Genomic DNA, 288,358 nt, shown 5'->3' with positions numbered 1-288,358 from the left:
AATAAGCATTTTCTTGGTTTTCGCACTATAACTTTAGTTTAAGTGAATAGAAATCTATGAAATTTTGACACAAGGTTTATGACCACAAAAGAAAGGTTGGGATTGATTTTGGGAGTTTTGGTTCCAACAGTTTAGGAATAAGGGGCCAAAAAAGGGCCCAAATAACCATTATTCTTGGTTTTCGTACAATAACTTTAGTATAAGTAAATAGAAATCAGTGAAATTTAAACACAAGGTTCATGACTACAAAAGGAAGGTTGGGATTGATTTTGGGAGTTGAGGTCCCAACAGTTTAGGAATTAGGGGCCAAAAAGGGCCCAAATAAGCATTATTCTTGGTTTTCGCACCATAACTTAAGTATAAGTAAATAGAAATCTATGAAATTTAAACACAAGGTTTATGACCATAAAAGGAAGGTTGGGTTTGATTTTGGGAGTTTTGGTCCCAACAGTTTAGGAATAAGGGGCCCAAAGGGTCCAAAATTGAACTTTGTTTGATTTCATCAAAAATTGAATAATTGGGGTTCTTTGATATGCTAAATCTAACTGTGTATGTAGATTCTTAATTTTTGGTCCCGTTTTCAAATTGGTCTACATTAAGGTCCAAAGGGTCCAAAATTAAACTTAGTTTGATTTTAACAAAAATTGAATCCTTGGGGTTCTTTAATATGTTGAATCTAAAAATGTACTTAGATTTTTTATTATTGGCCCAGTTTTCAAGTTGGTCCAAAATTAAACTTAATGTTTGATTTCATCAAAAATTGAATAATTGGGGTTCTTTGATATGCCAAATCTAACTGTGTATGTAGATTCTTAATTTTTGGTCCCGTTTTCAAATTGGTCTACATTAAAGTCCAAGTTGGTCCAAAATTAAACTAAATTTGATTTTAACAAAAATTGAATTCTTGGGCTTTTTTGATATGCTGAATCTAAACATGTACTTAGATTTTTGTTTATGGGCCCAGTTTTCAAGTTGGTTCAAATCAGGATCCAAAATTATTATATTAAGTATTGTGCAATAGCAAGAAATTTTCAATTGCACAGTATACAGCAATAGCAAGAAATCTTCAATTGCACAGTTTTGTGCAATAGCAAGAAATTTTCAATTGCTCAGTATTGCGCAATAGCAAGAAATCTTCAATTGCACAGTACTGTGCAATAGCAAATATTTTCAATCGCACAGTATTGCGCAATAGCCAGAAATATCTAATTGCACAATATTGTGCAATAGCAAGAAACTTTCAATTGATTGGAGTTATCTTTCTTTGTCCAGAATAGTAGTTGAGTCAACTTAAATCATTGTTTTATACAATATACAATGTATATTCACTTTTACTACCAACTGATAAATTAAAACAATCTTTACTATTCAGTGATAACAAGCACCTTTTGTTACATTTTAATATTTTATGATGTATTTAAATGAGAAGTTATTGTTGCAAACTCCATTAGAAATTTGAATTGAGATCAGTTTTGGAAAAAGGGAAAGGAAGATGTGAAAAAAAATGGGGGGGGGGGGGGGGGGGGGGGGGTTAAATTTTTCTCATTTCAGATTTCATAAATAAAAAGAAAATTTCTTTAAACATTTTTTTGAGAGGATTAATATTCAACAGCATAGTGAATTGCTCAAAGGCAAAAAAAAAAAAAAAAATTAAGTTCATTAGACCACATTCATTCTGTGTCAGAAACCTATGCTGTGTCAACTATTTAATCACAATCCAAATTTAGAGCTGAATCCAGCTTGAATGTTGTGTCCGTACTTGCCCCAACCGTTCAGGGTTCAACCTCTGCGGTCGTATAAAGCTGTGCCCTGCGGAGCATCTGGTTATATTTTTTTAAAAAATATTTACGCTAAATCAAAATGTCAAGTGCAATAATTTCCAAAAGTTTTCCTACAAGTTTTAATAAGAGCTCATTTCCTTAAGTTTAATACTTATACTTGATACTTTTTTGTTGTTCTATGCTAGAGGGGACACTGGCATTCATGAACCATAACAAGACAAGTGCTGTCCATTCTCACAGTTTGACAATTTAAAAATAACATACATGTTATATTATCTCCTTTAGAGGAAGCAGTGAGATACATTGCTGCATAGAAAGCCTTCAGGGGATACTTATACATTTGATCTTATGATGACCTCTACATAAAGCAATAGTATTATTTTTTTGTAATTCATAGAAATAATGATTGTTCTTTGAACAAGGTATGAGAAAAAGTCCCAATCTCAGCTGTGAATAAGGAAGTTAAGAAAGAACAGTACAATGACCATCAATATATATGACATTAATATGTCAATCACTCTGAAAGTTACAGGCTTTTAACCTTTCACAGAAAACAATGAACTTGGATCAAGTTGCTCTTACCCAGTCTTGTACAAAATGTATTTATGGTATCAGTTTTCAGATAATAGTATTTCACATTGGGAAATGATTGTAATACTTCCAGAAATCATCATGATAAAGATGTACATCGACCTAATAAATACTTATTTGATAGATAATTGTCACCAATAAACCAAGAATAGAATAATGCTTTATTAAATTTGTGTGCACTACTCTAGCTTAATTCTCTTTGTACAAACCAATAATTTTTTGTTTGTTTTATAGAAAAGAAAATCTATTGATTTTGCAATTTAATGTGCTATATATACATTTATATGATGTTCTTCAGATTCAATATCTGACCTATATAAATCTTCAGTCTTTTAAAATTTGTCTAGCTACCTTTCTGCTAAGGATGCATAGGTTTTTTTACTTTAAATTATGATGGTCTTACCCCTAACGTGATGTTGTAAAGGAATGCTTCTTACTGTTCAGGATGTATTGAATTTGTCTTGTTATTTCTTGGCTTAGATACTAAAGATGCATAGGTTTTTGTACTCTACTTTTTTTATAATTAATGTTCTATAAACTCTTAAGTGATGTTGAAAATGTATGTTTCTTACTGTCCAAGTGTTTAAAATTTGCAACAGCCTGCGTACAATTGAAGGTCCGAAGAGTCCATGGGGTTTTCTTTTAGGGACTATGATCAAATTGGTAGAAAAATCTGCCCAGTGCATTGAATTCACAACTTACATTGTTTTATAAATCTTGGTTAAAATGGAATGGCTTGGAAATTTGAGACAAATTACATTAATAATTAATTGTACCAAAAAATATAATCATAATAAGTGGTATGATCTTACTTATATTAATTTGTAACTTCATGTCATTGATTTTATGTATGTTGATTTATATAAATTGTCCTTGTATGACTTTGTTAATGTATAATTTATTAATTAATAAGAAACAATGAACATGTATATGTATCATGGAATGATGGAATGAAATTAGTCTAATAGTTTATGACAACAGGTATTGTCTTTGAAATTGAAACAATTTAATGTTATATATATTTGGTCTCAAGTGGCATATATATATATATTCTTAAAATTTCTATTAAAAAATCATAGTCTAGATTAAAGTTTTCTGACAAAGAAGTTTGACTGCATTAAAATTCCAATGCTGTACAGAAAAATCAGGTTATTATTGGTGGCTTTTAAATTTGCTTTTTTTAATAGAACTAATGTTTGCAGGGGAAGTAATTCAGCCACATGTAAAACAATTAACAGTACTCTTTTTGAATTGTTCAACGGTCAATTTGGGATAGTAGAAGGTCATAAACGCATTTACAGAGTACTGGTATCAGGAACACTGTCAGTGACTGTCTTTAGTTGTATATTTGTGATTTACTCTATAATGGAATAAAACATTTCAGATCTTGGAAAACCTTAGATTGAGTGTTGCAATGTATTCACATCTTTTCTTAACTGGCCGATTTGAAGAGATACACACTGTTTTGTATGAATTATAGTGTACTGGATGTTAAGACCATATAAAGACCTCTAAGATGTCACAATTTGGTTTTCTTTCTGCCAAAATTTGGTGCTTATAATGATGGATACATGTATTTACACTAGAAGATTTGGCAAAATAATATTTCAATTTTGGTGAAATGAATATGTGAGATTATAAACCTGTATTTTATATACAAGACAAAACTTATATCAGTATTTTGACATTGATGTTAAAGTAAAGAGGTAGAAATAAATTGTCATGCTTGGCCTACATTGAAATGTTAAATAGTATCACAAATATTCATAAACATGTCAGATAAAAGTGAGAGATAGGTAAAGGTATATAGGTATTTATATCACTGGTGAAATTGTCCAACTGAGTGTATATTATAGATATAACAGAAATACAAGTATATATTATGATATTTACCATTTGCAATGGATAAAGGAATGATTTTTTTCTTCTTGAAATGTTAAATTTCCTCTTAGATTAAGTGGTTAATAAGGTGGCCGTAACGATTGAATTGTAGTTTGATCTTCATTTAAAAATGATTATATATAATAACTATAAAGATTTTCTTAACCCTTTCCTCCATAGTGACACCTTTTGACGCCACCCCCTTTACTCCATAATGACGCCTTTTGACGCCTGTGTAGTACCTCAGTTGAAATACTTTGACTACAAAGTGTCTGCTTCAGACTATATAAAGTTTGTATCCAATATGAAGAGGATATTCAAAAGAATATCTGACTTGAATTTATTTGATGAAATATTTGTTTTTTACAATTTGTTTATACTTTAAAGCATATTTTTAGCATTTTATTGAAAAATCCCATGCGAATCAAGTATGCAAAAAAAAAAAAATGTCAGGAGGAAAGGGTTAAAGAAATAGTCTGCAGATCATGTGATAAAATATATAATACAATATACCAAGGAATAAAGGAATGTTTTTTTCCTTCTTGAATTGTTAAATTTCCTCTTAAAACTGATGGTTATTTAAAAGGTGGCGATAAAGTAAAGTTGTATTTTATCTTCATTTAAAAGTAATAAATATGACACATATGTGGTATTTAGTAAACTGTTCTTTAATGAAACAAAATACTACAGATCATGAAAAATATTATTCCCATGAAATCCTTAATGACAATAGTACAAGATAACCTAAACTATAAAATATATGTCAGTACTAGTATGTCAATTGTCTGCATCTTGTACACAGAAGAGTGGGGTCTTATTAATTTAGATTATTTCCCCCAGACTGGCAGTAGTGCTTTATTCTCACCTGTTTTACCCTTATCAATGTGGCATAATGTCAGAAATCAAATATCAGCAGAAAAAAACTGTCTGCATGTTGTCAGATAAAAAAATTGAGGGAGCATTTCAAAACATACAATGAAAAAATCAGTTAACAACTATTATCTTGATTACCTATTTATAGTAATTTGATATGATTAACCCTTCAGGGCGAACTATATGATGATTAAATTAATTATTAAGTCAAGTTGTTTTCTGCCATTATGTGATGGTATGAGAAAAGTATTCAACAATTGCTGTAGTACATCCATTGTCTCATGTCCATTAAAAATATACAACTTTGGTGCATTCATCTCTTTTTCTAAAAAGCTTTTATTCTGTTTAAAAAAATAAGTACATAATACTGGAGGTACAAAGTATATATATATACATTCATTATTTGTATATTAAATTGGGTAACACAACGATTATTGAATCAGGAACTCTTTACGTTTTCCGGGTACCAAGTCAAAATCATTCAAAAAGCTTCCATACCCTCTTCTTAAAGTTACGTTGACTCAAAGAAGTATTTCTCAGCCTTCCAGGCTGCATTGTCTTCTGCTTTAAAATTTGTTTTTGAATATCTTACAAGAAGGAATTATTTGTGGATTTATTAACATCTAGCTATGGAAAAAATGAAATTATCATGAGATACATCATCAAGATTATAGATGAGAAAAAATATGTTCCCAAGAGGACAATCTGAAGAAACCATAAGTTGAAAAAAGTCTGAGAACATCATAACCTAAAGTACATAAGATGAAGAGAAAAACAAAAAATCCACAGGACACTAGATTGAGCAAACACCAAAACAAATATCCACAAAACACTACACAGAACACAATAGATTGAACAAACACCAAAACAAAAATCTACAAAACACTACACAGAACACAAAAGATTGAGCAAACACCAAAACAAAAATCTACAAAACACTTCACAGAACACAATAGATTGAGCAAACACCAAAACAAAAATCTACAAAGTACTAAATAGAGCACAAGAAAATGAGCAACACAAAAAAAAAATCCAGAAAACACAATACAGAACACTTAAATTTGAGCAACAAGACAAATAATGGGCGAAACATAACACAGAACACAACAGATCGTGCAACTCTAACAAAAGTTATGAAAACACTACACAGAACACAACAGATTGTGCAACTCCAATAAAAGTTATGAAAACACTAGACATAACACGACAGATTGTGCAACTCCAATAAAAGTTATGAAAACACTACACAGAACACAACAGATTGTGCAACACCAATAAAAGTTATGAAAACACTAGACATAACACGACAGATTGTGCAACTCCAATAAAAGTTATGAAAACACTACACAGAACACAACAGATTGTGCAACTCCAATAAAAGTTATGAAAACACTAGACATAACACGACAGATTGTGCAACTCCAATAAAAGTTATGAAAACACTACACAGAACACAACAGATTGTGCAACACCAATAAAAGTTATGAAAACACTACACAGAACACAACAGATTGTGCAACTCCAATAAAAGTTATGAAAACACTAGACATAACACGACAGATTGTGCAACTCCAATAAAAGTTATGAAAACACTACACAGAACACAACAGATTGTGCAATACAAACAAAAATACAGAAAACGCTAGACATAACACAACAGATTGTGCAACTCCAATAAAAGTTATGAAAACACTACACAGAACACAACAGATTGTGCAACTCCAATAAAAGTTATGAAAACACTAGACATAACACGACAGATTGTGCAACTCCAATAAAAGTTATGAAAACACTACACAGAACACAACAGATTGTGCAATACAAACAAAAATACAGAAAACACTACACAGAACGTCACTAATTAAAAACCCAAACAAAAATCCAAAGAACACAAAAGAGTAATATATTAAATGGACACTATAATATTATGTTGAATTTTTGGTTATATTATGTTGTTTGGTTTCTGTCTTATTGACCCAAGTTTGATTTCAACCCAAAGTTTTGTTTTATTCATCTACTAGAATACTGTTAATGAAAAACTTATCTTAGTCTGAGGTGAAAGTTTCACAACCTAACTGATACTGATCAGATACTGATACATTATACTATCAGAATTGATCAGAATCATCAGACATAAAGACTTGCCCTGCTGTGTTGTGATGTAAAATGTTTTATTTATGGAGCAAAAAAGTAAATAAATTGTTCTACAGGTAAATACAGGTCCCTGCCAGGCACTGATTAATATTTTATGATCGTAGATTTTTTGTGAGAATTATTTAAGATATTCGAGCAAAAACTGTGTTATGATAATTTTCTAAGATGAAGATGGTTGGAAAAGTACAAATATGAAATGTAATAAATATTGTTAGTTTTTGGCTTAATATACAAGATAATTTAGAACACATTCTGGTTTCTGATAAAAGTACATAACAGCAAAAAGATTTGGTTCTAACAAAGAGTTTTTTTTTTGCCGTATTTATTCTGCTGAAAACTTTGTAATTTAAATATTTTACCAAAGCCAGTATAATCCTTAGTTATAGTTAATGATAGGATATTTCTCATATTGTCATTTAAAATCAAAGAATATAGGCTGTATACTTCCTGATTGTCCTTAATGAACTTTCTAATTCCTAAATACTGTGGATACATTATTATTCGTTGGATACCATTTTTTCGTGGGTAAAGGGTAAATTAAATGTTCAATGAGTGACAAATTTTGTATGCAACTTCTGCAAAACCATGAAATTAGATATCCACGAACATGTGAGTTTCCTTTAATCCACGTCAATTGGTACCCATGAAAATGAGTGAATCCACGACAATTGGTACCCATGAAAATGAGTGAATCCACAACAGAAGAACTGTTCAAATAGAAATTGCATGTATACATATCATGGAGTTTGCATTTTCACATATTTTATATATGTAGAAATTTCAAATTTTTATTTCTTATATTTTATTTTATTTTTCAGTATATTGGTTCGTTTTCTGTGTCAGGAAGTGATCAAAATGCCAGGACGGAGTTTGTACAAAAAGAAATGGAGAAAATGAGGGTAGGATTTAAACAAATATTATAAAACCCCCCCCAAAAAATAAGCCCAAAAAAAGTCATGTATAAATTTATTTCACATAAACAAAACTGTAACAATGCACACACATATATGTATACACAAATACATAAAGAGTCCGTTACAATCACACATGAAAAAAAGTTTCCTATCTCGGATAGTACCAGTGTTTTCTTTATACCAATGAAAAAAAAATCATTGAGATTGTTTTACTCACCCCCTTATTCATGGTGTATAGATTTAAAAAAAAAATGATTGCACAAGTTAGACTAAGATGTTAGAGTTTGTGATAAGTTCAGTTCAATGAAGTTATGTGAGAAGGAGAGAGGACGAAAAACGATAATTACACATAAAATGTTACCGACTTTTCTGTGAATGGGTGTTAATTAGTTGAGATTGAGTCTGTCACAGAGGGAGATTTTGTCCTAATTACATACCCGAGTAAGAACGGAAACACCCGAGGTGTCATAAAATGACCAGATATACAATTATTGACATGTTAAAAAGATTTTTGTGAAATTTTTTATTAAGTAATTAAAAATTAAAATTTTATGTTGAAAGTAAACTTATAACCAATAGAAATGAAACAAATATCCGTCGTATTGCCGTCAATGTTTATTTATCAACAGAAAGTCACTTTTTCGTTTGTTCCCGATAAATTTCTCTATGTTTCAATACTCTAGTTCAGGGAAACAATGCGCATGTGCAAGATCGATCGTGATTTTGCGTTATCGACTAATTAGTTACGAGATTTGATAAACTGGGGGCATTATCAGTTTATTGATTTATCAGATCGGCATCATTATTACTGTAGTCAGAATAATGAATACTTTATTTTCACATGCTATGGCAAACGAAAATATATACAACATATGACAAACAAAAGGCAGCAGAGAACAGAAGTTACAGAGTATACAATAATATTATGACATTATATGTGATCTAATTTTCCAAGCGGCTGCATTTGAATAAATGCATAGTTTTACTGTCAGAGATTTAGAACAACTTGTGCCGATTTGGCCAAGAATAGTAGAATAAATATAAAATTCTATACGCACAGATCTATACGTTGGACATGATAAAACAAAATGATATTCGTCCTCCAAAACATTCATATTGCAACATATACAAATTCTATTTTCTCTTTGAGTATTCAGATAACGACAACTTCAACATTTAATCTAAGTGTGCCGCTACGCAATTTTGTTAATATAGATACATTACAATGAAAATCTAAGTATCTTTCAAAACCAAATACTACTTTATATCGTTTATAAATACAAAGTTTGTTACATTCTTCTAATGCTGAAGATTCCACTGACATATTAAAACAGACTATTTTGACCATTATGTTAATTAATCTTAATTACAAAGGGAGCGGTTTGATATATGTCACCTGACTTTGAGTGTAACCTTAACGCAAAAATGGACAGATTCATGCTGTGATGTTCACTTAGCAGATCGTCTGTATATTCAAGAAGGTACAGGTGCTATTTCATTACCATATCTGAGGAGCTGATCTTAGGTCATAAAGATAAAAGTCAATCAACACCTTGGCCATATGGTATCATAAAGTGTTACCTTAAACTATTAATCTCACCAGGCGACAGTTAGAGACAATTAATTATCGACTCCGATATTAAGAATTGAACGATGGACACTTAGGGCGTGAATTTTTCTTGCTACCTGATTGGAAGATATTACGAGAGACGTGAATAATCAAAATTTATTGATTGGTTAGGACAATCCAAACCTAGTAATATACCCTTAATAATCGTAATCATTTTCTGACAGTTAGGTACCATTAAAATTTATGTTCAAAATGCTAGCCCTGATTGCATGCGTGTATTTACATAAATTTTTTGTGCTTAATTCAAATGTATCGGATATTGACAATTTTTGAAAGGAGGGGGATACGGGTCGTTCAGCATTTTATTTTGATATATTGTGAAGCATACATAATATTGTATACAGAATATCTAGTTAATTTCAATGAGATTTATTAAGATCTTAAACAGAAAAAAAAATTCTTTATATTTTTTTGTTGTATCCTCAGAAAGTAAATTTTCACACATATATATGTATATATATATAGTTTGGCATTTGATACATCAAAATCGTTGTCAAACATAATGGAATTTCGGGAATTTGGGAGCTTCTTTATGTCCAAAATACAGTATCCAGGGCAAAATTTTGCAAATATTTATTTACATTTTTCCGTATTTTAATACTACATTTGTACTAGATGGACATCATTTTTCCTGAACAGTTAATTTCATGTTTTGTCTGAGGTTAAAGATTTTCGTGCAGTCATCAATAACTGTTTTGTTTAATCGTCCAGTTGCAAGTTAAATGCATATCCATGCAGGTCAAGATCATGATAATGATAAATGAATGTTGAAACTATTTTGTACTACATTAATTGCGCTGGAATTTCACTCGTTTGTTCAAAATGCAACAGTCAGAGTAAATATATATATCTTATAAGTGGGTGCGGCTTTTTTGCTAAGATTTTAATTCCATATGACGATCTGTAGCTGTTTGATTTTATGGGAACTTATTTTATTATGGTTTGAACAAGGAACGTATATATAGGTTTAACGGTCAGATTATTTATATAATATTGAAAACTTTAACATTTATGAAGCCATGATGTTTATTTTTTATTGAATACATCGCATAATATCATTCATTACGACAATGTGTTATGACCAGCAACAAATTTTCAAAAAGCTCCGTCTTACATGACAATCATACGGTTTAGGTTGTTTATCTCTTTTCCCGAAAAAAAACTAAAGACTAGAGAATATATTATGTCGTGTCACCATTGTATGATATACTGTTTTGGCAATTAATGCCATTACGCCAGCATGTTTCTGGAAATTATTCTCAATCGACAAAAATTATATTTCTGCACATAAACTTCTTCAAAGTTCTTAACAGCTTCCAGGGACTTGAAGGACCTTGTTCCTTCTTTATCAAACATTTCATTTTGGCTATTTGCAAGCAGCAATTTCAAATTTCTTTTCCAATTTTCTCCCGTAATTTTTAAACACTATGTCCCGAAATTTTTCAAAATATTATTTATTTTACTTTATTACACATAAACATAAACAAACAAAGAACAGATGACACTCAACGACTTCACAGGTAAACGGGAAAGCGGCAGGCGTCCTAATAATTGCCTATTAAACACCGAATATTGATGTGTACCATATATGACTTTGCCCCCAGTTCAACCAAATCTCGCATATTCTCGCATGAATTTTAATTAAATGCTTGACTCACTCAGAATTCTAGGTCGCGAACAAGCTTTCCCTGAACTAGAGTATTCACGGGGGGTCTCTTCCTATATAAAGGTATATACATATGTGCTGCTGGAATGGGTCCCTTTTTTGATCCGTCAAATATATCAATGGGGTGCAATTTTACCGAGGAAATATATCAATAGGTAGGAATTGACCGATTGTGATATATCAATGGGTCATAAATTTCAGTTTGTTGTGCAACGATAAATATATGAATGGGTTATGATTTCGCTGTGAAATATATGTATAGGTAGGGATTTCACAATTATTCAATATATGAATGGGGGGTGTTTTTAAAATCCCAGCTGCACACCTGTACCCAAAATCCCATGTTGAGACCCCCCGTGAGAGTATTGCAAATATTCCTTCCGGTCGTTACCGGTCACCGTAACTAAAGTACTTTGCATATTCGTATATTTTCTATGATTATTACCTGCCAATTTTCATAAACAGAAATTGGAAGGTGAGCGAAAATCTTTGTTTAAAGTGTTGTAGTGTTGAATAAAAATCGCACGCTAACTTTCCTTTAAACCCTCATAACTTTGTCATTTCTTTGTCTTTTTTCACCTTAGAGAGACGATTGATTTTGAAATTGTGCGTCAAATCTTTTTCCATATCATAAACACCTATACGCTGCATTGTTACCAAAAATACACCTGAACTTTAATGACCCAGTCACTGATAACAATCAATTGACATATTTGATTTATCTAATAGTTCCAACTGCTCGCGGTAACAGCCCGGTACATCAGAGGGCCATGTCAAGTGGGTGATAAACATGTTGGTTTCTTTATATTTTTATCATTTTTCTCTGATCGAACTGCTGTCCTGCGGATGCTAATTTTGTATCAAGCAGAGTGTTCACTCTCCTTCTCATATAACCTCCTTGATCAGTTGAAGGAAACCGAGTGGCACCTCTAATTTCCACCCTAAGTCATTATAAGTATATATTGAATTAATAACTTTTGCAAATTAAGTGAACATGTTCTTGTAAAGGTTGGTTTAAGGAGAAGCAGGCATGAATGATTTAAAGTTTATGATATTTAATTATTTTGTATGCAGTTGTATAAGCATTACCACAACTTTAGTAACAAACAGGCAAGACACATCTCTGTGTCAACAGTTTATTAATCATTATTGTTCATGTTGATTGGATTTTATCTTAATTTAGGTCTGTAGCCAGAAGGTATAGACTTAACATCATTGCTACATGTATCAATTAAAGGTATAGGTACATGAACACGACAGTGATGGGTAGTTTATATTTTAATAAAAGTGATAATGTCATATATATATATATACTATAGACAAAATATTTTAAAATACAATATAATATATAACAATATTTTTAGAACAAAATTTAAAGTTATTTTATAATTACATTTTATTTTTTAGCAACCAGATAAAAGTAAGAACATCATGTTGGTGATATCATTGACTGGAGTGAAAGTCTGTAGCAGTAATGGGGAGGTAACTCTATTTTATTTTCTCTTAACTTGTTGACACAATTTTGTAACATTTATTACATTTAGAAAATGAGAACCAATGAGTTCCGTGATCATTCCATGTGTTGTATTAACCAAGCAAGAGATTTTTCTCTTAACTTGGTATACATTTTACAAATTGCCACCAACACACTCCATTCTTTCTGTAAATCACTTTGCCATTTCAACCTCTTTGTATTCTTAGATTTATCTTTATCAGTTGTTTCAACAGTCGTATAAATTAAAATGTAAAGTGAATTTTGATCTTCTCTTGTAAGTGTCTTTGTTTTAGATTAAATAAGATTAATTTTTAAGTAAGTCTTACATTTTTAAGCTTAAAAGTTAATTTTTAAGTAAGTCTTACATTTTTAAGCTTAAAAGTAATTGAAAGAATTATATTCGATTTATAACTTTTTGAGTTATTGTGAATTAAAGCCCCCCCCTCTTTCTGGGAAGAATATGATTACTTATATAGGGAATAGTTAGAGCATGACTGGAGTGAGCCCCTCTTAGGCAGTCAGTGGGCCCCTACTTATAAAAATTTCGGGATCCACCACTGATAATGAGACATGGACCAACACTTACTGTTGTATAAGGTATACTAGTACAGCAAGCCTGTGGTATGTACAAGATTATATCAGTACTTGAGACCACTCGACACAGACAAGTGATGGTATTTACTTCTATATATAAGTTGACAATTGTGTGTTCTACAGTGATATGCTGGTTTTCCTGTAGATAAAATCTGAATTAAAACTAGAAATAACTACTGGTTATTGTAGGTAAGATTAAGATTACCAGAGTTAAGAAGTTCATGCAAGATTTTCTTCTCTGTTAACTAGATAAACCTGTTATATATAATGTTGAACTCTAATGTAATCAAATAACAATAGAAACTGTTTTAGATTATAGACAATCAGTTATGTTTTATAGTTTGTTAAGGGCAAAATAGTTTTGTTTTTTTGTGATATGCAAACCATACACTTGTTTAGACAGAAATTTGATATGAATGGAAAATATGGAGTTGTCTTAACCCAAGGTCTTAACTTTGAAAGAAGTAAAAATAAAAAAAAGCTTTTTTCAAGAATTACATCCCCACTTTAAAAAATTCTGAGTGGTGCACTCAGAATTTTTTAAAGTGGGGATGTAATTCTTGAAAAAAGCTTTTTTTATTTTTTACTGATTGCCCTTACAAAATTTAAAATTATTTATGGTTTCAAGGTCAAAGTTTAAATATTTGATCTGATTTGTCATCAGGTCATGTTAGGTATATTGAGTTTATCTGATGTCATGGTAAGTGTAAAGAGGTTATCTGATGTCATGGTTAGTGTAAAGAGGTTATCTGATGTCACAACAAGTCAGATGAGGACAAGTGTATTTACTGATAGGTGGTAAAAAAGTACTTTTTTAAAGAACATAATTTTTAAGTCTAACTTACAAATGTATGTAATCAATGAGAAAAAATGATATACTTGCCAATGAGACAACTCAATCTGAGTCGCAATGTGTAAAAAGTAAACCGTTATAGGACAATTTAGTTAAGCTTTTAACACAGTCTCAGCTTACATGGAACAGCAACATATAAGGTCCCCAAAATGACTATTGTAAAACAATTCAAGCACGAAAACCACAATGATCTCAGTGGCGGATCCAGAACTTTTCCTAAGGGGGGCCCACTGACTGACCTAAGGGGGGCCCGCTCCAGTCATGCTTCAATGATTCCCTATATAATCAACAAAATTTTTCCCACTAAAGGGGGGGGCTGGGCCCCCCAGGGCCCCCCTGGATCCGCCTATAGATCTAATCTATAAAAAAAAACGAGTAAGTAGAAACACTTATGCACCAGGAAAGTTTTGTTTTGCCCATACTGTAAACCAATAAGTTTTTGAAAATGGAAGAATAGCACAAATGTAAATAATCACCAATATGTAAAAATGGGACTTAACTTACGGTATTAAAATACATCAAGCAAATTAAAATCGTGGAATTAAGTTGATGTGATGTGAGCTAGTAAACTCCAAATAAAGTATCTGCCAAAATAAGTTGATTTATATCAAAGAAGATTTCATGTGCTCCTTATAGTTTCATCTTTTTTTTTAAAGGTTTGTATATATTTGTGATAAAGTTTAATTTTCTTGTTTTACAGAGTGTGTATATGGCTCATGCTCTGAAGAGAATTTCTTACGCTACCTGTGAACCTGAGTTTCGTCAGTTCTCCTTCCTTGCCAGAGAACCCAAGGGACACATCGACAGCCAGTTTTGTCATGTATTTATGACAAAAACTCCAGATGAGGTTAGAAAAAATATTATTACTTTACATTTGATAACTAAAATTGAATGTGTCAAAGAGAAAACAACCCGACCAAAGAGCACAAAACAGCCGAAGGCCACCAATAGGTCTTCTTTAGTTCAGAAGCCAGAGACGGACTTCAGCTAGTCCCTTAACAAAAAAATGTACTAGTTCAGTGAAAATGGAAGTCATACTTACCTAAACAACATATAAATGAACTTAAATTAAAAATCTTAACATGCTTAGATTTCTTGAGATGAATCAGTTCCAAAACCTTGACAGTGTTTGCACATTTATGGACACTTTGTAAATAACCATATTTAGATGATTGAGGGTGCAAATTATTTGCTAGTCCACTTTGGACATTAAAATCTCAGTAAAACTTTCACATAATCTTTATACCTAATTATGGTGTTGTACATAATCAGTAGCATTATTTTAATTTTTCCATAGTAGAAGATCGTAGAACATATCTTTTTCATATTTATATCTGAACAAAATGAGGAGGAATGAATTAGTAAACTCGGTTCACAGTTTCACCTTTCAATAAAATATTATTTGTTAACAATGTATTTTTGAAATGGAGAAATACATTAACCTGCCAAAATATAGTTGTTTTAGGACTTAATTGGATTAATTATAACATAAGATTAATGCTTATGCAAGTGTTGCATTAATGTATATGTATTTAATTATACATGATATATAATGGAACTAAGTACAGACGGTATTTATATCAAAGGTTTGACAAGACTAACAAGAATGTCATTAACTTCCTGTCTGACATCTCACCTGTCAGTTACCTGTAATTACCTCACACAAAACTTGTACCTATTTCTGTAAATTGTTTTTTTTTTTAAATTCATATGGATGGATGTATTATGTAACGTGCAGGTATGTCTATTTTATGATAAAAGCTTTAGTGTTATTAGAGTAATCCAAACTTAAGATTATTATTACCCATTGGGACATTATGTAATCACTTTATTAAACAATTTCATTTATTTCCACTCTGCATATCTGAAATTTGTAATGTTTCATTTCAATTTATGTAATAAATTCTGCCCAAATTCATGTTTTCCTTATTAACATCCTTTTATTTGATTTTAATAACCCTCATGCACAAAGATGGAGGAGGGGGTGGATGAATGGGTCCCTGCACATTGAAGTCACATTACTTTAGGCTTATGCTGAATTATTCTGTTGGCTTTTAAATTCACATCTGAAAATGTAGCAGGGGCCGATCCAGCCATTTTTAAAATGGAGTGGTTCCCAAACCAGGAGAAAAGGGGGAAGAGGGGTTTTGGTTAAACTATATTTCCCCATTTAAATGCATAGATCTTTAAAAAAAAAAAAAGGTGGGTTCCAACCCGGAACCCCCCCCCCCCCCTGGTTCCACCACTGGGTAGGAGCTTTATTTTTCATTTTGGAGAAGGAGGAGATACACAATGTTGATGATAATTATTGTGTTTTGCATTTTGGGAATATGTCCTGAAAAAAAAAAGAGTTTGGAGTTACAAGAAGGTGTGTTTGAATTGATTTGATTTTAAGGGATTTATTATTAATTTTACATGTAGATACATATAGGTTATAATAAAGTTAATTGGAGCTAGCAATTGTAATAAAGTTAATTGGAGCTAGCAATTGTAATAAAGTTAATTGGAGCTAGCAATTGTAATAAAGTTAATTGGAGCTAGCAATTGTAATAAAGTTAATTGGAGCTAGCAATTGTAATAAAGTTAATTGGAGCTAGCAATTGTCCAATACCTTTGGTGTAGCCAGTTATCACATTAATGTTAAAGTTACACAAATATTTTTGAAAATTTTGAGAATATTATGAGACATAATTTTCAAATCTTTTTTATAATTTATTTTTGATAGATATATTTTGATATTGGTTCTGTAATCTTTAAAACACTTGACTTTGTCGACTTAAATTAAGATAGTAAGGAGTGAACTTAATGCCTTTTAATATTTTGACAGAGATAATTGTATCTCAATTATTGCACTATCTCAGTACTAAAGACATATATGGTATAATATATCATTCATAAATTCAAGCTATGAATGAGAATGTGGATAATCATTAGATTTATAGTGTGTTAAGATAGTCACCTAGACTATACGAGACAGGTACGCCCAGGTGAGATGTCGTTCATCATAGGTATCATACTCTAGTACGTACAATTAGTCCTTATATCACCATTACGGGTGGAACAATACAACTATTATAAGATACTTACAATAGAAAGTTATACTGTAAGGGAGGACCTGAGAGACTATTTATATTTATTAGTGGGTAATATGATCTGATATCAAATGTAAGTGATTGCAATTGTTGAAATGAACTTTAAGTACTACACAAGATGTACAATCTGATGAATAAATGTAAGAAAAATTGGTTAAAGATTAAACTTTCAAAAAAAATTTCATTGTATTAACTGAGGATTAGTAGATGAGGTTGAAAAATGAGTTTATGATTGATTAGGTCTATCTTTGATCATATCCATGTCAGAGATGGGTCTGATTACTTTCAATGTAATTGATTAAATTACAATTACTTTGTCATTTGTACGATTAAATTAAATTAATGATTACATCATTTCTGAAGGGGTCTGATTAAATTAATGATTACATTGGCAAAGTAATCATGATTACATCTGATTACAATGAATTTAAAAAAAAACATTTTGTATGATGTGAATGAATAAATATTTATTGTATCTTGCGCATTTTTAGAATCGATTTTGTTTGATATATTATAAAATGATGACTTCAAACCTCATCTATTTAATAAACCACAAAAGTTCACTAAATTCATACATGAACATTGTGTCACTTATGACCCATTACACTTTATCATCATTGATCTCTGATTGTTTTTGACTTCAATTGAAAAAACTTTTATAAAGAGTTTGCTGTTTACCTTCTGACCTCTTCCAGACTGTATATAATGTATTTCAAGTCGCTGTTTGAGGTAGTTAAAATATGGATGAAATAAAGTTATCAGTTAAAAACAATTAAAATTTTAATATAATTGTGTAATAAAATTGTAAACATAAATAAGTACTAATATCATTGCATGTTACATGTCCAGTCTAAATACATACAAAATTTTGCTTATTTTAAACAAAATATTTGTCCAACTTTTAATTTAGTTTGTGCTAATTAGATAAATTTCCACATGTCTGATTAATCTCTTTATCACATGTATTGTCATACAGCTGTACTCAATAGGTAATTGCATTAAAAGCAAACCTTAATTGGTTTCTTACCTGTCAATTCAAAATTGACAAAATCACAATATTAACATGATTAACAAAAGACTATAATTCAGAGTTAAAGAAAAGTATTACTTTTAAAATATAACAGTTCAAATATGTATATAAATGTACATCTTTAAATTATGAATACATGTACAATGTCTTTCACTAAGGCCAGAGATATATAATTGTATAATGTCTCTTCTTAGGCTAATGATGACTTTTTAATAATGTAACAGTTTACTTTTTTACTGAAGTATACAAATCAATTAACATGATTTATAAAGTAAACCAAACTATTTAAAGTTGTTAAATATTTCTTAGAAGTTAGATAAGAATAACAAAAAGTTTCATTTATTGACCATAAACACAGTTTAAAATTTTTTCATTGTAATCAGAATGTAATCCAAAAGTAATCAGGATTACAGGGTATTTTGAAAAGTAATTGATTAAATTAAATTACATGTAATCAGATTTTGGGCTGATTAATGATTACAATGATTACTTGAAAAATTGTAATCAATTACAGCTGATTAACGATTACAATTACAATTACCCCAAGTCTGATCCATGTATGCATTTTATCTATTGGTTGTCTCTAACTGAATGGTAAAGCATTATTTATCAAATCGTGATTTTATATTATTCAAAGGGTTTCATCATTTTGGTCTTTTCCAATGAATTAGGACTCGAATGAAAGATTTTTGTTTTTGGACTGAATTGATGAAATGTGTTTGTGTCATTGAACTCAAGATAGAGCAACATAAAGTAGGATGAATTAATTTTGTAATTTATTGGGTCATATCACTTCTAGTTTCCAAGCCTTAAGGTAGGTTCAGTTATTTGTGTATAGTACAGAAATTGTATTTTGGGTCACTTCACATCATGCTAATGATGGTATAATTGTAAAATAAATGATTTAAATAATTTGTTGGGTCATTTGACATGGTGTATTTAGTCAGATGTTTTTGGCCCGAAGGTTCTGTAATTTGATGTAATGGACCATGTATTTACTACCTGGTTTACAAATTCCATGGATAAATAGTAATATTAGACAGGAATTATCATAGCTTGTGAAATTGTAGGTATTTATTGACACTGTATAATAATTCAAAACCTTGAAAAGAGGATGTGTTAAGTTATCGTTGTGTCCATTTCACAAAACCTTTAGGTTTAGTGAGGGATTCAAATACTTCACAGTAAGAGTTCCTATATTTGTGATCATTCAGTGGGTTGTTTGCGATAATGGATAATTGTAGAATGATATAGAATCAAAATGGCATATGAAAATGTAGGTATTTTTTTTGGCAGGTACTTGACAGTGAAAAGTGTTTAATGTTCATTGCATCTATAGCGAAATGTTTACATATAGAAATATAGAGATATTGGAATGAAATTATTGGAATTTGTGGTAATGTAGGCATGTAATGAACGATTCAGAATTTACCTTGCTCACATTTTGTGTGAAACCTCATATGTGATAAATGGTAATGAAACTGGATGATTCTTTCCCTTATCAACACATATGATTCTCACATCTTTTTTTTATGTGTTTATTGGATTAAATGTATTGTCAGCAATTTTATAGTGTGTTAAAATCTTCATGGAATCTTATTGATGGAATTGAAGAAAAAGTGTCAATAAACTTTCCATTGTATCAACTTTGTGTGGCTTGAGAAAAGATATATTTCATCAATAGTGTACTTGTGGTCATAAATATATTGAGCAAGTTTATTGTACCCAGACTTAGAAATCAACCAATCAAAAGAACCACAGTTCTGGGCTAATGGTCATAAAACTTTACTCAGTACATAGAACAAAACGTTTGTACATGAAACACCAAATCCAATAATTTGATGGGTTGATTTCTGAGTCTTTAATTAGTATTATAATCATGCTAGAAAAGTTTAAAACCTCAATCCCATACTTTTTAGCTGGATGTGTGAATTAGCTTTAAATCACCCACGTAATAGTCATTTATTTCATAAAGTGCATTCATTATTGCTGCAAACCATTGATTTATGGTCAAGGTGGTTACATGTTTGATGACAATGTGTAATAACATCCTTGGGTCAACACTAAATGATTATTTATAAAGCCATGAATTGACCAAATATTTGTCACTTATTTTGTGGCATTCATGAATTTCTTCAGGCAAAAGGAATTGATTTTTTTTAATTTGATCAGTGGGTCTTGTAAGCAAAATATTGAGTTGTGGTATACCATATGACCATACTTGAGGTATAGTCTTTCACCTTTGATATACATGAGGAAGTTATGTAGTCCAAGTACACACAAGTATGTAATGATATTTTTGGTAGGAAGTTTGTCATTTGAAAAAGCAGATTAAAAGGAAGATGCATATTTGTGTCGTTGAGAAAAGTATGACACAAAATCCAATGACTTTAATCAAAAGATACACTTGATTTAAAAAAGTCAAACAGACTTTAGATTTTATTCAATATATATACCAAAATTTACAAATTTTAAGAGGAATAAAGTAGGTTGCTTATAGACTCCTTTGTTTTCTTGGAAAGTGATGCTTAAAATAGTAATGTGGAAAGGTTATAAGTGTGCCTGAAGTATTACTTAGTGTGAACTGGAAAGGGCAATGTCAAAAAGGAATAAAATATAATTGAAGAAATTATTGTTATTTTTCATTTCATTTAAGAGATAAGAGAAGTTCTTTGAAATAACTTGTTAACTTGACAAAATAAACTGAAACATTTCTCTGTTCTATGAAAATATAAATTCTTTCTAAATATTTCAAAGCAGTAAAATCAAATGAAATGAACATTGATAATAAATTACAAAAGCATTTATTTATAAGTGTACCTGATGAACAAAGTCATAAAGGCTTGTCTTAACAGCTGATAGTTAGATTGATTTTACATTTTGTATCTATAACTGATTTGTTTGAATGGTGGTACATCTCCTCCAGTGCAGTGAATACATGTTAATCATAAAATATAAATAGTTCTACGGATCAATGAAAAGTATAAAAAGTACGATTTAGATGTTCACTTTGAGAAACTGAATTAATATTCATTGGACTATCCTAACTTAAGACTGTTTTACCTTGAGAAATATCGGTAGAAGTTCAGCTGGTATTAATAGGGAACATCTCAATAATGTTAATACATGTACATGTATATGTTAATATAAAGTTAGTAAACATTAACAATTGGATTACAGCAATTGATTTTACCTTAAAAAACAAAGAGATTGTAAGAAACTAAGATGTAATTCAAGGACAACCTTTTTTATCAAAATCCTTTGTCAGATTTAAATTTTACTGAAGTATCATAGTTATCTTTTTAATACTAGAGAGGGTTTCAGATGGAGAAAAGTGATGTAAAAGCTAAAGAAATGTTTGTCTGCCCATATGTTGGTCATAAGAGACCCCAAGGACATCTTTTAACTGATGAACATGTTATTATAGGATTAAACATATTGTGTCTAGGGCATAATTGGTGGGTAAACTTGACCTGAATTCTAGAAATTTTAAACAATCATATTTATAAATGTGCAGGATTATGTGCTTAAAACTTATAGCAGATTTTTATCTCTGCCACAATCAACCAATTTATATTGACATATAATATTCCAAATTGTACCCTGCACAGGAGAAATCTACCATCTATTTATGCACACATGATTGCTTCAGAATGGGGATAGATGAAGGGCTGTTTCAGGTGGACAGTGTTAAGATTATGTATCAATGCAATTCTTTTGAGTGAAGAATATCTTTTTTTTGCCCAACTTCTATTTTGTGATCCACTCACTGATCACCGAAAGTGGTAGTGTGAGGGGGGCATCCCTGTTTTATGAACACCTACATTCTTGTTGTTTATATCTTTCACCAATAAATTGATATATATCAGTATATGATTATATTAATTATTATTAATTCAATGTTTTAGTTGACAATATGTGAGCTGTCTATCTAAAAAGGCATATAATAAATGATAAAGATGCTAATATAAATTGTGACCGTGGATTCTTGACATGTTTTTAATGGTTGTATATTTTATAACTTTTATAACTCTTAATTGCTATGTAATTGTATTGCCTGATTATATAAGCTCAAGCCAAGGTTGATGATGTTGATTTTTTTTTTAATTAACAAAAAATTAACATTCTTCTAATACCCACCTGCAATATATTAGACTAAATGAAAAACTCTTAATACATATAGCTGACTTAGCATATAGCCACAAGTACACCCCTACAGGTGTATATTTCATAGTCTATGGATTAATTACATTCCTCCCTCTATTCTGTCTGATCCACCATAATAACTCTCAGCATGACACAGTATGCACAGAATTTTTTTGACATATAATAATGTTTTCCATATATCATATGTCATTTATCATACCCTGTTTTACCTGTAAAGGTTTACCTGCACAGGAAGTTACAGGTGAAATTAATTGTAAACTTGTAACATTTTTGGAGGATTTTACTTTTTCAAATTTTGCTGGTGAGTCTTTATTAAAATTCTATCAAATATATGCAATACACTGTCAAACATTCAAAGTCAATGTTTACATTTGTTTAATTGTTAGTAAATATTATAATATTGATAATTGGTTGTTGTTTGTTTAACTTCCAGTGGCAAATATTTCATGCATATTCAGGACCAAAACAAATTCACAATACATACAACAGGTAGGTCCTGTGATAGTGGCCATCCAGGATGAAGGTTGGTGAAATTAGGACTGCAATGAGAAAGTGAGGGTATATGTTGTCATTGTTGTGGATAGGGACAGAAATGTTACCTTACAACCCGGCGACTTGATTGACCCCTCAAAGAGTTGTTGCAAAGTTTCTTACAGTGCATAGACCATGGCACCTTTCTTTACAGTAGACATTGGGACAGTAGACATTGAATTTAATGTCCCCATTAGGACCAGACATCATTGTATATTTGTACATACTGCACAGTACACTAGACATGATCCCACTTTGACAAGGGTCTAACTGTAGGTCAGAAGAAGACCTTACTGACCATATCTTTTCCGCCAGTCACCCTCAATAAAGGGAGATAAATGCATTCAGACAATGGATTGAAGATTAACATACATTGTAGAACGATTAAGATTCTATAAGCGATCGAAATACAAAAATAAACAGTTTTAAAAATTAAAATGAACAGCTTGATCTCTATGACAGTGATTTGTCCTACAAATATGTTTATATAGGAAAGGTTGATTAGGCAATGAATTATAATTTATATCTAATATTTATTTAAAGATTAATCGAGGTATGATGTTTTATCCAGGTTTATAGAAATTATTCATTTATTTTTGAAAAGAGAAAGAGTAAATATTAGATTATAAAGGTCTATTTTTGTAAATGATAAAGTGTTATTTGAATGGAATTTGGAATTTGATAAGGAGGAAATAGGAATAAGGAAAAAGGTAGGTTCTGATAACACTGCCAAGTAGATATTCCACATAATGTTTTAATGTGTACATATATGGTACTTGTATATATTAGATAATACAACACAGAATTTGATCTACTATTACTGCTATGTTAATGAGAATCTTTGAAATGAACTTTTTTAAATTGTAATACATATGTTTCATCTATAAAAGGCTCATCATAAAAAGGCCAAATGAATTTTTAAGTCAAGTGTTATTAATTCTATTAGATCTCACAAAACATATTTAACCCTGCCGCATTTTTGCACCTTTCCCAAGTTGGGAGCCTCTGGCATTTGTTAGTCTTGTATGTTTTTTTAATTTTAGTTCATTTATATTTTGGAGTTGAAGTGTCACAGACATCCATTTAGGCATTTTCACTAGAGAAGTACACAATTTTATTTAGGGGCCAGCTTCAGAGGACCACCTCTGGGTGCGGAATTTTCTTGCTAGGTGGTCTTTGGCTGTTATCTGCTCTTTGGTCAGGTTGTTGTCTGTTTGACATATTCCCCATTTCCCTTCTCAATTTGATTACTGTCTTTTTAAGTATATTATCAGGAACATGGTCAGGATTTTTAAAAGGGAGCAAGTAATTCCCAATAATAGAAGACGGTAAGTGGCAAGATCATCTTGGAAGATTTTATACTTTATATATATATATATATATATATATATTTTATATATATACAACTAGTCTAAACATCAACCCAACAATGTTAGATCTGTAAATTTGCTTTCGCAAATTTTTGATTCTTCCCTATATATATATATATAGTAAAAACCTATGATATATTTATATAAAAAAATTGCAATCAAGAGGGTTGTGGGGTTGCCTTCTATTGAGGCATTGCATCCCCACTGATTACATTTTAGATATTTTTAGGCAATTTTCTTTTCTTTCAAGCAATTCAAGCATTAATAAATTACTATAATAAACAAATTAACGAAACATTGTTATTTCAAATAAAAGGAATCTTCAGAATTAGTCTGTTATGTAACATATGAGAGATAAATCAATTCATTATACTGTAATGTAAATTAACAACCAAAGAAATGTATCAGTTTCTTGCAATCCTTTAATAATTAGCAGAAATATATATGAATTGTGTTGTGGTGGGTGCTGGCATATTAACAAGGAAAGATTTACAACTGCAAACTTGTAACTTATTCCCTGTTGATGAAGATATTCACTTTGAAAAGTTTTATATAAATATATTTTCTCCAGATCAGGAAATTGAAATTTGATTAGGAACTGACTGAGGGAATACCCACACAGCCTGATTGCTTGATGCATAAAGCCAAATATTATAAGCCAACATATATACAGTCTATCTTCTCATTTTAACACTTAACCATGGAATTGTTTTACAAGATATGTTGTACATCCAAGGAATGTTTAGTAATTAAAAGTTAAGTGTTTCCTAATGTGAAATCTTTTGTCTTTAAATGACTTAAGAATCAATTAAACAGAGCGTTGAATCAATTATATCAGTTCAAATTTCATTTAGTTGTAAGATCAATATGAGACACATGTCATTAGGTTAGGGGAAAACAGATTTAATTGTCTCTTCACATGCACATCATGTAAAACTAATTGGTAGGGGTCTTCTCAGAACCTGTAGAAATGTATATGATTATCATGCACACTTAGTGCATAGGTTAGTTAGTTTGGGGTGTTACAACCTTCACAATAACTCAATGCTTTTAGTCGGTTGATAACATGTGACTCAATTAGAAACTTATGTTATTTAGTAATTATATATACTACAGGGAATTTTGTTCCTATTTTATTTATTTAAAAAAAAGTATATAAGAGAAAGAATTAAATACTTTGTTTAAAGTTTTATTTAAAGTTCACGGGCAGCGACTCTGATTGTCTAGTGTATGTGGTAGCAAGAAGATTGTGTTTGGTCATGGTCACAATAACAAATGAAGGAGAAAAGTGCTTTTTATTATTTTTATTACATGTAACTTCTGTATACCATTGTATTGACAAAGGTTTATCAGAATATAGATATATAATAATTAAACAAATGTAGGAGAAAGGTATGGAGAGAGGACTTAATTAAGTTAATTGTGGAGTTAGGATTGTTACGTCATCCAATCAAAAGTTTCAAAACACTTATGTAATGTGGCTGGCTTGATAGTTTTCAATTTACCAGCCTGTATCAATACTTTTGAGACGAACGAAATATGGTGCATTGAAGACCACATTCTATAAAATTGAGAATGGAAATGGGCAATGGGTCAAATAGACAACAACCTGGCCAAAGAACAGAAAACATCTGAAGGCCATCAATTGGTCTTCAACACCAAGAGAAAATCCTACACCCTGAGGCTGGCTTCAGATGGCCTCTAAACAAAATGTGTACTAGTTCAATGAAAATGTACGACACATTCCCCATTTCCATTCATACAACCTATCAATACACATTTCAAGAAATATATAAATGACGTAAACACACAGATATTCAAGTTGTGATATAATGTTTATGTGTGAAACCATAGTTCTAATGCATTCATTTTGTATCAATGGTGCGGATTGAATGACAGCAAGGGCAAAATCCGCTATCTATCTATCAATCTGTAACTTAATTAAAAAGCCAACATTTTGAATTGCAGAATGTTTTGACATATTAATTCTCCATTTCCTTTTATTAAATTTTAGGAAAGAAAACTTAGATAAGAGTTATCTTCCTTTGTTCATAGTTGTGGTTTAACCAATGCTTATTATTGTTTTCCAATTCAATGTTTTTAGTTTTGACTGCAAATTAATGTAATCTTTAGGCCGCTTCACTGCTCAGAAAAGTTAATTTTATTTGATTTTAAATTTTACATACATATATATTTTCAGGCAGAAGAACTAAACACTTTGATTGGTAATGCATTTAAAATGGCATATGCACAACAGAGAGTTAAACAACCAACATTTAACGAACTGATAGAGAAACAGCTTGTCGAACAGAAACAGAAATATCAAGAATACCAGGAGCATGCTCAGAAGATGTTTCAACAACGACTGCAGGAGATAGCAACACCCACACCATTCTCTGAGAAAGCTCAACAACACATGGAAATGAGGCGGCAGTCAAGTAGTGAAGATACAGTGGATAATAGGGACATAATCTCAGGAAAAAATAATAAATTATGGGTAGGTTTTAAAAAAAAAAAGGGAAAATAAGTATCTTGTATGAATAAGAGAGGAGATGTTGGAGAATACATTAATGAAACAGCAAGGTCATCTGGACTTGTGGTCATAAAACATTTGAGCACAATTATTGTCCTCACACTCATCAATCAATCAATCAAAATACTGGATTTTGTGTTTCTAGCACATATTTTGCACTCTGAGTACTGAGTAAAATTTTATGACTGAGGGCCCTGGTGGTCTGAGTAAAATTTTATGACTGAGGGCCCTGGTGGTCTGAGTAAAATTTTATTACTGAGGGCCCTGGTGGTCTGAGTAAAATTTTATGACGAAGGGCCCTGGTGGTCTGAGTAAAGTTTTATGACTGAGGGTCCTGGTGGTCTGAGTAAAGTTTTATGACTGAGGGCCCTGGTGGTCTGAGTAAAGTTTTATGACTGAGGGCCCTGGTGGTCTGAGTAAAGTTTTATGACTGACGGCCCTGGTGGTCTGAGTAAAGTTTAATGACTGAGGGCCCTGGTGGTCTGAGTAAAGTTTTATGACTGAGATCCCTGGTGGTCTGAGTAAAGTTTAATGACTGAGGGCCCTGGTGGTGAGTAAAGTTTTATGACTGAGGACCCTGGTGGTCTGAGTAAAGTTTTATGACTCAGTGCCCTGGTGGTCTACATTCAGTCTTCAACAATGAATTTTGCTTCTATTCTATATGTCAGGCTCTTCATCATTTACATTTATAAGTTAGATAAAGAAAAGCATCTAAGATACATTGTAACGTAGAACAGATTAAAATTATACAGCAATGGAATAGTAGAAAGTCATGTTAGCCTTACACTTGAAGGAAATATACTTATAGTCTAGGTATGAATATTTGAATTATTCATTGATGTATCAATATCAAATTCAACCCACAAAAATAGTCCTGCTAGACAACAAGAATGTATCAATATCAAATTCAACCCACAAAAATAGTCCTGCTAGACAACAAGAATGTATCGATATCAAATTCAACCCACAAAAATAGTCCTGCTAGACAACAAGAATGTATCGATATCAAATTCAACCCACAAAAATAGTCCTGCTAGACAACAAGAATGTATCAATATCAAATTCAACTCACAAAAATAGTCCTGCTAGACAACAAGAATGTATCAATATCAAATTCAACTCACAAAAATAGTCCTGCTAGACAACAAGAATGTATCAATATCAAATTCAACCCACAAAAATAGTCCTGCTAGACAACAAGAATGTATCAATATCAAATTCAATCCACAAAAATAGTCCTGCTAGACAACAAGAATGTATCAATATCAAATTCAACCCACAAAAATAGTCCTGCTAGACAACAAGAATGTATCAATATCAAATTCAACCCACAAAAATAGTCCTGCTAGACAACAAGAACACTTGACGTACGTAAACTTCTTTATTTATAGAAATCATAAGATATCTGTGTACATGTATGCTTTGGAATTACGTGTAATTTGATCAAGGAACAAAACAAAATGTAGGGAGAAATACATTGGGACTATTAAAATGAGAATCTGTGGTATAATTGAGTATGAGAAAACTCACCACCAGAGACTAGCCTGTTTTATACAATTTAGAAATTTAGAGTTGAAGCAGGTTTGTGTCCTGAATGAAAAATCTTTTCAGGAACATAGCTAAACCTAAAGTGGTGTATGCACTGACTTGTCATAAGGGGGAGGTAACACTTCATTATAATAATCATATCAGTATTATAAAAAACATATCATAGGAGATTGAGGTTGCATTTATATTTATTGGGATAGCAATTTTTACATTTTTATAATTTTTTTTAGTTATTAAACAGATGATTACATTAATAATAAGTTTTGTAGTGGACAAATATTGTTTCCAGTCCTGATATTTATACAGGACTGCATAAATAAGTCAGCATATCTGCTCTTTCTATACTGACAGGCATGGGAATATTTTGGGAATTATGTTTATATTATCTTCAAGTTGTTAAAATACTTATGTTAACTTATGGAACAATGTTAAATGTTGAGTTATCCCCCTTTTATCAGTCTATTTAAATTACTTAATAAATATTTAATAAATATGACGTCTGCCAGTGTCTGCATGTTCCAACTGTTGAGTCTAAATTGTCTGCATTCTTTTATTGTTATTATAAATCTATTAGCAAAAAATCGGTAAATTAAAACAAATTATGAAGAATAAAGAAATACAGAAATAGATCTTTAATGTGTATTTACACTTTGTCAACCGAAAGCTAAATTTGTAACAATACACATTCTTAACATTCTATTTGTCACTTTAGAATTATAATGAGTTTACAATTGTTGGTCATTAGATAGATCCGGTATTTCCTGTACTGTTTGAAGTACAATATTTAATAAGTTTTTGATGATACATAATGGTCCTCTTTGTAAAAACCCACATGCTTTTAAGTAAATACAGTTTAGTGGCATGTAAGTCTTTTATTTGTGTCTATTGTGAAATTTTCAAATGTCTGATATTACATGTCAGAAAAAGGTTCATATAGATTTTGTAATTAACACAGCTCTTCATTGTTTTAGCTTTCCTACAATTTAATTTGGAATTTACGGATTTTTTTTGCAAATTCCTTAATTGTGCATGATAATAAGGATGTAATTTAGAATATGTCTAACTGTTTGTTCTTATGACATGCAATGTATGCTTCTAAGAATGCTATGAGTTAACATTGTTAATATTGCCACAAGGACCATATAGACCTTTCAAAATGTTTTGAAAGTTCTCATCTCAGCAACTGTTAGACTGTTAGTTGACCTGCTCTCTATAAATAAACTAAAATTAAAAACTAAAAGATAAGGAAAATTATTTTGATTCAGCAGAATCAAATATGAAACACAAGCTCAAAACTTGATGTGAGAAAAAAACAAAAATTTTGGAAAATTAAAGCTTGTAAATAAATTACCTGGATTATCTCTCTTGGAACATTTTCTAATTACTTACAAATTTTGTCATGTAGAAGTTGAGGAATATTCTATATAAGATATTTTAGCAGATATGATATGATTTTTTATCCTGCTTAATTTACAGTCTACAACGAACCGGTACCCTACACAGGTATTATATATATATAACAGTATTCTGGTTCTATTGTACTATAAGGAGTTCCCACTTAAGATTAGGGTGATTTGTAGAGTTTTGAATATCTTATTTAGTAGATGATATTTTTTAAAAATAGGGTATTAGTTTTCAAATATGGGTGCTGACTCTAGAATAAACTGCACTTCACTACTGAATCTGCTTTCATATGATTAATAAACCTGAAAATTTACTTTTTATATGAAGTTTAATATGTTAAGTCTACAAATGTTTGTTTAATTTAGATATATTTTATGAATTATTTTTCCTTTGAAAATAAGCATTTCCAAGGCTGTAAAATAATATTTTAGCTTTCCAAGTATAATAACATGATTTTCTATTTTGCGATTATATGGATCACTTAAATCTCGGGACATGCATGAACCAGTTCTGAAAATTATTCTGTCAAAAATGGTCAATACAAGTAGTATCAGAATACTTAATATTTCTGCTGTATAATGCTTAACTAATAACACTATATCTTTGAATCAGCACAACATCTTTCCAAAAATGTAAATACAGTAACACATTTGTCTGTGACTTTATATATATATACATCCAAAAGTTATATGATTATTTCTATTCTATAATTCTCCCAGACATGCCCCTAGATTGAAAAAAAAATTAAACTGATGAACAAATGTTTGGCTCACCTTAAATAGGTTATATGAGGGTGACTGATGGCCTTTTTAAAAAGAGCTATGTGCCCTTGGAAATATTAAATTTATGGAAATGGCCTCGTTAGCACTCTCAAGGGTACAATTCTGTCATGTTTTTATAAAACATATACTATAGGTTAATATCAGCAAATCTCTTGAAAGCTCTTTAATGGTGGACGATCAACTTATCTTTCGTTAATAAACCTGTTTAAAATATTTGAGCAATGTTATACTGTATACAATAAAAAAGTTATTGTCCCTAGATAGATAAAATATGTGCAATGCAAGGGACATGGAAACCCTGTTATTTTATTTCTGTTTTGTTTATAAAATCTGGGATATTAAGTTTTTTCAGGAATTTAAGAAATCTTGTATAAAAATCTTTCTCATTTTCAGCTATATAATATATGATAAATTTTACTTGTTAGATTTTTTGTTAAAATACTGTTGCTTGTTTTAAATGCTTGCCTGAAAAAGCTGCATGGTAATGTATAGAATGCTTATATTGTAATCAAACATCTTTCAAAACAAAAAAGTTATTTTCAATGCTTACATGTATAGCTAACTCATTGTCAAAAAATCTCTGGTTAATTCCACCATTCCTGTATGAGTGAATTCAGTCAGCGCTGCAAACCAAATTACCTTAATTAAAAAATCTGAAACATTGTCAGCATGATCTATGGATGTCCTTTATTGCTCTCTCTTTCTAACAGAAGTCCTCATACTTTTTCTGAACTACACTTGAGTGATACCTTTACCTTGATGCACAACCTAATGTTGTATGCAAAACCATTTACAAATGTTTGCATTATGTATTTATTTCTAAACAAATATCTACAGCTAACCTTTATATGCATGGTGAGTGAATGCTCAAAGATGATTATAAAATAATATTAGTTGGTGCAGTTGACCAACATTGCTTTTATAATGAGGTATTGTGGCGCCTTGAAAATGTTGATATTAATGACAATGAAAAAGGTTTCACCGTTGTATTTATTTCATTAAAATCTCGACAGTATTAATCCTGAGTTGTTACAAAAATTTCATTTTTTGTTGTCAGTCACCATTTTTGATTACCAGTGAATCTTGTAAAATCCAAGTTGTCTCCCTTTATTTGATTTTGTTAGTGATTTGACTTCACCATGAGTTTAAATTTAACCAAATTCCTTGACAACTTAAATCGTCATGTCACCCGCTAGATTATTGCCTGATATTATTATTTTTTTTAGAAATATTAATATTATTGTATATTTTGTATTAATACCTTCCTTTTACAACACTTTCCTGTCATTTTACAGGCCAAACATCAAGTTGACAGAGTAAAACATAGATCCCCGGGACTAGATCATCCTCAGGACCAACAATCAGGCCCAGCCCCCACCACATCTCCACCACCAAGGCCACTATCAGATGCACCATCATCAAACTTGTCACGGCCTCAGTCAGAAATTTTCGTTAATTCTACACCTACCGGAAGACCTCAATCTGAAGCTTTTATAAATTCAACACCAACTGGAAGGCCTCAATCAGAGGCATATACCAATTCATCACCAACTGGAAGACCTCAGTCGGAGGCATATACAAATTCAACGCCAACTGGACGGCCACAATCTGAGGCCTACCCAAATAATTCACGATATATTAATCAAAGTGGACCAAAACGTAACATTACACCACAGACATCACCTATACATCAAAATACCACATCAAGTAAAAGGAGCTCGTATGCTAACACGAATAATTCCAGGTCCCCACCACATCAAAGGATCTGTTCACCAGGGAGAGTTTCAAATGGTCAGAGTGAACGAACTATGAAAAGCTCACCCGTTCACAAGAGAGTATGTTCACCAAGGAGGAATTCTCCGACTAGATCTACAGGATCTGTTCGTAGTTCATATGATAATGTTAGTACTTCATCACGATCTCAGACTGCAAACTCCCGAAATTCACCGGTGGATACATTAGCTCAGTTACGGTTTGACAAATCAAATAATTCCAATAAAGGGAAAGGTTCCCCGGTGACAGCTCTAAAGGAAGCCATTGATCGTGGCTTTTTAAATGACGGTCATGCTATTGCCCGTGATATTGCCCAATCACATGGAATCTGTATACAGGATCCTAATGGATATCTACAACCAAAGAACAGTAAAGAAGAAGATAAGGTAATTAATGATACAGAAGTAATAGCTGTTGAAAATATTTCTATATATTTGTTGGTTGTTATTAATGACATGCAGTAAAATGTGAGACATTGCCATTTTGTGCTGACATTGCATTTATCAATCATTTTTGAGGAAAAATTGCATTTTTAATGGATATTGGATTTCCTGGTTTGGCCAAACTTTGCATACGAGCCTAAAAGATTAGTACTTCTGTCACACATTATTTTTGTACTAAATTTAATATTCCAAACCATCTATATTATGTTGATTTCTATTACAGTTTATTAATGTGTATATATATAATCTTTCTTCATACTTCGTTGAACATTTAAATTACCAGAGACATCCATGCAATTTGTTGTAACAATGAATGACATTGAATCCATATTATAGAAATACTAGATTATTTATTATAATCAAAATGAAGATATGAGATATGATTGCTAATGAGACTTCAAATGATGAAGATATAAGTAATTACAGGTCACAATACAGCATTCAACATATTGTCAGCTTTGAAAGACTCTAACATGAAAAGTGTTAAACAAGAAAACAAGAAAACAAGAAAACTAACTGCCTGAATTATAACAATACAATTTGCTATGAAATAAACATGCATCAACAAAAACCACTGATCTACAAGCTCCTGATGTTGGACAGGCACATTGGGGAGGAGGTGGTTGTATTAAACCTGTTTGTGAGCAGTACATTCTGATATTACATCCAGTTATGGAAAATTAGAATTTAACCTCCACTCTGCCATTTCCAATTTTCAATACTATATTCCTCTTTTTTTTTCTATATTTGTATTGTAGTTACTAGTATAATTATCCACATGCTAAAAGAAAAGGTTAAATTATTTTTTGGCAAAAATTGTGAATTGTGAAATTTGTGGTATATGGGAGATAACTCAAATTGTCCTCTGTCAAAAGATACATGTATAAAAAATTGAAGTCTAAGCTTCTTTTTTTAATAAGTATATTTCATTTAGAAACATTCTGTACAATAACTTTCTGAATATTACTTTGACATTTTCAGAATCTAAATAGCAACAGTCCAAATCATATGTAATTATATAACAACTGATGTATTCAACTTATGCTATAGAACACATTTGTAAATAACTATATTGGCAATAATATTGCTATCTTTAATTAAAAGTCACTGTAGAAAAATTACTTTTGCATCTTCTTAGACATATTGTATGTTTCTATGCTGACTTCTTCTTTGAAAATCTATAAAACATCAAGTTAATGCTACTCCCACTCTTTCCTATTTATCTTCTTTGTAACATATTTTAGAAGACTGTGTAAATCAATATATGTCAACAATAGGAACCTGTCATTAGAAACTGATCTAAAACAATGCTTCATAACTCAATTACAATATCTGTAGATGTTTAAAAGGAGATTTGATGTATACTTCAATGAGACATCAACCCTATGGTACGGAAAACTTGTAAGGAAAGTCTGACGAAGATATATGTCCAAAACCTAATTCCCTGAAAGGCAAAACAATAAGAAATGGCATGTACTTTCTGGGTTCCTGACCTGGGTAAACTTGAACAGGCATTATATCGCACATATCATGAAAGATGCCATTTCAATAGTCTTTTTTTACAATTTTTCAATCATTGTTCCTATGAGCTAGACTTTCTTCATTCATTTCCAGTGATCTACATTTAGAAACTATTTAATTTTAGCTAATGGCCATATTACTGAAATGGAATTATAAAGTGATCCATAACTTGTTGTTATCACGTTATATCTTTGACATTCTACATTACCTCTCCCCATACCTACTGTTTAAAGTCCTGCCTTTGTGGTACTGTTATAGCTGTATGTTTAGTTCAGGGCCATTTACCATCACTTAAAGGTCTCATTTACTCAATCTAATGGCTTTAAAAAGAAATTAATTTTATCAAACTATTTTGACATTAAGGCATTCTTTGGCTTCTGTGAAACATAGATGTAAAAAATGTTATTAAAGGTTCAGGAATTTTATAAATATATTTGAATCATGGACAAAATAAATAAATCTTATTGTATAACTGTTTTAATGCCTTTGAATCTGGCATTTTTTAACAATCTATTGGATTAAAAACACAAATTGGAAGGGACTGATTCCTTAGACATGTTAGATGAGGATTCATTTTGGTTTCCATATTTAAAACAAATATATATACAAACACTAATAACATTTATTTTTGTCAGAGGGAGGATCATGGATTAGGAAGTTTATGTTTCCATATATTTTAAAACATGGGACTGTATTCATTCAAAAGATAAAGAGCATTTCTGTCCAACAGAAAATAATCACAAGTTCATTATTCAAAATCTTATATATGAGAAAAAGTACAAGAATGAAAATTTTAAAGTTTAGTAACAAAAAGAAAAACACACTGTTGTTATTGATAATAAGTACATGGCTGTGAGAGGAACATTGAGTGTCTGGTATTTTGTAATAACAGGGTATAGATGTTGGTCATTTGTGTCCTGTCAATGTTCACATTCAGGAGATGTATAGGTTGTGTCAGATTTACATATAATGACTGGGGGTAAAAACTATGTGTCATACATGGTCAGAAAAGTCTAAAAAAAGGCATGACTTTGTTCGTATTATTAGAATCAGTATCGTTCAAGCAGTAAACAAACTAACTAAAAAGTTCTGAAAATGTAGTGATAAGTGATGTACATGTAGCTCCACTCCACAGAAAAACCACTCATGAAGACAAATGGAAGTCAGTTCAGCCTGAAAGACCTTTATTTGTTGCAAAAACTGATATCCTATTTCATTTATAAAGTAGCTAGTATTTATCATCTGAAGTAATCAAATTTGAATGATCAAAGCAGTTTTTCTAACACTTTCTAATAATAAATCTCATAAGACAATTGTAATAGCTGCATAGTAATGACATTGTACAGTTTTGCTTAAATACTTTTTTAGTTTAGAAAACATTGGGCCGATGGCAATTGAAATTTGATTACACAAAAAACAACAAGTTAAGAATTCACTTCTAATGAGTCAATGCAAGAGATTTGTGATTAACACAATTATGAGATTTTTTTTTATAACATATTTGACATACTGGAGGTGTATTGTTTGTATATTTAACAAAGGTGGAAGTGCATTCATGTTAAAATTACAATTTTTATGGGGTTATTAAACCAAAATATGTAATAAATATGTTAACATGTTATATTCTAGATGAATTTTAAATGTTAATATAGAAAACATTTGCTGAATTCACGGAGTTGAAATTAATCAAATCAATTTGTTATATTGTATTGTAAAACTGCATGGTCTATATATATTTTCTAAGAAATGTTGAGTCCATCTTTGAGTCCAAATAAATTTTGGATTGCAATAGAAACCATACATCAATATAACTTCTGAATAAAGTTTTTATTTGTGTTTGACAGGCAAATCCCAACCTGGTGAACCGTCCTTTACCTGCCATCCCTAAAGAAACCGGTGTACAGAATGGTCATACTGGAAAGACTAAGAACTGGACAAGTCTGGACGATGATGCTCTAACTCCTCAACACAGGGTACAAATGAGAAGGGATAATCTAAGAGATTCTCCTAGACGACGTCAACCTCGACCACACAGTGAAGTTTTTGCTGATCATAAATTTGTGGACCTTGATGGACCTGGTTGTTATATGTATGGTTCAAGGTCACAAGTTCATCAGCAAGTTGCAAGGTCAAGATCAAGTGAAGGTCAGCAACAGAAACTGCAGAACTATGGTCTACAGCTACAGATGCAGTATCAATCTGGTCCCTTGTCTAGTCAAATGAAGTACCAGAATGGAGGTGAAAGTTCATATGAGTATGCTGACGAAGGTGCCATGTGTGATAAAAACCGTCCAGGGTAAGTCGTAAGGCAATTGTGACCTTGAACTTAAGCATGATATGGTTGCATTTGTCCTTCAGTATGTCTAAGTGAAGAAGTTTTATAAGTCTATAAAATATAAATTAATTGCAGTGTCTGTCCTTTTAACTTTTGATATACACAGAAAGAGGCAACAAGTTTCCGTTAAATTTATGGATATCTTTTGTGAATTCTGGACTTTATTTGTATTGTTAAAAATGGTGTTTGACCTTCAGATTTAGTTTGATTCTTCCTGTTGTTATATTGCTGTATCTATGACATCTCATGTATTGCTATAAAGAATAGAATTTTCAAGTTGTCTGACTTAATATTAATTTGATCTCTGGTATATTAGGTGTATATATATAAGTTGAAGAGAGATAGGGTTATAATATGAATAATTGATTTAACTATTTTAATTCTGCTTAATGTGATACCTTTTTAATTGATTTCTGAGTATGAAATATTGACTTATTTCAATCTTTAGAAAATGTGATAGATTTTGAATACGTTAAATGTCAAATGTTATCTTTAGAAAAGATAATTTGGAAGTTTTAGTGTTATGTATTTGTAATTATTTCTCTAGTCCTAGTCACTACAGCTGTATGGTTATCAACTAGGTAAGAGAAATGAGATCAAGTTGGAATTTAAATGGCATCACTTTCAATATTCTCCAGTTATGTCCCTTTATAAAAGCAAAAAAAGGCTGATTTTGGCATATATTTACAGAGGGACATCTTTGTCCAATGAACACCTTCTTTCATTGGGAAACTAAAATAGCACACTTTGAGAACTTTAAAGGTGTTTCTGAAATACCAGTATGTCTTGTGGACTTTTCCACTTCAAATAATTTTGGATTATATATTTTAGTCTTTTCAAATACTGCTGCATAGGGTATTTCTGAAGTGGATGACTCATTTAGTAAAATTTTAATCCATTATGGGTAGTAAAAGATTCAATTAGTGGTTCAATTTCAGATTTTAATGCCGATTTTGTAAGTTAGATTGAAAAATAAAACTCAAATATTTGTAAATGGGTAATTTGTTCTCGCTAAGTAAACGATAACAAAACGAGTGGTTTTAGCAATAATTAAATCTAATTGTGAGGTGATAAATATTTTATTTACAGTGTAATCAGAGAGTTGTAGTATTGAAAGAACAAATTTTCTGCCTTTATGTTACACACTGAGACTTGAGAATTAAAACCCATTAAGTGGCAAATTTGATCAGAGTTTTGTAAATACTTCATTATTATAATTACAAGTGGTATATAGTTTTCATTATTTGACATGAATGTGACATTGTGGTAATATAACTAGGTCTGGTATGGTAGGTCTATCTTGACCACAAACGTAATACATTTAGGATGTCGTCTTTTTAAACAGGATTGATCTAATATAACTATGTTAAGTTTACAAGATACTTGACTGTTCCCACCCAATTGACAATCTTTTACCAAGTAAAACGTCAAATTCAAAAGATTTTTGATTATTTTAAAATATTCCTATTTCCCTCAAAGTTTATTCTAAGAATGTATAGTTATATTAAAGAACTATGATATTCATTGGTTTTCCCTTGTTGCATCGATATCTTTCCAAGTATTACATTTATTTATTCAATATTAAAAATTCCTTATTATGTATTCAATTGTTTTGCCTGTTGAATTGATATCTATCTCAATATATATTACATTAATGAATTCCTTATGCAAGCCCTTTTGCTACACACCATTATAAAGGACTGCTACCATTGGATATTTACTTAAATGTACAAAGTTAAAATGGATTTCATGTATATGGGCACCAGACAATGCTTTAACTGTTAGATCATGAATATTGGCATTGTAAGATAGTAGTTGTTCAACCTTTCCTTCCTCATCATTAAGTCTTCATTTTCTGGTTTACCCTATCTTTAGAAGTTCCATCCTTGGGTCTTGATTATTCCCCCCTCAGACTATTTCCATTATTTAGTTTGGCCTTGCTTTAAGCTCCAAGTGTGATACTTATATTTATTTTGATAAACTTTAAATGAACTATAGAAGTATAGGTATTATGACCCCTACCTATATTTAACTCAAATATCTAAGACATTTTCTCTGATAAATTTCTAAATTAAATTTTCTGACATCTGACTGACAGGTGATCTGTATATATCCTGATATAAATCATAATTAAAAAGTACACAGGCCTACATCTGTCATGGATGGTGTACAGTGATTCAACGGGTGGTACTAAAATAAGTCATGTAGACCTTAGAACATTTATCTAATGTTACAATTTTGTTATATAACAATTTTCAACATTGAGAAATGTATTAAATTTCACATTTGAAAGTCCAATACCCAGTTTTTAACTGGGTTTTATGAAGGAAAATCCAGTTATTACTCTAGTGAAATTCAGCGGGTGGACTGATTGACGACTGTTAATAGTTTCTTAGGGTGTAATGAGAGTTTTTTTGCAGTGTTTATGAAAGATATACTTAGTAATTTGGATAAGTCTGCAATATGCTGTGTCTGGCATAGTATAATGGCAAATAATTACAATGACCTTCAGATAACACATGTATTATGCTAGGATTGTACCCATAAGATAGACACTATTGTTTCATTTCTAATTATTATACCTGTATAATACCTGGACAATAGGTAGGCAGGTGAACTACAATATATTCTAAGTCCTTCATAACACCAACAATGGACCAATTTTCATAAATTAACGAAAGATATTACTTTTCTACTAAGCGAACAATGAAGTAATTTTCATAAATTGGTAGAAAATGTTGATTTTATTGTTCAAATTTCTGTGTCAAATACCACAGTGGGTTAGTCATCTCAATGGACAATAAATTCCCTTGTGTCAAAATCAGAAAAACTGTAAAAGATAGACCATCAGAGAGGCAACCTGCGGACATGTCAAAATTCTATTCCGCTGACCAAGGATCAGTGTTACAAGCTATAAAGGTGGTGTTCAGTAGTCAATATTAAAACCATTCATTGTCCTTAAATCATTGTCCGCCAATGTAACATAAAGTGGGTAGTTACGAAATTTCAGTAAATATTGGTTTTCGACTCAACATCTTATACCCAGGGGGTTATTATAGCTATCCATTATGAGGTAATCTTTGTAATTAAATGGTCCCACCCCCAGGGTAGATGATGTGTATTAAAAACAAATTTTGTATCTTGTTACACCCTTCAGAAATATATTAAAAAAAGAACAATAATCATAAGGTGTGAGAAGGTAAATTTGAACAGGAAATAATAATTACTATCATTAGTAGTTGTGTATAATTAAAGTGGAAACATTAGCATTTGATAATTACCGGAAGTTCCTTAGATGATCTGAATGTTGTAACAGTTGAAAAAAAATGCTGCTTTTATATTATAAAATCATACTTTCTTTAAAAATACTACAAGTAGACCGTTAGGACGATGTCATAAGCCCTACATGTATCTTTCCAATAAAAAATGGACTTTTAAAACATAAAAGATTATTTTCTATTGTTAATTAGACTTAATAAAAAAAATCGACATCCATTTTGAAATTTTAATAAAATACCTAACTTTCTAGATTTATCAATGCACTTCATTTCAACTTATTCTGTAAGTTAAGTAACTGTTCTACATTATAGTTTCCTTGGTTAGAAATAAAATAGTGAGTTTCTGTCATCCCAATCAGAAATGATAGTCTTACATAATGACTTTCGGATAGATTCTCTATAAAAATAATTTTATACAGAAAACTATTACAGAAAATACATCCAGAGAGATATTAACTATTGGTTATGCATTTAAATTATCTGGAAAACATCATAAATGCTATAAAAACAGTTTGGAATGTCAATCAGTAGATTGGCTCTGAGGAAACACAGATAGATCTGCAGGAAGTTACTGTATGTATATAGCAACAACATCATTATGACATATACAACATAACTTTAATTTTATAGGGTGCAATGATAAATGATATAGCAATATACTGCAAAGAAAAGTTTCAAAAGTATTGATGTCAGCAAAAAAAAATTAGACAGATTTTCAAGCTTAGCTGTAATGATTAAAGGTTAATTGAATGAATATTTTGGAGAAGTAGCCTTAATTATACAAATATTGCACAAGCTGTCTACTGTGGAAAAATTCACCAATTTTCCTGCTTTTCATTGGTTGCTGCCTGCCAAAGTCATGTTTTTGTTTTTCTATCTTGAATCAATTTTGTTTAAAGTCTCAATGAATATTTGGTCTTGGATGAACATTTGTCTTAAAAAAAAATAGCATGATACCACATCATCCTTATGCTCAGAACTCACATAATGGACAAATAAATTCAAAATGAAATAAAATTGAAGTTTATTATATAGATAAGACTGTTGGTTTTCCTATGTGAAGGTTTTACACTGGTCATTTTTGGGGCCCTTAATAGCTTGCTGTTCTGTGTGAGCCAAGTCTATGTGTTAAAGACGGCGTACCTTGACCTATAATGGTTTTTCTTTAACAAATTATTACTTGGATGGAGAGTTGTCTCATTGGCACTCATACTATATCTTCTTATACCTATATATTGACTGACAATTTGAATATAAACACATAATATGGAAGATTTGAGAATCATTACTCTTTAACAGTTATTATTTCTTTCAAAGAAAGAATGTGTGTGTTGGTATTATTCCTTAAATTAACTCTACTGTATGTCTGTTACAGCTGATAGTAACAGGATTTCAAAGCAAGATCAACATTGTTAAGTAAGCATAAAATTGGTAAATAATATGAGCCTTCTATAATGATTGTGTTGGCTACAAAGACAATGTTTATTTATTGTAGTCTTGTAACAAACATAAAATGTTGAATTAATGCCCGTTTGAAAGCTTTTGTTCCTTGTCATTTTGTACTTCAAATGCAGCAGAATTCTCTGGTTAGTTTATTTAAGCATTTATCAAGCAGGGGAATGTTGAAAGTTAAAAAAAGAATAAGTTTTATGTTGCTGTAAATATAAAAAAGAAGATGTGGTATTATTGCCAATGAGACAACTATCCACAAAAGACCAAAATGACACAGACATTAACAACTATAGGTCACCGTACAGCCTTCAACAATGAGCAAAGCCCATAACACATAGTCAGCTATAAAAGGCCCCGATAAGACGATGTAAAACAATTCAAACGAGAAAACTAACGGCCTTATTTATGTAAAAAAAGAACGAAAAACAAATATGTAACACATAGACAAACGACAACCACTGAATTACAGGCTCCTGTAAGTCAGTCTTAATAAAGATTGATATTTTAATGCAAAATGTATTGCCTGAAAGTTAAAAAAAATAATTCTTTGATTATTGATTGTCAGTGTTACACACCACTTGCAGCCACCTGGCTTTGGTGGAGTAAGCCCCTATTCCTTGAGAGAACAACCTGTCTTTAGTGGAGTAAGCCCCTGTTCCTTGAGAGAACCACCTGGCTTTGGTGGAGTAAGCCCCTGTTCCTTGAGAGAACAACCTGTCTTTGGTGGAGTAAGCCCCTGTTCCCTGAGAGAGAACCACCAGCCACCTGTCTTTGGTGGAGTAAGCCCCTGTTCCTTGAGAGAACCACCTGTCTTTGGTGGAGTAAGCCCCTGTTCCTTGAGAGAACCCCACCTGGCTTTGGTGGAGTAAGCCCCTATTCCTTGAGAGAACCACCTGTCTTTGGTGGAGTAAGCCCCTATTCCTTGAGAGAGAACCACCTGTCTTTGGTGGAGTAAGCCCCTGTTCCTTGAGAGAACCACCTGGCTTTGGTGGAGTAAGCCCCTGTTCCTTGAGAGAACAACCTGTCTTTGGTGGAGTAAGCCCCTGTTCCTTGAGAGAACAACCTGTCTTTGGTGGAGTAAGCCCCTATTCCTTGAGAGAACAACCTGTCTTTGGTGGAGTAAGCCCCTGTTCCTTGAGAGAACCCCACCTGGCTTTGGTGGAGTATTAGCCCCTATTCCTTGAGAGAACCACCTACAGTTAGCAGGAAAACTAGCAATCCTTGTCAATCAAAATTACTGTCATATGCTGCCATGGAATAGTTATAAACTTCCATAGGAGGGGCACTAAAAATAAAGATTTTGCAGGGAAAGGCAATTATAGGAATTATTAAAATAGAAGCCAGTACAGCAAAACAGGACCTACCACAAACCTCTCAGAGAAAATTTCCATTCTCAATTTTACAAACAAAAAAACAGTGAAAATGAAAATATTAATTTCACACCCTTCATTATTTACAATTGATTGAGTCAAAAAGCAAAAAAATAGGAATTTCATTTCTGATGTTTTTCTTTGTAAACAAGCTGAAATTATTTTTTTGCTTTAGCTGTTAGTCATGTATTTTGTAAGATCAAACAATTTTCTGTCAGGCTTATTACCTTTACTTTGAAAACATGCAAATTACAAATCAATTATGCAACATAAGTTTCCCTGCAGAAGTTACAAAGTTTGTAGAAATTTAATCTAAAATCAATTTATATAGCTATTCCTTATGTTACAAAAAATACACCTTTGTACCTATTGTTCATTATTTGCATAAAATCTTGATAATTTTTGCTAAAATTGTTGATTATTTATGAGTGGTGTAATATTTCACGTACTTGTTCATAAATGGCATAATAATTACAATGATTTATGTGGATCTGGGGTAGCATTTTATGTATTATATGAGTTGGAAGTTTTGCTGTGATGTGACGTTATAAACTAATATAAATATTGTTACATGATTTGACAGGAGGGGGTACCTGCTGATTTCAAGTATTAATAAAAAATATCCCAGGGATTCAAATACAAATATATAATGTTATTAACAGAGATACACCCTGCATGTTTCAAAATTTCCTATCATCTTGTTTGGGTTGGATGATTCTATCCCCATTCCAAAGGAGGATATATAAAAAAGAAGATGTGGTATGATTGCCAATGAGACAACCAAAATGACACAGACATTAACAATACTGGTTTAAATCAGATCATTCTTGTGTCTTCTATTTGTCCCATACAATTTTGATCTCAGGAACTCAACAAGCATAAATCAGAGCTTCTTGAAGTTTTGTATCAAGCTTCATACATGTAAGCATGCTTGTTTCCCTGTAATGAGTTTAACATCCATCATCAACTTCCTGTTTACTAAATAAATTAAAGCATTAATATAGGTCGCAGTTTAACTTGTTTGAAAAATAGTTTGTTTCTATAAAATTGAGAAATAGTAGGTAACTTTGTGTTAAATTTTAAACTCCGATATCTTAAACTGATTGAAAACTTAAGTTAAGAAAGTGATAACCTCAATCTTTTCTTTTGCAATTATAAAGCATGTAAAATCTTGATATTATAAAAGATTATTATGCACTGAAGATTCAATCACTTTTGATATTTAGCTTGCATGTTTAAAACGTTATTGAACTCAATATGTGTGTATACCGTAATATTGTTATTTACAATATGTGTTGCTATCATAATGCAGTGTTTGTATGTCCTTTCTGGGGCCCTAGTTGTTAATAAAAAAAAAAGTTATTAATATTAATTATATCATGCCTGGACAAATATTTCCAGTGGAATTCTAGCCATACATGAAAAAATATTTTAGAGCAATTAAAGAATCAGTTGACAATAGGAAATAATTATTACTAATGGTCCTTAGGGATACTCTGCATGTATAATGGAAATTTAATTCTTTAATTGATAATTAATGAGTCTCATTCATACTTATAATTACCAGAACTAAATACATACACTAGACAATTTGATCTATTCTCTTGTGCCTGTCTGTGTTGTATAGTTAGGATTGAACCCTATGGCATACCTGTCTTTTAAGGATTGGGTCTTACTGTACAATTTCTAATGTTGCTGAAAAATACATAAAAAGTGAATTAAGCAGAACTGATTGGTCAGATAATGAAATAAGAGAACATAACTTAATTGACATTATAACTTATTATCACACCTGAGGTATACCACATCAAAGACAAATGAGTCAGTGACGAGGTTTACCTGTGACCAGGTTAAATTGTCACCCAACAGTAAACGTCACATTTCAATAAATGAAGAATGTGAATTATGTGTCTATCCATGTGTACTATGGCATGTGTGGTTTAACCTATCGTTGATATATCGTAGTTTTGTGTTTTTAAAAAAACATCAACAAAATCTCGTGATTTAAAAAAAAAGAATTGTATACATTATTGGACATTAATTAGCTGGAAGATTTTTGACTTTAATTGACATTTAATTAGAAAAGGACTTGATTAGTTTTGTGATACTTGGTAAATATTAATTGGGGATTTACCTGGAAGTCGTAAATAAAACAAACAACAAATTCTGTCATCAAAGTCAAGCAAACAGGACAAAATATATAAAATTGTGAAATTAGAAACCATCATAAGAATCAAAGGATTGCCTGGTATTAATAATGTGGAAATAAAAATCGTTTTTTCATCGTTTGTGAATTGAGAAATCAATCTGTATAAGTTACGTGGAAGGAATGTTATCATTTTATGTTGATCTGCTGTGTTTTTTACCCACAGACAATAAACTGCAATACCTGTCTAAAGAAACTCAATTATAACTCGGATATCATTTAAAATCTTGCAACACCAAGGACAATTGTTGTTTGTTTTTAATTACTGTTTTGTTAATTATTAGTGATTACATTCAAACTTGTGAATCGTGTAACGGCAAAAAAAACAGTTTTAAACTTTCTGTTAATAACAAATTTGTAATTGGAGAGCTTGTTTAAAGCATTATGATAGGACAGAGTGACCGAGGGGTCCCTGATGGATCAGCCTACCCGTCAGATCATTTTGAAGATCCATCGTTAACATCATGTTTGCTGAATAACATGCACAAAAATAACTATTATTATGATATGAGTATATTCTATCGATGGTATGAACGAAAAAGGAAAAATAAGTGGATTAACCAAATGAAGTAAGTAAACTATTCTTTTTTTAGGTTGAGGGTAGGGGAGGGGAGGAGGATTCTGTCATTTTATACATAACTTTGTTCATATCAGAAATGTATGTTCTTTAGAGCATTATAAGAAACCAAGATAAATCGCTTGAAGAAATTACCTTCTCATTTTTGGGTCTGAATTTTTTAATTTTTTTTTTAAATTGCTGCACAACAGTACAATAGTACAAATTGTCTGATGTAAACAGACTGCTTCAACATACCTATTAGTGCTAAAAGTATAAGTAACGTTAAACACCAATCAATCAATCAACCAATCAATCAATCAATCAATCAATCAATCAATTACACTGGTAGATTAAGAGATTTTGTACTTTGTAAGAAATTTGAATTTTAATACACAAGTTATGTACTGTTTTAATATTGAAAGACAAAATGACTCATATCGAAGGTTGATGCAAAGTTTATAAGACTTCAACAGACAGACAGATAGCCCATGTTTTGTGTAGGTACAGGTTACAGATCTGACATAACACTGACCAACTTACCCATTTAGACCTTACATACAAATCAGAAATGACCCGTATTTTAGGATATCTGTAACTGTTTATAGAGCAGTTGTTTTTATACTATGTTGTATTTATGTTGTATTTATTGTTTTGTATAGTTTGTTCTTATGTTGTACTTTCAAATAGTTTAAACATATTTATTTATAGTATGTTGTACTTTCAAATAGTTTAAACATATTTATTTATAGTATGTTGTACTTTCAAATAGTTTAAACATATTTATTTATAGTGGATTGGGAAACAAGTTTTGCAACTTATATTAATACCTTTCGACTTTGCGGGTACGAGTGCTGCCTTGTAGCGGCATTTAAGCCTACTCTATTTCGAAATCTACAAGGGTGTCTTTTATGTGCAAGAGATATGGCTCTCTCTTAACACGGATCAGCCATTTATCACCCCCTTCCGATGGACTATCATCGTTTCCTCAAGACCATACTCGCAAATGGTGTCAAGGGAGAGCCGAAAGTTCAGTCCCTGAAATTTTCATCCTGGACAGGAATCAAACCAGGAATCTTTGTGTTAGTAGTCCGATGCACTAATCACTACACCACGGCTCTCATGTACTTTCCAAGTTTGGTGCCTTCAAATATGTCTAACCCTGTCACATTCTTCATATGCCTATCCCAAGTCAGGATAATAAGTTCAGTGGTTGTGTTGTTTGTTCATGTCTGTCATATTTTTTTTTCATATCTTGTTTTGTTATAAATTAGGTTGAAAGTTTTCTTAATTTGAATTGTTTTATATTTTCAATGATTTCTCATTGTTGAAGGTCGTTATGGGTTGCCCATAATTGCTGATATCCACTTCGTTTGAACTGTGGTGGATTTTTCAATCTGAGGGTATAGGTAGAAAGTTGAAACATGGAAGGAACCATAACTTATTTTGATTTTAGGTGGTACCTAACACCTCGACTAATATTAAATTGGCTTGTTTAATTGTCACAAAATTTTGACAAAATGCTTTACTTTGACCCTTGGACAAGAATTATAAAAAAAAATCAACTGTTGTTACTGTGTTATATATAATTACTGTTGTTGCATCAAAATTAAGGCATTGACTGTTGGATGGCAAAAGTTCCAGTTTTAAATACTTGAGATTTCCCCATCAGATTTAAATGTGACATAAGAATGTGAGTTATCTGTTAAACCAATGTTAAGTAACCCATTACATAAAAGTTATCATTATTTCCTACCCTATCAAAGGTAATTGCAGGTAAAATTACTCTGCAAGATGGTTATTGTTTTAACCTTACAAATATTTTCATGAAATACATATGTATATCGTGCAGTCATAATTTCATTAACATTGTACGGAACCAGATACAATTGTCTGAATTCCTACATGTATCGTCTAATATATCACCAATCATATATCATAACCTCTGCAAGATTTATATCGCCGAATAAAAGTAAAAGAAAGTCCTTCACATGTCAAAATAGGAAACAAAAGACTGGGTTTATATTTCAATGCAGAAGATAAATTTATACCTTTTATAGACGTTGTGTAATATTTTTTGGTCCCATAGTGGTGTATCTATGCAACTCTTTCAAGTGTGGAATATGTATAAATTATGATTACATAACCCAACTTGTCTTTCTTCTTTGACGATGTTTTGTGAATAACTTATTTCTCAGTAACACTTCAACGATTCACTTTTATTCACTTTTTATGAGATTAAATTAATTCAAGGTGTTGCAATGCATGTATATATAGTAGTTTGATTTATATGTGAAAGTTTTATCCGATCGGTGGAAAAAAAATAATTCTTCAGCTTATTTACATGGCTATGTGCAGATGAAATACATTTTGTTTTTAATAATTCTAAAATATTTGTTGTGTAAAGAAAAGTATTTTGATATGCATTCATGTATAAGATTGTTATAAATGGAAAGGCTGCGAGGGAATTATATCCTAAGGAATTATACATATACAGAGATGAAGAGAAAAACAAGGGTTAAGTACAGGTAATTTGTTAATACAGGCTTTTTTTACGTCTTGACAGACAGGGTTAAAGGGAGATAATTTTAAGGATGGATATAAACTTTTGATTTGTCAATATTCTGACAGAATAAGTTAAAATTGTAGGATATAAAGCTCCTCCAGAACAGTAAAACAATATTTCTTGTTGAAATTGCTCTAGGTCCAAATTTTTTAACCTCTAAATGTCTTAGTGATATTTTTATCTTTGGGATGCTAGCCGTCCTGAGATATGGACTTGACCACATAATATCATACAAACCTTGTTGTCTAAGTCAGAAAATAGATCCAGACACAAAATATATGTTCTTCTTCGAATTATCTTAACACTAGTCATTTTTTGGGGCTCTTTATAGCTTGCTTTTGGGATGTGAGCCATTTTAGCTTTGTGTTGAAGTACTTTGACCTATAAGGGTTTACCGGTACTTTTACAAATTTTGACTTGGATGGAGAGTTACATTGAGTCTCATTCAGAGACTTGAACATACCACATCTTTTTATATCCATATATAATGACAATGCTGTTTATGTCATAAGTTATAACATTATAAGATTTATATATAAATGTTTCTACTTTGAAAACTAATAGCTAAACATAAGTATATCCTTGGATACCATTTGTACTTTGTCACTATCTGAAGCCATTAGAATTGAAAAAAATATTACGACATTATCATTATATACCATATCTACAAACAAATGGGTAATGATTTGGAAAACCTAACAATTTTTTCTTTGAATGTTTGTAATTTTATGTCCATAAAACCATCATACTTCCTGTTCAGAATAATAAATGTGGTTTGTTTTTTATTTTTAACCGGATTTTTGTGACAAAAATGTCGGTTATTGATTTGGGGATGTACGGCGGGTGGGCGGTCGGGCTGTCGGGCGGGCGGGCGGGCGGCAATCAAATGTTGTCCGTGCATTAACTCATGAACCGTTCAACCAAAGCTTTTAAAATTTTAATATGTTATTCCTGACAACTATACGAAGGTCAAGTTCAATAATGGCGATTTTGACTTTTACCGTTCAGGAGTTATGGTTCTTGAAAGATTGAAAAATGGAGTTGTCCGTGCATTTACGCATGAACTGTTCTACCAAAGCTTCCCAAATTTTAATATGTTGTTACTAAATGAAAGAATGGAGGTCAAGTTCAATAATGATGAATTTGACTTTTACCGTTCAGGAGTTATGGTTCTTGAAAGATTGAAAAATGGAGTTTCCAGTCGTGTCCGTGCATTTATGCATTAACTGTTCTACCAAAGCTTCCGAAATTTTAATATGCTGTTACTGATGACAAAATGGAGGTCAAGTTCAATAATGACGATTTTGACTTTTACCGTTCAGGAGTTATGGTTCTTGAAAGATTGAAAAATGGTTTTTCCCGTCGTGTCCGTGCATTTTCTCATGAACCATTCAACCAAAGCTTTTGAAATTTTAATATGTTGTTACTGATGACAAAATAGAGGTCAAGTTCAATAATGACGATTTTGACTTTTACCGTTCAGGAGTTATGGTTCTTGAAAGATCGTAAAATGGCGTTTCCATTCAGGTTGTTGCATTTACTCATGAACCATTCAATCTAAGCTTTTCAAATTTTAATATGTTGATACTGATGACAAAATGGAGGTCAAATTTGATATTGACGATTTTCACTTTCACCATTCATCAGTAATGGTTCTTGTGATATTGCCAGGACACAAATAAATGTTAATAAATCCGGTTTGCTGTCGTTGTGACAGCCTCTTGTTAAACATAGAACCATAGAATTGTTTGACTTGAAGGTAAATTTGGTTTCGACTTGTTCTTTGAGATTTAATTACAGATGATTTTAATCAAAATGATGAACTTTTATATTAAAACTTGAGTCTGTTTTTAAATGCTTTCACTAAAAGTCATTAGTTTTGAGCTATAGTCAGATGATGACATTCCTCCCTCACTTGTTATTTTATGCACTTTTTTATCTTGAGATACCTGAACGATCAAAGTGTTTTCACCTGAATTATTCTGCTTTTTATCTAACTTTATATAACTTTATATAAAAGATATATGATTTATTGTATAGAAGATGAGTATACAGTATTTAGACTTGTAATTTTTGAATTTGTCAGTAGTATTTCTTGAAATATGTTTTAAATAGTGGCCGCTGGACATAAACAGGCAATAATCAGTAAATCAATTAATCAGAAAAAGTTGATGAAAAAGTTCAATATATATTAATTCTATATACATGTAGTTTGGGTTGCAGTATGATTTAATGTTTATGAGTAGTTTTGTCATTTTTTTCAATCATGGGTGTTTTATTCCAGGTTCTTTGAATTTTTGAACAAATGTGTGAGTTTACTTGTTATTCCATCGGTAGCAAAAAAGTGGTTCTTAACATGAATTTGGATTCAGAAAATTTCTATGTTTTAATACATACAGGGGAATAGAAATCCTGTAATATGTATACATAGTAATAGAAAGAACTGCATTAATGATCAGCTTCATTCTAAACTTTGAATTTTTCAAATCTTAAAGGGTTTTAATTTTAAACAAACACAGTTATTGTGAAATAAACTATACAATTTATTTCATAAGATTTTATAGAGGTTTTGGGTACATTTAACTATATAATTTGTAGTGTTTGAATTGTAGACAATCTTGTTATATGTTACAATAAAATTTAAATGTAACAGAGTGACCAGACCACTTACCCAAAGGATAAAACATAATCCTTTTGTCCACACTAGTGTGACTCATTCTCAGTGTAAATATATAGTCAGTTGGGAGGGAAAGCAAAGTGGTTCAGATGCTCCACTAGTAGCACGATTTCAGTCTGAAACGGTCATTTTGGTCTGATCGTATCTTAATTGACTGGATTTACCGCTAGAGGAAAACGTCAAGATTTGTCAGATCGTTCAGTCTCCATTCGGATCGATAGTCTCATTAGGTAAATTAGTCCCGTTAAGGCATGTCAAGATATTTAAGACTGTATCTTCTAGCGAGCTGTTTAGATCCGTTAAGACCGTGTCAGACCAAAACAGACCATGGATACAAACTGACGTCAAGATGTTGTCAGACCGTGTCCAGTCGTGTTCAGATTTTAATAATTTGGACACAAAACGAGTGAAACTTTCCCATTATTTATCAGGGGTTGCTCCCCTTTCAAGAATAAAATAAAACTGTGAAAGAAGACGATTTTTTTAACTGAAAGTCTACCACGTCCCCTTAATCATGTTATTTAAATAAAACAAATATTCAATTTTAATTCTAACTTCTTCCTATTTAATTATTTAACACTGTTTTATAATTATATAAATTAAAAATGTAGCTCAAAGTCATACTGCTGCACAAATCGCCGCGAATTGACTAAAAAAAATCAACAGATTGCCGAAATAATATTTGATTATTGAATATAAGCACCTGAACCTTTGTATTTAATGGTTTACAAGTGATTGCAATACGTTTTATATGCAATTACAGACTGCCGTACGTGGTGAAGAATTTGTCATTCATTTTTACACCCTTATTTAATAATAACGGATGTCGGCCGTGAACACTTGAAAACGTGATCTTAATATGTTAAATTAAATTTAAGATGTAACTATTTTTAAATATTGTAAATGAATGCATTATCATTTATCTTTTATGTTACCTATATAAATTGCATTTGAGTAAATTTGAGGCAGGGAAAAAAATATATAGATATAACTCTGTCTTTTATCGTTTTCTGTTTATTGTCATGACATTGTCCGTTAACTTTATTTTTGCCAGACTCATGCGTTTGACTTTCCATCTTTATTTTTTAATGTGTCTATAATTCGAGAGCCTTTTGTAAAAAAAACTACATACCAGAAGCCTTCGTTAAAAAATAAAGTTTGAATATTATAGCAGAAAAAGGCTTATAAATTCATTCAAATTTATATTTGAAATAGGATAAATAATCAAGAAAATGTTTATAAATATGTCAGACACTGTACTTAAAGTACATTTAAAGACCAGGTTACATATATATTACATGCATACAGCATAATAAAGCTGGTTTAATTTGAATGACTATCCATTAGGGACATTTTTCGACGATTATTAATCAAATCTGACAAGTTTAATTAAAAACGGAAAATAATTCTTCGCCCGTAAACGATTTAACGTTACCGTACCCTCTTTATTTTTGTTGCATTCATGTCGCATGTGTGTCGGCAGTGTCAGCGCTTCTAATAGCTAACTTATTTTACATAAAATCGTTGACATGGTAGAAGGAAACTATAGTACAATATAAGCTGAGCTGGAAATTGCAATTGGTGAGTAGAAATGAATATTTTAATACTTGTCTATCAGAATAATCATTGATCATGGATCATCACCCAAGAATTTGAAGGAAAAATGTTCACATTTGTTAAATTTGTGCATACAGGTATGAATCGACGTTCCAATACTCCACACTCTTGGATAGTAGCCTGTTCTAAGGCAAAGTAAGAATTTGGGCTTGTTAAAAAATTGTTCCTGTCATTGGACCCCCCCCCCCCTTTTTCATGTTTTTTGGAAGATCAATGCATGATTTAAAAAGTTACATATAAACTAGTATGGTTTAAACCTCCTTTTAAAAATGGCGGGATCCACCCCTGTTTATTGCCTAACATGCATTGACATGTGGGGTATTCACAATGGTATGGTTGTGCGGGATGGCCTATACAACAGTTACAAGACCTAAACCCCTGATCGAGTAATCCTATATATTGTATGTTAATGTATTAATAACTGTCACGTCCTAAATTTGCATGAAATATTTGTCACTTTTTTTTATTAACCAATAACCAACCAATCTTCACATGTTACGATGTAGTCCGAGACAAGCTTGTCTGGCAAAGCAGCCGTTTGGACGTCAGAGTAATCTCAGACTAGTTACGACGATGATATACCTATTTATATAGCCACTGGTGGGTGATGTACAATAATTATAATTTGTCACATATGTGTTATGAATACCTTCAACATGTTCAAGGCTTGGGTTTATATATATGCAATAACCTCAAAATTGCCCGGGGCAAAAAAAAGAGTATATTGATATTGTGCCCTGACATGCCTGATTCCAAATGATGAGACGACATTGCGTCCTTAACAACAATTTTTAACACTTTTCATCTTTTGTGATAAGAAATTTAAGATTTTACCGGGTATGATTCATTATTTTGTTATAAATGATTTGTTATGCTCTAAATTTTGTAGAACTTAAATATATGTTATAACAAGAAAAAGAAATTATGTTGAAATTTTTATTTTTATCTTTTGTATATTAATTATTATTCACTGTCATGACTGTCATGACTAAATAAAAATTAGATCCCACGCATGCGCGGCATAGTTACTGTAAATAAGTGCCGAACACGTTATTATCAGTATGTTGATGGATTATAAAGAAGAAGAATCTTATAAATACTATTTGCTTTGTCACCATGTCACGTTGGTAGTAATATTCAACAAATTCTATTTTAAAATAAAAAAGTATTATAAATTGATCACAACAAGTATAGTGCTATACAATGCTATAGCCTCTATTAGACAGTAACCCTTCAATAAAGTATACACCTAAGAAAACATTGATGTAGAAAGAGAGAACATTTTGTTTTAGAAATAGAACCTCAAAAAAGGGTTTTATTCTTCTTCTCATAAGGGACTTATCAATTAAATTGTATAAGTCATAAATTCATTTCTTTACATCATTAAACTTTGTTGTCAAGCAAATTATGATTGCTAGTTTTTCTTGTAGATAAATTATACAAGTTTATATATAATAAATACTTTATTCTTAATGTATGTTTTTTTTGTAGATAAGATATCACATTGGTTTGAGCATGATTCCCAGCCAGATTATGAAGCGGCATATATCATGTATATCAATGTATATATAGGAAATATATAGTGTCACTAAGTTACTCTCATATGGTACCTCATTTGTACCTGTAGCTATAAATTGTGAAATGGTGGATTCATTCATAATTTTGTGTTACTTATTGGTTTGGAAATAACGTTGATAGAGCTAACAGCATTATGTCATGATGTACAGTTGATGGGATGATCTGATTGGACAAAAAGAGAATTGTGAATTGAACAAATAGCAAACTTACAATTCATAGAAAAAATGTAGGAAATACAATGTACTACATTACTTGGTGACAGAGCATACCTTTGATATATATATATATATATATTTGAAATAAGTAATATTAACAATTTGAAATAAAGAGAATTTAAAGTTTTCTAGGAATATTAGTAGTGCATCATATCTTAATTCCATGATTATCTTGGATAGTTATATCATTAAGAATAGAAAATTGGAATAATGGAAATTTCTAGTTTCAGTGAATATCAATCATTGTCAATACTAAACGTGCAGCATCATGATCATACATCATCTGATTCACCTTGGATAATTATTCATTTGAAATAAGAATTTGGATATAATAAGAGTTTCTATGCTGCCATTGCTATTGTTGGCTACATGTACCACCAGGGAGTGTTAAACCTCCTTTACTTTCCATGAGGGTCTGTCACGGTCCATCACTATTGGTTAGTGTCATATATATGCATGATGGTGGAAGTTTTTACCAACCTAGACAAGCTTTAGTTTACAGCCCTGGCATGGTTGTTGGTTAGAGTCGAATGACAGCTTGCTGTATAGTTATAATAGTCTGAATGTATCTACATGTATTTTAATAATCTTCTAAATTACTGTACGTGTTCATTCTGAAACTGGCATTTTATAATAGTAGTCAAACATATTAAACAATACATGTACTTCAAAGTATCATTTTATTTTGTCTCGCCTTACACAAAAGTCATGAAAGTTGGTTGTATACAAGAAATTTGTATTACAGTCTTGGGGTGATGATGTAAGCTATTTTATAGAGCTTTACATTTTAAAAGCTAAAAGAGCTGGATGTTTCTTGTCTTGTATTCAGATGCTAGTAGGTAATTAATATGTTATGATGTTTCAGTTTGCCATTATATGTACATTGCACCTGACCCCATTTTCATGGTTCAATGACTGCATGTAAAATATACTGTTACTTAATCAATGAAATGCTCTTTTATACTGTATATTTTATATATGTAATTGGATACATTTTCTTGTATATGAGTATCTTGAAAGATCTACTTGTCTATCAGGTTGGGTTGACCTGACCTTGACCTTCATGGATAATTTAAGTGATTAAGGTTATTTCAGTTTGATACAATGTTAACATGGTTAGGTTTGTTTCTCAGTTTATACTTCTTAATCATGCTAATAAAATTGACACTGGAAATGGGGAATGTGCCAAAAAAGACAACAACCCAACTTCAGAGCAGACAATAGCCGAAGGTCATCAATGTTTCTCATAAGCTATAAGCTACATTGTACATGTATAGGATCACTACTTTTGGCATAATTATGGAATAAATGTAAGTTGTACATGTTTGACATTTTTGAATGGCTTATTTCATCTGACAATGACACCATTTTCATGGTTTTTATGTTGAGTCTTTTTCTCTGTTTCTATGGTTACTATACACGTTTAACCATAAATTTGGGGTATGGAAGAACTGTGAAATTCAAAAATTCATGAAATTCATGAAATTATCTGTCCTATATCTGTCCGGCATGGTTATTTTGACTGGACTTCATTTTAATGGATTATTGATAATGTAAAGTTTATGTGATACTTATAGACTAGTAAAATTTTCTTATTTCAGAATTTCAATAAAAAGATCATGAATAAGTCCACATTTAAAAGAATGTCTGTTTCCCATCCCAGGGGGCTTATTTTTTACCTGGGTGTGGGGAGGGGAAACAAACAATTTTTATTTTGGCCTAAGGAGATATGGTGAGACGACTATCAACCATTTAAACCATGTAGACCAAGTGATTTACTTGTTAGTCACTATATAATAGGTCACTGCACACCCTTCAACAATGACCAAAGACTAAAACTTTATAATGAGCACCCTATAAAAGGTTCAGCCTGTAATGAGGCATCTGACACAGTTAATGTAAAATATTCAGACGAAAAACCCAACAGTGATGACAATTTGATTTATTATACCATACCCTCCCCCCCTCCCTTGAAGTTAAATGTCTAATCCCTTGGTGTACTAATATGAATAGTATTTTACTGGAAATGTTTCGGAAAATAGATATTGATGCTAACGTAAATATTTTATCCAATAAAAAGACAGGAAATAAGTCGGTGAACCAAAAAGTTCAAATCTAATTGAAAATTAAAGTGCCCATGAACTCACTGATCATGCACGAGTGATTCTATTCATAAAAAGTGTCCGTGTAACAATTAAGAAGAGTCTGTGTATCTTTGAAAAAGAGTCTGTGTAACACCCCTTAATGTACTGTTTTTCTATAGCTCTGCAAGGGGGGGGGGGGGGTCAAAGTCGTTCAAAGGTCACTGTACGGCCTTTAACAATGAGCAAAATCCATACAGCGTTCTAGTACGGCATACGTTTTACCTCAGCGAACTCACTGTCTTGGTGATGTATCAATCATTTGCTTCAGGTCGATCCATTTCGCATCTCGTCATGAATATGCGTGATATATTTGCCACTGGACATTAAGGGAGCAATCAATTTATCAGTTTCATTTAGTGATGCATGCTAATTATATATAGTTCTCAAATGATAATTGTCTAAAACTGTTTCCATTTTTGTGTATTTTATTTTTTAGCGTAAATTTTAGAATTTCTTTCCGAATCTTTCTCTTTGCATTTATTTGTTTGTAAACATTTAATAAAGTAGTCCATGTCAGGGGTTAGATTGTATACAGCCAATCTAGGACCAGGGCAGTAGAACAGAAAACAGTCTCCATTGTATACATACATATGCATTTATGTTGAAGCGTAAAACAACGACATGTAGTTGAGCTCGTTTTGGTGAAACAATTACTGTCAAATCTTTATATATATATATCTGGTAAAGTTGTCATAAAAGTAAAAACGGACGAAAAAGTTGGCAACAATTTATAATAAGACTAAACTTATTTTGGCTGTTTCGTTTCTTCTAAAGTGTTAAATTCAAGTTGACAACCATGCGACTGGCTTACTTGGAGATTCAGGTGACCTTTTTCGTTTTTTAGAAATTTCAATCAAAGTTCGTATATCCCTTCAACGATTTATTCAATTTTTTTAACGTATAGATAGCGCGAAACTCTCACTACACCATGCATAGACTATTTTTTTCGACCAAATGCGGCTGCTTATTTATACAACCGAACAACCAAACGTCCGCACCCAATTTTAGCAAAGATATACTGTCGAACGGGAGATGTGAATATGTCTATACCCAATCAATCATTTGGTTTTGAAAACAATTTTAAAGGTATACATTAATACGACATCAACCCAACGACACATATCAATCAAAACATTAAGAGTCAACACACAGATTTTTGTTATAGAAAGAAACCTATACAGAATAAAAAGCCTAAACCGCAACAAGACTAAATAATACGGGAGCAGTGATTTTTTTAAGACAAAAATGCAAGTGTTCCGTAGAAATATTTCACGTACCATTTTTTTTTATTTCGATCGTTGAAAATTATAGCAGGTGTGATATAAATCAGTAGATTCAGGCCAAAACTATAATATGGAAATATAATATGAAAATTAAGCCTGCTTTGTACTAGACCGACACACTGAGATGGATTTTTAACGTGTAAGTTCACAAGCTAACAGTTCGAAAGAAAGAAAAAAACTCTTTGTTAGACCCGTTTGGGATTCGGACTAAAGTCCTCTCGCTGTTGAGGTGAACTTATTCTCACGAGACCAACCAGGAGAGAGGTCGCATAGTCATACCATGGAAGTATTATATTGACGTCAATATAATACTTCCATGGTCATACCAAAAACTCGAGCATAATAAACAATACAGTTTAACAGAATTATCACCGTTACTAATGCGATTTTAAAGTCATGATCTTATCTAAATTAGATACCGTTATGTGATGTTGGTATCTACACGTATGCATAGAGATGGCCGACATCAGAGTAGATTGAGAGGACCATCGCTCTCTGCAAATTGAAAACTCTTCCTCAATGATGTTAGTGGTCCCACTGTAGCGAGCTGTTGCAAGGCTAAATTTCTATCCTTATTAAATCTTCTCTCATTATTCAGTGGTTACCGTATTTCAAGTTTACTTTTAATCTTACTGTCGAACGACTATTTGAAGTGCTTCCTATTATATTTAAAACTTGTGTTCTCGTTATGAACACGAATGAAATATTTGCCACTGGAGGTGACTGAGGCAAACAACAATGAATCACCATCACTAAAATATAAGTATTTGTTCTCACAAAATACTTTGTAATTAATTAGAAGAATGATGACAATTTCTCATCTATTCACGTTTTGATCGAGCCGCTTTAACCTCAAATCTTGCTGCATTGTTTTACATTTAGGCTACTAGTATTAAATACTATTATATTCATTGAAGTTTACATGCGTAGTTTTTTTTTATTCAAAAGAATAAATTAATATTTATAAATAAATTGGACTGAACAAACAACACTAATTATTTCGCATTTGCATGTAACGCAGTTTAGAAAAATAAAAGATTGGATTTTTTTTTAGATTAGCACACATGCAACGCATCCCCACTTAGGAGTCCTCCAAAAAGGTAAAATTTACCTGTAAGGGAACATGTATGTCTGGTGTATGTATATCACTCGTTCCATCTACAATATACGGAAATAACACGACCGGGTATTGTAAAGCTTTGAGGGACTTTTAATGTCAAATTCATATCCCTGGGCGAAGAAATTACCAAGTTTGGAAAACACCGTGTGTACACTGACTTATAAAAGTGTGTATGTCTTTCATGCTGTCTAGTCTGAGAATAAAAGTTTGAGCAGTTTTTGAAGGTAAAAAATAAAGGTTTAATATTATTGCAAAAGTCTGTGAATAATTGAAAATAGGACGTCCCGGAAAACACAAGTCGCTATATTAAATGCTTGTAAATCTCTGTTACATGTGGTGCGCTTCTATTTAAATACCTTTCTGTTAATTAAGAAAGTGTAAAAACAGTTATTGAAATCCGGCTGAAAAAGGGGAAAACGAATAGTGACTATCTAACTTATTTTTCAAATATCGAATACACAAATAAATCTCTAACCATCCACGCTTACAATTTGTTTTTACTGACAGGTGTCTGCTGGCATTCGATTGGATATCAGTTTTATGTAGGCGTAACAATTCATCCCATTTATCCAATCAGCTGTCTTGTGTGCGATCTCATACGGTTCACATGGTCTAGTTTGGGCACCGGACGTTTGCGCTTTTTTACCTGTAAATCGATAGGACATTTGCGCTTCAAATAGTATGGACATTTGCGCTTTAAATTTTGATTCACCTGTATTAAATTGACCGGACATTTGTGCTTTTTACCTATATAGCCGGCTTCATGTATTTTTAATCATTCTTTACATAAATAAATCCAATTCATATTTGTCATTAGTTAGTTCAAATTAACATGTAGTCTTATGCACGGAGTTTAAAGTTATAAAGATTAGTAATGGGAAAAAATGTATATGTCATGATGGATTTTTATATCGTTTTGATTAAACCCTCAAAAGTGAGGACATTTCATGGAGATGTACCTTGAAAAATTGTAATATAGTATTAGAACGGACAATGGAACTATTTATACTTTGAGTCAGAAAAATGAACATTATAAAAAATAATTCGTGCTGGATTGAAATATGTAAGAAAGATGTTGATGAAGATTCTTTGCTTCCTAAGAATTTACAGCCTGTATCAAAAGTTATGTACAGAATAAGAAGAAAATCCCTAAGTCAAGAGAAGATGTTCATACTCTCTTTGAAGGATATCCCTTACAGACCTCAAAATCCCCCCCAAAAAACTCTTCCAGGTCAAATCTGTCGGTCTAAATCCGGATAACACAGGATGGAAGTCTTAAACACCAAGTATTACAAAAGCGCAAATGTCCTCTGTAAAAAGCGCAAATGTTCTTTTTTAAAAAGCGCAAATGTCCTGTAATTTGAAGCGCAAGTGTCCAATATAAAAAGCGCAAATGTCCTATGAAAAAGCGCAAACGTCCCGCGCCGTCTAGTTTTTTATAATGATAGCGATAAAAATTATTCGTGCAGAATATACATACACTATAAAACAAAAATATCCTGTCCAAAAATGACTTACGAGACACCATATTAACCAAATAACTATTTAAAAAATTAGACAGCATACATGTAAAATATTATCATTCATAAGAATTACTATTTAAAAGGGAAATATTATACTATTAGTATCATGGTCCCAGCATTTTAACAAATTTATCAAAACAGGACGTTGTTGCAATGGTGTGACTAGGACTTTACGGTGCGTCTAAAAATAACCTAGGCCGCCTCGGTGCACTATAAGCTCTCGAAACTGCACTAAGACCATGATGGAACACTATAGCGAACTTTCTATACTAATGAAATGTCCATGTGTGGAAAAAAGATCTTACTATACACTGTACGGACATTTAGACTTATTCACTAGCTGTGATATACAGTAGAAGATTTAGCAAGGATACAAAAATTACGATATTAATAACGCTAAAAATTAAAAGGAAAGTGTACGCTATGTCGCCCGGAATCCGACACTGACCTAGCAAATTACGACATAATTAAACCATTAGCAACTTTGTAAAAAAATATATAGAAAAAATGTCTTTTCTTTTCCTTAAACTGGGAATATTATGATAATCAGATAAAGGTAATGTCTGTCAAAAAACGTATTTTACGAAATAATTGAAATCGGATTTAGATTAGATTTGTGATCGTTGGAATTTAAATAATCTATCTCTTTATAATTACCTTTTTTAATCAAACGGAACACATACTATAGGAGATGTGGGATATGTTTCAATTTTACAGCAACCAAACGACAAAAAAAATCATAAATGAATGAAGAGCGCATGTTTAGTCTTCAACAAGAAACAGGTGTCTACACAAAAGGTCTGACAGCGTGAAAGACCAAAACCACACTATTATAAGTCATGGTATTCGAAAGCAGGAGATTAGTACTCTATCAGACAAAACTGCAATCACGTTTACCAAATACTTAACCAACGCACCACAAACTAATACCTGCACCAAGTTAACGTATAATTGTGATATGAAGAGATGGCAGATACCCACAACCAACTTGGAACCACCACCAGACAGAAGGACAAATAAGCATTTAGAGGGCTGGCACCCCATATGGAATTTACTGACCCCATATATACCGTATTAGGTCACTAGCACACTGTGTCACTAATAATATTCAGTATGGTGATGCAGCATCTTACATCCTCTAACTTGGAAACTTGATGAACATTGAACATTCATATGTGTATATCAGTGCCTTGTACTTGTATGATATTTGTCTGTATTTATTCATTAAAATATAAATCTCTAATAAGACTTTATTTACAAAATATAACACATGAGTAAAAAAAAAAAACACTTTCAGAAAAAAAAAGAGTAACTATAAAAAGTGCGACCCCAAAAATTAAAAAAAATATCTTTCCTTTAAAAAGTATTTCATGGTAGAATTTGACATCAAAATGGGTTAAAATAACAAATATCAACTTATTGCAATACTAACAAAACTTAACTTAATTACTTTGTTTACAGAAGCTCCCATTTCACTTTAGTTAATTCTTGTGTACCTAAAAATTTGTACTAAGGCAAACTGGGATTAATTATATATATATATTTTGACAACTAAGGCGAAATGAGAATAAGCCGTTCACACAGTGTTTTCACAAACCGGTAATTTCTTCGCCCAGGGATATGAATTTGACATTAAAAGTCCCTCAATAGCTTTACAATACCCGGCCGTGTCATTGCCGTATATTGTAGATGGAACTAGTAATATATGTTCTAGACCGTATGAGTATTTGGGCCGTACGCGTACGGTCTGGACCGTATGCGTACTTTTTCAAAATACTCATACGGTCGGACCGTACGCGTACGGTCTGACTAATATTAAGAAGTTGTCAAAGTTAATTAGATCCATATAACTGATCAATATAACTTAACTCTCAAATAGATATAAAAAAAGTTTATTTTATAATTGAAAAAAAACAAACTATATATTTTAATGATTTAAAAAATTCACGCTAAGTGAATCTGTTAATCTCTTGTATTTTAAAACATGTCGATCACTCAGTAAAATAATTGAATTATGATCACTAAAATTGAAAATATCGGAAGTAAATATAATGTGGGAGGACAATTGTTTTAGAATATTTAGCAACTTTACCAAAAAATATTTTTGCTAAGGAACATACAGAACTGCAAAAATGTAAATGAAAAAATATTAGTACGTTACTTGTGGTAGCAAGTGTAACATTGGTTGAGAGTACCAAAATTAGGATTAAGATATACAATTAAACAAATATTTTATTTCAGTTGTTCATTTGTTCATTTTATCCGTGTAATTGTAATAATATTAAATTAGTAAATCTGAAAATAAAGATTGTGATTAATGTTAATTTTTTGAAATTTAACCCATATGATCTAATAACATGTATGGTCAGCTCGTACTGGACCATACGCGTATACTCATACGGTCCGACCGTACGCGTATGGTCGGACCGTACGAGTATACGTATACGGTCCGGACCGTACGCGTACGGTCCAAATACTCATATGAACATATACACAATGAATTTCATACACCAGATATACAAATACAGGTGAATTTTACCTTTTTGGAGGACTCCGAAGAGGTGGTGCATTGCATGTGCGCTAAGTTTGAAAAAAAATCCAATCTTTTATTTGGGGTACGTCTGAATACCGCTAATGATCTCCTGAGTGCACTCAGGACATACAATGTGCACTCAGGATCCTTCATATTCATCGTATTTGCAGGATGGATGCATATATTTGGTACACGCTGCTTATCTAAGAGTTAAATTTTGGTAGAATTTGAAATCGAACTAAGATAGATTTGTTAATTCTTTTGAAAAAATGACACCAATTACTGAGCCGTGAATTATCCAACCAAGCAGGAAAGTCCCTGAATCAACAAAATTGATCGGATTATCTTATTTTTGTTTATGAATTGTGTTGTTAGTACTGGTCCGGGAACACAATTATCCCCCTTCAATTTTCGTTGTCAATTTTCGTTCACAAATATAGTTCCCTTTAATTTCAGTATATTTTTTCTTAATTTTTTTTTTGCCTTTGCTGATTTATGCGGTATTTACAAATAAATGGTTTTATAAATATAATTTACAGCATGATCTAATACATCTATGCAACATACATTTAGGCGAGTCTTCAAAAAAATAGTTCATTTCACTATTAAGGCAGCAACCATTTGATTTTCTTGGGGGGGGGGGGATTTTTTTTCCAAACATTTTTTTGGCGACAAATTTTTTTTCTTTCAATATTAGCATTACATATAGTGTCAGCTGAGGGTAAAACAACCATTTTTTTTCTCAGAGTCAAAAACAAATTATTTTTTTTCCAAAACTCGAAACAAACTTTTTTTTCCAAAAAAAAAACATAGCCCCCCCCCCCCTTTCCACCCCCAGAAAATCAAATGGTTGCTGCCTAAAGCTACCGTTTAATCTATCTTTGAATTCAATTAAAAACAAGTTCACATTTTTTTTAACCCTAATGTAACCGTATGTTAAAGCGTTGTCATCCGCTTTTTAATTCATTTTAATAAATTGTTTATCAAAATTGAAGTGCATGAGTATTATTAACGTCTGGGATGAGTGTGAGATTTCTCTGTTGATGGGAATAAACAAAATTTAGCTGAATTTGTATTATTCAAATTAATGAAAAGGCAAGCTAGTGTGTGTTTAAAATGATATTGTTGGAATGGATTTATAACATTAAAAATGTGTGTAACCGATTTTAGGTTGACTTGGACTGCGAATTTGAAAATAATTTATTTGTGAAATCACATTCTTTAAGATGACATATTTTGTAAGTACGTTAACCTTTTATTCTAATTATAGTATCTTTGAAATGCATTTTATAGCTGACTATGCGGTATGTGCTTTGCTCATTGTTGACGGCCGTACGGTGACATATAGTTGTTAATGTCTGTGTAATTTTGGTCTCTTGTGGACAGTTGTCTCATTCGCAATCATACCACATCTTCTCTTGTATATTTATATAGCTGTTACTTACAACTGTCATGTGTACATGTTCCAGGCTCGTGCCGCTGAAAGAGGTCCCTTTTCAAGTTTGAAAATAGGTGAATAGGTCGGGAAAACTATCAGAAATATATATGATAAAAAAAACAGTAAAGTTCCCACTACTTTTTTGGTAAACTTTCTTGCTATTCCCGAATGTGTTTTTGTGATTTATGCAATTTTATTCATGGACTAGCTAGCATAAAGAATTACATGTACTTTAAATGTATAAAATAAATTTTTTCTACAATGATATATAATTAGGAATGGAAATTAAAAGCCTAATTCAAAAACATAAAAAGGATTTTTTTATTTGTATCTTTAAATATCCTCGAAAATAACTGCGTTTGAAAGCTTCTTTTAATATAATTTACACGTATATCGAAATGTGTTCATACCAATTGTCCCGCTTAATACCGAACCCGCGTAACCTTAAAAATTAAAACATTACACAATCAAAACATTACAATTTTGTTTATTACAGATATATTTTATCATATCCACGGTTGAATGCACAATATCCCCACCAAGAGAACCGTCTACGGTTAGAGGTGGGACGACAGCCTAGATGTCGTGTGCAAAAATAATAATCACTTGGTACGGTTTCAGCTTGCGTATTGTAATTTTAAATAGTATAGATCGATTCGTGTTTTAAAATCAAACAAACGCTACTGCTTGCACTGATGATCAAAAATTACTTTTAATGTATTTGTTACATGTTATTGGTATTAAATTGTATATTTTGAAGATCATATTCCGTAATGTTATGCCCTGAATTCTATTCGATGTCTATAAAGCAAATAAAATCTATTTGTACTCGTAACAAGAAGGAGAAAAGATTGGGCTGCCTCTCTTCAATTTTGTCCAGTTACCAAAGTAAAATCAAAATTAAATTCTCCGACAATGCACATGTTGATATATTGTATATGTCATTCCAACACTTACACTTGTTCTTTTATTTGTGTGGCAAATTTAATGACCATTTTAATTCAAAGCTTGGATTTGCATCCTTCATTCTCCAGTACGTTTGAATTTCTACATACATCCAGTCAGTAATTAAAGTTGTGTGTTAAACGTCAATACGAAAGCAAACAATCCATAGTAAAAAAAGATATTTAGAGGGCACATATGTATCTTTCGTCTGACAGCACGTATACACCACAGTTATCGTAAATTATATAAACATATAAAAAAAAATCGTTTTTTTTTTTTTTTTTTAAGACAAAAAAGAGAAAAGAACTGATAAGTGCGGGTAATCCATGCGCCTTGCCTCCTTCATGTTTCGATATCTTAAAAATTAATTATTCTTTTATCTATTATAACACGTGAAAACTACACCGGTGAGTTCCATACATGTCATAAACTTACAGCTGGTCCTGAACATGCATGAAGTATTTGCCACTGGACTTTAAACAACAATCAATCACACTACAACTTATAGTATATATAGTTGTGAAATACAAAATGTATATTATAATGATACATTTAGATGAATAAATAGAATACAAATACACACTACTTTATATAACTGACACAATTTAAAGGAATACTCTCTAAACTATATAGAGAAGCGAAACGTTTCTTTTGAATACTAAACAAACTTCCTAACAGTACATGTTTTTTTAATGGTTTTACATGCGGCGCTCAAATATTTTGCATGGTCTTTTGGTAAATGATATTGTAAGAACCTTTAACGTTTAATAGATTCACATTCGTTACTTTGCTCAATATAAAAAAAAAACATAAACATTAATTTATATTAAAAACTGAAGGTCAGACATCACTAATACGTGTTCATTCATTCTTTATTAAAGTTTAGACCTTTTTATCAAGAATGATGATGAGAGTAATTGTAAAATATAATAGGCATGTACTTTCTTACGTTATGGATCATTGATTTTGTTACCTGTTGACCCGGTTGATTACTAGCACGTGCCATTGAACTCGACCGTTTTAACTAAAACAGATTTTATTTCAAATCAACGCCATATATATATACAAAGTATATACAAAGTACTATATACATATTATATGGATAAGAAAATAAATATTATAAGGATATATTGTTTGAATGAAAATTTTTATACGGTGATATTTTAACACCGTCCCGACAGAGACTGAATGCAGTATATGATCAGGTTTCGGGATCCGGGAAGTCTTTTTTCGAATTTCCGAATGTCGGGAATATTTTTTTCCAACTTTAATAGAGTAACTCGCACGAAAAAAAAAATAAACATACCAAAAAAGCAACAGCTTCAACGGTAAACTAGGACATATATCAACAGAAAACGAATTAAAGAAACTGTCATGCATAAAACAAAAATATGCATGACTGTGTTAATTTGCCTCCGCTGCATTTCTGTGGATTGTCTCATTGGCAATCATACCACATCTCCTTAACTTTTTTAGGTTACGTTTAGGATTTTCCGTTACTAATCTTCAAATACAAAAAAACATTTTTACCGGTGTTCACAACATTTCAAGGTTAAATTTATGGCATACATTCTGGTGTGTATACAATTAACGTACGTCCTTGCATTTAACTATCAATATATATTTATATAAACTAACATTTATTAAAAAATAAACAACATATATATATATAGAAGAATAATTTATTAGTTTTTAACAAAACAAGAAAAGAAATAAAGAATTAACACAAGATTTAATCTTTTTTTTTTTAATTAATCAAAATATACTTCAAATTCTTATAATAAAATACATATATACATGTATTAATCTAAAATGCATTATCGAGTAGAAGGGGCGCAACTCGTGGTATCAAACCGGTATACTGAACGGATCAAAACAGGGTCTGAAAATTTTGAACGTTCTTTTGTATCCATGGTCTGTTTTGGTCTGACACGGTCTTAACGGGTCTAAACAACCCGCTAGACGATTCAGTCTTTTCCGTCTTGACACGCCTTAACGAACTAATTTACCTGATGAGGCTATCGATCTGAACGGCGACTTAACTATCTGAAATATCTTGACGATTTTTTCTAGCTGTTAATCCAGTCAATCAAGATGTGATCAGACCAAAATGACCGTTTCAGACTGAAATCGTGCTACTAGTGCTCCACACTCCCTCTGAAAAACCCACAGAAAACATAAAGCATAAAAAAGCCTACTTTATATGACGCTACATGTATGTTAAAGACAGAGAGAATACAGATGATAGTAGTGTTGGGTTAATTCTTGTGTCTTAGACTATAAAGTAAAACCATGTCTGTCATTTTGTCCTTCCTTCATACTTTGGCAGAATAAAGCAGTCAGTCTTCCTAATTGATAGGGAAAACTTCCAAGAAAAGTAAACTTGCCCAGACTTTCTCTTGTATTATGCCCCTAAAGATAACAAGTTCTTTTTTGGTACATTTGTGCATTAGGATGTCACTTACATGTATTTAACTTGTGTTTACTTCAAAATGGTGTATGAATTTTAATGCAACATTAAATATAGGTGACTTTATGTGGTTACTAATTAAGTGGCAGGTGGAGCTATTCATATAAATGAACTCTCCTTCAAGGCATTCCAGCTTCCTTCATCTGGGTCCCTATAAGCTGACTTGACCCACAGCATTGTACTGAAAAATCTAGTTGCTGCTGAAACCTCATTTATAATTAAACAATGAATATAGGAAATTTGATTTCATGACAGAACTATGCAAAAAATTCCGGTTTGTTTGTTTTGTTGATAGTGTTTGTTATTTGAAATCATGTAAAGGTGACCATCTGTCTAAGTATTGAACGAAAACACATTTTCAGAATTCTCAAATGTTTGTGACATTTTCTCTATATGATAATGTTAAAAGTTTAATCATGAATTATTTGAAATGTTAGGAGAGCGTGTACATCTAAAGAGAAATCTAACTACTGTTTAGATCTGAGATCAATAAATACCTTTCCTGAAGGGAAACCAACTGCTCAAACATACACTTAATGTTCAAAACATATAAAGTGGGGTTTTTGTATGGGAGAAAAGTTAGATGTTGCATCATTATGATTGACAAGATTGTTATTAAATTCCTAAGTCCACATTAAAGAAAAGATAGGAAGATCAGCTGAGTCAATAATTTGTTGAGTAAATCGACTGGAAATTACAAAAAGTTTATGGGAAAGTATTAGATATAACTTCATAAGGAAAAGTTTCTTTGTGGTAAAAGAAGATAATTTAAAATGATCTAAGTGACCCCCATTGTTGGTCTGTCATTAAACAAAAATGACTTGATTTGTTGATGTTAATGTTGTGGTGTGACATCGGAGGCTGCTGACAGATTCATTTAATATTTTCAGCTGTTGACCAAAATCAGAATAGGTTGGTTAGAAAGAAGATTTCTATCACTCTTAATAGACAAAGACCAGTACCATACAGTTTCTGAGTATTAGTCTGGACAGGGGGGATGTCCAATGGTGGAATCATGTTGGAATTAACTTAATGACTTTCAGTACTTGTTTCAGAATTTTCAAGAATTTTCAAGAAAAATTATTTATAATTGTTTTTTCAAAAGAAAAGAGATATTCTAAGGTTTGAGTAAAATAATACGTTGCCATAATCCAAGGCTAAGCTTAGAAGAAGATCATTGTAATTATCAGATTTGAATAGGGGTTAAAGAGGGTAATTAAACCCAGGCCAATTATTTATCTTCATAAAGTCAAAAATCAAGTTGAGTAGCATGCACACAAATAAAGGCCGTTTTACCAATGAGTCTGTAAAGCTCTTGTTCAAATTAAATTATGTAATGTACTTTTGAGTTCCCAGGGATCTAGCTGTATTCATTTTTGAATATTTACATGTATTTACAATGTAACAGTTACTATGTTTTCAAAGTCACGACACTGTTTAGAGAAAAATATTATATTAAAAGTCCTTTATATATTCAGATATAAATACCTGCATTTTTCTTTTTATTAAAATTCAACAAATCTTCAGGTTTAACTTGTCTTTATAAAATGTTGTTTTGGTTTAGAATTTAGACATGATATAAGAACAAGGAATGTCAGTTTAATCCAAAGAGATTTTATATCTTCATAAATAGGTAAATGTCTGTCAAAATATTTAAAGCTAGTTGATTTACCTTTGGAAAAATAAACAATAGTTAGATCATATGTTTGGATTAAAATGTTTAAAATAAAGTACCTAATGAAGGAATGGAATTTTATGTGACTAAATCTGACTTATTTATTGTGTCACTGGGTTTAGAGGATTATCTTCTCTTGTTATTTCTAAGTCAAAATATTGATCTTGCAGTCCCCAAAAATTTGTTCATGATCTCTTGACACTGAAATTAAACAACCAAAATACTATTTGGTGTTTAGAGCACAACATTTGTTCTCAAATTACTTAGTAAAATTTTAACGATGGTGAGAGCCTTTAAGGTCTGAATTTGTATGTACGGCTTTCATACACTCTAGAAAGTTCACATGCCTTAATGCAATTGTCATTCCATGTCGCAGGGAAATTATATAATTATGACACGTTTTAATTAAAATTCACCAAATACTAGTATTCTAAATTGTTATATCTAGGCATATTATCTTTTAGGTATAGTAAACTGTACAAGTAATGACTATAAGATAGGAATTTGAATTATATAAGTACAACGGGAACTGCTATTTTGCATGTTGCGTGTTGCGTGTTGCGTGTTGCGTGTTGCATGTTGCGTGTTGCATGTTGCGTGTTGCATGTTGCGTGTTGCATGTTGCGTGTTGTATAAAGAATAAAGTTAAATGACATGTTTTGAACACTAAGGAAGTCTTTACTTTCTTTTTAGTTTGTTGTTGTGCGATTGCTGTTTCAATGAGGTCATTCAAAATTATACTACAATACCTTCGATAGATGAATATAAACTAAAGTTTTACAATACCTTCGATAGATGATAGGTTTATATCATAACTGAATGAATGAGTCAAATATTTATTCTGCAGTATATTATGCTTGTAGATATCCTTCAATTCATTTGAAATTTATAATTAACAACAAAAGTCATTTAAACTTGGATTCTGGAGACTGATATAGTACTAATTAGATGATATGGGTAATTTGATAGAATTATATGACCTGTTAATTATTTTCAATGACAGATTTTCTCTCAACATAGAGATTTTTATATTCCGCTAAAATAAATAAACAATATTAATAAAGCTAAAGGTGAAATTATCTCTAATAGTGACCCCATACAACAATTTATGAATTAAAAACCATTAAAATTAAGGAACACCCTGGTGAAACGGTTTATTTGTCCCATCCCCACCCCCTTTTTGGAAAGTCTTCACTAAACATACCCAACTTTTTTTTTAACATTTTAACATTTAATACTTTTTATTAAATTTATGTAAACGGACAGAAAGTCACAGGACAAAAAAATCTCAAATAATTTGTTGTCAGTTGTTTGAATATATATAAGAGAAATATCTTAAAATATTTACATTTTAATACATACCGGTATATTCATAACAGTGCTTTGCTTTTGCGCCAATTTGCATTTCATTTGCGTCAAAAAAATCTTTCATTTGCGCCACAAACCATATTTCATTTGCGCCAAAAATAAAACCTTTCATTTGCGCCAATAATTCAGGTAAATACAGGTAAATAGTATAAAAAATTATTTAAAAAAAAAGACTTTCAATGACAAAGACAGTTTTTGTTTTGCTTTTGTTGCATAATAAAACATTTTTCTCAGAAAACCATACAAGGTATGCTAAAACTTCGTTAAAACACAGTTATGTTTCTCTCAACATAATTATTTAAAAAGGAGTAAAATTGAGTGAGACAGTTTTAAGAATTTCTTATCTTAAACATAAGTGAACAACGTTTATAACCAAATTTTACCAATATACATGCAAGGTATAGTACATGTACAAGTATTTACTCACATGTGTTAAACTATAAATGCAATTAGGAGCAAATATAAAATGGGCGCAAATGAAAAATTGAAATCAACGCAAATGAAAGAATGACAATTTTAAAAATCGGCGCAAATGCCACACACCCATATCAACTTGTTGCGCAAATGAAAGATGGGACTTTTTAAAAAAAAAATTGACGCAAATGCCATGCGCCCATTCATAATAAAGCTTTGGAAATGTGTCATTATAATACTTGGAAAATAAAGAATTGTTAAATTGTAATCATGCAACGGATATATTTCTTGGCACCATGAAGCCATTTTTATGACTTAAATGAGATTGGGCGTGAAATGACATTTGTTTTTTTTTACCATCATTAATATTTTTTTTTATAAATTTGGTTACAAAGTTGGTTCATATACAATACTTCAAGAACTATACAAAACTGTTTTTGCAAAAATAAGCGTTTTCTTATTCAATGAAAATAATCAGATAAAATAAATTGTGACTTTTTGTCCTGTGACTTTCTGTCCTACATTCCTAATTTTGACCAGGACTTGGATACTTTCTAACATGAAGCATTTAGTTCCAGGTCACACAACTTTAGGAATAGGATATAAAAACAAAAAAGTCGTAAAATATAGAGGTAGTAATGAGAGATTATCAAAGTTCAAACAAATCATACATTAAATTTAACAGTCAATGGTCAGTCTGCTGTATAGAAAAACAATTAATTAGTTATCTCAACACTCCTGAAATAGCAAATTTTTGTCAACAATTAAAAACTGCTTATAGATAAGATATAGCTCAGGGACAGTATTTTAAGTTTTGATTAAAAGGCAGGTATTGAAAAAAGTGCAAACTGAGTTGACATTAGTTGACTGATTATAAATTTTACAGCTAAATTTGACAAAAAGTATATGTATGATCATAGGTCATATAACATCCTTGGTATATCATAATTAAACATTCTTCCAATTTTACAAAAAATGTAAAAGAAATAATGCAACACGCAACACGCAACATGCAACACGCAACACGCATAATAGTCGATTTCAAGTACAACAGTGTGTGAATAGTTTTTGTTTTGTTATCCATTGATTGCCTGTCAGGTTGGTTCCCCACAATTATTGTCATATTTTGTTTCGAATTCTATTTCTGGTATTAGAATGGTAAAATATAACAAGTTTGCCAACAGATTAGAAACTGTATCACATAGTTACATGAGGCTGTGACATCCTTTGGAGGACTGAAACCAATAGACCACAGTGACCAAGTGACACCAGTTAAACAAAATTGAAAAGCTTACACTGGACATAAGTAGTAATTTAGGACTAAGAGTAAGAAATGAAACTCTCTCTCTTTTTCTATTTGACATCTTCATGTAATCAAACTATCAAACAGTCATCATTTAGAAATGTTAAGGTGATAAGATTTATTACACATTGTATAAATGCTGGACTGGAAAAAAACAAAATATTAAAAGGTTTTTGAGCTCATTAAAGTAGTCTTAGATCAATGAAATCATCATTTCCTATAGTTAAGGTGCTTATAAAAGTCTTAAGCACTTTTTTCCAATCATACATTTTAAATTATGTCAAATCAGTATTAACTATATTTTAAAATTTAAATGATTATGATAGAAGATCAAAGGAATGGAATTTTTTAAATGGCCAGATTTCATTAATTTGATGATTCAAGTTTTTGTGGCGTTTCTAAAGTTAAAGGTAACGTTTTGTATCCTTTGATTTATAGGTAAATATACATAAGAGATTTGGAATTGGTCAACAACTTTATTTTCTTCTACTTAAACTTAAGGATTGTAAAATCTGATTATTCTTGAATATTTCAAAAAGAAATGTTTATTTAAATTGGAATGTGAATTTAACTAGGGAAAGGATACAAGTTTGTGATGCATCTAAAAAACTCATTTAGCTTACTCAAGGATTTGATAAATTGCTATAAGTTTAGTAATTATTGTGTAAAAAAATCCTTGTTTGTATAATATTTTGATATATAATTCTAAAAGACGGTGTGGAAAGACTATATTAAATGCAGGCAAGAGCAGTTTAGTAATTATTGGAGAAACAATATTTCTTTAATTGGATTATATATTTTTTTATACATTCATTACATAATACTCAGAGTATAATTTAATGAAAATTATGGTTAAAAAAGGGATGTAAAATCATGCCCGATTGCATCAGAAATCCGACTGGAAATGGCAAAGCAAAAGAAGTTTATAAGCCCAGCTTTACAACAGAAAAGTGACTTTTGATTAAAGTTGATATATTTTATAATATGGCAACTGCAGCAATAGAAATTGTACCGCATGTAACAGAAGAGACCCGCAGACAGAGTAATGTTTATACTGAAATGTAGGTAACCTTTTAATTCACGTTCAGGAAGTTATTATATGTTCTGATGTCACAATCTTACTTTAAAGTATTTTTTAAAATTTTTCTTTGGGTTAGAATTATAAAATCATTTAGAATCGTAAAATCATTTAGTTTGCTTATCTTTGGGTTAACTGTTGTCATAATGCTCTTATATTTTAATATCTTCAAACTCAATCAAAATAAACAGGAAAATGATATTAAATTTCTGCACACTTGATTACCTATTGGCTTTCTTATATTAGTTATTATAATAATTCTTCATATTTAATTGCTATCAACCATTTAAACAAAATCAGATAGTAAGGGTTGTTTAAGAAATCAGTAAGTAAGGCTCCCCTTATGAGTTATGTTCCAAAAAATGCTATGATTAGGAATACTTGTAAGTCATGAGCATTTCAGTTTAACTTAATTACTATCATACAAAAAATAGTAGGCCTACAATTTATATTTGTATTTAGTCATTAAAAAACGTTTCAGTTTGACCAGCAATGGATTTTAATATTAAGATTTTTTGTGAAAAGAGTGGCTGACTACTAATTTTCTATATAAGTTATATGTGTGCAGGAATATTAGAAAATTTTAATGTTTAGTATTGATATCAATCAGCTGGATCAGATAAAGTTATAAAATGTAGGTATAACAAGTCTGACACCTATTCATTGCAGACTCACTCAGGGTTCAGATCCTGATTTTATATTAAAAAAAACACCAATGCATTGCGTATGACAAGATCTTATCAATCAAATGAATAGTTCTTGTTTTAAAATTGGAAAACAGGTAAACAACACTCCCAAGTTTGTTCAAAGGTTTGTCTTTAATTCCACTCAAAGTACAATAAAAAAGAATCCTTAAAACTAAAACATTTTTTGAATGCTTAATTTCGTTTTGCTGTAATTTGAATAGTACGCTTCCAAAATCAGGTGTTCAGCATTATGTTTATGCAGACCAAAGTACATGCAAGAATTTTTCATGGATCAAAATTCTTTGCTTTATTTCACTTGCACAATTTTTCTTTAACTTTGAAGAGATGTTTGAGGTCTTTTGATGTACGTTTTTCCATTCATCACACCAAACATCTCACCTCACAATGTAACTAGAACATAATGTTTATTAAATACTCAACAATTTAACTTAGAAGCAGTTTTCAGTTTTTTCCTTTATTTACATTAAAATTGATTATGTTAACTATGGAACAGGTTTTAAGTGTAAATTTTTTTTTTAAAGTTCCTTTAATTTTAACATTTGTTTGAAGTGAACCTGTGAAGCGTAGCACCGTGGAATGTTAAATTGCTCAATAAGATAAATTGTACAGAATTTGATTCCCATTGATGAATATTTCCTTTTATATCATTTGTTGTGATATAAATGCAGTAAGAAATTACAGTTTACCCTCTTTTGAATTGGAGTCAAATATATCGTAATTTTCCTAGCTTTTTAACATAAAAGTTATTGTTTTCATAGTTATTTAACTTTAAAGATAATATTCTGCTGTAAATGATGCATGTATTGGAATACATTGTACTACACAACACTCCCTCTTAGTCTGGAGCTGCATGGTTTATAACTCACTGGTTATTGGTGGCTGCATGCTGTCTGTCATATTTGTTTCACATTAATGGTTTTAATTATAGATCAGGCTTTTGGTTTTCTCATTTAAATGATCATTTTACATTCTGTAATGTCAGAGCCTTTTATGGCACGATAAAAGTACCATTTCGCCTTTTTACATGTGTTGAAAAATGTACTGAAAAACTTCATAGTTCAATATTCTGATTATTTATTTTCTGAATCAGAAGAGAGCTATTAACTAACTTTCCTAATAGTATTTAGATGAGGATGTTCAGTTCTATTTAGAAGCAAGATGTTACCTCTTGTATATTAAAATTCTTGTGAAATCTTGAAATTTATCAAACCAGGCTTTCAAAGTTGATTAGTAAAAACCACTGGAAGATATATTCTATCGCGGGTCTCCACCCTGAATAGATACACAATTATAGGTTTTATCAAAATTCTCATATACACCAAGATAAAACAATCAGTTTATCCAATATTGCTTGAAATTAGTAATAGAGGAATTTCATTATTTAGTGTTGTACCCTTATTATCTCATTAAGCCTAGGGAATAAAGACTTTGTTTTATAAGATAACCCTGAAATACTTGGATGATGTAAATCATAACTCGTTCATAAAATATAATAATTATATAGTTCTATAGATAAAGAGCCTGAGTTTCTGTATCTTGAATTTCTGCTTAATTAAAACCACAGAATACAACAGCATATTTAAAGTAGAATAAAACATCACAGTTGCTTTTAAAGAGTATATTTTTTTAGTATTAATTATATTTATGGATTCTGGAGTTACTTTTATGTATGTGTTTCATTAGAACTAAATTGTAACATACAACTTTTAAATTCAATTATATTTGAAAATATTTGAAAAGTAACACATAAAATTTGTGTCTATGCTTATTTATAGATAAGATATTATAGATATATTATATTCATATTTTTAAGAGACATGATGTGATATAATCAGGGGACTAAATTAAGGGTGTGTCCATGACCTTTTAGCCCAAAGTTGGATACTTAACTTATAAAAATAAAAAAGTCCTGGACCTAAAATTCCAAAACATGTGAATCTTTTACTTCTAACCTCAATTTTAAACCTCCTGATGTATATCATGATTGAAGCTACAGATATTGAAACTTTAGAACTTTGATTATTTATTAATGTTTTGTGTAACATGAAGTGTTCAAAGGAGGAAGTTGACTTTCCCTTTTTGTACATCAATAAAAATATTTGATGTTCAATGTTATGGTTGTCTCATAATACTAAAGGAAAATATTTACATAAACGTCCCATTATTTGATCATGACATCATTACTTTATGTCTCTCTGTTTCATGTTTACAATGTAAAATGGAATCAATTGATAAAACATTGAAAAAAATTGTATTATTATGTACTTATCATCAGTAGCCCTTTTCACAAAAAATCTTAAGATAAATCTTAAGATTTAATCTTACGAGTATCGTAAGAGAAATCTTAAGTCACTTTCACGAAGGCGGTCGTAAGATTATTTTTTATCTTAAGAGTATTCTTAAGTTTTTATCTTAAGTAAAAACTTAAGACTAATCGTAAGATAAACAATTGCATAGCAACCTTGTTTTACTTTCGTTTCACATGCGCAATGACGACTTCCGATTATCACTTATAGTCGCCCCTTTGCCAATTTTTTCAAATTACAGTGTTGTCAAAACCTACGAAAAAGAAAACAATACGTATAATATGTATTACACGCTGCATCAATATGTAGTACACCACCGGCAAATTCCGGTGCACGATTATATATGTAATGAGTGAGTAAATCGGAAAACAATATTATAAATGTGTTAGCTTGTCACTCGCAAGTAAAACAGTAAAAGGTGTAACGGAAAATGTTCGTGAACAAACAAGACGTGCAAATGCGAGAAAGCTATGGTAGCGTGTGGAAGTAAATAACATTTTAAGCATACATGCAAGAATACAATTAGCGATGAATACTAAGATCAACATCTATATTTAATGTTTCTGTAGCCTGTGATTAATTTAATTTACATTTTTTATATGTACCCATCATTTTTTTTAAGATAAAGTTTATTGTATTATTGAACGTTTTTATTGCATATTTGAAAAAATACCTATATGGTCGAAATACTCATATGATCCGGCCCGTTAATAACCAAACGAGTATAATACTCATATGGAACATATACAATGAAGAAGTGACAGTGGATAATTATGAGAGAAATATATAAAAATAAAAGAGAAGCATATACATTATTACAGAACTCAAGTATATTATAAGAAGGTAAATTGTTGTTCAATAGATTATTATTTAATTTTTTGATGAGGTTATCTCTCATATAGTTATAGGATGAACATTTTAAAAGAAAGTGTAGTTCATCTTCAATGTCTCCATTGTTGCAGCAAAGACATACCCTACTCTGCTTTGGTATTTTTATATATCGCCCAGGTCCCCTGTCAGTGTGCAGTTTGAACCATGGTTAGAACCATGGTTAACCATGGTCAACCATGGTTGTATGACCATGGTTGACCATGGTTTGACAAAATTGTTAATTGGCCGACCATGGTTAACCATGGTTTTAATGACCATGGTTGACCATTGTTAGAACCATGGTCAACCATGGTAGGAACCATGGTCAACCGTGGTTACAACCATGGTCAACCGTGGTCCCAACCATGGTCAACCGTGGTTCCAACCATGGTCAACCATCTCCATTAAACCATGGTTGGCCATTTTACATTCTTGTCAAATCAATCTTCAATTATCTTGAAACAGTTAGTCTACTTGTTATGGAGCCTGTATACTTCTCTTCCTTTTTGTGTCAGGACTACCAACAAATGCTAAATTGCATGAAACTCTTTAAAGCTACCCTTGCAGAAATGTTCATCCATAAAATGCAAAGCAGTTGCCACCTGCAAGAACATAAAATTTTCCACAAAGAATCAATTGTTCTTGATAATTTGTATACAATAACAGATTTTAAGGATCAAAAATGTTTTATCTTCTTTTGCAAATTTTCAATAATAAAAACACCCAACAAAATAAACATTATGAACATGTTTTTGTTTAAACAAATAATTGTAACCCCCCCTTTTTTTTTTGGTTTACCTTTCAAACAAAAGAATGATTGTGTAAATTATTTTACCATTGACAAAATTTTCATATTGTACAGTTTTATCAGTTACACCTGGAATTAAAAACAATTAAATATAAAATTTATGTTGATATGGATAACTGACACTGACAAAAAAAATTAAAGACCCATTTCAGGTGGCATGTGTTCAATTAATGAAAGCCAAATCAAATACTGTAACAATTTTTACATCTTTTAAACAAAATATCAAACAGATTTCCTGTGAATGTACTTATCTGATAACAAATCTTCTTTACGTGACAACACTGGACATCAAATCCTTCACTTGATTTTTAAAGCGCGAAATAACTTTACTGAGATCACGTGACGTTTGTTCCAAGTCATTTAAGTGTTTCGCACTGAGTGAATCATTGTTAACGGTTGGTGATAATAATTGATCATGACGTCGCATGTGTTTCCGGTTGGGCAATAAACATAAACAATAAAGACTAAAGATATCACTCTGAAATGTTTTCAAGTTCTTAAAATATGCCGTATAATGATAAAGAAAGGCAGATTTACGAACTTGGAGAGAAAGTCAGAAATTACGTCTTTGGAAGAAAGAAATACATCGTTAAATGACAGCGTATACGTACAACTGTTAAAAAACAAGGAATACTGATCGAAAGTAAGTTCCAACTAACTTCCAGTTTGTAAAAGTTTGTAAGTCCCAAATTTGACCCGACTGTAACTAGCATTCTCTGCCACTATAGCTTTACTGCTCAGTTTATGTGTGTTTTAAAATGTATAGAGAATATATTGTTATTGAAATAATCATGAAAGGTCACAATTTACCTCTTGGGAAGAAAGAAATTAAAAATTGTCAATAACATTGTACCACTGAAAAAACGAGCACGATGTTTTAATATTGAAAGTCTCAAAGTAATTTACAATTTGTTATAAATTCCCATGGGTATAATCCAGATCAATATTTATTCACCATGGTCCAGGTTGTCAAGTTGACCATGGTCAGGTGCAAGACCATGGTTGTCAAATTGACCATGGTTGATTAGACCATGGTCAACCATGGTCAGATATTTACCATGGTCACAAACGTGGAAAACCATGGTTAACCATGGTTAAATAGAGCATGGTCAACCATGGTCAGATGTTGACCATGGTCACAATCATGGTTAACCATGGTTAACCATGGTTTTCAGCACAGTCAACCATGGTTTGACCATGGTTATCAATGGTTAGCGATGGTAACCATGGTCAACCATGGTTGCATTTTGACAGGGGCGCCCTCTTTCAATAGATAAAGTATGAGCACTTAACCTTAATCTACATAATGTCGATCTATCACATTTGGATTTGCATTGATCAACATACGAGGGTCTTCTACCAGGTTTATATAGTATATTAAAAAAGTTTAATTTGTTTAGTTTGATTAGTGTCAGTCTCTTGCTTCTGGACGGCTATATCGTTGATTCTCTCTTAAATGGTTTTAACTACATTTTAATATCAATAGGGTTTAGAGTTATTTTTTTCTGTTGCTTTATATACTTTTAGGGCAAGTGAATTATGAGTTTCAGTCTGCAAAAGTGATGCAGACGCAAAAGAAACAAGTGTTGTGTTTAGTTCATGTCTGCAGCGGCAGCACCTTTCTGGTGCTAGACTCAAAAGAAAATCACAAAAAAGCAAGGCACTGGTTTTGTAACGCTCGTCAAGCAGTCTGAAGTTGTTGGGTGTTACTATAATAGTCTTCCTATCAAAGAAAAAAGTACTACATGTAGTATCAATTTTAATGTTTATGCTAAATTCTTTTTAGATATTTACCAAAAAAACATTTTTAGAGACTATATACTTATTCTATTAAAAGTAAAGAATATCAATTTAGAACATTTTGGTATAGAGATTCCCTGTATATTTCTATTTTTTTTTTATTCTTAATGTCTATACTTCTATTAAAATCTTAATTAAGACCGTCAAAATATCAAAACTCTATGTAAATCACTATTTTGCCGGAGCCGGCAAAATAGCGCCAAAGAGGCTGTTTTGCTGGAGCCGGCAAAATAGCCACTGCCTATTCAGAACATAACTGTCGCAGAAATTACGCACTGCAACTTGCAAGATTTTGTAAAGATTTGTCAACTTGGGATATATATGCTTGGACGGATTGAACATCTGTATGACTGTATCATGTGTATGTGATTAACAATTTCAAATTTGTACACGGGATATTGCAAGTAGTGTACTCAGCACTGGGAATTGCGAGAGCTAAAGTGAATGGAAACATTGAATTAAATGGATGAATCATATATATATATACATATAGGGAAGAACCAAAAATTTGTGAAAGCAAATTTACAGATCTAACATTGTTGGGTTGATGTTTAGACGAGTTTCGCAAATTTTTGGTTCTTCCCTCGCCGGGATTCGAACCATAGAACAGACAACAGCAGAAGGTCACCAATAGGTCTTCAATGCATGCAGTATAAGGAAAGCCATAATTGCTTAAAAAAAAGCACCTAGTTTTTTTTTTTTTGGGGGGGGGGGGTGTTGCTGATTAGTTTTTAAGTTTTTTTTTATGTTAGGGTAAGTGGAGACCTGTGTGGTTTTTTTATTACTCGTCATAGTATTATTGTTTTGTTTTCGACCTTTGAGCTTAATTGACCTGTTTGTATCTTTTGCCTTTTTTTTTTTAATCTGTTCCTATTATGAATAGTATTATATATATATCGTTCTATAATAATGTTTTTTGAAAAGAAGACACTTTAGTCAGTGGAGGCTTTGTTAAATTTTAGATGACAACATTCCCAGATTTATTAGTTAATGGTTATAGGTTTTCTATCTGTTTTTTTTTAATGTCGTCGATTATTATTGTGATTTTCACTCGTTATCAATATGTCTGACCCTATTTTTGAGAAGTTATTCTGCACCTCTAAGCAAGGACATGGGACGTACATATATAATGTACCTTGTATAAGTTGTATATGGAAATTAATGTCAGATGTGCAGAATACCAAGTGTTTTCATGAAACCCATCATGTCTTTTAATTGTAAACAAACATTTAAGAAGCAATGTATTACCTTTTTAAACATGACTGAAACAGTAACATTGAATTAAATTTGTAATAATAAATTATATGTCCGGCTTTGAAAGCAACTACTACATTTCTAAATCGGATAAGCATGCACTGTTGTTGTTCTAATTAATAAAACCCGAATATGAAATCATTTGTACGCAGATGTGCAATTGAAATGGATTGAATAAAGGTACTTTGAAAAACAGGTCATCGGACAATTCCCCCTTTTTCCGAGTACCCTCATATCTCATCCCAAATGTGACCATTTCTGAAACTGTGTGTACAATAATCAGACTGACAAATTTAAGGCTTTGGAAAATAGGTTTATTGATCTTAAACGTTCTTAATATATGTACAACCTTTAGTCTTGCTTGTGTGTAAGTGTTCGGGATTGGCGTAACATAATTTGCAATGTTTTACTCCATAGCGGACGTGATAGAGAACACCAAATTTGCACATTTAACTACAAGACGGAAGATAAGTTTGATTTGTGTTGTAAGTCTTGTTATACATCTTGAATATGGGAAGGGATTGCATTTGATTTGTTGGGAGTTCTTTAAATGGCATCTCTAAATCATCCAAATAGACTGTTTGGGAAACGATACCGTGCAATTGAATGGCCATTATTTAACAAATCAAGGTCGTCGGTCCGGTCCCGAAAAACGTGATCTCTTCTAGCTTAAAGCTCTTCGATCTGTAGTTACAATATTAAAAAGAAATATATAGCAGCCATTTTAAATTCTTATATTTCTCTTAAGATTTTTCTTAAGTGTATAATATATACTTAAGAGTGGGTAATAGCACTCTTAAAGTTACGATAGTTTTTACTCTTAAGATTTACTTAAGATTTTTTGTGAAAAACCTAAAACTCTTAAGATTACTCTTAAGAGTAAAATATATCTTAAGATTTTTTGTGAAAAGGGCTACAGGGTTACAAAAATGGTGGATTTTTAATGGACCTAGAACTTGTTATTGTTTTATGTATTTCCTCTGAAGTTTGCTTAATTAAGAATATTCCTGGAGAACTGAGTATACATATTTATAAATGTTCAGGAAAACCAATGTTTTACGAAATATAAGGAGAACTGATGTTTGTTCATGTATTTTAGACTTATTATACTATCATACATCATTCGATAGTCTAGTATAGCTATTTCTGTAGTCATTGCACAATGTAATGCACAATATAAATGTTTATAATGTTGTTAGTTTGACCTCTGATGATATCTGTGTTGTATCTATAGTAAAGTTGACAGTGAACATCTTTAGAAGTCTGGTTGATGATGTATGAACATTGAGTCAGATGTAATTATATTTACCTATATCCTCATTAATTACCTGTGCCTTACCTGGATTGTCAAATCTGCACATACCTATCGGATGTTACTGTCTAGAGATAACGACAGTATCGCCAAGGTTTCGTCATTCTGCATACTTAGGGAAAAAATACATCTCACCCGGCGGCAGTTGGTTTTCAGAATTTTCTATTTTCAAAGGAAATTCTAACTTTTATTTTTCATTGGATATATTATATGAATAGTTATAATTTATGTTTATATGAAGAAATAAGTGGTCATTCTCTCTCCACAAAATGACCTGTGTAAAAGTGGAAAATTTAAAATCAAATAAAAAACGTATTTCAACATTTTTTTTAACATTTAAGTAGTGTTCATAAATTATTAAACTTCAGTGATACTGGTGGCTGAATATTTCTTGACATATTTATAGTTATAGAGGAAAAGGACAAAATTATGATATTGGACATTCCATAGCAGTTATTAACTCTCTATTATTATGTGAAGCTGGAAGTATTTTATCTCTGGAATGTTACATCTGATTATTAATTAACAAAATATTGTTAATTGAACAATACTACCTTAGAGAGAGTTAATGATAAAGGATTAATTACAAAGTTATTATATTATTTGCATTAGAAACAGGTGTGGAAGTAGAAATCGTTGACAAAGTACCAAACTTTTGTGTGTTTTAAGTGACATGTAGGATAATGTATGTTCCTATGGCCTATTTTTTTGTGAGAAATGAACCACACGATGCTAGATCTATGCAAAGGAGATCACAATATAAAAACCCTAAAAGCAGGTTAGTCTATTGTGTCTTTCATTCTGGCTTATATAATCATAGTAAGCTATCAGCAATTTGTTGGTAGATTATGTTGTTTGCTTCTCATAATTTAATTTTGCTTCTTTCATATTTAAAAGGGGTTTATGAATGAATTTTTGGAGGTATTCTGTTTTGTCTGCAATTTTTAAGCTGACCTGTTGATTAAAAAAAAAAGCAAAGTGACTACTATAATGTATAATAAAGTTCAATGATTCTGTAGTCTATGTTCTGAATATTATGCCCAGTCTTTTTTGTCCAAAAAGTGGTCAAGACTTGTTTCTTGAACTTTGTTCTTGAATGCAGTGTATGGGCAGTCTCCTCAATAAAACTTACATTGTTCTTTATTGCATAGAAGTAAATGTTAAACTGCCTCTATACAATGAAGCAGCAGTGTATATTTACAAAGGCCTCACTTCAACTCACAGTCATTGCCTAGGTGCTTATTTGAACATTATAATTAGCTTACATTTCTGGGAGAACAATTTTTCTTCATCAGCAAACTTAATGTATGTGTGGTGTCCATAAATCAATTAACATTTTTCCCAAAACAAGGTACAATTATAAATCTGATGAAATCCTCTTGTCATCTCATTTATCATTGAAGCCTTAATATAAATGTTGCTTATGAAGGGAATTTGGCAACACTCAAATATATCTACTAAGTTGTAGGGTATCTTAATAAGTAAACCATTTGTATATAAAGTAGGTTCTAGCAAAATTGATTAAAAATTATGTTCACTCTTCCCTGTTCATGCTATGTTTTACATTAGAAATTAAAGGTCCTATTTTTATTTTAATATGATGATTTATATTGTTTCTCATTGTAATATGTTTATACAATGTCACATATTGCATCAACTGGTTCGATTGAGATGTCAAGACAGTTTCACAGAACCTTTTATGTTTGCCTTGTAAAAAGCAGGATGATCAAAGTTATCATGGTTTTAAAGGATGAACAAAGTTAGCATGGATAGAAATTCTCATGGTTTAATATGTAACCTCTATATTTCAGGCTGGAAGCTTTGATGGGACTAGACAGGAGTCATATACAAGATGAAACACTACGCCATGCCTCCTGGTATCAAGCAGGAATACCAAGGTAATATTGAACAAATTAGTTATTGTAGTATTAATAAAAGGAGACACTGGGTATATGTTGGTGAGACTGCAAACCAACAATACAAAACAAGACATGTAGAAATTCAATAACCGACAGGTGTCCATATGATATACATGTAGTAGTAAAGAATATGGTTCAAACCAAATGCAGTGTCTGATTTTCTGAAGGCCATCTTGAAAATGCAGAGAAGGGAGAGCTATTGTTCAATGTTGACGACCTCAATGTATTTTTAAAAACTTAAAAAGATGAGGGGGGGGGGGGGGGGGTGGGGGGGAGGCTCAGTGAGTGAGGACCTTTTTCGGGACGTCAGGATCAGGTATTTTTAAGCTCAGGTTATCGGGATTGATCCTTTCAGGATCCGGGAATTCTTTTTTCGAATTTCGGGATGTCAGGATTTTAATTTCTTTCAATTCTGGAACTCTGGATTTTATATTTTTAAACCCGGGATTTCGGGATCAGGACCCCTCTGACCCCCCCTCATAGATAGATATTTCTGCATAAGAAACACTTTTCAGCATTACTTTGAGACAAAAGATTTAGAAACTAACAGCATAAAGTCAATAAGGAGTACCAAAGGTTGAAGGGTTCTATAAAAAAGTTGCAAAAACCATTCTGCAAGGTTAATTGTGATGTAAAGATTAAATTGTCTTCTGACACATACAAACTAGAGTAATGTCAAAAATCTAAGCTAATCCCTTTACTTATTTCTGGTTGAGTTACTGTAAAAATCAAAAGAAGAAGGCATATCTAAGGGGGGATTATATTGTTGATTTATATCTTTGTCACTTTTATCTTAAATAAGTGACCTCTAGAAAATGACACATCTTTATATAATTAGGGATATACATTACATTCATATGAATAATACAAACTCATCAGCTTTAGGGAGAAAATATGTATATTATAACTTCTTAGGTGGATGATCTAGAAGTTAATGTTTGAAGTTTGGACAACATTTTTGTCCAACAGTCAGAAACTTGAAATCACTGTCAATCATAATAAAAACACAGGGTGACAAATAATGAAATGTTTTATAATATTTCATTATTTGTCACCCTGTTTTCTTTGCAAGTAAAATTACAAAAAAAAATGTTCTAAGATGGAGTCAGGCTGTTCCAGAACGGTTATGGTAAATGTGGCACCCAGGGGGAAACATGGATCAGCTTTGCAATACATGAAACAAACTAAACAAATTTCTGTTATTTGTTACACAGGAATGTTGCCAATTTGAATTATTTAACCTGTCAGTATCAAGTCCAACTTAAAAACTTTAACATTTCTGGAGGGACACTTCTCTGAAAAGCACATGGCATTAGGTGATTTATTTTACATAGAAATGCCTTGCATTTAAACTGGTACCTTAAGAAGACTTTGCTGAGAGAGTCCATGTTAGAGAAATAGTGTCTATTAATTCTTTTGTTGAGAATTACACCTAAAGTCATGTTAGCTGCATTATACTTAAGGAATAACAGTACTGTAGTTGAAGAGTTGCCACCGTCAATTGTAGATTTGACGGTCGCAAATGCAGTTGGCGACTCGTAGTGGAGACAGTAAAACAGAGATTTGCGACCGTCAAATCAAAATTGATGGTGGCAACTCTTCAACTACAGTACTGTTATTCCGATTCTAATGCATTTCAAAAAGAAATAATACGATAAAACTTGGAAAAATGTCTTAATTTGACAAATAAAAAAAAATCCGCTAAACTTCATGAATGATTTTGGCGCAAAGACGTCATGGGTAAGCGTGACGTCATCCAAATAAAAACTTACAAACTGGAGGTTATTACGTTACCTGTACGCTTCAAATTCGGATAGAATAACTTTGAAACGGCGAATTTGAGGTAGGTGTTGTTTTATTTGGATTATATAGTAGTAATCGAACATTTTTTGATTCAAACATTTCAAAATTGTTGTCCCTCCTTAGTTACTCCTGGTCAACTGTGGATTTGACGGCAACTTTTAGCCAATGAAAAAAAATTGTTACATACAAATTGCATTAGAATAAATTGTACATTTTTTACCTTTATTTTATTGTTTTGTAGAGAAATCGCCTTAGAGATACTACAGCAAGAAGATATTGGTTCTTTCATAGTACGTGATAGTACGACACATCCAGGATGTTACGCTCTGTCAGTCAGAGTACCGAAATACGACAACCCAACAGGCATCTCACATTATCTTATACTAAAAACACAGAGAGGGGTCAAGTTAAAAGTAAGTATCAGGAGTAATTGTCTCTAAAGACAACCACAAATACTCTGCGAGATCATTGTTTCCCTCCTTACAGAAAATCCTCGTTTTGTTACGATTAGTTGGAAAACATGGTGGCATATGAGTTCCCATAGAATAAGAAACAAAATCAACAATAGGGGCCAGATGACTAACAATCCATTTTGGATGGAGCATTGTCTCATTGGCACTCATGCCACATTTTCTTATATCTATAAACAGGAATGAATAAAGCATCTAAAATGTTGCTTCTGCTATAAAATGTGATATTCTCTTAACCTTATAAACTATTGTAAAAAAAAACAATTAGATTGAAACATATTATATTTCAATAATATTTAAAATGAAAGGAACAAGTCAATATATGTAAAATATTAAATTACATACAAGCAGTCCAGTGTTTTTTTTTTTTAAAGATTATATGAATGAAAAAAAATTATGACAACTTCCCAGAAATACATTTCTGACAGATGACAATTTATAACAAGATTGAATTTCAATAAGATATAACCACACATTCTAAATGATAATCATCTCTGTTTATTGTTCTGTAAAAATAAGAAAATTTCCTGATGTGTTTCTATAATTATAGCATTGTAAAAATTCCCTATTTAATTGAAACCAAAAATAGATGATGAGAATTTATAGTTTTTTGTTTAGGTTTGCCATACTCCAACTTTTTTTTAAAGCAACTTTGCAATCATTTTTTTGCTTTTCAAAATAGACTCTAAAGTTCATGTGTTAAATTATTTTGACCAACCTTCCTACCTCATTACATTTGTTGTGTTACCTTAAACTGTGTTGTTATACCCTTACAGTTGTATATGGAATAACTTGTCAAATATTCAGTAAAACTGCTTGTAGGATTGTCACCATGGAAATAAAAGATTATTCTATTTTGTTACCTGCAAGGTGTTATATTGAATATTGATATTGATTAACCTTGCTATTTAATCATACTATAGGAACAAATTGTTAAATATTCAGTTTATTTCATTCTTTTGGGGTCGGCTTTACCTGAAGGTCTTGTTATTCCTACCACTGACAAGAATATTGATAAATGGATATGAAATTAAATGATTACATGTTATGATATCTAGGGATAGATAATTTGAACATGGAAATAATTGACTCAAAAGATGCTGTAGGGATTTTGTTCTTATGAAAGTTTGAACAATAATCAAAATATTACAGATATTAATACAAATTTCAATATTTGAAAATTTTGAACTTTTTATTCAGTACAAATATAAAAATAAGGAACTTGATAAAAGCAATTATAGACCAATGTCCAGCATTCAATAATGAAAAAAGTCCATACCCTCTAGTTGGTTATTAAAGGCCTCAGCATGAAATATTGAAATCAATTCAACAGTAAAAAAATGACACCCTTTTTTAAACAAAACAGTTTGTACAAAACACAAATAAGACAGACATGAAAAAACAACCACTTAACTCCAGGCTCCTGACTTGGGACAGGCACATACAGAATGTAAAAAGACTATTTCGCCCAAAGAAAGCAGAAAAGAAAGATCATGTAAAAAAAAAGATGTCTAAATGAAATGATAACAGGACATAAATCTTTAGCAGCACTATATATATTACATTGATTTTTTTCAGGGTTTAGACAAAGAATGGCCCGATTTGTTAGCTCTAGTCACACATCATACAGTCATGCCTGAAATGTTACCATGTACTTTAAGACTGCCACATAAATCTAAAAATCCTACATACAAAGACAATGATAGAGATGAGAAAGACGAAGATCCAGACTATCAGAGATTATCTGACTTTACATCTATGATGGAAGCTCTTAAAAAATGATAATTTAACATGCATTTGTGCTATTGTTGAATGTAGTCCTTGCTTCGGTGTACAAACCAAAAACGTGCATTCATTCCTGGACTGGTATCTACTGATACACAATTAGAATGGAAAAAGAAATCAAATATACTACCAGTCATGTGTTGTTAGTGTTGTGCTTGTGTGAGGACCGAACAGATCACCAAAAAATTTACTTGTACACTTTAACATGTGCAAAGTCTATAGGTCAGTAAATCTATTTCCTCATAGAAAATAGATAAAGCTACTGCAAAGATCATCCAAGAGGTAAAACTGAAGCATCATGTGGAAAGCACAGATCATTTAGTCATCAACAATAAAAACACTACAGCAATATTCTGTCATATCTAAGATTATTTTGTTTTTGTCAATACTGTAATCTTTTGGCAGAATTTGACATTTATATTTTTGCAAATTTCATCTTAAATATATCTACTGTATTACAGATTTAGATAAACTATTCTGAAAGGTCACATTTTATGTTTGCAAAGTCATAATGAAACTACTGTGCTAAATTGAAAATCCATTCATTATAGTGACAATATAGTGCTTGTTTTGTTGTACAATGTAATATATATACCAACAGTTCATGCATGTATTATACTCATTGGTGTAATTGTAAAATCCATTGGATTAAAAAAACTACAACCATGAGACAATGTGTATTTGGTGTGATTGTAAAAGTTTTAACTCCTAGTCATATAGTAAACACCTCATTCAAAAGAAATTCTCTTTTCTTTTTGAAGAATAGGGTATATTTGTAACATGATAAGATTGGAAATAAAATATATATATTACAATCAGAAAGTACTGTTTAAAATTGAGCAATTGTCAACCAGAAAATGAAAAAAATTTTAAATGTGACATTGTTTTTGTATTCTGTGATATGATTGGCTAGATATCTGTAATTCTGACCAATTATATGGTTGGTTGTTTATGTTATGGCAATGTGATTAATTGTTATCCACTGAATCAGATTACAAAATGATGTGCCAAGTGGATAGGTGTGGTTATATGTGATATAAGTGTACATATGTTATATATATATATTAACGAGTTGTAGGAATACAATGTTTAAGATTAGTTGCGATCTTGGTAATAAATTTGTGTTAGAGTTGAACATGGCTAACTCCTGTTTAAGAGTGCTATAGTCATACCATACCATTTTGCAAATAAAATTGAGAACAATTTACAAATCATTCTCAATAATTTATTTTAGAGTTTTAAACAAAAAAAAGGTATGAAATTTGATATGAACATTTGAAATTGCTAATGTTGCAATACGACACAAAAAGATTAGTGTCAATTATTTTTATTTCGGGATTGATGACATTAATTGAAGCAGATGCTCATTTCGACTCAACTTTGTCTATGTTGAGATTTTCAAATGAAAGAATTTCACTTTTAAAATGTTTTTTTTAAAATATGGGCTAAGGGAGGTAACTCAGACTTGTAGATAACAGTCAAGGAATTACTATTTATCATTTAATTTCAAAAGCCTTTACTTATAAGGTACACTTATTGAAATAGGTCTCAAAATTATCATTATTAAGGTTGTCTTTTTTATTCAAAATAGTTTAATTGTTTACGAAATATACCAGGTAACTAGTTTTACATATGTATAGTTGTGTATGACTTTCTAAGTTATTATTTATACATGTATACAAATGTAATGTTATGGCTTCCTGAAAGTGATAATAAAGAATTGTCACACCAGAAATCCTAGTCATGTTAAAATGCTGTGAAAAATTCGTTATAAATTGAATTTTATTCAAATGAGCATGGTGCATAATAGTAAAAACAGATTTTACATACTGAGGCTTACTTAGCACTTAATGTAAAACTTTCCATTCATAAATGTAGAAAGATTTTTTGCATCTGTACAAGCTATCCTATATATATAATGGATCAAAATTACAATACCAATAATGGTTCATTTTATTTCGAATAAAAAAAAAATCTTCATTTTGTATGAAAATTTTGTGTAATTTTGGTTGTAATATATCCTAACTATAAATGAACCAAAACTTTTGAATTTCGAATTTATTGTACTTTATACTGAGCTCTATACATAAGAGAGAGGGTATTAAATAATATAAATATTTATTTTTGATTTTTCGTATTTCTTATAAAGAAATACAGTGTGATAGTAAAGCTGTCTACATCCAATTGTTTATAGGTCATAACAATGTGTATCATTTGTTGTTAAATATTTGACAGATGTGTGCCTAAAGTAAATGTTTAAATAAACAAACAAACTATTTTTCTGAATTTTTCAATTAGAAATTGCTTTTAATAGTTAAAATGATAAGTACTGTAAGAAAAGTACCTAATTTTAGCATAAAAGGATTGTTTTTAATCTATGACATATCATAAATTTTCTTTTCATTTTTTTGATAGAAAATGCTGCATTTTAAGAATCATTAGAACTATGAATATTTAAAGTCAAAAAATATTTTTTAAAAACCAGGTTCAACCCACCACTTTTATTCGTCTTTAAAAGTGTCCTGTACCAAGTCAGGAAGATGGTCATTGTTATATATTGTTCGTTTCTCTTTGTGTTGCATTTTAACGTTGAGTCGTTTGTGTTTTCTCTTATTTTTGAGATATTGAGATAAGACGTGGCACGGTACTTGTCTATCCCAAATTCATGTATTTGGTTTTCATGTTACATTTGTTATTCTCGTGGTGTTTTGTCTGATGATTGGTCTGTTTCTGTGTGTGTTGCGTTTCGATGTTGTGTCGTTGTTCTCCTCTTATATTTAATGCGTTTCGCTCGGTTTTGGTTTGTTACCCCGATTTTGTTTTTTGTCCATGGATTTATGAGTTTTGAACAGCGGTATACTACTGTTGCCTTTATTTTAATGGTTTAACTTCCAAAAGTTACTGTGGTTGCATTTAAATTTCGTGGGTACAAATGTATCAATTTTCGTGGTTTGCTTAAAAATTTCATATTAGTGGATATTTATTTGCACGGTTTTCCAATCCATGTATACAAAGTATAAAAATATTTTTTTTTATTGAAAAAATAGAACTCGAGGTTCTTCTGTATCCATGAAACCCACAAAAAATGCTATCCAACGAATAAAAATGAATCTACAGTATATATATAAGATAAGGAACTTCAAAAATTTCCAGAGGTAGTGTTGAGTTAAGCTTTTGTAATTATTTATCTTCAATGTGTTTTGTTATACTTCTATTCTACTGTCTAGTTATTGTTTTGTTTGTTGAAAAGAGAATTCAACTTAAAAGTTTTAAGTATTATCAAAAAGTCATCTTGCCTGAATAAATATTTCATGAATTATCTTTCTTTGTTTTACATAAACATGTCTACTTTTATTTCCATGATTGGTTTCAATTTACTTACATCAGTATATATCTTGTCCCCTGCTATTAACAAGTTTAAAAAAACACCAGAAGAAATACATTTTCTGTGATATATAAAAGTTGAACCAGAAATAAAATACAATCAGTAGTTTTGATACTTTCTGTACACTTCTTAAATAGAGTTTAGATGACAAGCCTTACACAAGTTTGCTGACTTTGCTAAGAATTTGAAAGTGCTATACAGAGTTTGCCATAATGAAAACGAATAGTGAGGAGGATCCTTGATTGTGCAAGCAATAGGCTTGAAAATTGACAGTGAACCATGGAATGTAGTCTATATATAAAAAAGGAAATGTGGTATGAATGCCAATATTAACTATTCATCGATGTTTAAATGAAGTGGATCTAAGCAATTACAGGCAACTTTATGACCTTCAAGAAGGAGAAAACCCCATACCTTATAGTCAGCTATAAAAGACTGCTTCTTATGTTGTACTGTTATACCAATGTTCCAGGTTAGTTGGAGGATTGGGATCCCGCTAACATGTTTAGGAGCCTGTATTTCAGTGAGTGTTGTTTGTTTATGTGTTACATATTTGTTTTTTTTGTTAAATTTTTGTATAGAAACTAGGCTGTTAGTTTTCTAGTTTGAATTGTTTTACATTGTCATTTCAAGGCCTTTTATAGCTGACTATGGGGTATGGGCTTTGCTCATTGTTGAAGGCCATACGGTAACCTATAGTTATTTATTTCTGGGTCATTTTGGTCTCTTGTGGAGAGTTGTCTCATTGGCAATCATAACACATCTTCTTTTTTATATTTGACATGGAAATTATAAAAGAATTTAAATGAGAATACTTATGGCCGTATTTATAACAAAAACCATATAAGAAAGACTTATATTACACATATGAAACAACTGCAACCACTAAACTACAGACTACTGACTTGGGAAAGGTATACAAAGACTTTTATAGGGTTAACAAGTTTGAAGGGACCAACCCCACTAACCTTGGACAGTGGTGTAACAGTACAGCATAAGAACAAACTATAAAAATCTGTTGAAAAGGACATAATTCAAAAAGTTGAAAAACATCAACAAAAAGGCGCATAAAGTGCAGATCTGAACAGTTACTGACAGCAAGTTCAAAATCAATAAGAAATATTAAAAAAAAATGAGAAATTAATGTATCTTTAAGTTTATAGTTTATATTTGTCTCATTGACACTCATACCACATCTTATTTTTACTATATGACTATTTAAGGAGGGAGGTTACATATGTCTCTGTGCATAAACTGTTGTCATATGTTGCTTAATGTAAGTCACATCACAGTTAAGTTGGTTCCCTCCTTAAAATATTCGGATGCCTTGGGAATACTAAATATATTTTTTTAAAGCTGATACTTTATTTTGTGTTTGACCCTTTTTACCCCACGTCGCAACGATTTGATTTCACAATTTTCAAATTCACTTGATGTGGTTAGATATGGAAAGATCCAAGTTTTAATTTTTTCGTTGATTTATATTCGTGTTATATTTCCACTGGCTGAAGTCCAGAAAATAAATCGATTGTGAAAATTAGTTGGTTTACAGTATACACATATTAAACACATGCAAAGCAATGAACTGACCTTCGACTTATAGCTTAGCAGTATAAAAATGCTTTTGAAAGAAGAATATACTGCCTTATTAGATATCATCTCTGAGAGTATGTACAAAATATTGACTTTTAGTGCTGTTAGTATGTCTGCAAGATGATTTAGTGAATTTATCGTTCACTCAATATATTTGATTTTACTTGAATTTACAATTAATTTTGTTTTCCGGTCTCAACATTAGTTGCAGAATTCAAAACAAAAGTGAAGATGTCGTCTGGTTAGATAATACAATTATAAGCCTGATATCTTTTATAACTTGATCGCAAATTTCAAATGTCTTTACACGAAAAAAGGGATTTTCAAAACATTCTATCTGACAGGAAGCCAATTAAAACGATGTGCGTATTGGTTTATGAAGTCCTTCGTTTGAAAACATATACTAGTAGATGAGAACTAACTTATCAAAATGGATTTCAGCAGCATTTGTATATATCATGAATAAATGTGAAAAAGTTAAGAAGAAAAAAAGACCCTTACACTCTTTACACAAGTGTTTTATGTAACCAACCTTTTAATTTTATATTACCAATGGCAGAGACATATATGTAATAAAACCAGTGAATTATTCAATGCTGATTCTAAAATAAAAACGTTAAAGAAAGAGCTTGTAACTAGCAGAGCTTATATAATAAAACTTCAGTAGGACATTATTGAGTTGGAAAGCCAGCTGAAAAATCACTTACCGAATAATCAGGAAGGTTCAATGAAAGCAAATGCCCCTCCCCAACAATCAAGTTACTACTTTTGACACAACCTGCTTAATCTAATCGTCTGAGTATACAACCATATATAATCTGCAATGTGGAGTATATCAAAAACACTGCAGAAGAAGAGTGACCTGTGATACCAGTAAAGGTATTGACAGAACTCGTTATTGAGGCCCATGAAAACGATAAAAATTGACTTTTTTGCGTTAAAAGGGTTATCATAAACTGCTGAATCTTATTGAAGTTGTTGTTCCTGAACGAATGCTATTTATTTTCAGAAACTTTTCTTTGATCGAAATCAGCCTTTTCAACCTCTATCGCCATCCCTTTAAAAAATTGTTTCTATCTTTTCTAGTGGCTTTCTTAACTTCTTTAGATTTTTTCACTGGGGTTTTTAAACATTTCTGTCACCTCTTCTTGAAATTGTTTATCCACTATTTCCTTTTCTTCCATGTTGGTACGATTCTAGAAATACTTATTTGAAGTCATGGTTGGTATTTATATCTCTGAGTTGCCTTGTGTCAAATCTCAATACAACGCAAGTTGCTCATGCTCCAAAAAAAATGATATTTGCTGTGATAAGATGATGGTTACTGCCTACACAAGCGCCTCGCCTTACTCTCATATCTTGTAAGGATATCCTTCATTTACTATTAATTACTATGTGGTAAATCTAAGATTCCATATTCACGTTCCCCCATTACAACATGTCTTACTTTAGCATTGAAATCTCCCATGATGATTGTTAGGTCTTTTTGAGAATTTTCTCTGTCTCATTTTCGAGTATTCATAGAATTCCATTATTATTCATTTATCAGCTTTATTTGATGGAGCATACATATACTTGTATGATTGATGTCTTAATAGGTTTTTATTCAGTCTTGTTATTATCATTCTTTTATTGACCGGATTATACTTAGATCGTAATTTTGTAGCTGATTTGTTTAGGATGATGGCAACTCCTCCCTAGTGTTTGTCGTCTTTTCTACCAAAGTATATGATTGTATCTCCTGTATTTGTCAATTTTTTGCCGGACAATGTCCATCTACATTTACTTATGCCTGCTATATGCGGCTGGTATTCCTTCATTTTTCTTAACACCTCGACTCGTTTTCCAAAAGCCCATTCTAAGTTTGTTTCTCGTATGCCGCTTAAGTTTCGTGCTACCAGCTTCCTGTTGGCTTCATACTACTTCCTTCATATGCGCAGAACTCTTCTGGTATTCTGATGTTACGAGGAAAGGTGATTTTTTTTTGACAGCCTTGTTACCGTTATCAGATGCTGATTCACGAGTAAAAGAGATTACCCCAGTCTGGCAAGGCTATTTAAAAAAATTTCTGGGACGCATTGAAATAGCCTTGCCAGACGTCATAATTATTTGGACTTCCCCATACCCCAACCTCCATCCTGATGGACTAGGGTTACGGTTTTTCTTCCAATAGATAGATGCCTTCTATGGCTAGCGAATCTGATTTATCCTTTGATTTTGATTTCAAAGTTTTCTTCTCTTGGGAAACCTGGCGGCGACCCTCTCCTTGATGGCTATTTGACCCATAGTTACGCCAAGGTAAATGAGTGCTAGGGCATGTCCACATACCAATGGACCTATACGCTGCATTTCCCTGAGGTTTCAAAAGGATTTACCTGTTTAATGATATCAGTATCCGTGTGCTACTGCAGAGACTCACTCACTCGGCTTTCTTTGCAAAAAAGCGGCGTAAGACATCCATTGAACGGTTCCATACACTAGATGCATGACTACCCTATGGTGCACCTCCACCAACACACAATACGCTGGTTAATACAAATTGCGAAAAGGGTTTTATTTTTTCTTCATCATCCGTTTCTATTTTATACAGCCAAAAAATGTTAATTGTGTTTGAGACCAACTTTTCAGTATGTACTTTTCAGTTTGGTTTTTTTGCATGGAGGATTGTCTAATACGGTTGTTCAAACCGTATTAGACAATCCTCCATGCAAAAAAAACCAAAAAACTGAAAAGTTGGTCTCAAACACAATTAACATTTTTTGGCTGTATAAAATAGAAACGGATGATGAAGAAAAAAAAAACATTTTTATATCTTTGAATCGAAACCCAATCATTGGCAATATTCCTAATGTTTGTTTTTTTGTAATGAAGTCCTAGTTGCCGCTTTCCGATGTAACATCAAATTTAATCTTGTTGTAACCGGCACACTGTAAGCTTGTTTTGTTGACTTTTGGGGGGATTTGATATTAAGCCTTTATGCGATATTGACAACATATACATGATATGCATATGATGATTTTTATATGTCGTTCGATTAAAAATGAAGCCTGTTTTTACTAGAAAAAGTATCTGTTGATTATCATTTGTATATGTTCCAGACTATATGAGTGTTTGGACCGTACGCGTACGGTCCAAATACTCATACGGTCTTGAAATATATGATATATAATGAATATAATATTTGTATGTTTCAGACTCAGTAATTGAATTATGAGTGCATCGAATTTAACTAACTCTGCCAGTTTAAAATTTGTGCTGATATTTGAACATTAATATCAACACTAAACAAAGACAACAATTTCAATTGTTGATCTGAGATAGGTTACAAGTAGGGTAGATAAAGGTAGAGATAAAGATAAATGTACAGGCCACAAATGCGATCACATGACCTCCTTGTATATTGAACTTCCTTGTTTGTCGGGTAGACATTTTCGTTTATTTTTGTTGGTCTCATGAATACAATCTGTTGGGTAAGAACATTTTCACATAAACATTTGTTTACATTGTATTGCATTACTTTTTATGATAATGAAACGGAGAATAAAATAACAAGCGAGAATTATAGAATTTTAGAAACATATTCCTCCACCTTATCTCATGCAATACACATATAAAATTTGTCAACTCTCGGCATTTAATTTTAAATCGTTCGTTAACCATTTTCTATTGCGTATTAAGTATCTCTGTCGTTGATATTTTTTGACACATCATAACGTTTATGATTGTTGTTTGTGATATCGTAAAGAGTGAGACTTAAACTATGATAAGAGTAGAGGAATTACGTAAGTTAACACAGATACATGCTTAAAAAATAACCTTAGTTTGTACTAGGAACACAAGGCGGGTGCAGAGTACGGGACTAGATCTGCTTTCCCTGCCGACGCACCTGTCGGGGTTTGTTTTGTTCAGGCCTAAGTTTTTCTATGCTGTGTTTTCTATATTTTTTTTTGTCTTTTTTTTTTTACATGCGTTGTAAGTTTATTTTCAAATCATTCGCCTCTATTTTAAACTTTAAAAAAGTGTATCATTTTTTAAAAAGTAAAAAAGAAAGAGAATACTCCATTAAACTATTAAATGAAAACCGAAACAAAACACAGATACATGCTTAAAAAATAACCTTAGTTTGTACTAGGAACACAAGGCGGGTGCAGAATACGGGACTGGATCTGCTTTCCCTGCCGACGCACCTGTCGGGGTTCGTTTTGTTCAGGCCTAAGTTTTTCTATGCTGTGTTTTCTATATTTTTCTTTGTCTTTTTTTTTACATGCGTTGTAAGTTTATTTTCAAATCATTCGCCTCTATTTTAAACTTTAAAAAAGTGTATCATTTTTTAAAAAGTAAGAAAGAAAGAGAATACTCCATTTAACTATTAAATGAAAACCGAAACAAGCTACCTTGAGGAAGTAAAAGAGTTTGAATCAATATTTTTGTTGGAAATAGGAAAAATAAAACCGAAAGTTTTTAGTGGATACAACTTATTGATAACAGGTTTCAAGCTATTGGCCGTAGATGAATATGAATTTGACATATTATTTGTTATCAATGAAACATTTGGAAAATTCTTTTATTCGTAAATCCCAGTTTGAATTTCTTCTAAAAAAAAAGTATAAACCTTGTTCATAAAGGCTCTTTGTCATTGAAATAAGTAACTGAGACATTTGAAAATAAAACGAGAAATAGATATAGGAAGATGTGGTGTGAGTGCCAAAGTACATCACATGTAAAAAGACTTATGTTTATCTTTATTATGACTGATTCAACTGTCATCACCGTTATCATCGATATTGGTATAAGACTAAAACGCCCGATAAGAGAAAATCCCGATGGTCATCCTGTTTGGTGTTTTGTGTTGCTCAATCTTATATACTTTTCTTTGTAATATTTTGTTATTATTTTTTGTCTTTTCGTTGTCGTGATTTTTTGCTATGGTATATTCGCTGTCTTTTTTCAATGTACCTGCAAATCAGAATTCTATATCTAAAAAATAGTTTCTTTTGACTCTTTCCTGATACACATTGGTGTTTTCTTTTTAACAGGCCAGATGGCGACAGCAGAACACTTATGTGATGTCTGTCAACTCCAGAATATCTGTAAACCAGCAGCATCGTGGTGTTCCGAATGTGAAGAAGCTTTTTGTGTCGAGTGCGGTGATCTTCACAGCCGTAGGAAACTAACAAAGAGTCATGAAACAATATCAATTAGGGACTACCAAAAGCTGCCTCAATCTGCACTTGAAATCAAACACCACTGCAGTGAACACGAAGAGAAGTATGAATTTTATTGCACCAACCATGTTTCTCCTTGCTGTGTCAAATGTGTGAAAGAAGATCACAAAAAGTGTGAGATTGATTCCCTTCGAGATGTTGTACAGAACATAAAAACCTCGTCATCTGTATCAAATATCGAGCAAAATTTATCTGAAATTCAAAGCATTTTCCAAAAGATAAGCAACGAAAAAAGAAGTAACTTAAAACATATAGATGAGAAAACTACAACATACCAGAAAGAAATAGCAGATCGAAGGAAACAGATCAACTGTCATCTGGACGCTTTAGAATTAGAAATGAAGAAAAACTTGAGAGACAAGCAACAGAAGGTCAAGACATCAGTTGAAGGTTTCATTTCTATAATAGATAGTAAAGTAAAAAATGTTGAAAAAGCAATCTTTAACATATGTCAGATGAAAAGTCATGCTACAGATTTACAAATATTTTTGGCTCTTCGTGAGATCGAAAAGGATGTCGAAAGGGAACTTTCATATATCAAAGATCTTAAAACTAAACCTGAAATGAAAACATTTGATGTACAATTAAAATTATCAGATGGTCTAAAATCGATGCAAACGGACGTCGAAGTTTGGGGTGAAGTTTCCATCAAAACAGTTGACAGTTTAGTGTGCATAGACGTTGCTACAGAAAAACAAGCGCAGATAATGTTACCTAACAAAAGACGAGAATACGTTACAGACATACACTCAATCATATTAAAGAAAAATACTTCGTTTAAAGTTCAGAGTGAGGAAATCAGATTGACCGGTTGTGAGATTTTACCAGATGGGGGAATGGTGTTGGTAAATGAGCCAGACAAAACAATTCTAATATACAATTTAAGTGGAAGTCTTATTAAAGAATTTAAATTGCAATGGAAACCTTACGACATTACCTATATAGGTAATGATATTATTGCAATTTCGTTTGGTACAAGACGTAAAGTTTGCACGTTCAACATTACGAACGAGCAATTAAACACAATATACGAATCTCCTGAAGTTGTATCCGGAATAACATACAAGGACGACAAACTTTTCATACTTTATGGAGCTATAGGTATCAGAATTATATCAGTATCGGGAACATTGATATCAGAAAATAAATTTGATAGCAATTCAACATTAAATCTGTGCGTTGGAAGCTCTGGTCAGATTTATTATCCGATCTGGAACGATACGAGTGTAGTCTGTTGTGATAACCAAGGTAACACTCAGTGGACAGTGACAAACGATTTACTAAAAGAAGTGTATGGTATCACGTGTGGATTGAACGATGTAGTATTTGCTGCTGATCATGCTGGTGGTATCACCTTAATATCATCAGACGGACAACACATTAAACGTATCCTAGACAAAAGCAGTGGACTTGAGCGTCCATATTGCATTCATTTCAATGATAAATGGAATCAATTGTTAGTTTGTAATGAACGTGGAGGCCAGGTATTCTTATATGATGTTCAGTTATAACTTTTAAAACTTTGTATTTATACACTATTTTAAAAGATGTCTTACATTCATATCGGGTGTTCTATTTAAATATTAATTATTTGTATATCTTACTTTTTTAATTGCAGTAAATTTAACATTCGTTATATATTCTATTGTTTGGCGCAATTTACTAAAGAGATTTTTTTTTACATTTACTTTATATCATCAGAAAAATATATTATAATATGCTGCACTTTAGTCAAATAAAATTGAAAGATGACTTTATTCTTAATGTTATATGTCAGTTTGGTATGGCCAAAACGTTTGGTAAAGTTAACATACTTTTATGAGAGTTATCTCTCCTTAACCAGTCTTTGGTGTATTCATATGCGGATTGCATTCCGTATTTGTATGATATGTTAGTTTATCTTGTTCTCTTGATTTATGTGTTTGAAGAATAGAATATTATTATCGAACTGTAGTTAAATTACTTATGCCAGTAATATGGCATAACATGGTGGAGGAACCCGGTTTTAAGTAGAAACATTCATACTTATAACAAAACAACATCTATATAAGCACGATCCTGTGAAATTAACCCATGCGGACGGACACATGGAATTATTGCATTTTCTTGCATGAATAGCCTATGGAAAAATCATTGGTAGACTTTGAACTGATTATTATAATTTCGATGTATTACGATTGGAATGATGATAAAGTAAGGTACAGTGACAGCGAGGAAGACTTGTACACAAACCCTTCGTATCGAGATATAACAATTCTAGACAACACTTTTGTAAACAAATACTTTACAACATCGATAAACCATGATTCCGCAAATATACCAGCCTTCAATGATTTACCTAATTCTTTGAACGATCAACCCAATAAAAGAAAACCACAAAAGAAAAACATTATGGACAAATTAACCTCCTGTAAAAAGTTTCCCGGTACCTATAAAATTATAAAGGTGACCTCGATCATACTCATAGTTATGAAATAATCACCATAAGTCATTTACGATTAAGTAACTGTATACTGTATTAGAATCTGAAAAACTGTAAGTATTAAATTGTTTGTTAAGAAATACAGAAATGTTCAATGACAACGATGACCTGCTAGTTTGAACCAGCAAAAAATATAATTAATAATCATTACAATCAACCAACGCTAATGAGATTGGGAGAAAACGAAACCTTGTAAACATCATATTTATATCGACTCTGAAATATAATCTCTTTATTATGTTGTGATTTTCATATTAAAATTGGAAAATGGTATTAACAAAATGAGTGTTCGTACATATACATGTGGGACAGTTTCGCGTGTTTGCATATCGGACAAACACAAGTTTGCGGTAGGAAGGGGCAGCTATTGTATGTCGTTTGTAGGCATAGGTTAAATATATATGTTAATTGATGACATAGGTTGAAGACTCCCAATGAGACAATAATGAACAAGAAATGCATTACAAAAACACACAAATTAGGCAGCATAACAAAGAAAATAATTTTTTTTACAACATATCGGAGGTAAGACATGTACAACAGTTATATAGTTTATTTTCCTACAAATATGGTATAATACAGAGCTACCGTGTTAATAATGAGAATGTAAATAACGATTTGAATAAAATAAATTAATAAATAATTATTTTTATTAATGAATAATTAAATAGATCATTGAATAAACAGAATAAATAAGTAAATGTTCAGATGAATCGGAAAATTGCTTTTAAAATATTTCAGTTGTAATAAATCTCAAGTTAACTGTCATATTCTTTACATAACCTATATATAAACTTTACACAAGAGTACGTGAAACTTTTTGCTTCTGATTTTTCAAGAAGGAACACTTTGTCACTGTTACATGATAGCAGAGTTAGTGTCAAGTATGTGTCTTCTATAGCACTTATGACATAACAGTAATTCAGCATCAGTTTCGCTTGGTCTAACCAGGGCGCACAGAGATATGATAAATTTTGCTTGAAAGTTCAAAGATTGATACTGGCGCACGATTGTCCAAGCACGATGTGGTTCAAAAGAGTTATGAATTAGTTTAAAATATTCAAAGTCATGATCACTATCTATACGTTGTTTAAGAACGTTCTCTTCATACTCATATACACGTTTTTTTTACTATCGATTTCCATTGCTTCTGCACAGGAAAGTACTTTGTCGATACTAGTTTTTCAACATGGCCCACTAAATCATATTCTGCATAATCTGGATGACATCATTCACAAAGCCAAAGTTATTTTAGTACATTTGTGGTAAAACATAAAAAGTCTTGATACAAGTACGTTTTTCGGCAAATATGTAAATGGCATATTACACAGCCTCCCAAAGAATAACAACTTATTAATGTTAATGATACTTAATAGGAATCCATCCTAGCAAATAAGTGCACTTGTCAGTTCTAGTCAACCTAGGTAATCCATGTACGTATTTGCAAAAATACCGATGCATTCGTTCAAGTAGTAATAGTTCGTGTTTAGTCAAGTTGTTCCACAGTTCACATCCATAGAGGCTTTTGCTATAACATAGTTGGACAATAATTTTGCTACATGTGATTGGATTAAGTAGAGACGGATGAACACCCATTCTGATTATAGACATGTACAACCATAACGTACTGTACGACAGGCTGCTAAAGTTCTCTCATATAAAAAAGAAGATGTGGTATAATTGCCAATGAGACAACTATCCACAAAAGACCAAAATGAAACAGACTCAGTTGATTTAAATCTAGCATCAAGTTGAATACCAACATGTTTCACACTATAACACACTGGAATTATATCTGTATTGAGTTTTAAATCTCTATACGTTTCGGTTCTTTTAGAAAATATAAAAACTTGACTTTTACTGGGTGAAAACTCAAACTTCCATTTAACGCTGTAACTGTAACAAATGTCAATCATACATTGCATTCCGGAAAATGTTGGCGATATAAGAGCGATGTCATCAGCTTGAACAGAGCATCCAAAATTTAAACCTAGCATAACAGCTCCTTTCCTTGACGTAGAAAGTATATCAATAAGGTCGTTTATATACATTAGATAAAGTTTCGCTGATAAACCCCTACCTTGTCGAACGCCCCTCTCAAGGCTGAAAAAAATCTAGAGATTACGTTATTACATCTCACACAACTTTTAAGATCTCTATACATATGATCTAGGAATTTCCACAAATCACCATTAATTCAAAGGTTATTGATCTTAATTTTAAAGTCCAATATGGTCCACCGTATCAAACGCCCTTTTGCCATCTAGCAGTGTCACTTGAATAGAACTACTCCTCTCCTTGTAGTGATGTACAGTTTCTTGTAAATTAAACGAGGCATATATACTGCTCAGATACTTTTGATATGCCATTTGTTGATTATTCGGAATAGTTCTTCAAAAAACACTGGTCTAATCGGGTCATTATCACATCGATTGCAAATAAAGTTCAAAATTTATTGTTGACTTTGTCTTCAGTATGATCGGAAGTTTTGGCGATTGCTTCAGAAAGATTTGCAAATTCAGCGCAAACGCTTTCGGGATCATTTACAAGTTTATTGTTCAATTTCAGTAGGATATCAGATGTATTCCTTGACCGACGACTGTTGATTATACACCATGCTAATCGTTGATCTACGTCGATAGATTTGTCAATATCGTTAGACATCTCTGCTACATACTCGTCATAGACTCGACAAAGTTAATTCTTAAAACAATTTTTTGAATTTTTATATGACAAATACGATACACATTCTTCACCACGCAGTCTATGTTCACTTATCCATACATTGCGACGTTGAACAATGGAATCATATAACTATTACGTTAGATGATCATTCCAATATAATTTTAAATATCTTTTATGCTTGACAATAGGAAGGGTATATCTTGCAGCTAGAACACTACTGTTGACTATTTCAGAGTAATATTTTTCTATATCAATTTGATTCGTATCTACTGTCCAAAGGTTTTGTGAAATAGCAAACGCGTAATCGGTTAAACAACAATGATGAATTTGGCTATTTATTTTAGGTATTTTTGACATAAAGCTCTTCAACGATTTTCGGTACTTATACATCTTCGGATTTCAAATGTTTGGCTTTGAGCGTTCCTGATGAAGGTAAATCCAGAAAAGCGCTTCGGACGCAATAAATTATAAAACGTGTTGTTTTCCATTTTTTACATCACTGAGTCGATACCTCTGCTGGTGGACTATCAGTCCCCGAGGGTATCATCAGCTCAGTAGTCAGTGCTTCGGTACTGACATGATTTAACAAACTTTACTAAAATTTTCTGTTTATAAATTTTGAAATTATTATGAAACTAAGGTTTCAACTCCCTCAGGCAAAGTTGGCTTTAGATGAATTTGGCTATTTATTTTAGGTATTTTTGACATAAAGCTCTTCAACGATTTTCGGTACTTATACATCTTCGGATTTCAAATGTTTGGCTTTGAGCGTTCCTGATGAAGGTAAATCCAGAAAAGCGCTTCGGACGCAATAAATTATAAAACGTGTTGTTTTCCATTTTTGACAGAGCTTTATTCCAGGCTATGTTTGTTAAAGAAGTAGACAGATTTGGAAGATTAAGTGAGTCGCCTAGGTTAAACGTGCATATAATAGGGAAATGATCGGATATACATTTTCCAGTTTGAATGGCAGGTTATCTGGAACAATTATATGATCTAATGTTGAACAAGGACCATTTTCGTAGCCCTGAAAAGTGTGTATAAGTCCTTTACAAAAAGTCAGTGTGTTAAAGGAAATTAAGGAAAATTCATCTAAAACTCTCCGCAGTATTTTGCTTCGGTCGTCTCAAACACCGCTGACACGTGGTCCTTAAAATTTCGTATTAAAATCACCAGCAAAAATTACTATGCCGATTTTACTTTATACGGAATAAAGTACGTGCAGTAAATCTACATATTCTTTAAACAAATCAAGAGGGAGAGAAGCAGCGGGTACACAGAAGAAGAAAATAGTCACATCATTAGGCAGATGCATTTTAATACAGATAATCCTATCTGAATCGACATCAATTTCATGCACAACATAACGATCGATATTCGATGAGACTAACAATGCAACACCTTTTCTGTAATTAGAACATTTCTGTGTCTTTGGTAAAAGTTCGTCAACACTTTTAGCATAACTTTTGTATTTGCTATCAATTTGTTGCAGAAAGTGTATGTTACATTTTCGAAGCCAGTGTTCAGATAATGCGCAAATGGTTTTTTTCCAAACAATTAGTTAAACAAGGAACAGCCGACATGACGCCTTTACAGTTCCAACACATTATGTTTATTTTTTCTGACATATCTTTAGATTTTCGTGAGTTGCTTATTCACAATCAGATTTTCCGTATTGATCAACTTTGACATTTTCATGTTTCACGTTAATTCTACTTTTCGGAATCCACCGTCTAACTCGAATACCAGTAGGCCAAAAAGCACGATCAAGTACTATTCTGCTGTCATTATATACCACATTTAGTCGAGCGGAAAACGATGGTCCATATCGGCTATTAAAAAATCTCAGAAACGTGTAACGTGTGCCGTTTTCTTCTAGAATCGATTTCAGTTGATTCTAAGCTGATTCCACTTACAAAATAACGATCGACTCGATTTTTTCGACTACTTTGAAAATATGCATTTTCTCGAATTGATACCATATTGGCGTCATTTACAACATGTACTGGTATTTTCTTTAAGTCGGCTAGAGAATTTGCCAAATCACTAACTGACTGCGACAATTGTGTAATGTCCGAAGTTAAGTTCTATTTCTCGGCTAGGCGAGTATTTTTCCATCTCTAATTATGTTCATTTGATTTTGGAGATTTTGTAATCTAGATGTATGTTTTGTTGTGACATCGTTTAATTTTGTGTTGTTTTCTGATATGGTTGTTACAGCTTTGTTTAAAAATTCACTCTCTTGTATGTATTCCCCTCTAAGGGTGATCAAATCACGGTCGATGCGACTGATATTTTCATTTATATTCAAGTTTTCAACGTTTGGGAAGTCATTTAAATTTGAATTTTTGTAGACAGTGTTGGTTTTTATACTTTTATTTGTTAACACATCATTCAATTCATTCACAAACGACCCTGTTGATGCAACTTTCAGAATAAAACAATCACGTGCGAGCTTTACGGATAGCGAGTCTCCATCTTTCGTGCGTCGTTCAAGTCTACGTTTTAGGTTGTTACGTTCGTAAGGAAAATCCGTTACAGTTTTCGCCGACTTAAAAAGTTCAATTGTTAGATTTTCAAGCACGTCAGTATTTTCATTGGTAACTTTAAGTACTTTCGAAATAAAAGTATATTTCGGTTGAGACAGGAGATAATCTAGACTTTGTAATATATCTGTGACAGAGTTGCAATCGTTTGTAGGAGATGACTGCGTGACGGAACCAAGGAAATAGTTACACAAGAGCTGAGACTGATTAGGCTGACATTCAGATTTGTCAAAATTGTCATAATTTTCAAATAAAACTGGTTGTAAAGTTGTAAATGTCTGTGATTCCATTGTTTTTATTGAAATTATTCCCTCTTGTTTTTTAATATATTTTTAAATAATGTATCGGTTGACTTAATAACACCACAACTGTTGTATTGTAAGTAAATTGATCACTTCTCACTGGACACTCCGGTAAACAAAGTTTTGTTTTGAAAAGTTTTTAAAAGTCAAAATGTGTATTTGTCTAGGATAATGTGTGATTATGGAATGTTTTCACCAAATCCTGTATAATCTTCTCTGATAAAACACATAAAATATTCCAAAACTTGAAGAGCGAAAACACATGCGACCACACCACAAGGGGACGTAATCATCTACAATAATAACACTTTTTATTTTAACGTTTTGTTCTGTTAAATTAGTATTTCCCGATAACAACGGTGTAGCGTTAAGACCAATTAAAAATTCCGATTAGATATTTCATATGATTAGAATCACATCATTGAATTTTCAAGGAAATGTTAAAATAAAGATCTGTGTGTCAAATTCAAATCTCGTGATAAGTAGTATTTTTAACCACAAGTCATGCACATTGAAAGCGACGTTACCCAAAATCTTTAAAGTGATATCTTCATACAGAACTTACTTTAGATCTTCTTGTTAAGAAAAACATAAGAACCAATGAATACACTTGCATATGGACGAATTTGTAAGTTGTGTGATTCAACAGATGAGTTTCATTATATTATGAAGTGTAAATAAATTTCAGTAAAAAGAAACACATGTACTGATACAAAGTATGTAGCTCGCTCAAATATATTGATGTTCAAGAATAAAATCAAGAAATCTAAATTGAAAAAGTTGTGTACTTTCATATGTGTATGAATATCCATGTGTGGTCTGCTGGCTAAATACAATCAGTGTAATTATAAATAGTGAATATATAATGTCTGTATACTATTGTTAAGCATGTTAAGGGTTTGAAAGAATAAGATATATAAATCTATGTACATACTTTAAAAACTTGGAAAACTATTATATTTCATATACATCTTAATGCATATCACATTTATGTATTGTCCAATCACCATCCAGAACGCAAAAGAACATAATTGTTTTGAGTTGAATTGTCATATATACCATGACACTTAAGTACTGCCTATATGCATTTCAAAAAATATATATGTAGGAATCTTAAGTGCGATGGGGAAGCTAAAGTACGATGGTCACGCTAAAGGGCGATGGTCTACGCTTAAGTACGATGCCTACATACGATAAATCCGATGATCCGCGAAAATATAGACGTAAGAAACGTAGTTGGATTATTACGTTAACAGTCGTTTATGCAAACCAAAAATGAACACGCCGGAAGACAAATTACAAATATTTGATTATGTACTTTTGAACCAAATGTCAATGACTTAATTGATTAAAACCTAACCGTGCTTTGTCGGCTAGAGCAAATGTGTTTTATTTCGGTAGCTGAAAAAAGAACTTTTATTTCTTATGCAGCAAAAATACTACAATCTGGTTGGCTAATTACCCCGGTGTAAATAGCACCCCAACCTTGTTCACCCCGGGATAAATAAAATTTTGCCAAATTAAAAAAAAAAAAAAATGACCAAAACAAGAAAATAAAATAATAAAATTTATAAAAAAAAAAAAAAAAAAAAAAATTAGGACAAAATTTGAAAAAAATTTGAAAAAATATTTTTAAATTTTTCTTCTTCAGGAAAACACAAAAGAACACAAACATTTTTTGAATTTTTCCAGAAATAAAGAAAAAAAGTATTTGACAATGCGCAGCAACTTCGACGTTGAAAAATGGAGAAATTTTTCTTTACCATTTTTCAATTTTACGTTCTGGTTTCAAAATGAGTAAAGGAATTGTTCATAAGAAATAAATTTGTTACCTTGGTGTAATCAGGAGTGTACGGAAGTTTACATCGTTGTAGAAAATTCATACACCCATTCGGCTGCGACTCAGGGTGTTTGAAGTTTCAACAACGGTGTAAAATTCTGTACACCCCTGATTACACCAAGATAACTAATAGTTTCCTGCAGTCGACCGATTTACTATAGGCCCAATAGATACAAGTAGTATTCGCATAGATATCCTGTATCCTGCTTCGATTGGAAGAGAACAGATTCATTTGAATCATTGTTTATGTTGCAGTTTATTTTGCGGTCCCCTTTAAAATGTTGTCACTTTGATTGAAAAGTAACGTCGTCAAAGTAAAGGTACATGTTTCCATATGTAAATTATAAGTTTCGGCTATAACATCAGTTTGTACATTGCAGGAATATATAATATGAATGTGTAGTCACTACAGAAACGGAGAAAATTAAGCTCGCCTTTCTTTCTCATTTAAATTAAAGTGTAAACACATGAAAAAATCAATGTTACATATTCCGACAATAATCGAATTTGTATTTGTAATTTACAAGGACGATTGTAAAAGGGGGTTCCAAAAGTTATAGCCTGCAGCGTATGAACGGCAAGCTACACCAATTATTACAAACAATATTTAATACGCCAGAATTGTGAAAAAAAACATTTAAAAGGACATACAGTATTTTGTGACACCTTAAATACTTTTTTAGCAATAAGAACGTGGTTGGTCTTCTAAATTTAGAAACAATCACGCAAGCTTATCGGTAAATTATAACGAAGCCTATCACATATGTTGTACCTTAGCATATGTATAAACTAGCTATTGGAAAAAGACTATTTTTCAAAATCCATGTACTTTATCGTTTTTATTCCCCAAACCTATACTATTGGGCCATTGCATTTAAGCGTGATATACCATCGTGCATTAGCAAACAAAATACCATCACACTTTAGCGTGAGACACTATTGTACTTTATCGTATACCATCGCACTTTAGCGTGACCATCGCACTTTAACAGGACCATCGAACTTTAGAGTACCACCACACTTTATAGTCCTACATATATATCTTGGCTAGACAATCAACAATAACAAAACAATATACAGATAACCAAAGATCGAGCAAAACTTACCCCACAAAAAACCGGAGAGAACTCAGTGTTCCCCAATGGACAAAAAGATATTTTTCCAAATCCATGTTTGTGTAGCAGTTGTCAAATACAACCTATAATGAAGTATACACTACATGTCAGCAGCGTCTGTTGATACAATAATCAAGGGCTTGCGTTTTCATTGAAGATGGTTTGCTGCGTAGAATGTAGCAATTGATCCAACAATTTTAAATTCAATACATCAGTTCTGAGGTCTTTCTGGTGCCATAATGGTTGAGCGTTATGAAATATCTTTGTCTCAGGTGACACATGATGTGTTCCTGGTTTTTTAACAGGGAAATGTAGGCACCTTATAAACTAAGCATCGCGTGTCAGGACATTCACAATATACAGTCGAATGTAAAAGGGGTTTTAAGTCATTGAAAGAGAATCTGATTAACATGCAGATCATTTGTCCATGCTTTACTAGCACAGATCAGGTAACACTTCGTTTTACTTTCTTTCCTTGGATCATTTTATCAGTCAATGAAATTTTAACCATAACAATTTTTGAAATTGTATATTAATGAGAAAAAACTGATTACTTCAAAAGATTATTTAACCAGAAATAGAACGAAACTTTTCAGATTCTTGTGAGTAAAGCTTGGATACATGGTCTTTATTTTAAACAGTTTGTACAAAAAGTAAGTAAAATCATAAAAAAATATTAAACTCAGAGGAAACTTTGAAAGATTAAAGTCGCCAATCAAATTGCAAAATTTAAAGCTGAAGCACATCAAACGAATGGATAACAAACAAAAAGTAAAATCACAAAAATACTGAACTCAGAGGAAAATTAAATAGGAAAGTCCCTAATCATGGCAAAATCAAAGAACAAAACACTTCAAAAACGAATAGACAACAACTGTCATATTCACGGTGGGTATGGTTGTCCTGCGAGAGAACGTACTGTGCTGGTGATTTGGTCCTGACGGGTGCTGGTGATCAATGAAAAAATGTAAACAAAGACGAAAATAATGATTTTTTGACGTTTTCATTCATAAAAAATGGAAGAAAACGGTTGAGATTTTTCAATTTTGTTTCTTATGGGTTCATATGTAAACCATTAAAAAGTTGACCCTCTAAACTTTTTCAGTAAGCGTAACACAGAAATGCTCATTTTCAGAAAATCTCGAACTGAAAAAATAAAACAAAAATGCTCATAGAGTCCGCTTTCTATACCGCAATCCACGCGAAAAACTATTTTGTGAAAAATCATTGCAATTTATTAACATTTAGCATTTTCTCAATTTATTCATGTCCTGATACTGTGCTGGTGGGTCCTGTCATTGTGCTGGTGGGTCCTGATACGGTGCTGGTGATTTTGGATAAGAAGTTGGTCATATTTGAAACAAATGTTACAAAATCAATAAAATTGGGCAGATAATTGTTGTCAATAGGATCTATGACTCCTATTTTAGCTCTTGTGCATCCATTTGGCTGTTTAATATGTGTTTTGAAATGATCGTAACTTGTATTAAATAATTACATAAAAGGGCAACATCTTTCGTCCAATATCAGATAACAATATATAGTATCTAAAATAAGAATAGTTTTATTAAGATAGTTTAAATGCCCCTTACATTGATGCTTCAACAATGATCAAAGCCAATGCCGCATAGACATGTTTGTTAGCGCTCCGCATACCCCTCCCCACTTCCACCCAACCAACCCTCCTCATTTCCTCCTTCATTGTTACAGTGGTGTACCAACACAACAATTTATTACATAAAATAATAACACAAAGACACACATTATTGAATAACGAATGCTTGCAGGTACTGAAAGCTAGTTCAAAGCCGCATTTTCAACTAATAGATAACCCATGTTCTCATATACAAAAATCCCAATCGTGTAGATTAAAAAAGTCTCAAAACTTAAGTTCACATTTTAATGTTTGATGAAGCAGAACTTTAAAAGTGTGCAGTGAATCTTGTTCTCACAACAGTTATTGTCATAATTATGTTTACATAAGACTCATAAAGGAATTAAGAAGGTACCAAGCAATATTTTACAGTTCAATTTAATGATCATGACTGGAAGGAAATGGTACGTAAGTTTACATAGGACAAAAAGAAATTGATAGTATTTTTTGGCGAAAGACTTAAACGCTTCCTTGCATTATATAGTACAGCTCTTCTATAAAAGCATGCAAAAAAAACAAACTTTGATTGACTTGCTTGCTATGTTTGCTTGGATGTTTTCAAACAATAGGTAGGCGGAGTTTCAATACATACTGGGATTTGATTGGACAAATACAAACTGACAGGAATTGAAGTTAATGTATATTTTCCAAATAAATTGTAGTACAAATGTATATAGTAAACAGACTACTTACCTGTCGTTTACAAACATCCAAACAATCATAGCAAGCAATTTAATCAATGGTTTGCTTTGCATATATTTATAGAAGAGCTGTAAATTCTAAAAAAAAAGAAATTTTGTTGTCGTAGATGATTAAATCCTCAACAAAATCACAATATCTTTGTTGGAACGAATAAAGGTTTTAAATCAAATTTTCCTGGACTTTTTAGCTTCCACCCTGACGAGACATGTTAGCTGTTCGTATGCTGTTGCACCTGACGCACGGAAACTTTCACATTTCCATCTTCTTTTCTGAAATATTTTACCCAGCTCATACTTGACAGGACTGTTATCCTAGTAAAAGGTGTAACCAATGAATTGAACACAAGTTAAAAATTCCATAATACTATATAATTCATTTTATGTGTCAATTTGTTCGAAAAAAGTCGAAAAGAAGAGAGTTTTTTTAATGCCATGATTATCTGCCGCTTTCTAGATCTATGCTTAGGATTTATTTCAGATGACATGGACTCCTCACCCTGGTGACCCTGCTGCCTTTCATAACTTTATCCGTATACATATATTAATAGATAAACAAAAGGCTGCAACTGGTATTTGATTCGTTGTAACGAGAATATTTGTGGTGAATGGAAACTGTGAGGGTCAAAATCTTAAATTGCTTATAAATGTTGCTGGACCCAGTTTCGTTATCTGATCTGAATTTTCTGAAATGTGCAAGGTGATAGACATTCTGATTTTTTTACTCGGTAAGTTTTGCCCTAATTGCTTGAACATTTGCAATATTAAAGCCGATTTCAATGAGTGTGTAGACAAAGGGAATATCTTTGCTGAACAGAAAAGTCATTGTTAGGTTATGTAAACTACCCTACTTTAAGAGTAGACTAGTCCGACAAATGACACATCTTTCTGTCTGTAGGACCAGGCTAATTCGAAAGGAGGGTATAGACCTTACCTAACAATGACTTCAAGGTTTAGCTAACAAGCAAGATAACCAAAGATATAACATTTGCCTACATACTCAATGGAATCGGCTGTAACTAAAAACTCGAATACATTTTAACAGACAGTGGTCTGGTTTGTTGATGAATATTGTTTTTCCTAGATTCACTCTTGAAAAAATCATTTGGTAACATTTGGTCATTGTAATACGGACGCCAAGACAATGAATGAACCTCACACGATCCCTCGACACAGTTGAGCTTATATATGATCTTATAGCGATTCGGGTTGAAAATCAGTTGAAATTAAGCCAGTTATTTGTGTGTGTATATTTGTATTGTTTTAAACTGTTATGACTTTTTAAAGTTAAATCTAGGTGTTTAATCTAAGAATTTCTTTTTTAAACTTATTTACTTGTTTTATACTCAATTGGTAGTATGAAGTTACGAGATATTTTAATTTTTGAAATTGAAGGCACAAATAACAAAGCAAACGTTAGTTTCAAATACTTTTGAATAGATTTTTAAGGATAATGTACCCTTGTGTTGATCCCATGCTAAACATAACAAACATTTCTGTACAAAGGTCTGTGAATTTTCTACAAAAATAGTGATTTTATTTTCACCAAATTCTCTTTTTCTACTAAATACAATAATGAACTATAAATAATAATGCTTTGCAAGAAGTTTCCCCTTGATACATGTATATGTACAAAATTATATCTCTATATTCATTGTCTGTGCTGTTTTGATACTATTGCAGCTAGTTTGCACATTTTCGTAATTGACAGGCCACAGGAGGGGGTGATAAACCATACACGAAAATATAAAATATTGATCTAAGTACTTAATTTGCATCTCTGAACCCCCACCCCGGCTTGTTTTTTAGGAGGGTGTCTAAAAATGGTCGATTACAGACAGCCGAGTACGCATTTTACTTTCCAGGCGTGTTTACGTTGATTGTTAAAGTCCTGAAAACGGATAGATAGAAACAAAAGTGTTTGATTTATCTGGCTTTAGATTCAGTTTTTTTAAATATAAATTAAGTCTAAATTTTAATATAATAATACTAAGAATTCACAATATAAAAAAATGCAGAAAAAAAATGGAGATGTGAAATATCTTAATAAGGAGTCATTACTACAGAGATGGTGTGTTTGACACACAAAACTTAAAAGCTTAGTGATATTACCAATATTAAAATAAAAATGTATTTTAGTTTGGTAGTTTTTCCATTTACTCATTTTCAATCATAATTAAGGCACATTTGATTTTTTATTCATAAAAATATTTAAATATAGAAAAGTAGGACACATTGTTCACTTCCTCCCCTGTAATTCTTTATCAAAAATATTAATTTATTTTGGAATTTTGAAATGAAAAAGCTAAGAAATCTTAGTTTTGTTAATGTTCTCTAGGTTATCTCGTCTTCATTCTCTGACATATTCTCTGACATATTCTAGTCTGCCCTTTCATAAAATAGTGATTTTTTTTAGTGTTCTATCGAACTTTCGAAAAAAATACCTGATAACCGTTCAGACAAAAAAAATATGTTGAAAAAATCTTACAGATACAACAAGTGATTCTTAATAGCTGTAAGATACATTTTTCTTTTAAAATACAACTTTTAAATCGGACGGGAAACTATTCCAAGCTTAACACTTTCACTGTAACCTCGCTCTAACTTATCCCCCATCCCCCCCCCAAAAAAAAAAAACCCAAACAAACAAACCCGCAATACTATTGTCATTCTTATAGTCAGCACTCAATTTTTCACAAACAAATGTGTTTTAAGCTGCTAAAGACATATGATTCAAACGCTCAGAAAGTCCTTTCTTCTATATTTTTGCTCTCCATTTTTATACAAAACCTTTTACATTTTTATTTTATGGGTTATTGTTGAAGGTCGTACAATGACGTATGGTTGTTAACACATACTTTCTTTGGTTTCTTATGGAAATTTGTCCATTGACAACAAACATACAACATCATCTACTTTATATAAGTATTGTATACATAAATTACAACGTATTTTGGCGATCTTGCAAAATGATCGTAATCCCGAAAATCGTAAACATATTTTCTTATCTTAAAAGGGGGCAAGAAGGGTTCCATTAACAGGCCAATAAATAAAATCACAGTTAATTATAAAAAGAATAAAAAATAGGTTTTCTTTTCTCTCATAATAACAGTAAACAGATTCATAACAATGTCAATTTCAAGAAAGCAGACAACAGTTAATTACTAGTAGTCAATAACAGTACAGCATCAATGATCTTGACTGAATATTTGCCACTTTTAACTAAAATATAAAGGCACAGAACCAGGACATAGGAGCACAGAACCAGGACCGTTTTTCTTATCACCAGCACATCGTCAGGACAATTCCGTTTAACGAACTTGCACGACTTTTGCAATTTTATATTGTTGTAATATACTTTGCATGGTACTTATGACGCATCAGAGAAAAATTAAGCAACAAAACAGTCGTTTTATTGCCGTTCTGATACAATGTAAACAAACCCACCAGCACAGAATCAGGACCCACCAGCACCCGTCAGGACCAAATCACCAGCACAGTACGTTCTCTCGCAGGACAACCATACCCACCGTGATATTCATGACTTGGTACAGGCATTTTCAAATGTAGAAAATGGTGGATTGAACCTGGTTTTATAGCACTAAATCTCTCACTTGTACGACAGTCGCATCAAATCAAAATTAAATTGATAATGATGCGTGAACAAAACAAACAGACACATTAGGTAAAGATGTCACAAATAAAGGTAAAAAGTCTCATTAGGTAGGTAACATTCGTGAAAACATTCGTAACAAGTGTCATATTCCTGACTTGGTACAGGCATTTTCTTATGTAGAAAAAAGATTGATTAAACCTGGTTTTAAAGCTAGCTAAACCTTTCACTTGTATGACAGTCTCATCAAATTCCATTATAATGACAACGATGTGCGAACAAAACATAAAGACATGATATGCATCTAATAGACAGCTATCAAACGAGAGAGACAGTTTACCTTGTCAATATTGTTAGGTACCTAGATCAAAACAACGTGGCAAAAATGAAATGGAGAAACAGCACACATCAGACAATAAAAAAGGGTAAAATATTTTATTTAGAAAAACATGTAAATATTTATTACAGATGGTAAGAGCACAATTCAAACAATACACAAGAAAAGAAAAAAAAAAGATTTATTTTCATTTTAAATATTGTTCTGAATATTATAAATTATCCTTACAAAATATTCAAAGACTACAAAACTACATCTTAATTCACAATTCAAATTATTTCAATTTGATTAAATTATAAACATGCTATGTTAGTATGTATTTCTTCCATATATTTCACTAGATTGCTGTAAATTAGACGTTTAGTGTAGAACGTATATGTCTTTGTTGTTAAATATGTTTTTTTCTAATATATTACTTTCAGGGATAAAATGTACTTATTATTACTCCTAGTATTGAACATTCGATTTCAATATTGAATAAGCATATTCCAAACGGAAATACAATTATTTTGATAATTGTCTCACCATACTTCATTGTGTATGTTTTTTACAAATTTTATATTTCTATATAAGGAATGTGGCATGGTTGCCAATGATCCAACTACAAAAAACGACCAAATGATAATAATGCGTTAATCTTAAATGCGCTACGACCTCGTTCTTATCTATCTATTTAAACATATTTTTTTTTATTTTGAACGTCACTGATGAGCCATTTTAGTCGAAACGCCGAAATGTTTAACCCTGCTATCTATGATGAGTTTATTTATCGTATATCTAGCTGATATAGGGAATTATTTTGAAACTATCAAAATAGGTTTTTAGAGGTTTCGATATTTCAATATTTCCAAATAAAAAAAAATCAAGTATACAAATACTGCTTAATTGTAGATGATTTACTATGATTAGAAGTACTGCAAAATAAATGAATTGTCTAACAACGTCTACGCTACATATTATATATTTGATTTGCAGAGGTTTGAATGTATGAATGGTTTTTATGGTGTGAATCTAGCAAACCAAGATCAATCCGATCCTTAAAGGCATGAAAAAAATGTAAATCATAATTTTATTTATGATTCCAAATTTTTGAAACCTTGCACATGTTGCAAGTAACCTGTATCTCAAAAATAAGTTATATTGATATATCATATAACATTAAAGCATCTTTGTGTATTGCACCATCATGTAAACTGAACGACTTTAGAAACGCAACACTCATTTTTTTGATTTTTTTTTCCAAATCTTTTTTGATTCTCTTACAACTACTTTTTATGCTTATCATGCTACTTTCTCCTTACAAAAAATCAAAATCTGACTTACCTGTGGTTATTGAACATACCGAATTTTTGAAGTCGCACGAATTTCTTAAAAGCGAAATTTTGGTCCCATGAAAGATTGTTTCATTTTTTTTTTGGTTTGTGAAACAGTTCTTTTAATCCTTTGCCTTACTTATTTATTTTTCTAATGTTGCATCTGCATTTTGCCAAGTCTGAGAAATAAAAAAAAACAAAGAACTGAATTAGCCCTTAAGAATACTGCAAACATGAAAACATAAATGTGCTGTAACCATACCGTATGACTTCAGAAACTCGTCCTACTGTCCTTCCGACAACGATACAAGAAGACAAGATTTGTTGCTGACCAACAATAAACAGATCAACATGTAGTGACAATGAAACGTTAACAGAATTTGATTATGCAACGTCATTTGCCAATCATTTTTACGGCCGCAACGTCAACTGCTAATCAAATTGCCGAGTGCCATGCCATTGAGTACAGATTCATGCCATAAATGATTCCCATGAACTGCATTGCCAAAGAATTGACTGCAGGAAAACCTGTAAAGCCCTCAAGTTTCAACCGCATAATTGCCAAAACCAATTAATGGGTTGAACAAATGCAAAATCAGAAGGTGTAAAACAGAACCCAAAACATGTCAGACAGACTTTGTTGACTTTTCTGACAATCATTTTGGCGTTTGTAACAGGCAGTCATCGCTTTTGACGTTGACACATTCATTCAAAAATAACACAAAAATAATCTAGTGTTGCGTTTCTAAAGTCGGTCAGTATATTAAAATCATATTGCTATGAGTTTGATTGCATTTTATGTGCATTATTTATAAAAAAATATAATGAAGTGCAGTTAACGACATTTATACTGTTATGAACAGTTTTGATACAATAAAATTCAAGCCGTTGAATTAAAATAGTCCTCGTACTTTAAGATCACAGTTTCTTCATGTTTATTTCATTTCATTACACTAAATATTTTGTTTTAGGAAACTCGTGCGATTCTAGATATGAGACAACATTTGTATGATACAACATTTGTTAGAATAACAAAAATTCGGTTGGATACAATGCTTGTTAGAATTTGTATGCTCTAATGAGGAAATATTTTGTTAAAAATAAAACTCAATATATATAAATGTCTATTTTACATTTTTGTTGTTTACTTACATGAAAAATATGCATATAACATAACAGACGAAAAACAACGATATTTATAGACTTTGGTATCACTAGGTTGATTATGGCACATATGGTATACAATACTGAACCGACTTGCACTTCTACATTTTCTTCGCGGACATGACACACTCAGAGTCAATATATCAAGTGTCTTGAATCCTGGACTTTTTAAATTTTTATAGTTTTTCTTAAGATTTGATTGTCACATTGCAGTGAATACACTAGTAGAATTATATGATACATTATATTTTCTTAAAATCATTGAAATTATATACAAAATAGTAAAAAAATAAAGTCATCTGTTTGCATAACTTTAGTAGGGAAGATTAAAAATTAAAATCATTTATTATATATATAATAGTTACAATTAAAAAACTACGTCTATTGTTAAACAAACATCCTGAAGATAACAAGTCAAACCTAGAGGAATAGAAGATAAATGCTACCGTTGAAATATTTAAATCTAAGATGTTTTTCGAAGAGTTCCAGTATTTATCTACTGTAACACACAGGTATTTAAGTTCAATAGCCTGCGGCTCCTCCTGATGATTTTTCAAGGTACATGAAGTCCTGAAAAATATTAAAAGTAAAATGACTTGTGATGTCCAAAATAAAAAAAATATGTATACCAGGTGAATATTTATTTTGTTTTTGTTGTTTGTTTAATAAAGGAGAAGATATGTTATAACTGCCAATGAGACAACTCTCAACATGATAGTATTATCAGAATTGGGTTTCTGACTGTTATCGGGTTTGTCGGATGCTGGGTCGTGTGGACTGTTGTTTGCCTGTTATGGTTGGACTTAACCAACAGCACACCTTACGGACTTATGAGTATGGGTAAGGGCCTGAAAACAGTTAAAACAAACACAGTGAATTTGGTTTTAGATGTTATATCTTCTGAAGCGCATTCGATAATCCAAATATAATTCACAACAATATAATAGTATATTATACAAATAATAGAAACATATAATTCATATAAATGATCAAATAATAGATATAGTATACAAATTTTATGTAAATGCATGAGCATATGCATTTAAACTGACAAACACGTATGCTTATAATATTTCTTATAAATGAAAGCTTATTTAGCATTCAAATATATGAGCAAGATGCGGACTTAATCTTAAATATATGAGCATAATGCGAGACCGACTATTTGAACCTAACAGAGCATAAAGCACGTGCTAACCAGCATAAAATATTGAATATATAATATTTTGATAAGGGGCATGTAATAAAATGTTACGATCTGGTATCTTTTGAAATATAAACATGGTAGAGCATATATGGTGCTTGTAAAAGCTTAAAACTATTAACCTATCAACCCAAAAATATCAATTCCGACAATGAGCATTGGTTGAGAAATATTCGAAATCGAGACAAACTTAGCATTACGAACTTAATCGTGAATATGCAAATAATATAAATATGAAACACTATAATATGAATTGGGGAAACTAGCTATTAAAATATAAATGCTTGCTTTGTATCAAAATTCATGACTCATAATAATATAGGACTAAACGACAAGAATAGTTTACGATAAATAATTTCTTATTAAATTAACCTACACATGTGAAAATTACGCATAACGCGTTTATCAAAATAATCAATATCTTATCCTTGCGGAACTGACCTTAAATCGTATTAAGTATGAACAAGCGATAAGTTAAAATTATCATTTCCAACATGCGAGCGTAAAACTTAATTCTATAACGCGTTTAAAAATACCCTTGAGTACAGAAAGTTTGTGAAGAATAAACCAACATTTTTTTGAACATATATACATCTATTTACACTGATCAAGAAACAACGATTTGATCTTAATTTCTTTCCTTGCAGAACTTATTGATAATTAATTTCAACTTTACTAAATAAAATGGAAAGGAAACTTAACGAAGTTTCATGATGCAATTAAATAAAATAATAAATAAAAATACTTGACTCACCTGAAAACAGTTAAAACAAACACAGTGAATTTGGTTTTAGATGCTATATCTTCTAAAGCGCATTCGATAATGCCACTTTTGGGACCGAAATTCACTTGTTCGATTTTGCGTTACTGTTTCAGGTTCGTCCAATCAGATTCGTCAAACAATCAAGCTATCTTGGTTACCCTGAACTTTTGGGGTAAAAAGGGGCGTGGAAAGGTCTTTGCTGGACAGGACAAAGAACCCTAATTGACCAGGTTACCTAGACCTAGGTTGTTTACACAACAAGTTGTTTGTGGTTACCGGACAATAGAATTAGTAAAAAACATGTCTAATTGTGTCCACTTAGCTTGTCGCTAAACATCTTAAATTGATAAAAATAATGCCTAACAAAGAGAAAATCTGAAGTGACAAATTCCAAAATAAATATCTATTAGATTTGAAATTCTTATCTTAAATATTTCGAGAATATAAAAATGATTTCCTTCAACAATAATGAACGAATATATAACAAAAATACTTTTAATAAATACTGCAGCTTCGAAATGAACTTTAAATAAATAAAATATCTTAAACTTATGCCTTTTTGCTGAAAACTAAATTTTCACCAAAATATAAAATAAGGTCTAAAATGACTCCATGACAGTATGACTATTTCTTCTTCGGAAAAACTGTCCGTAATAAACTTAATTGTGTTTTGCTTTATATTTTGACAATGAATGTTTGATAATTTATAAACCTTGATGAGTTTAGGATTCTGAGTCAACAGTAATGAAAAAGAAATAAAAACTCCAAACTAAAGTATAGTCATCTTACTTTTTCACTAGTCTAGACAATATGTGGTCATAATTTATTTTAGATTGGCAACATTGATAATTAGGATAGAAAAATGAAATGTATACGATATAGTTATAAACGAATAGAACTTTGTAATGATAAACTATAAATGCTTCTATACAAATAACACAACATAATACAATAAGCCCATGTAAGTGTGTAGGATAAATGGTTTAACAAATACAATTATGTAATATAAATGTATATGTACATATTAACATTGTCCTTTCGAAGTATATAATGCATTGCAAAAAATTCATGTTAGCACATGGTCGTCATTTTAATTTTTTTTACTTTAGAAGAGAAATTCCGATTGATGACGGTTGAAAAAGAGCGACGAAAGATACCAAAGGAACAACTCAAACTCATAAATCGAAAATAAACCGACAACGCCATGGCTAAAAATGAAAAAGACAATCAGACACAAAATAGAAAACTAAAGAATAAACAACAGGAACCCCACCAAAAACTAGGGCTGATCTCAGGTGCTCCTTAAGGGTAAGCAGATCCTGCTCCACATGTGGCACCCGTCGTGTTGCTTATATGATAACAAATAGTCTTATTCGGTAGGTCACATTCATGAAAGGGAAGGGGATTGTAGTTACGACGTAAGGAACAACATATCCGATATCATTTGTGAAACGGTTATTCCATAACGGTCAACCAACTCGTGATACTTATCCTACAAATTACATCGAAACTTGTCTGATCAACTGGTCAATGTTGTTTAAGAAATACGAACAAAATATACAGCAATAAATAAATCAATGGTCAATATGGATTAAAATTACCAGTCACAATTAAACAGGTCTCTCTAATCTGGAATGTCTTCTCTATTGATTTTTAAGTGGCCAGTAGCATTTCCCCTAAAAAAGTAATTCATGAATTATTGATAAAATGTGATATAGAAGAATAATTATATTTTATCATGGCAAGGGAGTAGTCTTAGTACTTCATGTCCTTCTTATTGAGGAATTCATCTGTAAACAAATAATTTCTGTTTGGCAGCATTGTTTTCGTCCTGGTAAAACAATTTGTTCAATTTTAAATATTTGCCACTGGACGTTCATCAACCAATAATCGATCGATCAACTACGGATGATTTTCTACATCCCCCCCCCCCCATTTTGACCGGACGTGGTTGCGTACTATTACAGTCAAACTGACGTTTCAGAGATTGTTTGAAGTATACTGTTCATGGTCAAATTCATTGTTTGTTTTTGTTTTTTCAAGATCACTGACACTGCAATGCATGTTTCCTTGGTAAATCTCCGAGTATGGAGTATATGATTATTAAATATGAAATTAAAATCTGTTTAAGATTAAAGATTATACAAGATTATGAAAAACTGAACAAAGTACAGGTATAAGAACCCGTGGCGGGGCTTATTATATGATATTAAGAGAAAACTTTACAAATACTTTAGCAATGGGGACATTGTCACCTGATTTGAAGAAGGACAGCCATTGGCCACAGGAAATGAATTGAATATATTAAAAAAAAAAATCAAATATCAGTCATTAAAAATAAATGAAAAAGACTTATATTTTACGCCAATGAAATATTAACTACCATTTCTAGAGGTCAACCCAGGCAATGTTAAAGACACAAATTTTATATCTGTTATCATAGATGGTGATGCCGACAAGGCCATTCAGTTCCAAAAAATTGTGTATCTGTTATCATAGATGGTGCTGCCGACAAGGCGATTTAGTCCAAAGAAATTGTGTATCCGAGATATGGAACAAATGGAAAAGTTCACAGTGCATACATATGTAGTAGCATTGAAAATGTACACACATCTGATGCAGAAAATAATGTATCTATAACTCAACAATTCCTCTGCAAGATATCCACACTCAGTCTTGACAGTCAGTCAGAGAATAGTCATATCGCCAATGATCCTGGAGAAATAAATAATGATCATTTTTTGGTTTAGCCGTTACACGAGGATTCTGTGAAAATTAAGGTTCATAGAGGAAATCTAATGATAGAAATGATGAAATATTTTCAGATCCAACAATAATGTATGCTACATTTTTTTGTATGTCAGTATGATATAGCCACCTGGAAAATAAGATTCTGCAAAAGTGGCAATTCCGTTAATTGACAGTGATTTCAATATTTGGAAGACATAATATAGAGTAAACAAAAAAAGAGAAGTGAAGCCCTTGGCCAGGATAAGAATTCTGAGACCTAGCAACTTATATGACATTTACATACAGGAAAATAACACCGTTATAGCCTAAAGCAATGCAGAGTTCGAGACAGTTATGCTAAGCATTGGAGAATTTGTAAAAGTAGCACATACACAACATAACAGTTGAAGACCGGAAAAAATTACGTTCAATTTAATGAAACTACAAATTAATTCAGCATGAATATACTTTGTATAATGTAACACTCTCAAACGTGTCCATCCCCCAAGACGTGTTCGTTTTTTTTTTTACAATAACCCGAACTAAACATAGAACAAAGTTGAAAGAAGAAAATTCAAAATTTAAAGTACACAAGGAGGTATAATAGTACAATGATACTTGACCATATAGCTTATTGTCAGAGTTAAATATCGCTTCAGACTTGTCTGAGTGCAAAGTAGAGAAAAAATAAAAAACCAAAGTCTACACAATTGAAGTTCTTTCAACATCAATTTCTAAATTATTTATGATAAGCTACTTCCGGTTAACACAAAGTAACTGTAGGCGTCCAAGCATAGGTTTCGATATATTTTTGCCTGAAATAAGGGAGATAATTGTCAACTTCCGTTTTTAAAAATGTCACTTTAGGACTCACATGATAGCTTTATTAACACGAATTCCAAAATTAAAAGATTCTATATACTTTTGCATGTAATAAGGAAGATATAAGTAACTTCCGGTTTAATGAAGTCACCCTATGGCTATTATGTACCACGTTGGAGTCATAATCAGTTTACCTTAAATTGAAACATTTCAGGGACAATAACTCCTATAAGATGTCATATGATTGTTTCTGACCAAATGTATCATAACCTACCGAATTAGACTATTTACCGGATTTGTAATCACATAAGCAACACGACGGGTGCCACATGTGGAACAGGATCTGCTTACCCTTCCGGAGCACCTGAGATCACCCCTAGTTTTTGGTGGGGTTGGTGTTGTTTTTTCTTTAGTTTTCTATGTTGTGTCATGTGTACTATTGTTTTTCTGTTTGTCTTTTTCATTTTTAGCCATTTTAATTCATGGGGGCTTGAATATATCGTGATTTTACCACGGGTTGGCCCTTTATGACAAATATTTTACCCCTGAACGATAGCGAGGGGTAAAACATCGGCATAACGGGACAACCCGTGGTAAAATCTAGTTATATTCAAGCCCCAATGAATTATTTCGATTTTGATAGGACACATACGGCAATTCTTTTGGATCGAAGCGCTCTAGGTGTAGGCAAATATTTGCCGTTCCCATAAATAACGCACTAATAAACTAGCGTAAAAGAACGGAGCAAACTGCATTAGTGACATGCTTAAACTAATTAAAATAATGTATTTAGACAGTTTTGGATGAATTTGAATGATAATTTATTTATATGTCTTATATGATGTACAATACAGGGCTTTTGCCACATTTTAGCATCATTTGTGTATGTTTCCTTGTGATGATTTTCGGATTCACAAGCGTGTATTTTCCCGTAAAATGCTTACATTCTAACGTCATTGTTCTATGACGTCGGGTATCTCATTCATAAAAAAGCATATGACGTGGGAGTACAATCGGAACAGCACTGGCAATATATTCATATTTTACCACGGGTGTGTACTCAAAGCGTTTGAATGACGTCATGTTAGAATTAATATTATATCATTTCAGATTTATTTTACTCGATGAACCGTGTTGCAATTAGTGAGTGGTGTTGTAAAATACTATCGTCCTAGTTATTGACTTGCAATACGATTCATAAAGTGTAGCGTTTTACATAATTAAACTAGGAAGAATGAATGGACACTGAATTTCATTTCTTAGAATTAATAGTTATTCGAAAAATTTAACATAAAATTCTTTTTCATAAAAAGGATCGTTGTTAATCTCTTCAAAATGTAAGGTTTATAGACATTTGAACCAACTTCCCTACCCCGATATTGGTCATGATAAAGACTTGGAGTCTTTTATGTTTTTGCAAGTTACTTAGCCGAACATAGAAATTCTGTAAATTTATCAAAAAGGAAAAAGGAAAGACCTTTCAATTGTTCATGAACAATTGACTTTTAAAATGTTTCTCTTCTTTACCACGACATATACATAATTCAAATAAACGTTCGTGACATTGTACTTTTTCAACAAATGTCGTCATCAGAATTCATTATTATTCACAAATATGTTACAGTACATGAAAACAAATCTACTGTATACATGTAAACATGTAAGTTGTAAATATTTTTTGTCATGTTATTTTGGTGACAAAATTTAAGTTTATTCAATGACATTTTAAGGTACTTCCTGGTACTTTTATAGTGTACTAAATGTACTATAATGCATTGTTTGTGCATATAAAAGATGTACAGTTGCCTAGCATTATTCAAATCCGAAACAATTCTTTTTATGTGGATAAGTTGCCTCCATGGCATTCAAATACATCTTTCTATTTGATATTATATTGTTTATGAAAGGGTGTATTTGAAATTGTTCACAAGTATTAATGGTGGTAAAACTAAGGTGTGCTCTCTTGGGGAAAGAGGAGAAGAACAAAATGAAATATTCCCCTATTCTTAGAATCAACCTAGGTTAAAAGTCTTGTATACTTCAAAATACTTTTAAGACCTGGATCCTTCTGATTCAAAAATTGAGAAGTGGTGTAAAGCAAACCTAAATAAGATTTTAATTTATGAACAAAAATATGTCTCGAATTTGAAAACACATTTGAAGGAACTTTTTTTCTCAAATTGTTTATGATAACAACACATAATTATACATGATTTACATGATGTGGTTAAAAATATTTACAAAAAGTGAGGGGTTTTGGACCAGTAAATTATAAGAAAAAATACTTACCCCAAGCTTTGGTGAAAAAATTCCATCATTAAGGGGAAAAAATGTTTCAGCATATTCCTTGATTGCATTTTTTTCCCCATTTTGTCATACTTTGATAGAAATAATTATTTCAAGGCATACATCTTCTTAGAAGAATCAATTATTATTCTTGAATACACATAAACACTTCATTTTGATTCAGCATTCAGTGATGCAGAAACAAATTTTTTTCCTAGTAGATCTACATGACAATATATTTTATAAAGATTATGGGTATACAATGTACAATTTTGTTGTATATATATTCTATTCTAGAGTAATGTTTTTAGATAATTTCTGTTAAGACCCAATGTCAGTTATATGTTTATTTCCATTCTAAATATGTTTATACATGCAAATAATTATTTATGTCAGGTCTATTAATGATGAACACTGAAATGTAACAACTTCTGGTCACTGGCATATAATATCATACCCTTAAAATTGAATTAATCAAAGTACTCTATTAGAATAAAGGCTTTACCAAAAAAGTAATTGCTATTTGTTTGTTAGTAGCAATATTACAAGGTAATAAAAATTGAGAAACATTAATAAACAATAAAAACAAAATCAGGGCTTTATTTCATTTTGTATTGAGAGACTGAGTAAAAAAGTAAAAAAATTTCCTAAACAAATTAATGTCATAATTGCATTTTATCTTTAAAGAATTTTGTTTTCTGCAGTGGTTTTTCATTCCAACTATTTTTTGAGATTTGGCCTGACATTGGTAGCAAACCTGTCATGTGTTTTGTTTTGTGCTGTCTCATTTTAGAAAATGGGATATATTGTAAAATATCAATTATGAAATGTAGTAGTTAGAACTTTCTGTTTTTTAAATCATCCAGAACTTAATAGGGCTTAGGAGATATAAATCTCAACATAGAACATGGATACCCATACCCTTGAGTTGTCATGTCTGTATTTAACAAAATAAAGTAAATTGTATATTTTTCTAGAATAAATACACTTGATGAAAGCTTAATAATATGATAAAGGAAATGAGATACCTTGTTTTTCTGAGTACTTATAGAAATATAAATAAATGCACTTTTAGTCTCTAACAGAAATGTCAAGTTACTTTATAGAACATGTGTACATATATATCCAATAGCAGTTATGGTCAATGCCAAGAGTATCAGGATATATTCTGGGTGTGACAGCTTCTAAGTATTTGTCATGTCAACTTAAAACCCAATCCCCAATCATTTATATCAAATAACCAAATATTGCTAAACATGCTATACACATGATAAAATTTAAATGCCAATATAGTTTCTGTAAACTGAAAATAGCTTTTTCACTAATTATATGTAATTTAGTGGGATAGTAATGCATGTACTCAAAATAAAAAAAAACCAATCACAACATAAAACAGAGCCATGGAGTGTGAAAAAAATAATTATATTATGAACATGAAAATCTGTTTTAAGTATAATTTGTACCATCAGAGACATATGATATAAAACCATCTCTGGTAACATATATAGAACTATATACTGAAATATGTGTAATAATGTAGAATTAAAAAAAATACCATGTTGACCTTATATATAAATCCTAATCAAATGCAGGTACATGCAGCTTAACAATAATTGTTAAATAGAATGAACTGAGATTAAATTAACTGCAGATTGAACAATCATCTAATGAACAACTATTGAATGACCGCCAAAAGAAAACAAAATGGACGATATAACCGAAATATTCTATCTACAAAAGATTAAGTCAACACTAGTAGGAAACACTGATCAGATCGATACAAAAACGGTGATGATTGCAATATTGAATACTTTACTTCATCTTAACGAAAAAATCGAAGTAAACGAAACAGATGTAAAGAAAATAGAAGACATCAACACAAAAATGTTATCGGTAATAGCAAGAGTATCGGAACACGAAGAGCTGTTAAATGACATCCAAATCAACAGCAAAGTAGTAGAGGAAGGTGTAGAAAGTATAGGAAAAATAGTCAATACTGCGCTGAACCATTGTGACAGAAATACAGACTCGATTGAGAACATTGACGAAAGAATCCTGGCTATAGAAACGAAGGCAAATCAGAACAAAAAGAAACAATCAAACAAATGCAAGACACGATCACGGATTTAAAATGCAGAAGCATGAAAAATAATTTAATCTTTTCCGGACTAGATTCCCAACAAAATGAAATATGCGATGCAAAAATTCAAAACTTCTTAGAAGCGGAACTAGGCATAAACTACCGCGTTTCATTTGGAAATGTTCACCGCTTCGGCAAACCAGGCCTAAATGGAGTCCGCCCTATAGTGACACGCTTTATTTATCGAAGAGAAATGGAACACGTCCTCAGCCGAACTTATAAGTTAAAAGGCAAAAAAATTGGTATTAGCGAACAGTTCCCACCAGAAATTGAAAATAAAAGAAAAGATCTCTACCCAATTATGAAAAAGGCAAAAAGTGAGGGCAAAAAAGTTAAGCTTGTCCGAGACAAGCTTTATATAAATGGAAAACCATACTATAACAGAACAGCCTCCAACGACCAAACAAAAGAATATAGGGATGTTCTTCTGAGCAAAAACCCTCCTCTAACAATTACTGGATCCCCGCCAATACCACCACGTCGATTTAAACGCTCGAGAAATGACTCTGCCGAAGATGAAAACGAGGAAATTACTTTGTCAACCCATATTTAGGATGAATCGAGAGAATCCTTGAATGAGGAAGTCCATATAGAAAATGAGCAGAACATTTTAAATATACTGTGTATTAACTGTTGTGGTCTAAAATCAAGAATCAATTATCCCGAATTTAGTGAACTAATTTACAAAAATGATATTGCTTGCTTTGTAGAAACTAAAACTGATGATTTGGATGTCATTCGGCTTAAAGGGTATAAATTTCTTTTGAAAAATAGGAAAAAAAGTAAGTAGAATAAAGTCCGGGGGTATAGCTCTGTGTTTTAAAGTACACCATCATGAAAATATTGAGGTTATAAAAACTGATTGCAAAGTTGTTTTGTGGTGTAAAATATCAAAAATTATATGTTCTAACCAAGATGTTATACTAGGTATTATCTATATACCACCGGAATACACATCATACTCTTCGTCAAGTGCTCTCGATGAAATTGAAAACGAATATTTAGATCTCTCAAGGAAATTTGAAAAAGTATTTTTTATCGGTGACTTTAACGCGCGAACAGCAGAAGACAGAGATTTTATTTATGTTAATGAAAATGATATATGTACTTATGATGAGGGTGTGACTGTAAACATGGTGTGTGAATTAGACGAAAAAAACTTGACCCGGAAAAGGAATAATAAAGACAAATGCAAAAACCGTTTTGGGAATCAGTTATTAGATTTCTGTAAAGGTAATAATCTTTTTATCATGAATGGCAGAACACAAAAAGATAGGGAAGGTAAATTAACATGTCGAAATGCTAGCGTAGTCGATTATTGCATCAGTAATGTATCTTTTTTACAAAATTTTTTAAACTTTGAAATTTTAGATTTTTCCAGTTTATATTCCGACGTTCATTCCCCTTTACTGCTTTCAATCAAGTGCTTAATTGCAGATACGGAAACAACTGATGGCATTGATAATGGCAAAGATGAGAAAATAAAGAAATGGGACGCTTCAAAATCATTGCTTTTCCAAGAAAATATTGATACTGAAATGATAGCCATCTTAATGAAAGAAATTGAAGACACTAAGAACTTGACCCAATTAAGTATAAACTCAATGGTACATAAAATAGGAAAACGTCTATTAGATTCGGCTAAAAAGACTTTTGGCACTAAAAAAAACGTTTCTAAAGCTACTATTATAACAAAATCCCAACGAGGCACGCAAAAAAAACCTTGGTTTGATTTAGATTGCTCAAAGGCAAGACAACAATTTCGGAAATTTAAACGCAGAAAAAAATCTGTCTACACATTACTGCAACCTCGCAAAAGCAAGCGAAAAGCAAAATAAAAAAGTAATGAATAAGGCGCAAAAGAAATACAGAAAAGAAATCAGAAATAAAATGAATCACTGAAAAATAATGATACGCAAGAATACTGGAAAATTTTGAATAACCGTGATGGCACAGTACAACCAAATGTAGATTTTGAAAAATTTGCTTACATTTTTTTAAAGAACTAAATACAGCCAAAGAAAATATAAAAGATACAAAAGACACTTCTCAAGGTCATTGCGATTTCGATAATAACATCTATGAAAGCCTTAATGTGCCGATAACTGAAGATGAAATTTTAAAGTGCGTAAAAAAGCTGAAAAACAACAAAGCCTGTTCAGATGATAAAATTATCAACGAATACATAAAATCTTCGCTTGGTCAGTATATGGAACTTTATCTCAAATTGTTCAATCTTATCTTTGAATCGGGGACAATTCCTGAATCATGGGTAATTGGGACCATTAAACCATTTTACAAAAATAAAGGTGATAAATACAACCCTAAAAATTATCGCCCGATTACAATTGTTAGCTGTTTTAGAAAACTATTTACTTCAATCTTAAATGCAAGACTAATAAAATTTTCGAAAGAAACATTGTTGATAAAGGAAAAACAAGTTGGTTTTCGTGAAGGTTATTCGACAACTGATTGCATGTTCGTTTTGCATTCATTTTTTGAAATTCTAAGAAATAAGAAAAAGAAGCTCTTTTGTGCATTTGTTGATTTTGAGAAGGCATTTGACACTGTTCAACGGGATGCTCTGTGGTATAAAATGCTTTTAAGTAATAAAAGTGGCAAAATGTACAACATTATCTTTAATATGTATCAAAATATCAAATCATGTTTAATATATAATGGTAAAATTCTTATTTTTTCCCATGCGAAAATAGTGTTCGACAGGGTGAAATTCTATCACCCTTTTTATTTTCACTTTTTTAAATGACTTAGAAGATTTCCTATGCCAAGAAAATGTGATTGGTCAACAAACAGTAAGCAAAGACATTGAAACAAAGTTAGATATTTATTTAAATTTATTTGCTATACTTTATGCTGATGACACGATCATACTTGCCGAAACGGCGACTGATCTCCAGGCCTCCTTAGATAAATTTAATACGTATTGTAACATATGGGGACTCAGATGAACGTTGAAAAAACAAAGATAGTAGTTTTTACAAAGGGAAGATTACAAAAGAATTTAATGTTTAAATACAACAACTCAAATATCGATATTGTTAAAGACTTTAATTATTTAGGGGTATATTTTTCAAGAACTGGGAGTTTTAAAACGGGCAAACTTCATTTGGCAGAAAAGGCTACTAACGCAATGTACAATGTCTTACGAGAAGGAAGAAAACATAATCTTTCAAGACGGAGACCAAAAACATTCATATACAATAAAAAAAAAATGGTTTTCATATACAATCAACCGCCTACATTATGTTTATGATAAAATTTGCATACACAAAGCATTTATCAACGTGGCTTTAGCAATATGTTGCACAATATGAATACATTAATTGTTTACATAACTATAAAACAGAGCGTTCTTCCCTTCCATTACAACTTCCCACAGGAGCAGATTCATCAATTAAGGAAAATTTTAAGACCAGGTAAGTGTGAAGTATTATTATAGAATCGATCAAAACATTAAAGTCGTGATATGGACAGTACAAAGGAAGTATATTTTAAACAACTGTAGACTTTGAGATATGTATACAATATCTATTCGATTTGTTCCCAACAATCGTATATAATTTTTAAGAAATAAAATTCTATTTCCATTTTTTTTTCATTTGATGCTGCAATTGCTTATGTAACACTTATTTTAATGTTGTTTGCTTTAAAGTCTTTTGTTCAGTTTCATTGCAAATGATACTTTAGATGCAGCTTATCGGTATACTTAAACAATGAATCTTACAAATTGATAAAAAAAAATGAATATTGTCAATGGTCAACATTAATATGATGTGGTTCAAAGAAAACCTGTAGAGCAAATTTAAATAATTAAATGTTATTTTACGACTTAAAAATCACAAATTCTAATATTAAGGATGTTGGTTTCTCATTGTCACATAAAATGAGTATGTATTTATCAAATCACGTGTGCGATACAATCCCGAATTGCCGAATTCTGGCAGGCCGCAGGGAGTTGTGAAACACGACATTATAACATGTATAAGCTACGATATTCAAATATAAAATTGTAATAAACATGATAAATTAGTTATGATTCTTATTTTATTTAAATACATTTTTTACGTTTTTTTCTTTAATACAATATATACCAAATTTACAGCATTTGAGATTTACATGTATCTACATAGTACTGCCTCGTTTAAAAACTTAAGGCGATGTACAACAAGGAACAGTGAAATGCGTAAATACAACATAAAATTATGTCTCCCCTGAAATGTTGTGATCATATAGAAAAGTGTTCGAGGACACTGTTTCATAATGAAATACTGTTAATGACAATATTTCATTTTGACATTATGAAATTGTTTATAAAATTTTGTCACATCCATCGGATAAATACTTCAATATAAAATACGGTCAATGACAATATTTTACTTCGAAATTCTGTCATTCCAATTTTTCACTATTAAACACTAAAACGGAAAGGATCTTATCAATTGAGAATATCAAAAGATAAATACATCAAACTAATGGAAAACAACTGTCATATTCCCGACTTGATAAAAGCATCCCCTTATGTATAAAATGGTGGATTTAACCTCATTGTATAGCTAGCATTACATACACCAGTTTGAATTTTGCTTTTTACTGTTAATGTGTTTGGAATTCCTTATTTTAAATCATAGAGTTACGTTTGCCATATTTGTGACAAAATTATACAACAATATTAATGTCAAACAGCGTCTGTCAACAGACCACAATAAGACTCAAAGTGAAAACATATGGTGTGTGAAATTAAAATGTATAATAACATATTGTTTTCATTTCCAATGTAGAACTCATGGTCTCAATCAATGTACATATTTTGTTTTACATAAGAATATTTCTATTTGGTGATAATGTGCAGAAATGATTTTATTGCAAAAGAAAAAAAACTTCCTACGTCCGAAACGTCTGTCTGGATTTACCTTTATCTGGAACGCTCAAAGTTGAATAGTTGACACTTTTTCACATTCGTTACGCTGTTTAATATCTGGGTATATAGTTGATAGTTTATTTTGTTTTGGTTTTGTGGACTTTTTTTAATTCATCTTTGAGTTTCTTGTGGATGCATGTTTTACTGAAAAATATGCATGTGTGTTTAACCATTTATAGCTACCTCTCACTTGTATGACAGTCGCACCGAATTCCATTATACGATGGTCTTGAAGAATAGATTCTGGGTACTGACGTTGTTTATCATCTTAATAACGCGTTATACTATTCTTTTATTTGTCGTTATGATTATTACTTTTAGTTATTGTTTTATAATTATTGAACCATTGTCTTTCATTTTTATTTTTGATTTTGATATTATGTTTTTTCAGTATGCCTTAATGTGTTTCTTGGTTACATGTGACATGGCTTTGTACTTCCCGTCATTGTGTTATTGTTCAATGATAAGTTTTACCTTTGAATAAATATACTGTATGAAAATCTATCACATCATGCCACACGCCGAATATCAAATCATTCGGTGACACCATGGAAGGAGTACGATTTGGTCCAATTTATCGCAATGGAGAGATAGATAACTCGTGAATCTTAACATTTACATGCTACAAGCCTTATCATTATAAAACATATTTTAATATGAACCTCTTGAACAGAACTTCACATTAGATTTAAATTCGTGTTGACTATAAATTGTATCAACTTTTAGATTCCAAATCATAAAACCGGTTCTACGATTTTGTAAAATTATTGTATTGGTTGAAAAATTTTCCATTATTTTCCAAGTACTTGAAACAGTAGCAAGCTAATGAATCGTGTTATGGTGGGACTATTGTATGAATTTGACAATTAAAAATAGCGCATGGAGATATGCTTGATAACGTGACATTTCGAGGTCTAATATATCTTTTTTATTTGCACTTTGGCGGTGGGCAATCGTGTTCCTGGGTCCAGTCTCTTTCCCTCTGTGATTTGTGATTGACTTCATTTCTGGCTTTTTAAATTTAGAATATATTTAATTAGTAAGTGAAACATTTAATCATTTAAATAAAAAAAAATGTTTCGTTTTTTCTGTACATTTTAAAGGGGTGGAAATCTTGAATAAAATCAAGCGCACCATTTAGTAAGTATCATAAAATGGAGGAAGATAAATCCTCTGTATTCGGCGGTCTTGATGTTTTACGTTTTGCAATCTTTCGTCTACAAAAACAATCGTAAATTATATATGACTATGAAGACTTTCTAACCTTACTGTTTTGATTTTCTTTATTTGGTTTTACGAATATTTTTTCCGTCGCAACCCAACACAATGGAAGTATTTTTACACTGCCCACATGTTAGGTTCTCTGTAATAGATACATTTTTGTTTTTGTAAAATAAGCCAATTTATTTGAAAAAGCAAAATTAGTTTAAAAAAAAACACGAATTTAAAAAAAAAATGCTTTTGAAAAAGTATGAGTAAGACACCTATGATATATTACGCAGTTATTAGTTGTTTTGCACACTATGTAAATTTGCAGTTCTTTTTTTCTCAATGAAATTAATTGTGGTAAAAAATCACTAATTTTAAGAACTGGAAACTCCAAAATAACTCGTTGGGTCAATAATCTTTTTTTTTAAATAAAAAGGAATGGGGGACGACAGTTAAACAAATCTTGAGTAAAAAACAGATAATTTTTTAATTTGAGAAGCATTTTTTTTTGTGCTATGATGTCCTAGTAACAAAAGTTGTCTTTTGTAATATTTGAAAAGAAAAACTGTGGTAAAAGTCAAGATTTCGGTCAAAAATCCCAAATTTAGGGAAACATCTTTCTGTGGTAGGGGTTAATCTAAAATTGATATTTAGGTATTAAATTTTTTTTGTGCTTACTTTTTATATCTTTTTGTACTAGGATTTCAATGAACATTCACCCATATAATCTATTATGTTATGTTGGATTTAGTTTCACTGAATCAAATTATCCGTTGGCCACAATTTATGAATTTGTTTTATGCCCACACACAAGAGCATTATCAGCTCTTAGTTGAAAGAAAATTGATATTTACTTCGAACATATCCTACGTTTTTCCTTTGTGTTTACGGAACATAAAACCCTATTAAATGTATTGTTTGGTTTCTATTGGTATTAGCTACTTGCAAAGGTTACGAATTTAACACTGTAATGACATATTTGGATATCTGTCGGTATAACTATTTATTTTGTTATCAATCACTTTATTCTCAAACTAAATATTGTTGCTACACTCATATAGACATTCATGGTCCTACATTATGTCGATAGCTACATTTTGGCATTGCTCGAGCTCATGTTTTATCAGTTTTTAGCCCACCTGGCCCAATAATATTTACACTGAATTCATTGGATGTTTGATGTGCACAATCAAGGTCAAAGTTATTTAAATGAGGCTGATGTTTGAATACAAAATGATTTCAGGTTGCTTAGCCAATTTCTTCATATGTGATTGCAGCTTTCACCTGGATATATGATTACATTTAATGAGAGGAAATCTCTTTTTATTGGGGTGTCACTTTATCCAAGGTCAGGATAAAACTATCCCATCAGGTCATTATAAGCTTTTGTTCTTTATATTGGGGCGTGGGGAATGTGAGCTATAACACCAGGTTTAATCCACCATTTTCTACATAAGAAAATGTCTGTACCAAGTCGGGAATATGACAGTTGTTGTCCATTCGTTTGATGTGTTTGTGCTTTTGATTTTGCCATGTGATTAGGGACTTTCTGTTTTAAATTTTCCTCGGAGTTCAGTATTTTTGTGATTTAACTTTTTGCTCACTAAAGGAAATTTAATATTTAAATAGTATATTATTCAAGATCATATTTACCTTTAGTGAAGTTTCTACGTTTTTATTATTCGTACATAAAAAATATTTGAGCTAAAACGTTTATCAGTTGGAGGTAAACAAATTAAAAAAGCAAAAAAAAAATTTCTTTAAATAAGAAAAATGTTTTAAAGATACTAATAAAATAACGAAAACAATATTTTTTTCAGGATGCTGGCTCTTCAATTTTCTTTAAAAGTTTTGGTCATCATTTTGACCATCCATGCTGAGTTAATATTAGCAGGTAGGTAATTGAACTCTTGTCAGTTATAAGGATATATATTGATTACGGCAAATATGGTAAATTCCGAAATTATTGCTAGATTTGTTTTCAATGCGAATAATTTGCCTGGTCGAGTATCGCTCTAAAAAAACCTCGCAAATGATACTAGAAACATTTATTTGTATGCTGCTTTTCCAGAAATCGTCATAATTATTACGAATGTGAAATTAGCGGTCGGTTCGTTATTCGATATCTAATATCCAACTGTTATCGTAAATTCTCGTTGTCCTCAAATATAAACCCTTATGTAAATCGAATATTTCCCTTTATGAACTTTAGGTATTTATCAATAAAATATAATCAAAAATGTACATTTAAAAGATGATATTTCAAGAACCAAAACAACAAACGGCCACTTTAGTAAAATTTATAGATAGAAAGAAAAACAACTATGGGAGGCCAAAATATAATATTTTCGATTGACTAAATAATAATAAGAGGACCAAGGGGTTGGCTATAACTTCCTGATCTCTCAATCTTCATAATATTATACATTTAGTTAGTTAAATATATATATAAATGAAATCAAAAGGAATTTGGGTAAACTTTTCGTCATCTATGTTTATGGAGGGCTGAAAGTGACAGTTTGATATTCCAAGTTTATAGTGAAAACCTAACGGAGACCGCTGAAAAAAACAGTGAGACCCCCTGATCTTTCAATATCCACAAAATTTTACAATCTTGTAGACTTTGTATATATACAGATGCTATCAAAAGGATTTCCTATGAAAATGTCATCTTCGATATGAACGGACGACTTAATGTGTCACTTTTCAAAAAAAAATTCGTCAAAATTCAGGTGAAAGGGCACAGGGCGTAGGCTAGATCTTCCTGATTTTTCAATCTCAATAATATTATACAGAAAGTTAGTTAATATATAGATATAAATGACATCAAAAGGAATTTGGGTAAACTTTTCGTCTTCTATGTTTATGGAGTGCTCAAAGTACCAGTTAGATATTCAAAATTTATAGTGAAAACCTATCGACGACCGCTGAAAAAACAGTGAGACCCCCTGGTCTTTCAATATCCACAAATTTTTCAATCTTGTAAACTTTGTATATATACAGATGCTATCAAAAGGATTTTCCATTAAAATGACATCTTCGATTTGTACGGACGACTTTTAAAAAGTGTCACTTTTCCAAAAAAAAAAGTCAAAATTCAGGTGAAAGAGCACAGGGCGTAGGCTAGATCTTCCTGATCTCTCAATCTCCATAATATGATACAGATATTTAGTTAATATATAGATATAAATGACATCAAAAGGAATTTGTGTAAACTTTTCGTCTTCTATGTTTATGGAGGGCTCAAAGTGCCAATTTGATATTCAAAATGTATAGTGAAAAACTACCGGAGACAGCTGCAAAAAAACAGTGAGACCCCTCTGGTCTTTCAATTTTCTCAAAATTTTACATTCTTAAGCCCACCGTTAACATAGAAGACAAAAAGTTTACCAAATTCTTTTGGTGTCATTTGTATCTTTATATTAAGTAACTATCTGCATCATATTATGAAGATTGAGAGATCAAGGAGGTCTAGCCATCGCCATGTGCCCTTTAACCTGAATTTTAAAAGATTTTTAGGTGACAAGTGACAATTTAAACCCTCCATAGATATCGAAGATGACATTATTCGGGAAAATTCTTTTGATAAAATCTGTATATATATATAGTCTAAAAAGATCATCAATTTTATGGACAATACAAGACCAGGTGAGTCTCGTCGTCATTTTAGCGATCTCCGGTAGGTTTTCACTATATATTTTGAATATCAAACTGGCACTTTGAGGCCATCTTAATCATAGAAGACAAGAAGTTAACCCAAATTCTTTTTTTAGTCATTTGTATCTTTATATTAACTAACTATCTGCATAATATTATGAAAATTGAGAGATCAGGGAGGTCTAGTCATCGCCCTGTGGCCTTTAACCTGAATTTCAGTAGATTTTTAGGTGAAAAGTGACAGTTTCTTTTATTTTTTGGCTTTCCATAATTATTTCTATTTATATTTTTAAAAGCTAAAATGTACTAGAGAGATCGTTTGTTTTTATTTCAAAAAATATAATGATAATGTATTGAAGTACTTTATTGATTGTATTTTATAGATACATTTGTAAAAATATATGTGTCATAAAGACAAATGTGCCATTTAAATAAAGGTTCATATTTGAGGACAACGATAATTTACGACAGCTAGCTTGAAGGGGTCATAAAACGATTTCGCACATCATTTTATTCCTTTCAACTACGAATATCATGCTTTTAATGTTATAGAGTATTTAAATTTTTATTATTTTCCACTAAGAAATTGGACTATCGAAAAACGAATAACGAACCGGCTGCTAACTTCACATCCATATAATTATTCTCAAATTTAGTTTTTTGTGTCAAAATCGTAATTAAAGTGCTCGTAATAATGTTTGAATTTACAACTGTATACCATAGATTTTTCTTATATTTTCCAAGATACTAAAAGTGAATTGCTATATAAAAAACGATATGTGCTATAATTGCCAATGATACATCTATCCACAAGAGTTCAAATGAAGTCTCCTTCAGGTTAATTTTGTCATGAAGTGGAAAAGATTGAGGAAAAAACGTTATTTTGATTCCAACAAATACACTGTCATAATAGCTCACGAATCTCCTACAAAAATCACAACTGAACACGCCGAACGAGGAACCTTTTGCACAGCAAGCCACTATTTAAGCAACGTTATTACTGTAGTCAAAAATGTTCAAAAAGGTCAGAAAGAGCCCGAAAAAACAAAAAGGACATGCATTGCAAACAAAAATTCAGACAAACAACAGTCTACATTTCACTATATAGAATACCAGGCCATAGACAACACGAACCCTAACAAACACTGGGGGTAATCTCGGGTGCTTTAGGAGGGTAAGCAGATCCTGTGTCACCCATTGTGTTGTTCATGGTCAGTACAAATTCGGAAGTATCAGAGTAGGTAAAACATAACAGTAACAGAACATATTGTAATTAACTTTGGTAGGAAAAGGGGGACCATCGTTGACTGTTTATAGCATGTTTTTTAACATTTCAGTATATCTGACTTGTGAAATGTTTTCCACATTATTTACCATTTAATCTTTTCACTATAAGCATATAACTAAATTTTCAGGAATTTCTGACAAGTGCCTGGCATGTATTTGTAAAGTAAGTATGTATACCAGGCTTCGATTCTTTTTTTTAACGTATTCGGTGACGGACATGCCAAAAAGAGAATGGACATTCAATCAATAAACATTAGGTTAAATCACAATAATAATGATATGCTGTATGTTAAATCTCATTTCATTGGTGGATGCCATGGCAACCAAACAGTTTGTATGTGCATTACCAAGCCCAGGATGTCACTAGTGTTAGTGCCTACACATGCGCAATAGTTATGCAAGCATCGAGGAAATAATTGATCGGAACATAATTTTGAAAGGATATATTCAGTAAAAAATATCTCATTGGCTTCAATGCAAACCTATTACTGCAATTAAATTTACTCCTGGTTTATCTTCAGAAATCAGAAGCTTTCATATATTATTCATTCAGTACAAATATATACCCATCTTTCGCAACAATCAAAACATATGGTCATGAGGCATTTATGGGCCTTTTACACGGCCTTGTTTATAAACATTGTAGATGCGCACTAAATTTCTACACTGAACTTCATTACTTTTCAACCCTGTAGTAAATAAAGTTTTAGTATACAAATGAGTAGATGTTTTATGATTGCCAATGAGACAAATATCCACCAAAGTGAAAATGAAGTGGTAGTAAGCAATTACAGTCCACCGTACGGCCTTCAACAATGAGAACAACCCATGTTGTACAGTCGGCTATAAAAGGCCCAACACAAGCTTATTCCAGCAGTCTTCACCAGGTTTACCTTTTTACTGTTACTATATATTAACTAAATTAAAAGTGCCTTTTGCTTTTTATGCAACTACTGGTAAAGAGATTTTGAAATTGGTTTTAGCTAAGCCAAGGACAGAAATACAAATCTCAGAATCAATACTGTACTTCGTTTGCCAATCTAAAACTAACGGATCATTATAATTACATGTATATAGTTCATTATAATTTTTAATATCTAATTAATTCTAGTATTTCTTATTATTATGCATTGTGTTGTTCACAACAATATTTGAATTTAAGGTAGAATCAGGATGTAAAAGGAACATAGGATGCCGTTTGGATGGCGGATCATATTCCTGTGGACCCTTTCAGATAAAAAACGTGTACTGGAAAGACTGTTATCGACCGGGCAGGGGTATGTGTATAACAAAGCTTATGAAACCAGTAGTACAATACATTTAAGCTGTGACATTTGGTTAGTCTTCCATCTTCAACCAAACAATTCTAGCTGAGGACGAGATAATTTTTCTTTCCACTTCTCATGAATTGATATATAGTTTATAACTTTGGTTTACACTAAAATGCGGAAAATTTATCTTTTCGGTAATTGGTTTTTGTTTTAATATGAGAACTATTTTGGCAATTGAAATTTGAAAAAAAATGGACGTAGTATTAATTGACATAAGATTAGATCACAAAAATTCCTCTGCTGTATGTTAAATCTTATTTCATTGGTCGACGTCATGGCAACCAAATAGTTTATACGTGAATTAACCCATTCCATGATGTTTCGAGTGTGAAATCATATCACTAGCGAAATAGTTTTGTATGTACAAATGTACAGCGAACTTCATTTGATTTGTAAAAAATGGGTATTGTTTTGAGAATAGCTACCCTTGATTTTTTTCGGATATCAATATAAGAGCAGTCTTCAGATGCTTCTGTTTCCTTTTCAGTACTACAAGTAACAAAAGCAGACATATATCGGTTCTTTCCATACACGTAACTATTGGTCTTTTTTGTGTATATACTCATATGAAAACAAACTGAACATAAGTCATCGAGGGTAATATATGCGTCTGCGCGCCAAGTAGCCAGTGCTTCTATATTGGTTATATTTAAATGGTTAATTTTCATGTAATAATACTTAAACTAAGGCTGCAACTGGAGGTTTGACTATTCTGAATATGTCATTGTACCTTTTGTAGACCCAAACGTTTAACTGAATTTTGTATTCTGAACTTTGGACACGAACTTACCTGATTAAAGATGAATGGGACTTCTGCATTTCTGTATTCTGTAGTTTTAAAAGTAATATTCTCTACACAATATTCTTTATATATTTTGCCCATGGTTCTCTGTTCGTTATTTTTCTGGCCCGTTTTTACTATAAAGGTAGGCCCATTATTCTCTATTCAGTATACCACATCTAGACCCTCATTAAGATTTCCATAGAAACTCGTGTCATGTGAAATCCGTATCGTACGTAAATATTATTACTGTACAACTATATTACTATCAAATTTTCCTATTTATAATGGAACTGAATTTGCATTTAACTTTTACAGGTTATAGACAGTGTGCGAACAACTACTATTGTGCAAAGAGATGTACAAAGACTTATATGAGACGTTACGGGGGTAGAAGATGTGGAACGACTTGTGAAGATTACGCACGCATGCATAATGGAGGTCCTACTGGTTGTAGGAAAAGTTCCACTAGATCGTACTGGAGAAAAATCAGGGCGGCAGGCTGCAGAAGAAATAGCTAAATGAACAATCATGTAAAAACAGGCGTGATGCAATCGGTTAATCTCTCACGCTTTTCATGCTTGATTCAATATTCTAGAAATGTAGCAATACATGTTTATTTAAATAATTTTCTTATGACTTCTTTAAGATTGTTTTCCTTTTTCTCTTTCAAAAATTATTTAACGATGTTTGTCTTAAGTCAATTTATTAAATGTGGATGACTGTTCTCATTAGTTTACAAACAAGCCACCTGTGTACACCAATTTAACTCCATTGTATAAACAAGTAGTGAGATGTGTTAGAATTGACAATCAGACAACCTATTACCAGAAGCCAAAGAACGTGGATGTAAGCAACTATTGGTCATCGTATGATATTCAACATTACAAACAACCCAAAACATGACGTTCTTGTTATGACAAAATGTGACAAAACCAGCGACGTATTTTATACTTAAACAATATACTAACAACAACTATGGCAGAGAGCAACAGACAACAAAAACCAAGTTTCTGACCTGGGACAGGCACATAATGTGGCGAGGTTTAACATTTTTCGGTCTTATTGGCAATTGAACCACATCTTCTTATTCTACATACAAAATAAATCTTGTCTGCCAAAACTAACATATCAATCAGTACATATTTAACGGATTTAGTTAAAGACGGCATAAATAGTATGAGAAAAGTAAAAATAAATGTATTAGCTTCAGCAATGCCAAAATAGGTATGAACAAGCTGTAGATCAATCAGTGTTCATTACTATATATCAATATATATTTACGTATGCATTTAATTATTACAAACACAAACAATGTAAGTACCAATAGTGACAATTATCACTTAACTAGTACACATTTGTAAGGGGCCAGCTGAGACCCGCCTCCAGGTGCGGGATTTGCTCTCTGTGTTGAAGACCCATTGGTGGCCTTCTGCTGTTTTCTGCTCTTTGGTCTGGTTGTTGTCTCTTTGGCATATTCCTTATTTCCATTCTTAATTTTGGTATTCCACTCATCATTGCAGTATTCAGTGAATCTTTATTGTCATGATTTACAACATGCCTTTCATTCAATTCTCCATTGATACATGTACACATTTTCATTTAAGAAACAACGATTCCAACTTCTTCCGGCACAATTTAACTGATTTCGCGATACGTTTTAGGTCCAGTTTGTCAATATAGTTCTTCAGGTTCTTATACATGTTTTGCTTTCCAAAAGTTGGGTTTTGGTGTTTGTTATGAAAATATATCGAGAAGAGCTCTTCGGACACACAACACGTATAGAGTATTATCATTTTTATTATCAAAGATCTTTGTATATTGTTAAATCGAAAATCTTTAAGAATATATTTGTTAAAAAAAACAACAGACATACACGAATCGTATCTAAATATGTAGACTTTATAAATAATAACACCGAAGAAATTAGAAAGAGATATACCGCTTGTCAGAAAAATATTACAGCTAATCTTCGATTCAAATTTGTAATTAAAAGATATAATTTAGTCACATGATCATACTTTTCGCTGATGACTTTTGATTTCGTTACGCTAAATCCGTTGAATTTGTTCCAAAGTATATTTAATCATTTTGATGAGTCAAGCCTTTGTAAAACAAAGTTTGAAAACAATACTTTAACAATTTTATACGTCTTAACCCTTCGCCGGATTTTTATACTTTTCCTAAATTGTGTTGTTACACAACTGTCCCTGGTTAGCGGAGTGCTGGGTACCCGCAGACATGTTTAACTCTTCCACATTCTGTGTGGGCCTGTCCTGGGTCAGGAGCACTCCACAGTTAGACAATTAAATTAAAAATGAGCCACAAAATGTTTTATCATCTCCTATTTCTGGATTTCTAATACATTAACCTTACTGTTTGTGTTGTACATGTGCATATGTTTGTAATCAATATTTTCTATAGATTTGATTTAAAAGTTAAAAGGGTGAAAATTAATTCCTTTTATGTGTATCTATGGCAACATTCTGCATTTATTTACCATAAAATATTGCAAAAAGGGGGCGAACATGTCACATTTACCCCAAAATTTGGATCAAACTAGAATTTCAATGACTTTGGGTGATACCTTTTTAGAAGCTGTTGACATTCATCTTCCTAATGATCAAATAAAAAATGGGTGTCTTTATCCTATTTTTTTTCGTAAAATCAAAGCACAAAGTTCGTGCGATAAAAAACATTACAATAATTGCCGGACCAATGTTTGGTACGGACATGCAAATATGGACTGTCATACAGAAAACAGCCTATATTACATACATAACATAACCTTCATGTTCATATAAAACCAATACAAAGGCTATTTTAATAATCAGCTATCCGAAAATACGTTTTATTGCACACTAGCTCTCATATTTGAAAAATCCACAGGGGACAAAATGCGAAACTACACACTTAACTGTGGAGTGCTACCTAAGCTAAAGGTCACAACCCGCTGGGACTACATTTCCGTTCGGATTTCTAGGATTTATCAATAAGAACATAGCAACATATAAACAAACTCACGAAATATTTAAAATTTAACTGTCGAGAGTGAAGAATTATCAAACATGTATTAACATATATTTACAACATTAACTGGTGAAATCTGTTAATGAAATGATATTTTGTGACAAAACACACCGACAAAATCTATATTTCTTTTACATTCTGTAAAAATAAGTGTACTTTTATATGGTTTTGTCTTTTTTGTGACGTCACAATAGATAAATTCAAAAAATGAACTTGTATATTAGTGAATTTTCACCAATAAAAAAATGAGTTTACACACCATACTGACAAATAATCTACACACTTTAGACTTTAGAGATATTTTTACAATACAATAATTGAAATCAAATTTCATTTTATTTATTACATGAATTAGACTGTTAAATAAAATTTAAATAAATTAACATGATTGAAGCCCTGTTATTAATAAAACAGTTATCACATTTTAAAAAACAAAACATTTTTCCCAGCTAAATAAAAGCAGGATTTTTAATTTCAAAAACAATCAGTTAAAAATATCAAAAAAAAGGTGAAGGTAATGAATACAACATGTATTTTATGTGCCATGTCTAGAACATATATTTGTTTCAGATTTTTAATTGATTTTGTTCATACATGTATAATAGGGATAATTCAAAGTAAAGAAGACGATGACAATGATGATAGTACCAGGATTATAATTTTATACGCCAGACGCGCGTTTCGTCAACATAAGACTCATCAGTGACGCTCAGATCAAAATAGTTAAAAAAAGCCAAATAAATACAAAGTTGAAGAGCATTGAGGACCCAAAATTCCAAAAAGTTGTGCCAAATACGGCTAAGGTAATTTACTCCTGGGGTAAGAAAATCCTTAAAGTTTTGTAAACAGAAAATTTATAAAAATGACCATATACATGTAATTGATATTGCAAATGACTCAGGCAATAGACGCCTAACAAACCGTTCTGCAAGAAGATTTATGCTACAAAAACTTGACAACGCAGGATTTGAGCATAATCAAATTAAACAGGTTGATACTAAATATATATATATATATGTCTATGATACGATATGATACATGTACATTGTACTTAGAACTTCAAATTTGCTGATGTACAATGTAGAGCGTGTTAAAAAACTTTGTGGGGCGTTGACATTGTATGAGAAGTTTTAAAACACTTTCTGAATGATTTTTATATGACAAAACACAAATCAAACCTGAACATCTACGTTTTTCAAGTGCAGAACCTTTAATAGTTGCCCTTTAATTATTATTTTTCATTTCTTTCAGATATCTGGACACAAAAACATCCAGAGTATTTCCACCTCTTCCAAACTTAATTAAAAAAAAACATCATGAAATTTCGAGGACCATCTAGGCGGATAAAAATGAAAATATGTAATCGTCACAAACTACAAGAACGTTCACAATTAACAATAACCCGGTAGGGCAGACCGAATTTCAAAATGTACAGAAAACAGCGGTCTCAGAAAATCGAGTTTCTTTTGGAAATTTGACGGGAGCGCCAACGGGTCTAAGTTGTCTTTTTGGAGGACCAATTTATGGAGGGACATTTAACATTTACATGTCAAACTTACCGTCGATGTCACCATCGCCTCAAACAACTAAAACGTCGTCGTTACGTTATAGAGAGTGACAGTTCTCAGGAATAATAACTCAGTTTGAATTTGTCAATTCTGCCTTGAACATGTGTCGATGTGATTTTGAAATTTACAACATGTGAACTTTACTACGCATAAAATAGGTCTAGCTAGAGATATGATTGTAACGTTATCTACTATCATATATATGCATTTTTGTTTCAACTTATTAAAGTTTTTTGTTTAAAAATGTTCTTTTTTTTACATAAATAAGGCCGTTAGTTTTCTCGTTTGAATTGTTTTACATTGTCTTATCGGGGCCTATTATAGCTGACTATGCGGTAAGGGCTTTGCTCATTGTTGAAGGCCGTACGGTGACCTATAGTTGTTAATGACTGTGTCATTTTGGTCTTTTATGGATAGTTGTCTCATTGGCAATCATACCGCATCTTCTTTTTTATATTTGATATATACTAATACTCATTTATTCCTAAAATGCCTAAATGAAGTGTTTGCGCATCAATTTCGTTAATGCATGACGTAGAAATCAGGAATGTTAGGCCAATAAAGGAAAATTTTGTTTCTCAAATTGGATTTTTTTTATAATCATTAGAGAAACACATATTACATTGTTACACGTGGATTATCGGATTTATCCAATCTCGATAGTTAAATTATCGAAATTTAACTATCTCGATTGGATAAATCCGATAATCCACTGGTACCAATGTAAATATATATATTACAACATGTGAACTTTACTACGCATAAAATAGGTCTAGCTAGAGATATGATTGTAACGTTATCTACTATCATATATATGCATTTTTGTGTTTTATATATAAATGTCTAAGAATATAACTTAAACACGCTAATTAATACATTAAAAAGTTCTATTAGATTTGTATATGGCCTTCCAAATACCGTTTCGATCCCTAACATCACTGAAGAGACATATATTGTCAAAATCTAGATCTGGTGTACAAAAAAAAAATTGACACCTCATGTTTGTGGCATAACATCTGGGCCACAAGTTTATTATTTTCTGTTTAGAATCAAATTTTTATTAAGATCCATTTTGTTACATCTCGTGATCAATTTTATTTGGCAATAATTTTAGATCTTATTGGTCTAAAAATTTTAACTATTTCATACTCCTTTGAAATATTTTTTTGAATTTTGATGGGATTTTAGCACTGATAATGATATTCTGGTTATCGGGGACAGAGGGTCGAGGTGCTTTGCGTAATGTCTATATCGAACTGTGGCTGGGGTTTAGATTGCGTGTGAGTAACTTTTATTTGGACTAGGGGTGGCAAATGTGCGTTTTTTGCTATCCCTATCTATAGAATTATCAGACATACCTCTTGTGGAGAAATCATAATTGAACGGCCGTTATGTTTTCTATGGTCAGCGTATTAACAGAAAAGTGATCTTCTACATTTATAACATTTTTCGTATTTGCCATAATATAAACTGTATTACTATTCCTAGACGCCCAAAATACTTCAATCATTAATTCTAAATCTGTTTTGTAAAGAATAATTTCAATAATCGTGGACATTGCTACCCACAGACTATTCAAACCTGTTACTACAACTTCCTAAAATGAACACTAACGTATATTTTCTTAAAGTAGAAAAAAAGAAAAAATTATATATGCTATTAATATTAGCAATATTTTCAACTAGAAATCTGTAAAAAAAAAACTATACCTGGTTTCTGAAAAAATACAGCTCCACTTGTAATTCCCTTAACTTACACCAAGACTATTACAATTAAGATTTTGAACCATAAAAGGGTGTAGAGGCCTAAAACGTCAAAGATGTAAAATTAAAACCTCATGATTGTTTATTTGCATCGTCAAAATATATCCAACAAAACTACTTGTATAAAATGTACACAAAATACAATGCTACCAATTCATATTCACAGTTTAAAATGCTTTAACTAGATTAGATAATATACAATAGGTTTGATAAACAATTTATAATCCTCATAACACTGGTTTCTATGATGAGTTTATTTATCGTATAAGCTGATATAGGTTGATAATTTAAAAATGTTAAAATAGGTTTTTAGAGGTTTCAATATTACCAAATTTGCAATTACAAAAATTCAGTATACACATACTGCTTAATTGGAAATATTTACTATGGTAAGAAGTAAGGAAAATAAAATGAATTGTTTAACACGGTCAACGCTAAATACTTTATATGTGATTTGCAGAGGTTTGATTGTATGAATGATTTTATGGTATAATTGTGTGAAAATAGCAAACCAAGATCAAACCGATCCTTAATCGCGTCAAAAAAATTGTACATCACGGAACCCAGTGTCTCGCCTACTTTTGCTGTTAATCGCAGACTCAACAAAAATGAGGAAAAACATCAATAAAAATTTCCCTCTCGATACTGACTTTTGATTGAAAGAAGTTTCCAAGTTTGGTAAAACAAATCCAGGATAGTTTATGAATCTAATAAAAGTGTTATAAACTTTAACTGCAGACTGTATGCAATGTTAACTGGAAGAAAAACAAAGTCCATTTATAAGTAAAATATGGAAAAAGTGATTTTTTTTCTTCAAAATTTACTTCTGAATAATATCTTATGATCAGAAACAAGCTTTTGTTTAAGTTTGGTAGAAATCCAGGATAGTTTAAGAACATTATAAAAATTTTAAAAACTTAAACCACAGAGTGAATGTTTTGTTTCTGGCAAAAAAACTAAGTCCATTTATAAGTAAAATACGGAAAAGTGGAAATTTATTTTTACAAAATTTTCTTCTTGATACTATCTTATGATCAGAAACAAGCGTCTGTCCAAGTTTGGTACAAATAAAGGATAGTTTATGAAAGTTATTAAAATTTTAAAAACTTTAACCACAGAGTGAATGTAATGTTTCCTTGCAGAAAAACTAAGTCCATTTATAAGTAAAATACGGAAAAAATGGAATTTTATTTTTACAAAATTTACTTCTGGATACTTTCTTATGATCATAAACAAGCTTCTGTCCAAGTTTGGTAGAAATTCAGTATAGTTTAAGAAAATTATTAAAATTTCAAAAACTTTAACCACAGAGTGAATATTTGTGGACGCCGCCGACGACACCGACGACGACGGAATGTAGGATCACTTAGTCTCGCTTTTTCGACTAAAGTCGAAGGCTCGACAAAAATAAGTTCTATTGATGTATATATGTCAGCGGCAATAAGTGAAATTTTACATTAAGCTTCAATTCTAGGCAATAAGATAATGCATAGACAGTAAGCCTATTGTCTACATAATGTTAGGCATTAGCCTGAAATCTTTGGATTTAAACTTAAATCCTGAAAATTATGGCCAGGCATTAAGCCAAATGCCTAAACTGCAAATGAGGGTTTATAAAAAGAAATTTATTCGAAATTAAAATAAATTTTGTACATAATCCAATAGTAAGAACTGAAGTTTGAATTTCAGTTACACAGTTTACATTAAATTACATCTTTGATAGAATACTGATGTTAAAAGACATTAAACAAAGCTCTTAAAATATCTGTTTTCAAACTTATTTTGATATTGATAGAAAACTTATATGTTTCTGATTGGCGAAGTAATGACACACGAATTTACAGTTTTATTCCGACTTTGAGTGTATTGCATGTATGTCTTTGTTTTTAAATATGTTTTTTCTGGCATATTACTCTCAGGGACAAAATATACTTATATACTTATTATTACTCCTAGTATCAAAAAATCGATTTTAATATTGAACTAACACATTCAAAACGGAAAAGACAATTAGTTTTATAAACAGTTTATAATCCCCATAGTCTGTTTTAGAAATGCACTTTTTGTGGTAGAATGTCCACCATTTCTATTGATTACTTTACCATACGTCATTATTTTATGGATGTTTGTGACAAATTTTATACTTCTATTTAAGAGATGTGGCATGGTTGCCGATGAGCCAATTATAAAAGAAAGACCAAATGATGATAATGCGTTAATCTTAATACTTCGTACTTCATTCTTCGGCAGGCGTTTTTAACTTTTTTTTTATTTTGAGTGTCACTAATGAGTCATTTTAGACGAAACGCACAAAAGTTTAACACTGGTTTCTATGATGAGTTTATTCATCATATAAGCTGATATAGGTTGATAACTTGAAAAAATTAAAATAGGTTTTTAGAGGTTTCGATAGTCCCAAATAAAAAAAATCCAGTATTTAAATGTAAATAATTTACTATGGTTGAAACATAAAATGAATTGTCTAACAACGTCTACGCAAAATATTTTATATTTGATTTACAGAGGTTTGATTGTATGAATGTTTCTTCATGGTAAATGATGTTTACAATTATGTGAAAATAGCAAACCAAGATCAATCTTATCCTTACTGGCGTGAATAATGTTGTATTTCATAATTTTATTTATATGATTTCCAATCTATTTGCAACCTTGCAAATATCCAGTATTTCAAAAATAAGTTATATTGATATATCATATAACATTAAAGCATTTTTGTATATAACACAATAATATAAGGTATTAGAATTATATTGCTATGACTTTGATTGCATTTAAAGTGAATTATTTGTAAAACAAAATGAAGTGCAGTCAATAGCCATTTTTAAAATCACAATTAAACCTAGTTTTATTACAAGAAGAAAATACACGATGAATTAAAATAGGCCTCGTTCTTTTAGATTATAGTTCCTTCATGTCAATTCCATTTCAGTACACTATATATCTTGTTTTAGGAAATTCTTCCGATTCCAAGCAGAAGACAGCATTTGTATGAAATTCCGATTCCAAGCAGAAGACAGCATTTGTATGAAACCACATTTGTTATAATAATAAAGATTCCATTTGGTACAATGCTTGTTAGAACTAGCATGTTCTAATTGTGAAATATTAAATTAAAAATAAAACTCAAAGTATATAATTGTCTATCTTAACTCTCTGGTGTTTGCTAAAATGAAAAAAATGCATAACTGTCAGGAAAAAAAACCAATATTTATAGACGTTTGGTATCACAAGGTTGATTATGGCACATATGGTATACAATACTGAAACAACTAGCACTTGTACATTTTCTTCGTGGACATGCTACAATCAGATTAAATCCATCAAACGGACCTGAATCCTAGGGTTGAAGTCATAAAACTTTGCTCAGTGCTCGGAGCACAAAAATCATGCTCGAAACATGATATGCAGCAATTTGATTGGTTGATTTTCGAGTACGAGTACAAAAAACAGACTCGAAAGTTTTATGACCGCAAGGCCTGGACTTAAATATTTATAGTTTCTCTTAAGTTTTGATTGTCACATTGCAGTACTAGTGAATACACTAGTAAAATCGATATGATATATTATATTTACTTTCAATCATTTAAATTATATACAAAATAGAAATACAATTTATCTGTTTGAATAAACATTCTTCATTAACTAAAGTAGGAAAGATTACAAATTAAAACCATTTATTACAATGTTACAACTAAGTCTATTGTTAAACAAAAATCCCGATTATAACAAGTCAAACTAGAGGAATGGAAGATACATGCTACGGTTAAAATATGTAAATCTAAGCTGATTTTTTGAAGAGGTCATGTATGTATCTGCTGTAACACACAGGTATTTGAGTTCAATAGCCTGCGGCTCCTCCTGACGATTTTTCAAAGTACATGAAGTCCTGAAAAATATAAAAAGTAATATGACATGTCATGTTCAAAATTAAAACAAATCTTGTATAACAGGAGTGCACTGCTTATACATATTTATTTTGTTTTTGGTTTTTTTTTAAATAAAAGAGAAGATATGTTATAACTGCCAATTAGACAACTCTCCACATGATAGTATGACTATTTCTTCTTCGAATATACAGTAAAAAATGTCTGTAATAAACTAAATTGCGTTTTGTTTTATATTTTGCCAATGAATATTTGATAATTTAAAAACCATGATGAGTTTAGGATTCTGCGTCAACAGTAATGAAAAAGAAATAAAAACTCCAAACTAAAGTATAGTCATCTTACTTTTTAACTAGTCTAGACAATATGTGGTCATAATTTATTTTAGATTGGCAACATTGCTAATTAGGATTGAAAAATGAAATGTATACAATATAGTTATAAACGGATAGAACTTTGTATTGATAAACTCTAAATGCTTCTATACAATTAACACAACATAATACAATAAGCCCATTTAAGTGTGTACAATAAATGATTTAACAAACTACAATTATGTAATATAAATGTATATGTACATATTATTAATGTCCTCTTTATTTTTCGAAGTATATAATGCTTTGCAAAACATTCATGTTAGCACATGGTCGTCATTTTTTTTATTTTTCACTTTAGAAGAGAATTCCAATTGATGGCGGTTGAAAAAGAGGGACGAAAGATACCAAAGGGACAACTCAAACTCATCAATCGAAAATTAACTGACAACGCCATGGCTAAAAATGAAAAAGACAAATAGACAAACATAAGTACACATGACACAACATAGAAAACTAAAGAATACACAACACGAACCCCACAAAAAACTAGGGGTGATCTTAGGTGCTCCGGAAGGGTAAGCATGTCGTGCTCTACATGTGGCACCCGTCGTGTTGCTTATGTGATAACAAATCCGGTAAATAGTCTAATTCGGTAGGTCACATTCATGAAAGGGAAGGGGGTTGTAGTTACGACGTAAGGAACATATTCGATATCATTTGTGAAACGGTTATTCCATAACGGTCAACCAACTCGTGATGGCGTCCGTAAAATTTACGAAGGGATGATTTCAACTTTACCATTTGGAACTCTTGGTTTAATAGCTTCCTTGTGAGTAGCAACCCTCTATCAAGAATATCATGATAGGAAATGCAAACACGGGAACATCGTAGTAATTGGGAGATATATACCCCGTATGCAGGTGCTGCTGGAATGTTGCTACTAAGAAATGGAAGGTTCACAATTGGAAAGCTGAAATCATCTCTTTTGTCGTAAAGTTTTGTTTTCAACCGACCCGCATTGTCAATTTCTAGATGTGAGTCAAGATATGAGGCCGACTTGTTAAAAATTAGGTCTTTTTAGCGAGTGCTTATCCTCGAAGGAGTCGTTTGTTTTATTTTGCTTGCCATTTCTAAATTTCATGATTAAATAAGGGTAATGAAAAACCAAAATAGGCCGAAAGTCATAACATTGAATAAGGATTACATTAGCGGATTATATAGACAAATTATAAATCAGTCGAAGAATTCATATCATAGCGATAAACAGATTATCATTTGTCTTCTCAATTCGGTTGATTTTCTCACTTTCGTCGTACCGGCTCAAGCGAGAAAACCAATCTCGTTGAGATAATCAACCATTATCTATAAACATCATAGGAAATTTATATACAACAGAAAAAGCTAATTCAAAAAATCACAACTGATCTATCCAAAAAACATTATAGTGTAGTGTTTAGATATTGGGAAAAGTGATATCAAAGTCATAGAAAGATCTATAGCCTGTCACTCCAATTATGGTCATTTTTATGTAGGGTGGGGGCATTATATATTTGACAGACTGAGATCTAGACATACTTATATTTGACCATTTCAAACTTGACCAGATCACTACTTTACCTGAATGTAAACATTAAACACGCTGTTAATACATGAAATGTCACCTCTCTTCTTACTATTTTATGCCTTTCATATGCAGAAATGAATTTTGAAGGTGTAAGAAGAAAATCTACACAAGTTATACATGATCCGACGGATCGGAGATAAGCTAATGTCCGAACAAAGAACAATTATCCATTTTTATCGACACTTTTACTCTTATTGTATAGGTGGGTAGTTTTAGAGTTTGGAAATCATGACAGACTGGGGAGAGAAGTCAAGTATTTTATGGTGACCTAAACAATATCGCATAAACTTGTACACTGGTATTAAAGTAAATATGATTTCATTTCGGTGGAAACAATTTTTTAGTAAACCAACTAAATTATCAGTAACCTTTTTAAACTATTGTATATGTTTTCAAATAAAAATGATGTAAATATTAGTTGGTTAAGGCATTCAAAATCAAGAACGCGTCAGGAAATGATAGTAACACTATACAGAAACCAAAAAAAAAAAAAAATTAGGAGCACAAACCCTACCAAAAACTGAGGTGAACTCATGTGCCAAAATTGACAACATAGATTATTTCAATTCCATCTCTGTGTGGCGTTTTTCAAATACCTTTTATAATGATAAATACCTCTCGAAGAATATTTCAGCAGCGTCTGTTCTGAAGAAATATCTCCAAGATGATATGATAATCCAGGGATTGTGTTGCCGATAAGAAATATTTGATGGAGGGTTGTTGCTTACAGAGTAGGTTTCTAAATTAGAATTGAAGCCATCCGTTCTGAAGTTTATCTGACCGTTTTATTGTTGGGTTGACCGTTATGAAGTGTCTGTGTTATACGTAACTAAGGATCGGTTCCCGGTTTATTTCTAAGGGGCTTCTTACAAGTTAAGCATTGAATTACAGGACATTCGCAACATACAGTCGACTTTTAATTGCACTTTTAAATAATTGGACTTCACATAATGGATGGCGATCAAATAATAGAGGTGGTTTACTTTGTCTGTATACTTAGGTACCTAGACCAAAGCAACACGGTATGAGTATTTTGGAGAAATAGCACAAATAAATAAATCATAAAAAGGAAAAATATTTATTTAGAAAAAAACATGTAAAGATTCTATAAATTTATCACAGATAGTAGGAGCACAATTCAACAATACACAAAGAAAAATTAAGATACATGTTCATTTCTAGTTTTTGTTCCTCATTAATACAAAATAACTCCTACAAAATTTACAGAGACTACGCAGACTACAATGCTACATAATTATTTAACAGTTTAATTAAAAACGAATAACTGGATTACATAATGTACATGTCATATTAGATTATATTTACTTGTGTTTCTATAGCATATATCATTAGACTGTTTTATCTCGATTTTAGTGTGTTGCAAGTACTTAGTGTGTCTTTGTTAAAGTAAAACAATTCAAACGAAAAAACTAACGGCATTATTTATTTATTCAACTGGTATTTCTATAATACATCTCATTAGATTTTTTTTATCCCGACTTTAAGTGTACTGCATGCATGTCTTTGTTGCTAAATTGTGTGTCTGATTATATTTCTCACAGGTGCTTCTGATTACTCCTAATTATAAAGATTCGATTTCCATATTGAACTAGCATATTCCAAAGGGAAAATGTAATTAGTTTAATAAATAGTTAATAATCCCCATTATCTGTTTTAGTCGCAAACTTTTCATGGGAGTAGTTTTTAAGGACATGCTATATTTATAATTGATTTGACAACTGTTCCGGTAAATTATATTTGTTTAAGAGTGATATATTACATAGTATGTAAGGATCTTTGTATATTGCTTACTAAGTTTGGTATGAAGCTAGTATGACTACTATTTTATTTAATACTCATTATTCGTTTAAACTGCAGTTACATACATTTTTAATGAAATGATTTCTTTACCTAAAATGAATTATGAGTTTTGTTACAATTAGAAACTAGATATTGATTCAAATAGTCCTCTTACTTTTACAATATAGTTCCTTCATGTCAATCCCATTTCATTAAATTTTTGAAAATCAAACATTTGTCAAACAATGAGACAACGTTTGTTTTTCTTAGAAAAATAGTGATTTTATACAAAGTCTTTTTTATGTAATAAAAGTGAACTGTTTAGTTAAAGATAAAATTCAAATATATATAAATATCTCCTTGTATCTTATTTCTATGTTTTTTGTTTTGTTTACATGAAAAAATATATTACAGTAAGGACGAAATACAACAGATTTGAAGATGTTTGGTATCACTAGGTTGATCATGGCACATATGGTATACAATACTGAAACGACTAGCACTTCTACATTTTCGATTAGGAAGTTTATACAGAACCAAAATAATAAAACGAAATGTGAAACACAGGTAAACTAAACAAGGACTATAAAAAGATGAATATTGTATAAGAACAGGATGCATTGAGTATCATAATAACTACCAATCGTATGTCCTTGTACGGCCATTTCTTTTATATAAAGGTCATGAACGCACTATATACTCAAAAAATACAAATCAGTGGCGGATCCTGAAATTTTCATAAGTGGGGGCCCACTGACTGACCTAAGAGGGGGCCCGCTCCAGTCACGCTTCAGTGATTCCCTATATAAGCAACCAATTTTTTTCCCAAAAAAAGGCGGCCCGGGCCCCAGGGCCCCCCCTAAATCTTCCTATGCAAATTGACTTTAATGTGCACGCATACTCCATGAGATACCCGTTCCTAATTCTTGACAAATTCATAATTTTAATGTACATTTTCGGTTCTATAATTATTTAATTAATAACGTTTTCTATGATCATAAATAATCCGATCTTGATTTATATAATTTGTATGATTAGTGTGGTGACGTCATTTAAATGTTGTTTAAATGCGCCTTTTAGAATAAAAAGTCGCTTTGTCTTTTGACCTTGATATATTAGCAGTCTGATAATTGAATAACCTAATGTTCCTTAACCCTGGACTTTTTAATTATTAACTGTTTATTTCAATTTGTGAATGTCATATTTTAATGAATACAATTAGTAGAATCTATATTGTTATATTTACTTTAAATCATTGAAATAATGTACAAAATAGAAATAAAATAAAATTATCTGTTTCAAGTGTTTGAATAAAACATTCTGCTATTACTTAAGTATAAATGATTACAAATCAAAACTATCTATTTGTTACAACGTAAGTCCATTCTTAAACAAAAGATCCAAATAACAAGTCCGACTAGAAATGGACGATGAATGCTTCCGTTTGGATAAGTAAAACCAAGATGTTTTGGATGAGTTCTATATTCTTCTACTGTAACATACAGATAATTAAGTTCAGTAGACTGTGGCCTATCATTGTTTTCTTTCAAAGTACATGAAGTCCTGAAAAATAATAAAAGCATTATGACACGTCAAATTCATATTAATCAGAATTAAATTTTTATAACATGAGTATAGCGCTGTTGCATATTTAATTTTTTAGGTGTATATATGTTTTTTTTTCTTTTTCCAATATGCATGATTAATGGAATCATTTCATTATAATCTAAACTCTGTCTTGCTATATATTTGGCTAACGAATGTGTCATCGCCAACATTTTAAAACAACAATGATGAGTTGAAAATACTTAATCAACATTTTTACATAAAATAATTTCAAACCAATGTTTGTTTACCCTAACGCTTTAACTAAGCTATACATATTGTCATTATTGGTTTACATTTGCAACATTACTACTGAGATCCGTCATTGACAAATGATGTTGTACAGTAACAAAATTATGTTAAACATTTGCCATCATACCAAAAGTTATCAAAGGTATAAAGGTTTAAATTTTATACGCCAGACGTGCGTTTCATCTACACAAGACTCATCAGCGACGCTTACATCAAAATAGTTAGAAAGCAAAACAAGTATATGGTGACCTTCTGCTGTTGTTTTTTTCTATGGTCGGGTTGTTGTCTCTTTGGCACATTCCCCATTTCCATTCTCAATTTTATATAGTCAATGGCTGAACACGCTCTATACACGCGTTACAAATCTCTAAGTAAAGGGTTAAATTGCAGGTCACATGAATACCGATTCAAGGGGGCCGAATTATTTACTTGCAAGTGAATAATTCATCAGCGATGTTTATGCTTATTTTTGCAATATTAAACTAAACTGGCTGCTAAAAGCGAATCATTATTTCACTATTTCACTTTTATTAGTGATTCAACAACAAAAAAAAACATATTCTACGTGATATATCTCGAAGCTTTTTTATGTGAAACTGTAAGAACATATATATGTCAGTAAAGTGAGTATAATTGTAATGTTTAAAAATATAAAGATCAGGATCACGGATAGTTAAATTGGGGACAAATTTGTAAATACAGTTTCATGACAAGAGATTATAAGAAACAAACATTTTCCATTAGTATACACTTTATTATGTAATTTACCATTCTTTATTGATATCTAATACTTCCAAAAAATTGTATAAATCCAAAGGTATAAAATAACATAAAGTATCAGAAACAGTAACCACGCTGTATCTCATTCACAAACTCGCATGGTAACTTTATTTAATGAATCGATAGCGGATTTGCTCCGTAAATGTCACGACACATTGTGAGTAGCACCTTTACATCGATAAAATTAGATATAAAATTAATGATTATTTATAAAGAAATTATCTAAAATAAAATATGTTTTACTGTATATTCTCCATAGTTATTTAGTAATAATTGTGTGTAACAGGGATACTTGATGGAATGCTGTACATAAAGTGTTTTGTTGGTTGAGATTTATTTCCCCGATGGTATCACCAGCCAAGTAGACAGCACTTCTGTGTTGACTTGAGTTATCATTGATATGCTCATAACTATAAATTAACTGTTAGCAAAACTTTGAATTTTCGTAAAACTAAGGCTTTTCTACCTCAGGAATATATAACCTTGGCTGTATTTGGCAAACCTTTTATAATTTTTTGGTCCTCAATGCTCTTTAACTTCGTACTCTATTTGGCCTTTTAAACATTTTTTGATTCGAGCATCACTGATTAGTCTTTTGTAGATGAAACGCGCGTCTGGCGTAAATATAAAATTTTAATTCTAGTAACTATGATGAGTTTATTTATTTGTTAAAACAGCAAAGAGCGCAATAAAGTATTTATGAATGTTAAAAAATCGTAAGAGGCCTTAACTTTTTTTCCTTTTGGTTATAAGTTTAGTTCACTGTAAATGAAATTAAATCATTGATTTATGACGACTTTTTAAATATTCATGTGGTACAAATCCTAGATCCTTCAATACACATCTTGATATCCAAATTATAGTGAATTCCAATTTCTATTAAATGTAACTATTGTTATCTTACCTCCTATACATTTCCAGGAATATGACTGGTTAAAAGCGTCCGCGTGCAAACCGTGTATATTTGATATTAGGTTAGTAGGGAGGCGGGGCTTATCTCATACACGGTTAGTAGTGGAGTTACGTCCCTTTATATTCCTTATTAGGTAAGAAGGGGGCGGGGCTTATTTCATACACGGTTAGTTATGGTGTTATGTCCCTTTGTAAAAACAAAACGGTACTGAGAAAAATTCTTAAAAGTTCCAACAGACGAAGAAATTGATGATTAAGATTAAAACAAATTCATAAAACACATTTAAACCTTACAAGTCGTTATTGTTGGCATCTGTTTTTGTAGGATCAATGGAAGTATTTTCTTAGCGCTAACAGTATTGAAGACTTGCTCATTTTGAGAATCACTAGTCTTAATTTCACACGTTAAGATAGTCGGTAAGATAAATTCGTTACATAGTGTGCTAGTGACGTAATACGGTATATATGGGGTCAGTAAATTCCATATGGGGATTCGAGCTTCGCTCTCACCCCATATATACCGTATTAGGCCACTAGCACACTATGTAACTAATAATATCCTATTTGTACTAGGAGAGTCCTAGATCTTTCTGAATTAAAGTTTATATTAGAGATATTATGGATCTCACTAAACTCTTAGTTGTAATGTTACATACACATACTTGTAAACTTTACAAACACATTGCAATATTTCCCATATTTTACTCCAAAATACTCAATAACTCAACATGTTTTAAATGATTACGTTTCCTGCTGACTAGCTACAGACACATTTACAATAAAAGGTAAAACGTATCATATGGAACATGCTAACATTAAATGCAATTACATATAAACATAACAACGTATACGTAAATGTTAATTTGAAAACAATCGACGAAAACAGCCAACATAGATAATGAAATGTATACAAAATGGTTAAAAAATGAAATAATTTTGTCATGATGAAGTATGCAAATATCTAAACAACCTAACACAAAACACAAAGCACATATAGGTGTGTAGGGTAACGATACAATTATTTGATATAAATGTATATATACATATTAACGTTTTCCTCCGGATTTCTCGAAATACATAAAGTCCTGCAAAAAACATTCGTATTGATACATAGAGTACACAAGATTTTTAATGAAGCTATGTATTCTTGTGGACATGTATGGGATTTAATATATGTATATTCTTATCTCCAATATAATTTCCGAAATTATATCTATAAATTATACTGTGTTAAAGTTTATTTATCTTTTTTTTTCTTATATATTAACTTATTGAGTTAATAAACTTTTGGATAGAAAATGAAAGAAAAGAAATATATGCTTACAGTAGTTATAGTGAGACTTTGAAGAAAATATAAAAAAAAATGAATTTTCAAGCAATATCAGTTTACTTACAATTAAGAATACTGCTCCAAGCATCGCTGCTTTCACCTTTACATCAAGATCTTGTGGAACTACAACATACAACATATAAGACTAGAAACATGTTTCGAGATGAAACACTTTTATAGACATGTAGCTAAAACTTGTCTGGTTGGTCCGCTCTAGCTTTATTTAAGAAAGATTACAAAATGTTTTCGCATTTTTGTTTAATCGACATGATTTGACATAGAAGCTTATCATGTGTCGTATGTACTATTGTTTGTCTTTTCATGTTTAGCCATGGCGTTGTCAGTTTATTTTCGATTAATGAGTTTGACTGTCACTCTGGTATCTTTCGTCCCTATTTTATCATGTCGACACACTCGTTCTTATTTTTTTAGGCCATATGATTCCTTCCCTTTTTCCCTTCAATTTGTATTCGTATTGACGATATACGAGATTTAAACACCGATGAACTACTGTCGTCTTAATTTGCCAAAATGTCAAAATGAAACAAAAGAAATTGTTGTAAAATTTGAATCCCTATTCAACAGTAAAGATATAATTGTTTTAAACTGTCAGTTTATGATGTGTCAAATATACCGAGGACGAACTGGTTAGTCGGTTCGACTTATTATAGTCGGATACGAACAGACGAAGGTGGCAGTGAAAAAAAATTAAGTTAATCAAATATTTTCTCTTCGAAATGGTACAATGCACCTCGACAAGGAACGTTATCTTTGACATGTCAACATTTGGATATTTTGTATTACCATACGTTCATTCAACAGTGTGCCCGACGAAGATTATTCGGTTTACACGTGTTGTGTGTACGTTAATCGTAACAAAAAATTAGGATTTGTTCCACAATTAGTACTGCTATTGTGATGTACCTCAAATAGTTGTACGTCTAATAAATGATAAGTATTGAGCAGGTATTGTTAGTTTGTTCATAAATAGAATACTTACATGTAGCTCCGAATGTGTTAGCATCCACAAAGAATTCTTGTAAACCTTTTTGTTTACAGATTGTGCCAACTTCTCGCGTATCATCTTTTGACCATACCTGGATGATATATTTGAATATTTAATTAAACTGCACTACTATCAACAATATTGTTATTTCTTCAATACAATTTGTTTCTTTGTTATCACCACATATTGTTTTCATATATTGATCAATGTTTAAACAAAAACTGAAGGCAACGATTACAAATATTGTCATTCAATGATTAAATGTAACTTATTAAAACCAATTCACCAAACATTCGTAAAGATAACAAAGCAATGTCATTAAAGTAACGGAAGTCACTATTGGAGCAGGAACTGCTAGACTATACACTGTTCACTTTCGGTGTTTTGTAGGGATCATGTTAAACCATCTTTTGTTGTTTCCGTCATATTTTGGGGCAATTTTATGTCTTTTGTCGTCTTAAGGTTTTTTCAATAGGCCATGATTGTTTTCTCTCTTATTGTTTGTGATTGTCATCTGAGCATATATTCCCCAGAAATATTCGCCAAGGGAAAAGTATGTATTTTCTTAAATCGATTGATTAATTATGACAAAACGTTTAAATAATTTATGACTTTTCACAGTTTTCATGAAGTAAACCACGCTCAACTATTAAATATATATCTGATGAATTGTGATTCAGTTTTAAGCTCGCAACTTTACTTTAGATATTGCTTCCTGTGTCGTGTTAAAAGTTTTGAATGTTATTTTTTATCTACGGTAATTCCTTTTTCTCATAAACAGTACTTTAAATTCAGAAATTATTTCGATGTTTTTATTCTTGCGAATAATGCGACAGGGTTAATATCGCAATAATAAGAACTCGCATTCTGAAATCTGCAATAAACACTTTTATGCAGTTTTTTTTCTATAATTTCAATAATTATTGTCGACTTTTGGTTGATCGTACCAAAAACGCTTAATAAATGCAAACAACAATTTCTGAATTTACAGTATGAGCAGACAGCTTACATTAAATGTATCTTCACAACATGGCATATTGAGAACACAACATGGACCATGAATTCTCAATATTGGATTCCGGTCAGCATCTCTCAATGTGAAATTCGGAGACCAACTGCTGTATCTATTGGAAAACAAAAGGAAAATTAAATTAACGCATGAAAAATAAGTTGAAAATATAAAGTCAAATAAACTATCTCAGTTACATCACAAAAGAATAAGGTCAAAATATAAGGTCAAATAACCTATTTCAGTTATATCACAAGAACAATTAGATTTAAGTTTGATTTTTTCCTTTGAACAAGGAGTGTTGAACATTATCATTACAAAAAGATATTTGATACAGTTGGTTGACCATTATGGAATAACCGTTTCACAAATGATATCGGATATGTTCCTTACGTCGTAACTACAATCCCCTTCCCTTTCATGAATGTGACCTACCGAATTAGACTTTTTACCGGATTTGTAATCACATAAGCAACACGACGGGTGCCACATGTGGAGCAGAATCTGCTTACCCTTCCGGAGCACCTGAGATCACCCCTAGTTTTTGGTGGGGTTTGTGTTGTTTATTCTTTAGTTTTCTATGTTGTGTCATGTGTACTATTGTTTTTCTGTTTGTCTTTTTCATTTTTAGCCATGGCGTTGTCCATTTGTTTTAGATTCATGAGTTTGGCTGTCCCTTTGGTATCTTTCGTCCCTCTTTTATAGTAATGTATCACCAACATCATACATATTTTTATTCTACTTTATGCAAATTTCTTATAGCATCCATTGAATTCATTGAACAGTCGGCAGTTGTTAATTTTTAATCGCATTTCACAATACCTACATCATTTCCGTCGTTTTGATGTTGTTATTTTAAAACTTTCATAAAATTTATGACTTTCTTTATTTTTACAATTGTGAACACCTGAATCATCGGGAATTCAGTATAATGAAAACATACTCTTTTGGATGCAGGTATAAGTGTGATTAAACAATGAAAATAACACGTATAAATTGCATTGATCCGAAGCACTTTTCTAGAAGATGTAGAGATTTTGATTAAAGATTTACTAATTTCGTTTGATAAAAATTTTCTATTAAACATCGTTAAAATTCATATTACATTAAAGAATGTTTCCATAATATGAAACGATTTTGTATCCGTTTAAGAGTTATTTAACTTACTCTTGTCTTGCGTATCCAACTACCTGCCCAACAGGAGCTTCTATCATTACCTCATGTGCGCATCCATCAGCGTTTGCACACCAACAACATCCTGCACAACATTTAAAGTCCCTAGACAGACGTATTACTTCCTGACAAATACAAAATATAAGAGTAAAAAAAAACATCGAAAATTAGGCCTGGTTTTTATTTATTGATAATGTTTGACTTTTTCCTGCTTTGTCTATAGTTACAAATTAACAGATTTCATATTTAATACAAATAAACTGCAAGGTCATAGATAAAGATCTATTCATAATGCATTTTGTGACTGTTGGCCTCATGTTTTGGGATACCTGTCCAGGGATGTTGATACACTCAACCTTTTGAAGTTACACAACAAACTCTTTTGTCCAATGTTGTCAAATATTTACGGACTTGTGAGGTCAAAATGTAAGGGGGTTCGACATCTTATATTCATTAATAGCTGACACAAAGCTTTCAGATGTTTGAAATGAAAAAAAAAAACTTTCTACATCGTTATGCTCTTGGTATATTTTACAAATCTCTTGCGCAGAGATCATAATCGTTCCATTCAATACTTCGTAACACTACAGACAATATGACGTCATATTAAGTGCAGTCTTGCGGAGCAAGCACGGAACGGATATGAACTCTGCGCCGGAGATTGATACTTACCTGATTCATGTTGTCTGTAATGTGTATCACAAAGCTTCTTTGAGGTCCACAACACTGTCTCATGCACATGTCTGTATCTGTAAATATATATAACATTACTATCACTTTGTTTATCAATTTCATTTATGCAAATCCTTAAACGGATGGAGTTTGGAAAAAGAGGCAACAAATATCGAAGGAACATTCAAACTAATAAGAAAGAAGATGTAGTACGATTGCTAATGAGACAACTATAGGTCACCCTGCAGCCGTCAACAATGAGCAAAGCCCACAACGCATAGTCATAAGTCGGGAATAAACTGACAACGCCATAAAAAAAGACAAACAAACGACCAAACGACACAGAACAGTAAACATTACATAGAAAGCAGAAGACTGAGCAACTCCAATAAAAAATTAGGACTAATTTATGGTAAGAAATGCAAAACCACATAGATTCTTAACATTATATTTTTTCTAGAATGATCGATTATCATTTAATCATCTAGATATTCACAATTATGCAAAGATACCTCAATTTTCACACCTATATATAGGTGAGGGCAATAGTGTGATTCAATTCTTTATATAAAAAATTAGAGTAATCTTAAAATATGAAAGGTACACAAATGTATTATAAATCCTATAAGACTTTTATAATTTTAAAATCATTGAAAGCTACTAGTATTCTTCGTTGTTTTATTATTAAAGGGAATGCTGTTTATCTTTCTTGTTAATTTAAAGTGAAATGAAGGCAATCGGCTTTCATATTTTGCATGAAGCGCTTAAATGTGACTTTAGATTACTTTCATTTTGCATTTTAAAATAGAGCATAAAACAATTATATTAATCTTTGAAATAAATTCTATTTTAATAACATTTTAATCTGAAAGTCAAACTTTGAACAACTTTGGCAAACATTCTCTAGAGGGATGAAGGCGATAAAATTACAAGTGAAACTAATAAAACGTCGTAAAGCTGACATATGCAAGATGAAAATGTTGGTTTCAACGTTGATGTGCTTATAAAATATTAATTAACGTCAATAATTATAAGTCGTTATATCATAGAATACTAAGTTATTGTTTCAAAAATTTGATTTGATCCCTTATATTTGTATTTATAATGTTATTTAATTATTTTTTTGGAAAACATGTCATTTTGTTCCAACAAAACAATTAATACAAAGTACACGGACGATGATTAATGCAGTGTTTAAGTAAAAGTTTATAATTTATAAATATGACCATATCAATGACAATTCATGTCAGCACAGAGGTACTGACTACTGGGCTTGTTATACCCTTGGGGAATTAAAACTCCACCCTTTGTTGATTTCTGTTCTTCAACAACACCAAAATTTTATAATTTCATCACAATCGAATAAATGTTTTACTATTGGCAAAAAAAAAAACAAAAAAAAAAACAACACAACCTTTAGGCAGTACAGAAAATGTGTCAGCTCTACCAGATTACATGTTGTTTCAATAACGTCCTTAAATTCTCTGGGATATGATTAAACCTTTGTATATTGTAGCTCAGACTGTTTTTCACTTTGCATATTGTATGCACAGTCTATTTTTTACAATACAATATCAAATGTAATATCTAAAACATTTTATAGCATACCTTCTGCTGCAAAATAAACTTGTTGGCCTTGATTATTCATTACTTTGTATTTGTTGTTTTGTTCCCAGCCTGTAAATGCTGCAATTAAAACGAAGATAACTGAACATACCGCTTATTATATTTCACTTTGGTTTATTGTCGTTTACAGCCTGTTCTTATATTATTCTGCTGCATCACTGTTCAAAGTCTAGTGAAGGCTTACTAGCATGTTTAATCCCTCCATATTATACATGTGCCTGTCCCTAGTCAGGAGCATGCATTTCAGATGCTGTCATTGTTGCTGCATATCATATTTGTTTTCGTTTATTGTTTTTACACAAAGCAGGGTGTTAGTTTTCAAGTTTGAATTGTTATACATTATCATTTCTTTTTAGAGCATGCTATGCTATATGGATTTTTGCTCATTGTTGAAAACTGTAAGGTAACCTATGGCTGTCATCGTCTAGTGGCAATTATGTCAAACATTCTTATTTTTCTATCACTGGAAGAAACTCTAAACTTTAGCATTAACAGAATCAATAGTCTAAAGAGATCTACGGTCGATTTCTTTATTGAATAAGACTTATTTTTCTTGCAGCCTTTCCATTATAATAGTGTATTTAAATGAAAATATGGAATCTCATTTTACATTACAAGTGACATCATGTTTATTTCTGGCAAATGACGTCTCATGCTTTATATATCTATATTTATATTAAAACATTGATAGTCACAAACGAAAGAAAAATACCTTCTAAAAGTTCAATTTGTTGTTTGATTAAAACTTGATCTAATGTTGTCAGGTATTCTAAACCTGGGGGACATCCGGGCATACTCTGTACTGCTGGAGCCCATTGCTGTTGAACATTTGCTAAACCTTAAAAAGAAATGTATAAAAAAAATAAAAAAAATATGGAAAATCCAAACCAAATTCATAAAGTTATCAACAAACGGAACCTTGTACAGCTGGATGCCATTACTGTTGAACATTTTCTAAACCTAAAAAAAGATGAATAAAAAAATCATAATATAAGCATTGTACAGATATCCATACTAAATTCATTTGAGGGATGTCCATGAAAAGTGACAACACCAAACGTCATCGACCTAAGGAACAAGTGGTATGAATAAGAAGTCTATTTCTAGGTAATACTAATTGATTTATGGTATAATATATACCGCCGGTGACACATATCTTACTTACACCATGGTATTAAAGAAATAACAATTTTCAGTAATTGAGATGAGGGGGTCTTTCGGGAACCTAAGATTAAAGAATTGATCTTAATAAATACAGGATATTCATTTACATATAATGACACATATATTGATAAATGTCGGTAGATATTTGATTTAAGTTGTACAAATAACTTTAAAAATGGTTATATGTAAATATAAAATTAGACTAAAAGAAGAATCACTCGAAATGTCTTCATTCCTTTACTATTAAAATGGTGTAAAATATTCTTATCTGTAAAATTGATAAAAATGACACAATATTACACTGGTGTTAGACTATTCATAGCAAACAGAGCTCTTTGCGATCGCATTATTTCAATTGTTGAAAAACAGATTTTATCAACAATTATTTCAACAAAGCATTGGTAAAATTTATTTATCCAAGCCCTAAATATTAAACGGTACTCTAGAAACCTTTTTGTGGGGATGTTTGAAAGTGCACATGTGTGCTTAAATCTTTTTGAAGTTTTAAACCCATGTAGCGTAAAAGTAAAAAAAAAAACACTAAAAAATCCAACAACCGGCAGGAAAAAAACTTACTTGAGCAAGGACAAACAGGGAACAAAACATGATTAGGAAAGAAGGGTCACATATGTTATATACTACAGAAAACTAGCGGGGATAGCAACAGATATAGCCGTTTTGATAATTCTGTAGTTTTCTATGTTAAGTCATGTGTTCTATTGTTTGTCTGTTTGTCTTCTTTCGTTTTTAGCCAGGCGTTGTCAGTTTATTTTCGATTTATGAGTTTAACTGTCCCTCTGGTGTCTTTCGTCCCTCTTTTAAGGTCAACGGAATTAATTTTGTTTAAAAACGAAATTATGGCAATATTAATATTCATTTGGATACAGCAAATATAGTTCCCTATCGAGGGTTATCTCATTGGGACTCGTACACATCTTTCTATATCTATCTAAAGGTTTATGCAACAATACTGATAGAAGATAAAAACATACAACAAGATGAAATAAATCTATAAGCGGTGCATGTTAAATTAACAGAGTTGGTTGATGTTCGAACCCATGCTTTCATTGAAAAACTTTATATTAAGTACATCGGCTTGTATTCATTTATAAGTGAGTCGACCGAATTAATACCTCGTTAAACTTCTTCAAATTACCTTTATTACTATTATATAACTTTCTGTTATGCTATCACTCAATGCTCTTTATATGTACATGTATGATTTATTCAACGTTCATTGTTGACATAAGACCTACATTATGATCTTCAAATTACCCGTATTATTGCATTATCTGTGAGTAGTATCATACATACAATACGTCTAATACAATCAATACGATATTCAATCGACTGTCCAATTCTTTCAATTTTCATTTTTACTTTGTTACATTATGACGTCGAAAGGGCTTTATTTCACGTATTGTTATCTGAAATCGATTATATTTAAAGGGACTCATAGAAAATTCATCCGTCATATTATTATATTTCTGTTTCGGAATATCAAAAATGTATTAAATAGATTCCTGTCAATAGAAGTTTAAAGGGAAATAAAGTACATGTCTGTGTAATATATATTTCATGTTTATTTGACTAGAAAAAAATCAACAAATCAAACATAACACTGTGTAATCAATTTATATTTTTATTTAAAAACGAAATTTAAAAATGAAATGTAAATAAACATTCCGAAATTTTAAAGACATATCTAACGGGAAGTCTCTTATCGAATAGAAATCGAACACATTTAAAGAATTTAAAGAATGGAAAACAACTTTCACATTTCTGCCTTGACATAGTCTATAGAATCAGACGAAAATCGCAAATACAAAACACAGGGAATAACCTTTCTATTCATTATATTAAGGAATCATTTTCGGGAAACAATCTTTTCTTTTTCGAAAACTTTAAAACAATGTCAGGCTCTTTGCCTTTAAATGAGATTATTATTATTTTCAGAATGCTAATCGGCATATTTGCGTGCACTGAATATGCGTTGGTTACCCATTAAAAAGCGTATTTGTTCAACAATAATGCAACAAATATTGAATAAAAAAAAGGTAGTTGTATATGTGTATTTGACCTTGGTGTCAGATAAAATGTCCTTCTCACAAGACGATTACCTGGTGGAGGGTTTCCATAGCCTGGTTGCATTCCATAGGCTGGCGGTTGTCCATCTACAGGATTCACTAAAATATAAAATATATTACTGAAAGTTCATCCTTATTATCACCATGAGCGTCGTTGTCGTTGTCATCATACTTTATCAGTACAGTATAAATAACGGCAACAACAGTATAACGGTGTTAACAAGTCATAAATCGATTGAAAAAAAAACCAACAAATCCAAGTTAAAAACTAATTCGAGGAAAACACACCAACTGTAAATTACTAATAATCGGGCAAAAAGATTTTATAATGTAAATAAATTATCTTCATAGTAGTGTATTCCTTATCACAAAATATCTCCTTTTTATATTCATAATCCATTTCCGGTAAATAAATATGAGAACACTTAACAAGGTCCTGACTTCATCTTAAATAAAATGTGAAATAACAAAAATAATGAACGCAAAAGAAAACTAGTATTAAAAAATGATCGTCCTTAAACAATTTGCAAAATCATACATATCAAAAGAATAGAAAACAAATGTCATATGTATTGTATTCCTGACTTGGTACATGCATTTCTTCATAACTAGCAAAACCTCTCATTTGTGTGACAACCGGGTTTTAAGTATTTCAATATTTCTGGGATATCTTGAAAAAATAGAACAGGAACAGAAAGATCCAATACTCTTATTTTAAACACTAGTTAAATAGGTCGTAAATGTATATACACATTTTTACAAGAATTTGCAAAAATTCCGGTTGTGTTTCAGAACTGGTTTATGTGAGTCTCTGAAATCAAAGCAGTTGTTTTGAAGGAGATGCGAAATACAAAATGAATATCCTTTTTTGAAGGAGCAGCGGTTTGACAAATGGAAACACTTAATAATTATTCGTTAAAATGCATGTATTCAGATTGGCAAAGTAATAAACTATGTAAAATTACAAACGTTTAAATGAAATCCTGTACATTTTGTAAAGTGGATTCGTGCAGGGCAATAAATGAAGAAAACAAAATGACAAAAATCTATAAATGGCAACTAATGCTCCTCAGTTACCATTTGTAAATTTAAATTTTAATTCTGTTTTTGTCTTATGTGTCAAAATCTGGAAGGAGTGCAATTTAAATTAATCTAGTACAGTATTGTGGCATGTTGTACATTTCCAAATACTCCCGATTCAACGAATTGACTATTTAAATACCTTGTGCAAATAAAAATCCTTGTGAATATTTATTGATAAGTTAGAGACACAGTTCTTAAACTATGATTCAATCATGTCAATACCCGGAAAAACCTTTAAAGTTAAATATTGGAATGATCAAATGTGATCAACTTATGATATGACAAAAATATGTAAATCACATTTTTACGCAATGCACCTACGAATGTGATCCTTTACGTGCCCGTGTACGTAGCAAACCTACCAAAGATATATATTGTATTTTCTATGATGAACCATACATGAACGAAAACATGATATTTATTTTTCACGATATTTCATTTCATCCTTTCTTTATATGAAGTACAAATCGCCTAATGTCACCCATTCAAACGAAAAATTAAAATGTTATAGTCTTGAACCACAAAAAATAAAATATAAGCTAAATTATTTATTAGGTTCACCTTTAAAAACAATTTAACTAAAAAGTAGCATGAAAGTAAAGGGTTGTAAACTTCGTCACAAAACGTATCTGAAATCTGATTTGACGCACAATAAGATCCAATAAGTCTGCACACATATTTGCATTATACATATTAATGCACAAGATTTTCACGTTACAGAATGTATAGCATGCTTCAAATTAAGTACCTGTCCAAAGTCGGGAGCAGTGGTTGTTATGTATTCCGGTATATCATATTTGTTATTCGTTCAATTTTTTTGTACATTACTCCGGCCCTTAGATTTCTTATTTGAATTGTTTCACATGTGCCATTTCGGAACCTTTTAATAGCTGGCTATGCAATATGAGTTTTACTCATTGTTGAAGGTCATACGGTACGGTATTTTTTCTGTCATTTGGACTCTTGTGGATAGTTGTCTTGAAATTTTGAGTGTTAAGTGTGAGAAATTTGATATGTCAACATGATTTCAGAATGTAGAATGTTTGAACACTTAATCGGGGTAATAGCAATACAACTGTTATAATATATATTATATTTTAGTACAACTTTTTACCTTTCAAGATAGTTAAGCAAAATACAACTATGTATTCCATCAAAATGTTAAATACCATGAACGGTATCTATTTTCTTGTGCATTTTGACAATTTCAAAATATCTTTTCAGTGATACTAGATGGCAAAATATTGAAAAGACGATCAAAATGCGTGGAAATTTAGCTTTTCAGTATGATTAAAACTACATATTTTCTTGTGAAAATTGGAAGAAAAGTTCGCAAAGTCGTTATTTTAAATGATGATTTCCTTATGCATACAATTACTATTCAATATCGTGTGCGTGCATATACCAATATGCCATATGTTTGGGACCAAGTTTTAGTCAGGAAGAGCATAATGCATTAGCCGTCATTTAAATCATCAGAAAGACATTCATGCATTCATCTCACATTTTGAAATAAAACTAGGACACTATTAGTCTAAAGACATTACGCCGATTTACTTTATCTTATGCCCAGCATAGTTACTCGTGTGGTATGTTTGCATATAATATTAAATGATGTGTTCTATTAGGTTTGTGAATTATATTTCTGCAATGTAAATAAAATGAGATGTAGGATATTTATACATTAATGCCTGTATGCATTTTTCATAATGAAGTATTTTATATAACACATCAAAAACCTAAATGAAATAAAATAAGATGTAAGATATGTATACACTCATGCCTGTATACATTTGTCATAATGAAGTATTTGATATAACACATCAAAACCCTAAATGTAAATTAAATAAAATGTAAGATATGTATACATTAATGCCTTTATGCATTTGTCATAATGAAATATTTGATATAACACATCAAAAACCTAAATGTAAAATCACTTTCAAACATGTCACTACTTATACGGAAATAGCGGATGCATTTCTACATAAAATATACGATAAAGGAAGAAGTATAGGTTTGTTTTCTATGAGTTAATCAGACAAATGTGTATGCTATTATCATCATTCTAGTTTAATCCCAGCAATATGCAATTTAATGTATGTCGTGCACACCAGAAAAGCTATAAAATCAAAAACAAATCCATTTCGAATGATAATTTAAAATTTATGACCATCATTTGTGTAACTATAAATTTAAAACCGTTTATGTCATGAAAGCATAGTTCATTTAAAAAGAGTCGTGTTTTAATTCGTCTACTAAATACATAAGAAAACAAGTCAATTTGTTTATATATATCATAAACATAGGCTTTCTTACCTTTATTTTGTTGATTCATTTTTATAAACAACGTTTGTGTATCGCCCTTTTACCTGTACCGTTAAGTACTCTATTGTAGCTGTTTAATGCTGTTTACGTTAGTAACCAAATCGGATTTATTGGATTTTCACCTGTGGACAGTACGTGTATATATATAATTCAGATTATTTTTGTCACACAATTTCAGATTTAATGATTTAGACTAAATGAATTAAATGTAGGTCTGTTTAAGTTAAGAAATATATCAGTAACTTTATCTATTAACTAGGGTATATTTCTATATACGTTTGCAACTATATTAACTAGTTTATTTATTAATTAGGGTAGGACTCTATATAGGTTTGGAAGTATTTAACTTATCTATCATCTAAGTTTTAACAAAAACTGTTTTAGACGGCACACGAAAAAAATATTAAGCGGATATATTTAATGGTAATTGGTGACCTCACTTCAATGCATGTGGGTTGGTTTTTAAATTTTTCAAAACAATGACTCCGAATTCCAAATCGTCGCTGGGCTTCTAAAATGTTGTAAATTACAAATTTTTCAAGAAATTTTTTTCTCACAAACAGGCTTTGAAAATTTTGGCAAAATGCATGCTTCCAAAATGTTGTATGTGAACTTGAACATTTTTGTAAATAGCAGTGAAATAAAAACGTTGACATTTCTGTATTATCCAAGAACTTAAATTATTTTCACAGAAATAAAGAAATGTACAATTATTTTTTCCCCAAAGCCATTCTACAACGATTTTCAAGGTTTTATACCACATTTTGGAAGCAAACTTTACAAACAACTGACATTGGCAATTTTGTAATATGTCTTATTTCACACATTTTGATTGGTCTAACTGCATGCTATTTTGTGATACCAAAGATTTCTTCCCGCCCAGACCATTGATGTCAAAAAGTATTTTTAGCCAAAAAAGTCATATACGACATTTTAGAAGCCCAGCGACGAAATGCTTCATCCGCAAATAAATTGCCATTTCAGTTTCGACGCCATCAAACGTTGATATAACTACATTTATAAGTCTTTTGCTGCAAAATAATATTTCCATGTGCATACCTAATTTTTTAAATCAAGTTTTGATTCTTTTGAATTTTTACCTGGACTTCGACTATTCTATTCTATTATAGTTAGGTCATATAGTTCACATGTAAAATAACTAATCCTATATTTCATACCACGAAAATAGAAATCTGGGAAACAGTATATCGAACAATATATATATATACGAGACTATATTGAAAACTACGTTCAAACCTATGATTGCGTTGGATAAAAACTGCAATTTTTATACGTGTGCATGTAAAACAAATTTCGTTGTAGAAGGGTCTAAAAACAGCACATACAACATTTTCCAAAAAGACCAAAAAAGTGAAAAAGTATATTTAAACAAAACGCATTTGACTTACAGGTCGAACAACTGATGTTCTTTAATCCTGCTGACTGCCATTGGCGATTGCCAAATAATATTGATCACAAGATGTAACAAAATCTTAATATAAATTTAATGCTTAACAGAAAAAAATTAACTTGTGGCCACGATATTATGCCACAAACATATGGTGTCAATATTTTTTTAGTACACCAGATCCGGATTTTGACAATATATATATATATATGTTCCTGGGAAAATTATCTTTTATATGTCCTCAACAGAGCTTCATGTTAAGGAAAGAAGAAAAAGACATTTAACAAATATGGATACAAATGTTGATCGTTTGCAACAGACACAATACCATGATGAGCATGGTACTCTATTGGAGATATATTAAGCTGGTTTTTTTCGGGCTGCGACAAAGACGATCTATATGGAAAACCCTATTCAACATTTTTAAAATAGGTAAATTATGAAGTATTAAAAGTAAAATCACAAAAATACTGAACTCAGAGGAAAATCAATTCGGAAAGTCCATAATCACATGGCAAAATCAAATAACAAAACGCATCAAAAACGAATGGACAAGAACTGTCATATTAAATCACCCAGTAATCATAAATAAATACAGTAGTAAAAACTTTTATCAAGAGAAACAAAATATATCAGCAAATGTCATTGGTATGAAATAAAATCTGAATATCTTATTACAGAGCTGCTAATTATTTTGATAATCACATGTAATGCAACGCAACGGTTTGCTAATAAAGGTTGCAAATTATATGTTTATTAGAAACCTACAAAGGTCTTGAAATACATGTGCATACGAGTGCGCTCTCAATAATAATGTCAAAAATCTACAAATGCATCTTGATAAATCGTAATTTAGAATTGTGTAGTGATCGTATGATGCGATCCATAAATGGAAATGTCTAAACTGGAGGTCCTGTAATACAGGAAAATGTTGACGTACTGATGGTCTATATCGTAAGTCTTTTTGGCGACAATTTTATTTAAGGGGTAGTTAAATGCTCATCTGGACTATGAGTTCCTCTGAAAACGGGTTTGTCACGTTTCTATTACCAAGTGCAACTTAGATATTACTTCAACTATGTTACTTTAGACCATTCAGGTTCAATATCCCTGAAAACATTGGAAATACTTAAATTTTGTTACCTAAACTCCTATATATGAGACACGAAATAGTAATAACCAATCAAATCTAACTGTAAGTTTGGGAAATTAAGTAAATTTTGTACATTTATTGGTCTTGGGCATAACAACCAATAGGACTTAATCAGTTCCACCAAAACAGTAATGTTAACCTTTAGTACATGATAAAATATATATTAAAATAAGTAAAATATGTGGAAAAAAAGTATTGTTGTAAGTGTAAGTAGTGATTTGGCCAAAATGAAAGTAGGGAATTAGCCTTAGTCATTTTAATATACAAGATTCATGTTTGAAGTGGTGCAAATATTTCAATTTAATTTGACTTTTACCAAAAAATGCATAGCAGCAAAGGGGGAGAAAAATTGTGGTCTGATGGCAGAAACGCGAAAATAATGGAATTTAATAGAAAGGAAACAAATAACAGACTTTGGAAAGAAGGGAGGGCTTTTGACAACTTTTCTGAAATTCTCCAGACATAAAATCTTGTACAAAATATCCTATAACAGATTACAAGCTGTAAATTCCAGCGATTTCGCAGGTGTGTTTATAAGTATTATTAAAAGGCATAAAGCAGTAAGTAAGATTGATATTCCCACAATGGGTATTTACCCAAATTATAAGTCAGGTGGGTAACACTTTTCATCAATTTGATAGATTGTTAAGTATTTTCAAAATGTTATTCATCAATTTATTATTTTTGTTTCCAGTATTTTGTTGGGAAAAGCAATTTTGCTGTAATGACATAAACAATAACGGAAAATTTTCATAATTTCTCAAATAAAATGATTTCGTCTATGCATTGTTACAAAAGAAATCTGCTGACATTTATATCCAAGTTTCTATTTTCCTATATAATTGATTACCTATGTGAAAAAAAGTAAAATCACAAAAAAACTTAACTCTGAGGGAAATTCAAAACGGAAAGTCCTTAATCAAATGCCGAAATCAAATGATAAAATACATCAAACGAATGGACAACAACTGTCATATTCCTGACTTGGTACAGGCATTTTCTTACGTATAAAATATACTTGATTACTTATATGTGAAATTTCACTGATTCAATGTTGGATTTAGTTGTTTAACATCAAGTGTCAAAGGTGCCCCAGAAAAGATAGCAGTGACAACAATGTTGCTATTTAACATAAAATCCATTGACAGAACACATCCGATGATATGTTATTTGTGAATATTAAATAAAACAAATAACATGTTCTTTAATAATGGTTTATTTCAATACTAAAGCTACAATATATATATACATATCATCAATAAACATTATAAATAAAATCCATATAAAGTAAAGCATTATGTAATTATGCCATGATTGTCTTTATAAATTACATTTGCATAATTATGTATAAAATTTTAATGATAAGATTGAAAATGTAAATGAGTGAAAACATTACAATGTAACCTACAAGATTGACATTACTGTACAAAATAGTTTCCTTTTTCTAAATTAAATCTAATGTAAAAAGTTGAAAATTAACTTCCATATTTGCCAATAAAAATAGTTAAAACTGTTTGTAACTATAGTAAACACTAAGCTTTTGACTGCTATCAATAAAGGCATGGTAGTATATTGTTGTTCGAAATTCATAATGGATTGAGAAAAAACCAAATCCAGGTTACAAACTAAAACTGAGGCAAAAATAATATATGAGACCAGAACAACGACACAACAGAAACACAACACTTAAATGCAACACACAGAGAAACGAACTATAATATAACGATGGCCATTTTCCTAACAATAATAGCTATCATGCTTATAATTAAATACACCAGATGTGTGTTTCGTCTACATAATAAATGAGGTAATGTTAAAAGTATATATAATCAAAGCCTTAAAGGCTGTAAAAGCAATTGCTGCCATGTTAATGTTTGGAGACTTTTATTTTTCATCCACATATATACAAGAATTAAACCTGACATGAGTGTTGTCTAGTTAAAAGTAAGAAGGTTTTAACTTTATATAAATAAAAGACTTTAGCAGAAAGTCATTTTTAATATGTTTTATATTTCACAAGGAGACAACACGTTTACCAGGCTAAAGTTGGGGTCAAATATACATGTGCTGAAACATATAACTCAAAAAGAAATCATCATGGATTATCCCCTGGTAGTGTTTGTAACTTCCTTGGCAATAATTTCCTTTATTGATTTAATTTTAACAATTTTCATTATTAATTTATATTTAACCATTAACACAAATGATTAAGTTAAAACATTTCAACTTTCCAGACGCAAATGTTAAAAAACGGGAAAGAAATAAAATATCTTACAAGACATAAACATGTAAAGAATAAATGTATATTTCAGCTTAATAAAAATATTTTCATAATGTTACTTTGTCATCATTTTTAAAACTAAGTTCCAAACATTATTGCTCAGTTGATATGTGTCCTTCTGATGCGGTACGAGCACATGCACTTGTTTCTATCCATAGGAAGGTCGATTATCCATATAAATAGTTTTATATGGATAGTGGACCTTCCTATGGATAGAAACAAGTTTTATATGGATAGTCGACCTTCCTATGGATAGAAACAAGTGCATGTGGGTACGAGATAACTACAATTCTCATGCAATCCCGAAAAGGGGGGTCATCACAGACAAACATGACATTAAATCGTTATCACTGAACTAGTATATATATTGTATAGGGGCCAGCTGAAGGACGCCTCCGGGTGCGGGAATTTTTCGCTGCATTGAAGACCTGTTGGTGACCTTAATTCTGCTGTTGTATGTTTTTCTATGGTCGGGTTGTTGTCTCTTTGACAAATTCCCCATTTCCATTCTCAATTTTATTATACGAAGAAGAACAAACAGCTCTACGTTGCTTTGATATTTATCAATTTTCAGGAAACATTGCGAAACATGATCTTCAATATTTCGAAAACATGTGAAATAAAATTGCTAACACGGTGGACCGTCGAGTGTCAACAAACGTAGTAGACTTGTTCACTGAAAAGACGAGGATAATGGTTTCATCTGACATTTGTTATGCAAACCCAGTTTTGATCATGATATTTAAAAAGACGTACTTTTTTTCAATCTATGTATTAATAAACTAGAAAATTCCAAATTGTAAATATCTCTTCATCTGGACCGACTTGGCATCTACTACGTTTGGACGGGTCCATTTCATTAGTAAGGTGGTCGATAAATATTACGGAGTTTTGACAGAAAAGGAAAACGAACTTATTGTTATGTGTTTTCAACAAGGGTTTCGTTCCGCTAAATTATTTGCGCAAATAAAGTTTGTCTATTTTTAGATTACAGGTAATAATTTGACACTACGCATTAACCTGTGTAGTGATTTTGATTTTACGATAAATGTATGAATGAACGATAATTTTATGAATGAACAAGAGCACCTGACCTCTTAAAGAAACACAAATTAAACATAAAAACCGTATTTATTAGGAGATAATTCAGTTAAATTTTCAATACTAAATCAACAACTGAAATGAATCCATATTTTGTTGAAACATCGTACGAACGGCGGAAAACGGAATCGCATTTATAAAAATGTACTTTTTTTCACTCGGACTTCTATGTTATTTGATAGTCAAACGGTTGACCCTTTAAATACAAAAATACATCTACAAGAACATATTCTGAAACTTCTTAAATCCACTAACTTTTTTTTAAAGTTTCAAGCTATGTATTGCATTAGAAAACATACATAGGTGTTAAAGAATGACTGACAAGGAGCCTGTTTAACAAAATACTATGGCTTGATCTGGGCGGAGTCTCTGATCTGGGTCACAAAGATGGCCATACGCGACGGCATAAAAGCAATTGCTTTAAAAATAGATTATCTTTGATTAATATGGAAGTTGCTCAAATAAAGATAAATTCAGATAAAGAAACATTTTTCAAAATGAAAGAACAACATTAAAAGCTGCCATCTTATATTTTAACATTATGTCTAACATAAGATAATTTTCAGCATCTTAACTGATTATTTAATACCTGTTGATTTTATATTCTAGTCTATTTTGTGTGTGACAACTGTAAACCAACTACTGTTAATTCAGAAATTATAACGTGCATTTATTATTGCAATTTGTAATTTTAACCAAAATAGTGATTTTAATTTTTGCTATTATAACCCAGTCACATTTTTTTGCAATTATAAAAACATCACAATAATTTAATTTGTTTAATTTACAGTAATTTACATGAACCATTTATTCATACACTTGGGAAGAAAAATAATGCAAGTTTAAATTGTCACAAGTTTTTCCAATTAGGATCATCTTGACCTTTTTTGCATAAGCAAAATTAAAAATTGTAACAACATGTTGCTGCAAATTCTTATTTAATTGAAAAACACAGAAGAAGTGTTCCCAAAAATAATTAGTTTTACAGTTTTATTCAATTTATAAATATGGAAAAAAAACACATTTCACTGTAAATTCAAAGATATCAAATATTGAATAACTTCTGCTTGTTTAAGGAGGCTCGAGGGTATAAAAATTTCAGAAAAAAATCAAACATTTGTTTTTCATTACAAATATTATTTATTTTCTTTTGTAGTTGTTACTTTATCATATGGTACAAAAATCATTCAAAACAATCAATTCCTGTTGGCCCCAGATGACTTTCAAAATGTATACATCATTGAAAAAGTTCAAAATTATCTCCCTTTGGTAGAAAAATGCCATTTTTTGGCTCTAAAATTGAAATATCTTTTTCAACTCATCGGTGACCTATCTTTTTTAATATAATTTCCATATAAGCTGTACTTAAACTAAATTATTGTAAAATTTTAGCGATTTCTGTAATAAATTTCTTTTTTTTATTTCGATATTACCTTTATTTCTCCTATTACTTCAACAGAAAAAAACCACCTTTACAAAAATGTATGCTTCTTTCGAAGGCAGATTCTGAGCGCAAATGAACGGTGACCCCAATTTTTTATTTTATTTTTCTATTAACTATAAGATAAAGTTCATTCATAGAAAAATATAGAGAAATCCTATATAAATGATTTAGACCCGCGAACCTCCTTAAGCACAAACATAACAAATTATAGACTTACCGGGGTATACATATATAATGAAACAATTATTTGATTATGAAGCATATTGTTATGATATACAGTCAAACCTGATTAAACCGAACCCTGAATAAACCGGTTTCCTGTCCATTCCGGCCGAAAATGAAAGTCCCATATTTTCCAATTCAAAGTTTTTGTTAAAATACCCTTTGTAAACCGGACCCTGTGTATTCCGAATTCCGGTCTAATTATAAAGTCCTAATACTCTTAATTACATTAATTATAACCTGTCAAAACCGGTTTGTAAAATTAATTTCAATGATCGATATGCAATCAAAACATATTTTTTTATACAATATGGCTTTTCGTGATAATCAATTAGTCAAGTGTCAAACTGTTAACCTACAATTGTACAGTAGTGAGCTGTATTATTTATTAAAACATTATAAACGTGTCAATTAAAAGAAAAGACACACCGAATATATCTCGGATTGAACTTACGTTTTAACTTGGATAAACAAATTTAAATCCCGGAGTAAGAAATTCACATCGTGATTTCGAAATCCTGGGTTCCCTGTTGTGAACCCCTAAACAAATGACCTTGATAATGAAAAACACCTGGATGACAACAATCAATGGATATTGTACACTGTACGACAGCGTTTCGAAAGTGATGAAATTACGTTTGATAATATTCTGGCTTTTTAATCGGCGATTCCAACATTTCAAATTATTGATCATGGGAGTAAATCGAAACTCTCGTCTTCTAATCCAAACAACGTGAGCATTATGATGCAAATGCAAACAATGAAAAACGAAGTGAAAGTATTTTATTTTAGCAGATATAATTTACAATCAAAGAGAACTTTTTCATACAAAATGTCGGACGTCACAAGTCATTACCTTCCAGTCAAAACGGAAACCTGAATAAACCGGCTCACTGTCCAAACCGGCCCTTTTTCATAGTCCCGTAGCCGACCGGTTTATACAGGTTTTATTGTAATATCATGAATTCTACTAAATTCTCTGCTATTTGGAATCAGAAACAGTCATTTTTTAAGTTCCAATGTCAAAAGATATATATTTCCACAACTGTACATTTCTATAACATTAAAGCAAGTTATTCAAATAAGAAATAATATTTGCATCCTATTAGGTAAAATAAATAGTTTGATTATCATACATGGATTTCTGATTGTAAATTGTTTAAGACCAGCCAAAGTCTTAAAATAGAAATTAAAAGAAAATAACATATTAAACCTAACATAACATAACATAAATATGATGAATTAATAAAGTAATCATAAAAGGATTTCTATTTTCTTTTGTCATGGAGATGTAAAGGCAAGTTTTATGTTATAACTCTGAAATGTCCATATAAAAAAAATTGGACAACTACACTATAACTGAAACTATATTCTTAAAAAAGAAAACAAATCATAACACTTTACTGTTTTCCCCTGGTTTTAAACACATTTGAACAAAAAAATTAACAGCCAACTTGGTTGTAGATCAAATTAACTTATAAAAAACACAACATACAACCATTTACCATAAATGCCCATCCTATTGCTACAAAAAATACTTTTCATCCTTTTACCTTCAAAATAAATCTTTGCTTACATTTCATTTTCTTTTCATTGAACACAGACTTGTAATGGCACATAAAACACATAATATACTATGGTTTGGATTCTTACTTTTACAACAATTGTCCTTCTTTATAGAGGGGTTTCTCAACACTTGGTTCAATATTATTACAGTGACTTATTTTCTTTTAAGTTATCAAACCACTTATTTATAGCCCCATTGCTTTGTATGTTAGATTCTGTACTTTCAAGCATTATTAGCTACTTGTTTTAAGTTTAAATAAAGTGGCAATATTTTGGCTGAAAATAATCAACATTCCTTTAATTGCATATTAAAGACTACTGGTTCCCAGAAGTTAGATACTACTAAAGGAGGTACTTCTGATCTGAACAACAGGGCAAATATGCCCTCCTATTAAAATTGCAAAGTCATTTTTAATATTTAAAAAAGAATCTAAAAATTGGAATTCACATTTTTTTAAATATTAATAAATTGATTTGTCTTTATTATTTGACTTTTGTGGACTACTACTATGGCACAAAACAATAACAACATTAAATTCTGATTGCGGTAGTTTAAAGGTCCAAAAAGTAAAATGATGAAATTTTAAAATGAATGCTTGTATGAAGGGGTGATAACTCTTTGAAGTGACAGAATGAATCATTTACAATAATAATGGATTATCTTACTTGATTGATAATAAAATCTGGATAAAATTGATAATACCTTTAACAAATGCATTAATTTTTCAAAATGGCATCAATTCAAATTTACCAAATCTCAATTTGATTAAAGCTTTCAGTTTTGATTTTGCACAGTTATAATGCTATATTCTTTGTGTAATGAATAAAAAATACTGCCACTCAAATATGCATCACTTCAAATTATCACGATCTCAATTTGATTAAATAAAATTCATTTCTGATTATCATGCTATATTTTGTTGTATATAAATCATAGTACACTAATAATAGCAAAAAGTTTTGATTAATACATTTCATAAGTAAAATACATTTTTTTTTTTTATCAATATGACAATTGAAAAATACATTTCTAATAAAGTTTAATGCATGATGCCGTAACAAAAAATATTTATGGTGTACCATTTCAAAGAATTTCGTTCAAAATCTGTTAAAACTTTGAATTATAATACCTAATGCGATACTAATAAAATGTGCTTTGTGTGGGAACACAAAGCAAGGAGATGTAGACCAAGAACAATATGTTTAACAACCAATCTAAACTCAATAAACAACCCTTTCCAAGTTTTCCAAATTATATGCCTACTATGCCCAATTCATACAATACTATAGCATGGCTACATTTAATCAAGAAAAAAATCATAAGAATCCAATGCTAAAATGATTAAGAGATCTACAAAAATCACCACCTACAATAAAACCATACAGATAATAATTCACTGGAAAATAACTTTTATGACAATTTAAAAATAAATAATTTTTGATTTAAATAATCATAAGGCACTATGGTTAGATAATACAATCTTCATAAAAAGATAAGGCCTTATTCAATATTGTATGACATCTTTCTTATATAATAGTGATAACATCTTTATACATAATCGTGATAACATCTTTCTAACATAATCGTGATACCATCTTTCTTATACAATCGTGATACCATCTTTCTTATATAATCGTGATAACATCTTTCTTATATAATCATGATAACATCTTTCTAACATAATCGTGATAACATCTTCCTTATATAATCTTTCATAACATTTTTCTAATATCTTTTTTATACAATCCTATATCACATCTCTCTTGACTAACTAATGCTGATTGTATATATTTTATTTTTGAAATTGTAAAATGGAATTAAATTATAACAAGTTTAAATAACAATAACATTTACAAACATTAAAAGTTACATACAAATAAAACAATGAAATCACATTTGTAATTCAAGGAGTTGCAGACATGCAAAATTTGCGTAGTTGCAGATATAATGGTTTTTGATCCTTAGCTATTCCAGAATACATTTAAAATTGACTACACTTTGAAAATTTTACTGCTTATACAGGAACAAGCCAGAAATTAAAGGATTATGTAAGTACTGATTTTAAAACATCAAACATTTTTCTAAATTTCAGTATTGTTGTTCAATTCCAAAATTAGAATTTTAATGTCTTAAAGTTTTGTGAAAGTTCTAAGATTAATTTCTTATCAGAATGAGTGTTTCCAATTTTTTTTTATTAATATAAAAACTTTTCTGTCTTGTTCCTAATTAGTTAAAATCAATTAAATAATGCTTATAAAAATTAAATTAAATGCAATATACACTTCACTCTAAAATCACATTTAAATTATGTAACGCATTTCCAAGAGATTTTCATGATTTTAGAAACAACATAACTCAACTACATAGCAACTAGCTTAATGATATTTTGTTACAGATGCTTTTTTAAATATAAAATGATTGGTCAGAACTACAGCACAGCAGACTTGGAATATTCTTCATGGTTCTGATTACTTCTTTACTGTAAAGTTCTTATCGATTGTTATTGTTCTGTTTTTGCTCAAAGAACATGAAATCCTGCAAAAGAAAAAAAAAACACATTATAATTAATACTGGAATTTATGTTAATTTTACAAGGTCTAAATCTTATATTTTTACTATAGTTATACTTAGGACTATTCAATTAAATTTAATGGGGAAGGGGAGGTAGGATATTCTATGTTTAGCATTTAATGGTGTTTTATTGGTGTATTATGTCCATTTCATGTATGGTTGTGGGAAATTCAAGTACCTGCATACCCTTCTCCATTCATTTAAATGGAACAGCCTGATTGATAAGACATCAGTTACATGGAACAGCCTGATTGATAAGACATCAGTTAAATGGAATAGTCTGATTGATAAGACATCAGTTACATGGAATAGTCTGATTGATAAGACATCAGTTACATGGAACAGCCTGATTGATAAGACATCAGTTACATGGAACAGCCTGATTGATAAGACATCAGTCACATGGAACAGCCTGATTGATAAGACATCAGTTACACAAGATTTCAAACAATAATATCCAATAATTTCCTGTTTTTGATTTGAATTTAAAAATAAAAAGTACAGAAAATAATGACAGACAAGATAGATACCTTTAGAGCATTACTAAATTTGAGTAATACATAAAAGATAAAGATTTAAACTGAAAACTGGATGAATTGACAATCCTAATGAATCTTATTATAAGAAATTTCTTAAAGGACTACACAATTAAAATGGCGATAATACTTTTCTTACATATTTTATTTTTAGGATATTCATATGATTTACCCCTTTTTGTATAAAAAATAATTGATGTAATATTAGTTGATTTTAATAGAAATTATAGTTATCATAAAACTAATTTTTTAAAACCATGATATAAAATATCCCAAAGATAATGTACTTTAATTTTGTTCAACAGGCCACTATATTTCTAAGGTAACTTACAATTAGGAAAACTGCTCCTAAAAGTGTAGCTTTGACTTTAACATCCAGATCTTTAGGAACTGTAAATAAATTACATATACATTACTATATGAGATTTTACAAATTATTAAATGTGTGAACAATAAACTTTACACGACTGTTATCCACAGCATGTGTAAATATTTACAGTATAACAAGCTCAAATTGACAGTAATATAAGTTGATTATTTAAAATGTTTTTTTGGTTTAAGCGTGAAGTTAAATTACTTACTATATTGATGAATTACAAAAATATTACCTTTCATTTTAATTTTCCTTTCCTTTGACGGTTTAAAAATTGCTTGTTGTTTGTTTGTGTGTATCATATTTGTTTTTCATTCATTATTTTGTACATAAATTTGGCAGTTAGTTTTCTTGTTTGAATTGTTTTACATTTGACATTAAGGAGCATTTTAAAGCATACTATGCCGCATGAGTTTTGCTACTTTTAATTGTTAAAGGCTGACCTATAGTTGTTGGTTTCTGTGTCATTTGGTTACCTGTGAAGAGTTGTCTCATCGACAATCCTATCAACATCGTCTTTTTTTTTTTTATATTAAAAGTGTTTTCCCTTTATGTCTGATGCATATATGTAAACCATTTTCAACCACTTGGAAATTTTTATCTATAACACAGATTTGATTTTTGGTTGGAGATTTTTCTACAATATCTTTTAGGATATCGGACAAATATCATGTACTACAAATAACATAAAACATTGCTTTCCATGTGCATGATACATGTGTCTTAAACATTGTTTACTATAAAAATTAGACAGGCAAAAAAAACAAATCTTTGAAGAGCCCAAAAACGTCCTAAGCTGTATATGTTTAAATCTTCCAATCTTTTGAAGAGCCCAAAAACATCCTAAGCTGTATATGTTTAAATCTTCCAATCTTTTGAAGAGCCCAAAAAACATCCTAAGCTGTATATGTTTAACTCTTCCAATCTTTTGAAGAGCCCAAAAACATCCTAAGCTGTACATGTTTAACTCTTCCAATCTTTGAAGAGCCCAAAAACGTCCTAAGCTGTATATGTTAAACTCTTCCAGAGATTATCAAAAGAACTAGAACAGGCCAATATAAAAATAAGAAGATGTGATATGATTTCCAATGTGAGCAATGAGTAGGCAACTGTATGACCTTCAACAATGAGTAAAAGTTCACTATTGTAAAAATTTGGACTTTTTTATTTTTTATTTTTCAATTATTATAAACTTAAAAAAGGCCACACTTTTGTTCTTAAATGGCGCTTTTTCAAAATCCTGAAGGGTTACCCTTTTGTGAAACTACTAATTTACAGAACAAGTGTATCATTTATAGCATAGCACTTCAAATTTTTTATAGAAGTTTTAAAACTTACAAGATACTCCAAAGTTGTCAGCGTCTGTAAAGGCCTCTCTCATTAATCCAGTCCACTGTTTACTGATCTTTCCAACCTCATTGGCACCATCTTCTGATGAGATCTACAAAATACAAACTTCAATTAACTGGATTTTGTACAAATTATCTTGACATTAAAACAAAATAATTTAATTTTAGATGTAACACGTCTTCTGATTGGCTGACGTCGTTTTGTTTATCTTATCATAGACTCAATTTTGTCATTGACGTCATCAACGTTTCTTTATGATTTATGCCGGTTTTAAATGATATTTAGAATTAAATTATAAGAAATAACTGTTATACTTTGTCAGTCTATTCCAAATAACATAAAAATGTGGTGCACACTGTTAAAAAACCTGCTACGTGCGTTATTCAGGGTGCACCAAATTTTTTATGTTATTTCTTCATAGACAGAAAAAATATTAGTCATTCTTGAAATAATTTAATTTTGGATGTTACGTGTCTTCTGATTGGCTGAAGTTATTTTGTTTATCAGCTCAGACATAATTTTGTCATGTGACTGTGACTTCATTAATATTTTTCATGATTTACTCAGGTTTAATATGGAATTAGGAATTAGATTATTAAATTAAAGGAATGACTGTTAAGTAAGCAAAATATTTAATTTTTAAAATTTCCATCTCCTTCCACAAAAATTCATCCATTGGAGGATTGATATTTTGCATAATTTATTCTTCATTTTAACATGTTGCGAGTAATTTTCTTGGGATCTTTCATCTTCATAGGTCAAAACAAATTAATTGACCCTTACTACAATCACCCCTTCTCTGCAGAACTGTGTAGTTACAGAAACAGCATGATCTTTGAACATAGTTCCTAAATTTTGGACTGTACTAAAACTATAAAGCCTGAAACTCTTGGTAAACAAAAGATAATAGTCCCTGTAAATTATACTACTTGGACTATCTAATCCAAGGATGAATGATTGACATTATTTACAAAATTTCTGACACTAGGTTTATAGGCCATTCTTATATTTTACTATAAACACTTGGTCCTGAGAAAACATGGCCCAGTATAATACAGACAGGTCCTTTCATTCTGAGAATGGGTTGATGGGCCATACTTACCAGCCTTCATTATAAACATTTGAGTCATTGAGTTTTTGGAAAATTTTAATTGGATTCTATATATTGGCTTTAAGTGAATTTGACAAGCCTGAAAGCAACTTGACAAGCCAATGCCGTATGACTTGTGGCTAAGTGTGAAGACGGACTTACTATAAACTCTTGGTCCTGAGGACAACATGGTCCCTGTATGATACAACATGGTCCTTTCATTCTAAGAATAGGTTCATGGTTAGCATCTCTGATTGTGTAGTTTGGTTCCCAACAACTCTGCCTGTAAAAAGAAAATGGTTAAAAAAAAACTCAATTTTAATTGCAAGCTTAAGCCAATTCAGTATTTGAAGGGTTTTTCTGTTATTAAACAAACAAGCCAAAACAAAACAAACAAATACAGATACCTTTCCTTTTAAATAAAATATCATAAATTGTTATAAGTAAAATTGGGTGAAAATGAGTTAAGGATGTTTGCTCCTCTATCATGTCTATTTTTTGATTTTTTGCCAGATTTTCGGAATCCTCTGGTTTTATCCATGTATTGACATTAAAAAAAAATTGCCCACTAACCCCTACTTTTCTTTTCATATTTTTATTACATAAAAGTGTAAAAAGCCATATTTCAAAATCTTATAAAATCCTTGTTATTTCTTCATAGTTTTTGAAACAAAAAAGATACTTATGTTAAATGTATGAAAAGTCTAGAGAGAATTATTTTCCGCCAAATTTTCAAAGGCATATATCTCGAAAACAAGCACACGGACCCTCCATTTTTTCCGACTTTTTTAGTTTCTTTACTTATATACTATCAATTCATAAAAGTCTTTTAAAAAGCTTGTTATTTTTAAACTGAGTAGCGAACATCCTTAACAAAAGCTTTTATGTTCTTATTATTGGTTATACATAAAAGCTTGCTCAAAGTTTAGAATATATTCTAAATTGATCATTGAACATATCAAAATAAAGTGTGTGTGAGCACTGATTGCATTCATTTTGAAGTGGCTACTAAAACCAAACATTGCATTGTATTAAGCATTGGTTCAACTATATATAGCTATAAAGGTACGGCCAAAGGTAGACAACTCCAATTTTAATTATTACTTTAACAAGAAGTTAGAACATCTTTGATAAATCTTAAACATTGTTCATGGATATACCTGTACAATGTGGTGCTCAATGCACTATATTGTTTTATTATCTTGGAAGTACATGTAGTGTTAAAGTTTGAAAAATTATTAGCTACAAAGCCAGCTCATGACGATTTTGAGTTCATGAATGCAATCTTTGACCCTATTAAACAAGAAAAAACTTCTCTTCCATTTGTATGGATTAAGCAATTTTTTCTTTTTAAATTTTTAAATGGTTAGAAAAAGTCCATGTCTCACAATTAGGTACATAAGAAATGTTTAGATAAAAAACAAGAGGCTCTCAAGAGCCTGAATCGCTCACCTTAATTCTTTTGGTTAAATCTCTCATCAATGATTATTTTGGCTTTTCAATTTATTTAAATGTTTTTTGGAATCGTCCTATTTTCTTCAAAGGCCAAAAAAAATAATCATTTTCTCCTATGTTCTATTTTAGCCATAGGAGCTATGTTTCTTGACATACAAGGAAATAAAATATAAAATTTATACTAGATACTCTGAAACTCATTTAGCCTAAGTTTGGCTGAAATTGATACAGCAGTTTCAAAGGAGAAGATTTTTTAAAGTAAGTCAACATGATGAACAAATTGTGAAAAAAAGTCTTTAAAGGGCAATAACTCCGGGGTCAATTGACAATTTTGGTCAAGTGACTTAATTGAAGATCTTACTTTGCTGAACATTATTGCTGTTTACAGTTTATTTCTATCTATAATGATATTCAAGATAATAAACAAAAACAGCAAAATTTCCTTAAAATTATCAATTCAGGACCTGATAAACACTATCATCCCTGTCAGATTTGCTCTAAATGCTTTGGTTTTTGAGTTATAAGCCAAAAACTGCATTTGACCCCTATGTTTTATTTTTAGCAATGGCGACCATGTTTGTTGATAGATCACAACTTCAGATACAATTTACAAACTAGATACCCTAAGGAACATTCAATTAAAGTTTGGAAGTATTTGGCCCAGTAGTTTCAGAGAAGAAGATTTTTGTAAAAAATTACTAAGATTTACGAAAAATGGTTAAAAATTGACTATAAAGGGCAATAACTCCTAAAGGGGTCAACTGACCATTTCCGTCATGTTGACTTATTTGTAAATCTTACTTTGCTGAACATTATTCCTGTTTACAGTTTATCTCTATCTATAATAATATTCAAGATAATAACCAAAAACGGCAAAATTTCCTTAAAATTACCAATTCAGGGGCAGCAACCCAACAACAGGTTGTCTGATTCATCTGAAAATTTCAGGGCAGATAGATCTTGACCTGATAAACAATATTACACCATGTCAGATTTGCTCTAAATGCTTTGGTTTTTGAGTTATAAGCCAAAAACTGCATTTGACCCCTATGTTCTATTTTTAGCAATGGCGACCATGTTTGTTGATAGATCATAACTTCGGATACAATTTACAAACTAGATACCCTAAGGAACATTCAATTAAAGTTTGGAAGTATTTGGCCCAGTAGTTTCAGAGGAGAAGATTTTTGTAAAAGATTACTAAGATTTACGAAAAATGGTTAAAAATTGACTATAAAGGGCAATAACTCCTAAAGGAGTCAACTGACCATTTCCGTCATGTTGACTTATTTGTAGATCTTACTTTGCTGAACATTATTTCTGTTTACAGTTTATCTCTATCTATAATAATATTCAAGATAATAACCAAAAACAGCAAAATTTCCTTAAAATTACCAATTCAGGGGCAGCAACCCAACAACAGGTTGTCTGATTCATCTGAAAATTTCAGGGCAGATAGATCTTGACCTGATAAACACTATCATCCCATGTCAGATTTGCTCTAAATGCTTTGGATTTTGAGTTATAAGCCAAAAACTGCATTTGACCCCTATGTTCTATTTTTAGCAATGGCGACCATGTTTGTTGATAGATCATAACTTCGGATACAATTTACAAACTAGATACCCTAAGGAACATTCAATTAAAGTTTGGAAGTATTTGGCCCAGTAGTTTCAGAGGAGAAGATTTTTGTAAAAGATTACTAAGATTTACGAAAAATGGTTAAAAATTGACTATAAAGGGCAATAACTCCTAAAGGGGTCAACTGACCATTTCCGTCATGTTGACTTATTTGTAAATCTTACTTTGCTGAACATTATTCCTGTTTACAGTTTATCTCTATCTATAATAATATTCAAGATAATAACCAAAAACAGCAAAATTTCCTTAAAATTATCTATTCAGGGGCAGCAACCCAACAACGGGTTGTCTGATTCATCTGAAAATTTCAGGGCAGATAGATCTTGACCTGATAAACAATATTACACCATGTCAGATTTGCTCTAAATGCTTTGGTTTTTGAGTTATAAGCCAAAAACTGCATTTGACCCCTATGTTCTATTTTTAGCAATGGCGACCATGTTTGTTGATAGATCAAAACTTCGGATACAATTTATAAATTAGATACCCTAAGGAACATTCAGTTAAAGTTTGAAAGTATTTGGCCCTGTAGTTTCAGAGGAGAAGATTCTTGAAATAGTTTACGACGACAGACGACGACAGACAACGGACGACGACGGACGCCAAGTGATGGCATAAGCTCACTTGTCCCTTCGGGACAGGTGAGCTAAAAATGGAAACTGCATGTTCTGTTAAATATCAATGAAACCTATTTTTTGGTTTAGTAGGAATTGTAAATATAATGTGGTGTTGAAAAGTGAAAAAAAACACAAATGAGGAGACACAATCATCTACATACTACATACATATAACATATATTCTATAAGCAGGTGTATAATAATTGGTTGGACAGTAAATACTTGTTAAATATAGGATAAGTAATATACACAAACAAAAGGATAATAGATCCCAAAGCAGACTGTTGCTGTTATATTTGGTATTATTTTCAAAATATAAGATAAAGTAAGCTGTACAGTCCTATTTCTAGGCTGTGTCATGTAAATTTACTGTGCATCAGAATTTATCTGAATTCATCTACTTTCAACCCATTTACGATCTAAACTTACTCTTGTCTGACATAACCCACAACTTGTCCAGGTGGCGCCTCTATCGATATTTCATGTGCAATAGAATCAGAGCTAGCACACCAGCAACATCCTGCACAACATTTAAATTCTCGTTTTACCTGGATCAATTCCTAAAAATACTTTCTATAATAAGCATTCATGCAAATTTAAGCAGTGCAGTAGAATTTATATATTTCCCCATAAAGAAATGAATTTTCTGCCAAGACTTAAAAAGTTCTGTAATTAATGAATAAATCTGATGAAATGCAGTGAATTATGGACTAGATTTAATTCAATTTGTGTAGCATGCCTCACAAAACTATTACAGATTTTAATCTACAATTATAACACTGTATCATTAGCATGATAAGCTACATGTAAATTATTTTAAATATCTTATGGATTTAATTGATTTCATATTATATTTTAATAATTTAATTTTGGATGTAACACAATTTTTGATTGGCTAAGAGATTTTGTGTATTAGCTCATAGACATAATTTTTTCCATATGACCATGACATCATCTTTGTTTATTTCAGAATTCATTCCTTAAAAATGGAATTTATAATTAAATTATAAGGAATGATAATATAAAAAAAATTCTGCCTATTGGAAATAACATAAAAGTTGTGGTGCCCACTGTTAAATAACCCGCTATGATGACTGAAACATTTGTTTGTCACTCAAATACTCATTAATTTTTGATTTAAATAAGCTATGGTAAACACTGTACAGGTAACATAGTACGGAATCAACCTGGTTCCTTCATTGTTTGAGTCCACTTCCAGTTTTAAAAGATGAAACATATTAAAAAGTTTTTTAGTATCTAAATTAAATATTTTTATTTCAACAATTTTGTATATCTTTGTTGATCATTAGACTATGAAGCACACTAAAAACTGTCCAATCAATACAAAACAGAAAGCATTTGAACAATGGCCAAAAATAAACAGATTGTTGTTTGGAAATAAAGAGAAAAATGCAAAAGTTAATTAATTTTGGCTGATGAGACATTTGTTCACATTTATGAAAATCAAAAATGGATACTGTGGATTCGTTATTATTCATTGGATACAAATTTTTCGTAGATTTCGTTGGGTACAAATGAACCACAAAATTAAATGTTTAACGAATAACAAATTTTCTATAGACTTGTAAGGAGATTTTGGTAAAACCACGAAATTAAATATCCAGGAACATGAAAGTTTTCCTTAATCCACGAAAAATAAATAAATCCACAGTATAGCATCAGAAAGTCAAGTGGATTCCATACAATTAGTAAGCAGGGAGAACTAAGAACAAAAAGGTAAAATCCTGTTAAAAAACACAGCATCATTGTTAACTTAAAGCATGCATATATATTTCTAACAGATGCAAGCAAACATATATAAACAATTTTTTTTTTAAATCCAAATATATTAATAAAGGTGATTTATTTCTGGTATGTTTCATTATAATAATTTTCTTCATCTTGGTGCTTTTATTTGTGATATTTTTTTTCGGAATGAAATTACTACATAAACATTAAATAAATTGCTTTATGAGTTTGTAATATAATTTAAAAGCATAATACCTGTCCTAAATTATCTGTAATGTGTATTGTAAAACCTCTCTGTGGCCCACAACACTGTCTCATACACATATCAGACTCTATAATAAAAATATAACAAAATTATCTCCCTTTTATCGGTTATGTGTATTGAAAAACATTTATTTGGACAAAAACACTGTCTCATACACATCAGACTTTGTCATGAAAAATTTATCAAAATTATCTAATTTTATATAGTATCATCTTATATAATCAATGTAAAAATGTGGTATGGAACCTTGTAGTACAAATTCCTATAGATCAATACGCTAATTAATACACAACTTAATTGATGGAAACTAGAAAATGCTTGTTTTTCCCCCTTTTTCCTGACTTTTTGCGGAAATTACCCCAAAACTCAATCAAAGCCTTCCCTTTGAGATAAGAAACCTTGTTGTACAATATCAGAAAGATCCATACACTTACACACAGGTGATTGTCAGGAAACTACAAAACGCTTATTTTGGGCCCCTTATTCATAAACAGTTGGTACCGTAACCCCCAAAATCAATCCCGACATTCCTTTTTTTGGTATTGAACCTTCCGGTATAATTTCATAGGGATCCATTGACTTTTAAAAGTAAAGTTATTGTCCAGAAACTAAATGTGCCTTTGGATGACGTCGACATGACATGATACCATTATATAAATATGAACCCCCCAAAAAAAAATTGAGGTCGTATAATTACAATAGATCAAGATATCACAAACTGGTCAAAACATTTACTAAATTTTATCACCGGTATAAGGAAATAATTCGTAAATATAACTCAACATGCAGACATCTTATACGTTCAGGTATTTCACATCCAAAATTTTATGGAAATATTCTTTATAAAGCACAAAAATGTCAGTATTCTCCTCAGAAACTAACAAAACCTTTAAATAGACTTATTAAAAGGGGATATAGTTACGATACTGTTGTCAGGTCATTAAAGATTGCATATTTTGGCTTAAACATTGATTCACTGATAGGGTCTTTGCATCGGAACTAAACACATTTATTTCTAAAATCAAAGCCTTAAAGGCTGTAAAAGCAATTGCTGCCATGTTAATGTTTGGGGACTTTTATTTTTCATCCACATATATACAAGAATTAAACCTGACATGAGTGTTGTCTAGTTAAAAGTAAGAAGGTTTTAACTTTATATAAATAAAAGACTTTAGCAGAAAGTCATTTTTAATATGTTTTATATTTCACAAGGAGACAACACGTTTACCAGGCTAAAGTTGGGGTCAAATATACATGTGCTGAAACATATAACTCAAAAAGAAATCATCATGGATTATCCCCTGGTAGTGTTTGTAACTTCCTTGGCAATAATTTCCTTTATTGATTTAATTTTAACAATTTTCATTATTAACTTATATTTAACCATTAACACAAATGATTAAGTTAAAACATTTCAACTTTCCAGACGCAAATGTTGGGAAAGAAATAAAATATCTTACAAGACATAAACATGTAAAGAATAAATGTATATTTCAGCTTAATAAAAATATTTTCATAATGTTACTTTGTCATCATTTTTAAAACTAAGTTCCAAACATTATTGCTCAGTTGATATGTGTCCTTCTGATGCGATACGAGCACAGGCACTTGTTTCTATCCATAGGAAGGTCGATTATCCATATAAATAGTTTTATATGGATAGTCGACCTTCCTATGGATAGAAACAAGTGCATGTGGGTACGAGATAACTACAATTCTCATGCAATCCCGAAAAGGGGGGTCATCACAGACAAACATGACATTAAATCGTTATCACTGAACTAGTATATATATTGTATACAGTGGCGGATCCAGAACTTTGCCTAAGGGGGGGCCCGCTGACTGACCTAAGGGGGGGGGGGGGCCGCTCCAGTCATGCTTCACCAGTAATTCCCTATATAATCAACCAAATTTTTCCCACGAAAGGGGGGGCCCGGGCCCCCCAGGCCCCCCCCCCCCTGGATCCGCCTATGGTATAGGGGCCAGCTGAAGGACGCCTCCGGGTGCGGGAATTTTTCGCTGCATTGAAGACCTGTTGGTGACCTTAATTCTGCTGTTGTATGTTTTTCTATGGTCGGGTTGTTGTCTCTTTGACAAATTCCCCATTTCCATTCTCAATTTTATTATACGAACAAGAACAAACAGCTCTACGTTGCTTTGATATTTATCAATTTTCAGGAAACATTGTGAAAAATGATCTTCAATATTTCGAAAACATGTGAAATAAAATTGCTAACACGGTGGACCGTCGAGTGTCAACAAACGTAGTAGACTTGTTCACTGAAAAGACAAGGATAATGGTTTCATCTGACATTTGTTATGCAAACCCAGTTTTGATCATGATATTTAAAAAGACGTACTTTTTTTCAATCTATGTATTAATAAACTAGAAAATTCCAAATTGTAAATATCTCTTCATCTGGACCGACTTGGCATCTACTACGTTTGGACGGGTCCATTTCATTAGTAAGGTGATCGATAAATATTACGGAGTTTTGACAGAAAAGGAAAACGAACTTATTGTTATGTGTTTTCAACAAGGGTTTCGTTCCGCTAAATTATTTGCGCAAATAAAGTTTGTCTATTTTTAGATTACAGGTAATAATTTGACACTACGCATTAACCTGTGTAGTGATTTTGATTTTACGATAAATGTATGAATGAACGATAATTTTATGAATGAACAAGAGCACCTGACCTCTTAAAGAAACACAAATTAAACATAAAAAAACGTATTTATTAGGAGATAATTCAGTTAAATTTTCAATACTAAATCAACAACTGAAATGAATCCATATTTTGTTGAAACATCGTACGAACGGCGGAAAACGGAATCGCATTTATAAAAATGTACTTTTTTTCACTCGGACTTCTATGTTATTTGATAGTCAAACGGTTGACCCTTTAAATACAAAAATACATCTACAAGAACATATTCTGAAACTTCTTAAATCCACTAACTTTTTTTTAAAGTTTCAAGCTATGTATTGCATAAGAAAACATACATAGGTGTTAAAGAATGACTGACCAGGAGCCTGTTTAACAAAATACTATGGCTTGATCTGGGCGGAGTCTCTGATCTGGGTCACAAAGATGGTCATACGCGACGGCATAAAAGCAATTGCTTTAAAAACAGTTGTTGGCATGACACGGGTTATGTTCTTCTCATATATTTTATGATAGTATGATACTAAACCCCTAACGGGAGGAATTGTACCTGATATTCATATGATGAAGACATAATCTTTCAATCAGTTTAATTGAGGTCTGGAGCTGGCATGTCAGTTAACTGCTAGTAGTCTGTTGTTATTTATGTATTATTGTCATTTTATTTATTTTCTTTTGTTACATCTTTTGACATCAGACTCGGACTTCTCTTGAACTGAATTTTAATGTGCGTATTGTTATTCTTTTACTTTTCTACATTGGCTAGAGGTATAGGGGGAGGGTTGAGATCTCATAAACATGTTTAACCCCGCCACAATTTTGCGCCTGTCCCAAGTCAGGAGCCTCTGGCCTTTGTTAGTCTTGTATGATTTTAAATTTTAGTTTCTTGTGTATAATTCGGAGTTTAGTATGACGTCCATTATCACTGTACTATTATGCATATTTTAGGGGCCAGCTGAAGGACATCTACGGGTGCGGGAATTCTCGCTACATTGAAGACCCATTGGTTGCCTTCGGCTGTTGTTTGCTCTATGGTCGGGTGGTTGTCGCTTTGACATATATTACCATTTCCTTTCTCAATTTTATTTATTGGAAAGACAATCTTGATTTACTGTCAATTCAATATTTTTTTTTGGTGAATTGAAGAAGAATTTTCACCATATATCCTTGAACTAATGCACTGAAATAGTTAATACAGAGGCATATCCTTGAGCAAAAAAAATAAATACACACAGACAGAAACTTATGTTCAATCCCTCTCTTTAATATATATATACATGTACTATGGATTTTGATTTATTCTATGACCATCATAGTACTAACCTTCTGCTGCAAAGTAAATCTGTTGTCCCATACTATTCAATACTTTGTATTTATTGGAGGTTTCCCAGCCTGTGATTACTGTAATAAATAAAGAATAGAAATGTGATAAAGGGGTGTGATTAAAGGTGTGCATAAAAGTTGAGCTATACCGATTAACAGCAGGCTATTTTTCAAATATTCAAAACTACTGTAGTTACTACTACATGTAAATATATGATAATCGATGATATTATTCTAAACGGTATGTTGCTTGTTTTTATCTATTGTTACTAGTCAGTACATATTCATAATTGTATATTGGACTGGAAGAGTGGGTAGTTTTATAGAAGGTTTTACTTTGATGTCTTAAATATTACATCTATTGTATCATAATTTTTTTTAAACATATTGCAATTCCATTTGAACATTTGAAGAGGTTTTTTTTTGTCATTGGGGAAAAACACATGTGCATTAACATGGCTTAACAATATTGTTCATATTTACAGTTAAAATGAACTTTGCTGTTCTTTTAAAATCTGTTTAGTTCAGAATAAATAAACTAATGTGTGTCACTTCTGGTGAAATGGCAGTTTACAGACTTTTTTCCCAATTATTTATTTCCCTAAGTGTAAAATCCATATTCATTTTAAATGATCATTGTTATTAATAATTTATAACATTAAATACCTTTTTATAACACTAAAAAATGCCAACATTGGTCTCACATGGAGAGTTGTATCATTGGCAATCATACTACATCTCTTTATTTTCATGCTTCTCTTTTTAACAAGATTGATCACCAATAGTTTTCACAAAAAACAAGAGGCTCTCAAGAGCCTGAATCGCTCACCTTAATTTTTTTGGTTAAATCTCTCATCAATGATTATTTTGGCTTTTCAATTTATTTATTTAAAATGTTCTTTGAATCGTCCTATTTTCTTCAAAAGCAAAAAAAAAATCATTTTCTCCTTTGTACTATTTTAGCCATAGGAGCTATGTTTCTTGACATACAAGGAAATGAAATATAAAATTTATACTAGATACTCTCAAACTCATTTAGCCTAAGTTTGGCTGAAATTGATACAGCAGTTTCAAAGGAGAAGATTTTTTAAAGTAAGTCAACATGATGAACAAATTGTGAAAAAAGTCTTTAAAGGGCAATAACTCCTTAAGGGGTCAATTGACAATTTTGGTCAAATTGACTTATTTGTAGATCTTACTTTGCGTAACATTTTTGCTATTAACAGTTTATCTGTATCTATAATAGTATTCAAGATAATAACCAAAAACTGCAAAATTTCTTTAAAATCATCAATTCAGGGGCATTATACCTGAAAAACCAGTTATCCAATTCGGCTGAAAATTTCAGGACAGGTAGACCTTGACCTAATAAATACTTTAACATCTTGTCTTATTTGCTCTAAATGCTGAAGTTTTTAAGATATAAGCCAAAAACTGCATTTTACCCTGTGATCTATTTTTAGCCATGACGGCCATGTTTTTTGACGAAATAAAAAATAAAGCACAAACTTTATTTTATACACCCTACTGATTATTCAGTTGAAGTTTGGGTGAATTTAGTTGAGTAGTTTTAGAGGAGAAGATTTTTTAAAGTTAGCAAATATGATGAACAAATTGTGAAAAATTGTCATTAAAGGACAATAACCCCTTAAGGGGTCAATTGGCAATTTTGGTCATATTAACTTATTTGTAGATCTTACTTTGCTGATCATTTTTGCTGTTTACAGTTTATCTTTATCTATAATAATATTCAAGATAATGACCAAAAACTGCAAAATTTCCTTAAAATTACCAATAAAGTGGCAGCAACCCAACAATTGGTTGTTTGATTCATCTGAAAATTTCAGGGCTGATAGGTATTGACCTAATGAACATTTTTATCCTGTCAGATTTGCTCTAAATGCTTTCGTTTTTGAGATATAAGCCAAAAACTGCATTTGACCCCTATGTTCTATTTTAAGTAACGACGGCCATGTTTTTTGACGGATCAAAAATCAAAGCACACACTTTGTGCAGGATAATCTGAGAAACAATCATTCTAAGTTTTAACCAAATCCATTCAGTAGTTTCAGAGGAGAAGATTTTTTAAAGTTAGCAAATATGATGAACAAAAGGTGAAAAATTGTCATTAAAGGACAATAACCCCTTAAGGGGTCAATTGACAATTTTGGTCATATTAACTTATTTGTAGATCTTACTTTGCTGAACATTTTTGCTGTTTACAGTTTATCTTTATCTATAATAATATTCAAGATAATGACCAAAAACTGCAAAATTTCCTTAAAATTACCAAATAAGTGGCAGCAACCCAACAATGGTTTGTTTGATTCATCTGAAAATTTCAGGGCTGATAGATCTTGACCTAATGAAAATTGTTACTCCGTGTCAGATTTGCTCTAAATGCTTTCGTTTTTGAGATATAAGCCAAAAACTGCATTAGACCCCTATGTTCTATTTTAAGTAACGGCGGCCATGTTTTTTGACGGATCAAAAATCGAAGCGCACATTTTGTGCAGGATATACTTAGGAACAACCATGCTAAGTTTCATTCAAATCCATTCAGTAGTTTCAGAGGAGAAGATGTTTGAAAAATTGTTAACGACGACAGATGGCGACGTCGACGACGACGACGGACGCCAAGTGATGAGAAAAGCTCACATGGCCTTTTAGGCCAGGTGAGCTAAAAATTGACAGTATTATAATACTTAACTTACATTCCATAAGTTCAACCTGTTGTTTGACCAGCATCTGATCTAATGTGGTCAGATATTCTAAACCTGGAGGACATCCGGGAATGGCATCAGGTCTGGCTGCCCACTGCTGCTGAGGTGCCATACCTACAATACATTAAAGCATTTATTTATAAAAGCATTCAAGCACTCTCTTTTGCATAGAACCTGTATAATTAGCTACCATGTTGAAACTATAATACACCATACTTTTCTTATATTTATGTTTAAAATACATGCTCCACATTTGTGAATACCCATTGAATGATTTATGGATTTACCTCTCACTGTTAATAGGATTATCAGTCACAACAATAACACACTCAAATTGTTTGATCATGATTAGTTAGGGGAGAAAATAAATAAAAATAAAAAACCATCAGGCAAAATCACTGACCAAACCATCCTATTTTGAAGTTATTCTGATCCTAATTTACAAATGGTAAGTATTTTGTTTCGTTGTGTCTGGTTATTCTAGAAATATCAAGATAATGTTTGATAAGACTGATATCAAATTACAGAGCTAGCTCCCTTTAATTGTTAATTTCTAGTGCATTTCAACCAAATTATATTTTGAAATACCATAGTAAGAAAAGGAAACAAAATATGCCATTTTTTTCACCCTTATACATTATTAACTTGAATCAATGAAAACTTTGGCAGGTTTTGTTTGCCATGTTTTCGTCATTGTCTGATTCTTAGGCAGATTGGCACCTAAGGATGTTTTAACATTGGCACATTTTTAAAAACAATGCGGGCAATATTTCTTAATGGCACTACATGGATAAAACCAGAGGATTCCTAATATCTGGCAAAAAAATCAAAAACAAGAGGATCCTTAAATGTTCTTGTATAAGGCAAATAAAAGAATAATATCAAAGTATGTTTACATTTTGAAATAAATGCACTGCAAATACACTGGAAGGTAGAATTTCAAACCTTAAATGGTGGAATTAATGTCTAGAATTTTTAAACAATATCCATTAAAATGAACGTTAATCTTAGAAAATCTAATCCTACAAGGCTTTATAAATTGTGTCTAGTTAAGTAGAATGTAAAAGGAAAATCCAATTATTTTAAGTCTACTTAGACAATTGATCAGCATGATGTTTTAACATCGATGTAAAGAATAAATTGTCAATCTATATTTCCAAACTTTTAACTATATATATAACACAATTTTGAAAATGCTGGTCTCCTTTAACATTTTGACACATACAATGTATATATAGTCTTGTTTAATCTTACCTGGAGGTGGTCCAAAGCCTGGGGCATATCCTTGAGGAGGAGCTCCATATCCTTGTTGAGGTGCTCCGTATCCCTGTGGTGGTGCTCCATATCCCTGAGGTGGTGCTCCGTATCCTTGCTGTGGAGGTGCTCCATAACCTGGCTGTGCATATCCAGGTGGAGGGGCTCCGGGCTGCACTTGTTGCATTCCATATCCTTGTGGCTGTCCTGTAAAAATAATATGTACAAGTCTGATCTACATGTACGTTAAAGCAATAATTTAATGAAATTGTTTTGTAAAAAACAAATATTTGTGCAATGCATATATATTATTATCAAGTATTACTTTATCTCATACATATCTGTAAATTAAATAAAATATCCCTTTCCTGTGGTTTCTGTGTTCTGCTTAGGTAATTGGGTAGACATTTCTGATATAAATGATATTAAAATGTTTAAGCAGATCTACATGTACATGTATATAACTAGTACTTGTCACACAAGTAGCCCATATTTCTTCATGGTTTACATGAACAGGTCACCCTTATCAGACATGCTAGACACATCAATATTGACAATATAATGTACTTTTGAATAACTGTTAAGTTATTTAATATACTTCACCAGATAACAAATTCTATACAATCAACCAATTCATAATCAAAATATTGATTGTAAATAAAATGCAATGTACAAAATGTAAAAAGTTAAAATGTAAACATGCTTAAAGTACTAGCCTGCGTTAGTGCATTTCCCTCATTCACTTATATGATTAGTATTTTATTTGTAGATTTTATTAAGCTTGATGTTAAATGCAGGCTATACCAAGAAGTGATACATGATTAAAATATTAATATCCCCCTCTAAACATGGTTTACATGTTACGTATATTCCAAGACTTACACTATGACATACTTTGAGTTCAGAAGTTATTGTTATATATAAGTGTGACTGATCATGACTGACAAATCAAACTTTGCCATTTTCCTCCTAGTCTGATAGCGAATTTTCTTTAACCTGATGTTAACCATAAGTGTGATTTATAAGTAAATTAATATCACTTGGGACACTTACATGTACATAGTTGCTTTTTACAATTAATTCTGTGAAGCACATTTATGAAACTACAATTGTTTAATGGTTTGATTATCACATATGTTAAGGAAGTTGAATCATGAAGACCCTTATATAATTAGTAGTCTTATGCTTTTCAGTTTTTGTATTGAGTAATATTTCATCCCTATGTTTTCTAGTATCAAACATTTGATCAGTTTCTCAATATTATATACATGTACATGTATAGTCCCAAAATAAAAGGGTCCTGAATAAAACAAATTATTTTGATGCAGGGTTTTGAAGCTTAAACTTTATTCTTTATAATACAATATTAGAAATGACCTTTCGCTGTATTAAATAAATAACATGTGGAGAGGACTTTGGCAGGTTTCAGATGCACAATTACGACATGTACATGTACAACATGAAAGATTGAATAAATGAAATTTTGTTTATTGTTTCTAGATTCCTGGCAAGTGCTTGTTGCAATGGTAAATAAATGTATTGTCTTTTATCAAATTACAGAGATAGATATGTAAGACTGTAAGTAACTTGATCAATGATATCAACAAGAATTGAAAATAGTTCAGCTGTCAATAAGATGTGACCAATGACAATTGACAAAGGTAATAAGCAATTAGGAAATCAAATAAATTAACCCTCACTATCTAACTTGGGGTCTGTGAATCACAATAATAAATGCATGCAATAGTTACTAAATTTACATTAAGCATAAAATTGTTAGTAAAAACCAAACTGATTAAACTATGAAAGAAAATCTGTGAGTACTACATCATGTACATTGTAAATACTAACAAATAAAGCAAAGTCAAACAACCAACATAGAAACAGATAATACTAATTAGTAAGAACAGAAAATAATAAAGTGATTAAACCAGAAGGCTGATTATTTATATGGTTAATAAGTTAAAATATAACAGAACTACAAAGACACCCAGTTCACCTATGGATCTTACCATATTGCATCTGCATATTAACTTGATTTGGGTCAGCTATAAATAGTAGCAATTAAAATAAACATAATTATTTGTCACCAGTTTATTGTTTATTATTACAAAATGTATGAAAAGTAGAAATAAATTACAATATTTGACAAAAAATTTGACTGTTTTCTGTAATCATGCAATTTTTAGTTTTATAAAAATTGTTAATTACCATGGATGCCAATCACTGCTTACATCTTACTCGGAAGAAATTGTTCCAAGTATTCTTTATTTTGAATGGCTAACCTTTTACCTGGATACAGGACGCTCATATATATATTTCTTTGTTTGGGGCTTCACAACACATTTGAAATTTATCGTTGAAAGCAAGAGTTGCTATCTCATTTACATCTAGACTAAACTCTTTTCATTTAACATTTTTTGTTAATGGACATCAACTCTGACCTTTTAGAGTTAAATCATATTAATAGGCATAAACAAAGTCAAAGAATTTAAAATGTTCTTAAAATTGAGATAATATATGTTTTACCTGTAGTTGGCTTCTGGTCTGACATGTTGATATTTTCCTAAACCAAAATGAAATACTAAATTAGTAAGAACCTTTGATGTAAAACTGTTCCTGATAAGTTGCAAATTAAAAGATGAAATATTTCAACTAATCATTGATGACTTCTGATTTAAAAGATTTTCACAAAGATGGAATTATGTGTTTATTTACACTAGAATAAAAACAACTGCATTCAACTTTATGTTAGCCATTTATTTAGCTAATTAACTTGGTTTAACTGTTAATGTTGCAAAAATGCAGTTACAAGGCAGCACTCACACCTGCAAATAAGTTGCAAAACTTGTTTCCCAATCCACTATAAATAAATATGTTTAAAAAAAAAACTTAATGAAATTGTCTCTTTATCTGTAGCTCTCAGCTTAGTTCGAATAATTATTTCATCTTGCGTGGCTATTTTAACTTTTTTGTACCAGTTGTAATAAGGCGTCCCCCCAAAAAAATAAAATAGCCTTGAAGAAGTCAAAATTATTTGGACTACTCTAAGCTTAGTCCAAATAATTATGACGTCTGACAAGGCTATTTTAATTTTTTTCTGGGACGCCTTCCTAGAAAAATTAAAATAGCCTTGCCAGACGTCATAATTATTTTGACTACTCTCAGCTTTGCCTTGTAGATAAGCTCAATTTGAGGCAGGCATATCAATGTGCTAAATATATTATAGCCATCTCCTAAATGACATTATCTACATGTGTTTTACCATGCCTAGTTGCAAAACCCTATGACGTAAATTTCTGTCAAAGCCTCTTTGGTCATCTATATGTTCATCCCTATATCTCCTATCACAAGCCATGTGGTTAATTGAAAAGTTATTTTTTCTCGATAATTGTTTGATATTTGTGAAAGCTGCAGTCAGATCTTTGTTAATTCTAATAATGATAATTTATCCTCTGAACACAAACTAACGAATTTATCTTGTTTTTGTTTATATTTAATTTTGTTTATCAGTTTATATGTAGATTATCGTTATACATACGTGTACTTAAACGAAAGACTTGCTTCCCAGAGTGTAAACAAGTACGTGGTCTTGTAAGACAGGCTCAACTTATACACGTGTTATATAAATGCTTTTATTTTGAAATACCCGATGCGTCACATTCACGAGCATTGTGAAAGGATTAAGTTTTTTTTTTTTTAAATGGGGGCGTTATTCGCAAGCAGCAAAAATTTATATAAAAAAGCATGAACAATCCAATTGAAAAAACATCTGGGAAATGTCATGAGCTTGATTGAAATAGTAATTGGCACAGAAATTACCTGATAAAATCAGTCCCACCTCTCCACCTTTTGTTTTATGTAAACTTCCGGTTGGGTTTGTAAACTTCCTGTTTCTTTTCAAACGGACTAGTTTAAAAGAAATAAAACGGTACCGTGATTACACCACGACCAGTATTTACGTTTGCGCCGAATGTAGCGAAATCACACAGAACACAATTATAATCATATTTGGTAAACATTACAATTGATAAGCTTAATTTTTTTATACCCATAGACTCGTTAGGTAGTATCATTTTTTTTTAAATCTTTGAAATACAGGGGCGGATCCAGCCATTTTAAAAAGGGGGGGGGGGGGTTCCTAACCCACAACAAAGGGGGGGGGGGGTTCCAATTACATGTCCCCATTCAAATGCATTGATCGTCCAAAAAAAGGGGGGTTTCAACCCCCGGACCCCCCCCCCCCCTCTGGATCCGCGAATGAAATATGTGTGACCTCATGTTTTACGATTAAATCGTTATATTCTTTTTTTTTGAAGATATCTTAACATTTGCATAGATTATTTTCAAGCGTGTTTTTTGCGCTCATAAGGAAAAAGTGAACTTCGCAAAAATTTGCATGAATTTTATATGGGTTAGTTCATATATTATGATTTAATCATCAAAAGGCCAAACTGATTTTTGCAAAAATAGAAACGTAACGGTATTTGGTAAATGTCTAGCAGAATGTCCAATGCGAATATTGGCGCTTTTCCCAAGTAAACTGTCAGTAGAGACATCATTAATAAAAAAAAAAAAAAGGAGTATTGAATTGCTTGATTGATTTGGTGTTCAACGCCACTTTTAACACTATTGTTTTTAAAGAAAATTCTTTAAACTGTCCACATGAAGAAGTTTACCTGTTGTTAATTACTTGCTGCCAGGAAGAAATTCGCCGAAATATTTCTGTATGCAAACTTGTATTAAACCTAAGCGTGACCATTCTCGTAAAAAAACGGTGATCGCAATGCGCATGGATATGTCATTGAAATAAACTATTATCTAATTACATATGTTATACACGGTCTCTGACTCAATATCCATGCTTCTTTGTTGATTGTTATATATTAGGTGACAATCGGTAAACTACGGCTTCAAAACACAGCAAGTAATAAGCTGTCATATGAGTTTAATCGTGACAGACAGACTTTAAAAAAATGATGATTATACGATATTTTTGCGTAAGAAATGAAAAACTCGTGCACAGAAGACTAATTTTTTTATATTTACATGCATTGGTTTAAGAATTGGATAAACATTATTTTTCACAAGTCACTCATTTCATTTGACTTTAATAAAAAATATCTTAATAAAATAAAAAAAAAATGAATTTACGAGCCATTAAATTAAAACTTGTGAAAAAAAGGTCAAATGATGTACCAAGATCGAGAACCCAAAATTCCGAAAGTTTAAAATACAATTATTACTCAATAACTCGTACAATAAACATGATAAAACGACACACATAAGTAGTATCGTGATTATCAATTTAGAAGTGCCAACTGAATTTTCTTTCAGAAACTTTCAGTTTCTTTGATTTTTTAACTGGCTTTTGGATATTGAACCGTATTATTCCTTTACTTGTTTCATATGGCGCGGAATCAGGGTAATAAATATCGATTTTAGTATATCCTAAAATGATTTCAGTATATATACTAAATTACATTTTAGAAATTGATTTTAGGGTATCCTAAAATGATTTTAGTATATACTAAAATCATTAATAAAATTGAGAATGGAAATGGGGAATGTGTCAAAGAGACAACAACCCGACCAAATAAAAAACAACAACAACAGAGGGTCACCAACAGGTCTTCAATGTAGCGAGAAATTCCCGCACCCGGAGGCGTCCTTCAGCTGGCCCCATAACAAATATATATACTAGTCCAGTGATAATGAACGCCATACTAATTTCCAAATTGTACACAAGAAACTAAAATTAAAATAATACAAGACTAACAAAGGCCAGAGGCTCCTGACTTGGGACAGGCGCAAAAATGCGGCGGGGTTAAACATGTTTGTGAGATCTCAACCCTCCCCCTATACCTCTAACCAATGTAGTAAAGTAAACGCATAACAATACGCACATTAAAATTCAGTTCAAGAGAAATCCGAGTCTGATGTCAGAAGATGTAACCAAAGAAAATAAACAAAATGACAATAATACATAAATAACAACAGACTACTAGCAGTTAACTGACATGCCAGCTCCAGACTTCAATTAAACTGACTGAAAGATTATGATTTCATCATATGAACATCAGGCACAATCCTTCCCGTTAGGGGTTTAGTATCATACCATCATAACATATATGAGAAGAACATAACCCGTGTCATGCCAACAACAGTATTTTAGAATACATGTGTTTAGTTCCGATGCAAAGACCTTATCTGTGACTCAATATTAACGCCAAAATATGCAATCTTTAATGACTTGACAACAGTATCGTAATTATATCCCTTCTTAATAAGTCTATTCACTATATTTAGTATATACTAAATTGACTTTAGGATACCCTAAAATGATTTGAGCATATACTAAAATCATTTTAGTGATTTAGGGTTTGCTAAAATGTAGTTTAGTATATACTGAAATCATTTTAGGATATGCTAAAATCGATATTTATGACCCTGATTCCGCGCCATAGTTTCATATTTAATTATACACACAACGCTACATAACAAGGATTTTAAAACAAAATAACTAGATTAGAGCAGCCTATCTTTGTTTACGTGTTTATTTACATTTGAACGCCATTGCTTATAATGTCTGTTTATGATTTGGTTGTGGTTGGAGCAGGATTAATAGGTTCTGCGACAGCAAGACATGCATCACAATGGGGCCGTGTTTGTTTGGTAGGGCCAGAAGAACCAAAGGTTATTATTTTGTCTTTTTCATTTATTTCAAATAGGCACATTATTTAACTTCGAGAGTGATAAAGACTGAACGGGTTTAAGTGGGTGCATTTATTATCTAATCACGCAGGGAAAAAACATAAATCTTTTTATATCTGATTTGGTCCATAAAACCTTTGAAAATTTATTTAATTGAATAATTTTTTTTGCCCGTCGAATATTTATTAACTATTTCCACTGGACGTAAAGCAACAATAACCAATCATAATGATATATTCTAAATTAGCTTTTTGCTTATATTTTTTATTCTTTATAACAGTCTTTATTCTTTATAACAGTCTTTATTCTTTATAACAGTCTTTATTCTTTAACTTTTCATTAGGGGACGACCATTTGATATTCATGGCCGGACAGGGATTTTTTTCCCTAATTGAACTTTTATTATAATCTGTTGCTACGTACTGCTCTATTTCTTTCTGCGGCGAGAAACTTATCTTCACGTGTGTACACCTCTGATTCCTGCAACTTGTGATGCAGAATATTCTTTTTTCTCATATCTTCTGCAAAGTTATTCATCTTCAAATCTTACCAGACCAACATATTTATTTTCAAAATCCCCATGCCCATCCCCCCAAACTCCTAAGAAAATAAATGACTGTCTACATTTTTAGCATCATCATTACAGGAGTTACATTTATGAAGAAATAAGAAGAAGTGGTATGAGTGCCAATGAGACAACTCTTCATCCAAGCCACCATTTGTTAAACACAAACCATTACTATGTCAAAGTACAGCCTTCAATTATTGGACCATTGGCTCACACCGAGCAGCAAGCTATGAAGGGCTCAAAAACGACAATCGTAAAATAACATGAACAGGAAAACCAACGTCACCAACAGGAACAAATCTTCACCCCAACCTGACATAGTAGCATAACACTATACATGTACAACATATAGAACAACACACTATAAAATATCAATTGAAATGGCTTCACTCGATCAAAAAGCAATATAAACAAAAACAAGTAAACAGACACTGATACGAATAAATTTGATCTATGACACAATGTAGAAAGAATATGTAAAACAATGTCAAAAATATAACTATCTTGTTTTGACTTAATTTACAGTCACGAACACTAGATGATGCTCGAGATATCTATGGAGCTCATTACGATGAAGGTCGAATGACACGATGTATAGCACACGATCCTGTATGGGCAACATTATGTCAAAACTCCATTGCTAGATATAGAAAACTAGAGGCCGACTCAGGTATGACATTATTATAGAAAAAACGTAAGTCAAGAATAGATGAAAATTGATATGGACAATTAAGAAAGATAATTTGGTTCCTATAATATAAGAAAACATAATTTTGTATTTTTTTAAAGAAACTATTAGAAATGCAAAGATCGGCTTCATACGATATATATAAATAGAACTGGAGTTCTCCTTATCATTAAGTGTTCTATTTGAATATTTATTACAGAAAGCAGTACTATATACACACCAACACGATAAATTAGAAATGACTACATTCAATATCATTGTTTCGAACTTTTTCAAGGTTCAATATCAATATAATTTATTGAAAAATGACGGTCTTCTCGGCATTTGACTCTAGATCTTGATAGGCACTTGCTATCCTGTAGTGACAACTGTGAGAGTATTTATATTGGTCATATGCGAATTTCATTTATAAACTTGAAATCAAGTTAAGACATCTATATTTTTCACCCTCTAAACATTATGTAAAAAAAGAACATGAACATTGAACAGAATTTTGAAACGACAGAATAACCTTAGAATTTACCACCAAAAGTATGGTTTCTTTGATGAGTTTAGTTAACTATATTTAGAAGGATAACACGAATAAAAATAAATAATTAACACAGTATAACATATGCAATTACTAAATGATATTGATAAGACAAAAGCAGAGTTTGAATTAAATTCGTTTGCTGCGACTGTCGTACAAGTGAGAGGTTTAGCGCTATAAAACCGGGATCAAAATTTGAAAATGCCTGTACCAAGTCAGGAATATGACAGTTGTTGACCATTAGTTTGATGTGTTTTGTCATTTGATTTTGCCATGTGATTTTCTGATAGAGTTTTCCTGGGACTTCAGTATTTTTGAGATTTTACTTTATTTGGTAGGTATATCCTTTTATGATGAAGTTGGGGCGTTAGTGCTTGGTGAAAATAATTCTGAATATATGAACCAAAACGAAAATGTGATAAAAGATCAAAATGTGAAAATCACTCGACTGTCATATGATGAGCTTAAAAAACAGTATCCGTATTTAAATGTTTCGTCCAGGGATTATGGTTTATACGAGGGTACAAATGCTGGTTATATCAGCCCACGAAAGGTGGTAAAGGCACAGATCCAGCAGGCTAAATTATACGGCTGCACTTTTATCCCTGAAGTCGCTAATGAAGTGTCTAGAGTGGTACAAGATGGTGAATATTATATGCGCATTACCACTGACTCCGAACATATACTGGCACGAAAAGTTTTATTGGCTACTGGAGCATTCACTCCATTTAGAAACCTTCTGCCACGTGGTCTTGAACTTGACCTAAAGTTAATCCCGATAACGGTGGCAAAGGTGGAGATTTCCGACTTAGATTTCAAGAAAATAAAGTAAGTAAAGTATAATGAAAAACTACCCAAGCAACTCTATTACAACCAAGAAATGATCCTTGTAAACTTTTCTATCTACAACCAAGAAATGATCCTTGTAAACTCTTCGATCCTTTTAATAAACTTATTATAAAAAATTACCAATTCAACACTGTAATTTGATCATTCTGTAATTTGATCATTGAATGTTGTTTTTATTGGTGTTAATATTGATTTTGTTATCAGTAAATTAAAAGCACACTAACTATTATTGCTATAGACATATATACACATTCATGGATCAACAATCTGTTGATACCTATATCTTAGCATTGCACAAGGTCATGTTTTTCTCTGACTTTTTATGACGTCTACACTTAATCAATTGGATGTTGGATGTGTACTGATTGATATTTTTTCAAATGATGCATGGTTTATTTTTTAGTTGTAATTGGCTTTGAACTAGCTGCCAGTAACTGCGAGTACTCTCAGATCAGTGTTGAGTGTTTTTTTGTATTTGGGGTATACAGGTACATGGCCACGTCCTCTCTGTGTTTTTGTCAGATGTATTTTTATTTGTGTCCATCTGATGAGTTAATCCTTTTTAACTGAATTTTATAGTTCGTTCTTATATTGTATTGTTATACCACTGTCCCACGTTAGGCGGAGAGTTGGGATCCTACTAACATGTTTAACCCCGCCACATTCCGTATGTATGTGCCTGGCCCAAGTCAGAGCCTGAAATTCATTGATTGCCGTTTGTTTATGTGTTGCATATTTGTGTTTGTTCTTTTTTGTACATAAATTAGGCTGTACGATGACCTAGGCCTATAGCGGTCAAGTTCTGTGCCATTTGGTCTCTTGTGTAGAGTTGTCTCATTTGCAATCATACCACATCTTCTTTTTCATATCATGTACTAAACTATATATCATTTCAAAAGCAAACACTTTGATAAGGTATCCGAAACCAATATATATTTAATTATGAATGGTATTCAGTATTGTCCAGATCCAAAGTTTCGATTTTTTATAAAAAATCGTTAAATTTGTTTTTGTTATAATTAAAATTTATTTGCAATTTGCCACTCAATGAATTTTGAATCGAACCCTTTTAGAGAAGCCTCACTGGGAAACATACAATTATGAAGGTTCCTGGTTCGATTCCCGTTTGGGATGAAAATTTCAGGAACTCAATTTTCGGCTCTCCCTTGACACCATCTGCGAGTTTGGTCTTGAGGAAACGATGATAGTCCGTCGGAAGGGGACGATAAATGGCTGACCCGTGTGAAAAGAGAGCCATATCTCTTGCACGTTAAAGACACCCTTGTAGATTTCGAAAAAGAGTAGGCTAATTCCGCTACAAGGCAGCAATCGCACCCGCAAAGTGAAAAGGGATTAATATAAGTTGCAAAACTTGTTTCCCAATCCACTATAAATAAATATGTTTAAACTAACTCACATACTGACAAATGACTTTAAATTTGTAATTTTGTTTTTGCAAATAGAGAAAAGAGGTTCAGTGGAAATCCTTTTGTTTTAATTCCAGAGACTTGCCTGGTATGGTTTATTTTGGAAAAGGTACTGACGATTGGACGAAGGCGTTTCCACGTGATCAAACTGGGGTAATATGCTGGTATATGTTACCTCCAGTAAAATACCAGGACGGTAATATCACATTATTTGTGTAAAGATATATAGGTACAGGAAGATGTGATGTGAGTGCAAATGAGACAGCTCTCCATCCAAATAACAATTTAAAAAAAGTAAACCGTTATATGTCAATGTACGGCCTTCAACACGGAGCCTTGGCTCACACCGAACAACAAGCTATAAAGGGCCCCAAAATTACTAGTGTAAAACCATTCAAACGGGAAAACCAGTACCGGTATTTGAAGTTAATATTTTTGTTCAAATAAAGTTTTTGCGTTTGAAAAGATAATACAAGTTTCAAGAATTGGATTTAAATAAACTTGCATTTCAGAGGAGAAACTTAACCCGCCAAAGCACCCGCCTTTCCTCCTTTTGGAGTGCATGCGGTTTCCCAGTTTTTTGTATTGTTATATCTTGATTTGTCTTCCGAATTGATTGATGATTTATGATGTCGGTAAACTACTGCAGCCTTTATTTAAGACAATCCGTATCAAGACAAACTGTTTGGACCATTTTTAGCTCACCTGGCCCAAAGGGCCAATTAAGCTTTTCTCATCACTTGGCGTCCGGCGTCCGTCGTCGTCCGTCGTCGTTAACTTTTACAAAAATCTTCTCCTCTGAAACTACTAGGCCAAATTGAACCAAACTTGGCCACAATCATCATTGGGGTATCTAGTTTAAAAAATGTGTGGCGTGACCCGGTCAACCAACCAAGATGGCCGTCACGGCTAAAAATAGAACATAGGAGTAAAATGCAGTTTTTGGCTTATAACTCAAAAACCAAAGCATTTAGAGGCAATCTGACAGGGGTAAAAATGTTTATCAGGTCAAGATCTATCTGCCCTGCAATTTTCAGATGAATCGGTCAACCCGTTGTTGGGTTGCTGCCCCTGAATTGGTAATTTTGAGGAAATTTTGCTGTTTTTGGTTATTATCTTGAATATTATTATAGATAGAGATAAACTGTAAACAGCAATAATGTTCGGCAAAGTTAGATTTACAAATAAGTCATCAACATGACCGAAATGGTCAGTTGACCCCTTTAGGAGTTATTGCCCTTTATAGTCAATTTTTAACCATTTTTCATAAATCTAAGTAATCTTTTACAAAAATCTTCTCCTCTGAAACTAATGGGCCAAATTAATCCAAAGTTGGCCACAATCATCTTTGGGGTATCTAGTTTAAAAAATGTGTGGCGTTACCCGGTCAACCAACCAAGATGGCCGCCACGGCTAAAAAAAGAACATTGGGGTAAAATGCAGTTTTTGGCTTATAACTCAAAAACCAAAACATTTAGAGAAAATCTGACAGGGTAAAAATGTTTATCAGGTCAAGATCTATCAGCCCTGAAATTTGCAGATGAATCGGTCAACCCGTTGTTGGGTTGCTGCCCCTGAATTGGTAATTTTGAGGAAATTTTGCTGTTTTTGGTTATTATCTTGAATATTATTATAGATAGAGATAAACTGTAAACAGCAATAATGTTCATCAAAGTAAAATTTACAAATAAGTCAACATGACCAAAATGGTCAGTTGACCCCTTTAGGAGTTATTGCCCTTTATAGTCAATTTTTAACCATTTTTCGTAAATCTTAGTTATCTTTTACAAAAATCTTCTCCTCTGAAACTACGTATATATATATATACTGGGCCAAATTAATTCAAACTTGGCCACAATCATCTTTCAGGTACCTTGTTTGAAAAATATGTCCGATGACCTGGCCATCCAACCAAGATGGCCACCACGGCTAAAAAATAGAACAGGGGTAAAATGTAGTTTTTGGCTTATAACTCTGAAACCAAATCATTTAGAGTAGATCTGACAAGGAGTTAAATTGTTAATCAAGTCAATATATATCTGCCCTGAAATATTCAAATGAATTGGACAACCGGTTGTTGGGTTGCTGCCCTCCAATTGGTAATTTTTAAAGAAATTTTGCTGTTTTTGGCTATTATCTTGAATATTATTATAGATAGAGATAAACTGTAAACAGCAATAATGTTCAGCAAAGTAAGATCTACAAATAAGTCAACATGACCTAAATGGTCAATTGACTCCATAAGGAGTTATTGCCCTTTATAGTCAATTTTTAACAATTTTCATTAATTTTTACCAAATATTTTTCTCTGTTACTAATGGGCAACGTTCATTATAGATATAATTGTAAGAAGCAAGAACGTTCAGTAAAGTAAGAACTTCAAACACATCATCACCAAAATACAATTTTGTCATGAATCCATTTGTGTCCTTTGTTTAATATGCACATAGATTAAGGTGAGCGACACAGGCTCTTTAGAGCCTCTAGTTTGTTTATTGTATTGTCTTTGTGTTTCATTCTACTTTAATTGTCAGATGTTAGAAGAAAGTAAAATAAAAACAATGCTGAACTCCGACAAAAATTAAAAACGGCCCTTATCTGGCAAAATCAAAAGCTGAAACAAACACCTCAAACGAATGGATAACAACTGTCATATTCCTGAATTTGTACAAGCATTTTCTTATGTAAAAAAGGGTTGATTGAACCTGGTCCTATAGCAAGCCAAACCTACCACCCGCATGACAGACGCATCAAATTAACCACATTGACCAATAATGTGTGAACAAAACAAAAAGACATAACAGGCAAGCATTACAAAAACTAGAGGTTATAAAGAGCCTGTGTCGCTCACCTTGGTCTGTGTGAATATTAAACAAAGGAAGCAGATGGATTCATGACAAAATTATTTTTTGGTGATGGTGATGTATTTGTACATCTTACTTTACTGAACATTTTTGCTGCTTACAATTATATCTATCTATAATGAACTTGGCCCAGTAGTTTGAGTGGAAAATGTTAGTAAAATTTTACAAATTTTATGAAAAATTGTTAAAATTGACTATAAAGGACAATAACTCCTTAAGGGGTCAATTGACCATTGCGGTCATATGGACTTATTTGTAAATCTTACTTTGCTAAATATTATTGTTGTCTACAGTTTACCCCTATCTATAATAATATTCAAGATAATAACCAAAAACAGCCAAATTTCCTTAAAATTACCAATTCAGGGGCAGCAACCCAACAAAGGGTTGTCTGATTCATCTGAAAATTTCAGGGCAGATAGATCTTGACCTGATAAACAATTTTATCTTGTTAGATTTGCTCTAAATGCTTTGGTTTTTGAGTTATAAGCCATAAACTTATGTTCTATTTTTAGCCATGGCGACCATCTTGGTTGGTTGGCCGGGTCACCGGACATATTTTTTAAACTATATACACCAACAACGAGTTGTCCGATTCATCTGAAAATTTCAGGACAGTTAGATCCTGACCTGATAAACAATTTTACTATAGTCAAATTTGCTCTAAATGCTTTGGTTTTTGAGTTATAAGCCATAAACTGCTTTTTACCCCCAATGTTCTATTTTGAGCCATGGCGGCCATCTTGGTTGGTTGGCTGGGTCACTGGACACATTTTTTAAACTAGATACCAAATGATGATTGTGGCCAAGTTTGGTTAAATTTGGCCCAGTAGTTTCAGGGGAGAAGATTTTTGTAAAAGTTAACGACGACGGACGACGACGGACGCCGGACGACGACAACGGACGCCGGACGACTACAACGGACGACGGACGCAAAGTGATGGGAAAAGCTCACTTAGCCCTTTGGGCCAGGTGAGCTAAAAAGGGATAAAGCAGTCAGCGTTGAGTTACAACCTCAATCACTACAAAACAAACAAATATGTAACAAAGTAGCACAAAAGGGAATAAAGAAAAAAAATATTAGGAAAAAAAATAAAAAAAGAATACAAAAATATACCATAGGACAGTAGTGTCTTCTGTACCGATGCTAAAATGTTCTGATGTTGTTGATGATTCCTGATTCGCCAAATGTTGATAGGAACTTTATAATGTAAGTTTTCAAATGTTTCGGTAACACACGGACATGATTACAAATGTTATGGTTGGTATATTTTAGGTAAAAATTATATAAAGCTGGGGCATTTTCATAATGCTTTTCCTACACATTTTACCACCAGCAAAGATATGAAGACATGGTTTTGTAGTACTGGGGATAAACACATTGTTGACGCTACTGCTGATTTGATTGGCAATATTGTCAAAGGTAAGGATTGATCAATACCAAATAAACTCATCTTATATATAAGGATTGACATTTTGTACGACAGATCTGCGTTCCGTCTACAAAATAACCAATGGGGGTTGTAAATGTATGAATTAATAGTATTGCAAAATTTCAATCACTTAAGATTCAAGTCTTATACGCATATTTCGACTACAAAAGACTATTAAGTGTTATGTCCTTGTTTGAACAACGATCAAATGTTGACTGTATATATATGCAACATCTATATCTATTTTATTCTGAAATAATAAGCAGAAACCCTCTATCAATGAAAATATGATAAGACATACAAGTCAGAGAATATCACATCAACCGGAAGATATTTATTCCATGCCATCCATATGCATACATAGGCGCTGTTTAAATGTCCTTTTGGTATCGTTCGTCTCTTTTTAAGCATCCGGTGAAATAACTATTTGAACATACTTATTTTAGGTGTCAACAGGGTTTCATATCATGGAGATTGTTGCGTTATAACAGAGACACCAACAGAAAGACCCTACATTGATATGTTACATTCCCAACTTGGTGTTGCAATAGGTGGTAATGGGTACGGTGCCAAGTCCAGTGATGAGATAGGACGAATCGCAGCGGCAATGGTATTGAAAAATGAATGGGATTCAACTATTCCGAGGACAGTATTTCAGGCTAGATTTAAAGATGTGGATTCAAAGTTGTAGACAACATACAGATGTGTGCAAATTTGTAAATTAAAGAGATTCAATTTGTGAAAAAGTATATATAAACAGAATTAATTAATGATATGAAATTGGATATCTATATTCTTTTCGAGGACTTTATTGGATCACAAATAATTGGTATACAGCTTTGATGGAACGTAATTCCAAATATTGATTTTTATGCAGAAAGAAATTCGTGGATATTCACTGCAAAGTCTTTATGTTTTCATATCTTATAAAAATAACAACGCCAGTGATACAGAATAAAACATTATTTTATTATGGTATTAGACTATAAAATTCAAGTATTTTAACTCTTTGACAAAACGTAGTTTTACCAAACTTGAAACATATACATAACGTATAGACTAACTTATAGTTAACCGGTAAATATCATAACGTTGTGACTAGCTTATAGTTTACCGGTAAATATTATAGCGTATAGACTAACTTATAGTTATTGGTAAATATCATAACGTATAGACTAACTTATAGTTTACCGGTAAATATCATAACGTATAGATAAACTTATAGTTTACCGGTAAATACCATAACGTTTAACTTATAGTTTACCGGTAAATATCATAGCATATAGACTAACTTATAGTTTACCGGTAAATAGCATAACGTTTAGATTAACGTATAGTTTACCTATAAATATCATAACGGATAGACTAACTTATAGTTTACCGGTAAATATAACGTATAGACTAACTTATAGTTTACCAGTAAATACCATAACGTATAGATTAACGTATAGTTTACCGTTCACTGGTTATGTGACATGTTAGGATTTTACACAATACATGAACACTTTTAAATGATTTAAAAAAACCTCAACCAAGTTTTGAAATAAAAAAAGCTAGTATGTTTATATTAAATACAAAAAAAGTAAACTACATAATAGCGTTGTATTTTCTACATTAGCTAGTATATAAATAGTCTGTTCAAAAAAAGGGACGAAAGATACCAGAGGGACAGTCAAACTCATAAATCGAAAAAAAATGACAACGCCGTGGCTAAAAATGAAAACGACAAACAGACAAACAATAGTACACATGACACAACATAGAAAACTAAAGAATAAACAGCACGAACCCAACCAAAAACTAGGGGGGATCTCAGGTGCTCTGGAAGGGTAAGTAGATCATGCTCCACATGTGGCACCCGTCGTGTTCAAGCTGTATGCCGTGGTAACAACCTCATGACAGAGGCTTTTTAAATCTAAATCGACCAAATCAGTTCTCTATTTGTACTTGGAGAATATTGTCTATGATAGAATGTTGGAATAAAAAGGCACACAACTATCTTGGATTTCTTAATTAAACGTGGCTTATTTTTGCAAAAATATGGAGAGCGTGAGAATTTGCTGTTTATTACGAGCCAAGATTGTGGGAGACTCATATACATCTTATGTTAATGGATGTACTAACTGACACATATTTGTTTGGTACCGTTGAATCAGTTGAAGAGTTTGTCACTCATTTGTTTTTGCGATACCAAGACAGGCGAAAGATACCAGAGGGACATTCAAACGCGTAAGTCGAAAAAAAACTAACAACGCTATGGCTAAAATAGAAATACTCAATATATAAATAAAGGCAACAGTAGTATACCGCTGTTCAAAACTCATAAATCCATGGACAAAAAACAAAATAGGGGTAACAAACTAAAACTGAGGGAAACGCATTAAATATAAGAGGAGAACAACAACATAACATTAAAATGTAACACACACAGAAACGGACTAAGCATTAGACAAAATCCTATGAGAATAACAAATATAACATCAAAACCAAATACATGAATTTGGGATAGATAAGTACCGTTACACGTCTTATAGTAATGTGAATTCACACTCAAAAATAAGAGAAAACAAACGACACAACGGAAACACAACGTTAAAATGTAACACACACAGAAACGAACTATAATATAACAATGGCCATATTCATGACTTGGTACAGGGCACTTTTAAAGGAAAAAATGGTGGGTTGAACCTGGCTTTGTGGCATGCCAAACCTCCCTCTTTTATGGCCATGTGAAATATAACATTAGAATAACAACACAACATTACAGGACTACTATGTAAATAAATAGGAGAACACAATTGACAAAGAAACACACAAATAATAGCTAACAAAAGGCACCAAGGTAAAATTTTAATACGTCAGAAGTGCATTTTGTCCACACAAGACTTACTAGTGACGCCCAGATACAAAAGTTTGAAAGCCGAAACAAGTACAAAGTTGAACAGCATCGATGAACAAAAGTTCAAAAAAGTTGTGCCAAAAACGGCCAGGGTTTTCTGTTAGGTATCAGAACATCCCTATTATTTAGAATAATTTATACTTTTGCAAACAGTAAATTTAATAAAATGACTATACAAAAGATATGCATGATATAACTGAAGTATTAACTAATCACAGGAAACAACCGAAATACATTACATAACCCGACCAAATGCAACACAAAAAATAGACACATCTGAATAAGTCAAAACCTCTACGCCAAGTGACGTCATATTTGAAATTGTAAAAAATGACAAAAAAATGACGTCACATTTGAATTTGTAAAACAGATCATCGAAAAATGAAAAATGACGTCACATTTGAATGAATAAGATAGAATTAGGATTGATTTAAGCTAGAGTTTGAAATTCATTCATTACATAAAAATATATTTTCATCAACATTCCTTCTCCTTTTTAAATTTGTTGTCCTGATACATTTTTAGATCTTTGAATTTCATAGAGTAAACTACAAATGAATACAAAAAATTCACTTCATAGAATTTGAATGATATTCCTAACTTACCTTCATCAGTACCGTCCGAACCCCTATACCAATTGAAAGCCTATGATCTTTTCAGTTATTCAGACTTCAAATTTTGTTTATTCATAATTCTTCCTAGGACTTTTTACCTCCTCATTACTAGATTCATAAATACATTGTTCATTTGAGAAATATGTTCAAACGATTGTGAGTGCACATCTAAATGTCTATATTGGTTTTTCAGTTTATCCAACACAATAAAGATGTTGGTCCTCCATGCTCTTCAACTTCCGGATCGTATTTGGCCTTTTTACATTTTCTTTGATTCGAGCGTTACTAATGAGTCTTTTGTAGACAAAATGCGCGTCAGTCGCAAACACAAAATTCTAATCCTTGTATCTATAATGATTTTATATATAAAACTCATATTACAATAGTGAGAAATATTAAGAACGTACTAGCTGGAACTTAGAAACATACAAAGCATATCAATACAGTCACAATGAATTATTATGGCATATAATATACAAATAACTAAAACTGAAATTGTTGAAGATCGTAGAATTATGTGGGATTATCATATATACACAGACTGACTACATTTATTTTTGTTTATCATAATTGTACATATATAATCATGTAAATCATAAAAATGTAAACATACTTGAAATATAAAAATATGTTCTAATTATAAACAACCATGTATATAGTTTGCAGTCCTCTTAATAAGGACCACTAAACCACTCCACTGATCAATAGTACGGGCTAAGGTCCAAATTATATCACATATTCGAAATAATGAAATTGAAAAATAATGTGTTTTTTTAAATGTCTAAAAATAAATTTACACTGAATCTTTAATTAGAATTCACTGAATTTTAATTCAAGGTCAAATAACAATAGAACTTTAAATTGTGATTGTTACGTAATTTGATATTATGTTTAATTGGTTGTTTACTAACTGAATATGTAATAATATTTCTAAGTGAATCAAAATGGAGGACGATGTGTATGATTTATGTGTAGTTGGAGCTGGAATGGTAGGGTCTGCAGTAGCAAAATATGCATCAGAATGGGGTCGTGTTTGTTTGGTTGGACCAGAAGAACCAAAGGTATCATAAAGACTGTAAATATGTTTTCTTTTAAGATAATGCATATTCTGGAACGTTAAGGTGCAATGTAAAACCTATTGAAAATGTTATGATAAAATTGACAATGGAAATGGGGAATGTGTCAACAGAGACTACAACTCTACCGAAGAGCGGTTGACATCTGAAACTCTTACCAAAATAACATACATTTAATACAACATAATAGTTATCAAAGATACCAGGCTTATAGCATAAGTGCGATTCGACGATTGATAGGATTGAGACCAGGTGGGTCAGTCGAGTTCGCTTTCAATTCTTGGGTTCATCTATTCATGTCTGAAATAAACAGAAAATAATATTTTTGTAACGATATGAAAATAAGGTATGATGGCCAATTAGACAAATATCAACAAGAGTTTAAATGATGTAGATATAAGCATGCAATTATATTCATTGTACGGCATTCAAAAATATGAGGTTATTTGATTTACATAAATCAGGTCAACATAGGACCAAGCAAGCACGAGAATAAATGCAACATAAGGTAAGGAAAAAATCCGATTAAGGTAGCAATGGATGAGAAAGCTAAAACGAGGCATCGGACAGCGTAGCAACCAGCATTCCATGATATGAAGTTCCAATAGAACATATCACAGATATTTTGAAACTAGAATAGCTGAATAAAATTGAGTATTTTTCAATTTAATGGAAATAATTGAGATAAAATAAAACAAGATGAACTAACTTTAAAATGAAAACAAGCTTACAAATAACATAAAACTGATTGTCTTAGGAAAGGGATGTTAATTGTAAGAGAGATATATTTGGATGTCACTACGATGAGGGAAGAATTGCGAGATGTTTAGCTCATGACCCTATCTGGACACAGTTGGCACGTATCTCTATGTCAAGGTACAGACAAATAGAAAGTGATTCAGGTAATGACCACTCTGTATCAGCTAAAAATGGTTGTGTAATTTATACAGTATCAATTTTTTTGGCATATCTCAATAAAAAGTAAAATCACAAAAATACTGAACTCCGAGAAAAATTCAAAACGGAAAGTCTCTAATCAAATGGTAAAATCAAAAAAGCTAAAACATATCAGACGAATGGATAACAACTGTCATATTCCTGACTTGGTACATGCATTTTCTCATGTTGAAAATGGTGGAATGATCCTGCTTTTATAGCTAGATAAACCTCTCACTTGTATCATACAATGTATAGACAGAAGATTGTTATAACAGCTATGAACTGAAACAGCAATATTGATACCACGTTAAGAAAGGACACTCGTTCTATTAGGACTCGTTTTGTATTCCATCAATACATTGACACGTCACTAGTAACTATTCGCATTACTAATCATTGTTTAATAAGAAATTGATCCTGTATTGCCATATCTGTGTCTATTGCATTGTATATGTCTTTGTCTTTGTATAATCAAATGTCACCAATAAACAAATACTTAGATCTGGTATGATTGCCAATTGGAACACTTTCTATAAAGAACCAAAGTACGAGGTAATATATCAAAATAAGAAAAATAAGACAACTATATACCAACAAACATAGGACAGACATGTACAAGAAAACATGTAAAAAATGGTAAAAAAGAAGGATCAATATAACTGATCAAACAGAATGGTTCAATAATTGATTATAATTCACATAAAATCTATATTTAAAACTGTATCTAAACTATTTTAAAGTACCTGAGTGTTCTCTTAAACCATTATAGATGATTGTTACAAACTGATGTGTTGTGAAAAAATATATTTCCACTTTAGTATTGTGAAATATTTGTATACTTCAGTTGGGGTAGGCATAAGTCAAAAACATAAATCCATAAAAAGTTTTTTTTCGACGTTTTTTACAACCAATATCGTCACAGATTAGTTAATACATAAAAGTAATTGTAATCATAATCTTATAGAAGTCTGTGGAATGATCCATTACGTCGTAACTACAATCCCCTTCCCTTTCATGAATGTGACCTACCGAATTAGACTATTTACCGGATTTGTTATCACATAAGCAACACGACGGGTGCCAAATGTGAAGCAGGATCTGCTTACCTTTCCGAAGCACATGAGTTTTTTTGGGGGGGGAGGGGGGGGGTCGTGTTGTTTATTCTTTAGTTTTTTATGTTGTGTCATGTGTGCTGTTTTTTGTTTGTCTTTTTCATTTTTAGCCATGGCATTGTCAGTATGTTTTACATTTACGAGTTTGACTGTCCCTTTGGTATCTTTCGTCCCTTACTGTAACTTGATCTTTTATTACGTTTTTAGTGACTTACGTTGTAATCTTATTTTTGATTTAGGGATTGATTTTTATGATGAAGTTGGGTCATTAGTAGCAGGAGGAAAGGATACAAAATATATGATTGACAATGAAAGGGTATCAAAGGAACAACAGCTGGAAAGTGAGATACTGTCAAACGAGACACTCAAAACGAAGTTTCCACTTTTAAATTTCTCTGACATAGATCATGCTTTATATGAAGTAAAGGCCGGACATATCAGTGCAAGAAATTTGGTCAGTGCACAAATTAAGCTAGCTAAATCCAAGGGTTGTACATACATCAATGAAATTGTTGAAAAAGTTACTCAGATGGAAGAAGATTGCAATAGTAAAATGATTGTAAAAACAGAATCAGACAAACAAGTCGTATGCAGGAAAGTACTTCTAGCAACTGGCGCCTTTACAGCTTTCAGAAATCTTCTTCCTGAAGATTTAGAATTGGAAGTAGGGCTGTGTCCTCTTACCACTGCTATGATTGAAGTAACAGCTAATGATTTCACGAATATGAGGTTAGATTGTGATAAAATAAAATAGTTAAATTACAATAAGCTGACCCTCTCCGGAAACACTGAAAGTTCTGTTAATCATCAGTTTCAATAGGCTGGTTTTTCTCCCTAATATCTGCGCTAAAAAATGTCCAATCTACATATCCAATTTAAAAAAGGAAAAAGGAGCACGTGTAAGACTTGTGATATGTAAATCACGACTCCTGATTTGACTAGTAATTTAACATCTAAAACATATTATACTAAATCTTTCGAGCCTCTGGACTGTTCCACGAACAATGTCGTGTACGGAATCGAATGTACTTTGTGTGGACTTCTTTATGTTGGTGAAACTCGTCAAACTTTGCGTAAAGGAATGAATTAACACCGGTCTGATAATAAAGATCCTCAATTTAGGATTCTTTATAACCATTTTAATCAACCAAACCATGATCCTTATTTATCTATGAAAGTACGCATCATTGAGAAAATTTATCACCACACAAATAGCCCTGTACTAAGTACTCCTTCCCGCAAAGATAGAGAAAATTTCTGGATAAGGGAGTTAGGGACTGCAATGCCATATGGTTGCAAAGACAACATTTAAGGAGTAGGACATTTGTCAAGTCCTGCCTGCAGTGATGTTAATGTAATGAGTTTATTTAATACTACCTTAAGACAACAACGTAGTCATGGGCAAAAACATTACAATCGGCCTAATGTAAAAAAGTCTGCCAAATCTAGATCACCCTCTGGGAGCTTTGATGACCTTCTTTCACATCTTCATCATCCACTAGGGTTACATTACATAAAAACTATTCTCTTTTCACTGCCAGTTAATTTTCTAAAACGTTTGAGAGATTATGCACTTGACAAAGGAGGCACCAATACATTTTCTGCAATATACAGACTAGTCAGTATTATTTGTGATGTAGCTCTTGTACGTCTTTTCAAACCAGTAAGATCGGAACCTTTACATGAGGATAGGAGAAGATTCCTTCCTGTTGATTTTGCCAATAGAGGAATTGATGCAATCAATATCTGCAACGTTCTACATCACAAGGAGGTAACATCTAAAATTCCTATTTATTTTCAAAATCAGTCTTTTCCTATTGTATCCTACATGTACAGTTACACCAAAACCATTGCACCTAAAATATTTAACTATAAACAAGCATTGCAGAACCTTGACTTAGAACAATACCTAAAAAACCCTCCGACATGTGACTGTTCCCACTCGCCTTATAATTACAGCCCCTCTGGTCATGTTATAACTGGGGATCTAAACATAATTCAACATGAAAATCTCAGAAAGGGGATTTCTCATGGTCCTAAGTTTAGAGAACCCCAACACATCAATTGGAACCATAACTTCAAAATATTTATGGATTCCATTGAGGACTACACCAGAGCATGGGCTAAGCGAGAAGAAGTTGAACTGGACACTTTGTCAGAATGGGTTAAAACTATCAGGTCTCTGATAAAACATTGCATTCACAAGTTGAAAAACTGTGTGAACGATCGACCAAAGTCCGTTTTCAGAGACAAAGAGGCCATGAAATGTCTATCAACTCTTCATGATAAGTATGTTGTTGTTCCTGCGGACAAAGCTTCAAATAATATTGTCTTTGTATGTAAATCGTATTACTACGAATGTCTTGTAAAAGAATTGGGTGTAAAGGAGCACTCAGGTAATCCCACATACAAAGACATATCATTTGACAAGGATGAGATTTTAGCAAATCATAAGTCCTTCATGGCTTCAATAAACATTACATTGAACACCAAATCGGAGGACTTACCTTGTTTGTATTGTATACCAAAGCTTCATAAAATTCCGTACAAACAACGGTATATTGCTGGCTCATCTTCATGTTCCACTAAAGAATTGTCCATTAAATTGACTAAAATTCTGTCCGCAGTGAAAGAGGGTCTTCAGAAATACTGTGAAACTGTTTACTCGCGTAGTGGTATTAACCATATGTGGATTCTTAAAAATTTTAAAGAACTTCTAGACAATTTTAAATCTCGGTCCTTTTCTGAAATTAGTTCCATCAAAACTTTTGATTTTTCAACCCTGTATACCACCATTCCCCATGTGAAATTGAAAAATCGCCTAAAAGAAATAATCCACAATGCCTTTCAACATAAAAATGATAGCATACGCTATAAATTTATTACTTTGGGATTTCATAAGGCATATTTCGTTACAAGTGACAAACAAAAAGGTAAAGCATGCTACACAGAAGAACAAGTGGTCAGTATGCTGGAGTTTCTTATCGACAACATATTTGTTGAGTTTGGAGGTAGACTTTTCCAACAAATTGTCGGCATTCCTATGGGAACAAACTGTGCGCCTCTTCTTGCCGACCTCTTCTTATTTTCTTATGAATCGGAGTTCCTCCAGACACTTGTCAAAAACAAGAGGATCAAAAAAGCCAGATTATTTAATTTCACTTTCAGATATATTGATCATGTTCTTTCCATAAACAATCCGAAATTTTCTGATTGGGTTCCATTAATATATCCCCCAGAACTAGAGATTAAAGAAACAACAGACACGGCTTCCTCCGCCTCATTTTTAGACTTATATCTCGAATTTGACTTACACAGTCATCTCAGTACCAGAATCTATGACAAACGAGACGATTTTAATTTTGAAATTATAAATTCCCCCCACCTTAGTAGCAATATACCAACTTCACCTGCATATGGGATATATATTTCCCAACTTATTCGATATTCAAGAGCTTGCAGCTCCTACTCAGACTTTGTAAAACGTCATCAGTGTCTGAGTAGAAAGTTGATGAACCAGGGATATGTCAAAGAACGTCTCGTCCTTTTTCTAAAAAAGTTCATCGGAAGGTACCAAGACCTTGTTGATAAATATTCCGTATCTACTTCTCAAATAATACACGATGGTCTTGATGTATAGATTCTGCGTACTAATGTTGTTTATCGTCTTAACAACGTGTTTTATAGTTCTTTCATTTGTCTTTGTTCTATTTTTAATATTACTTTTACTGTTGAATGGTTTGATGTTATATCCGTTTGACGTGGCTCGGTACTTATACATCTCGTCAATGTGTTTGTATCGGCTTCCATTTTTTTGGTGGTTTGTTTTGTATATTCGACTTTTTGTATTTCTTTTGGTCTTATAACGTGACTCTGTACTTTAAAAAAATCCCGTCAGTATGCTATTGTTCTATGTCATTATGATATATTTCTATTATGAATTACAATATTCGTTGAACCACAAACGTCAAAATCATCCAATCACGAAGTGGAATTAACTATTTGTGGATTCTTATAAATTCTATATATAACTTTTGGACTAGCTTAAATCTCGGTCTATTTCTGAAATTTATTCTTACATACTTTTGATTTTTTAACCCTGTGTGCTAACATTGCCTATGTAAATTTTAAAATTGTTTGTATGCACATTGAACGACAAATGTATGTGACGTATAAAATTTTCTGACGTCAGACACTCAAATCAATGAATGTGTTCGTAGACAGTAGATGTTTTTATGTTCTGTTAAATTGTTCCTTTTAAAATTGTTAAACGATGATGACCGATGTACCCATATTTTGACTTTTTTATGTATTGTGTCTGTTTATTTAACGCATCAATGTAAATATAACGGAATTTGATGAGACTGTCATTAAAGTGAGAGGGTTAGCGCTATAGAACCAGGTTTAATCCACCATTTTTTACATTTGAAAATGCCTGTACCAAGTCAGGAATATGACAGTTCTTGTCCATTCGTTTTTGATGCGTTTTGTTATTTGATTTTGCCATGAGATTATGGACTTTCCGAATTGATTTTTCTCTAAGTATAGTATTTTTGTGATTTTACTTTTTGCTTGTTGGAAGATATATTTAGTTTAAAAGCATTTAGTATATCTAGGTACAAATACCAGCGTCATTACGGTACAATGATTGATAATATATTACGCCATATCTTTTCCGAATATATTTGATAGTCCTTCCAGCACTTAAATTGATTTTTTTCAAGCTGTTAATGTGTTTCTGATATAGCTATTGTTTTGTAATACGGAGGATAGTGTCGTTGTGCATAATTTAGTTATAGTCTTTCGTCTGTTTGTTTTTATATTAGTTTCATGGATTTAAATTTATATTCTATTATCATTAAACGTTAAACTTCGATAGTCACCAAAGCAGGTTATCCAAATGAAAGAGACAAATTTAGTATACAACTGCTAAATAGTAAAAAGTATTCTCACTTTAAGAAATATTTATTTTAATGGGACTCGCGGGTCTAAATATTTTTTTTTAATAGAGGATTTTGCTATATTTTTTATAAACGAACTTTATCTTATACTTAATAGAAAAATAAGATAACAAAATGGGGTCACCATTCATTTACGCTCACAATCTGCCTTCGAAAGAAGCATACATTTTTGCAAATGTACTTTTTTCTGTTAAACTAATAGAGAAATGTGTGCACCAAATAATTTTGAGCCTTTTCAAGGATATATACATTTTAAAAGTCATCTGGGGCCAGCACGAATTGATTTTTTTTAATTATTTTTGTACCATATGATAAAGTTACAACTAATAAAGATAATAAATAAAATTCGTAATTAAAAATAAAAGTTTATTTTTTTTCTGAAATTGTTATACCATCGAGCCTCCTTAAAAATAATTTATATCAGTTTACCTTGCAAAAATGAGTTCTGTTAATGTTTTTGCTTATTTTTAGAAAATATCCCGCTGTAATATATTTTGGAAAAGGAGCCGATAATTGGAAAAAGGATTACCCGCGCTCAAAAGATGGAGACTACAGCTGGTATATGCTGCCGCCTATTAAATATCCAGATGGTAAATATATATATAAGCATTGTCCGTTTTCATCTATTTGATTTACTTTTGATGGACAGGTTTTAAAATAAAAGCATTTTAAAATGATTTATTAGTTTTGTAATATATACGAGCAATTTATACATTTGTCTTCATTAACAGAATATTCAATATACTTGATATCCGAGTGTATAAATACTTTTATCATATACTTAGCATTGATATGATAGCTTTTGCATATGTGTAATGAGCGGAAGTAAACAAGCCATAATTTCCCACCCGGGCTGATAACCCATATCAGGTGCATCGCGTGCACAAAACCCATAATAGTGCCTCTCGTGCAAGTTACTTCCGGTGTTTCCGGTATCGGTTGTTTACTTTTCCATTGTGACGTCAGATATTTTTTATGACCACGTCAAAATTTACGGGAACTTTTGTGGGTGCTAACAAATGCCATTGACAATTATGAATCATTTTATAGTACAACAAACATGGAGTAATAATGATCATAAAACTTTTCCAAATTTTCAATGTTTCAAAATGCCTCTAAAGGAAATGTTACCATACATATATATATATGGAGGTAGTGATGCTGTTGTTGGACAATTATAGTATATTTGATTCATAAGTTAACTTCTTTATAAAGTTTTTGACTGTTTTAGTTCTTGCATTTGTTTATTTGCCTTACATAAAACTATTGTCGGAAGTATATGATAAAGCGATTTATACATGGCCTTTTCCATATCAGCCTGGATATCATCCCTCCACCCATATCAGCACCTCGACTCCGTCTCGGGCTGATATGGGAGTCTCGGCATGATACCCAGGCTGATATGGAAAAGGCCATGTATTGATCTCTATTTATACATTTTTTTTCAAAATCAATATGCAGTACTATATAGCAAAAGTAAGAAATCGAATTCGGATATCTGATACCTAATCATGTATGCAGAATTTCTTGTAATTGCTATGATTAATCGAACATTCGTGTCCATGCTTCTAAAATCGTATTCACACAAAAAAACGCTCCTTTAGTATTGATCTTTAAAACGTAACTGTCCGGCATAAATATAAAAGTATAAAAGAGATATGATTTCCAAAAAGCCAAATCTTCACAGGAGATTAAATAACACAGAAGTTTACAATTGTATGTCACAGTAAAACCTGCAACAATGAGCAGAACCAATATCACATGTTTTGGAATACATTTGAGAAAAAACGATTAAGACAAAAATGATAGCTAAAGTGTAACAGTTGAAAGACTTAAAAACCAAAAGGAGTTGCAACCTAAGCTTTACTTGAGTTATATCGTTTGAAGAACTAGACATTGTAGACCAAATACCATTTGGGTGGTATCAGGGATTCCGACTGAAAGTGTCAATATCTAGTGGTTCTGATCTAGTGTGATAGAGCGCATACACACGATTTTCTGAAATTCTTAAATGGAAGGTTAGTCCATCTATCCGTGATCTATGTTAAATGTGTGGAATTTAATTTTTATTCAAACAGTAAAACCGTTACATAGTTAGTTTGATGCGTCTAACAATAGTGTTGTTATTTATTAAACATCCGATGCTATGGATGGTATTTTTTGGGTTCAGACCGTTATAGGTTTTAATTCTCATTTTAGAGAAGTACTATATAAAGCTAGGACATTTACAACATGCAACAACTAAACGTTTTACCAGCAGTGGTGAAGTAAAGGAATGGTATTGTAGTGGTGGAGATAAAACACTCGTCAATGATACAGTTGATCTTTTCAAAACTGTCGTTCGAGGTAAGGTTTCTATTGTAAAAAAATAAAAGAAGTTTACTGAATCGGATTGATTTGGATATGACATGTTTCGTAAATTTAACACGATATTGTGTTATTATGTGATTAGGAGTTGTAATTATCGATTAGTATACTAGCGATTTGATACATTTCGGATATTAGAGTTGTATCATTTAACACATGAAAGTACGGACACTGGGTTTCAACTATTTAGACGGGTAGTTAGTTTTACTCAATTACACAACAAGAAGATTTAACTCTTTAGAACTCATGTCGCCATCTTGCAAAATAATGAATCGAAAGCATCAGGTTGTTCCAACTAATCAAATGGTTTTCAAAACGACGAAATAAAACCCAAACATTACAAATGTTGCAAACAACTTAAACACGAAAAAAGAAATTAACAGTATCCTTTTACTTTTCTTTCCGCTATATAGATGATGTTCTTTCACTTAATAATTAAAAAAGTTGGTAATTTTATTGGACGCAACTATTCCATCGAACTTCACATAAAGGATACAACAGATACAGTTAATTATGCCTTATATTTTGACTTACGTCTCGAAATTGATACTGAGGGTCGGAGGGAAGCAAACCGCTACGATTTTACGACATAAAAGATGATTTCAGCTCCCCAATTGTGAGTTTTTCATTTCTATATAGCAACATTCCAGCAGCGCCTGTATACGGAGTATGTATCTCCTAGTTCATACGTTATTCTAGGATTTGTATTTCCTATCGTCATGATTTCCTTGATAGAGGGTTGTTGCTCACATGAAGTTGTTAAGAGTTTCAAGTGGGGAAGTTTCAATCAACACTTCGTAAGTATAGACGCAAGAGTTTCAAATGGGGAAGTTTCAATCAACACTTCGTAAGTATAGACGCCATCACGGCTTGGTTAAGTGGTATGGAATATCCGTTTCACAGTTGGAAGCGGATATGTTCAAAATGTCCAAACTACAATCCTGTCCCCTTTTCTTGAATGTCACTACCGAATTAGACTTAGGGTTTGTATTAAGCAGCACGATGGTTTCTTCCCTTTCTTGTAATATAATATTTTAGATGTAAAATCTATCAACTGTACTGATTTTGAATAAAAGACTATTATTATATACGATTGCGAGTATCAGATCAGTACCTTAAAGGTAAGTATGTACATCTGTTAACTCTTCTAGAGCACCTAATATCACCCAAGTTTTTGGTGGGGTTCGTGTTGCTTAGTATTTAGTTATCTATTTTGTGTCTGAGGTACTATTATTTGTTTGATAGTTTCTTTTTAAGCCATGACGTCAGTTCATTTTCGATCTCTGGTATCTTTCGTCCCTCTTTTATGAATGGTCATATGTTAAATATGGAGCTAGAATTATATCTGCATTATTTGTTTTATAAAATGTTCTTCTTTTGTGTTTTTATTGTAGGCGTTGAACCGATTTCCTGCCATGGTGATAGCTGTGTTATAACAACAACCCCAACTAAACGACCATACTTAGATACAATACATCCACAGCTAGGTGTCGCTGTAGGTGGGAATGCGTACGCAGCAAAATCAAGTGACGAGATAGGAAGGATAGCTGCTGTGATGATGATGAAAAATGAATGGGATTCATCCTTAGAAAAGACAGATTTTCGTTTCAAAATGAAAGAAAAAAGGTCAAACTGACAGTTTACATCTGCAAATGGTACCTAGCTTATTTCTTTGAATGACCCAACAAATTCAGGAATATGGCAGTTGTTTTATGTTAGTGTGATGTGTTTGAACTTTCCATTTTAAATTTTACTTGGAATTATACATTCGTTATTTTTTCCCTACTACTCATTAATCTATGATTTCAGCAATGTTTACGACACGATCTACTGCAACATTTTTCTATTTTTCTATTTTTTTTATGTCACTATATTTTATTGAACACACATTAAAAAGAACTAGTTATTTCTTGTGGCTAATCTAAATTCTGAAATATATATTACTATATTATTATGTATCCATTAATTTTTAATTTTTAGTGGGGTCCGTGATGTTTTTGTACCCCTATTAATGACATTTTGTTCACGTATCGTTGTCAATGTGATGGAAATTGATGCTACTTTCATACAAGTGAGAGGTTCAGCTAGCTTTAAAACCAAGTTTAATCTACCATTTTCTACATTTGAAAATGCCAGTACCAAGTCAGGAATATGACAGTTGTTGTCCATTCGTTTGATGTGTTTTATAATTTGATTTTGCAATTTGATTCGGGACTTTCCGTTTTGAATTTTCCTCGGACATGTCTAAGTTCAATGTGTTTGTGATTTTTCTTTTTACTTCCATAGTATAGTCATCTTATTATCATTGTTTGAAATTTTCCTACAGTTGTCTGCCCTTAAATCGATTGGTTGGAAAATTGATTCGTTTACAAACAAATATTTGGTATTGACTAAAACAGTCTAAATGATGCAATATACATGACATATTTTCTATATCTCTATTTAATTGACCAGTGTTACACACATTATGTAGGGAAAGAACTAGACCGCCTGTGTACTGCTATTTTACAATCCAAAATGGTGGTTTTCTGTTTATTTTCCATAAGTTAGAATTCCGGTTTAATTGGCCTTGTTATACACACTAAATAAATTAAGGCAACAACAATTTACAGCTTTTCAATATAAAAGTTAAAAATCGATTAAGCAAAAACAAACCGGGGTTACAATGCCAAATCGATGGAAACACATCAACTATAAGAGGAAAACAACAGAACAATAGAAAATCAATCTGCAGCACAACAAAATGCATAGAAAAGAAATATTAACTTCGATGATGACCAACGATCATGGTAAACATAGTCACGGCCCATTCATAGTTCAAAGTATCTGAAGCAGGAAATCGGTGCCTGACAAATAAACAAAGAGGTTAGTGCAATACTAATCGTCCCTTCAAAACCAGTGACCAAATATGAAGAAGTTATCCTTCTCAGTAGTACTGACACAATGTGTGAACAAAACAAACAGATATATTAGGTAAAAGTGTCAAAAAAAGGTTAAAGCAGTAATCATTATGTTATGATCTTTATCAATATAAAATCAAACAAATTTATCTACAAAGAAACACAAAATGCCAAAAAGACAAAGCACATAAGCAAAAACGTAAGACAAACATATAACGTGGATTTAAGCTATATACCTCAGCCACATTCTACATCTTGTAAGCGATATCGATAATTTTTCATGTTAAATTAATTAATCGTTAATTGATCTTGCTGACTGAGTAGTTCTTGTACGGTCAGGGATATCACTGATTTTCTGAGGTTTTTGTCGAGCTTGCGACCTATGTCGCAGGAACCTTAACATATAGATAGTGATCCGGCGGAGGCGTCGGCGTTTACTAACTTCTTAAAAGCTTTATATTCAAGAAAGTTGAAGATCTGGTGTCATCTGACTTTGACCTCATTTCATGGTTCAGGGGTTAAATTCAAGTTTTGGTCTTTGGTTTTTCTAATACTATATGCAATAGGTAAACTATATTTCGTGTATGGAAAAGTGTGTGATGTACATACCAGTCTCTTAGGTTTCATTTTACCGTGACCTCATTTTCATTGCCAAGTGTTAAGTTTTTGTGTTTTGGTCTGTTTTTCTTAAACTATAAGCAAAAGGTCAACTATAGTTATTGTATTGAAAGATTGTAAGCTGTTCATGTCTGTCTGGCATGGTTCATCTGACTGTTACCTCATTTTCATGGTTTATTGGTCAATTTTAAGTTTTCTTGGTCTGATTCTTAGAAACTCTAAGCAATAGGTCAGCTATATTGAATTGAATGATTGTAAGGTGTATATGTATTTCTCGTTTGGTTTATACGACCTTGCCCTCATTTCTTTGATCATGTTAAGTTTATGTGATAGTTGGGGTAAAGCTTTACATTTAGGACTATCTACATAAACTCAATGGTTAGTAATGAAGACGAGGCATTGCAGGGTGTGCACTCATGTTTACAATGAATGACAAAAGAGATGAGTTTAATTTCCCAATAGTGAACTTTCCATTTCTTTGTCGCAACAGTCCTGTCGTGATAGCATATGGAATTAATATCTTCAAATTGACACGATATTCCAGAAAATGCATCTAATATAATGATTTCCTTGATATAGGGTCGTTGCATATATAGAAGCCATTCAACCACATCGCTCTTACCCCAAATGGAATTTACTAACCCCTTATATATCCTATTAGGTCAATACAAAACTATGTTTCTAATAATATGGTCCGGGTAATTAATACGATGGATGTTAAAAATATAATATAACTGTAAATTGTATAAGGTATGAAGGAGCTTTCAAAGAGTTACACATTGTAAGTGAAAAGTTTCTTAATTTTAAACGCAATTTTGCATGATCATTACGTAATTTTCCATCCGAAAATGAGTTTGTCGACTTCAACTTTGGAGAATGATTTCAAGAAAATCAGTCATATATTTTAAGTCATAGGCAATGTGGGCTTCAAATCAATTTTCTTGTTTAAATAACAATACTTCATATGTGATTTACCTCAGTTTTTGATTAGGTTCACGTTGCTCAGGCCCAACTTTTCTATGTTGTGTTTTATGTACTTATGTTTGTCTGTTTCCCTTTTTTTTGCATGGCTTTGTCAGTTTTATTTCGACCTATGCAACATAATTTCATTGTGGTTTCTTTCATCTTCATCTTAATGTTTTTGTTTTTCTAAGTTAAAATTGGGTGTTATTGGTGAATTACATCCCTTTATTTAGCGCCCATGCCCTTACAACTATGAAGGTAACTGTAGAACGTACCATATTCCAACCCTTGAAAATATTATCTAAGGAATACCGATGCGTACAGTTTGTGCTAAATTATCTGATACTTTTGCGTTTGTTTTTTGTTTTTTTTTTTTTTTATCTTAGAAGAAACCGTCATTTTATAATGATGATTTTTTAAAGTTGCATGTAATTTTAGTGATAACTAATTATGGTCAGATGTCAAATAATTGATGTCAGCACATCACAAGCTCAATTTCCAAAATTGTTTAAAATTGAAAAATTAACCCCTAACTATTCTAAATATGTACCATTTGTAGCTCAACTATCATGTCATTAAACAAAAACTATATTTTTGTATTCCATGATTAATTTTTAAGATATTTCATATTTGTACCTCACTGAACAAGAATGTGTCCATAGTACACAGATGCCCCATTCGCACTATTTTTTTCTCTACTATCGTAGTTGGGGCATACAATCACAAGACCTCATTCCTTTAGAGATTTAAATTTATTAAACTGTTCATTTCATAACGTATCAGTATAAGTATATAACAGTGACACGAAGAATAGGCTATAAATTGATGCAAAAAACACATTACAAATTTATCTAATAATCCTCAAAATCTTGCATTGAAACATAAACGTCAAATATCTTGTTGTAGTTCACCACCGAAACACGTTGTTTGTGTTAGTAAGTTACATCTGCTGCTGCTACTACACTAAAAATAAAAAAAAACTCGTAAGACAAAAAAGGGACATTTATACTCGAAGGTCGAAGGGAACGTTACAACTCTATAGTAAAAATATTAACGTAGATGCAAAAAAAAAAAACCGGAACAAACTACCACATGGAAATATAAAGACTGAGGAACACACATTCTAGCTTACAGGAAACGAAATTTCTTTAACTTTATCTCCCACTTTATAGATAATGTCTTCTGACTGTTTTGAAAACAATAATTTCATTGCAATTTTAAATAGAGAATATCATAGCGACAGTCACGGATATATCATATAATGATCTAAATCAGGACAGTAACAACGGACGGATGAGGACAATGTTTTACCAAAAGAGATATTTAAACCTTAAACAGTGGTATGAAAGCCAAAAATATGCACAAACTGTAAACATCAGTTGACAAAATCTATTGACCCACAAGATTGACAATCACAGAAAATACATAACTAGTTAAAATTACTAAAGATACATAGCACCGATTTAAGAGGAGTACTCGCAGTTACTCAACACTATATCAAAGCAATTTTTCAAAAATACTAGGGGATGAATAATGTTTAAGACGTCATAAAACAATATAAGCAATATAAAAAGAATATTGTACAATGTCAAAATGTAAGCATTGAAAGTTTGCAGGTCCTTAAGTGTTGTGTTGTCTTTTTGTTTTATTGGATTACATTTTTGATATAATCCGATAAAGGTTAAAGTATATATGACACAATGATTGGAGCTAATATTATTCGGATAGGAGATAATAAAGGTATAATTGTTTTCGATGCAATCAAACTTAAATAATATGATTTCTAACGAGTGTGACACTGATGTGTTTCTGGGACATGCAATTAAAATCATATCATACATGATCATTTGACATCAAACGTTTGCTTTTAAATAACCAACTGCGAAAGTCTTCAGAATTTGCTAATTTAAATTTAGACTATGAATTGCTCCCAAATATTATACAGCGTTAAACAAATCCTTAAATAATAATTACATACAATAAAAATGCACATATATACATGTAGCTAGTATAAAATGTAAAAGCATTATACATTAAGCTAAAATACAAAGTACAAATTCTGATTGACCGTTCTTCATTCTGTAAATGGTGTTTATGTTAACTCCGACTATATCCACTGAATACGTCACCTTTCTGTACAATATTTCTAAAAAGAACAATCACATATACGAATAAAAAGGAAATATTCAAACAAACGAAAAAGGCAGAAACATGAAAAGGTATGAATAAATATAAAATATACAGTTATTAACAAGGTCTCAAAGATTTAAATTCGTACGATAAAATTGAATCGAGTTTCAGTTACATATTTCCTGTATATATTACGCGTGTGCCTGTTCACAGATTTTATTTATAGGTCCAAAAAGTTCTGTAACGGAAATCAACGCCGCATACGTTCTGCGTTCACAGCTGCCACCAATAGAGTTAGGTCCTTCACCGGAAGAATCTCCAATTATGCGCGTCTTTATGGCGTCATTTACCAGAAATAGGGGGCGTCTGAGTCCCTGCACTATCAACGTGTTCATCAAGCGTCTTAGTGATCGTCATTGTGCAATATAAACTTAAATAATGTTTGTTCCGTAGGTAATTTATCATAATTTACCTAATGACAACAAATCTGAATGCCAATTATGATAATTCAATTGCCAAATAATTCGTAAAGTATAAAATCATATTTTCCCAACCACTAGCTCAACATGCGAACGGAAGTGACAATGATTCTGAACGCATGAACAATGTTCACTAAAACCCCTGTTTCTGACGGATATGCATCGAACTCGAAAGTGTATAAGTTGAATTTTGCGATATGTCTGTATCCAACTCAGGTATGGAATTTTTGATGGTCTTAAATCTAAAGAATTTAAGATTATCGTCTCATCAAAATTAAAACGAATAAAATTGAGAAAGGAAATGGTGAATATGTCAAAGCGACAACCACCCGACCATAGAGCAAACAACAGCCGAAGGCAACCAATGGGTCTTCAATGTAGCGAGAATTCCCGCACCCGTAGATGTCCTTCAGCTGGCCCCTAAAATATGCATAATAGTACAGTGATAATGGACGTCATACTAAACTCCGAATTATACACAAGAAACTAAAATTTAAAATCATACAAGACTAACAAAGGCCAGAGGCTCCTGACTTGGGACAGGCGCAAAATTGCGGCGGGGTTAAACATGTTTATGAGATCTCAACCCTCCCCCTATACCTCTAGCCAATGTAGAAAAGTAAAAGAATAACAATACGCACATTAAAATTCAGTTCAAGAGAAGTCCGAGTCTGATGTCAAAAGATGTAACAAAAGAAAATAAATAAAATGACAATAATACATAAATAACAACAGACTACTAGCAGTTAACTGACATGCCAGCTCCAGACCTCAATTAAACTGATTGAAAGATTATGTCTTCATCATATGAATATCAGGTACAATCCCTCCCGTTAGGGGTTTAGTATCATACTATCATAAAATATATGAGAAGAACATAACCCGTGTCATGCCAACAACTGTTTTTTTAGAAATAAATGTGTTTAGTTCCGATGCAAAGACCCTATCAGTGAATCAATGTTAAAGCCAAAATATGCAATCTTTAATGACCTGACAACAGTATCGTAACTATATCCCCTTTTAATAAGTCTATTTAAAGGTTTTTTTAGTTTCTGAGGAGAATACTGACATTTTTGTGCTTTATAAAGAATATTTCCATAAAATTTTGGATGTGAAATACCTGAACGTATAAGATGTCTGCATGTTGAGTTATATTTACGAATTATTTCCTTATACCGGTGATAAAATTTAGTAAATGTTTTGACCAGTTTGTGATATCGAAAACCCTGGTGTAATAATTTTTCAGTAATACATAAATTTCTCTCGCTAAAATCTAATACATTGTTACATACACGAGCGAATCGTACAAGTTGAGATATATAAACACCATAAGATGGTGACAAGGGAACGTCACCATCTAAAAATGGATAATTAACAATAGGAAATGAAAAATCATCTCTTTTATCATAAATTTTTGTATTAAGCTTCCCGTTTATGATATAGATATCAAGATCGAGGAAAGGGCAGTGGTCATTGTTATCATTAGCTTTATTTAAAGTAAGTTCTACAGGATAAATTTCTTTAGTATACATACTGAAGTCGTCATTATTTAGAGCCAATATATCATCCAAATATCTAAAAGTATTGTTAAATTTTTGTATCAAATGTTGTTTTGATGGGTCTTTGCTAATTTTAGTCATAAATTGTAACTCATAACAATACAAAAACAGGTCCGCAATAAGTGGTGCACAGTTAGTCCCCATTGGAATTCCAATAACTTGACGATATACGGAATCTCCAAAGCGAACAAAAATGTTATCAAGTAAAAATTCAAGTGCATAAATAGTATCAAAGCATGTCCAATTGACATAGTTCTTTTGTTTATTGCTACTAAAAAATGATCTAAAAGAGTTTGAACATATGTACTCGCATTCCGACTTTTTAAATGCCCAGTTAATTAGGGATGTGAATTTTTTCTTAATAAGAATATGAGGCAAAGTGGTATATAGGGTAGAAAAATCAAAACTTTGAACAGATTCAAAATCACCAATATATGCATGCAATTTATCAAGTACTTCCAACGATTTTTTACCAGACACAAGTTGGTTCCTTTTTCCTTTTTCCTTTTTCGATATTCAAATTTTAAAAAATATTACAAGTCCAAACTAAAAAAAATTTTTCCTTCAAAATTTTTTTTCCTCAGAATTTTTTTTTCCTCAAAATTATTTTTCCTCAAATTTTTTTTTCCTCAAAATTTTTTTTCCTCAAAATTTTTTTTTCCTCTGTTTTTTTCCTCAAATTTTTTTTTTCCTCAAAAAGTGTTTTCAAATTTTTTTTTCGTTTCCTTATTCGGTTTCTTTTTCCTTATTCGATTTTCATTTCCTTATACAGTTTCTATTTCCTTATTCGATTTCCATTTCCTTATTCGATTTTCATTTCCTTATTCGGTTTCTTTTTCCTTTTTCAATGTTCATTTCCTTTTTCGGTTTCTATTTCCTTATTGGATTTTCTTTTCCTTATTCGATTTCCATTTCCTTATTCAATTTCCATTTCCTTATTCGGTTTCTTTTTCCTTTTTCAATGTTCATTTCCTTTTTCGGTTTCTATTTCCTTATTGGGTTTCTATTTCCTTATTGGGTTTCTATTTCCTTATTGGATTTTCGTTTCCTTATTCGATTTCCATTTCCTTATTCGATTTCCATTTCCTAAATCGGTTTCTTTTTTCCTTTTTCAATATTCATTTCCTTTTTCGGTTTCTATTTCCTTATTCGGTTTCTATTTCCTTATTCAGTTTCCATTTCCTTATTGGATTTTCATTTCCTTATTGGATTTTCATTTCCTTTTTCTGCTACTTTTTCCTTATTCGGTTTCTATTTCCTTATTCAGTTTCCATTTCCTTATTGGATTTTCATTTCCTTATTGGATTTTCATTTCCTTATTCGGTTTCCATTTCCTTTTTCGATATTCAAATTTTGAAAAATATTAGTCCAAACTGAAATTTTTTTTTCCTTCAAAATTTTTTTCCTCAAATTTTTTTTCCTCAAAATTTTTTTTTTCCCAAAATTTTTTTTCCTCTAAATTTTTTTTTCTCAAAAATTTTTTTTCCTCAAAATTTTTTTTTCTCAAATTTTTTTTCCTAAAAATATTTTTTCCTCAAATTTTTTTTTCATCAAATTTTTTTTTTCCTCAAAAAGTTTTTCAAATTTTTGTTTTGTTTCCTTATTCGGTTTCTTTTTCCTCATTCGATTTTCAATTCCTTATACAGTTTCTATTTCCTTATTCGATTTCCATTTCCTTATTCGATTTTCATTTCCTTATTTGGTTTCTTTTTCCTTTTTCAATGTTCATTTCCTTTTTCGGTTTCTATTTCCTTATTCGGTTTCTATTTCCTTATTGGATTTTCATTTCCTTATTCGATTTCCATTTCCTTATTTAATTTCCATTTCCTTATTCGGTTTCTTTTTCCTTTTTCAATGTTCATTTCCTTTTTCGGTTTCTATTTCCTTATTGGGTTTCTAATTCCTTATTGGGTTTTTATTTCCTTATTGGGTTTCTATTTCCTTATTGGATTTTCGTTTCCTTATTCGATTTCCATTTACTTATTCGATTTCCATTTCTTATTCGATTTCTTTTTCCTTTTTCAATATTCATTTCCTTTTTCGGTTTCTATTTCCTTATTTGGTTTCTATTTCCTTATTGGATTTTCATTTCCTTATTGGATTTTCATTTCCTTATTCAGTTTCTTTTTCCTTATTCGATTTCTATTTCCTTATTCAGTTTCCATTTCCTTATTGGATTTTCATTTCCTTATTGGATTTTCATTTCCTTATTCGGTTTCCATTTCCTTTTTCGATATTCAAATTTTGAAAAATATTACAAGTCCAAACTGAATTTTTTTTTTTCCTTCAAAATTTTTTTCCTCAAATTTTTTTTTCCTCCAAATTTTTTTTCCTCAAATTTTTTTTCCTCAAAAAGTTTTTCAATTTTTTTTTTTTCGTTTCCTTATTCGGTTTATTTTTCCTTATTCGATTTCATTTCCTTATACAGTTCCTATTTCCTTATTCGATTTTCATTTCCTTATTTTTTTTTCGTTTCCTTATTCGTTTTCTTTTTCCTTTTTCGATTATCATTTCCTTATTCGGTTTCTTTTTCCTGACTCGATTTTCATTTCCTTATTCGATGTCTATTTCCTTATTCGAATTCCATTTCCTGATTCGATTTTCATTTCCTTATTCGGTTTCTTTTTCCTTTTTCAATATTCATTTCCTTTTTCGGTTTCTATTCCCTTATTCGGTTTCTATTTCCTTATTGGATTTCCTTTTCCTTATTCGATTTCCATTTCCTTATTCGATTTCTGTTTCCTTATTCGGTTTCTATTTCCTTATTCGGTTTCTATTTCCTTATTCGGTTTCTTTTTCCTTATTCTGTTTCTGTTTCCTTATTTGATTTCTTTTTCCTTATTAAATTTTCATTTCCTTATTCGGTTACTATTTCCTTATATTTTCAACTATCAAACATCAACACACACCAAACTTGATGTAATTGAAAGATATCTAGCGGTCAATATACAGGCTCGAACAAAAGACAAAAAAGGAAAAATATAGCGAGCTTTTTTGGGATGAAGATGTAGTAAAGACCGAATGTCAGTTTTAGTCGGATATACTTTAATGTTAGTCTTACATGTTGTTATGGAACTCATTCCTCATTTATTCGTTCGTCAAGTGATCATCATTTTATATTGTTAACGTTCCATTGCGTACATCGCTTAATGTGCGCCAGTTTTAGGAGTTTTATACAGGACAGTGTAGGAATCCATGATACTTTCCCCTTTCTCTGAATAACGAAAACTGCTCAGCGTGTCATGTGCACAACTACAAGGAACATTCAGCGGACACGTTGTCCAAAGGAACAATTCATGGCTAACCACAGCATGAGTTACATTTAAAACATTACAAATTTTGTATTTACATCAGCCATGAACTGTTTTAATATCTTTTCTTATGTTATAAAGAAATTATGAACATTTTACCGTTCAATCTGTTCGTATCTGCGATGAGACAACTTAATTCCAGACAGAACCCGACGTGTGCAAGAATATTTATCTATTTATTATTATAAAGAACTTTAACGGCTTTATATATCTACGAACTGTTTATCCGTATATTTTATGGACTTTAGTTAAATTATCATTGAACACATTGTAAAATTGTATTTATATTTTTATTGTCGGTTTTTCATCTTTTGGATTGGTAGTAAAATAAAAGTCAGCTTCTGATTGTTTTATCCTTACATTAACCCAGTCATCTTGGTTACACTCACTGGTCCGGCCAGTACACAGGTATAGATGTGTATATATATCATTAATTCAGTGGCGATGGCAAATAGACAGTGATAAGTCTTGAATGAAATTTTATAGTATTGAATGTTTCTTCATTAGTTGACTAAAAAGAAGTGGAGGTATGTTCTTATTGCCGACAAGAGAGGCACTCTACCTATATTAATTTGTGCATAAAGCGATTGAAAGTTGTTAGATACTGAATGCTTTTACCACAAATGCGCCGAAGTTTTAATCTGTGTATATATACTTAAAATACGATGATAAAATTCATGTCTTTTTCAGGTTTTCTGTCAGATCCAACCATGAAGTAAGTCATGTTTGTGAGATATGGTTTTAGTCGATGATGTTCATGAAGGATCTGTAGTACAAAGTACATGTATATCACTGGATTGAGCTCTCTGTCTAAGTGTTTCATTAAAGTGCTTTGCTTTGAGCTGAGTTCATTGCGGTGCAATTCATTTTTTGTGAAATAAAGATTTGACAGACAACGCTCATGTACAAGGATTTGTCAAAGTAGTATTCATTCTATGTACAATGTATGTAATCACTGTGCTTAAACGGCCGTGGGTAACTTAAGTTACCTACAGCCCAAAATGGAGCCGCCTGGCTTCGGTTAGGAAGTTTGCTCCTATATGATAATAATACAATGAATACAAAAGAAATGTTCAGCAATTAAAAAGTTATATAAATCTTTTAAGAAAACTCTGCAATGTAAAACGTGGTTTATTACTAAAAAATAATTTATTACAGCGCGATTTTCCAAAACACTTATGATGTCCGTAACTTCAAAACAGCTCGTCCGTAACTTTTTTCCTTATACCAATAGGGCTGTCCGTAACTTTAGCATGATGTCAGTAATTTTCAAAGAATCTTTATTCGTAGATGTAATTATAAAAAAAAGAAATGATAAATAACAAAAATACCGAACTCCTAGGAATATTCAAACGGAAAGTCCTTTATGGAATTGCAAAGCCAAAAGCTCAATTTAACACACCAAACGAATAGAAAACAACGGCCATATTCCTGCCTTGGTACAGGCATTAAAAACTAAAATTACAAAAATACTAAACTCTGAAGAAAATTCAAAAAGGAAAGTCCCTTATCAAATGGAAAAATCCAAAACTCAACCGAATGGATAACAACTGCCATTTTCCTGACTAGGTACAGGCATTTTCTTATGTAGAAAATTGTACGGCAAAATTAATGTATAATCATACATTCTACTGACTTTATAGATTGTTTACTGCTTAAGTTTTAGATGATTAATCATGACATGCAGGTTATAAATCTCACCATTTCCAACTGTAGAAATTACATTAATGGTGAACACCCCAAAGGGTGACTGGGGAATAGAAATATGGTCACTTGGTTTTCTCCCGACCGGCAGTAAAACGCTTGCCGAAGTAAGGCGTCCGTTTGGCTGTGCGGGATGTATCAACTACGCAGTCACGTCCGGTCGGATTTGGGACGTTAAATCCGATGCCTCGTGTAAGGAGGGCACGTTAAGAACCCTTGCAACACTTCTTTGATGGGTCCGTAGGTGGCCTGTAGCTAGGCAAAATTTCTGTCCCTATCCGATATACCATTAATTTCCAGTGGCAGTCCATATTTCCCCGATCTTCATCCCAGATGGCTTCTATTATTTCAAGACCTACCTATAGTATTTATTGTGAACTTGTTACCGTCTGGATGTGCATGAAATATTTGCCACTGGACGTTAAGCAACCAAAAATCGATCAATCAATTAATAGTGAACATATGCAAATGACATTAGGAGAACAATTTCGGAGGACAATCCTTAGCAGAAATACATAGATATATCAGTCCAAACCTCTAAAGAAGATATGTATGATTTGATACCCGATCTTATTGAATCCCGGAGGTCAATGAAACTTTTAGAAGCTTATAAATCTACTTTTATTGCTATAATAAACTAAATCCTGTTTAACAATATAGCCTTCCATCTATTCCTAGATATTGGCATTTTTTTTTTCTCGAAATCAACAACACATCACACTAGATATAGTGAAGAGACTAACAATTCAGAATATCATGATTTAAAGGAAAGGATATCAATTTTTCCGCGGCTACATCGACCAAGGACTCATCAGTGAACAATCTTTAAAGCTAGAAGAATGTTAGATCAATTTCGCCGTACCGTAAAATCCCGTTTTATCCCAAGAATATTTTTTTTTTAATTTAACGGAAAATCCGTGACACTCTTGTTTGCTTTTTGAAGCATATCGTTATTGTATAAATCTATGTAATAATTTAAGGGTTTGATAGTGTTTATTGTCCTTTAAGTGTTGAAATTGTTAATCTTACAGTTTTGAAAACAAAGTTACCCACATCCGAAAATAAAGTTACAGACAGTCTGATTATTTTTGATTTATAAGTTACGGACATCTTATGCTTTTTTTTAAAGTTGGCCTTGCGCTAAAATGAAGTCAAAATTAACGCTTATGTAGTGATGGCAAGTGATTTCTTGATTCAAAAGTCTTCTCAATATTTACATAGATCATGAAAAACGTTGCAAAAAGTAGATTTCGTATCAACTATCATCTCAACAAGTTTAGAGTCCGCCATCTTGGGCTGTGGGTAACTTAAGTTACCCACGGCACCCACGGCCGTTTAAGCACAGTGATTACATACATTGTACATAGAATGAATACTACTTTGACAAATCCTTGTACAGTCTGTCAAATCTTTATTTCACAAAAAAATGAATTGCACCGCAATGAACTCAGCTCAAAGCAAAGCACTTTAATGATACACTTAGACAGAGAGCTCAATCCAGTGATATACTTTGTACTACAGGTCCTTCATGAACAACATCGACTAAAACCATAGCTCACAAACATGACTTCTACATGGTTGGATCTGACAGAAATCCTGAACAAGACATGAATTTTATCATCGTATTTTAAGTATATATACACAGATTAAAACTTAGGCGCATTTGTGGTAAAAGCATTCAGTATCTAACAACTTTCAATCGCTTTATGCACAAATTAATATAGGTAGATTGCCTCTCTTGTCGGCAATAAGAACATACCTCCACTTATTTTTAGTCAACTGATGAAGAAACATTCAAAACTATAAAATTTTATTTAAGACTTATCAGTGTCTATTTGCCATCGCCACTGAATCAATGATATATATACACATCTATACATGTGTACTGGCCGGACCAGTGAGTGTAACCAAGATGACTGGGTTAATGTAAGGATAAAACAATCAGGAGCTGACTTTTATTTTACTACCAATCCAAAAGATGAAAAACTGAAAATAAAATATAAATACAATTTTACAATGTGTTCAATGATAATTTAAGTCCATAAAATATACGGATAAACAGTTCGTAGATATATAAAGCCGTTAAAGTTCTTTATAATAATAAATAGATAAATATTCTTGCACACGTCGGGTTCTGTCTGGAATTAAGTTGTAACATCTCAGATACGAACAGTTTGAACGGTAAAATGTTCATAATTTCTTTATAACATAAGAAAAGATATTAAAACAGTTCATGGCTGATGTAAATACAAAATTTGTAATGTTTTAAATGTAACTCACGCTGCGGTTAGCCATGAATTGTTCCTTTGGACAACCAGTTGACGGTGGCCGCTTACCGGAAGAAGAAGAAGAAGAACGTGTCCGCTGAATGTTCCTTGTAGTTGTGCACATGACCCGCTGAGCAATTTTCGTTATTCAGAGAAAGGGGAAAGTAACATGGATTCCTACACTGTCCTGTATAAAACTCCTAAAACTGGCGCACATTAAGCGATGTACGCAATGAAACATTAACAATATAAAATGATGATCACTTGACGAATAAATGAGGAATGAGTTCCAGAACAACATGTAAGACTAACATTAAAGTATATCCGACTAAAACTGACGTTCGGTCTTTATTACATCTTCATCCCAAAAAAGCTCGCTATATTTTTCCTTTTTTGTCTTTTGTTCGAGCCTGTATATTGACCTCTAGATATCTTTCAATTACATCAAGTTTGGTGTGTGTTGATGTTTGATAGTTGTAAATATAAGGAAATAGTAACCGAATAAGGAAATGAAAATTTAATAAGGAAAAAGAAATCAAATAAGGAAACAGAAACAGAATAAGGAAAAAGAAACCGAATAAGGAAATAGAAACCGAATAAGGAAATAGAAACCGAATAAGGAAAAAGAAATCAAATAAGGAAACAGAAACCTAATAAGGAAAAAGAAACCGAATAAGGAAATAGAAACCGAATAAGGTAGCACTCCACAGTTAGATGTGTAGTTTCGCATTTTGGCCCCTGTGAATTTTTCAAATATGAGAGCTAGTGTGCAATAAAATTCATTTTTGGATAGCTGAGTATTAAAATAATCTTTGTATTGGGTTTATATGAACATCAAGGTTATGTAATGTATGTAATATAGGCTGTTTTCTGAATGACAGTCCGTATTTGCATGTCCCTACCATACACTGGTCCGGCAATTATTGCAATGTTTTTTTTCCAACTTTTTATCGCACGAACTTTGTGATTGGATTTTACGAAAAAATGAGGCGAAAGACACCCATTTTTTATTTGATCATTAGGAAGATTTAGGGAAACAGTTTCTGAAAAGGTATCACTCAAAGGCATTGAAATTCTAGTTTGATCCAAATTTTTGGGTGAAATGTGACATGTTCACCCCCCTTTTTGCAATATTTTATGGGAAATAAATGCAAAATGTTGCCATGGATACATATAAAAGGAATTAATTTTCACCCTTTTCACTTTTGAAAATCAAATCTATGGAAGATACTGATTACATACATATGCACATGTACAACACAAACAGTTAGGTTAATGTATTAGAAATCCAGGAATAGGAGATGATAAAACATTTTGTGGCTCATTTTTAATTTTATTTTTTAACTGTGGAGTGCTACCTAAGGAAATAGAAACCGAATATGGAAATAGAAACCGAATAAGGAAACAGAAATCGAATAAGGAAATGGAAATCGAATAAGTAAATGAAAATCTAATAAGGAAATAGAAACAGAATAAGGAAATAGAAACCGAAAAAGGAAATGAATATTGAAAAAGGAAAAAGAAACCGAATAAGGAAATGAAAATCGAATCAGGAAATGGAAATCGAATAAGGAAATAGACACCGAATAAGGAAATGAAAATCGAATAAGGAAAAAGAAACCGAATAAGGAAACGAAAAAAAAAAATTTGAAAAACTTTTTGATAAAAAAAAAATTTGAGGAAAAAAATTTTGAAGGAAAAAAAAATTCAGTTTGGACTTGTAATATTTTTCAAAATTTGAATATCGAAAAAGGAAATGGAAACCGAATAAGGAAATGAAAATCCAATAAGGAAATGAAAATCCAATAAGGAAATAGAAACTGAATAAGGAAATAGAAACCGAATAAGGAAATAGAAACCGAAAAAGGAAATGAATATTGAAAAAGGAAAAAGAAACCGAATTAGGAAATGGAAATCGAATAAGGAAACGAAAATCCAATAAGGAAATAGAAACCCAATAAGGAAATAGAAACCCAATAAGGAAATAGAAACCCAATAAGGATATAGAAACCCAATTAGGAAATAGAAACCGAAAAAGGAAATGAACATTGAAAAAGGAAAAAGAAACCGAATAAGGAAATGAAAATCAAATAAGGAAATGAAAATCGAATAAGGAAATAGAAACTGTATAAGGAAATGAAAATCGAATAAGGAAAGAGAAACCGAATAAGGAAACGAAAAAAGGAAAAAAAAATTTGAAAAACTTTTTGAGGAAAAAAAAATTTGAGGAAAAAAAAATTTTGAGGAAAAAAAATTTTGAGGAAAAATAAATTTTGAGAAAAAAAAAATTTGAGGAAAAAAAAATTTGAAGGAAAAAAAAAATTCAGTTTGGACTTGTAATATTTTTCAAAATTTGAATATCGAAAAAGGAAATCGAATAAGGAAATGAAAATCCAATAAGGAAATGAAAATCCAATAAGGAAATGGAAACTGAATAAGGAAATAGAAACCGAATAAGGAAAAAGAAACCGAATAAGGAAATGAAAATCCAATAAGGAAATGAAAATCCAATAAGGAAATGGAAACTGAATAAGGAAATAGAAACCGAATAAGGAAATCGAAACCGAAAAAGGAAATGAAGATTGAAAAAGGAAAAAGAAACCGAATTAGGAAATGGAAATCGAATAAGGAAATGGAAATCGAATAAGGAAACGAAAATCGAATAAGGAAATAGAAACCCAATAAGGAAATAGAAACCGAATAAGGAAATAGAAACCGAATAAGGAAATGGAAATCAATAAGGAAATGGAAATGGAATAAGGAAATGAAAATCCAATTAGAAAATAGAAACCGAATAAGGAAATAGAAACTGAAAAAGGAAATAAACATTGAAAAAGGAAAAAGAAACCGAATAAGGAAATAAAAATCGAATAAGGAAATGAAAATCGAATAAGGAAATAGAAACTGTATAAGGAAATGAAAACCGAATAAGGAAAAAGAAACCGAATAAGGAAACGAAAAAAAAATTTGAAAAACTTTTTGAGGAAAAAAGAATTTGAGAAAAAAAAAATTGAGGAAAAAAAATTTTGAGGAAAAAAAAATTTTGAGGAAAAAAAAAATTTGAGGGAAAAAAAATTTGAGGAAAAATTTGAGGAAAAAAAATTTTCTGAGGAAATTTTTTTTTGAAGGAAAACAAATTTTTAGTTTGGACTTGTAATATTTTTCAAAATTTGAATATCGAAAAAGGAAAAAGGAAAAAGGAACCAACTTGTGTCTGGTCGAGTTTTTGACACTCCAAAAGTAATTAATTCCACTATTTTCAAAGGCCTTATTTGAACAATTTATTATCAGGTTTTTTATTGTACCAAGTGTACTAGTAAGTAAAACAGACAATTTAGTAGTTGAACAATGGCTGGAAGATGAAATAAATCTATATTTGTAAGGTTTTTTGTGCAGCTTCGGAAGCCAGTACATAGTTGGGACTTTCATTGTGTTTGGTTCTGCTTGTAAAGAAGTAGCTAAAAGTTTATGTTTGTTACAGATGTCGTTTTCTGAAAATGAAGTCAGTTGGAATGTTGGTGAATTCGTGATTTCCTTTTGCAGAACCTCTATATAAAATTTACGTCAAACAATAATGATATTATTAGCAGCTTTATCAGCCGGGACAAAAACAAATTCCTTGGCTAGTTCTGTTAGTTTATTTTTGATACGCGAAATAGGGTTTTTATAGTTTTTGTTGAGGGTAAAATGTTCTTTAAAATGCTGTATTCGAATATCAACTATCTTCATTACTGAATTAATAAAAGAGTCCAAAGATTTTTTGTCAGCTTTTTCCCGTTTTACCCATTTCAAACAGTAGGCGCGGAGTGAGTCGTTGATGATATTACGACACTCATTCCAGTTAATAGTTGACGGGGGACGATATTTAGGTCCTTTACTGAGGAATGATTTTAACTCTCGGTCGCGAACGATGTTAAGGTCTCCTGTTATAACGTGGGAAATTGGTCCATAGGTGTATTCTGAATTACTGCAATTACACGACATAGGTGTATTTTCAGTGATATTTACATCTTTACACAATTGGCTATAATTAAACACATATTTTCGGGTAGATTTCTTGTAAATATAACATATGAGAGGGAGTTCAGTATTATCAAAATATCCAGGAATTTGGTCTTTAACAGAATGGTCGTTAAAAATACCGGCAATATTTACAAAATCAAAACCTTTATTGACATACTTTATTTTAATAAAATGTTTTTTATGATCTTCAGGGCGATCAATTTTTGGAAACAGTTTAGAATAACAATATGCCATTATAATTTGGACAATTTCATACTTAGGACTGTAATATGAAATTGTGTTGCAATCCTCTAAAATTTTATTTAATTTATTTATAGGTAAAGAACAAAGCTTGGTTAACAGATAATGTCTGCCGTTGTTTTTTGAAATGGAAATTAGGTCCGAAATATTTGTATGGTTGGTCCGAAATTTTCTTTGATTGCGATTTTTTCTGCGTCCATGAGAACGATTTTTACGAACAGTTTTAGAAACTATATCCAAAATGTTAACAGAATCGGTTCTTGATATATTGCCAATTCCCATGATATTATCATTAAGACCGAGAGGGTAGACTGTCTGTAATTTTTTAATCCAATTTAATTCATTTATTTTTCGTGATCGTACAAACTTGGAATGAGATTCACCAGGCTGCTTATTTACTACTTCTAAAGGTTGAACTGTTAAATATTTAATAGGATGACTGTGCTTCTTAAGATGTTGATAAATGATACTTTTGAATTTATTGGGTCTTTTAAAACGATACAGGTGTTCTTGCGTGCGTTTAGATAAATATCGCCCAGTTTCACCTACGTACTGAATACCGCATCCCGGTTTGTTTCATGTGAGTAAATAAATAATACTGTTTGTTTTTCAAGTAATATCAGTTTCAAAATTTAGAGAAAATGTGCGACCATTAAATGTGGACCTTACTGTATTGTTGGTGGAAAGACGGGGACACGTAAGTCATTTTTTGGCATGACACTTATCGATAGAAGGGTAACCACGATTTTTATTGTTAAAAACGTTAGCTATAGTAGTATTTTTAGATAAGCGATTCTGAAGATTGAGACGTGTAGATACCCTTTGAACGAGTTTAGTATTTAATATTTTTCCATTTCTAAGCTTCATATTTGTTTTTTGGTATGTAGATTTATTACAAAGGAGCAAAGACTGGCGTCCAGAATATGAACCATCACACAGTAGATTAAATTGTGTAAAAATGATAAAACTGTTCTGCTCAAGACGTCAAATGCTTATTGTCATAAGTTACCCGACAAATTTAAAAAAAGAAAGGGTATATCAAGGTAGCGACTGACGTCTGACTAAATAGATGAATGGGGCTGAATATTAAAATACTACTTTTTGATAGATATTCCTAAAGTAATGAACATAGAGAAGTTCTCGCTCGGACACACACTCCATAATCTAGTATAATATAAGAGCATAAACCTTAAGTCTACTGAACCAAAAAATTACAATTTTGATAAATCCTTAATTTGCATTCGTACATCAGCAGACGTTCACCCGATCTAGATTTTTCTTTTAATTTCTATGTATATCATGAACATTTCCTTATTTAAGTTTTTTTTTTATGTTTTGAGTTAATTGTCTCATGGACGTTCAAATGATGAATACTTTCAATTATTATAGTACGGTGACCAAGTAAGGAAAAGTCGCTTTAAAATTTAAGGATTTTAATCGTCATTCGGACTATACGGCTATAAACCACAGTATTGGTAGTTCAAAGGGTACACTTCACATTTTGACTTGTCAAAAAATCGTATGGTGCAATTTTTGTAAAATGGGCTTTGAAGTACGCTCCCTTACTTTAAAGAAAAATGGACTTTCAAAAGTTTTTAGGTCCACATTCTAAATGAACATTCGTGATATGCTTTCTGTTATTATATGCATTGTTGTAACACCTTATTTTAATAATTTCAAACAAAGTTAAGCAAAAGTAATCCGTTATTGAAGAGTTTTTGTAAAAATTGAACACTACGAATATTTTGTATTTAAAAGAGTACGTTTCAATTCATTTCCATCATTTATTTTTACGCAAAAAGTAAATTAATCAACATTTATATGATATTTCAAACCTTTATTAAACAACAATATCAAAATCATTTATCTCAGAAGCATTATTTCGACTTGTGCATTGCAACAAAATATGCAAAATCGAAGATACAGGTTTTCCTCTGGAAATTCGACATGAACACAAATGTTTTACCAGACCGATAGTTTTATTTTAATCTATAAATTATATTTCGTATAACAACTATTTTTCATTGCTAAAATTTGTTCAATTCGATCTATTTTGTTTGTTCGTGTTCCCATTTCCTGTTGGTTATCGTGTTTTTTTAAGGTAGTTTTAAGGTATTTTTATTTCCGTACGTTTGGTTGATATGTTTTTTTTTTCTTTTTATATATATCAAAAATGAAGAACCAAATCTGAATTTGGACTATAATTATCTGGAAAATGTTTGAATTAGAAAGTCCTTTACGATAAGGTCCTTGTAGTTCTAAAAGGCCAAACATGTGTTTTAATTTTAAAAAGTGTATCGTTTGCCAGAGAAGAAGTATTGAACCAGTCACTTTATTTCTGTTAAGAGTAAACGTTGCTTCTATAGTTCAGTTGAAAGACGTAATGATTGAGTCTGCCAGCAATTTGTTGCAGAGAACAAACGTTTGTTGAAGTTCTTGATTTGGTGAAGCAATTCGAAGTGAAGTCTCTTGTGCACTTTCCCTACCTTCCTTTGACCCATCACTCACAACTTACATCAGTTCGAGAGCAGATATTACATTGGTTCAATGTATTGGTGATAAGAAAAGTAACCTTGCAGATGACTATTATAAAAATTATAAAAATATGACCCATTTTTTTCTCTAGCAGTTGTTTTTGACCGCTACGAAATGAAAAAATAAAAAAAGTCGTCTGCAATAAGGAACGCCACACAAAGATTACAGCTTCCACCAAAGTGTATCAGATTATTGAAGGGAGAAGAATTCCTGGCTGGAAGAAGTTTCTCTCTATTACCAGCATGGCTCTCTCTAATTTCTTTGATAGTGTTTTTTCCTTCAAAACTATGACAAATCCCCTATGATTCCACCTGCTAGTGAGCTTAACTTAGCCAGAACGTTTGTAAATCCCGAAATTGACAAATTTATTTCAGACAATAATGTTAATGACTGTCGTTATTTGTTTAGCACTCAACAAGGGCCAAAACTCGTATGATAATTAATGCCTTTTACTTTGGCATGAAGTTTAGAGAAATGGGAAAGAGCAGCAGAACAATCATACGGATCGCTGATACGGGTGTGATTTTTCTGTGTCCACTACTTCAAACAGATGACACATATACTAGCGAGTTATGGGTACAAATGGGGAAAATAAGCAGTGTAAAGAATGGGCGAAGATTTTAACCCATCACCAACTATGTGCTTGTCTCCAACAATTTTTAAACTCACCAGATGCGACACAACTTCGTTCTTGTTTGGATTAGGAAAGAAAACAGTCTACAAGACTTTGATGGACACGCACGATTATGTTAGGTGCAGAGCTTCGAGAGTACTGACAAAGATGAAACCCTTGTTTCTGCAAGAAAGTTATTTTCATAGATGTTTGATCTGAAGAATGTATTTAAATCATTCCATCATGATAAGTATAAAATGCGCGTCTAGCTTGCCACACGTAAAGATGTAGGTTAAGTCAAGTTACCTCCCTGTGAAGCGGCAATCTTGACCGCCTCACACATTGCTAAACCCCCTATTCCGTCAGCTTTAGAATACAGTTGGCGAAAATTAAAATAATCATTACACCCCGTGTATTTTGAAGGGCATATGTCAGCAGAATTCTTGCAGGATCTTGTGTGATTATGTTAGAAAAAATGTTTTTGTTCAAGGTATTAAGTGGGGTTTGGTTGTAATGAATTACATGCATGAGTTTTTGCAAAATAAACGGTCAAGATAGTTAGATTCAATTGAAAACAACATTTATCATTTATTTTTAAGGTTGAATGTCACCCGGCAAGGTAACTAGTGTAACTCTTACTGGATTTTTATTGATCTTGTATAATAGATCAAGGTCTTTTTTTTTTTTTACATTTTCGAGATAATTAATTGTTAAGTGATGCGAAAAACATGTCTGTATTTGAAATTTATCACAAAATGCTGCTTATATATTTCAATTTTGAAAATAAAGAAGGAAAACAAGAAAACAGTATGTTTATCTTTGACATTAATTTGTGCAAAACTGTTTCCGCATTTCGTTTTGACGACATCGATATTCCAAAAGTACTCATTTTGACGAATCCAATGATTTATAATACAGCCATATAGTATGTAAAAATTGGGTTAGGGTTAAGGGTTAGGGTTAGGGTTAGGGATAGGGTTAGGGTGCGTTGTTATTTTAGAATTTAAAGTTTACTAATAAAAAAAAAACATCATAAGAAAATATGGTGTGACTTCCGATGAGACAAATATCCACCAGATAACAAATGATGTTGATGCGAGTAATTTTAAGTCTTTGTACGGCTTTTGATAATCAAACCCTTATTGTATCATGTGTATAGCGTACTATACAAGGCATTAAATTTGCATGTACATATCTAGTTTTGAGCGTGGTACTTACATTTATTCACGTGTAAACATGTCTTTGGCCATGTGATATTTTCGTCCATGCTTTCAGCGCTCTCCTCTGGATACCGTATCCTACAGGAATAGTGTCCTTCATCTTCCTTTGTTGCACAAAATATATTAAGTGATGGGTAATCGAGTTGCGATCCTTTGTATTTGTTTGATGTGGTCTCATCCACTGTCAGCTCTACTTGTTTGGAGTTTTTCTCCTTAACCCAATATACCGTCGATCCATTGGGCAATGGTACTACTGTTTCACATTCGAGTGTGCATCCGCCATCGATTTTCACTTCAAACGAAGGCTTCAACTTTAGTCGTGGAAATTCTAAGTTTTAAAAATAAAATTGACATGAGAAAACAGTTTCCAGTTCCATACTTACACAGAAATCAATGACCAATGTTTTAAGGATTTCAGTTTACATATTAAGTTTCAATTTTTGTTGGAATCAGGCCATTTAAAAGAATTTCAATACATGGTAGAAAAAAAAATCCCGCCGACCTAACCATCCTATTTTGTTACTCTCTTCCTCAATTAGAAATGGTAGGTATTTCGTTTCTCTGTGTCATGTTATTCGAGAAATATCCAGTTGAATGTTGTTTACAATAATAGCTAATTATGGAGACAACTTCTTTTTTTGTAATTTCTAGTGAATTATCTAAGCCGTGTTTGGCACAACTTTTTGGAATTTGGATCCTCAATGCTCTTCAACTTTGTACTTGTTTGGCTTTATAAATATTTTGATATGAGCGTCTCTAATGAGTCTTTTACCTTGAACTTTGACCTAGGAAGTTATTCCTATATTATGACACACCCTGGCCTCTAGTGTTGGTTAATATAGTTGTCAAGTTTACTAGATATAATAAGATGTGGTATGAGTGCCAATGAGATGACTCTCCATCCAAGTTACAAATTGTAAAGGTAAACCGTTATAGGTCACAGTATGGTCTTCAACAAGGAGCCTTTGGTCACATCTAACAGCAACCTATAAAGGGCCCCAAAAATGACTAATGTAAAACCATTCAAACGGGAAAACCAACGGTCTAATCTATATTAATAACGAGAAATTATAAACACTTAAGAACTAGATTATTAAATTACAAACACTGAAGATCAGGTTTCTGACTTACGACAGATGCAAACACGTCAATAGGTACCGACCTTCACCCTACCAATAAGCATTGAAATCATAACTGATCTCAAGATATAGAGCGGACACAATCTTTACCATAGGGCATTGGATTTTCAACTAGGAAGTTGTACAAACATAATGACAAACCCACTGGTGTTCATTTATACATACCTGTCAAGGATAAAGTATGAAATTATAACGGTTCTCTAGATATAGATAGGACACAATTTGTAACGGATGGACAAACTGATAACTATAGGGAGACCCAAAACTAGAAGGGGTCCTAATAAATATAATTAGAGTAGCATCAAACCTTTTGAAAGCTGATAATGACTTCAGGCAACATTTGTTCAGATTTTTACTGTCTTTGAGCACATCAGATTTGACATATATTTTCGAAATAATTTTGTTTTAAGGTATTTTAATTCGATATCTTGCAAGATATGGTTATTTTATAATTAACAAACAATCACACCCACCTACCCACTCAATTCACTTCCCCCACATACCCTAACTTACCGTAAGTTATTTTCTTTTGATAAGTTTGCCAGTCTTGTAATTTTGTCTCTTTCTTTTTCACATTTTTCATTTGGTCTGTGTAGAGCTTTCCTTTCCCGTTATAGGTTTCTAAACGATGGAGGACTCTCTCTAAAATACCACATAGTTCATAATATTTATTGTCATCTAACGAGAACTTCTTTGAGTGAGCCATATCATTTCGAGCTAACCTAATGCGTTCAATATCGTCACCAATCAGAATGTGAGAATTCTGAATATCGGACCACTTACATCCCCAACCATGGCTTGGAATATGCTTGTTGTTCCTTCGTAGCTGTGCATATAAATATGTTATATCACACTCGTCTCTGGGTTTAACATAGAAACCACCACAATCAGAGATGAACAGGTCATATAAGGCACTGGTCAGAATTTCTAAGATGATGATGGCCATTCTTGTTGCGTTTATTTGCTCACGGCTGAAGATTTTCTGAAAACATAATTGGAAGTACTGACTACCTTTATGTGTAACAAACAAATTAATACTGTAAATTTCTGTGAGTAGAAAAATAACGCAAATTTAGGGAATACGAAAATCATGAATCTTTCCTTTTTTAATTAGACAAGGTCACTTTAAGTTAAAAAAATGGCAAGACAGTGCTAAACGCGAAATTAATTGCGAAAAGATAAGTTGGTTCATAGTTATTCACCTCTTCGGTGTTAACATGTATGTATATATTATATATTATCACTTTTATAAATTTACTGTTTGCAAAAGTATGAATTATTCTAAATACTAAAGATTTTCTTATCCCATGAAGTTAAGCTCGTGCATGTGCTAATACGGTAATTCCATAGTTTAAGAAAAAAGGTGAATGATATAAAGAATATTTTATACAGAATGATAATAAGAATGAGAATGAGTTATAGAGAATGATAATTACAATGAGAATGAGTTATAGAGAATGATAATTACAATGAGAATGAGTTATACAGAATGATAATTACAATGAGAATGAGTTATACAGAATGATAATTACAATGAGAATGAGTTATACAGAATGATAATAAGAATGAGAATGAGTTATACAGAATGATAATAAGAATGAGAATGAGTTATACAGAATGATAATAAGAATGAGAATGAGTTATACAGATTGATAATAAGAATGAGAATGAGTTATACAGAATGATAATAAGAATGAGAATGAGTTATACAGAATGATATTAAGAATGATCTCTGTTTCTTCTTTGTCATTTTTACATATGTTGCTACCATTTATTTTCATCTTATAAACTAGTGAATTAGTTCCTAAATTTCTATGGATAATTCTTTATTGTAACCAGCTAAGCTAGTGCTTCTGTTTATTATGTACACGAAATAGGTATTTTTTTTTCAGTTATAACCAGTCATATTTAGATGGTATCCCCATTTTTCCTTTGCAGCAAAAGTAATATATTTCTCATTCAATACTTTGTACATGTACTTTGAATCTTTTTAATTTCAAAAAAAATTCTTATTTTAAAAGGTAGTATTGCTTGATTTTGTTTTCCTTCAGGTCAATATTGATCGCATTTAACCACTAATTAAGCGAGTGTGATATTCCATTATGATGTAAAACATATGACCAAAACTGAAAGATAAAATTGTCGGAAATTTTGAAATGACATCATTTTGCCCTGACAATCTAACAGGCCGAGTTCTGTCAAAATTCCAGCTTTGGTCCTGTTTTCATAGTAATCAATTGAACCACTAATTCTTATGTGTTCTCCTTCCCATAAAGGATAAGATAAAATTTCATCAATATATCTCGGTTTTCAAATTCAATTAAAGATTTTCCAAGCATCAAAAACATCTTGCTAAAAGTATAGCTTGCATTAATTATTTCTTAGACCTGTTAATAGGCCCAATATAACTTAGTTCAACAATTCAATTTATTTGCTCCACATCACCAACTTTGAATTCGAATTATACAGCTGTCTTACCCTTGTAATTTTAAGTCCCTGTATAAATGTTTTTAAATTGAGCAAAGAAAAAAACGCACAATTGTTTATTTCCATTTTTTTCTTCTTCTTATAACACAGACGTAAACAGATAAAGCGACAGTATTGGACAATTTACACGTATTATATGATTGTCCAATTTCAATATTGTTTTTTATATTCTTCTGAAACTTTACGACTCTTCAGATTGTTGTGAAAAAAATCAGATTTACCCTAACATTGTATGACAAGAACTAGACAATTATATATGCATTATGTATAGATCAGTAATTTCCTTTATTAAGAGAGATAAGTATATAATAATTCATGTCTGTCAAACGTTCTTCTTGCATTGCGATTTGTGGTCCTATTTTCAATATTTTTTACAACAATAGCATTAACAGTATCACGTTGACTACATCGGATGCGTGAATAAATTAAAATGATTCCCATCCTCTGTTCTTTGACAAGGGATAAGATTGATATGCAATGGAGCTGTCGAAGAAGTGAAAGGATAAAGTACGAGTAGTAGTCAAAATTGTAGGCGGAATAAGAAAAATAGGTATCGATTGTTAATGCTGTTAATGCTTGAAACCTATGAATTGATAATTCATTTAGATAGAATAAAAGTGGAGAAAAAGAGATGATGCACAAATAGAAATTCAGATACCTATTTAAATGTGTTTACCTGCTCAATTTCGCCTACCCAGTCAAAGTAGATTTCTTCTGAATTATGTGTATTGCCATGTTCTTCACAAAAGTACTCCTTTTGAGGTTTGATGACATTTAAATCAACCATTCCATCCAAGCATTCGTAATCTGTATATTTGCATTTGAGTTTTAGTTCATACGACAAGCTCGGTTGAATTCGGATCTGCTGCATTTCTTCTATAATTCCTAATAATTTTGCCTTGACATCGTGATACGAGCGCTTCTCTGGTTCTCCCCATTTCCAGATTTGAATCTGCAAAACATTCTGATAATTAGCAATGAGAAGCTTTTCGCAACCAGCTGCATCTAAATTGTAAATCGCAAAATCTCTATAGAAGGCAGGATGTCTTCCATCATTTGTCTGTGGACCTTTGGCGACTGTGTAGTATCGAGTACATGCAACTAGTATCTGCGTTGCAAATGATGGCGGAAGAAAATCGAATTCAACACAAAGACATGATGATTTTGACGGACAGTTAAAAAACTTTTCTTTGATATTGCTCAGTGATGTTTTCTTTATCATACATGGAACGTAGTAGTCTGACTCTTCGTTGATTTCATATGCATCTGACATTGTTCTTGGGCGAACAATAATGTTGAATTTTTCCATGATTTTCAGTAAATGTGCCCTGTATTTTTTAATGTAGTCCTCTTGATGAAGAAAAATTTCATTCAGAAGTTTTTCACTCAGACGTCCATCTTGTCTGAGCTCTTGCCACTCTGTTTGATGCACCAAATCTTTCTGGAATTGGTTGGCTGTTATTATGCATTTAAAAGCACTTTCCAACCATTGTGGATCTAACACGACGTATTCGGGTAGGTCTGAAAAGTAAACAAATGTTCCGATACCATTATGATACGTGAGAAACCGCTCTAATTCCTCTTCGTCTGTGATAGGTTGAATAATGTTGTTTGCAATTTCTGCAATGTCTGATTTAGCAACTACAGGTTTTCCATATGAATTTTCAAAAAGGGCTTTTTCAAGGTGGATCCATCTAGCGGGAGTTTTGATATTCCACTGTTTTCGGCTTTTTGCAATTTCAACTAAGTCTCTTCGTAAAATGTCGAATTCATCATCCGTATCATCTGTATTAGATATCACATACATTTTTCGTATATTTCTTCGTATCTGGGAATTCCTTACTATCTCATGTACTTGGCGCTGAAATTTTGTCTTGCAGTCAATGTTGTTTCCCTACAAAACAGGTAAAACTGGTTTGACACAAATTAATACACAAACATACACAACTTCAAAGTATAATATTAACAGACTTGATGATTCCAGTCTTTCCAATTATCAAGTTATTATCACTCATTAGCAAATGAAACTGTTGCCCATCGTATGACATATACATATATCAATTTATGCGATACGCTCAATTTAGATGTTCGAACACATTATACGATTTTAGTCACAATTATAAATTGTTTGACCGTAACGATGATTTTGTCTCTCAATTCTCTAGTGAAATGATTTAGAGGACACTAGGTTGAAATTATATTATACGTTTATGTATTATCATAATAATCATGATAATACAACAATGTCAAAGTCAACATAAATATGTCGCATCGTAACAAAGTTAAATCGAAAAGGTTTCTATGGTCATCAATATGAATACGCCGATAAATTGTATCTTCGCAAGCAAATTATTCGTATTGTATCACAAGGTGTTGCCTGAAATGTTCAAAGTTGTATAATGTTTATGTTAGAGTGTTTTATACTACTTACTTTAAACTTATCTTTGTGTGTTCCTACAATGATAACGGGTGGTTCCTGATATTCATTGTAGTATTCCTCGTCGGCGGGTAACTTGCAATGGCAACGAATAGTTTCAAGCCAAAATGCCAGACCGTCTGCCAAAAAAAGTTTCTAGTTAAATAGTTTTATAGAGCGAATATCATAGTTGTTTATATGCATAATATCAACATTCAAACAGTCGATTAGAATCTGCTTTTCAAAATTACAAAAAATTCACAACATTTTAGTCTCTTTCTCGTCAATGGTATCCTTCGAGTGAATACTTGAAATACACACAGCTATGCAAACGACACTCAATTATCAAAAAGACATTATTTTAATTCGTAAAGGATACGCGTTTGGATTCCTTTAAACTACAAATACACGTAGAAATTTAGTACTGCATAACACTGTGACAATAACTAATCAAGTTAAACGATATCAAATTAAAAGTGGCGAGTGAACTGATGGACAATATTATTTCTTTAAAAAATGATGACGCTTTGGCAGCAGTAGCTGCCATGTACTGCTGCCATGAAAAGTCGACGGTTGTCAACATTTGGATATAATTATTGGATTTTTGTAATAAAAAAGCTTGAACCTGGAATGATTTTCCCTGGCAGACACAAATTTCCTGTGGACAAATTATGTATCATCTTGAAACACTGTTTTTCGCTTGTATACATGAACTTACATTCTGGGTCGTCATTTTCAATAGTGTCCATCACATTTGTAACAACAACATATATGGATTCCTGGCCAAAAAAGGTCTGAAGTGTATTAAAGTGTTCTCGGTCTCCTGCAAAATCCCATATTGCGATTGGTGCAGTATCTTCAGCGTCAATTTCAGCATAAACGATGTCATAAAGATCGTAAAAATCTTGTACTGGAACTTCTTGTGCTTGATAAAATGTTGTCGGGTTCAGATCTGGTTCCTCAAGGTTGCACGCATTAAATTCGTTGTCAGCCTTTTCTGACACACTCTCATCTGGTCTTTTCGAAGACAAGTAGCCTTTTGCCATGTTTGAATCGAGCGAAGAATTCGCTTTACTTTTCGCAATACAGCATTTCAAAAGCCTTGAATATATTTCATTTTCATACGTACGACCTGAAAACGATACGATATAAAAATTTACCCCTGAGTTTCAAAAGCATAAATCAATGTCATAATTCTACTAAACAAAAGACTAGATGGAATATCTAGAAAAAGTATGTTGTCTATTAACAATCAAGTCCCTAGGTTATAACATTCTCTTATCTCATTGTGTTTGAATCAGAATGATGATAGGTTTTTTTTTTTAGCATTACATAACATTTCTAGCGTGTTGTAATGAAAATAAATTCTCCTAAATATCTGTTTGAAATTGTTAAAAGAGGGACGAAAGATACCAGAGGGACAGTCAAACACATAAATCTAAAACAAACTGACAACACCATGGCTAAAAATGAAAAAGACAAGCAAACGACAGCACACATGACACAACATAGAAAACTAAAGAATAAACAACACGAACCCCACCAAAACACTAGGGGTGATCGCAGGTGCTCCGAAAGGGTAAGCAGATCCTGCTCCACATGTAGCACCCGTCGTGTTGCTTATGTGATAACACATCCGGTAAATAGTCTAATTCGGTAGGTCACATTCATGAAAGGGAAGGGGATTGTAGTTACGACGTAAGGAACATATCCGATATCATTTGTGAAACGGTTATTCCATAACGGTCAACCAACTCGTGATGGCGTCCGTAAAATTTACGAAGGGATGATTTCAACTTCACCATTTGAAACTCTTAGTTTAATAGCTTCCTTGTGAGCAGCAACCCTCTATCAAGAAAATCATGATAGGAAATGCAAGCACGGGAATATCGTATCAATTGGGATATATATCCCGTATGCAGGTGCTGCTGGAACTGCATAACCTCAAAACATAGATGGGTTCTAGCTTTAAAAGTCTTCTGATTATTCTATAAAAATCGTAAATCGTTTCAGTACTTCTTAGAAGGGGACGATTTGTTTTACTCTTCCATTTATAACCTATTAATCTTATAGGCTTTAGAAACATAGTTCTTACGTTTATATGTATACACATATTTCCAAGCCAGCTGTTATCTTGTTTTTCTATTTTCTAACACAAATATTTGAAGCACAATGAATTTTGAAACGATAATTGGAATGTCGATTGGAGGGTCCACGCTTCTGATACCTGAACGATTACAGTCGTAAATAAGGAGTTTCGTTCTATGACTATTGTTATATAAATACATGTTAGCTACATTTTAGTAAAACCCGACTATGAATGCTGAGCTTTTAACAAGTTTTAAGTTATATGAGTTGAATAAAATCAATAGTTGACAATAAGCAATGAGAACAATGAATCAATACACTGATGGATTTATAATTTTTCGAAATACCAAGGATTAATTGCATCTCCAAGAATAGATTACTTCAGCGGTATCTTCAGGAGTTTTGGTCCTCAATATTCTTCAACTTCGTTCTTAATTTTCGAATTTGAAATTTGTGATTCTAGCGTCACTGGTGAGTCTTCTTTTTTTTTAAATAGAATGAGTGTCAGATTTTCAAAAGATCAAACCTGGGAACTGTGATGATATACGGCGGATATTTTTGATTGAGTTATAAACTTACCATCATGAAAGATCCAGTCCCCTTCATCTATTTTGCCTCTGCACTTCAGTGTATGTATTTCAATTCCATTTGTTTTCTGCACATGTTCAACTGATTCCCTTAAAAGTCGTTTTGTAAGGCATGTCTTTCCAGTATTTTTTCGTCCTACAATTGCCAGACGAATCCTATTGCTTTTTTCTTCGCCATCTTTTAAACAATTAAGATAAGTATTGACCGATTCGTGATCCAAGCGAGTAAGTACCTCGGGAATTAACCTTTCGGAATTTCGTCGCTGTACATCTGTAAGCGGTGTCTTATCCCACAAGAAACTGTAGCTATACTCTTTAATATAATACATATAACAAGAAATAAAAGAGATAAAAACACACACCTTGCAGTAAAAAAGCACACACCAATCAGATCATCTGATTTGGTAATTGCACAACATTTTGAGCGGTTTTAAACTATTTGTTAAACAAAATTGCAAATGTAAAACTTTAATAAAAGAAAATGCTGTTGTCGAATTCGTATATCTATTTAATTGTTCAATAACTTAACTCTTTTCAGTTGTCAAAAAAATGTAGATAATTTGTGGTCTTGTATTCCTGTGATTTTGTGTTACAAGGAACCTATTTAATAATATTCTTAGAATGATAAGGTCATCAATAGTCGTTCTCTCATGTATCAAAACAGATAAAATACATGAATAAAAAACAAGAGAAAATGGAGTCACAGTAAATTCTAATACATAAAAATCGACACAACTTGATGAATTCGCAACTTTATGAAATTATTTTCTCCGCAATACCACAAACCCACTATGAGTCGTTGATACATAAATCTGCACTATTGAACTTATTACTATTAGTTTAAATAAGACCAAACGGTTACAGTTTAAGTCAACTATGACCATTTCCCTTATCAACTTATGTCAATATGTCTGAAAGCCAAAGAGATACAGAAAAATATTTTGGACATCCAGTCAAAATTTCACATTTGTTTACGGAAAAGCTACCACTGGGGTCTTCCCATTTAAAGCTGTAGAATTGTCGTACGTGGTTATTACTCAGAAACTATTAGTCGTAGGGACACAGTGTCTTCACAATTTGATGTCTTGATAAGTGGACTTTATATAGATAACACACCTATCTTTTGTCACCAGTAAAGTACCTTGCAATACGACTGACAAGAAAAAGAAGAAATTCTTTATTTGTAGCTTAGAATTAGTTCAAGTAAGATTAAAGTTTTCCAAAATGATTTTGCAGATAGGGCGAACGAGAATAATGCATAGTTAGGTAACTATCATTATTTACTTAAGAAAACTCCTTCGTATGGCATTTAGTAAACACACAAATTGCCACAAAATTATTTTACTTTATCATAAAAAATTCAGAATAATGAATGATGATTTACCATTTTTGTAGATGACCTTAGCAATGCACTCCTGATATTCATACTCTTCCACCGGTTCCTAGGAAAGAGACAACAATTTTTTAGACAGGAAATTCACAATCAAAATCACTAGAAAATTAATACGTTTATTTATTGCAGAGGAAAACAATAAGAATTGTAAATCCAAAACTAAATAAAAAATAGATATTAATAGAAAAACACTATATGGTTAATATTGCGACATTTTGCCGATCATAAAATAGACGTCTATGGAGACTTTTTCTCAGAAAAGTTGGCTATGAGTTTAGTTATTTGCAAAATGAACTTTAATCTTCGTATATCAATTTTAATCTTATCTGTATTTATGAATTCGAGCGATTTGTCTTAACAGTCATCAATGGTTTCTAGTACGAATATAATATAACCCGATCATTACCAAATTTTCTTTTATTTAACAATTACCAAAAATATGCGTAACTGCGTGCGCACACAGTCTTTTTCCTTGATGTGGCAAAACATTGAATGTTGTACTTGCAGCATTGTTTTTTAAATTAATTGTTGCATGATATTACATCATCTAAGTTAAACCTGTTGAAGGTGAAGGTTTGATAGAAATTCAGACAAAAACATTGTTCTATGTGTATTAGTTACAACATATTCACATTTTGTCTTATTCATGCTACATAGATTTATAAAGATGTGGTATGAGTGCCAATGAGACAACTCTCCATCCAAAGCACTATTTGTTGAAGTAAACCATTATAGGTCAAAGAACGGCCTTCAACACTGAGCCTTGGCTCACACCGAACAGCAAGCTATAAAGGGTCCCAACAATGAATTTTACTTAACACGTGCAACTCATCTTTGAGTTTTTAAATTAAGGATTTAATTGTTTATCAAAATTATGGTAAACAAATATTAGATGTTAGAATTTCGGTTATGTTGTTCATTGAAATGACTGATGTATCTATACTACGAAAATAACGAGGTCCAATTTGTTAGTCGGCATAACTTTATGTATTACAATTGAATATTTATATGACAGTTTTAAGGATATGTGCATAGGTGTCATTGTGATAAGTCAGTTTTAGGCTGACATAGATTCCTATATTGAAGGTGTCATCATATCATTTATTACTAAATTCCTTGCAATGACATAAACGGTACAATTTTTTTGCACCTGATGCGACGGTACCATTTTTTTGCACCAGATGCGCATTTCGATAATCAATGTCTCTTCAGTGATGCTCGAGGTCAAAATATTCGAAAATCCAAAGCTTATTAAAAAGATGAAGAGCTATAAACCAAAAAGGACAAAAAAATATAGCCAAAGCCTGGCAAGGAATCAGAGCTTTGCGTGAGAGAGATACATTACTTAATTTTTGTAGGTTACAACTCCAATTTTTAGTGAGATTTGTATTCCTCATTCCTTAGTTTTCTATATAGTGTTTTTTAAACAGTTGTTTCGTCTTTTCCAAGTCGTTTACCACAAAACAGTCCTCCGAATAAAATCTGTGTGCAACTCTTCATATGATAATACAGTGTTGGAATAATACATTCATTTTTAACAAAGTGTCGAAAAGATTTTTAATGTATTTACTAAGAAACCTTAATGAACTGCCTCTCCTATTAAAAAAGAAAGACGAAATATACTAAAGGGATATTCTAACTCATAAGTCGAATACAAACAAGTTCATTAAGTGCAGAAAAAAGAAACTTTTTTCAACTGCATTGTAGGTCAACATTTGCCGCATTACCATATACTTTTATGGCTGTAATACAACCATCACATTGCTAGTAACAGGAATTGGTACCCACTTGTTTGGTTTGTAATGGTAACCTATTTAAATTACATTCCGAATAATTGAATTCCTGTACCCTATACAATGACTGAATGGTTACGGAATCCATTGAGTGCAGGAGAAATGTTGGAGCACACCTAAATGTTTAATGTTTTTCACTATTCGCTTATTAAGTGTTGTTTGTCATATAAATTGCCGTTAAATTGAAAAATGATTAACTACAGTTTATTTCAATTGTATTGAGAAGCTCTATTGGAAAGGGACTTTCCAGGCTTATTTCATTTTATCAAGCTGATAAGTTAAGCAGAGCAATCAATTTGTCTATTAAATAAGATTTATTCGGATACTTCACAATTCTAGTACATTGTAGTATAATATAACAGTATATAATAAATCAAACATTCAAACTGATAGAACAAACTGTACGAATCACAATTCTTCTTTAGGATTAGATTCAACCGATTGCATACTACCCACAGTTTTTCCTCAAATGCATAATAAAAAGGCTCTAGATAAATTTTAACAACAATATGTTCTCACAATGATATCCGATACTTACTTGATTATCGTGCTTGAAAGACACGTGAAGATAATGGGAATCCACGTCATCATAAGTATGCTCCGCTAAATAACAAATGTATTTTATATACATAAAAATCATGTATTGGCATTTTCATAGCCTCATGTTGGTATCACAGAATATTGTAAGCTTTTGTGATAGTTTATTCTGGCTTTTATATGTAAAAATTAGTTATTAACTGACAACCAGTTTGTAGTGCCTGATATATGTTTGATTAAATATTTTATACCTTCCAAATGTAATTTCTTTTTTTTAATTTTCTAATTGACTAATGAAAAGACAAATTCATGACGGTATTTAATACAAAAGCCTTGTACAAATGTTATAGTTCTGATAAGATACCAGAAGGACATTCAAACTCATAAGTCGAAAATAAACTGACAAAGCCATGGCTTAAAAAGAAAAAAAGACAAACAATAGTACACAAAACACAACACAGAAAAAACTAACGACTGAGCAACAGGAACCCCACCAAAAACTGGGGGTAATCTTAGGTGCTCCGGAAAGGTAAGCAGATCCTGCTCCACATGTGGCACACGTCGTGTTGTTCATGTTAGTACAAACCCGGTAATAAGTCTAATTCGATAGGTCACATTTGGAAAAAGGGGACGGGATTGTAGTTACGACATTAGAAACATATCCGCTATCATCTGTGAAAGGAATATTCCATAACGGTCAACCAACTCGTGATGGCGTCCGTAAAACTGACGAAGGGGGATGATTTCAACTTCACCAGGGAGATACATACTCCGTATGCAGGTGCTACTGGAATGATGCAACATAGATATTGAAAAGTTCACAATTGGGTAGCTGAAATCATCTCTCTTGTCGTAAAGTTTTGTTTTCAACCGACCCCCATTGCTTATTTTTATATGTAAGTCAAGATATGAGTCAGACTTACCTGTATCTGTTGTATCCTGTATCACAAGTTAGATGGGATACATGTGTTCAACATAGTCACCAAATGTTGAATTATTTAGTGAGAGAACATCATCTATATAGCGGAAAGTAAAGTTGAAGAATACTGTTAACTTCTTTTCTTTCTCCTAAGAAGTTTCTTATGAATTCAGCCTCATATGAATAAAGGCAAGAGTCGACAAGAAGAGGGGCACAGTTTGTTACCAAGGGACTGTCGATTGTTTGTTGAAAAACACGTCCTCCAAACGTAATACTAGTAAATATGTTGTCAATCAAGAAATCAAGCATCTTGATAATGTCAGTTTCAGAGATTTTTTTGTTTGAATCAGAGCGATTTTTTACAAAGTAGGATTTATTCCTCCCTAAGACAAGATACTTGTATTTATGTTGGCCATTCTTTTTATGAAACAAAGCAGGACCAACTCTTTCAATTTGTCTTTTAGATTGGAATGGGGAATACTTATGAAAGTGTAGAAAAGTGAAATGTTTCAATATTATTGCAAGATGAAAGAGTCTTAGATTGTGTGTACTTTAAAAGATCTTTGGAGTGATTCAGTATTGTTAATTTTGAATCAACTTCTTGATAGGCATCTTTTGCAAGTCTTTTGTATTCATTTATCTCATTCATTTTGTAAAACATACGTATGTTTACAGCAACCGCAATTATCTTGGTGTTCATGTAGCGTGGACAAATTTGTCTTAGTGTAAGGGTTACAAACTAAAACAGAGGAAAACACATCAACTATAGAGGAAAACATCTGAATAACAAAAACACTAAACTATAACAATAACAAACGCTAACATACATAGAAACGGACTATTTGATAACAACAAATATCAATACCATGTATATTGAAATTTTGTATAATGTATATGATATGGATTCACACATCACAATAGTTCGATTCAAATAAAATAGACAAGTTCGATTTATCTTGAGATTAGGGATGATATATCTTGCTTTCCCTCAATATTGACACATATGTATAAAAAAAGAAGATGTGGTATGATTGCCATTTCCCAGACAACTCTCCACAAGAGACCAAAACAACACAGATATTAACAACTATATGTCCCCGTACGGCCTTCAACAATGAGCAAAGCCCATACCGCATAGTCAGCTATTAAAGGCCCCGAAATTACAATGTAAAACAATTCAAACGAGAAAACTAACGGCCTACTTTATGTACAAAAAAATAACGAAAAACAAAAATGTAACACATAAACAAGCGACAATCACTGAATTACAGGCTTCTGACTTGGGACAGACACATACATACAGAATGTGGCGGGGTTAAACATGTTAGCGGGATTCCAACCCTCCCCTAACCTGGGAAAGTGGTATAACAGATTAGTGATGATATCTTGCTTTACCTCAATATTGACACATATGGTCGACTTCAAACTAAAAAATGGAAAACGCAATGATTTCAACTTCAAAATTGTCCACTTCCGATTTCTCATCAGTAACATACCCTCATCCTCATTCGTATGGCGCTTGACTAAATGCGGATCCGGGTGGCGGGTGATGCATGCATATCAAGAGACGATAACATTGTCATCCGGTTTTGCTCTTTTAAAGTTCGTCGATACCCTAGGTTTTTAATAAGTTCCTTGATTTGTGAGATTTGTCCATCAGTAAGATAACGTTGCCTGAATTTTTCAAGCTAAAATTTTAATATGTTATTTAAATTTACCCTAAAGACCAGAAAATCAAAAATGATAACAATTAACATCATTATATACGGAAGGGTGGTTAAAGTGTTTTTCAAATAATCGAAACTGTTGATCGGCGAGTCAACTTGAAAATCAAAATGATATACGAGAACTAAATGTTAAACATGTGAATGCAAATCTTTAAGAGAAGTTTACATGGATGAAAGTTAATGTAGGTGAGTGAAATTCAACTAACAGTCAAATGAGAATAAATATTACAAAACTGTGGTAAACAAAAACTAAGTAGCAGTAAATACAGATAACAGAATAGAAACAGCAACGCAGTATAAATTCTGCAAGAACGGAAATTCTTTCTTAGTAATTAATCAGTTATTTGTTAATAAACATTTCAGGAAAAAAGGAAAAATCTTAATTTCTAATATATCTATAAGTTTTAATTGAAAGCTTATCCATATAGGTTAAAACATTCCAGACAGTAAAATTCACATTTAACAAAGTAAGTTAAAATATATACAATGTATTCACCTAGGAGTCTTGAAAAATTGTCTTTCCATATAAGTGCAGAAATTAGACACTTTTATCAACTGCATTGTAGGTTAAGTTTATGCCGAATGACAATGTACTTAAATTGGTTGTAATGCAACGATGGATTTATAGTAACGGGTACTGCAACCAATTTTTTCTAGATTGTTTATTATTCATGAGATAAATTTGGAACACTTCTGGTACCCTATGGAAATTGCATTACAAATAAATGCATCCCTGTAACCTGTAAATTGACTAAATGGCCATTGAATGAGTGCAAGAAAATTATTGGAGCACATTAAAATATATGATAAAAAGGGCCATTAAAAATGTTTAACAGTTTTGATCATTTGTTTATTCAAAATGTATTCTTATAGTAACCGTGAAAGTAAAAAAAAACAAAAATTAAACTAAATTTTAATTATGTTTCGACGATTGTATTGGAAGCAAAACTTTTAAATGTATCACGACTGGTAAGAACACAATATGTGTCTTTTGGAATGCTCTTTATACATGAAAAAGGTAGCAGTTATGAACACTTTTAAACTTCGAGTAACCGTTATATTTGATTTTGTCGGCTTATTTCATGTGAATTAAGCGGATAAGTCTAGTAGAGTAAATCAATAATGATCAATTAAAATCTATTCTGATAATTCATTTTAACTATACTAGTTCATTTTACTATGATCTAACTGTAATCAATCAATCAAATAGGCAAACTACTAAAACAATCAGAACGAGTCTCTATTCTTCCTTGCGTTTATAATCAGCTGATCATGAATTACCTTCAGCCTTTGTTCAAATGCATTATAAAAAGGCTTCAGATAAATGTCAACAAAATAGTGTTTGCAATATGATCTCCGGTACTTACTTTGTGTTTTTTTAAATATAACAATGTGATGTTATCGTTGAAAGCAATTCAATATCTGTATTACTTACATGTTCTTCTTCCTGTTTACTGATGAAGTATATATTATATTACATATGAATGGAAATTTTTTGAAAAAATAGCATCCAACATATATTTATATATACATTGGTCATAAGCCATTACATCTCTCTGGTTGTCAGTTTATTGTTGAGTTTGCTATGGTTGAGACTTGGTCGAGTATAGTCCAGACTCAAGTCAAATGTTGTTCAGACTCTATATTCTAATATTTATTAAAAGAAAATAATCAAATTCTGAACGTTCGAGTAAGAATTCAGAACAGCCTAGTACAAATTCGTACCATTTTACACTTGGTTTGTAATGTATAAGAATGTCATTTGATGAAAATCTGACAACTTACAGAGTTTCTGGTTGATAGCTTACGTGTATGTATGTGTATTAATATTGATTCAAATATGTGTTTTGCGCATATAAATACCGTTGATATCTTCTGCAGGAAAACGTGGTGGTGGCAATCGTCTTCTTGGTGGCAATGCAGGAGGCAAGGATTTACTTTTTGGCACATTGCCTACATCTGAAAAATAGAAATTGTTTAAATACTAAAATAAACAGATACCACAACAGTTTTACTTAATTTTTTGATTATTGTTTACCAGAAGTCACAATGGCGTGAACTTTTATAAAGATATTAATGTATATAATCTTTTGTTGTGGTAACATTTAACAAAAAACGTTTCAGACTATGAACAAATTTCATAAAGGTAGAAATGGTATCAAGTGATATGATGCTTCAAAGTTAGACATATAAACCACATATGATGTTATGTATATTGATTTACACATAAAACTAATTACACATATTTAAAGGATGATTTCTTTACGGTACCTTCCATAAATATTTACAACTACTGATCCGTTGAAATTGCTGATGAACATTCTATCCCGGTTGGTATCATCAGTTATCAGAGGTTTTCACTCTTTTTCAGATAATATTATGTTCATAGGGACAAACAGTGTTAGATAGTAATATGCTCACTTTTTACCGGACATAGTTGCTACAAGTGAGACACGAAGACACATCTGTTTCTGATAGGGATAGGGTTAAGATATTTAGGATCAACTGATACTTTGGTCTTAACCTGTTAATCAACACTTTATAAATTTCATTCGTCCGAAGCGCCTTATGGTCTTGACCTTCATCAGGAACGCAGAACCCAGAATATTGGAAAGCCGAGAATGAATTAGAACCGAAACAGTCGACCGGCTATATGACCAGAAATGACATAATAATGATTTCCATATCTATCTACGGCCAACTTGGCTTGCGATAGTTGAAACCATAGTGTTTTAATATTATTTAAATTGATGAACTGAAGGTTCGTTTAAAATTATGTCAGAACCGACGTTCTGACTACTGAGCTGATGATACAACGGAGTTTGACAATAGTTCACCAGCAGCGAGGTGTTTTTTTTTTGCAATGTTCCTTTACGTGAACTGTTAGAAATTATAGATTATTAAGGAATAATGGGCAGAAGAAAAAATGCTTTTATGTGTTTGGAATACATAATTTTAGTAACTACTATCGACCGACAGCAAAAACAAAATTCAATAGGCCTGTGTCATGTACTATTTTATCAGTTTTAATAAACAACTATTTTCACTTTTAACCTATTTTCCTTAGATAGGAGAAAAACAGTTTGATAGTTTGAAATATAAAAAAGTCTCTGCCTGTCAGAGAAAGCTTTCAATGAAACAAACACATCATTAGCACATACTTTCTTGTTACTCAAAGCACTAAGGTTTATCTGCCCCAAGGTATAGATGTTCTAACTTTTTTAGCACATCGTTTTTGATATTTAAATATTTGGCTCGCAATGCTCAACAACTTCGTGTTGTATTTGTACCTTCCATCGTTTGATTCGAGCACCACTGATGAGTCTCATGTAGACGAAACGCAACATATCTTTGATGAGTTTTTGCTCCTTTCACTGAAAAGAATATATTCATTTCTTGATTCTGATAGCAAGCAAAGTAACCAAAAGTCCTGTTTCTTACTGCAAACTCACGTCAATGAGCTGTTATAAGATTTTATAAACATCATAGAGAAAAAGGTTTCAGCATAAATTTAACATTTTACAACCTAAATAAATGTTATTAAACAAACACAACAGTAGAATACCGTTGTGCAATAATAATAAATCTATTAAAAGAAAACAAAACCGGGTAACAAACTAAAACATAGCAAAACACATTTACTATAAGAGGAAAACAACAGAAACACTGAACTACAACAATAACAAACGCTAATATACATAGAAACGGACTATTTGAAAACAACAAATATTAAAACCATGTATATTGAAATTTTGTATAACGTATATGATATGGATTGACACATCATAATAGTTCCATTCAAATAAAATAGACAACTTCGATCTATCTTGAGAATAGGGATGATATATCTTGCTTTCCTCCAATATTGACACATATGGTCGACTTCAAACTAAACAAATGTAAAACGCGATGATTTCAACTTCAAATTGTCCACTTCCGATTTCTCAGCAGTAACATACCCTCACCTCAATCGTATGGCGCTTGACTAAATGTGGATCCGGGTGGCGGGTGATGCATGCATATCAAGAGACGATTACATTGTCACCCGGTTTTGCTCCTTTAGAGTTTGTCGATTCCCTAGGTTTTTAATTAGCTCTTTGATTTGTTGAGATTTGTCCATCAGTAAGATAACGTTGCCTGAATTTTTCAAGCTAAAATTTTAATATGTTATATAAAATGTACCCTAAAGACCAGAAAATCAAAAATGATAACAATTAACACCATTAAATACGGAAGGGTGATTAAAATGTTTCTCAAATAATCGAAACTGTTGATCATCGAGTTCACTTGAAAATCAAAATGATATACGAGAACTAAATGTTAACCATGTAAATACAAATCTTTAAGAGAAGTTTACATGGATGAAAGTTAATGTAGGTGAGTGAAATTCAGCTAACAGTCCAATGAGAATAAATATTACAAAATTTTGGTAAACAAAAACTAAGTAGCAGTTAATACAGATAACAAAATTGAAACAGCAACGCAGTATAAATTCCGCAAGAACGGAAATTCTTTCTTACATATCAATCATTTAGTTTTGAATAAACATTTCAGAAAAAAAAATCTTAATTTCTAATATATGTATAAGTTTTAATTCAAAGCTTATCCATATAGGTTAAAAAATTCCAGAAAGTTAAATTCAAATTTAACAAAGTTAGTTAAACTATATACAATGTATTCACCTAGGAGTCTTGAAAAAATGCCTTTCCATATATGTGCAGAAATAAGCTGCATTGTAGGTTAACTTTATGCCGAATGACAATGTACTTTAATTGGTTGTAATGCAACGATGGATTTATAGTAACGGGTACTGCAACCTATTTTTTCTAGATTGTTTATTATTCATGAGAGATGAATTTGGAACACTACTAGTACCCTGTGGAAATTGAATTACAAATAAATGCATCCCTGTAACCTGTAAAGTGACTAAAAGGCCATGGAATAAGTGCAAGAAAATTATTGGAGCACATGTAAATATATGATAAAAAGGGACATTAAAAATGTTTAATAGTTTTTATCATTTGCTTATTCAAAATGTATTCTAATAGGAGTAACCGTGAAAGTAAAAAAAAAAATTAAACCAAATTTCAATTATGTTTCGACGATTGTATTGGAAGCAAAACTTTTAAATGTATCACAACTGGTAAGAACACAATATGTGTCTTTTGGAATGCTCTTTATACATGAAAAAGGTAGCAGTTATGAACACTTGCAAACTTCGAGTAACCGTTATATTTGATTTTGTCGGCTTATTTCATGTGAATTAAGCGGATAAGTCTAGTAGAGTAAATCAATAATGATCAATTAAAATCTATTCTGATAATTCATTTTAACTATACTAGTTCATTTTACTACGATCTACCTGTAATCAATCAATCAAATAGGCAAACTACTAAAACAATCAGAACGAGTCTCTATTCTTCCTTGCGTTTATAATCAGCTGATCGTAAATTACCTTCAGCCTTTGTTCAAATGCATTATAAGAAGGCTTCAGATAAATGTCAACAACATAGTGTTTTCAATATGATCTCCGGTACTTACTTTGTGTTTTTTTAAATATAACAATGTGATGTTATCGTTGAAAGCAATTCAATATCTGTATTACTTACATGTTCTTCTTCCTGTTTACTGATGAAGTATATATTATATTACATATGAATGGAAATTTTTTGAAAAAAATAGCATCCAACATATATTTATATATACATTGGTCATAAGCCATTACATCTCTCTGGCTGTCAGTTTATTGTTGAGTTTGCTATGGTTGAGACTTGGTCGAGTATAGTCCAGACTCAAGTCAAATGCTGTTCAGACTCTACATTCTAATATTTATTAAAACAAAATAATCAAATTCTGAACGGTCGAGTAAGAATTCAGAACAGCCTAGTACAAATTCGTACCATTTTACACTTGGTTTGTAATGTATAAGAATGTCATTTGATGACGATCTGACAACTTACAAAGTTTCTGGTTGATAGCTTACGAATATGTATGTGTATTAATATTGATTCAAATATGTGTTTTGCGCATATAAATACCGTTGATATCTTCTGCAGGTAAACGTGGTGGTGGCAATCGTCTTCTTGTCGGCAATGGTTGAGGCAAGGATTTACTTTTTGGCACATTGCTTACATCTAAAAAATAGAAATTGTTTAAATACTAAAATAAACAGATACCACAACAGTTTTACTTAAGATTTTTGATTATTGTTTACCAGAAGTCACAAAGGCGTGAACTTTTATAAAGATATTAATGTATATAACCTTTTGTTGTGGTAAAATTTAACAAAAAACGTTTCAGACTATGAACAAATTTCATAAAGGTAGAAATGGTATCAAGTGATATGATGCTTCAAAGTTAGACATATAAACCACATATGATGTTATGTATATTGATTTACACATAAAACTAATTACACATATTTAAAGGATAATTTCTTTACGGTACCTTCCATAAATATTTACAACTACTGATCCGTCGTTGAAATTGCTAATGAACATTCTATCCTCGTTGGTATCATCAGTTATCAGAAGTTTTCACTCTTTTTCAGATAATATTATATTCATAGGGACAAACAGTGTTAGATATTAATATGCTCACTTTTGACCGGACATAGTTGCTACAAGTGAGACATGAATACACATCTGCTTTTGATAGGGATAGGGTTAAGATATTAAGGATTTACTAATACTTTGCTCTTAACCTGTTAATCAACACTTTATAAATTTCATTCGTCCGAAGCGCCTTATGGTCTTAACCTTCATCAGGAACGCAGAACCCAGAATATTGGAAAGCCAGGAATGTATTAGAACCGAAACAGTCGACCGGCTATATGACCAGAAATGACATAATAATGATTTCCATATCTATCTACGGCCAACTTCGCTTGAGATAGTTGAAACCATAGTGTTTTAATATTTTTTATATTGATGAACTGAAGGTTCGTTAAAAATTATGTCAGAACCGATGTTCTGACTACTGAGTTGATGGTACCACGGAGACTGACGATAGTTCACCAGCAGCGAGTTTTTTTTTTTGCAATGTTCCTTTACGTGAACTGTTAGAAATTATAGATCATTAAGGAATAATGGGCAGAAGAAAAAAAATGCTTATATGTGTTTGGAATACATAATTTTAGTAACTACTATCGACCGACAGCAAAAACAAAATTCAATAGGCCTGTGTCATGTACTATTTTATCAGCTTTAATAAACAACTATTTTCACTTTTAACCTATTTTCCTTAGATAGGAGAAAAACAGTTTGATAGTTTGAAATATAAAAAAGTCTCTGCCTGTCAGAGAAAGCTTTCAATGAAACAAACACATCATTAGCACATACTTTCTTGTTACTCAAAGCACTAAGGTTTATCTACCCCAAGGTATAGATGTTCTAACTTTTTTAGCACATCGTTTTTGATATTTGAATATTTGGCTCGCAATGCTCAACAACTTCGTGTTGTATTTGGACCTTCTATCGTTTGATTCGAGCACCACTGATGAGTCTCATGTAGACGAAACGCAACGTATCTTTGATGAGTTTTTGCTCCTTTCACTGAAAAGAATATATTCATTTCTTGATTCTGATAGCAAGCAAAGTAACCAAAAGTCCTGTTTCTTACTGCAAACTCAAGTCAATGAGCTGTTATAAGATTTTATAAACATCAGAGAGAAAAAGGTTTCAGCATAAATTTAACATTTTACCACCTAAATAAATGTTATTAAATTAAGGCGACAGTAGACTACCGCTGTGCAATAATAATAAATCTATTAAAAGAAAACAAAACCGGGTAACAAACTAAAACAGAGCAAAACACATCAAATATAAGAGAAAAACAACAGAAACACTGAACTACAACAATAACAAACGCTAATATACATAGAAACAGACTATTTGAAAACAACAAATATTAAAACTATATATATATTAAAATTTTGTATAACGTATATGATATGGATTGACACATCACAATAATTCCATTCAAATCAAATAGACAATTTCGATTTATCTTAAGATAAGGGATGATATATATTGCTTTCCTCCAATATTGACTATATGGTCGACTTCAAACTAAACAATGGAAAACGCGAGGATTTCAATTTCAAATAGTCCACTTCCGATTTCTCAGCAGTAACATACCCTCACCTCAATCGTATTGCGCTTGACTAAATGTGGATCCGGGTGGCGGGTGATGCATGCATATCAAGAGACGATTAAATTGTCACCCGGTTTTGCTCCTTTTAGAGTTTGTCAATTCCCTAGGTTTTTAATTAGTTCCTTGATTTGTGAGATTTGGCCATCAGTAAGCTAACGTTGCCTGAATTTGTCAAGCTAAAATTTTAATATGTTATATAAAATGTATCCTAAAGACCAGAAAATTAAAACTGATAACAATTAACACCATTATATACGGAAGGGTTAAAATGTTTCTCAAATAATCGAAACTGTTGATCAGCGAGTTCACTTGAAAATCAAAATGATATACGAGAACTAAATGTTAACAAAAACTAAGTAGTAGTAAATACAGATAACAGAATTGAAACAGCAACGCAGTATAAATTCTGCAAGAACGGAAATTCTTTCTTGGTTATTAATCATTTAGTTTTGAATAAACATTTCAGAAAAAAAAAGAAAAATCTTTAATTTCTAATATATGTATAAGTTTTAATTGAAAGCTTATCCATATAGGTTAAAACAATTCCAGAAAGTTAAATTTAAATTTAACAAAGTCAGTTAAAATATATACAATGTATTTACCTAGGAGTCTTGAAAAATTGCCTTTCCATATATGTGCAGAAGTAAGACACTTTTGTCAACTGCATTGTAGGTTAACTTTATGCCGAATGACAATGAACTTTAATTGATTGTAATGCAACGATGGATTTATAGTAACGGGTACTGCAACCCATTTTTTCTAGATCGTTTATTATTCATGCGATGAATTTGGAACACTACTAGTACATTATGGAAATTGAATTACAAATAAATGCATCCCTGTACCCTGTAAAGTGACTAAAAGGCCATGGAATGAGTGCAATAAAATTATTAGAGCACATGGAAATATATGATAAAAAGGGAAAAAATATACCAAATTTCAATTATGTTTCGACGATTGTATTGGAAGCAAAACTTTTAAATGTATCACAACTGGTAAGAACACAATATGTGTCTTTTGGAATGCTCTTTTTACATGAAAAAGGTAGCAGTTATGAACACTATTAAACTTCGAGTAACCGTTATATTTGATTTTCTCGGCTTATTTCATGTGAATTAAGAGGATAAGTCTAGTAGAGTAAATCAATAATGATCAATTAAAATCTATTCTGATAATTCATTTTAACTATACTAGTTCATTTTACTATGATCTAACTGTAATCAATCAATCAAATAGGCAAACTACTAAAACAATCAGAACGAGTCTCTATTCTTCCTTGCGTTTATAATCAGCTGATCGTAAATTACCTTCAGCCTTTGTTCAAATGCATTATAAGAAGGCTTCAGATAAATGTCAACAAAATAGTGTTTTCAATATGATCTCCGGTACTTACTTTGTGTTTTTTTAAATATAACAATGTGATGTTATCGTTGAAAGCAATTCAATATCTGTATTACTTACATATTCTTCTGCTTGTTTGTTGATAAGGTATGTATTATATTACATATGAATGGAAATTTTTTGAAAAAAATAGCATCCAACATATGTTTATATATACATTGGTCATGAGCCATTACATCTCTCTGGCTGTCAGTTTATTGTTGAGTTTGCTATGGTTGAGACTTGGTCGAGTATAGTCCAGACTCAAGTCAAATGTGGTTCAGACTCTACATTCTAATATTTATTAAAACAAAATAATCAAATTCTGAACGTTCGAGTAAGAATTCAGAACAGCCTAGTACAAATTCGTACCATTTTACACTTGGTTTGTAATGTATAAGAATGTCATTTGATGACGATCTGATAACTTACAGAGGTTCTGGTTGATAGCTTACGTATATGTATGTGTATTAATATTGATTCAAATATGTGTTTTGCGCATATAAATACCGTTGATATCTTCTGCAGGTAAACGTGGTGGTGGCAATCGTCTTCTTGGTGTCAATGGTTGAGGCAAGGATTTACTTTTTGGCACATTGCCTACATCTGAAAAATAGAAATTGTTTAAATACTAAAATAAACAGATACCACAACAGTTTTTCTTAAGATTTTTGAAAATTGTTTACCAGAAGTCACAAAGGCGTGAACTTTTATAAAGATATTAATGTATATAACCTTTTGTTGTGGTAAAATTTAACAAAAAACGTTTCAGACTATGAACATATTTCATAAAGGTAGAACTGGTATCAAGTGATATAATGCTTCAAAGTTAGACATATAAACCACATATGATGTTATGTAAATTGAATTACACATAAAACTAATTACACATATTTAAAGGATGACTTCTTTACGGTACCTTCCATAAATATTTACAACTACTGATCCGTTGAAATTGCTGATGAACATTCTATCCCCGTTGGAATCATCAGTTATCAGAAGTTTTCACTCTTTTTCAGATAATATTATGTTCATAGGGACAAACAGTGTTAAATATTAATATGCTCACTTTTGACCGGACATAGTTGCTACAAGTAAGACATGAATACACATCTGCTTCTGATAGGGATAGGGTTAAGATATTTAGGATCAACTGATACTTTGGTCTTAACCTGTTAATCAACACTTTATAATTTTCATTCGTCCGAAGCGCCTTATGGTCTTGACCTTCATCAGAAACGCAGAACCCAGAATATTGGAAAGCCAAGAATGTATTAGAACCGAAACAGTCGATCGGATATATGACCAGAAATGACATAATAATGATTTCCATATCTATCTACGGCCAACTTGGCTTGAGATAGTTGAAACCATAGTTTTTTAATACTTTGAATTGATGAACTGAAGGTTCGTTAAAAATTATGTCAGAACGGACGTTTTGACTACTGAGCTGATAATAAAACGGAGACTGACGATAGTTCACCAGAAGCGGTTTTTTTTTTTGCAATGTTCCTTTACGTGAACTGTTCGAAATTTTAGATTCTTAATGAATAATGGACAGAAGAAACAAAATGCTTATATGTGTTTGGAATACATAGTTTTAGTAACTACTATCGACCGACAGCAACAACAAAATTCAATAGACCTGTGTTATGTATTATTTTATCAGTTTTAATAAACAACTATTTTCACTTTTAACCTATTTTCCTTAGATAGGAGAAAACAGTTTGATAGCTTGAAATATAAAAAAGTCAAGGAAAGCTTTCAATGAAACAAACACATCGTTAGCACATACTTTCTTGTTACTCAAAGTACTAAGGTTTATCTACCCCCAGGTATAGATAGTCTTAACTTTTTTTGCACATCTTTTCTGATATTTGTATATTTGGCTTGCAATGCTCATCAACTTCGTGTTGTATTTGGACATTACATCGTTTGATTCGAGCACCACTGATGAGTCTCATGTAAAATAAACGCAACGTATCTTTAATGAGTTTTTGCTCCTTTCACTGAAAAGAATATATTCATTTCTTGATTCTGATAGCAAGCAGAGTAACCAAAAGTCCTGTTTCTTACTGCACACTCAAGTCAATGAGCTGTTATAAGATTTTATAAACATCATAGAGAAAAAGGTTTCAGCATAAATTTAACTTTTTACAACCTAAATAAATGTTATTAAACAAAGGTAACAGTAGAATACTGCTGTGCAATAATAATAAATCTATTAAAAGAAAACAAATCCGGGTAACAAACTAAAACAGAAGGAAACACATCAACTATAAGAGGAAAACAACAGAAACACTGAACTATAACAATAACAAACGCTAGCATACATAGAAACGGACTATTTGAAAACAACAAATATTAAAACCATGTATATTGAAATTTTGTATAATGTATATGATATGGATTCACACATCACAATAGTTCCATTCAAATCAAATAGACAATTTCGATTTATCTTAAGATAAGGGATGATATATCTTGCTTTCCTCCAATATTGACTATATGGTCGACTTCAAACTAAACAATGGAAAACGCGAGGATTTCAATTTCAAATTGTCCACTTCCGATTTCTCAGCAGTAACTTACTCTCACCTCAATCGTATTGCGCTTGACTAAATGTGGAACCGGGTGGTGAGTAGTGCATGCATATCAAGAGACGATTAAATTGTCACCCGGTTTTGCTCCTTTAGAGTTTGTCGATTCCCTAGGTTTTTAATTAGTTCCTTGATTTGTGAGATTTGGCCATCAGTAAGCTAACGTTGCCTGAATTTTTCAAGCTAAAATTTTAATATGTTATATAAAATGTACCCTAAAGACCAGAAAATCAAAAATGATAACAATTAACACCATTAAATACGGAAGGGTGATTAAAATGTTTCTCAAATAATCGAAACTGTTGATCAGCGAGTTCACTTGAAAATCAAAATGATATACGAGAACTAAATGTTAACCATGTGAATACAAATATTTAAGAGAAGTTTACATGGATGAAATTTAATGTAGATGAGTGTAATTCAACTAACAGTCCAATGAGAATAAATATTACAAAATTTTGGTAAACAAAAACTAAGTAGCAGTAAATACAGATAACAGAATTGAAACAGCAACACAGTATCAATTCTGCAAGAACGGAAATTCTTTCTTGGTTATTAATCATTTAGTTTTGAATAAACATTTCAGAAAAAAAAAGAAAATCTTAATTTCTTATATATGTATAAGTTTTAATTGAAAGCTTATCCATATAGGTTAAAACAATTGAAGAAAGTTAAATTTAAATTTAACAAAGTCAGTTAAAATATATATAATGTATTCACCTAGGAGTCTTGAAAAATTCCCGTTCCATATATGTGCAGAAATAAGACATTTTTGTCAACTGCATTGTAGGTTAACTTTATGCCGAATGACAATGAACTTTAATTGATTGTAATGCAACGATGGATTTATAGTAACGTGTACTGCAACCCATTTTTTCTAGATCTTTTATTATTCATGAGATGAATTGGGAACACTACTAGTACCCTATGGAAATTGAATTACAAATAAATGCATCCCTGTACCCTGTAAAGTGACTAAAAGGCCATGGAATGAGCGCAAGAAAATTATTAGAGCACATGGATATATATGATAAAAAGGGACATTAAAAATGTTTAATAGGTTTTAACATTTGCTTATTCAAAATGTATTCTTATAGGAATAACCGTGAAAGTAAAACAAATTAAACCGAATTTCAACTATGTTTCGACGATTGTATTGGAAGCAAAACTTTTAAATGTATCACAACTGGTAAGAACACAATATGTGTCTTTTGGAATGCTCTTTTTACATGAAACAGATAACAGTTATGAACACTTTTAAACTTCGAGTAACCGTTATATTTGATTTTCTCGGCTTATTTCATGTGAATTAAGAGGATAAGTAGAGTAGAGTAAATCAATAATGATCAATTAAAATCTATTCTGATAATTCATTTTTACAATACTAGTTCATTTTAGTATGATCTAACTGTAATCAATCAATCAAATAGGCAAACTACTAAAACAATCAGAACGAGTCTCTATTCTTCCTTGCGTTTATGAGCAGCTGATCGTAAATTACCTTCAGCCTTTGTTCAAATGCATTATAAGAAGGCTTCAGATAAATGTCAACAAAATAGTGTTTTCAATATGATCTCCGGTACTTACTTTGTGTTTTTTTTAAATATAACAATGTGATGTTATCGTTGAAAGCAATTCAATATCTGTATTACTTACATGTTCTTCTTCCTGTTTACTGATGAAGTATATATTATATTACATATGAAAGGATTTTTTATGCAAAAAATGCATCCAACATATATTTATATATATATTGGTCATGAGCCATTACATCTCTCTGGCTGTCAGTTTATTGTTGAGTTTGCTATGGTTGAGACTTGGTCGAGTATAGTCCAGACTCAAGTCAAATGTGGTTCAGACTCTACATTCTAATATTTATTAAAACAAAATAATCAAATTCTGAACGGTCGAGTAAGAATTCAGAACAGCCTAGTACAAATTAGCACCATTTTACACTTGGTTTGTAATGTATAAGAATGTCATTTGATGACGATCTGACAACTTATAGAGTTGCTGGTTGATAGCTTACGTGTATGTATGTGTATTAATATTGATTCATATATGTGGTTTGCGCATATAAATACCGTTGATATCTTCTGCAGGTAAACGTGGTGTTGGCAATCGTCTTCTTGGTGGCAATGCAGGAGGCAAGGATTTACTTTTTGGCACATTGCCCACATCTGAAAAATAGAAATTGTTTAAATACTAAAATAAACAGATACCACAACAGTTTTACTTAAGATTTTTGATTATTGTTTACCAGTAGTCACAAAGGCGTGAACTTTTATAAAGATATTAATGTATATAACCTTTTGTTGTGGTAAAATTTAACAAAAAACGTTTCAGACTATGAACATATTTCATAAAGGTAGAACTGGTATCAAGTGATATGATGCTTCAAAGTTAGACATATAAACCACATATGATGTTATGTATATTGAATTACACATAAAACTAATTACACATATTTAAAGGATGACTTATTTACGGTACCTTCCATAAATATTTACAACTACTGATCCGTTGAAATTGCTGATGAACATTCTATCCCCGTTGGTATCATCAGTTATCAGAAGTTTTCACTCTTTTTCAGATAATATTATGTTCATAGGGACAAACAGTGTTAGATATTAATATGTTCACTTTTGACCGGACATAGTTGCTACAAATGAGACATGAAGACACATCTGCTTCTAATAGGCATAGGGTTAAGATATTTAGGATCAACTGACACTTTGGTCTTAACCTGTTAATCAACATTTTATAAATTTCATTCGTCCGAAGCGCCTTATGGTCTTGACCTTCATCAGGAACGCAGAACCCAGAATATTGGAAAGCCAAGAATGTATTAGAACCGAAACAGTCGACCGGCTATATGACCAGAAATGACATAATAATGATTTCCATATCTATCTACGGCCAACTTGGCTTGAGATAGTTGAAACCATAGTTTTTTTAATATTTTTCAAATTGATGAACTGAAGGTTCGTTAGAAATTATGTCAAAACCGACGTTCTGACTACTGAGCTGATGGTACAACGGAGACTGACGATAGTTCACCATGTTTTTTTTTGCATTGTTCCTTTACGTGAACTGTTAGAAATTTTAGATTATTAATGAATAATGGGCAGAAGAAAAAAATGCTTATATGTGTTTGGAATACATAGTTTTAGTAACTACTATCGACCGACAGCAAAAACAAAATTCAATAGGCCTGTGTCATGTATTATTTTGTCAGTTTTAATAAACAACTATTTTCACTTTTAACCTATTTTCCTTAGATAGGAGAAAAACAGTTTGATAGCTTGAAATATAAAAAAAGTCTCTGCCTGTCAGGGAAAGCTTTCAATGAAACAAACACATCATTAGCACATACTTTCTTGTTACTCAAAGTACTAAAGTTTATCTACCCCAAGGTATAGATGGTCTTAACTGTTTTGGCACATCTTTTCTGATATTTGAACATTTGGCTTGCAATGCTCATCAACTTCGTGTTGTATTTGGACCTTTCATCGTTTGATTCGAGCACCACTGATGAGTCTCATGTAGACGAAACGCAACGTATCTTTGATGAGTTATTGCTCCTTTCACATAAAAGAATATATTCATTTCTTGATTCTGATAGCAGGCAAAGTAACCAAAAGTCCTGTTTCTTACTGCACACTCACGTCAATGAGCTGTTATAAGATTTTATAAACATCATAGAGAAAAACGTTTCAGCATAAATTTAACATTTTACCACCTAAATAAATGTTATTAAATAAAGGCAACAGTAGAATACCGCTGTGCAATAATCATAATATGTAGGGTATTCAACAATGAAAGAATCGTTAATACCCTACAACAAGGTCAAAACGGCCCCTAGCGTCGATTAAAGCGGTACTATTTATAAAAATAAACCATGCACAGTTCACCTTCTTGCTCCCCACCCATGTCAGAATGCCAACTTGTGCGATGCTTGTGTACAACGGTTCTCCAGTCGAAAGCACCAGGGATACAAGAAAAGTGCAGTAATTTTGAAAGACATCGATCGCCACTAAAATATGCTTGAAGTTACACAAGTCGGGACCAGTCAGTGAATTATATAATTTATAATTACGGGCGAGGTTTATTATTTATATTATTTTGTGCGCACATTATATTATTTTGTGCGCACAATATATTTAAGTTATGCGCACAATATATTTAAGTTGTGCGCACAATCTGTATGTTTTTCTTTGCATGTCCCTAGCAGGGCTCCGTACTATTTACTGTGTGTGTCCAATTTGCTTGAATGATCCAAATCTTCGTCTTCGAATTCTTTTGAACATTTTTTCTTCATAATATCTTAATGATTTACAAACACCAACTTTTAAGGATATAAGTTATATTCAGAAAAAGGTATTGAAATAAAATATTGCCGTTGAGAGAATCGAATTTACGTATATTAAGACAATATTCACTTACGAATTTTCTTGAAAGGTTGGCGTATACTTCTGTAAGCAAACTGTTTATCATACTCTCTGTTCATTTTGTCACATTTTCTTGAATTATTTGATAGCTGTGTATAATAATATAAATGTGTTATAAGATTAAAAAAAAAAAAAAAAAACCAACATAATTTTTATTACATTAATCGTCAAGAGAAAATCAAAAGCTTTGGTAATCCCATTTCAGTTCTGGTAAGTATATATTGCATAATCTTTTATTTATCTTTTCAAATTTACAGTTTCACCGAATTCAGCAAATAGTCGTATATATGTTTTCAATCAGACAGTTCAATCGATCATTTGATTAAATTGGAATATGTTTTTTAAACGGTTGTGTGGAAGAGTAGAGACTCCATGCACAAGTCATCAATCCAATATGAAGGACCATTAAAAACGTTATTTATTATAACACAGCCGAAATGAAACGATATTTTACGGGGTAGTCGTGTTGTTTAAGTAGCCAATATATATCAGGGAACTTATCATGTTCAGAGGTGGCCTTAAGCTGAAATGTGTTTTTAAGTTGTAACTGTTTACCATTTGATACTACGTGGCTCGTACGGCCTTAAAAGTAGATGAATTAATAATTTTATTTTGAAGATTTTTCTCATTGTATTTAGTCTACCATCAATATTTGGAGCAGATTGCATATGAATATCTTGTTCGATGTCCAATAAAATTATAAAATAACTCCAACACAGTAACAAATTTAGAGAAACATGTTAGACTTCATTCAAGTTGTCGATAATCTAACTCATGTACCTACTTTGATATTGGCAAGGCTTCAAAAAAAGAGTAACGAAGTGTCGTAAAGGATGGGAAAAAGTGCAAGGTATACGAATTAACCTGTAGTAAATAACATACTAGAATGTTTTGGGGTGCACGTTTGGGAAAAAATTAAAATACTTACAATGAAAAATAGTTCCAGTGAATCATAATTCTACGATGATACGCAAGAAAAAAAACTATTTGACAATCATTGCTTACCACGGCCTTAACCAGTATCAATCATTGAACTTTGTATATATATATATATATATGTGCCTATAAACAGCAACACATAGCTAACAAATTATGTGCATCGCTTTTACAAATCTATTTGAGTGCAGATTAAGGTGTCAGACCACCAATTACTCCCTCCAATTTAGAACGTATGTAAAAGTAGCCCTACTCTGACACAAAATAGTGCTTTTGATGTCCTTGTTCACTTAAACTAACCAACAAATTTGCAGAAATGAAACTTTTGGTGAAAGACAAATATATCTAGACCATTTTGAGCCAAAATTTACTTGTCTATGAGTTTGCATTAAAAATTGAGGATTAATGCGCTCCATA

The 288,358-nt window shown here is 31.6% G+C and overlaps 8 protein-coding genes across 16 annotated transcripts in view; 5 read left to right on the top strand and 3 right to left on the bottom strand.

The window, feature by feature from the left end:
* The window catches only part of LOC143056463 (uncharacterized), a 95,340-nt gene extending 6,313 nt beyond the window's left edge, over positions 1–89,027 (top strand). Inside the window, exons 2-11 of one of the 4 annotated variants that reach the window (XM_076229539.1) lie at positions 8,099–8,179; positions 12,898–12,972; positions 15,133–15,279; positions 26,823–27,119; positions 30,180–30,206; positions 32,185–33,048; positions 36,471–36,922; positions 84,639–84,725; positions 86,791–86,962; positions 88,598–89,027. In XM_076229539.1, coding sequence (XP_076085654.1) covers positions 8,099–8,179; positions 12,898–12,972; positions 15,133–15,279; positions 26,823–27,119; positions 30,180–30,206; positions 32,185–33,048; positions 36,471–36,922; positions 84,639–84,725; positions 86,791–86,962; positions 88,598–88,801 — 2,406 coding nt within the window. In that variant the 3' untranslated portion in view covers positions 88,802–89,027. Of the gene's footprint in view, positions 1–8,098; positions 8,180–12,897; positions 12,973–15,132; positions 15,280–15,327; positions 16,171–19,800; positions 19,831–26,822; positions 27,120–30,179; positions 30,207–32,184; positions 33,049–36,470; positions 36,923–84,638; positions 84,726–86,790; positions 86,963–88,597 lie in introns of those variants that run through there. The other 3 variants (XM_076229540.1, XM_076229541.1, XM_076229542.1) reach the window with 3 other exon arrangements.
* Positions 89,028–97,204: 8,177 nt separating this feature from the next.
* Positions 97,205–100,567, top strand: LOC143056720 (uncharacterized). Its single transcript, XM_076229871.1, has 2 exons — positions 97,205–97,252; positions 98,819–100,567. The coding sequence occupies exon 2, from the start codon at positions 98,824–98,826 to the stop codon at positions 100,516–100,518; it is 1,695 nt and encodes a 564-aa protein (XP_076085986.1). The 5' UTR covers positions 97,205–97,252; positions 98,819–98,823; the 3' UTR covers positions 100,519–100,567.
* Positions 100,568–119,212: 18,645 nt separating this feature from the next.
* On the bottom strand, positions 119,213–173,082 carry LOC143057282 (phospholipid scramblase 1-like). Of its 4 annotated transcripts, none has more exons than XM_076230562.1 (10): positions 172,931–173,082; positions 169,562–169,627; positions 166,990–167,115; positions 166,260–166,337; positions 164,652–164,728; positions 163,974–164,104; positions 162,807–162,921; positions 161,792–161,888; positions 160,856–160,914; positions 119,213–119,326 (listed from the first exon to the last, which is right to left on the bottom strand). In XM_076230562.1, the coding sequence occupies exons 1-10, from the start codon at positions 172,947–172,949 to the stop codon at positions 119,279–119,281; spliced, it is 816 nt and encodes a 271-aa protein (XP_076086677.1). In that variant the 5' UTR covers positions 172,950–173,082; the 3' UTR covers positions 119,213–119,278. The 4 variants fall into 4 exon arrangements, with proteins under 4 accessions (XP_076086677.1, XP_076086676.1, XP_076086679.1 ...); XM_076230561.1 differs by lacking the exon at positions 119,213–119,326 and adding an exon at positions 151,945–152,173; XM_076230564.1 differs by lacking the exon at positions 119,213–119,326 and adding an exon at positions 155,177–157,475 and having other exon boundaries at positions 172,931–173,081.
* LOC143057283 (lysozyme-like) lies at positions 132,057–142,590 on the top strand. Its single transcript, XM_076230566.1, has 5 exons — positions 132,057–132,138; positions 136,670–136,743; positions 139,922–139,956; positions 140,956–141,070; positions 142,224–142,590. Exons 2-5 carry the CDS (start codon positions 136,671–136,673, stop codon positions 142,424–142,426), a joined length of 426 nt encoding a protein of 141 aa, XP_076086681.1. The 5' UTR covers positions 132,057–132,138; position 136,670; the 3' UTR covers positions 142,427–142,590.
* A 10,793-nt stretch (positions 173,083–183,875) lies between the features above and the next one.
* On the bottom strand, positions 183,876–205,588 carry LOC143057018 (phospholipid scramblase 2-like). Of its 3 annotated transcripts, none has more exons than XM_076230245.1 (11): positions 205,552–205,588; positions 204,259–204,295; positions 201,730–201,936; positions 200,467–200,589; positions 197,753–197,830; positions 193,753–193,829; positions 192,178–192,308; positions 188,198–188,318; positions 186,934–187,036; positions 185,554–185,612; positions 183,876–184,650 (listed from the first exon to the last, which is right to left on the bottom strand). In XM_076230245.1, the coding sequence occupies exons 2-11, from the start codon at positions 204,281–204,283 to the stop codon at positions 184,606–184,608; spliced, it is 969 nt and encodes a 322-aa protein (XP_076086360.1). In that variant the 5' UTR covers positions 204,284–204,295; positions 205,552–205,588; the 3' UTR covers positions 183,876–184,605. The 3 variants fall into 3 exon arrangements, with proteins under 3 accessions (XP_076086360.1, XP_076086361.1, XP_076086362.1); XM_076230246.1 differs by lacking the exon at positions 205,552–205,588 and adding an exon at positions 205,271–205,328; XM_076230247.1 differs by lacking the exons at positions 204,259–204,295; positions 205,552–205,588 and adding an exon at positions 203,742–203,777.
* Positions 205,589–208,231: 2,643 nt separating this feature from the next.
* On the top strand, positions 208,232–217,742 carry LOC143057611 (N-methyl-L-tryptophan oxidase-like). The gene is made up of 6 exons (XM_076230942.1): positions 208,232–208,425; positions 209,537–209,681; positions 210,567–211,056; positions 212,582–212,700; positions 216,645–216,791; positions 217,248–217,742. Exons 1-6 carry the CDS (start codon positions 208,315–208,317, stop codon positions 217,490–217,492), a joined length of 1,257 nt encoding a protein of 418 aa, XP_076087057.1. The 5' UTR covers positions 208,232–208,314; the 3' UTR covers positions 217,493–217,742.
* Positions 217,743–221,187: 3,445 nt separating this feature from the next.
* On the top strand, positions 221,188–232,681 carry LOC143057610 (monomeric sarcosine oxidase-like). The gene is made up of 6 exons (XM_076230940.1): positions 221,188–221,378; positions 222,151–222,295; positions 223,684–224,173; positions 228,877–228,995; positions 230,605–230,751; positions 232,167–232,681. The coding sequence occupies exons 1-6, from the start codon at positions 221,262–221,264 to the stop codon at positions 232,406–232,408; spliced, it is 1,260 nt and encodes a 419-aa protein (XP_076087055.1). The 5' UTR covers positions 221,188–221,261; the 3' UTR covers positions 232,409–232,681.
* Positions 232,682–246,399: 13,718 nt separating this feature from the next.
* On the bottom strand, positions 246,400–287,099 carry LOC143056168 (uncharacterized). Its single transcript, XM_076229250.1, has 13 exons — positions 287,001–287,099; positions 284,639–284,734; positions 280,465–280,560; positions 276,459–276,554; positions 272,284–272,379; positions 267,776–267,840; positions 265,436–265,493; positions 264,044–264,364; positions 262,095–262,508; positions 261,392–261,516; positions 259,637–260,854; positions 256,987–257,455; positions 246,400–246,422 (listed from the first exon to the last, which is right to left on the bottom strand). Exons 1-13 carry the CDS (start codon positions 287,062–287,064, stop codon positions 246,400–246,402), a joined length of 3,141 nt encoding a protein of 1,046 aa, XP_076085365.1. The 5' UTR covers positions 287,065–287,099.
* Between the last annotated feature and the right edge of the window lie 1,259 nt (positions 287,100–288,358).

This window comes from Mytilus galloprovincialis, chromosome 13 (assembly GCF_965363235.1).
Source record: "Mytilus galloprovincialis chromosome 13, xbMytGall1.hap1.1, whole genome shotgun sequence".
Lineage (NCBI taxonomy): Eukaryota > Metazoa > Mollusca > Bivalvia > Mytilida > Mytilidae > Mytilus > Mytilus galloprovincialis.
Note: the sequence above shows the minus strand (reverse complement) of the source record. Positions and strands in the feature narration are given on the sequence as shown.

Bases quoted from the DNA above. Each gene is read 5' to 3' on its own strand.
- LOC143057611 (XM_076230942.1), top strand. From the start codon at position 208,315: ATGTCTGTTTATGATTTGGTTGTGGTTGGAGCAGGATTAATAGGTTCT. The intron at 208,426-209,536 runs GTTATTATTTTG...CTTAATTTACAG, and splicing joins TAGGGCCAGAAGAACCAAAG to TCACGAACACTAGATGATGC. The intron at 209,682-210,566 runs GTATGACATTAT...TTTATTTGGTAG, and splicing joins AAAACTAGAGGCCGACTCAG to GTATATCCTTTTATGATGAA.
- LOC143057283 (XM_076230566.1), top strand. From the start codon at position 136,671: ATGCTGGCTCTTCAATTTTCTTTAAAAGTTTTGGTCATCATTTTGACC. The intron at 136,744-139,921 runs GTAGGTAATTGA...CTAAATTTTCAG, and splicing joins TGCTGAGTTAATATTAGCAG to GAATTTCTGACAAGTGCCTG. The intron at 141,071-142,223 runs GTATGTGTATAA...TAACTTTTACAG, and splicing joins CTGTTATCGACCGGGCAGGG to GTTATAGACAGTGTGCGAAC.
- LOC143057610 (XM_076230940.1), top strand. From the start codon at position 221,262: ATGGAGGACGATGTGTATGATTTATGTGTAGTTGGAGCTGGAATGGTA. The intron at 222,296-223,683 runs GTAATGACCACT...TTTTTGATTTAG, and splicing joins ACAAATAGAAAGTGATTCAG to GGATTGATTTTTATGATGAA. The intron at 228,996-230,604 runs GTAAATATATAT...TTCTCATTTTAG, and splicing joins GCCTATTAAATATCCAGATG to AGAAGTACTATATAAAGCTA.
- LOC143056720 (XM_076229871.1), top strand. From the start codon at position 98,824: ATGGCGACAGCAGAACACTTATGTGATGTCTGTCAACTCCAGAATATC.
- LOC143056168 (XM_076229250.1), bottom strand. From the start codon at position 287,064: ATGAACAGAGAGTATGATAAACAGTTTGCTTACAGAAGTATACGCCAA. The intron at 264,365-265,435 runs GTAAATCATCAT...ATTATATTAAAG, and splicing joins TAAGGTCATCTACAAAAATG to AGTATAGCTACAGTTTCTTG. The intron at 257,456-259,636 runs GTAAACACATTT...TTATGTTTTCAG, and splicing joins GGGTAGGCGAAATTGAGCAG to AAAATCTTCAGCCGTGAGCA.
- LOC143057282 (XM_076230562.1), bottom strand. The intron at 162,922-163,973 runs GTAAGTTAAATA...GTTTTCCAATAG, and splicing joins GTTGGATACGCAAGACAAGA to ATACAGCAGTTGGTCTCCGA. The intron at 119,327-160,855 runs GTAAGTAAACTG...AATATTTTTCAG, and splicing joins TTGGAGCAGTATTCTTAATT to GACTTCATGTACCTTGAAAA.
- LOC143057018 (XM_076230245.1), bottom strand. From the start codon at position 204,283: ATGTCAGACCAGAAGCCAACTACAG. The intron at 192,309-193,752 runs GTATTATGCTTT...AAGTATTTTTAG, and splicing joins TTACAGATAATTTAGGACAG to GAATTGATCCAGGTAAAACG. The intron at 184,651-185,553 runs GTAAGTTACCTT...TTTCTTTTGCAG, and splicing joins TAGGAGCAGTTTTCCTAATT to GATTTCATGTTCTTTGAGCA.